Raw genomic sequence first — 237994 nt, 5'->3', positions numbered from 1 at the left:
TTGTAAAGTTTATTTTCTGGCCTCACTTGTTTGTTTACTCATGTCAGCAAACGCGAACATTCGTCACCACTCGTCTCTTTCGGTAACCTCCAAGCTTGTCCAGGAATAACACGAGTGGGTCACGTGTGCAAACGCGAAGTCATATTGAACAGTTATATTTCTTATGTATGTATAAGCCTGAAGCCCACATTATTTGTACCATGTTCACCGATGCTTTGATATATAATGTTTAGTGATTATCTTTAGGTAATTTTAGAAAATATTTTTTAGCACTTCCGGTTCAAAAATCAGTTCAGCTCCGTTGAATCTAGAGGCGACCTAACATTACATTGAAACGACAGGAGGGTATTCTCCTGGATGATGTCCGAAAATGGCTATCATCGATTGCCCACCGAAACAGATTCATCATGCGTTGAAAGCTATAAATGTACAGCGGCAAACAGTACCATTGACTACTCACGTGATGACTCCCAAGTATTTGCGATAGGGTTTATCCAAACCCTTAACAGTTCAGGTATATCGACGATCTGTGCCATTTATGACGTTAGTAATCCCTTTTGCTGATGTACCAACCTTTGGTGGCAGCACGTTTTGAGGTGAGACCGATTACAAAGAGTATCATACCGGCCTTGGGGCTGTGGGGTAGCCTAGTGGTTAAAGCGTGGCTCGTCACGCCGAAGATCCGGGTTCGATTCCCCACATGGGCACAATTAGTGAAGCCCATTTCTGGTGTCCCCCGCCGTGATATTGCTGGAATATTGCTAAAAGCGGCGTAAAACTAAACTCAGTCAGTCATACCGGCCTTACTCAAAAGTTGATTGATGGAGGTTACTTCAGGCTTCAGCCAAGCTTTTAAAAAATATGTCAGACACGTGGACGCCATTTTGAAATTTGCCTGGATCCATGTCCGATGCAATCCCTCTTTTCTCTTGTATCACGTGTCCCGTGTTCGTTTCTTTGTGAACACTTGACTTGCCTTTGTGTGTATTTATGACGGGTGCCGCCCTTGGGAGCAGGATACCTTTTCGCCAACACTTGGCTTCATCACTATTAAATAATGATTCATAAGCACATGTTTATTATATAGTAAGAATCGCTCCTTTCAGCAGAGATGTCCTTGTGTAGGATGTATTTCTTTTATTGAAACTGTTCCACGTCAATATTTGTTTTAATATCCTCTCTGTAGCATGCCCTGCTTCTTTGATATGATGTATTGGTGACGGAAATGTCAGCCAATGTGAAACCCATTTCTTGTGTCCGCCTCCAGGATATTGCTTAAATATTGATAAAAGCGGCATAAAACAACCATATTCACTCACTCATCCACTCCTTGATATGACCACGCTCTTGCATCACATTGCAAGTGAGTGAGCGAATATTGTAATGCGCTTCTTTTGGCAAAATTCCATCAATATCACAAGGTAAACTAGGAACGAGTTTCATACATTATTAAAATTATACCCAATTCGGAACTCGAACCCATGTCAAACTTTTGTCGAACAAACCGGCAAGTGGTTTCGTTAATTGCATGCCATCGAGTCCCTTGTCCATTGATCAGCCGCTGGATTGTCTGGTCCAGATTATATAATCTACAGCTTGCCGTCATACCTCTGGAATATACTGAGGATATCAAACAACACTCAACCAAACCATAGCTAGGCAGGACTTTATGAGAAGTTACTGATCCCTTGTTAGCGTGCATCGACCAGAAGGGCGTTTACAACTAAAACGCTTTCAAGACATTAACTGGGACATTATCTGAACAAACTACCACAGTACTTACCGTACGTTAAACGTTCACACGTTGCCATACCGACGGTTAGATAATGCGTCATATCCTTTTCCTCCGCTTCGGAGAAACTGCCCCGTCACCATTAATCTCCAACTGTCAGGCGAGAAGTCTGTTCTAGAACAATGCTTCCTCCAGATAGTTTGTCTTGTTTCCTCCTAATGGGGTATTTTTACGACCCACAATTCTCAATCGAACCAATCCAACAATAGAACACTTCAGAAAACTCCTCATAACACAACTGGATTGGGAAAGTGTGTGTACTTAAAGTGTTTATGTTCACAGTACTTGCGTGAATAGATCATGTCCGTATGCTTTTGTTTGTTGGTTAGCGCTGCACTCAGTGTGCGAATTAGTTTCCAAATTGTGCAAGCCAGCCGGACCAGCTGGCTTGAACGTTACTAAAGTACTGTCGGAAATGCTAGAAAAATGCTTTTTAGCCGTAATATCTTTATAAAGGTGATAAATGTACTATGTTGTCAATATATCAACTCGCCTATTGTCTACCTAATTTTTATTTCAATCGATTTAACATTCCCATGCATTTAAAGGGCAGTTTACAGGAGAGAATTTGGTACCAAAACAGGAACTTAATATTTTTTTCAGAGTTCAACAACAGAAATCTGAAATAGTCTTTACATTTATGCTAATAATACAGGTGGTGTAAATGTATGAATTAACGTTTTTCCTAAACAAATAAATATTCAATGTTTGTGTTACTTTACTTAATTATCGTTTCTTTATTGAAGAAATATTATTATAAATGTTAAGTCTTGATAAATAAGTTTCCCGTCATGCATGCACATCTTTATCACAGCGTCCACTATGGCCAACGATTTGCAGTCGATTGTTGCAAAGGTTTATAGGTTTTTTCTGCTTACAAAAGACAGAGTTAAACCTTTCATTAGTTTAGAAAGGGTTTATTACAGAACTTGTAGAGCTGTTGGCATGTCTTACCAACAAGTTTACAATATTGTAAACAAATCAGACAAGACAGGGACCGTCTCAAATGCAAAACCGGGACGTAAAACCATCCTTGGTAACTTTGACAAGGGAGTGCTTAGACGGGCGGTCTACAAACTTTATGAGAAGAAAAATATACATATTCTATAGAAGCTACACCAGTGACTTCGTTAAATCTTTGGCCAATGTTCAAATCTAGATTAAACTGACCGAATTACATCCATATGTTTTCAATGAAATATACTGTTGACATGCAAAACATTTATTAAAACGTTGCACATTTCTACAATCAATCGATAAGATAACACAAGTGATTGGACTCTTTCCAATGTACAGTAATTCGTATGTTTATTTCAAAACAAACACACATACACAAATGATCCCTTACATAACCGATACGTATACTATACGTACACATATTCAACATTTTGCAGAAAACATCTATTGAGATGACCCCTCGCCCGAGCGTGTTCTCAGGTGTCAATTTCACCTGTCGATACCGTGGATGCTGATGACGTAACACAGGCAATTAATGTTTGTATCAAATAACGTCCCACTACCCCTTATTTTTCTAAGTTTTTGGTATTTTCATCAGTAAAAAACACATTTTAGGGCATGTCTTAAAATTTATTCTCTCGGTCTACATTAGGTAGATGTTTCTTGAAGTGATATTTGTTATTTAAGTAACTTTAATACCTCTTAGTTTTAAATATAAGTCAAAAAGCATTTTTCTAGCATTTCCGACAGTACTTTAGCCCGTTACTAGCCCACAAAATAATTCACTACCCCGAAATTTGAATGCAGACACGGGTTTCAGCATTAAGCTGCCAATATGATGAACATTTTAATCGGGCTATAATCGTGCATGATTTAAAAGTGTATTATAACTTGACAAGTCGGAGAGAGTGATGTATTTACAAAATGACCCCATGAAAATTCACTAGCCAGTCGAGCGAGTGACTGTGGAGATTAACTGGCCCGACTTGATTTTTACTAGCCACGGGCTAGCGGGTCAGTGGCTATTTCGCACACTGGCTGCACTCAGCAAAATTACAGCTATCTGGTGGCTGACAGCCCAAAATCCACTGACCAGCAGCATGAGCATCAATCTATGCAATTGGGATACGATGACATGTGGCAAGAATGATGACAATATACTTCTAAAAATATTCAGAGTTTATATCACAAAATCGCGAAACATAAATCAAACAGTGATATCTGTACCAGGAGATACGATATAAGGCAAACAGCCGGTGCCCTGGCCCAGTCTCTAAAACATGGACGTGTCTCAAGAAACTGCCAGTTGCCGTGTACCATAGCGACACTTTCAGATATTCCATCGATTTCAGAAATCGAGTTCCCCTGTGACGTAAGGCAAGGACGCTGGATTCTTACATCGAGGGCTTGATCAGGTCGGAACTGCAAATAGAAGGTTTTGACCTATTGAGACAGCAGAATGATATATACCGTTCCCAAAAAGTAGGGGATATTCCGTTTTGCGAGCATACTACTAGCCAATGCATTAGAGAAAAAGTAATATATATCCATACAGATGAAACATTTCCAAAGGAATTGAATAAATTGTCACATTTTCCCTTAATTTTCTTCATCATCTGTTTCCTCCTTGGCTTCATCCTTTGCAGTTTATCAATCTTGTAAATCCAATATTCTCTACTTTTTTGAATGGTATATTTTGGAACACATTCCCCTTCCATGGTGATTTCCTCCTCCCCCCCCCCCCCACACACACACACTTTTGCCACAAAGACGAGAGGAAGTTATATCAGCGTGGTCCTTCTCCTGGTTGTATGGGGCGGTGGGGTAGCCTAGTGGGTAAAGCGTTGGCTCGTCACGCCGAAGACCCGGGTTCGATTCCCCACATGGGTACAATGTCTGAAGCCCATTTCTGGTGTCCCCCGGCCGTGATGGTGTTGGAATATTGCTAAAAGCGGCGTAAAACCAAACTCGGTCTGTCCTGGCTGCATAAAGAGTTCTCGCAGCCGTTATGACGTCATGGTTGGAGTCGAAATGTGTTCCGCTTCCATCTTTGTCCATGTTTGTGAACAGATGGAAACCTGAGAAGCCAGATCAAGAGAATGCAGTGGACGTCAGAGTCACACTCGTTGACTGTCACCATGGCAATGACTGATCTGTGCACAGGCGCGTTCTTTCAGCTTCCTACGTATCTTTGTCTTAATTCCTTTCCGTAATTGCCTCCAAACTGAAGCATAGTATGCTACATTTATTGTCTTGCGCCGCCATATAGCTGGAATATTGCTGAGTGCGGCGTAAAACTAAACTCACTCACTCACTATTGTCTTGCGTTTTGGAACATGTCTATCCTGATAACTGCTGGGACAGTTTTTGCCTTCATAGGTGGACGATGTAACGTGCCTCTACTGTTTAGAATGTTGTTGGGACCGATGATGTACTTACGTGGTAAATCATAGTCCCAGATAGTTGCAAGAACCTTTCTGATCAGCTTCAAACAGAGCTAGATTATCACGAGACACCTTATCAGATGACAGAAAACGTTGTGCTTGGAGCGGGTTTTTTTATCAGATGACAGAAACTTCCGAACAACACGAGCTGATTTTGGTTTGGTCTTCCCTCTCAACGTGATAATAAAATGTTCTCAGAGATGGGAATTCATACAGAACAAGCAATATGCCACCATCACCATAACAGCATTATTTAACCGCTTTCATAAGAACAAATCTGGAACTACAGCAGCAGACAAGTTATTCAATGACTTTATCCCCGGTTTGGTTTTCCAGCAAGGATTCACCACGATCAAGGACGTGAGTTCGTGAATACATTGTTTAGACGCCTGACACAACTAAGTTCTGTTGCTCGGTCAAGAACAACACCATATCACCCTCAAGGGAATGGACAACTTGAACGTTTCAATCGAACTTTGCTAGAGATGTTGAAATCACTTCCTGACAAGCTGAAAATCAACTGGAAAGATCAAGTAAATCAGGTTGTACATGCATACAACTGCACCAAACATGAAGTGACTGGATTCTCACCTTTCTACCTATTGTATGGCCGCTCACCCAGGCTACCAGTTGATTTGATATTTGGTCTGGAAGGAGAAGCACAGGGAAAAAGTTATCAGCAGTTTGTTGAAAACTGGCATGAAACCATGCAGCAGGCATATGATCTGGTGAGTGATCGGATGAAACAGTCCACTGAGAAGTCACGAGAAAACTACAACATGAAAGCTCACTACACAGTATTGAAACCAGGTGATCGTGTTCTTGTCAGGAACTTGAAGGAAAGAGGTGGTCCTTAGCGACAGTGCAGAATCAGATGTGAGTGATTCTTCTGAACATGTTGTCCATCCGAGACCTTCTAACACAGAGGAAACAGCTAGGCGATCTGACAGAGCGAGACATGCTCCGACAAGAATGACTTACAATGAGTTGTGTCAAAGCTCAGTTTACAGGGGACACTATTACCACATGGCACCAGTGACCTACTCATTATCCCAGTTTCACAGGTACCCAGTTGTATGGTACCCAAGGCAGGTACCACTAGTGCACATGGTACCAACCATGAGAAGCTGTATGTTAATGTGTTAAGCTTAAGCACTGTTGAGGTAGATCTTGTGATTGATAATGCAGTATATATGATGGATGTTCCAGCTGATATACCTGTAAATGTTTGAATAATCTGTATGTTCTATGGAAGTGGTTCTAAGGCTGTACATGGTATGTGAATGATGTGAACATGTTCCATATTGTATAAGATGTTTGTTCACCACTAAATGTGAGAATTGGTATTATGAAAACGGGTAAATAATGCTGTTATGGTATCTGTTTATGAAATGGATTGATCACCCATCTTTTTGAAGTGAAGGTTAATCCTTTTACAGTTTTCTATGCCTATAATGTGAACTTTAGAAAGCAGGTATTTTCCCAAGATATCAATGTCCATCGGTGAAGAGAATCAGTAGTTCATGTTCGAAATGTTGATATTCCAGTTTTGACATTATCGTGTTTACAGACTTAGTGAATATGTGTGGGCAGACCAAAATATTATTATTGCTAGAGTAAATTGTAAGAACCGGAAGTAGCATGGTCAGTGTCGTAAGGGTTATGCGCATACTGTTTGGGACAGATCGGAAATAAGGTCAAGGGCACTTTATTCCAGTAAGAAGGATAGAACATTACGAAAGTATTTTAAATTGCATGAAACTGATGTTTAGATATTGAATGGTTAGATCATAATTTAGTCTGTAACAAATATGTTGAAACAGGGAAAAATATTTGTTGAATGCAAGTATTAATTTGGTAAACGTTATTATATTGAGATTGCACTGTAAATATTGTGTATTCAACTGAAGTTAACTGTTGAGTTATAATTCAAGTTACTGTATTACTCCATTTAGAATATATAGTTTCATGCAGATTATATGTACATGTTGAACTACCTGTGTAGCATATATATTCATCCAATATGAGTTATTGTTACTCAGTAATTATGGAGTAAGAACAGAATTATACTTAACCATCCATGCAAAGGTTAATGCTGAGTTGTATGGTATGTGTAAATGATTTGCTACTAGGTAAGTGAGATAACTTGGTGTGGGTTGCATACCTGTAGTTTATCTGTGGAATACCAGATCATTGAACTAAGGGAGATAACCTGGTATGGTGTACCTGCCTGTAGTAATCAGTGAGCGTCAAGTTATTGAACTAAGGGAGGCAATCCACCTATTTCTGTTGTACTGTAAACTTGCTGTAATGAGCGTCGCACATTGACGCCATCTTATTGGGGTGATTAATAAATTGACGCTGGAACTAAATCACGCTGTTGTCTGTTTTCAGCCATTTTGATGGCAACAACCAACACCTCTCTTCCAGGGGTGCAACACTTGGAGTGGTTTTTTTTATCAGATGACAGAAACTTCCGAACAACACGAGCTGATTTTGGTCTTCCCTCTCAAGGTGATAATAAAATGTTCTCAGAGATGGGAATTCATACAGAACAAGCAATATGCCACCATCACCATATCGTGGATCAATGCATACATAACATGTATTTCAAGATGGGGGAAATGTTCAAGGCTCTCCCTGAAGCACTTAGATTTCGATGCTAATCTCTTTACGTTAGCACAGGAAGGGGCATCCACACCTTGTGGTGAGCTGGCTTCACGGATGGTTTACATGATCAATGTCTCTACCTCAAGTATGTCCATTTTCCAATGCCCTGCCCATTTGACAGTCTTGGCACAGCGAAACAGTTTACTCAGACTCAAGTTATTGTTAATATACCTCCATGCCATTGTGTTACGTCCACAACAAAACATTTCACTGTTACGCAATCCTTTCTATTAGAGACTTGGAACTTCTCGATCAACCCTAGTACATTGGTGAAGGTGACTGACATAGGGGTGTTCAGCAATGGTTTGAGGTAGTTGTACTCACTACACTCACAATAACCCTACATTTTAGGCATACGTTTTACGCCGCCGTTTTAGGCTATTCCAGCAATATCGCAGGGGGAGGATCACCAGAAATAAGCGAAACAACATTCACAACAAACACATGTGAATATATTAAACATAAAAGAAACAAATTGCTTAGGTTACTGTTTGTTCATTAAATTTCGATCACAATAGGCACGCCTTAATTTAGAAACGGCTGTACTGAGCTTAGTATTACAACAATCCACTGTAAAGTAGGTTGAAAGGGGAACCAGGAAAGGTGATGAGATGAGCCTTACCACCCCATAAGATGTCTCTATACAGGTTACGAAGGACCAATTCTAACCCAGAACTTCCATTGGCATGTCTTGTCTTGTGAATTTGTCAGCTTACTGCTTCAGCATGTCAATTTGAGGCTGCAAGTTATGCCTCCCTGACTGAGTTTGGTTTTACGCAGCTTTTAGCAATATTCCAGCAACATCACGGCAGGGGACACCAGAAATGGGCTTCACACATTGTACCCATGTGGGGATTGGAACCCAGGTATTCGGCGTGACGAGCCAACGCTTTAACCACTAGGCTACCCCACCGCCCCCTGCAAGTTATGTGTCTGTGCGAGATGGTGCAATGTTTGTTTCGTTGGCTGTTTAACACAGCACTCTCAACATTCCAGCATGATAATGTGTGTCTATGAATAATTGAGTATGAGTCAGACTGTCCAAGAACTGACATCACCAGCTTGATTGAGGCAGCTGGGGTATGATGACTTGCATCAACCAAGTCAGCAATCCTGATCCCGACCCTGTTAGTCACTTCTTATCACGGGCATGGGTAGCTGAAGCGTAATTCTAACTTGGGTTTTCACAGGTTGATGGTGAGAGTGAGTTTAGTTTTACGCCACTTTTAGCAATATTCCAGCAATATCATGGTGGGGGGACACCAGATATGGGCTTCATAGATTGTACCCATGTCGGGAATCGAACTCGGGTTTTCGGCGTGACGACTAAATGCTTTAACCACTAGACTACCCCACTGCCCCTGATGGTGAGAAGAATGGTGGGCAGGAAATTTGCTTTCAAGCAGACTTCTGTTTCTTCTCGGGAAGAAGAACAGCCTCAATGTTGGGGAGGACACCAGCCTGGGCGATGGACAGAAGCTTGTTCAACTCCTTGTTGTTCCTGATGTTCCTTGTCAGTTCCTGATGTTCCTTGTCAGATCCAGTTTGCATACACTGCTACACAAACACATGTATTCTTAGTGTACTGACATTCATGAAACTAAATATCCTAAACAAGTCAAGTTTCCTTGAAAACAAAAAACCCAAATAACCATCCCGCTTTTCCTCTTTATTGGTGATCTCCCCATATGTACAAAAAAAAGGTTAAAATTCAACAATACAGTCATCAAGGATGATACTCTCTCTCACTCACTCACTCAACAACAAAAACAACCTATGCGAACTAAGTGAAACATTTCGCAACAAGCTCTATGTCAAGCAGTTCAAAAACAGCATGGAATGGTTAGGCATGTCATTTACATATATGACAGAGCATGAAATGACCAAATAATTCTGCTACACCAGGAACACTATCAAAGTTGTTAAAGTAATGGGAGTGAAAGATCACCCCATTTCTCCAAATGACTACAGGTAATATACTGAGAGAAAGAAATAAGGGAACAGAAAAATTCAAGCATTCCTTTAATATTTTCCAGTTTTCATTACCAGCTTTGAATAGCGCTGTGGAAGGAAATCTGAGAATAAATAAAGGAACACTGCCATGATCTGGTGTTCCCTTATTTGTTTCCCTCAGTATATGTCAGGGCTGGTTGTCAAGGAACACAGCCTTACAACTATGGCATTACTTAATTTGTATTGAGTAGCATATTTATGAAACATGCAAAAAATGGTCGAACCTTTCAGAGTAAGATACAGTTCCTTCGAAAACTGGATCCTTTTGAATGAAATGATCTTTATGATAAACTACGACAATCGTAACTCTCATTACTTTACGATCATCATAACAAGAAAGGGAAGTAAAAGGGATTTATTCATCAAACCAATATCTACAATTATAGTCCCTATAACCCTATAATTACTCTCTTCCTAAATGCACTGAGCATTCAAGTGACGCTCATAGGCCTTTAATATTGCAATTATGACAAGGAAGTAGAAGGTACAAGAGCATAAATTTGAAATGACACTACCATATAAGGAAAGATTACGAGCAATAAACAATGCCCATTAAAAATTTAACTAACAATTAAGTCAGGATAACGTTGTCTAGATAGCTATTGTAGTATATCTACAGCTTGAAAGTTTGACATTTTACAAAATGGGACACTTCTCCCAATCTTACTGGAAACGTGTATCCAGACACTCACACTTGCATACAAACACAAATGCATACTTGATACTGGCGTGAAATAAGACACACATGATTTGCATGACCTTTGAGAATTGATCCAACTTTGTATGAAGTTCCTTGTGTACCACATCAAAATAACTCTCCGCGTATATCCTTCTCCCTTTATCTATTTGGATATTAAATTTCAGGAACGTGTGAAGATGTTTCATGTCAACAACAGCCTTAAATTTGTCATCTTTTGTCAAAACTCCAAATACATCTTAACCAAATATACAAAACATTTCAACATGATTCTTAGTCAAAATAATGCAGGAATTTGTCACGCTAGAACATAGTTTCATCATCAAAACATGAAATCTACATAAACACAAATACTATATCATATCTGAATGAGACATATTTATCAACTGTCACTATGTCAAATGCTAGCAACAACAAAAGCTTCCACAGAAAGTTTTGACAGTGGCCATAATGACAAACTTAGTGTTATTTCATTTCCTAACAGTGGCCTACTATTGATCTTTATACTGGAAACTGAAGGTAAATAAACATAATGGTACCATATTCATCCTATTTTGTGCCCTGTTTTGAATATGGTATAGTCACAACACATTTTCTAAATGTACAGCTTATTCATTGAACATTTGTTTTTTTCAAAGTTTCACATTAAAAAATAAAACAAAATGTTTTCCCCAGCATTTTCTCTGTAAACCACATAACTATACTGAACAGCAGCCCTCTTTCATGATAATCAGTTGTCAAGAGAGTATTATTAACATATACAGTTTGTTTCATGACAGTCAGCAATATCCGAGTAATGTCACAGCTTAAAGATACCCAGTGGAGCAGTATTCAATACTGATGATTTTATAAGTTATGAAACTGATACTGTATCAGAAACAGTTGTCAAGAAAATATTATCAACATACAAGAACTGTTTTACACAACAGTCAGTAATAATCTCTTCCACAGCTTAACATACAAGCAGTACTGAAATACTGGTGATATTGTAGGATATGAAATTGATACTGGATCCTAACCAGTTGTCAAGAAACTAACATTTACATACAAAAGCAGTATCAAGAAACAAGATATACACTTGGGTGTTATGAAACTGATACTGGATTATGTAACTAGTTGTTAAGTAAGTACATTTAACAACAAGTATTTAAATATAAACCATATTCTCGGGTGTTATGAAAATGATGCTGGATCATGGTAATCAGTTGTCAAGGAAGTATCTTATAATACAAGTATCGTACAGTCCTGAAATACTAGTAGTACTCTAGGGCATTATGAGATTTATCCTGGATCATGCTATAAGTATTGTGTCATAAAAGACATCAAAGGAACTAATGTACTTTGGAAATGAACTTACACATTGATACAGGTACATAAGTACAGTATTGTGACATAAATGATGCCTCAAACATCTATCTTGTTAAAATCAAAACTTTACTTGGTGAAAATATCACTGCAAGACGATCCAACGACACTGATGTAGGTGGTCATTGCAGGTGTACCTTGACCACTGGTCACTCAGTCTACTGAACAATACATGGGTTTCTAAACCAATCACATGCTTGTTTTCCAAAACAATTTGTCTTCAATTCTCAACCACCTTGGACAATTACACTTGGAACTGCTCACTTTATTTTCATTTTCAATGACTGTAATAACTGCTCTGCCTGCTCTGTCAATTATAAAGCCTCAAAGTTCACCTGATGGAAAGGTGTCCTATGGAATCATGCAGAGAGGTACATATTAAAGTAAAAGATCTGATTTGAATAAGCTCACTTCAAACGTCTATATTTCACATTCTGGTAAACCCCACAGATATATGACTAAATGCACAGATGAATACACCAACTGCCAAACATCCATATTGCTCTACTGTTCCACATACATATTGTGTTCCACTGACTGACTGACTGAGTTTGGTTTTACGCCGCTTTTAGCAATATTCCAGCAACATCACGGCAGGGGACACCAGAAATGGGCTTCGCACAATGTACCCATGTGGGGATTCGAACCCGGGTCTTCGGTGTGACGAGCCAACGCTTTAACCACTAGGCTACCCCATCGCCCCATATATTGTGTTCCAACCCTCTGTATTTCATTACTATTACTACCCATACAATTTCGCCTTCATTTGTTTATAAGACCAAAACAAAGCCTCAGCTGATTCAAGGATTTCCCATATGTAAGTCACAAAGATGCGTAACTGCAGTTCACTAACTAGGGCTGGGACGATACACTATGTCACGATACGATCCTGTATCACGATATTTTACCTGCGATACAATACATATCACAATACATACACCTTGAAAGAATGGAACAGTATTAATGATTTAAAATGATTTATGTAAAGGTATTTGTGTATAACAATACCACTATTGTAATAAACAAGCAAGTAACTCTATCATATTTGGGTATTTTTCTCTAAATAAGTACTTTAACATGTTTAAGATAAAACTGTTTTGAAAAAAGGGTTTGTGTATCGTTTTGTATCGATACACCAGTCGACGATACGATAGCTGTATCAAACTTAAATGTATCGCGATGTATCGATGCATCGGTGAATCGTCCCATTCCTATCACTAACTGCACTAACTTGACAAATGTAATTTAACGGGGTGCAAATGTTTCAAGTTGAAATATGACAAGGATGAAAAAAGAAATTGGTATATGAACAAATGAATATACAGACAAATATACAGATAAAATTGATTATTCAGGAAATCCAATGATTCTGGCCCAAAATCACAGAACAGTGAGTGAGTGAGTTAAAATTTTACATCGCATCGGCAATATTACAGCCATATAGCGATCACAGAACAGAATCTAATGATACTGAATAAATGTGAAAAATGCTGTTTCACTTTTGACTTTGAAAAAGGATGTGACTGCCTTTTAAGTGTTCTCTACTGCAATACTAGACTTCCAAAATTAAAAAAAAAGCACACATCAAACATTGCAATATTTAAAGACTGACTGACTCAGTTTAGTTTTACGCCGCTTTTAGCAATATTCCAGTAACATCACGGCGGGGGACACCAGAAACAATATTTAAAGAAACAGACTTTTTTAATCAAAAGTAAATAACGTTTACGTCATATATACATATATGAACGATCAAAATAGATACAACTGTGGAATTCATTTTCATAAATTAAGTTTCGCTGCACTTAACATTAGGAAACACGAAGATCTGATTTTCATGCAATTGCTTTTGAATTCAAAACAGAAAGAAAACATTTAATATGCTGTAACTGATTTCAGCAAACTAAACTAAACACAAACATTCATTGCAATTAACAATAGACAAACAATTCAAAATGATATGAATATCATAAAAAATATGACATGCAGATGCATATTTACATCCTGTGCTTACACAAAACATACACCTATCATCACTGATAAGTAAACAATTAAGAACAAAATCTGTACAAAATATCAGCAATACAACTATAACAACCGCAGTTAAAGAGGAAGTTATTTGGTCGTATCACTACTCTTTATCATTGTGTGTGGAATATATCCAAATTGATACCGGTTTTCCATTTTTGCAAGACTCATGAGTATGGATATGGTGCTAACCAAATAAGGATCATAATCTGAGAAATCTGGGATTACATCTCATATCAGTAGATCCTGGCAACCAAATATATGTCCACCAATAAACCACTTGGCATACTACCCATCATGATAGTAATTAGAAATTACTATCATGATCATATTCTGTATGAAGCAGCTGGTTCCAATAATCACCACTGACCAAACTTTTTGTCCAATGAGTGAGTAATCTTAAACAGCCCTGTATAGATTCATATTACAGCCCATATTGCCTAATATCACAGATATTGAAAAACCAGCAGTGTTGAAGGGGTATATAACAAACTCATAACTATTAAAAAATGTTTCAGTTTCATTGAAGTTTGTTCACTATCGCTCTATCTCTGGAAACAAATATATAGTATTGTTGGGGTTTCATAAGGAATTCCTGTGTCCATTTTTAAAGCACCTATAGTGAAGCCAGGACAGCACGTGGTGTTATCATTGGGTTTTTTGTTTCAAAGAGCTAAGTTGTTTAACATGCACTGATATGACCTCAAGCTTTGCATAACTGGGATATGTTAGCCCATGTGCCACGAGTTGTCTTATGTCGGTATCAGCAATAGTCAAGCAATTTCTAAGCATGGACTTCACACATTAGACACATGTCAGAGGTGGAAATAACCCATTGCCCGACGTCTGAGTCGTTTTTTTTCTGTTGGGCAAGCAAATTTGTATATCACACTGTACCGGTGTCCAGTTGACTTTCCAACGTTAATTATGTTGTTTATTTAAAAAATCAACAAGAAAACGGCCGGTATAGTGGAAAACTTATCAGGGCAAGTGATTTTAAATGTGCCACTGTACCGGAGTACACTAGCAATTTTAAAGTTATTTCCACTCCTACATGTACTCGCATCCTCTTGTATCTGATTCCTGACCCATCATTTTCACTATCACTCGACATTTTGCGTTTTATGCTGTTTTTAAGCAACATTTCAGTACTATCAAGGCACTGGAAACCACAAACAGGGTTTAAGCATAAACAAACCATCGTACAAGTTTAACAAACCATAAACTTAGATTGGACCAGACTACCCAGCTGAAAATGGGCACAAACTAAACAAATAATCTTGTGGTATGTATTGATATTGATAAATATGATTAATTAGCATCCGTTCTAATTCTGTCTCGCAACAAAATATGACTGAATGTTTGGACATGAACTTGATGACTTCTGAGTGCTAGCACTATCACAAACAATACATAACCCTGCAATATGTTGTTGTTATGTTCGGAGAATCATTCATGACCTGTTATATATGAAAGGCGGATAAACGTTAGCGATAGTGGAGCGCGAGTTCTGCGGCCTGCCTCGCGAAAACGTGCTTACTTCTGCCGCATGTCGTGACGATTGTCGCAAAATAGTTTACAATTTAAAATATTCTAGTGAAAGATGGATCGATTCGTAGCCAAATATTAGTAACTATAAAAGATATGAGGAATATTACGAAAACAATACGGGAATTAATTATTTGTAAGTTGCAAAATCACGGAATTTGCCGAAGATAGGCGAAGTTAACGAGCTATTTTTTGAAACTTGAAACTCTCTTCACATATAGTAAGAATCTGAGAGGCTTTCTTCTGAGGCAAATTCATCTTCTTTATCCCAGTTCACAAGAGTTCCGCCTGGGTATCAGAACTTTAATATTTCAGTCACTGGTTTCAAACAGACATGTAATGAGTGATACAGGTTCATGACTGCCTTTGAAACCAGGAATATGGGTTTAATTTGAATGTGAGGCTCATCAAAATCACAGCTTAGTATTACTACTGCTTATTAAGTGCTTAACAAAGATTCAAGGACGCATCCATTCACTTCAGAATGTTGCTTGCAAGATAAGATCAGGAAAGTGACAGCTGGAATGGGTTTTCTATTCATGCAACCATGAAAAGTTTAAGACACAACTGAACTTTACAGACTTTTTTTACTGAGTTTTCAGATTTTGAATTAAGAACCTTTTCTAATATTTTTAAAATATAGTCTGGAATGAAAGTTGCCAGTTCAAAACTAACTTGAAAGATTTTTTCCGAGTGACTTACACTGACAAAATTCACAAAAGGCGCATTCTGATGTGACCTATAACTGGACATCCTCAGATCTTTGTATAATGTAGGGAGCACTAAGATTTGAATTTAATGAGATTGGTTTGAACTTCTTACAGAACAAATAGTTCATGAACAATAATCACATATATTCTCAAGCTACTCATGATTTTCACGCATTCATATGCATTAATACATCATAACACCCTCTTAACCTAACCCCCTATAGCATCCGCACAGCTTACATGACATGACTGTTGTATATTACAATCGACGGTAATAAATAGCAACTGTAAACACATATATACATGTAATATCATGGTTATACACCCTCTGTACAAACTGCCTGTCCCAGAGGCCCCATCTGTTTGTGTACATCTGTACACCATACTGTCCATATCACATCAGGGCATGAATGTGTAATACCACGTTCAAACGTTCTAACATTTGGGATACGGACCTTCTTCCACATGCCAGACAGCACTAACCCCTTGGACATCCATGCAATGATCTGTTGATTCAACCATTAAAAACAGACCATTCAGTGAAAAAGCCTTGGCTTAACTTCAAAACACAAAGTTCATCACATGATGAAGTCATGACTCCAAATCCAAAAACTACTGACTGACTGAGTTTGGTTTTACGCCGCTTTTAGCAATATTCCAGCAACATCACGGCGGGGGACACCAGAAATGGGCTTCACACATTGTGCCCATGTGGGGATTCGAACCTGGGTCTTCGGCGTGACGAGCCAACGCTTTAACCATTAGGCTACCCCACAGCCCCAAATCCAAAAACTAAGAACATGGCAATATTAAATACACATTCGTATCCTACATGGTTGGTTTGGTAGTCACAAAAAGAAGAAGAATATATCCCCCAAACACTGGCATAGTGGCACCAATTCTTCAACGGCTCGATGACAACTGCAGCCAACTCGTGCATGATGTGGCAGTTATGAATTATTTACACCCATTCAAAACATAATTCATGACAACAATGTGATCACAATTACCAATCACTTGAAACATTGCGACAATGCTCAAAACTCATTTCTGCAAGGCCTCAATATGTTGTCAGGGAAATGTTCCCATGAGGAAACAAAGTTAAATTAACCATCACATTTTCAACATATACATACAGTTTTCTATAGTTGGTACCATGCCGGCTGTTTTTTAAGCAAAGGACTTCAAAAAGCAAAATATTCTGTACAAAAGAAACAAAAACAAAAATCCAATCAGAAACATTCGCTGTATGGTACAAACAAATTTAAAGTTTCTGATTTTTCATATGTATTGCAAAGAAAATCTTGTCAGCTTCTCTTGGTTTTTCATAAGTTTGCAAGAAGAACCAATGACATGTACCCCAAAAACCTGCATCAATGGCCTCAAAACAGGTGCCTGTGCAAGATGTACCAATGCCCTTAAATCAGGTGCTCTTGAAAGATGAACAAATGGCCTAAAAACAGGTACCCTTGCAAGATGGACCAATTGACTCAAAGTAGGTGCCCTCACTGCAATCCCAAGACATACTAACAACAAAGGATGTATAAACATGTTTAACTAAATATCAAACACTGAATTTAAACAGCCCCCATATCTTGTGAAGCATCCAGTCGACATCCGGAACAACTCCTCCTTCACCACTTCTTGTTTTGATCCAAATCTGACACAGAAGTGATGGAAATGTTTCTGTCTTTGCTCATCAAGACTGCTTCGTGTTTTTGAAACACAAATAATTCTATAATTACAACTGAAGTAATCAAGATGAAAGCTTTGCAGGGTTGTATTCCAACATATGTTGAGGTACTTTTGAGAGAGAGAAGAAATCTATACCATCCATCTTCTTTCACTTTTCTCTCACTTTCTACAAATGTGAAACCAAGAAGTCATTTAGGTTGTGGTCATAGCAACCTTGCATATGCAAGGATTATGGAATAGATTTTATCAAATGGAATCAAGCCAAGATTAAGCTCCCGTGTGTAGGTTTTGTTTTTGAATGTAGACCTCTCCACTATGTTCACACCTGGTCCGCATGTTAAAAGAACTTGTTGCAGGATAATTTGAAACCACTCTTCTTCCTGATTGATGTGAACACCCTACTCTCTTCATTAACTACTTCCTCTTCCACAAGATGCCACCTATGCTTTGTTTGGAATCTGAGGAAGAACAAAAACATAATTATTTGATGACCATTCCTAAACACACCATCAGAAAAGACATAATATCACAGGCTCATAGTTTGCAATTACATATGCTTGATTGCAGTTAATTTCACAAGAATACATGACGACAGCTCTGTTAAAGGACATATCACACAATGACAGCTCTGTTAAAGGACATATCACACAATGACAGCTCTGTTAAAGGACATATCACACAATGACAGCTCTGTTAAAGGACATATCACACAATGACAGCTCTGTTAAAGGACATATCACACAATGACAGCTCTGTTAAAGGACATATCACACAATGACAGGGCTGTTAAAGGACATATCACACAATGACAGGGCTGTTAAAGGACATATCACACAATGACAGCTCTGTTAAAGGACATATCACACAATGACAGCTCTGTTAAAGGACATATCACACAATGACAGCTCTGTTAAAGGACATATCACACAATGACAGCTCTGTTAAAGGACATATCACACAATGGCAGCTCTGTTAAAAAGGACATATCACACAATGGCAGCTCTGTTAAAGGACATATCACACAATGACAGCTCTGTTAAAGGACATATCACACAATGACAGCTCTGTTAAAGGACATATCACACAATGACAGCTCTGTTAAAGGACATATCACACAATGACAGCTCTGTTAAAGGACATATCACACAATGACAGCTCTGTTAAAGGACATATCACACAATGACAGGGCTGTTAAAGGACATATCACACAATGACAGCTCTGTTAAAGGACATATCACACAATGACAGCTCTGTTAAAGGACATATCACACAATGACAGCTCTGTTAAAGGATTAGGACATATCACAGCTCTGTTAAAGGACAATGACAATGATTGGCTGTTAAAGGACATATCAAATGACAGGGCTGTTAAAGGACATATCACACAATGACAGGGCTGTTAAAGGACATATACAATGACAGCTCTGTTAACAATGACACAATGACAGTTAAAGGACAGCCTGTTATCACACAATGACAGCTCTTAAAGGACATATCACACAATGACAGCTGTTAAAGGACATATCACACAATGACAGGGCTGTTAAAGGACATAACACAATGACAGCTCTGTTAAAGGACATATCACACAATGACAGCTCCCTGTTAAAGGACATATCACACAATGACAGCTCTGTTAAAGGACATATCACACAATGGACAGCTCTGTTAAAGGACATATCACACAATGACAGCTCTGTTAAAAGGACATATCACACAATGACAGCTCTGTTAAAGGACATATCACACAATGACAGGGCTGTTAAAGGACACAATGACAGGGTAGCCTGTTAAAGGACATCATCAACACAAGCCTGTTGACAGCTCTGTTAAAGGACATATCACACAATGACAGCTCTGTTAAAGGACATATCACACAATGACAGCTCTGTTAAAGGACATCATCACACAATGACAGGCTGTTAAAGGACATATCACACAATGACAGCTCTGTTAAAGGACATATCACAATGACAGGGCTGTTAAATGACAGCTGTTAAAGGACATATCACAATGACAGCTCTGTTAAAGGACATATCACACAATGACAGCTCTGTTAAAGGACATATCACACAATGACAGCTCTGTTAAAGGACATATCACACAATGACAGCTCTGTTAAAGGACATATCACACACAATGACAGCTCTGTTAAAGGACATATCACAGCTCTGTTAAATGAACAGGGCTGTTAAAGGACATATCACACAATGACAGCTCTGTTAAAGGACATATCATCACACAATGACAGCTCTGTTAAAGGACATATCACACAATGACAGGGCTGTTAAAGGACATATCACACAATGACAGCTCTGTTAAAGGACATATCACGCAATGACAGCTCTGTTAAAGGACATATCACACAATGACAGCTGTTAAAGGACATATCACGCAATGACAGCTCTGTTAAAGGACAAATCACACAATGACAGCTCTGTTAAAGGACATATACAATGACAGCTCTGTTAAAGGACATATGACACAATGACAGCTGTTAAAGGACATATCACACAATGACAGCTCTGTTAAAGGACATATCACACAATGACAGCTCTGTTAAAGGACATATCACACAATGACAGGGCTGTTAAAGGACATATCACACAATGACAGCTCTGTTAAAGGACATATCACACAATGACAGGGCTGTTAAAGGACATATCACACAATGACAGCTCTGTTAAAGGACATATCACACAATGACAGGGCTGTTAAAGGACATATCACACAATGACAGCTCTGTTAAAGGACATATCACACAATGACAGGGCTGTTAAAGGACATATCACACAATGACAGGGTTGTTAAAGGACATATCACACAATCACACAATGAAAGGGGCTGTTAAAGGACATATCACACAATGACAGGGCTGTTAAAGGACATATCACACAATGACAGGGTTGTTAAAGGACATATCACACAATGACAGGGCTGTTAAAGGACATATCACACAATGACAGCTCTGTTAAAGGACATATCACACAATGACAGCTCTGTTAAAGGACATATCACACAATGACAGGGCTGTTTAAGGGTATAAAGGGAGTGAGAGTATGGTTTCACTCTGCTTTAAGCAACACTCCAGCAAGATCAAGGCAGGGGACGCAAAAATGGGCTCCAGATGTTCTACCAGTTTGAGGAGCCGACCTATGTCTTCATTCTGAAGAGGGAATACATCAACCACTCATGTATCCTACTGCTCCTTGATAAGGAGTGAATAAATTCTTTGTTTATCACTGCAGTTTGCAATATCTCAGCTATATTGCAGTGGTCTGTAAGCATTCCAAGTCAAAGCCAGGCAACAATCCTTTGATGTGGCTTGCGCTTGTAATGAGCCAACTCACAAACCACCCAATTCTCACATTAGTCTCTTATACCAAACACTGGAACCAACATGATAAAGATAGGACTCAACATCATCTTTCTTTTGTGACAAAGCTATTTAGTTGTTATTTGGTAACAGACAAAACCTAAAGATCTGAAGCTTACCTGCCTTAAGAAGATATAAATGTTACCATGTCTAACATTGGATCAGAAGTTAATGAGCACTTTTAGAGACACCATAACTGGGGGAACATTTATACAAACGTTCAGCTTAATAAGCCTTGTAGCTATCAAATATGTAAAAGATAACCATATGTCGACAACAGATGACACATGCCAGAACATAGCTCAACTGACATAAACACATGTCAGCTCAACAATTTTCGAATTGTTAGGATTTGCAAATGACTTGATTTTTTTTAGAAATGCACTTATATTCTGGTCTCATTGTATTAGTAAACAAATCCAAGCATACCTTTTCAACATGAATCTGTTGAACGATCTTGGTCTTGGGTGGCCTCCCTTTGATGATGGCGTAGCAGAACAGTGTGATAACCATCACAAACAGGAAGTAACTTGTGTGCATCAAGTGGAGGTTGATGACAGATCGGTCATGCTGATGAACAAGGAAGACAACAGATTTAGACATAGTGTTCCCCCTAGGCACATTTAGGAGGGCGCTGCGCCCTGCCCTTTGATTTTTGCACCCTGCCCTTTTCGCCTCAATCCCACTTTTTATTCCAGCTGTGATTGATTTCACAACAACCTGTGTGTATTTTCCGGATTTTATTAAGGACGGAGTTCTCTCCCTTTCAAGGGGAGACGCAAAATTGTTTTGATAATGATTAGGAAATTGGCATTTAAACCATGGCGAAGTCAAATGTGTTTAGTTCGCTTTACAAATCACAATGCCTACCAAGAAAGAATCAAAAGGAAAAGAGAAGAAGCAGTGAAGGTTGAAGAAAGGAAGAGTCGCCAACTAGTAGATTTCTTCGCTCCTAACACTAACAGGTATGTGCCTCTAAGTTCGTGATTTTTAGGCCGTTGATTTCCCTTTCCATTTCACGCCTTTCAAATTAAACCTTCATTTATTAAAGACAACGATGTGTGAACTACATGTGATGTATTTCGGTACGTTTGGGGGACCGACATTCATGTGACTGTGCTGTTTAGGTGAAAATCTGAAACTCGAAAATGTCCGCCATTTTGAATCCATCGGCAATTTGAAATTGATCTTGAATTATTTTGTTGTTTGTCCTGGGAAATGAAATAGTTAATACAGCTTGCATAACAGCTTCACATGGTAGCCTTGTTTTTAGTGTTTAGTGTCGATTTCATAAAAAAAGTAAGTCTTGAAGGAGTAAAACTATTTTACGATTTCAAACAATGGGAAGCCACACCCTTATCGAAGCTCTCCACAGTAGATACTTACGTTCAGGTGTATTATTGTGTGATATTTTTGTTTTAATAATTATGATTGCAAATTTAATATGTAAGAATATTTTGAATATGGTATATTAACTTTGTATATATCTTTTTTCAGACCAGACTTAGACGAGTCAGAGGTAGTTTCCTATGAAAACTCAAGGGCACGAGACAGTCAGTTAATCCAACAAAGAAGAAAGATGGTGGTCACAAGACTGCATTTGACACAAAGTGGCAACAAAACTGTCCCTGGTCGAGGTACTCAGAAGATGACAAAAAGAAGGGAATGATGTTTTGTTCATTATGTTCTAAGTGGAACACTAAGGGCAGAAATGGACTTACTGTCAACCAAACACAGATTGAGTGGAGTCAAGTAAAGGAGCTTGACACCAGTTCACCCTCCACCATTTTGAAGACTCAAGCCTCAACTTTGAAACTTGAATCCAAACATTGTTCAATTACTGTCCATTCATGCAACTGTGATTGTCCACTTCTGAAGTTGAATGAGTGTTCTCAAAAGTGAAACTGATTGTGACAGATCATAGAAACAGACTCAGTGTTCAAACTTGCAACAGACTTCTCATGATTAGCCTGAATGCATCGTCAGTTTCAGACATTGACTTGAAGAAGGTTGTGAACAGATACTTGGCAAGAAAGAAAAGAAGACTGTAAATTGTTGTTTGCGTGTTTTGTGAAATTGTAAACAAATGTGACAACAGATTAATGTCTTGAAATGCTTTTTTTCAAATTTTGATCTTAAAATACAAAATGAGAAGAGTAATAAATGAACTTTAGAAATAAAATTATAAGAGCATTTGACTTCATATACATTTTGTTATTGTTATTTTTTCAATAATCCTCACCAAAGTGCCCTTTTAGATTATGAAGTGCCCTTTTTTTTAAGTTACCCTGCCCTTTCTGAATCCTAGGGGGAACACTAAGACAAGAATCTCAGATGAATAACATTAGATCAACAGTCAAAGGTTTACGCAAAATGTGCCTTAATTATATGACATAGCCCTGGATAGATGTCAGTTCGGTGGAATAACAGTGAAGTGAGTGTTACCACTGAAACAAGAACTCCATGTAGTTCCAAATCGAAATGTGTGTGTGTAGGTGCGTGCCTGTTTGTTTGTGTGGGCATGTGCATGTTCGCCCCAAATGTGCTTTAACTACATGACTGACTGACTGACTGAGTTTGGTTTTACACTACTTTTAGAAGTATTCCAGTAACATCACGGCGGGGGACACCAGAAATGGGCTTTACGCAATGTACCCATATGGGGATTTGAACCCGGGGTCTTCAGAGTGACGAGCCAACGCTTTAACCACTAGGCTACCCCACCACCCCTTTAACTATATGAACTAGCCCTGGATAGATGTCATTTCAGTGGAATAACAGTGACGTGAGGATAACCACTGAAACAAGTCACAGTGATGATTTACTAGCCTATCAATGTTCACCTACCAATGACAACATTACGGTGAGGCTGGGGTCCAGCTTGTAGCGGACATGCAGCACTGGCTGACTGTTGCACCACAACACCTTGGGGTGCCTGCGAGTTCCCTTCAGACCAACCATCTTCACATGGTACTCAATCCCAGACTCCGAGTTGCCATGGCACATGTCAGGCTTCCTGCAAATAAAACATACATTAAAGTTCGAATGAATAAATGCAACTCTCGTCCCCCATACCAGCTGAACATTAATTCAAGCAAATCCCATAGAGTTATGTCCCTTGTCCCTTTATGAACATCCTACGCACAACTTGTGACTGAAACCAGTTCGACTATCACTGACAACACCGTGTGCGACAGTTTTCGATGTATGGAGCAGTTGTTTATGTTCCATATATGGCAAGTGTTCTCTGAAAGCTGTTCACCTCAAAGTTTCAATTATCGATTTCAGGTTGTAAGGGATAATTAGTCTTTTATTGCATCAATAGGAAGCTGAAATGAGTGCATATTCTCCAATATATATAACATAAGCCAAAATATTTTTGGACATATGTGACTTTGTGCCTTTAAGCTGATGGGAACAGAAGATGTTGGAGTCCTTTTCTGGGTAAACAAAAGCATCTCAATCACACATGATGTACATCAGTTATATCAAATCTGTCACTTGATCCCGAATCAAAAGTGGTGCAGATATTAGATATTTAACACATTGGTGAAATCCATGTGTACTGTAAACATCAAGGTTAACAAAGAAACATTATAATCAGGTTTGGGGTTTGAACCCAGGAGCATACTCTCCTGAAATATCAAAGGGGCACAACTCTGTATATCATTAAATGTGTGGTAGAGCATGTAGGACAGAAGCAGCTAGTATATTATTAAGAATCACCTGGGTTATTTATTCTGAATGAACAACCTTTCCGTTTAAGCAATATCCCATTGACAACTGAGCGGAGGCCATCACATTGTGGGCAATTCAACCATGGTCTCTGTTAGGGATGTCACGATATACATAAGTTTCATGAATCGATACATATCACGATACCCATGTCACGATTCAATACGCTTCACGATACCTATTTTTGCAGCATTACTGCGTACATTTAGTTACATTTTGAACATTAATATTTCATATTTAATAATTGTCCATGAAAAGATCAACATTTTTTATTCTCAGAGTTTAAAAAGTTCTAATTTCCCATCTTTGTGCATGGAAAATAATCATTCTCACAACATCAAAAACATGATACAATTGCAAAATGTAAACGATACATAAACATATCTAAACCGATACTGTTAAAACTTATATCGATACAGTTTTGAATGTATCGATAATTGCATTGTGTTTGAAAAAGTATCGATGCATCGATGTATCATGGCATCCCTAGTCTCTGTTGTGCTGAGTGGACACTTTCACCAATAAGCTATATGTAGTGGAACAATATGGTGATACGGTATTGTATCTCTAAACACGGCCCACTGCACATCGATTTACATGTATAACTGTACTGTGACACACACAAAACATTACAATTAAGTTATACTGACATAAAACAGGTGAAACCCCCAGACATATTGAGGACTAACTTTGTGTGGGGGAAGAATGACACTGGTGCCTGGAAGCTGATGCAGGTGTAGATGTTGACCGGCTCACAGATCCCTCGCCGGTTGCACCGTGACGTGTTCCACTGGAACGGCAACACGAAGGTCACATTCATCTCAAGGTCGGCTGCTTCACCTGAAACAAACCAGCCACAAAATCACATCAAATAATATATGATGGTAAATGAGAGAAACAAGACACAGAAAGCAGAGGTTTTTATTAAAATCGACAGACATTATTTTTCAACAGAGAGCTGTATAATGCAGGAGTGGTGAAAAGTTGTTCATTCATTCGTTCGTTCCAGTGTTTGCCCTTAACCCTGAAAAGCTGCAGGCCCCAAGGACCCAGAGCTATAAAATGTTGTTTAGTTTTACGCCGCTTTTAGCAATATTCCAGCAACATCACGGCAGGGACACCAGTAATGGGCTTCACACATTGTGCCCATGTGGGGATTCCAACCTGGGTCTTCGGGTGTGACGAGCCAACGCTGTAACCATTAGGCTACCCCACCACCCCGGGTCCTGATGAGAATGTGTAGGCCTTATATTGTAGCTACAATATAAGTAATTCCAAACAAACAAGGCCATAAGGAAACAAATCAGTGGGTCCGAGTGGTTTTCAGTTGGCTTTGGGCCTAAGGACTGACGTTAATTTCGAATGCTGGTTCATTCGTTTGTTTCTGAGTGAGTGTCATGCTGACACTTATCTGGTGGCCTCTTACAACCAGTATAGGCTGCTCACTCCCCATGGGTTTACACACAAGGATGCACCTACCATACAGACCGAGCTGGTCCCCCATCAGTGTTGTGGACAGGTATGTCACATTGTGGGGGATGTTGACAAAGTCCTGGGTAGGCTGCATCTCCACCATCATCGACAGTGATACGTTGCTGTGGAATAGACACACAATAGTCTCAATGCCTAGTGGCTCACAGGGAGATGGAGTCATCATTACCTATTATAAGCTTCATCTTTATTATTATATCATAATAATAATCTTCAGAACTGAACTTCAGAGGTTCAAATCCAAAATACTTGAATATCAATTCTGACCCCATGTTTTCAGTGGCTGTCTTCATTTACATTATGAGTTATAAGCTTCATCTTTATTATTATATCATAACTCCCAATGTAAATGAAGACAGCCACTGAAAACATGGGGTCAAAATTGATATTCAAGTATTTTGGATTTGAACCTCTGAAGTTCAGTTTTTTTCATAGTCAACAAAAAGCATGTTATCAAGCAAGTATCAGTTTCAAACTTTCATCTGTATAATATTACATGGTACCCTCCATTGCAATATAAATGATTAAACAATGATTAGCTGAAATCATTACCAAGTATGTATACGGCCAAGAGACAACTAGAACTGCCATCTGTAGGTTCATTACCATTATGACAAAAGCCACATTAATTAGCCATATTACAGTTAGAGCTTTCCCTTAGCTAAATAGGTCTTCAAGCTAGACATTCTAATTTTGCCATATGGGAGCAGGTATTGTTAGATTCATGATCTCAATTTGCAAATATTGAACACATTCAATCTATATAGATGTACATCATGATCATAGATATTTAATTTTAAAAAAAGAGTTATCTCCCCTTTCCATCCGAACAACACCACATGGATGCCTATTATGTAACCAATGAGTCAAGTTTCCTCAATGAGATGGCTGACTACATGATGTCCATTTCAACAATACATACACAACACCATCTGGTGGTAACGTAGCAGTCGTTGTGACTTCATGCTGGCCATCCATCGTGTTACGGTTGTGTCTTGTGGTGCCAGCTGTGGTAGCGTCTGATGCATAATCACTGGAGTTGCTCAACACACAAAAATCCACATCAGCAAAACTCTCCAGGAAGGTATTCCAATCCTGAAATAAAGGCAAAGTGTCTTAACGATGATATTCCAAGTGACAAAAGGGAGTGAGGTTTTTTTAGCAATATTCCATCACCGAATGGCTTCATACATTGTACCCATGTGAGGAATCGAACCCAGGTCTTCAGCATAATCAGTAAACGCTATAACCCCTAGGCTACCCCACTGCCCCCAAGTGACAAATGGCTAGCTTTATTTTGAATAAATTACACTTCCTTTATTTATGCATGGTACGTAATTTGGAGGTCCTTTAATTTCTGCCATTTTTCTAAGAGACCTCTTCACACAGATCAATACCTGAGATATAAAGTTAAAGGACTGAATGTGTTTGGTAGGGGTAACACTCAGTTGGTGTTTATTGATGCTTATCACTGAACTCAGTAATATTCCAGCTACATGCCAGCAGCCTGTAAATAATTGATCATTTACCAAGGAGTCTAGTGATTGATACAAAGAGGAAAGAGGATACAATGATCTCCATTCAACCAAATCACCAAGCCTGACCACCCAATTCAATAGGTTGCCTCGTATAACCAGCACAGGTTGCTGGGGGTCTGTTCTTACAAGGAATCCCACAGGGTGTTGGGGTAAGAGGAGTATTACCTTCAGTTGCCATGGTAACATAAGATATAACATCTATCCTTGAGGGATCCATAAATCTAAAATTTGTCACATCAAAATGACGAAGAATTCCTTGACTTCCATTGGTAATTTAGAAGGCTGGGTCCCAATGCACAAACCATTCATAGCACTATGACATTCGTAAGCCTATGACAAACTACAGAGTTACAACATGTCGTAACATTACGAACACTTTGTGGATAGGGACCCTGAATTTCAAACAGTATCTTTACAGTTATCATGACAGAATGGAAACACAATTAACTGGATAAATTGCAGGTGTCATAACACTTACAACAAACACTCAACGTGTGCTCTTGCAAGATATTTTCACCCTCTCTGAAAATGACCATATGTTTATAACAGGTGTGCCAGATCAAGCTGAAGGGCCCAGCTTTCAGCAACAAGTACAAACACAAGAGTTTTCTCATCAATACTCACCTCTGGAATATCTGGATTGGGCATGTCTCTCATTTTGACAACATAGGCAAATGTGACAAGGGCGATGGCGAACGTAGCTAGACATATCATGAAGATGACCAGTGGAGGACGACTGTAGGCAAATCCACGGAGGTTTTCACACACTGAGTACGCCATTACGACCTGATAGGATTCACTAGACTACTGAAATAAAAAAAACCCTTATGAGTGAGGTGTCATCTGGTCATTCTTGGTCCGACGTTCTAGAGTGTGTTGATCACTGGACTGTCTGGTACAGACTCGATTATTTACAGACCGCCGCCATATAGCTGGAATATTGCTGAGTGCGGCATAAAACTAAACTCACTCACTCACTCACTCACTCACTCTTGGGGGCCAAGGGATGCCTAATAATTGATTTAAGAAATATGATAGATCATCTAGATTGTTAGCGTAAACTATACTTACTTTGATACATTTTTTATATATACTGGAGAAGTCACTTTGATCAAACATACGTAAAGCTTTTTAAAAAATGTCGCTTATTTCAAACCGCTGGTGAGTGGTGCCACGTTAATGCATGGATTATTGTGTGGAATTTACAAAATTAACAAAAACAGCTGCTTTCAGTTTTTGGTTATAGAAAATAACTAGTCTGATTTGGTATATCAAAACTTTACTCAGTCAGAATAGTATATATATGATGTTAGCAATAACACAATTTTCATATTGATAATCTTTAATATTTCTTCTCACTGATGATAATTATGATCATCAGTCTTTTTGGCCAACCATATATTCAATACACTTTGATTGACAATCAGAAAATCTCCCAGAAAGAAATGAATTAGAGTTCATATCATTGACTGGAATGAATCAGATCTCCACAACTGACCAATTGTCCAAAGATGGTATTTTGGTAAGGATGTTGCCTAGTTTCAGTTTTGATTCGTTAACAATATAAGTTGTATGCTTTTCTTGAGGGTAATACGGTCTGATGTACACCTCTTTGTAGCAGTGTTACCCGAGCCGGTAATATAATCCTAATATGTTTTCCAGTTGACACCCTCCTGGGGTTAAAGCGTTATTGACCAATGAAATTCAAGTATTTTACATGAAGGTAAGATAATGTAGATTGTGGAGCCAATTATGTCAAACAAGTATCCATGACATGATCAGGCTCTTTGATGCCTAGCCAATGCAACAATAAATGGAAAGATTTCCACCCGTATCATTCTATGCCAAAGAAAAAATGGTTTTCATAGAAAGCCTACCCTAAGGCCTTAACCCTAACCCTAACTTTAAAACTTACATAATGCAAAATCTAAACCCTAAACTGGGATTGGGAAAGAGCACTTTAACAATGGGCCATTTTCAGGATTATTAGCCATTTTCTGAATTTAGAATGGACCAAAACCCTTGTATCAATAGTAAACTTAAAAATTTTAATGGGCCATTTTTTATTCTAATGAGCAAAATGGCCCATGGACCCCTGCCTTTCCCAATCCCTGCCTAAACCTAAACCCGAAGCCCTATAAACATGACAAATAATCATAATAAATAGAATACATTTCAAGCGGGGTTACTGGCGGAACTCTTACCCAATAATATCACAGCACTTCAGCTTGGTGTCGTAGAAACCCACAAGCATGGGTATGGTGCTGACAAATCTACACACAAAATACAGCAGAACCAGGAATAAAATCAGTGTCCATAGGTCTCGCCATTTTGAACATTTGCATTAAACAAAGTTGGCTACCAGAATGTATCCCAATCTAATATCTTGCAATTCAGCTCCCTCTTTTCACTCAAATTACAACTTCCAGTGGCCTATATATTAACAAGTTGTCATGGTAGCCATGTATGTATGTAGATGCAGTCTCAGTACGACTCCCAATTCGTTGGTTTCACATTAATTTTCGACTTTTATTTAAAGGTCACATGCAGCGTAAAACACAACTTTGCAGATTCTGATACCTTTCGGTATGGACTTACGAAACAAAGCGTCAAAAGTGCAAATTCAACTTATAAAGTTGAAAATAGCGATGATGAAAAAAGCTGGCGAAATCGGAGTTCAAAGCGTTTCACTAATTTTCCCCAGACTTTTCTGGGGAATACGAGTTTCAACAGCTGGCTGCGCTCATATGCGTCGCGCCAGTGAAATAGGTTTGGCGCAACTTGGAGGCGGGCTGTCTGGTGAATACTCTGTGAAGGCTTTGGTGTGAGCTAGTTTCCTAATGTTTTGATGATATCTCACAGTAGCGAGCTTTTGTATGTTATGACAGTAAATAAACTGTTTATATAATTTCATTTGTCTATTTCACCACACGTTCTTCTTACGAGTCACTTTCTCAGTTCGATGCCAAAAGCATTATTTAGAGTTGACCACGATTTCTAACTGTGATATAGATATGTAAGCTGTCACAGACAAAACTCAATGTCTTGTTTTATTGACACCAGTGTGTCTGTCTGCCTGCCTGTCTGCTAATGACAATATTCAATACACAACTGCGATCACTGACCACATGCAATTTGAACTTAACACCAATCAGGCTATACACCATAAACAAAAGCGCATTGATTTATGGCCCGAGTTAGGTCTCTGTCACATTATGTAATTACACAGACAGGCAGGTGTGATACTTGAACACATGACATGTTATGATGTCTGTTGATTGCAAAATGTTATACACAAAAAATGAGCATGTATTTACAAAACCCAACTTTCTATATATACACACACAATGACCCGTGAAGGCAGCATCTGCTAATGAACCAGCCGTTACACTTGAGTGCACACCCACCCGCTCTGACTGGGTTCGGTATCCTGGCTGCTTCGTTTTGAGGGAGGTAAACCCAAGTACAAAATATTGCACTTTTGATTTGCGATTATACGCTTATAATTTTGTTTATATGTTTTTTCATAATCAGCAATGCATATTATATGTCATGAAGAAGTGATAATTGTGTTTTAATTATGTTTGATTTTTGGTTGCATGTGACCTTTAAGTGGATATTTTTACGCTCTGGGCATGCGCACAGCAAGTCTAAAATTAATGTGAAACCAACAATTAAACACAATTCTGGAATACTGGAACATCAGTCTATTTTGTCTGGTCAATGGCAAAGTGGAATGCACATTCATCATGACTTTCTGTATTCCTAGTTCAGCCAGCTAAACGTTGTGTTCCTACCAAGGTATACTTTGGTAGGAACACGACGTTTAGCTGGCTTAACTACTGTATTCCAAGCTAATGTTCAAAGGCTGCTAAGAATATACAGGACAAAATTGCCATTAGTAATCATTGTCTTCAACTCCAGATAAAAAGAAATGGGGTTTAGAAGATGTTTAGGAGTTGAAACCTCACGTTTGAAATATACTCTGGTGTATTATATTTAAATGTGATTCTCAAGTTTTAAATTAATTTTTTTGATAGTTATTAAATAATTTGCCTTTTTTATAAAACAAAATTCAAGTACGCTAACTAGACAAAAGTGACGTAGGAAACAGCTTATTGTTCATTAGGTTCAGTGCCAGCTTCATTTGCTACCGAGATCAAATTCAGCAGGTGCCACTAAGGTGAAACGTATGACGGTTTATTTCAAAGGCGTGAACTACTGTGTTTGTTTAACAGCTTCTTGCGGTTTTCACCTGTATGCTGACTGTTTGCCTTTGTGTAGTAAACAGGTAATGTCGACTTGGGACTGTGACACTATCAGTGATTGGGACACACCAGTAATCAACCTAGCGATGAAACGTGGACAAACTCGGATCACTTGTTCCAACATCAAAACATATCTGGAAATTGATGCATACCACGGCCATGATTTCTTCCTAGAAATAAATAATACGTACCTTTAATGCTTGGTTTATATTTCTAAGTATTTGGGTGTGCACTCATCATCCACGAATAATCAAAGGACAACGTCAAATACTTTACACGGTTCACATAGCTAAGAACTCCGACAGGTGACAGACGCCATTTTGACACATATCGTCAACATACGGTTTCCCACGCGACTGTTCCAGTTTACAACCACATTTGAATACCTTAGACGAATGAGGTGAAATCAGATTGCGATTCAGTGTTATTTGAACAAACCCTTCTGGTGGATCACTCGAAGGTTACCGGCCATGGATGGTAGACAGCAAATGTCTAACCTCTAACATAAATTCGTGTAAAATGAACTAACGCATGTACTTTCTTATAAAACAATTTTACAACACGAGCATAGAGTCTGTTTACACAAAATGTCCAGATTCCTCCGTTCGACAACGATTCTTTCCTGAAGACGTTCAGTCGTTCATAATGTATTTATGTATTTTATGCTTTAGATCGGGCGAACCCCAGGTTTTGTTTCCTTTTTTATTTTTCACTTTTTGTTTAATTAAATCCAATGCAACTGGACCAAAGCTTATGGAAATTTGAAATAGGGTTTATTAACTATGTTAACAGCTAGGATGAGAAATATTGTTATGGGCTTTAATATATTAATACACTAGCTGTGTTAATGTTTCCTATGGGGAATATATTTTATGTGAATCTTTCAACAAGACTTAAAACAAACGCACTTTCAGTGATTCTATATGAACAAACAAAATGAGTAAATCCTTCAATAAAAATTGATTTGATGAAATCATAAATGATAATATGTCACAGTTGATATGAGATTCAGTCGATATATACTCAGAAAATTAATTGACATTAAAGTGCTTAACGTATTGTGTTTTCAACGTAACGTCGTTAGGCCACCTGCAGTTTTATATGTGTAAATATGTACATGCAGTGGGATTTCCTGACGGAAGGAATACACAGTAATCTACATCAGCGATCAAAGCTTGTCTGTTCTCAGTATCCTGTTCTTTTCTAGGAAGTATTAGTAATTGACGTTATAATAACAATGATAATAATAAAAGTATTACTAACTGACGTTAAATAGAAATTATAATAATGAGTATCATTACTAATTGGCGTAATAATGACAATAGTAATAGCATTACTACTTGACGTCAAAATAAAAAATAAGTTATCATTACTAATTACTTTTATGGATCCATTTGTATATAATCGCTCCCAGCTTCGATTCAGATGGACTTAACAGCAATAATATTTTGTCTTGTAAAGCACTGACAGGGGCGGTGGGGTAGCCTAGTGGTTAAAGCGTTCGCTCGTCCCGCCGGTGTAAAGCCATACTCACACACATTCAATATAGCAATGACATATTAGCTCTTGAAATCTGACAGCAGTTGCAGCATAAGGTCGTTTGTTTCCTTTTTCCTATTCTTTCCCTTAATCAGGTTTGTTTTACGAAAACAACAACATCTTCCTCTTCTAAAGTTTGAAGTATACAGAGTTTCTGAACACATTGTGGGTGTTCTTTTTACATCCTTTTAAATCGCTTGCTTCCGTTACTGTTTTGCGTCATCTATGTGTTTAATTGGTGATGTGGTTTGGTTGGAAGAACTGTCTTTGGCAACAAATTGTAAAAATATCGCAAAATAAACGTAAATATATGTTTTTTTAAGGGTCCTAGACAAAATGGCAAAACGTCAAAATAGCCATAAAACATCCAAGTCAAAATGGCTACAAAGCCCTAGTCAAAATGGCCATACCGAAGTCAAAATGGCCATACCGAAGTCAAAATGGCCCTAGAAAAGTCAAAATGGCCATACATTATTTAAATTATTTTTTTTAATACTCATAACATGTTCTCATGTTGTCTTATTTGATATCAAGGTGTAAAAATGACAAAAGAAGTTATATCAGACAAAACTTTCTGACTACTTAAGACTAAAATGAAAATAAACTTGATAAATATTACATGACACGTTATAATGTTTATAGCATATTTACAACATCACATTACAAAGTATATATACAGTGATAAAGAACTACGTCTACAACTACAAGGAGGCCTAAAACTACCCCAAGAGTTTTTCTTGCATGTGTTCTGTAAATGTCCGGTGAAATATGGTCACGAAAGAATACTTTTATCAAGTAACTATTTTGTTAAACAGAAAATTGTTTAATAAGATGTACAGTTTGAGCTAACATCCTCAACGGGAAACACGGCACTTTTCGTAGATCGCATGTCGCCTCAACAAGGAACCGGTAATCCTCTTGAACGTTACCAGGATACATGTTTCAGGAAAATATTATTACAGATATCCCGACAGATATCGACCATGAAGCACGTGACTGGCGATGTGAGCGTCATCACTACGGGAACGCCCACAAAATAATGGCAACTTTACTGTTGGATGTCATTCATAGAATTTGCAATCGGTGGCTTCCGTTTCATGTCGAAAAACAGAAAATTATGACATTTGGCTCATTGTGAATCAAGCAAAGTACACATATATACAACAAACTCAAAGGGATGTGAAATGCACGTATGTTTACTCCCAAGCTCAGCCAAAACAAAGCATGTGATTTTCAGCGTGGTGCATAGATGACGTCAAACTGGAAGCTTTCGATTGGTCGAAATTTGACAGGTGTCAATCACTGACCACGTGCTAATGTCATTTCGCCTAGCGCCTGTGTGTTTTGATCAAGCCGACCGCCATCTTATGTTGGTTGTTTAGTTTTAGAAGAAATTTTCTATATCCTCGGGTGTAACTTCGATATTTTATGATCTACAAATGCATACGATCGCATGAGTTACATGGTAACCTGGATCTGTACAAATAATGAGTCTGGAAACCCTATTAGAAGCCGCAGAATTTCTCGAGTCCAAGAAGTGGCGTACCCCGCCTAAAGCACGTGGTAAGTCTATGCACATGGCCAAGTTGGCATGCACAGCTTCACGACAAATGTCATTGTAATTTTGGCAAATGTGCTCTCAGAGATATGTTTGCAATATATGTGTATTTAGACCAGGGTTAGCAATGACATTAGTCGAACGTAGTAAATAATCTGCATATGTCTTTAGTTGATGTTTGAAGTAAACCCAACACAGTGTAAATATTTGCATATTGATGAGAACTCGGCCTTGTCAAGACTCGACTCGATTTGATTTTTCTACCAGGCGAGGAATCCTCTCAAGATTTTCACCATTACGCTAAAACATCGTCGATAGATGACAACGGAGACTCGTCGCTTGACAGCAGCCATGGTCAAGGTGGGCCGGGAGACGATTTCCGTGACAAGCGGCGCTACGGAGGGTAGGTGGTGTTCTCACTGAAAATGGCCGACATTTTGTGTTTGGATCACAATCAAAACACGGTTTCACGTTTCGTTCTGCTATTTAGTGTCCGAAATGTATGTGTGGTGTTTTGTTTTCAGAGCCGGGACACGCGAGGTCCATAACAAGCTGGAGAAAAATCGGTGAGACTTCATTTTTGCATTACCCAGCTCATTGAGGTTCACGTCGACATGCGTGTTACTATTTTTAGACTCGTCCGCGAGACACATCCGCGTGGCTGGTGTAAACTGCGTGTTTTGCAGCGATCAACTTGTAAACGTTAACGACCACTTCCTTATATATCCTTTGATTACATTACATTCGGAAACGTGTTTATTTGTAATAAGATTTCTATTTATGATTTGTTAATACGTAATATGTGGAATTTGTTTGTGCAGCATTATGTCAATATTGACTTGACAGGTCATACGTACTTGAGCTAGATAAGTAGCTGTGTGTATGTATGACGCGAATTCATGTGACAAGTAAAAGCAATATTTTGCCACAATTGTCTCAAAATCTTACTTAAAAAATGTAAAACAATTGTCGTCATGGTAGACTGACTTTGACAATCTTTTTTCCAGGCGAGCTCACTTGAAAGAATGTTTTGAAGTGCTGAAAAAACAAATTCCGTTTATGGAAGATAAAAAGACATCAAACTTGAGCATACTGAGAGGGTCTTTGAAATATATCCAGGTATTCATTGATTGCATATGATATAATTTACTTTCACTGGAGTTAATATCACCTCATGTTCTTGAAATCTAATGCTGTCTTGTGCTCTTAAATCTGTCATAAACCCATGGTTGCTGCTAACAGTTAACTTTAAAATGAGGTGAGGTGAGGTGAAATTGGGTTTAACTCGTGCTTGAGAATATTTCGCTCGTATGACGACATGCATGCATGTGTATGGGAGTTAACTTTAAATGTGTGGGTTTTTTTTGCACATATATTTTATTTTTCAGGAGAAAAACTAATTTTAGAAATGAGAAATCTGATTTATGTTCAACTTTGACACAAATAGTTGCCCCATCATATGATAATACTTATGATTATACTTCACAGTCATCTAATTATTTCTCAGTCAGGAACTGCAAATGGTGGCTCTAATAATGCATGTATTTTACATGAGTAAACTTTCAAGCGTACATGTTCATTTGTATATATATTTCCGAAAAATATGAATATCATCATTTATTACAAATAACTGGCATAAATGAAATCATAATAAAACATGAACCGTCACGTGATATCGGCGTTTCTTGACGTTCGGCATTTCCCGGAATTCTGTAGATCTGTTTTTTAAACAGATTTTATGAATATGTAGCAGTGAAACCTAAATTAAGCATTGATTGTGTTAGAATAAATTTGGGCTTAGAATTCTCGTAGCTAAGAAGATTGGTTAAATGTGGATGAAGTATCTGACAGGACCTAATACCCATTCATAACCCGAATGTTTGGTTTGTTGTGTTGGCCAACGTAATAATGACTATGCTATAAATAGAATTTCCCATAATCCTCTGTAAGGGAAGGCGTGGCCTAAGCTGTGGAGGTGGGGCTTAGGGCTATCATCTGATGGTTGTGAATAATAATGAGGCTGTCTATATTTGGAAAGTTTCTGGCAGCAGGCAGCTGCACATGGTAGCTTTTGATTGGCTGAGTGGAGTAAACACAGCCATGTGACATTGTCATGGTCGTCAGGTCAGTGTCAAACAAACCATCATTGCTATACAGAATACCTTCAGAGGGGATTATTTAAGCAAAATATGGCTTTATTGAAAAGCAGTGTTGGAATGATTTTTGTTGAAGGTTTCTTTGACAGTGGAAATATGCAAACGAAATTAAGAAATATTGGTTCTACGCTATTAAAGTTTGGGCAATGTCGGGTCATACCCTAATTTTGCAATGAACTTGGACAGTCGTTATCAATGAGAGATCTATTTCAAGCAGTCGTGTTGTGATAAGTTATGATTAGGTCGCGAATGTGCAGGTCATCACTCGCGTTAACAGATAATAAATATTATCTGTCTAATATTTCAGTTTGTGTTTACAAACAAACAAGGCTAACTGTGGCTAACTCATTCTTTCAATGGGGTACGAAAATAGATATGACTGATCGTGATACAATACACAATGTCTGCCCTAATGGCTACCTGTAAATCATCAAGGATGTACAAAAGGTGTGGCCATACTACATGCATACAAAGAGCTTGATTATTTTTCCTTTCTTTCTTTTGATACTTCCTCCATTAATTTAAACATCATAATGATTTTTACTGATTATCACATCGCTTCTACTCATTATGTTTTACAGTAACATGCTAAAAATGTAAGTGCATTACTCATTATGTTTTACAGTAACATGCTAAAAATGTGTGTGCATTATGCACAAATATGGACTTATCTCTTTCAAATATCAGATTCTTGAAACAAGGAACGCATCATACAACATTTTATAAGTCCTTATCTATTTTTCGGTGGCCTGTGGCTGACTTGGTGATGTAGGTGTTTGCCCCTTTTGTGGCCTTAGAATTTATTTAGTAATTTTCTACAGGTGGTCACAGGTGAAATCAACAAGTCCAGTATTTTAGGTCGCCTAGTCTGTCTCACAGTCCTTGAACCACAATATTTTCCCTACTACCTAGCCCTCCCTGCAATGCTAAAGCCCTAAATGAAATCAGTCTAGTTTTCCTCAGGTTCAGGTTCTGAATCTCAGACTAAGAGTTACTCTATAGTTCGCCCAAAGCATTTGAGATTATCTCTTCAAAGCATTTAATGAAACTATCACTATAATATGTATAATAGCATTAGTCTTGGAATCGTATATTAGCCCATTCTCTTCCCACAGAGGTTACTCCTGTCATATCTTCCTACGTAACCTCTGTTCTAATACGGCCCTTTCATGGTGTGAGCGTTCAAGACTCGTGATTGGAGGCAATCAGATTTAGTTGTGCAATCAGTGACGTTGTTTCAAAAGTGATCATTCGCAAGGCCTCGGTAATTTCCGTATGCTTTGAGAAAACTAAACTTCTTTCCCTGCGCGATGCGCAAACGTTTCTTCTAGACAGAACTCAGTCATGTTATGGCGGATCAGTGGCGTCTCCATCGCCCTCGTTGACAACGGACAAGCTAGCCATTAAACATCTTGTGTGTAATATCAACACAAGTCCCCGGCAGATGGGGGATATTTGTGGCCCCACATTTGCTTGTGTTAGTCAAGTTGAATCTAAGTCGATGTAACACGTGTTCTGATTGGATAGAAAGAAGGGAGATAATTCGTGTTGCGATCTTTTGCCGCTAGGGGATTTTACGAGAACCGGGAAATATGGCCGTATTAGAACAGAGGTTCGTAGGAAGATATGACAAGTAACCCCTGTGGGAAGAGAATGATATTAGCCATGCATACATTTGATGTGTTTATCAGTTATCGTTGGTAGGCCGTATTTAGTTGTCCCTTTTCTAAAAACAGAAAATCTCTTAGTTTGGAGCTGTTCTGCCTTACTCTTGGGAGTTACCTCCCTTTCATCAGTCAGCACATTAGTCAGTTTCCTACTTCATTGATACAACCTGATTCAGTGGCCAGTGATCACTATTTTTGTTTCGTGAGATTTTAAAAAATATTTCTGTTGAGTGAAAGATGCACTTGTAGTTATGTTGAAGGAAAAGGGATAGCATTCAGACTGAAAGCTTTGGCAAGAGATCTTTCAGTAAAGTAGGGACTGGTAATATATATAGTTGCTGGTTTGTTGCAAGTAACTGTAATCACATTGTCACCATGTATTCAGAACCTAAAGAGAAAGGAGAAGGAGTATGAGATGGAACTACAGCGCCTTGCGCAGGAGAAGTCACGTCTCCGTGACCGTATCGCTGCACTGAAGATGGAGCTGGCGGAGATGAACATCGAGGTGGATCTGGTGCAGTGGATGCACAGTCAGGAACAGGAGACAAACTCTACCTCTACTGCCACCGGTGAGTATTGCCCTTATCTACTGCCACCGGTGAGTATTGCCCTTATCTACTGCCACCGGTGAGTATTGCCCTTATCTACTGCCACCGGTGAGTATTGCCCTTATCTACTGCCACCGGTGAGTATTGCCCTTATCTACTGCCACCGGTGAGTATTGCCCTTATCTACTGCCACCGGTGAGTATTGCCCTTATCTACTGCCACCGGTGAGTATTGTCCTTATCTACTGCCACCGGTGAGTATTGCCCTTATCTACTGCCACCGGTGAGTATTGTCCCTTATCTACTGCCACGGTGAGTATTGCCCTTATCTACTGCCACCGGTGAGTATTGTCCTTATCTACTGCCACCGGTGAGTATTGTATTGTCCTTATCTCTGCTGCCACGGTGAGTATTGCCCTTATCTACTGCCACCGGTGAGTATTGCCCTTATCTACTGCCACCGTGAGTATTGCCTTATCTACTGCCACTGGTGAGTATTGTCCTTATCTACTGCCACGGTGAGTATTGCCCTTATCTACTGCCACCGGTGAGTATTGTCCTTATCTACTGCCACTGGTGAGTATTGTCCTTATCTACTGCCACCGGTGAGTATTGTCCTTATCTACTGCCACCGGTGAGTATTGCCCTTATCTACTGCCACCGGTGAGTATTGTCCTTATCTACTGCCACCGGTGAGTATTGTCCTTATCTACTGCCACCGGTGAGTATTGCCCTTATCTACTGCCACGGTGAGTATTGTCCTTATCTACTGCCACTGGTGAGTATTGCCCTTATCTACTGCCACCGGTGAGTATTGTCCTTATCTACTGCCACTGGTGAGTATTGCACTTATCCCATTGCATCTACTACTGCCACCGGTGAGTATTGTCCTTATCTACTGCCACCGGTGAGTATTGCCCTTATCTACTGCCACCGGTGAGTATTGTCCTTATCTACTGCCACTGGTGAGTATTGCCCTTATCTACTGCCACTGGTGAGTAATCCATTGCCCTTATCTACTGCCATCGGTGAGTATTGCCCTTATCTACTGCCACCGGTGAGTAATCCATTGCCCTTATCTACTGCCATCGGTGAGTAATCCATCGCCCTAATCCATTGCCACTGGTGAGTAATCCGTAATCTGGTTTTGGTTTCAGAGGGTCGCAGTCCCATCGTGAGTGACGCAGAGGAAGATGGGGAGGAGGAGGAAGAGGAATCTCCGACGCTGCAGCGTATCGCACCAAAAGCTGGTATGGAAAGTGACAAGATCAGCAACATTAAGGTTTTAATGACTGATTCTTTTCGAGGCGACTAAGTGGTGATTGTGTGGCCACAATGGCTACTGAGTATGGATAGTACCTGATTGGTGACTACCAGGGAAGACCAACTCCAGGTTTTATCTGGAAGGTGGGTACCGTGTTTCTGGGCAACGAGTACATTTGCGACTTCACCTGGACAGGAATGGTTGGATGTCATACCGTTGGTTAATAGATTTCACTTCACAAGATAACATGGTGAAATATGGATGTATTGAAGCAATTTTAAATTGAGTGAGTCATGTAGACTCAGGGGTTAAAAAATCCCATCGCCCGACGCCCGGGACAAGTCAGTTTTCATTTCGGGCAATCAAATAATGGTATCTTACTTGTCCGTGGGCTACTAGAAAATTTCCACTTATGGTTTCAAACTGAAAATAAACTTGGATTTAATTTCATATCTGCTCAAAATGTAGCTATTAAATTTCGCAATGATAATAAAGTAGAGTTATCCTTTTTTGCTATTTATCACTTTTCAATAAATAGTCCAGTAAACATTAACATCAAATACCATCATGATGTTGATTTATTCTTTGAATTACAGCATCATGATTATTTCATAAAATCAGGGCAAGTGGAAAATTAGTCAGGACAAGTTACTTTCTCAAAGTCACTTGCCCTGTGGCAATAAAACCATGAGCATATATATGATGGCTAGAAGCATAATTGGATAGCTCTAATTTGAACAGTGTAGTAGTTACATCATGGAGCGATGGGGTAGCCCAGTGGTTAAAGCGTTGGCTCGTCACACCGAAGACCCAGGTTCGATTCCCCACATGGGCACAATGTGTGAAGCCCATTTCTGGTGTCCCCCGCCGTGATATTGCTGGAATATTGCTAAAAGCGGCGTAAAACTAAACTCAGTCAGTCAGTCCGTTACATCATGATGGTCATCATATCCCAATTGCGTAGATTGATGCTCAAGCTGTTCATCACTGGATTGTCTAGTCTAGACTTGATTATTTACAGACTGCCACCATATAGCTGCAATATTGCTGAGTGTGGTGTTAAACAACAAACAAACAAACAAACAAAACCGTCATGATGTGTCAGTTTAATGTGGAGGGACCAAAACAATGCATATACCACTCTGTGAGTCCCACACTGCAAGTATTAAGACAAATAGATCAATATCGCTCATTTCAGGATGGTTTTACATCAAATTCCATGTGTATCAATGTCACTGCAAGACAAGCCAAGATCAATAAGCCAGATAATTAAAATATTAATGGTCACATGCTAGAGCTCTTACCTTCACAGCCATCAATATGAAAATCATTTTGGCATAATTTTCTTAACATGGCTTTATGATTTGACAAATATTGGACCATTAACTTCTGTCTATGAAATTTTTCACAATGACTTTGCAGCAATGATGAACTCTGCCGTGAAGTCCCTGCCGCTTGGAATGTATAAAAATACGCCATCGGGTAAAGCAAGTTCTGCTGTGCAACATGCATCGCCAGTCACAACAGCTGCCTCACCATCTGTTGCACCCCCTCCTGTTGCCCCCCGACCACCCATGGTGAGACCCCCCGTCACTCAGATACTACACGACACGCTAACACAACGCCAAGCGTTACAGAAACAAGCTCTAGCTGCATCTCAAGGTGAGTGGTCAATGTTTTTCTCAGGGCAGTGTAGCTCCAGTAACCTATGCTTTGGCAGTGTGGGTCCCCTGGACCCCATGCTTGTAAAAGTGGGTCCCCCGGACCCCATGCTTGGTGAAAGTAACCCATGCTTGGTCAAAGTGGGTCCCCCCAGACCCCATGTTTGTCAAAGTGGGTCCACCGGAGCCTATGCTTGGTCAAAGTGGGTCCCCAGTAGAAGACCATCTCCACTGTGTTGTAGCTTTGGCATCCTGATTGTAATTTGTGACCTGGCTGATTTTGTGTCATTTTATGATGTGTGTTGCTCATGCTGTCGACCACTGGTTTGATGAGCCCCAAACTCAGTATTCATTAAATGCAACCCGTTAGCTGGAACTTTGCTGATGCTGCTTAAAATAACTGGGTCACAGTGATATGATTGTATTAATGCTGATTTCACATTAGAATCCCATTTACTTAATTATTGCTGAACAAACTTTCCCACTAAGTTCAGTGTTCTTTTCTCTATTGCAGCTGCCCGTGCAGCCTCTCAGATGAACATGAAGCAGCCGATTACATCTTTACGACAACCATTTGCAATCAGTAACCTTGCTCCTTCTACGACCTCTGTGAATCCTGGAGGTCATTCAGGATCGGGAAAACTGATGACGGCCACAGTGAACATCCCTAATATTTCCAAGGCTCTAGGACATCCGCTGTTGGTTGCTGCAACAGCTCTGGCAGCAGTGGCATCCCAAACGCTGGTGGATCATCATCAGCTATCCTGAATCACCTGAATTCAGTTAAAAACCCTTTACCTTCTGTCATAACGACTTTGGCCCCACCCACTGTTTCCACGGTAACTACACGGTCCCAACAATCAAACCCATCTTTGCGACATCCCCAGCGCACTTGGTGCCCGGGCAGCTGACATTTAATCCGTTAATTGCTGGAACGATGCCCAAGACGACAGGTCAAGTATTATCTACAGTCGGGAACATCCCTACGGGGACGATCCTCACCTCCACCCAGACGCAAGTAACCAGCATGCCCCACATAATGTCACTAGCACACATGGGCCTTAACAACATGACTGTCATGTCGCCTGGGATGCCTGTCGCCAACTTGGCATCAAATCAACTCAATAACGTTCTGTCACAGCAGGCGATCCTGAAGCAAATCCCTCTTCTTCAGCCACATATACTACAGTCAGGGCAAATGATTGGAACCCCTGTTGTCAAGCCAGTTGTCATGGTTTCCATGCCTAGTGTTGCCACGACGACCACTCCCGCGGTGCAGGTCACCCATTCGACATCGTAACTGCATTCCAGGATGATTTGTTGTTGCTGTTTTTTTGTCCCAGAGAAACAGAATAGAGTTATGTCCTGTGACGTACGTATTTATTTTAGTATTATCTCTTCTAAAGAGATGCTGTTGTATCCAGGACAACTGTTGCTAGGTAACATGGTGCATACATTAGGGTCTTGTTTTATATCCATTTGTTATTGAAGTGAAAATGTTATCAAGTGTGATAGTGAGATATTTTGACATGTCTACATGAAATGTGCTCAGCTTGTTGTGTGTGTTGTGTAAATGTTTTGTGTCAAGTGTTGGAACTGATGTCTAGCTTGCATGGATGTATAGAAAGTATTCATAAGCATTTTTTGAATTGTCAATGCTGATACCGGTACCACTTATCATGAACTTACATGACTGGGGTCACTGTTCCTGAACATGACGTGGTCACTGTTCCTGAACGTGAGTGCTTTACTGTTCATAAACCTTACTTGGTTCACTTTTCATGAACTTTGGTTCACCTGGACGAGGTTCACTGTTTATGAACATCACTTGGTCAGTGTTCATGAATAGGTTAGGTTCACTGTTCATGAATTGGACAGGTTCACTGTTCATGAATTGGACAGGTTCGCTGTTCATGAATAGGTTAGGTTCACTGTTCATGAATTGGACAGGTTCACTGTTCATGAATTGGACAGGTTCGCTGTTCATGAATAGGTTAGGTTCACTGTTCATGAATTGGACAGGTTCGCTGTTCATGAATTGGACAGGTTCGCTGTTCATGAATTGGACAGGTTCGCTGTTCATGAATTGGACAGGTTCGCTGTTCATGAATTGGACAGGTTCGCTGTTCATGAATTGGACAGGTTAGCTGTTCATGAATTGGACAGGTTCGCTGTTCATGAACTTGACTAGGTTTACTGATGATGGATGTGAACTGATTTCACTGATGAAGAGTGAGACTGGGATTACTAGTCTTTGGAAATCGGTTAAAATTACATGAAGTAATCTGTAATAGATTATGATTGTGACACAAACAGTACCTTCAATGTAAATAGCACTAAACAGCTTTCAAATGATTCACAAAACCACATTAATGGGACGCTATTGGTGACTTTGGCTTTCCTATCAGACATATTATGCAGTTAATCCCGCACTAACAGATAAATTTCATGAGAAAATTTATCAAACATTTCATTATTGATGATTAAAACTGTAACCAAACCATCCTAGCAATAGGTTTCAAATATAATGAATTTTGTTGATTTCATTAATCATGAATTGTTACATCAATCATGACATCACCCATTTTCCCTGGTCATTAATTGTATTGATCTCGTGCACGATGAACATGAATTGTATCAACAAATATGAAATCACTTGTATCCAATGATTTGAAAAATAATTCACATGTATTTTCAAAATGTTCAAAACAGATGTAATTTCTGTTGATGTCAGTTTCCTTCACTGTAGTACCCTGAGTAGGTGAGTGGTGGGGTAGCCTAGTGGTTAAGCGTTCTGCTCATCACGCCGAAGAACTGGGTTCAATTCCCCACATGGGTACAGTGTGTGAAACCCATATCTGGTTTGCTCCACTGTTGCTGGAACATCTCTAAAAGCGCGTAAAACCACACTCACTCACTCACTCTGAGTAGGTTGGGATTAGACGCTGCCCTGAACAGCTGAACAATATTTTGGTTAGATCATGATTTGTGGCAGGATGAAGGAGGAAAGCGTGAAGCGATGCAGGTCTTTGTTGTTAACTCATGAAGATAATGCTGACATACCTTGAAACAAAATCGGAGTAAATTGTAACACCCATGGTGTGTCATATAAACATTACAATAGAACACATTTAATGCCACAAAAACAAATCACCTCTCAAGTCAGAAATTGATTCTAATGATTACTTAAATCATGGAATTACCATTTTTAAAACATTTGAATCCTGCATATTTCCCAGATGCAACCATGTCAGTGTGACCTACTACAGTCGAGGGGCGGTGGGGTAGCCTAGTGGTTAAAGCGTTGGCTCGTCACGCCGAAGACCCGGGTTCGAATCCCCACATGGGTACAATGTGTGAAGCCTATTTCTGGTGTCCCCCGCCGTGATATTACTGGAATATTGCTAAAAGCGGCTTAAAACGAAAACTCAGTCAGTCAGTACTACAGTCGAACCCAGTTGTCTTGGACTCCAAAACACCAGAGAAATGCAACATGTTATATTTGGGATTACACTTTCCTAGTAAAGTACAGATTCTAGTACTTGAGTTGGGTTGATTCCATGATACGAGCCCACACCTTCAGAGTTGGGCACCTAATCGCAGCACACAATGTCAGATGCCTAACCCGCTAAGGCACTGTGGTTTCAAGAAAAACTGTCGGACAACTGGTAGTCTAGACCACAGACTTTGTGTACCTCTCTGATAAGTGTAAATTGAGAAATGGTTATCTGGGGTTGACACAGAGATTATTACACATTGACTTTGTGTTTATATAGTCACAACAGTTTTGTTGACTGAAGATCTTACAGGCCTAAGTACCGGTCATATTGTGGCAGTATTCATTCAGAACAACCAATGTCCTGTCATTGTATTAAATGTAATATTGTGTTTAGGACAAAATACCAATACAAATTGAAACTTTTGCAAAGTACAAAAAACATGAGTTCAACTGATCTGGGTAACTTTAAAGCTTATGACTGATTTACGAATTCCTTTAGTTTGGCAGTCATCACACTATGAAAATCTTTTAGATTTTTTCTGGACTATAAGCTCACCCTCAATAGTTGTGTGGATAATAGTCTTTTGTAACCTAAAACTTGAGTTTACCTTTTTTATAATGCTCTAAATTCAATTCACTAGGTGATTGCACATAGAGCTAATATAAATCCACTGGTATTTACAAAGTTTTTAAAAGGAGCAAGATGAGTATGTGTTGTAAAATTGGTTAAACTGGTAGGTCTTTAAAGTCCTTTTAAAAGTGGAGAGATTTTCAATTTTTTCAAGTCAGCAGGCAGTTTGTTCCACATTCTGGCTAGGTTTTAACTATTTTTAGCTCTAATGACTATGATATGAGTTTGGTACCACCAAGAATCTGACACTAGGTAAAACTGGAGACAACTGTGAGAAGAGCTTGCAGTGATTGGGATGTCGCGGAGTCATGTTTTGGACTGTATCTACAATGAGAACACCAAACTGGATGCAGAAATAGTCAGTTTTATTTCCTTGTGTTGTGAATTATTTATTCCTGTCCCATATTAAGTTCAGTGTGCCAAACATGTAGATTGTGGTTTGTCAAATATCTGTGGAAACGTATATTTTTTTTTTTTTATAGAAATATGTTACCAAGTATATTTGATGTTATATAAAAACCTTTAAAGCTGGCTTGAATAGAAGTTACTTTGACTGTAAAAAAATACTTCAAGTATTCAATGCTTCTTAGTTCTTCACTTTTGCAAAAATTAGGCAAGGCAAATCTGTAGATCAAGACAAAACAACCTTGTGATGTGTACTACAAGGTTATAGAAGAAGAAGTTATAGAAACCCCAGTACTGTTCATCGGACTACAGCTAGTCTGGCCTGGAGGGGTGGTGGGGTAGCCTAGTGGTTGAAGAGCTCGCTCATCATGCCAGAAACCTGGTTCTATTCCCCACATGGGTACAATGTGTGAAGCCTATTTCTGGTGTAACCCGCCGTTATATTGCTGGAATATTGCTACAAGCTGCGTAAAACTGTACTCACTCGAAAGATCAAAATTATCACTAAGCCACTTCGATTGCCCACATTGGTACAATGATCATTTCTGGTATCTGGTATTGCTGGAATATTGCTAAAAGCAGCATAAAACTAACTCACTCATTAATCCAACCTGCCATGACAGATTATCTGTAGTTAAATGAAACAAATTACCTAATAGCATGACAGAGTAACTAAAATATGATATAATCAGGGTCTCTTTAACTTCTTTTCCGAATATGTGATGATACGCTATGGTAGTTGTGTAGACACTGTGGAGACTAGTTTGCTTGTGAGAGAGAATGTGTTGTCTGTTTTACTAGTGTGATGTGTTGTTGTCAGACATCTCTTCAGGCAGCTTCTGATTTTGTTAATTACCTATTGTAAGTACTTTCTGTTGCTATTTGTGTATATATGTTTGTGAGTCCATACCTGGGCCCTGTTTCACAAAGCTCTTGTAAGCCTAAGATCTCGTAACATTTGTACCTCCTTTGTTACAGTATAGGAGGTACAAATGCTGCGAGAAAGTTACGAGATCAGGAGGTACAAATACTACGAGAAAAGTTACGAGATCAGGAGGTACAAATACTACGAGAAAACTTACGAGATCTTAGGCTTACAAGAGCTTTTTGAAACAGGCCCTGGACTACTTTGTTTATATTCTTTGTAAATATACAATGGAAATACTAATTTATGACTTTGGTGCAAACTGTATTATTAAACCACAGTTTCTTCCCACCTTTTGTTGCAAAATTAATTTCATCCAGATTTGTTAGTATGAATGAGCGTTTGCAATTTCTACATCATATATAGGCTTAGTGAAAATGTTATGCTTGAAAAAACATAAACAAATTCTGTCCTAATTTGTACTCATGTAGAAATGGTTTTCTTCTCATATTTCAACATAGTTGAAAGACTTCTCAGTATTGCAGGGGTAGGGAAGCCTAGTGGGTAAAGTGTTAGCTTACAGTGTCTAAGACCTGGGGGGTGGTGGGGTAACCTAATGGTAAAAGCGTTCGCTCGTCACGCAGAAGACCCGGGTTTGATTCATCACATGGGTACAATGTGTGAAGCCCATTTCTGGTGTCCCCTGCCATGATATTGCTAAAATATTGCTAAAAGCGGCGTAAAACCAAACTCACTCTAAGACCTGGGTTCAGTTCCCTAGATGGTAAAGTGTGAGGCCAATTGTTGGTGTCCCCTCACTTCAATAAGGTTCTCCCTGTAAAGCCATGTTCATTATGATCAGGCGTGGTGGGGTAGCCTAGTGGTTAAAGGGTTCGCCCGTCATGCCGAAGTCCCAGGTTCGATTCCCCACATGGGTACAATGTGTGAAGCCCATTTCTGGTGTCCACTGCCGTGATATTGCTGTAAAATTGCTAAAAGTGGCATAAAACCAAACTCGTTCACGCACTCACTCATTATGACCATGTTAAAACAATACCCCTTAGGTCTCCCTGTAAAGCCATGTTCATTATGACCTTATTATAACTATACCCCTTTAGGTCTCCCTAGCACTGCAAGTGTTTTATGTTTGAGGATCAGCATTGGGAGAAGTGTGGTAACCAGGTAGTTAAAGCAATCGCTTGCAATGGGGGCAGAAATCGAAAAATACAAAAACAGTCTGGCCTAAGCATTGCATTCTACATAGATTACATTCAAACTGCCAGAAACAAATCTGGAAAAAGATCCTCTTCCCAGTGGTAGTCTATTGATATTGTGTAGAAAGATGTAAAAAGTGAAACCTTATTTTATCCAAGCTATTCAACTTTTGATAGGGAGACATAAGTCTGTAATTCGCCATTATAATTAATCAGTGTGTAGGGGAACATTATCAGCAGCCCTATCAAAAGTTGAGTAGATTGGTTACTTGAGTGCCAAATTATGGATTACCTCGTGCTGACAAGACGAGAATCTCTGTGCTCCTAAATGAGCCACAAAGGGATTTAATAAATATTAGCACTATATGCTGATACAGAGGGATAATATTGATGTATAAACCATGTAACTAAATGTGTGGTGTGTTTTATGTGCACACCTTGTCAAAAGCTATGTCCAGACTTCAATAATGAGAAAATCATCTTTTCTGTTCTCTACGTTGGATATTATACTACCCACTAAAATTGAAGACCACCTGATTTCTTCATATTACTGTAGTCCATTTCAGATTAACTATAATATACTGAAGGAAACAAATAAGGGAACATCACTTCATCACAGTGTTCCTTTATTTATTCTCAGATTGTCACCCACAGTGTGATACAAAGCTTGTGAAGAAACCTGGAAAAGAATAAAGTTACACTTGTGCTTTAATGTGATACCTTATTTGTTTCCCTCAGTATAGTATGAATGAATTGGGTGGACCTAAACGTTTTTTTATTAGTATGTATGTTCCTTCAACACATAGGTATTGCATTTTTTAGGGAAGAAATTTCTGAAACTTATGAAAAAAGACAAACATTAATTTGTACCAAGTTTATTCAACAAGGAGATGATACATCTCAGTATAATGTCATCAAAATGTTAAATGTAACAAATAAATACACCCTGACTGAATCAATCTCAGTTACCGTATTACCTCCATTAAGAGCTTTGTGATCTATTGTGCTGGAGACTCTTTCAGTAACAGATGTCTGCTTTTGTTACAGACCAGTATTCATTGTTGAGGCTTGGCTTAGTGTGGTCTTCTAATCATTGTAGTTGACCTGTCCCTCATAGAAATTACCTTTATTTAACACCTCACTCCCAGATCTGTCCCTGAATCATGTTTTTAGAAATGACAAGCTTAGTGGTGAAATTAGGCTAGGCAATTAAATTAAATTAAATTAGTTGTGTGGATACTAGTCTTAGGCTCATCAGGCCAAAGGCCATGTTTGATTTCCACATTGGTACAATACCTAGCCTCTGAAAATACTTGAATTTTTATAAAACAAGTCTTGGCATGAGGGTAGAATCAGAACCTAAAATTGTGGAATATTTAGACATCTTTCATTTTAGACTATAACATTTCACAAAATAATATGGTTTGGGGACTGAGAGATGACAAGGGTTTAGTGTGTGAAGCCCCTCACTGATTTTCCAAATGTGATATTGCTGGAATATTGCTGAAAAGTGGCAAAAACACACTTTAATTAAAAGGGTTTAATTGAGGACATAGTTCACAACAACTGGAATAATATTGCCAGGTGATATAACTGGTTTGATGCACTACAGTAAATATTATGTAGTAGTATATATAATGGACGTATTGTACATAGACAACCTTGAGTAAATCTCATGTAAACAGCATACAACAATATTTCTGTTTGAAATTTAAAATCTTCTTTTTTGTTTGTTTATTTATTTTATTTTCTATTAATTAATGATTAATCTGGTTAACATCACCTAGTGGATTCTTTCTCAACACATGGCTGAAGAAGCAAAGTTGAAACCAGCTTGAATGTGACAAGACAAAAAAGATAACGTTAGGATGAAAACTGATAAACAATGAAAAGCATATTTATGTTTTCATATGCTTTTAGTATTTATGTTTGATAATACTCCAGATGTGTAGACATTGTCACTGGATCATGTGAAGCCGTTGCTAGAGAAACCAAAAAGGTGTATAGTACACATTCACAGGAATACTGTTGAATAAAGTGAAAATGTCAGAATCAATCAAGTTGGTTGTTTTTATTGAACAGAGCTTGATATATATACTACTCAATTTCTGCTAAGGATAACTCTTTTAAGAGGACTATTGGTCCTTAGCACATATTGAGAAGTATATGAGCTGTCTTAAAGCTGTATAATGTTTGGGTAAAACAACTTTCTTTCAGATTTACTAAATATGATTCAGGGGGAAGGGGTGGCAAATGTTTGCAGTCAAGATGAATTTAAGGTTTATAAGTTTCGATAAACTTAAGTTAGTGGAGCATCTACTCACTCAAGTGTAACACATACAAGCCTACTACATGTGAACTTGACAATCCTGTCCCAAAATAACTAAACTAACTGCAAAAAAGAAAGGAATAGTCTACAGGACAAATATCTGGTAATACTATATTAGTTCGCATGACCTGCCTTTCCACGCAACATTTGCTAAAGGTGCAGGTTAGGCTGCCTTAATGAGCCATTACTCTTACCCAAACTGAGGATATGGTGTGAGGTCTTTGAATGGCATTTAGAAGTGATACACATACGGAAGAGAGTTTTATGGATGACAACTTCTTTATTATGAGGAACAACGTTTCAGAGTACATCCTTACTCCATCATGTGATAATAAAGAAGCTGACATCCATAAAAATCTCTTCCTTAATTTGGTGTGATATGCCTTTCTACATAATGTTGGCTAAGGGTGCAGGTCAGACTCACATACTGAGCTTCCAGTACACAATCCATATCTTGAGAACTACAGAAAATCACATGGTTACTAGGGCTGCAACGAATACACTATGTGGCGAATATGATACGTATCATGAATATTGGGTAACAAATACGAATAATTATTCACGAATACTGTATTGTAGTTAAGTGATTGATGTAGAATATGGAACGCCCATGCTGACAATTTTGATTTGTCACAGCAATAACCAGTGATCTCATGACACTCAAATTTGGTATGTAATAGTTATAGTCGACAGTAGCATGTGCGGCCTTGGCAAACTAACATGACTTGCGCTACTGCAAGGCTAGTACATATTCAATGGCTAGTACATATTTAATCCTTGCATATCTCACTTTCCAAAAGTACACAAGGGTTCAAGTAAAACATGCTCCCTTAAAAAAATCGTAAATATCCGTTAATATTCGGTTCTGGTGATCACAAATAACAAATTGAATTCATGAAGGGCTACGGTTCGATTCACCAAATATGCGAGTGAATCGTTACAGCCATAATGGTCACAGCAACTTGGGGGAATGAATTTACCTGAGTATACATTTAGAATTGTTTAGTGCTCATGGATCAGTCTACGGTGAATTATTGATTTAGTAGATTAACTGATATACTGACAGGGCCTCATTAGAATATACTGAGAGAAACAAATAAAGGATGACAGGAAAATTCAAGCCTTCCTTTAATATTTTCCATTTTTCATCACCAGCTTTGTATAGCGCTGTGGTGATGAAAACTGGAAAATAATAAAGGAACGCTTGAATTTTCCCGTCATCCTTTATTTGTTTCTCTCAGTATAGAATGGCGCACAGCAGTTTCCATTCAAGACTCATAGCCAGGCACATAGGGTTGAAATACAGGTGGGCAGGTTTGGTATTTTTAGCCACACTGCAATATTCAGATTAAATGGCATTGATATTGTATGCAATGATCCATGCAGTTACTCGGGACCTTTAATAAATAGGATTTTCCCAATGGTTATTTTAAAATAGCCCCTGTCATATCGGAGCCATTACCTTTAAACAAACTGGAGATATGGTATGATATGCATGCATATGTATAAGGATACTGAAATAGAACCATTCTGTTTGGGATTTTTCATGTTAAACTAACTAAACCTAATTTAATTCCTTGACCCACTTCATAAAATGGGAAAATGTGAAAGGAGTTCAAATAGATCCAACATGGCAGTTATCAGCTCTATTTAATGATTTCACTACATATTCAGTTTTTAAAAGAACAGAACCTGACAGATTAAAAAAGAAATGGTGTCCAGTTAAGAGAACGGTTAACCAGTATGCGAATAATAAAAATCATAAAATGAAAATATAAAAATTCCTTTTCACATACTGTACAAAGTGAAACATAACATCAAGGAGACAAAAGGCAATTCACTGTAATGGACCATGGTTATAATATCCAGATGAGCATCTGCCCCTCCTGGTGTGCCTTCAGTTGTCTCCCTTCAACCATGTCATTGTATTGGACGTGTCACATAAACTCTGGCACTAACAGCCCATGAACTGGATGATGGAGGCCTTATGAGGTCTGTTAGCGCAATTGGGGTGACCAACTTTGGTCATCATTACAGCAAACCAACTTGAGCTTGGTAAGATAGCCCATCGCCTCTTGTTGCCTGCTGTAAAACAAAAATTCCAGTTTGAACAAATATGTTCAGAACATAACTGTAATAGTTTACAGATATTTGTGTTTCTAAACAATAAACATGCTGAACCAATCCTTGACAGAAACAGACAGTGTTCAGTTATCAGTCTTGTATATTCCTCAGGGAGCTGAGAATAAACATTGTGTGCATGTTGATCCATTGACTGGGCAATAATGTACATTGAGCATTTTTTTAGATGTGGATTTGACACATTGTAAATATGCACATAATTGTTATTTATTATCAAAGGCAGTTTGGCTAAAGCTGATATTTACAATATTTCAGTTACAACACTTCCAGGAATGTCTGAAGTGAAGGAGGTCCTAACTATTTACCACACTAGTAAAACCAACAAACACAGGCACGTGACAACCCTCGGAACATATTAGGGTTAAATCTGATTCCAATAAATGATAAAAGGTTTTAATCACACCTAAAGGATAGAACTAAGCACAGGAAACTGTGGCACCAATAGGACTGGGCAAACCATACTCCTAATCGGACAACTGAGAAACAAGTTTATTTTTGCTTAAATCTCAAAACAGTGGAACCATATATACAAAATTGGTACTCCATAAAAATTATAATTGTTCAGCTGGTACTGCAAGTGGTTGCCTTAAACTTTCTGTGAAAATACTGTAAATGTTGGACAAGGAGAGGTATTCATTCTTTCAGTGACATTCCAGGGATCACTAACAGACCTGCAGACCTCGGACAATATAAACAAGCAAGATCATGCACAAGCCTAGAAAACAGATCTTACTGCAAAGATTCATTGTTTCAAACTTCAGAGTAAACATGGTAAAGTGGCCATTTCATTGGTTTCATCCTAATATATTTACCCTGTTAATTTCTAGATGTCGATTTCTGGTGACGATCTCTTCCATTATCTCACCATCACCTTTCACTAATCTGGAAGAAATCATAATTCATTATCTTTAAATCTTCTCCATCATCTAGCCTGTTTGTATAATATCTACACCAAATTCAGAAATAGAAGTGTTAGTCTGTTTACATCGGTCACATGATCTCACATACCTCACCTGGTTCCTGTCTCGGTATGACACGTATGTCTCACCTGATGCTCCCAGTCATTATCACATGCAGGTCTCATCTGGATGTCAAGTTGAGGGATCTTACGCAAGTCTCACCTGCTTCTCCCTGTCTCAGGATCACACACGTCTCACCTGGTTCTCCAAGTCTCAGGATCACACATGTCCTACCTACTTCTCCCTGTCTCAGGATCACACACGTCTCACCTGGTTCTCCAAGTCTCAGGATCACACATGTCCTACCTACCTCTCCAAGTCTCGGGATCACACATGTCTCACCTGGTTCTCCCAGTTTCTGGATCATACACATGTTTCACCTGGTTCTCCCTGTCTCAGGATCACACACGTCTCACCTGGTTCTCCAAGTCTCAGGATCACACATGTCTTACCTACCTCTCCAAGTCTCGGGATCACACATGTCTCACCTGGTTCTCCCAGTTTCTGGATCATACACATGTTTCACCTGGTTCTCCCTGTGTCGGGATCATGCATGTCTCACCTGGTTCTCCAAGTCTCAGGATCACAATGTCTCACCTGGTTCTCCAAGTCTCAGGATCACACATGTCTCACCTGGTTCTCCCAGTTTCTGGATCATACACATGTTTCACCTGGTTCTCCCTGTGTCGGGATCATGCATGTCTCACCTGGTTCTCCAAGTCTCAGGATCACAATGTCTCACCTGGTTCTCCAAGTCTCAGGATCACACAGTCAAGTCTCAGGATCACACATGTCTCACCTGGTTCTCCAAGTCTCAGGATCACAATGTCTCACCTGGTTCTCCAAGTCTCAGGATCACACATGTCTCACCTGGTTCTCCCAAGTCTCTGGATCATCACATGTCTCACCTGGTTCTCCAAGTCTCGGGATCATGCATGTCTCACCTGGTTCTCCAAGTCTCAGGATCACAATGTCTCACCTGGTTCTCCAAGTCTCAGGATCACACATGTCTCACCTGGTTCTCCCAGTTTCTGGATCATACACATGTTTCACCTGGTTCTCCCTGTCTCAGGATCACATGTCTCACCTGGTTCTCCAAGTCTCAGGATCACAATGTCTCACCTGGTTCTCCAAGTCTCAGGATCACACATGTCTCACCTGGTTCTCCCAGTTTCTGGATCACACATGTCTCACATGGTCTCATGTCTCTGTTGTTTCTCCCACTCCTCCTTGCTCATTGGTTTCAGCACACGAGGGACTGGACCCACATGTCCTGAAAGATTGTTTAGACACTTTCTAGACAGTTGTCACCTAACACATGTACCATGATCACATAAAGCCCACATTCAAAAACTATACCTCAGGGTGTACATGTAATTACAATGTGTGGTGCACATCTTTGAAGATTTATAAAGTTGGCACATTTGTATTTTAAGTTTTCATATTGTATTTATCATGTATATATATATATATATGCACAAAATGTCCAAAATAGTACAGGTGTTCAGTCATAAATATTACATAGATAAATAAAAACAGAATGCCTTTTTCTCCAACATGTTTCGTTCTTTACTCTTCAGGGAGATTGTAGCGGTTACAGTATGACGTCATTACATATATATTGTGACGTCACAATAGGGACAACATTCTAGAGCGACAAGGTCACAGCTTGCAATGGTTTAACATTGGTTTGAACTTGTCTATGAAGTAGTGTTCTTTTAAAATTCGTTTTACTTTGTCCGAATTTTGAACTTGATAAAAGGAAATATTGTAAATTTAACATCGTTTCCTTTCGCACAGACATCTAGATGTTCACTCAGTGGGATACATCGGGTTTCAGGACACTTTATTTGTTGTTTGTGGACACGAACCCGGGCTCTTAAATTTTCTGATTGACCAATATACTGTTCATTACAGCCTGTGCATGTTATGACATATATTATGTTTTTGCAAGAGCAGTCAAAATTCTGTTTTACATAGAATTCTCCGTGTCTCGTGAAAGTTACAGAGTGTCCTTCAACAATATGTGGACACGTTCCACAGTTACCTCTGTTGCATCTAGACACAGTAGGATTTGATAAATTCTGTTTCTTTAAAATAAATTTAGCTTTTGTTAGTATCTTTTTAAGATTCTGATTTTGTCTTTTTGCTATTTATTATTTTTCTAGATTTCAGCATTGATTTCAGTTTTTCATCTTGTTCTAAGATGCACATATTTGTTTTTATGTTCTGGAACACATTTGGGTTCAACGGATTAAAAGTAGATACAAAAGCAATAACTTTTTCCTCATTGGTTTGTTTCATCGTTCCTGTCAAAAGATCGTCTCTATTAAGCTGTAAAGTTTTATTTATTCCGTCTTCAACAAGAGATTTTGGATATTCCCGTAATAGTAAAAACATCCTAAGTTCATTCAGTCTTTGATTGCGGGTGTCCTGGTTTGAAACTATTGTACATATTCTTCGTGCCAGGTTATATGGAAGACTTCTTTTGGTGTGGCTCGGATGACAAGATTTGAAGTTTAAATATTGTTTCAGATCTGTAGGTTTGTAGAAGATATCTGTGTCCAATTTCGCCTTGATTTGATGACCATTGAGTCTAAGAAAGCTGTTTTAGTTTCATCTGCCTCCATAGTGAAAACAAGATTTTCGTCCATGCTATTTAATAGTTCGTAAAATGTATTTAGTTTCTCCTCAGAAAATGGCCAAATTATGAAGCAATCGTCTAGAAATCTTTTCCAATTTTCCATGAAATAATGGGCAACATCCTCTCCAAGAATTTGACTGATTTTATGCTTGAACTTTTCCTCCAGATATCCTAAGACAAGCGTAGCATAAGTTGGCGCCATTTTGGTTCCCATGGCTGTTCCTTTAATCTGTTTATAGTACTTATCGTCAAAAAAGAAAATATTGTTTTTAAGATGAATTCAACGCTTTCCAAAATGAATGATTTTGAAATTCGCTCAGGTATGTGTTCTTCACAACGGTTTAACCAATAATCCAACGCTTTAATTCCTAGGCTATATGGGATATTTGAATACAAACTTTTTACATCAAAAGTTACAAGTTTGCTTGTTTCATTAACGTTTTGTGGTAAAGAGGAAAGGAAATGCATGGTGTCACGAGTAAAACTTTTAACATTTGGTGAGATTGGTTTCAATAAAATACCAGTGAAATTACTGAGTCTATGTGTAGCACACGCTGGGCCTGCAATTATAGGTCGGAGTTTCAAATCTCCCGGGTGTTCCATCTCAACATAGCTGCTTTTAGCACTTTTCACAATGTCTTATGATCTCCTTACTTTTATGAATTTTGGGTAAGCCATAGAAATTGCTCGATTTGCAGTCAAAATGTGTTATATAATTTAATTCCTTTGATGTGAGCTCTTCTGAGTACTGACTGGTTAGGTTCTTTAATTTCCGAAGTACACTGTCTGACTCTTTTTCACTGCACGGAACATAAGTACCTTTGTCCAGGAGTAAGTCCATTGCCATGTGTTTGTAGTTCGTTGAATCCATTATCACTGTTGCTCCGCCTTTGTCAGCCTCTTTTATTATGATGTTCGGATCATTGGCCAAAGAGTTTAAAGAATCTCTCTGTTTGCTGGTTATATTAGAGTGTTTCTTGCTTGCGTTAGGAATTATTGGATAACTGTTTATTTGATCCATAAAACATAACATGCACAGGCTGTAATGAACAGTATATTGGTCAATCAGAAAATTTAAGAGCCCGGGTTCGTGTCCACAAACAACAAATAAAGTGTCCTGAAACCCGATGTATCCCACTGAGTGAACATCTAGATGTCTGTGCGAAAGGAAACGATGTTAAATTTACAATATTTCCTTTTTATCAAGTTCAAAATTCGGACAAAGTAAAACGAATTTTAAAAGAACACTACTTCATAGACAAGTTCAAACCAATGTTAAACCATTGCAAGCTGTGACCTTGTCGCTCTTGAATGTTGTCCCTATTGTGACGTCACAATATATATGTAATGACGTCATACTGTAACCGCTAAAATCTCCCTGAAGAGTAAAGAACGAAACATGTTGGAGAAAAAGTCATTCTGTTTTTATTTATCTATTATATATATATATATCTATTATATATATATATATATACACATATACTTACCAGACTTAGGTATGGTACTTGGAGGTGTAACCATGGTTACTCCAACTGAGGGTGTTAGTTTCTGTGTGATGCTGGAAATGCTTTTCCCCTTTGCTTTGTCCTGCTTCTGTTTCTCCTTTTCTTTTTTCTTCATTTTCTTTTTCTTCTTTTTGGCTTTCTTCTTTTTTCTCCTTTCTCTTGATGAGGATGAATCGGAAGAACTGTGTCTGACATAATGGATAAGAAACCATTGTTATTACATGGTAGTGCGTTTGAAATGAATTTGCCTATGTTGTAATGATTTGATATGATGCTGAACCAAAGTGCACTGACAAATATTACAGCTACATTATATGTATCTACACTAATCATGTTTAACTGAAGTCCTAAAGATAGAAAACTATATTCAATATCCACCCAATACGGTTTGGTCTTTGTCTAACGCCGCACTCAGCAATATTCAAGATATACAATGGTCTTACAACATGCATAACCATGGTCACAGATGAAGATAAAAATGTGGATTGAAAATGAAATGCATCATTGTCTGGATTATCAAGAAGGCTGCTGAATGAATGAGTAACATCCGGTAATTATGCACACCTTGGATCATTAGAAATATTTATTAGTTACGTCCTAAAAATAGTTTCATCTCAAGTAATTTTGAGTTATTAATAAAAAAATGTTTTCACAAATCACAAAAAAAAAAAAAATACAGACAGCTAAAATGGATCATGTTGTATATATATAGTGGTTAAAATTAATGTAAACACAGGTCAAAACTAAGAATATCCCTCAACAATGCTACAGTAAGAAGTGCACACCGTAACACTAATTACTACTGAACAACGTTGTGTTACTGACAATCTGTTACACAGACAAATATATGCAACAAACCCTTGTACCAGAAATATACCACACGATATTAAATTTGTTTATAAACGTAACCCGTACGAAGTACTCAAACAATAAATATAGTATAATATAAGCAAACGTAAGTTTGCGACTTGTGCCAGAAGAGACGTCCCGAAGTTGCCTCAACAGCTTCCGTGGAAATACAGAATAGGACGCTGTTGAGCCAGCTTCACATTAATCACAAACCGTATAACTATAAGTGTATTCAGTGTATTTTACCTGCGTTTTGAGCTACTCTTTTTTCGTGCTTTCATTTTGGAATTGTCTTTGTGCCTTGAAGACTTTTTGTGTTTATGTTTGTGCCTTCGTTCACTTGATGAAGATGATCTTGATGACTGAATGGAATCAGATGAACTCGAACTTGCATTTCGAGACTGCCACGATCGCTTCCGTTTCTTTGATGTAGGCCGTGATCGACGTTCCCCTTTTGCAGATGGAGACCTGGAATGTTTTCGCGTTCTCCTATTCTCCATTGTAAACCAATATCCCTGCAAGATTCGTAGCACCACAACAGATATTAGGCAGCGATTATGTGCCACGCATGGAGGCTGCCATTTTGTTTCACCAAAGGTTAAACTATTTTATACTACGGAAAATGAATATCACATTTTTCTTTATATCCATATCCTTTATAACAAGTAAACCTTTTTCGCTTTGAGGTATTTGTGATCTTTGTGTTTGCTCTATATTAACAAACGGTCTACCAATTGGACGCTGTTTAATTATAGTTGATATGTACTGAACAAAATTAGAAAACAGTATTAAGTGCATGTTTTTGAATTACCCTAACAGCGGAAGTCATCACACTTGGCGTCAAAATGGCTGCCTAGTTGTCACAACAGTAGCAGGGAATATGTGAAGTCGACAATTTAATAATTACGAAATGGCAGTAACTGATTCTTGTCCAGCTTTTTCAGCGTTTGAAAAACAGTTGAAGACATTGTGTTTGAAAGAATTTCCCTGTGGATTAGGCTCATGGGTAAGAAAGATTATATTGAATCAATGACAGGGAACATCCGATGGATGAATGAAAACCGATGCTTCTGTTGGTCCCCGGGCTGCATCATACAAATAAATGTTTGAAAAATCCTTATTTAGGTGCTGGAACAATAACTGATCTTCTGGGAATCACTATACTGTGTCCGAATGGGTGACCTTTTTGCAGCAATGGGGTTTCACTAGTGGACAAGCACTATAAAACCAGCAATTGGTATTCTTGCGTCCAAGCTAAAAATGTGATTGAAATTTTGAAATCGGAAATCTAATAACAAAATGTGAATGTTTAGGAAATTGTAATGTTCAAAATATTTTAATGTTACTTTTCATCATGATACAGTCGAAGGATGAATGACATATTAATTGATGCTATTTCTGAACATTCTAAGGTGTACTAAATTTGTTTACAGAGAAGGTCTCAACATAAGACCAACTCATTGCCGAGGAAGAAAACATTGTCCAAAAGAGGCTTTAATCCAGCATATGTTTCCTCTGATAAAGTTGATTCACAGTTTGCCACAACATTGAAAGGTAAGATGCTCATCTCTTATCACAACTGTGTGAGATATACTACCGACAAAAGATAGGGAACTGATGAAATGACAGTGAATGTGTAATTGCTCTAAATGTCCACAAAATCAATTTCGGGCGTGAAGTTCAGTATCTAGTGTGTCCATCATGTTGGGTGACACATACATGACACCTTGATTAACCTCCGGATGGTTGCCCATGGTATTGCCCGCCATGCCGCCTGAAGAGCTACCCCAAGCTGGGCCAAGTTGACGGGTGCGGGATCCCTGTCGTACACCCTCCGTCCGAGAACGTCCCACAGATGCTCAATTGGGCACATGTCTGGGGCTTAGAGGACCAGTCCAATGTCTGTATGCCCTCTCGTCAGAGGTAAGCGATGACGAAACCGCTGGCAAACGTCTGGCATTATCATCTTGGAATTCAAAAGTACTGCCGATAATTCTAGCCAGTGGAGCCACGACAGGATGCAAAATTTCGTCAACATATGTCAGTTGTCCATTAATGATGACCAGATCCGATCGCCTGTCATGTGTAATACCGTCCCACACCATGCACCACCACCCCCATACCGATCATGGTCAATAATTGCCGCTCTGGCATGCCGCTCACTGCTACGGCGCCAACAACGTTTTCTGCCATCTGTGAATTGGAGGCAAAACATTGACTCATCTGAGAACATGGTGTAATGCCAGTGGCGCAAAGCCTGTCCCTGATATTGCATAGCACACCAATCTTTGGTGCCTATGGTGAGCTGTGAGGGTGACATCCTTTACGGGCCGCCTTGCTTTCAGACGGGCTTGATAGAGTCCCTATTGATAGCATGTACTGATTTGAACCTATTGCATAGGGCCATTAATGCAGTAAGACGGTCCTGTCTAGGTGTCGCTGATTTTGGTCTACCACGCCCAGGTCAACACAGCGCGAAAAAGGAAAAGTGCCAAAAAATGATATTTTATAACTTTTTTTCATTTATGGGTGAACTTAGTATATCAGATTTTCATGGGTCTGCCACTTTTGGGAGTTCCAAGGTGTTGCAAAGGTTTCCAGTTCTGTCACAAGATGGCCTGAAATGAGAGTCAGATCAGTCAGAGTCAGAAGTATCAGATTTTAATGTCTTCAAACCACATTGCATCATGAATATTGTTATTTAATCCGGCTCATTCACTCATATTGTTTTGAAATTATTTGACAGATTATGGCACCAATTATGAGAAGATGGAGACTCTACAGGAATATGTTGGATCCAGGTTCTCCCCATGGCACCTGGACTACAGCTGGTCACAGGAAGCACGTGAACTTCGTGAAATTGCTGTGAAATCTCCCTGGCTGATAGATGATAACTTCGTCCTCAACTACTTCAAGACACTTCGAATTGTGGACAAAAATGTAAGTGATGAAAGCAAATTCACTTTTGATGTATGAGCCGGATTTCAATTGTTCTTACCAGCAATACAAATATATATGTACTGAATGACTTTGTGTGCTGGCCTCACCCAAAGAGTTTGGGTTCAAATGCTGGATGGAGGGTTAACCCCCGAAAAAGTACTGAAGTACCATATATTACCGTCTATAAACCGACCCCATAGATAAGCCGACCCCCAAACTTGACCCTTAAAATCAGTGTCAAAATGGTATGTTCCGTACATAAGCCAATCCCCCGCGATGGGATCCTAATCCTGGCAAACACAGACCACAGTCAACTGGCAGTTACCAATAATTATAACTTTGGTCCACATTATTCAAAGAATTCACAATCATATTGTGTCTACTCACGCATCGAAATGAAGTGTAGTTGACAGAAAATGGATAATATATTTTGTTTCGCTAAATATCATACTTATTGTAGCTGGACGATCACATGTCAACAAACTGGCTTGCTTATTTTACCCCATTCAACAATCCATGGACTTTTCCATGGACTTCTAGTTTACAGTAACATCGGTAAAAATGTGTGAATTTAAATGGCTGCTTATTTTACCCTATTCCATGTGCGTACAACTTCCGCTTATCACGTTCATGAGGGTCCGTATAAGTTTAGTGTTGATTATATATATTTTACATTTATAGAGCAAAAACTGTAATCAATAGTACACAATGCTAGGATATATTTCTTTCGGTTAAATAATAGTACTCTGTATTATATTTTAATGATGACTGTGTCAGAATTCATCCCCTTATATTATTGACAAATATTGTGCATGTTTGAACTTGATTGCCAGGAAACGTGTGCACAGCTGATTGCTATTTCCAGCTCAAATACACACGGTAATCTTAATCTTAATTAATTTATAGAGCAAAAACTGTAATTAAAATTACACAATGCTAGGATACATTTCTTTGGGTTAAATAATAGTATTCTGTATTATATTTTACTGATGACTTCGTCAAAATTCATCCCATTATATTATTGTGCATGTTTGAACTTGATCGCCGGGAAATGTGTGCACAGCTGATTGCTATTTCCGGCTCAAAAACACATGGTAATCTTAATCCCTGCAAATAATACAATGCCCAGCAAAACAACTTAGAACTTAAAAGGTAAATAATCTTGTCTAGTGATGTTTAATTTCAAATTTGATGTCTTTACTGACAAAGCTGTCTTCTGTTATTTGTTCACGTGAAGTGATACGATGTTGTTTTCTTACCCCTGGAAAAAAGTTGGACGAAAACGTTACCCATAGATAAGCCGACCCCCTTCTACAGACTGCTTTTTTTTATCATCAAAATTCGGCTTATAGACGGTAATATACGGTATGTACTTTGCTGACAGAGTGTGTTTTACCACTCTTATAGCAATGTTCCAGCAATATCATGGCGGGAGACACCAAAAATGGGCTTCACAAATTGTACCGTATATGACCGACTATAAGTCTGATCTGACTATAAGTCGGGACCCTTTCTCAACCCTCTAAATTCTTGCCAAAACCATGTAACTCAAGTATAAGTCGGCCCCTTTCCCCGTACGTTTCGGTATTTGGTATATCAATGTCGTGACTGTTCAACACTGTAACATGACGAACGTAAACACGTGTTTGTACCTATGTGGGGAATAGAACCTGGGTCTTCGGCATGACAAGCAAACACTTTAACCTCTAGGCTACCCCACTGCCCCAGCTTTTCTGAGAGAGCGCAGTCCCAATTATCTTGACTCACACATAAATATCGTTTTCTGATTGGCTGAGCGCTCTTCTATTATTTTCAATGTACCCCACTTACAAGCAAGTAACATTTTCTATGTACCCCGCTGGGAATGCCGAACTCATTTGGTACTTCGTAGTAGTAATTCTTTTTATCTTGCCTCACGCATAAACATTGTTTTCTGATTGGCTGAGCGCTCTTCTATTATTATCCCCCGCAATGCGTTTTGCGGGGGTATTAAAATGGACTCCGTCCGTCGTGCGTCCGTCCGTCTGTGCACATTTGTCTTTTCCGGAGCAGAACTCTAAAACCTTTCAATATTTCTTCACCAAACTTGGCACATAGATAGATCTGGTGGTGTACTGGTGCCTTTTGGTAGTTTTGGAATTCTGAATAAAATATTTTTGGCTTTTCCATGGCAACAAGTTCGACTTAGCCTGAAATTGGTGGTAGTGCTCTTTTCCTGAGCAGAACTCTAAAACCGTTCACTATTTCTTCACCAAACTTGGCACATAGATAGATCTGGTGGTGTACTGGTGCCTTTTGGTAGTTTTGGAATTCTGAATAAAATATTTTTGGCTTTTCCGTGGCAACAAGTTTGACTTAGCCTGAAATTGGTGGTAGTGCTCTTTTCCGGAGCAGAACTCTAAAACCGTTCACTATTTCTTCACCAAACTTGACACATAGATTGGTCTGGTGGTGTACTGGTTTCATTTTGGTAGTTTTGGAATTCTGAATAAAATATTGTTGGCATATCCATGGCAACAAGTTTGACTAAAACAGAAATTAGTGGTAGTGCACTTTTCCGGAGCAGAACTCTAAAACTGTTCAATGTTTCTTCACCAAACTTGGATCTGGTGGTGTACTGGTGCCTTTTGGTAGTTTTGGATTTCTGAATACAATATTTTTGGCATTTCCATGGCAACAAGTTTGACATAGACTGAAATTGGTGATAGTGCTCCTTTCTGGAGCAGAACTTTAAAAACCTTTCAATACTCTCCTTCCACTTTTCTATATACACACCTAAATATTTGACATAATCATAACTCGTAGACATAATCATGAAGAGTATTTTGCCATTGCGGGGGATATTGATGACTTTGTCTTCTTGTTTTCAATGTATCCTGCTTACAAGCGAGTAACATTTTCTATGTACCTCACTAGGCATGCCGAACTCATTTGGTAGTTCGTAGTAGTAATTCTTTATCTCGAATCAGTTGAATCATGTATGATGTTACGGAAATTACCAATATTTTGCGAATACAATTCGATGGAAGGGAGATAACTCAAAATTTGTTTTACTTGTCGTCTTGTCCTCCATACTATGATCCGATACCCGTGCTTCAAACAGTTCAAAATTACCATTAAGGTGTTCGGTAAGATAAATACGTTGTTGACTGGTCCCTCGGGGCCCATGGGTTGATGTACCCTCGATGTTTGTTTATGTTCCACTCGCCCTTCGGGCTCAGGGAACATAAACAAACATCAATGGTACATCAACCCATGTCCCGCTCGAGACCAGTGAACAACTTATAATGTAACATTTGTTACCTAGTTTTGTATTCCTAGTTTTCGGTCATGGGAGGCGTGCCAGTTTACATTTGTCAGAGGGTTGTAACAGAGTATGTTGTCGAGACAACCACTTTTCACACTTCCAGTTTTGTGGAAGAATTTTTGGTTGAAGTGGTTAGATCATTGACTTTGTGTGCTGGTGAATCTAGGCCTACCCTCACTTGCATCTTCAGTGTGATGAGCTACCTCACCCACCACTCTCATGGTAAAGAGCCCAGGGACACATTTAACATGAGACTAACAAACTGACACAGACTAACAGGCTAATGCCATACTGTGTCCCTGGTATGTCAAACATTTCTCTGAAAAAGACATGGTAGTATTGTAGCATAACCAACTCTAAAGAACTGTTAATCAATCGTTTGGTATCTGATACTGATTTTCCTTGTCAGAGTTGAGATTTACAAAATGTATTTGCCCAGAACAGAAATTCCATAGTTCTTGGTAGCTTGTAGTTTATTCTTTGTATTGAAATGATTTTAATACCTCAAAATGTTTGTAATAACATCATTTAGAATTTGCCAAATTTTCTTCTTCAGGTCACAGAGGTTGATGAAGATTTATTAATGTTCAAGAATCTGGAAGAGTTAACTTTAAGTGCAAATCATATCAAGAACATCAGTTCCAAGAACCTCCCAGAGTCGCTGAAGGTATGTAGGCGCTGTTTTTATAAAATCTAAACTATGTTTTTAGCCATTTAATTCTGCATGTACAAATATGTATGAATTACATTCCAAATATTGCATTTCTGAAAAGTGAACAAATTTTATTATCAACCATGTGAAATAAGTTGGAAATTTACAAAAGATAGACATAATATTGAAATGGAATAATTTGTGGCACTTCACTGAATATTGCTGATTTTTGGATGGTAGCTGTTTTCAACACTGTTTCTGATTAGTAGTAGTTGTATAACTCAACATAGTAACTACATGGTGTATAATGTAAGGATGTTTGTCACCAGGTGTTGGAGCTGTGTGCCAATGAAATCAGTGACATATCTGCACTGTGCATCGACCCTCCTCTCCTGAATCACCTGGGACTGGGACACAACAACATAGCCTTTACAGGGGACTACATCACTGGAGATTACTGGTATGTTTATACATCACGAGAGATTACTGGTATGTTTATACATCACGGAGATTACTGGTATGTTTATACATCACTGGAGATTACTGGTATGTTTATACATCACTGGAGATTACTGGTATGTTTATACATCACTGGAGATTACTGGTATGTTTATACATCACGGGAGATTACTGGTATGTTTATACATCACTGGAGATTACTGGTATGTTTATACATCACTGGAGATTACTGGTATGTTTATACATCACGGAGATTACTGGTATGTTTATACATCACGAGATATTACTGGCATGTTTATACATCATGGAGATTACTGGTATGTTTATACATCACGGAGATTACTGGTATGTTTATACATCACTGGAGATTACTGGTATGTTTATACATCACTGGAGATTACTGGTATGTTTATACATCACTGGGGATTACTGGTATGTTTATACATCATGGGAGATTACTGGTATGTTTATACATCACGGAGATTACTGGTATGTTTATACATCACTGGAGATTACTGGTATGTTTATACATCATGGGAGAATACTGGTATGTTTATACATCACGGGAGATTACTGGTATGTTTATACATCACTGGAGATTACTGGTATGTTTATACATCACTAGAGATTACTGGTATGTTTATACATCACGGAGATTACTAGTATGTTTATACATCACGGAGATTACTGGTATGCTTATACATCACGGAGATTACTGGTATGTTTATACATCACGGAGATTACTGGTATGTTTATACATCACTGGAGATTACTGGTATGTTTATACATCACTAGAGATTACTGGTATGTTTATACATCACTGGAGATTACTGGTATGTTTATACATCACTGGAGATTACTGGTATGTTTATACATCACGGGAGAATTACTGGTATGTTTATACATCACTGGAGATTACTGGTATGTTTATACATCACTGGAGATTACTGGTATGTTTATACATCACGGGAGATTACTGGTATGTTTATACATCACTGGAGATTACTGGTATGTTTATACATCACGGAGATTACTGGTATGTTTATACATCACTGGAGATTACTGGTATGTTTATACATCACTGGAGATTACTGGTATGTTTATACATCACTGGAGATTACTGGTATGTTTATACATCACTGGAGATTACTGGTATGTTTATACATCACTGGAGATTACTGGTATGTTTATACATCACTAGAGATTACTGGTATGTTTATACATCACTGGAGATTACTGGTATGTTTATACATCACTAGAGATTACTGGTATGTTTATACATCACTGGAGATTACTGGTATGTTTATACATCACTAGAGATTACTGGTATGTTTATACATCACTGGAGATTACTGGTATGTTTATACATCACTGGAGATTACTGGTATGTTTATACATCACTGGAGATTACTGGTATGTTTATACATCACTGGAGATTACTGGTATGTTTATACATCACTGGAGATTACTGGTATGTTTATAGATGGAGATTACTGGTATGTTTATACATCACTGGAGATTACTGGTATGTTTATACATCACTGGCGATTACTGGTATGTTTATACATCACGGGGAGATTACTGGTATGTTTATACATCACGGGAGATTACTGGTATGTTTATACATCACTGGAGATTACTGGTATGTTTATACATCACTGGAGATTACTGGTATGTTTATACATCACTGGAGATTACTGGTATGTTTATACATCACTGGAGATTACTGGTATGTTTATACATCACGGGAGATTACTGGTATGTTTATACATCACTGGGAGATTACTGGTATGTTTATACATCACGGAGATTACTGGTATGTTTATACATCACTGGGAGATTACTGGTATGTTTATACATCACTGGAGATTACTGGTATGTTTATACATCACTGGAGATTACTGGTATGTTTATACATCACTGGAGATTACTGGTATGTTTATACATCACGGGAGATTACTGGTATGTTTATACATCACTAGAGATTACTGGTATGTTTATACATCACTGGAGATTACTGGTATGTTTATACATCACTGGAGATTACTGGTATGTTTATACATCACGGAGATTACTGGTATGTTTATACATCACTGGAGATTACTGGTATGTTTATACATCACGGGAGATTACTGGTATGTTTATACATCACTGGGAGATTACTGGTATGTTTATACATCACTGGAGATTACTGGTATGTTTATACATCACTGGAGATTACTGGTATGTTTATACATCACTGGAGATTACTGGTATGTTTATACATCACTGGAGATTACTGGTATGTTTATACATCACGGGAGATTACTGGTATGTTTATACATCATGGGAGATTACTGGTATGTTTATACATCACGGGAGATTACTGGTATGTTTATACATCACTAGAGATTACTGGTATGTTTATACATCACTGGAGATTACTGGTATGTTTATACATCACGGGAGATTACTGGTATGTTTATACATCACTAGAGATTACTGGTATGTTTATACATCACTGGAGATTACTGGTATGTTTATACATCACGGGAGATTACTGGTATGTTTATACATCACTGGAGATTACTGGTATGTTTATACATCACGGAGATTACTGGTATGTTTATACATCACTGGAGATTACTGGTATGTTTATACATCACGGAGATTACTGGTATGTTTATACATCACTGGAGATTACTGGTATGTTTATACATCACTAGAGATTACTGGTATGTTTATACATCACTGGAGATTACTGGTATGTTTATACATCACGGGAGATTACTGGTATGTTTATACATCACGGGAGATTACTGGTATGTTTATACATCACTGGAGATTACTGGTATGTTTATACATCACTGGAGATTACTGGTATGTTTATACATCACTGGAGATTACTGGTATGTTTATACATCACGGGAGATTACTGGTATGTTTATACATCACTAGAGATTACTGGTATGTTTATACATCACTAGAGATTACTGGTATGTTTATACATCACGGGAGTTTACTGGTATGTTTATACATCACGGGAGATTACTGGTATGTTTATACATCACTGGAGATTACTGGTATGTTTATACATCACTGGAGATTACTGGTATGTTTATACATCACTGGAGATTACTGGTATGTTTATACATCACTGGAGATTACTGGTATGTTTATACATCACTGGAGATTACTGGTATGTTTATACATCACTGGAGATTACTGGTATGTTTATACATCACTGGAGATTACTGGTATGTTTATACATCACTAGAGATTACTGGTATGTTTATACATCACGGGAGATTACTGGTATGTTTTATACATCACGGGGAGATTACTGGTATGTTTATACATCACTGGAGATTACTGGTATGTTTATACATCACGGAGATTACTGGTATGTTTATACATCACTGGAGATTACTGGTATGTTTATACATCACTGGAGATTACTGGTATGTTTATACATCACTGGAGATTACTGGTATGTTTATACATCACAGAGATTACTGGTATGTTTATACATCACTGGAGATTACTGGTATGTTTATACATCACTAGAGATTACTGGTATGTTTATACATCACTGGAGATTACTGGTATGTTTATACATCACGGGAGATTACTGGTATGTTTATACATCACTGGAGATTACTGGTATGTTTATACATCACTGGAGATTACTGGTATGTTTATACATCACGGGAGATTACTGGTATGTTTATACATCACTAGAGATTACTGGTATGTTTATACATCACTAGAGATTACTGGTATGTTTATACATCACTGGAGATTACTGGTATGTTTATACATCACGGGAGATTACTGGTATGTTTATACATCACTGGAGATTACTGGTATGTTTATACATCACTGGAGATTACTGGTATGTTTATACATCACGGGAGATTACTGGTATGTTTATACATCACTAGAGATTACTGGTATGTTTATACATCACTGGAGATTACTGGTATGTTTATACATCACTGGAGATTACTGGTATGTTTATACATCACTAGAGATTACTGGTATGTTTATACATCACTAGAGATTACTGGTATGTTTATACATCACTGGAGATTACTGGTATGTTTATACATCACTAGAGATTACTGGTATGTTTATACATCACTGGAGATTACTGGTATGTTTATACATCACTAGAGATTACTGGTATGTTTATACATCACGGGAGATTACTGGTATGTTTATACATCACTAGAGATTACTGGTATGTTTATACATCACTGGAGATTACTGGTATGTTTATACATCACTGGAGATTACTGGTATGTTTATACATCACTGAGATTACTGGTATGTTTATACATCACGGAGATTACTGGTATGTTTATACATCACGGAGATTACTGGTATGTTTATACATCACATCACGGAGATTACTGGTATGTTTATACATCACGGAGATTACTGGTATGTTTATACATCACTGGAGATTACTGGTATGTTTATACATCACTGGAGATTACTGGTATGTTTATACATCACGGAGATTACTGGTATGTTTATACATCACTAGAGATTACTGGTATGTTTATACATCACGGAGATTACTGGTATGTTTATACATCACGGAGATTACTGGTATGTTTATACATCACTGAGATTACTGGTATGTTTATACATCACTGGAGATTACTGGTATGTTTATACATCACGGGAGATTACTGGTATGTTTATACATCACTGGAGATTACTGGTATGTTTATACATCACGGGAGATTACTGGTATGTTTATACATCACTAGAGATTACTGGTATGTTTATACATCACTAGAGATTACTGGTATGTTTATACATCACTGGAGATTACTGGTATGTTTATACATCACTGGAGATTACTGGTATGTTTATACATCACTGAGATTACTGGTATGTTTATACATCACTGGAGATTACTGGTATGTTTATACATCACACGGGAGATTACTGGTATGTTTATACATCACTAGAGATTACTGGTATGTTTATACATCACTGGAGATTACTGGTATGTTTATACATCACTGGAGATTACTGGTATGTTTATACATCACTGGAGATTACTGGTATGTTTATACATCACTGGAGATTACTGGTATGTTTATACATCACTAGAGATTACTGGTATGTTTATACATCACTGGAGATTACTGGTATGTTTATACATCACTGGAGATTACTGGTATGTTTATACATCACGGGAGATTACTGGTATGTTTATACATCACGGGAGATTACTGGTATGTTTATACATCACGGGAGGTTACTGGTATGTTTATACATCACTAGAGATTACTGGTATGTTTATACATCACGGGAGATTACTGGTATGTTTATACATCACTAGAGATTACTGGTATGTTTATACATCACGGGAGATTACTGGTATGTTTATACATCACTAGAGATTACTGGTATGTTTATACATCACTAGAGATTACTGGTATGTTTATACATCACGGGAGATTACTGGTATGTTTATACATCACGGGAGATTACTGGTATGTTTATACATCACTGGAGATTACTGGTATGTTTATACATCACTGGAGATTACTGGTATGTTTATACATCACGGGAGATTACTGGTATGTTTATACATCACTGGAGATTACTGGTATGTTTATACATCACTGGAGATTACTGGTATGTTTATACATCACTGGAGATTACTGGTATGTTTATACATCACTAGAGATTACTGGTATGTTTATACATCACTAGAGATTACTGGTATGTTTATACATCACGGGAGATTACTGGTATGTTTATACATCACTGGAGATTACTGGTATGTTTATACATCACTGGAGATTACTGGTATGTTTATACATCACGGAGATTACTGGTATGTTTATACATCACTGGAGATTACTGGTATGTTTATACATCACTGGAGATTACTGGTATGTTTATACATCACTGGAGATTACTGGTATGTTTATACATCACTGGAGATTACTGGTATGTTTATACATCACTAGAGATTACTGGTATGTTTATACATCACTGGAGATTACTGGTATGTTTATACATCACTGGAGATTACTGGTATGTTTATACATCACTGGAGATTACTGGTATGTTTATACATCACAGGAGATTACTGGTATGTTTATACATCACTAGAGATTACTGGTATGTTTATACATCACTGGAGATTACTGGTATGTTTATACATCACGGAGATTACTGGTATGTTTATACATCACTAGAGATTACTGGTATGTTTATACATCACTAGAGATTACTGGTATGTTTATACATCACGGAGATTACTGGTATGTTTATACATCACGGAGATTACTGGTATGTTTATACATCACTGGAGATTACTGGTATGTTTATACATCACTGGAGATTACTGGTATGTTTATACATCACGGAGATTACTGGTATGTTTATACATCACGGGAGATTACTGGTATGTTTATACATCACTAGAGATTACTGGTATGTTTATACATCACGGGAGATTACTGGTATGTTTATACATCACTAGAGATTACTGGTATGTTTATACATCACTAGAGATTACTGGTATGTTTATACATCACTGGAGATTACTGGTATGTTTATACATCACGGGAGGTTACTGGTATGTTTATACATCACTGGAGATTACTGGTATGTTTATACATCACGGGAGATTACTGGTATGTTTATACATCACTGGAGATTACTGGTATGTTTATACATCACGGGAGATTACTGGTATGTTTATACATCACTAGAGATTACTGGTATGTTTATACATCACGGGAGATTACTGGTATGTTTATACATCACTGGAGATTACTGGTATGTTTATACATCACGGAGATTACTGGTATGTTTATACATCACTGGAGATTACTGGTATGTTTATACATCACTGGAGATTACTGGTATGTTTATACATCACGGAGATTACTGGTATGTTTATACATCACGGAGATTACTGGTATGTTTATACATCACTAGAGATTACTGGTATGTTTATACATCACGGAGATTACTGGTATGTTTATACATCACTAGAGATTACTGGTATGTTTATACATCACGGAGATTACTGGTATGTTTATACATCACTAGAGATTACTGGTATGTTTATACATCACGGAGATTACTGGTATGTTTATACATCACTGGAGATTACTGGTATGTTTATACATCACTGGAGATTACTGGTATGTTTATACATCACTGGAGATTACTGGTATGTTTATACATCACGGAGATTACTGGTATGTTTATACATCACGGAGATTACTGGTATGTTTATACATCACGGAGATTACTGGTATGTTTATACATCACGGAGATTACTGGTATGTTTATACATCACGGAGATTACTGGTATGTTTATACATCACGGAGATTACTGGTATGTTTATACATCACGGAGATTACTGGTATGTTTATACATCACGGAGATTACTGGTATGTTTATACATCACTGGAGATTACTGGTATGTTTATACATCACGGAGATTACTGGTATGTTTATACATCACTAGAGATTACTGGTATGTTTATACATCACTAGAGATTACTGGTATGTTTATACATCACGGGAGATTACTGGTATGTTTATACATCACTGGAGATTACTGGTATGTTTATACATCACAGGGGAGATTACTGGTATGTTTATACATCACTGAGATTACTGGTATGTTTATACATCACGGAGATTACTGGTATGTTTTATACATCACTGGAGATTACTGGTATGTTTATACATCACTGGGAGATTACTGGTATGTTTATACATCACTAGAGATTACTGGTATGTTTATACATCACTGGAGATTACTGGTATGTTTATACATCACTGGAGATTACTGGTATGTTTATACATCACGGGAGATTACTGGTATGTTTATACATCACTGGAGATTACTGGTATGTTTATACATCACTGGAGATTACTGGTATGTTTATACATCACTGGAGATTACTGGTATGTTTATACATCACTGGAGATTACTGGTATGTTTATACATCACTGGAGATTACTGGTATGTTTATACATCACTGGAGATTACTGGTATGTTTATACATCACTAGAGATTACTGGTATGTTTATACATCACTAGAGATTACTGGTATGTTTATACATCACGGAGATTACTGGTATGTTTATACATCACTAGAGATTACTGGTATGTTTATACATCACTGGAGATTACTGGTATGTTTATACATCACTAGAGATTACTGGTATGTTTATACATCACTAGAGATTACTGGTATGTTTATACATCACGGGAGATTACTGGTATGTTTATACATCACTGGAGATTACTGGGTATGTTTATACATCACTGGAGATTACTGGTATGTTTATACATCACGGAGATTACTGGTATGTTTTATACATCACTGGAGATTACTGGTATGTTTATACATCACGGAGATTACTGGTATGTTTATACATCACTAGAGATTACTGGTATGTTTATACATCACTAGAGATTACTGGTATGTTTATACATCACGGAGATTACTGGTATGTTTATACATCACTGGAGATTACTGGTATGTTTATACATCACGGAGATTACTGGTATGTTTATACATCACTGGAGATTACTGGTATGTTTATACATCACTGGAGATTACTGGTATGTTTATACATCACACGGGAGATTACTGGTATGTTTATACATCACGGGAGATTACTGGTATGTTTATACATCACGGGAGATTACTGGTATGTTTATACATCACGGGAGATTACTGGTATGTTTATACATCACGGGAGATTACTGGTATGTTTATACATCACGGAGATTACTGGTATGTTTATACATCACGGGAGTTACTGGTATGTTTATACATCACTGAAGATTACTGGTATGTTTATACATCACGGGAGATTACTGGTATGTTTATACATCACTGGAGATTACTGGTATGTTTATACATCACTAGAGATTACTGGTATGTTTATACATCACGGAGATTACTGGTATGTTTATACATCACTAGAGATTACTGGTATGTTTATACATCACAGGAGATTACTGGTATGTTTATACATCACTGGAGATTACTGGTATGTTTATACATCACTGGAGATTACTGGTATGTTTATACATCACTGGAGATTACTGGTATGTTTTACATCACTGGAGATTACTGGTATGTTTATACATCACTGGAGATTACTGGTATGTTTATACATCACTGGGGATTACTGGTATGTTTATACATCACTAGAGATTACTGGTATGTTTATACATCACTAGAGATTACTGGTATGTTTATACATCACTAGAGATTACTGGTATGTTTATACATCACGGGAGATTACTGGTATGTTTATACATCACTAGAGATTACTGGTATGTTTATACATCACTGGAGATTACTGGTATGTTTATACATCACTAGAGATTACTGGTATGTTTATACATCACTAGAGATTACTGGTATGTTTATACATCACGGGAGATTACTGGTATGTTTATACATCACTGGAGATTACTGGTATGTTTATACATCACTGGAGATTACTGGTATGTTTATACATCACTGGGGATTACTGGTATGTTTATACATCACTGGAGATTACTGGTATGTTTATACATCACTGGAGATTACTGGTATGTTTATACATCACTAGAGATTACTGGTATGTTTATACATCACTAGAGATTACTGGTATGTTTATACATCACGGGAGATTACTGGTATGTTTATACATCACTAGAGATTACTGGTATGTTTATATACATCACAGGAGATTACTGGTTTGTTTATACATCACTGGAGATTACTGGTATGTTTATACATCACGGAGATTACTGGTATGTTTATACATCACTATAGATTACTGGTATGTTTATACATCACGGGAGATTACTGGTATGTTTATACATCACTAGAGATTACTGGTATGTTTATACATCACGGGAGATTACTGGTATGTTTATACATCACTAGAGATTACTGGTATGTTTATACATCACGGGAGATTACTGGTATGTTTATACATCACTAGAGATTACTGGTATGTTTATACATCACTAGAGATTACTGGTATGTTTATACATCACGGAGTTTACTGGTATGTTTATACATCACGGAGATTACTGGTATGTTTATACATCACTGGAGATTACTGGTATGTTTATACATCACTGGAGATTACTGGTATGTTTATACATCACGGAGAATACTGGTATGTTTATACATCACTGGAGATTACTGGTATGTTTATACATCACTGGAGATTACTGGTATGTTTATACATCACTACAGATTACTGGTATGTTTATACATCACTAGAGATTACTGGTATGTTTATACATCACTAGAGATTACTGGTATGTTTATACATCACGGGAGAATACTGGTATGTTTATACATCACTGGAGATTACTGGTATGTTTATACATCACTGGAGATTACTGGTATGTTTATACATCACGGAGATTACTGGTATGTTTATACATCACGGAGATTACTGGTATGTTTATACATCACTGGAGATTACTGGTATGTTTATACATCACTAGAGATTACTGGTATGTTTATACATCACTGGAGATTACTGGTATGTTTATACATCACTGGAGATTACTGGTATGTTTATACATCACTGGAGATTACTGGTATGTTTATACATCACTGGAGATTACTGGTATGTTTATACATCACTGGAGATTACTGGTATGTTTATACATCACTGGAGATTACTGGTATGTTTATACATCACTAGAGATTACTGGTATGTTTATACATCACTGGAGATTACTGGTATGTTTATACATCACTGGAGATTACTGGTATGTTTATACATCACTGGAGATTACTGGTATGTTTATACATCACTGGAGATTACTGGTATGTTTATACATCACTAGAGATTACTGGTATGTTTATACATCACGGAGATTACTGGTATGTTTATACATCACTGGAGATTACTGGTATGTTTATACATCACTGGAGATTACTGGTATGTTTATACATCACTGGAGATTACTGGTATGTTTATACATCACTACAGATTACTGGTATGTTTATACATCACGGAGGTTACTGGTATGTTTATACATCACTAGAGATTACTGGTATGTTTATACATCACTAGAGATTACTGGTATGTTTATACATCACTGGAGATTACTGGTATGTTTGTACATCACTGGAGATTACTGGTATGTTTATACATCACTGGAGATTACTGGTATGTTTATACATCACTGGAGATTACTGGTATGTTTATACATCACTGGAGATTACTGGTATGTTTATACATCACTGGAGATTACTGGTATGTTTATACATCACTGGAGATTACTGGTATGTTTATACATCACTGGAGATTACTGGTATGTTTATACATCACGGGAGGTTACTGGTATGTTTATACATCACGGGAGATTACTGGTATGTTTATACATCACGGGAGATTACTGGTATGTTTATACATCACTAGAGATTACTGGTATGTTTATACATCACTAGAGATTACTGTGGTATGTTTATACATCACTGGAGATTACTGGTATGTTTGTACATCACAGGAGATTACTGGTATGTTTATACATCACTGGAGATTACTGGTATGTTTATACATCACTGGAGATTACTGGTATGTTTATACATCACTGGAGATTACTGGTATGTTTATACATCACTGGAGATTACTGGTATGTTTATACATCACGGAGATTACTGGTATGTTTATACATCACTAGAGATTACTGGTATGTTTATACATCACTGGAGATTACTGGTATGTTTATACATCACTGGAGATTACTGGTATGTTTATACATCACTGGAGATTACTGGTATGTTTGTACATCACAGGAGATTACTGGTATGTTTATACATCACTAGAGATTACTGGTATGTTTATACATCACTGGAGATTACTGGTATGTTTATACATCACGGAGATTACTGGTATGTTTATACATCACTAGAGATTACTGGTATGTTTATACATCACTAGAGATTACTGGTATGTTTATACATTACTGGAGATTACTGGTATGTTTATACATCACGGGGAGAATACTGGTATGTTTATACATCACTGGAGATTACTGGTATGTTTATACATCACTGGAGATTACTGGTATGTTTATACATCACGGAGATTACTGGTATGTTTATACATCACGGGAGATTACTGGTATGTTTATACATCACTGGAGATTACTGGTATGTTTATACATCACGGGAGATTACTGGTATGTTTATACATCACACTAGAGATTACTGGTATGTTTATACATCACTAGAGATTACTGGTATGTTTATACATCACTGGAGATTACTGGTATGTTTATACATCACTGGAGGTTACTGGTATGTTTATACATCACTGGAGATTACTGGTATGTTTATACATCACGGGAGATTACTGGTATGTTTATACATCACGGAGATTACTGGTATGTTTATACATCACTGGGGATTACTGGTATGTTTATACATCACTGGAGATTACTGGTATGTTTATACATCACTGGAGAATACTGGTATGTTTATACATCACTGGAGATTACTGGTATGTTTATACATCACGGGAGATTACTGGTATGTTTATACATCACTGGAGATTACTGGTATGTTTATACATCACTGGAGATTACTGGTATGTTTATACATCACGGGAGATTACTGGTATGTTTATACATCACGGGAGATTACTGGTATGTTTATACATCACTGGAGATTACTGGTATGTTTATACATCACTGGAGATTACTGGTATGTTTATACATCACTAGAGATTACTGGTATGTTTATACATCACGGGAGATTACTGGTATGTTTATACATCACGGAGAATACTGGTATGTTTTATACATCACTGGAGATTACTGGTATGTTTATACATCACTAGAGATTACTGGTATGTTTACACATCACTGGAGATTACTGGTATGTTTATACATCACGGGAGATTACTGGTATGTTTATACATCACTAGAGATTACTGGTATGTTTATACATCACGGGAGATTACTGGTATGTTTATACATCACTAGAGATTACTGGTATGTTTATACATCACGGGAGATTACTGGTATGTTTATACATCACTGGAGATTACTGGTATGTTTATACATCACGGGAGATTACTGGTATGTTTATACATCACTGGAGATTACTGGTATGTTTATACATCACTGGAGATTACTGGTATGTTTATACATCACGGGAGATTACTGGTATGTTTATACATCACGGGAGATTACTGGTATGTTTATACATCACGGGAGATTACTGGTATGTTTATACATCACGGGAGATTACTGGTATGTTTATACATCACGGGAGATTACTGGTATGTTTATACATCACGGGAGATTACTGGTATGTTTATACATCACGGGAGGTTACTGGTATGTTTATACATCACTGGAGATTACTGGTATGTTTATACATCACGGGAGATTACTGGTATGTTTATACATCACTGGAGATTACTGGTATGTTTATACATCACTAGAGATTACTGGTATGTTTATACATCACGGGAGATTACTGGTATGTTTATACATCACTAGAGATTACTGGTATGTTTATACATCACTGGAGATTACTGGTATGTTTATACATCACTGGAGATTACTGGTATGTTTATACATCACTGGAGATTACTGGTATGTTTATACATCACTGGAGATTACTGGTATGTTTATACATCACGGGAGATTACTGGTATGTTTATACATCACTAGAGATTACTGGTATGTTTATACATCACTGGAGTTTACTGGTATGTTTATACATCACTGGAGATTACTGGTATGTTTATACATCACTGGAGATTACTGGTATGTTTATACATCACTGGGGATTACTGGTATGTTTATACATCACTGGAGATTACTGGTATGTTTATACATCACTGGAGATTACTGGTATGTTTATACATCACTAGAGATTACTGGTATGTTTATACATCACTAGAGATTACTGGTATGTTTATACATCACGGGAGATTACTGGTATGTTTATACATCACTAGAGGTTACTGGTATGTTTATACATCACAGGAGATTACTGGTTTGTTTATACATCACTGAGATTACTGGTATGTTTATACATCACGGGAGATTACTGGTATGTTTATACATCACTATAGATTACTGGTATGTTTATACATCACGGAGATTACTGGTATGTTTATACATCACTATAGATTACTGGTATGTTTATACATCACGGAGATTACTGGTATGTTTATACATCACTGGAGATTACTGGTATGTTTATACATCACGGGAGATTACTGGTATGTTTTACATCACGGAGATTACTGGTATGTTTTATACATCACGGAGATTACTGGTATGTTTATACATCACTGGAGATTACTGGTATGTTTATACATCACGGAGATTACTGGTATGTTTATACATCACGGGAGATTACTGGTATGTTTATACATCACTGGAGATTACTGGTATGTTTATACATCACGGAGATTACTGGTATGTTTATACATCACGGAGATTACTGGTATGTTTATACATCACGGAGATTACTGGTATGTTTATACATCACTGGAGATTACTGGTATGTTTATACATCACTGGAGATTACTGGTATGTTTATACATCACTGGAGATTACTGGTATGTTTATACATCACTGGGGATTACTGGTATGTTTATACATCATGGGAGATTACTGGTATGTTTATACATCACGGAGATTACTGGTATGTTTATACATCACTGGAGATTACTGGTATGTTTATACATCATGGGAGAATACTGGTATGTTTATACATCACGGAGATTACTGGTATGTTTTATACATCACTGGAGATTACTGGTATGTTTATACATCACTAGAGATTACTGGTATGTTTATACATCACTGGAGATTACTGGTATGTTTATACATCACTGGAGATTACTGGTATGTTTATACATCACGGAGAATACTGGTATGTTTATACATCACTGGAGATTACTGGTATGTTTATACATCACTGGAGATTACTGGTATGTTTATACATCACGGAGATTACTGGTATGTTTATACATCACTGGAGATTACTGGTATGTTTATACATCACTAGAGATTACTGGTATGTTTATACATCACTGGAGATTACTGGTATGTTTATACATCACTGGAGATTACTGGTATGTTTATACATCACGGAGATTACTGGTATGTTTATACATCACTGGAGATTACTGGTATGTTTATACATCACTGGAGATTACTGGTATGTTTATACATCACGGAGATTACTGGTATGTTTATACATCACTGAGATTACTGGTATGTTTATACATCACGGAGAATACTGGTATGTTTATACATCACTGGAGATTACTGGTATGTTTATACATCACTGGAGATTACTGGTATGTTTATACATCACTGGAGATTACTGGTATGTTTATACATCACGGAGATTACTGGTATGTTTATACATCACTGGAGATTACTGGTATGTTTATACATCACTAGAGATTACTGGTATGTTTATACATCACTGGAGATTACTGGTATGTTTATACATCACTAGAGATTACTGGTATGTTTATACATCACTGGAGATTACTGGTATGTTTATACATCACTAGAGATTACTGGTATGTTTATACATCACTGGAGATTACTGGTATGTTTATACATCACTGGAGATTACTGGTATGTTTATACATCACTGGAGATTACTGGTATGTTTATACATCACTGGAGATTACTGGTATGTTTATACATCACTGAGATTACTGGTATGTTTATACATCACTGGAGATTACTGGTATGTTTATACATCACTGGAGATTACTGGTATGTTTATACATCACTGGAGATTACTGGTATGTTTATACATCACTAGAGATTACTGGTATGTTTATACATCACTGGAGATTACTGGTATGTTTATACATCACTAGAGATTACTGGTATGTTTATACATCACTGGAGATTACTGGTATGTTTATACATCACTGGAGATTACTGGTATGTTTATACATCACTGGAGATTACTGGTATGTTTATACATCACGGAGAATACTGGTATGTTTATACATCACTGGAGATTACTGGTATGTTTATACATCACTGGAGATTACTGGTATGTTTATACATCACGGAGATTACTGGTATGTTTATACATCACTGGAGATTACTGGTATGTTTATACATCACTGGAGATTACTGGTATGTTTATACATCACTGGAGATTACTGGTATGTTTATACATCACGGAGAATACTGGTATGTTTATACATCACTGGAGATTACTGGTATGTTTATACATCACTAGAGATTACTGGTATGTTTATACATCACTAGAGATTACTGGTATGTTTATACATCACTAGAGATTACTGGTATGTTTATACATCACGGGAGATTACTGGTATGTTTATACATCACTAGAGATTACTGGTATGTTTATACATCACTAGAGATTACTGGTATGTTTATACATCACTGGAGATTACTGGTATGTTTATACATCACTGGAGATTACTGGTATGTTTATACATCACGGAGAATACTGGTATGTTTATACATCACGGAGATTACTGGTATGTTTATACATCACTGGAGATTACTGGTATGTTTATACATCACTGGAGATTACTGGTATGTTTATACATCACTGGAGATTACTGGTATGTTTATACATCACTAGAGATTACTGGTATGTTTATACATCACTAGAGATTACTGGTATGTTTATACATCACTAGAGATTACTGGTATGTTTATACATCACGGAGTTTACTGGTATGTTTATACATCACGGAGATTACTGGTATGTTTATACATCACTGGAGATTACTGGTATGTTTATACATCACTGGAGATTACTGGTATGTTTATACATCACGGAGAATACTGGTATGTTTATACATCACGGAGATTACTGGTATGTTTATACATCACTGGAGATTACTGGTATGTTTATACATCACTAGAGATTACTGGTATGTTTATACATCACTAGAGATTACTGGTATGTTTATACATCACTAGAGATTACTGGTATGTTTATACATCACGGAGAATACTGGTATGTTTATACATCACTGGAGATTACTGGTATGTTTATACATCACTAGAGATTACTGGTATGTTTATACATCACGGAGAATACTGGTATGTTTATACATCACTGGAGATTACTGGTATGTTTATACATCACTGGAGATTACTGGTATGTTTATACATCACGGAGAGATTACTGGTATGTTTATACATCACTAGAGATTACTGGTATGTTTATACATCACTGGAGATTACTGGTATGTTTATACATCACTGGAGATTACTGGTATGTTTATACATCACTGGAGATTACTGGTATGTTTGTACACCACAGGAGATTACTGGTATGTTTATACATCACTAGAGATTACTGGTATGTTTATACATCACTGGAGATTACTGGTATGTTTATACATCACTGGAGATTACTGGTATGTTTATACATCACGGAGATTACTGGTATGTTTGTACATCACGGGAGATTACTGGTATGTTTATACATCATGGGAGATTACTGGTATGTTTATACATCACTAGAGATTACTGGTATGTTTATACATCACTAGAGATTACTGGTATGTTTATACATCACTAGAGATTACTGGTATGTTTATACATCACTAGAGATTACTGGTATGTTTATACATCACTGGAGATTACTGGTATGTTTATACATCACGGGAGATTACTGGTATGTTTATACATCACTGGAGATTACTGGTATGTTTATACATCACTGGAGATTACTGGTATGTTTATACATCACTGGAGATTACTGGTATGTTTATACATCACGGAGATTACTGGTATGTTTATACATCACGGAGATTACTGGTATGTTTATACATCACTAGAGATTACTGGTATGTTTATACATCACTGGAGATTACTGGTATGTTTATACATCACTGGAGATTACTGGTATGTTTATACATCACGGGAGATTACTGGTATGTTTATACATCACTGGAGATTACTGGTATGTTTATACATCACGGGAGATTACTGGTATGTTTATACATCACGGGAGATTACTGGTATGTTTATACATCACTGGAGATTACTGGTATGTTTATACATCACTGGAGATTACTGGTATGTTTATACATCACTGGAGATTACTGGTATGTTTATACATCACGGAGAATACTGGTATGTTTATACATCACGGAGATTACTGGTATGTTTATACATCATGGGAGATTACTGGTATGTTTATACATCACGGAGATTACTGGTATGTTTATACATCACTAGAGATTACTGGTATGTTTATACATCACTGGAGATTACTGGTATGCTTATACATCACGGAGATTACTGGTATGTTTATACATCACTAGAGATTACTGGTATGTTTATACATCACTGGAGATTACTGGTATGTTTATACATCACGGAGATTACTGGTATGTTTATACATCACTGGAGATTACTGGTATGTTTATACATCACGGAGATTACTGGTATGTTTATACATCACTGGAGATTACTGGTATGTTTATACATCACGGAGAATACTGGTATGTTTATACATCACTGGAGATTACTGGTATGTTTATACATCACTAGAGATTACTGGTATGTTTATACATCACTGGAGATTACTGGTATGTTTATACATCACGGAGAATACTGGTATGTTTATACATCACGGAGATTACTGGTATGTTTATACATCACTGGAGATTACTGGTATGTTTATACATCACTGGAGATTACTGGTATGTTTATACATCACTGGAGATTACTGGTATGTTTATACATCACGGGAGATTACTGGTATGTTTATACATCACTAGAGATTACTGGTATGTTTATACATCACTAGAGATTACTGGTATGTTTATACATCACGGGAGTTTACTGGTATGTTTATACATCACGGAGATTACTGGTATGTTTATACATCACTGGAGATTACTGGTATGTTTATACATCACTGGAGATTACTGGTATGTTTATACATCACGGAGAATACTGGTATGTTTATACATCACTGGAGATTACTGGTATGGTTATACATCACTGGAGATTACTGGTATGTTTATACATCACTACAGATTACTGGTATGTTTATACATCACTGGAGATTACTGGTATGTTTATACATCACTAGAGATTACTGGTATGTTTATACATCACGGAGAATACTGGTATGTTTATACATCACGGAGATTACTGGTATGTTTATACATCACTGAGATTACTGGTATGTTTATACATCACGGAGAATACTGGTATGTTTATACATCACTGGAGATTACTGGTATGTTTATACATCACGGAGATTACTGGTATGTTTATACATCACCAGAGATTACTGGTATGTTTATACATCACCAGAGATTACTGGTATGTTTATACATCACTGGAGATTACTGGTATGTTTATACATCACTAGAGATTACTGGTATGTTTATACATCACTGGAGATTACTGGTATGTTTATACATCACTGGAGATTACTGGTATGTTTATACATCACTGGAGATTACTGGTATGTTTATACATCACGGAGATTACTGGTATGTTTATACATCACTAGAGATTACTGGTATGTTTATACATCACTAGAGATTACTGGTATGTTTATACATTACTGGAGATTACTGGTATGTTTATACACGGGAGAATACTGGTATGTTTATACATCACTGGAGATTACTGGTATGTTTATACATCACTGGAGATTACTGGTATGTTTATACATCACGGAGATTACTGGTATGTTTATACATCACTAGAGATTACTGGTATGTTTATACATCACTGGAGATTACTGGTATGTTTATACATCACGGGAGATTACTGGTATGTTTATACATCACTAGAGATTACTGGTATGTTTATACATCACTAGAGATTACTGGTATGTTTATACATCACTGGAGATTACTGGTATGTTTATACATCACTAGAGATTACTGGTATGTTTATACATCACTGGAGATTACTGGTATGTTTATACATCACTAGAGATTACTGGTATGTTTATACATCACGGGAGATTACTGGTATGTTTATACATCACTAGAGATTACTGGTATGTTTATACATCACTAGAGATTACTGGTATGTTTATACATCACTGGAGATTACTGGTATGTTTATACATCACTGGAGATTACTGGTATGTTTATACATCACGGGAGATTACTGGTATGTTTATACATCACGGGAGATTACTGGTATGTTTATACATCACGGAGATTACTGGTATGTTTATACATCACTATAGATTACTGGTATGTTTATACATCACTGGAGATTACTGGTATGTTTATACATCACGGAGATTACTGGTATGTTTATACATCACAGGAGATTACTGGTATGTTTATACATCACTAGAGATTACTGGTATGTTTATACATCACGGGAGTTTACTGGTATGTTTATACATCACGGGAGATTACTGGTATGTTTATACATCACTGGAGATTACTGGTATGTTTATACATCACTGGAGATTACTGGTATGTTTATACATCACGGAGAATACTGGTATGTTTTATACATCACTGGAGATTACTGGTATGTTTATACATCACTGGAGATTACTGGTATGTTTATACATCACTAGAGATTACTGGTATGTTTATACATCACTAGAGATTACTGGTATGTTTATACATCACTAGAGATTACTGGTATGTTTATACATCACGGGAGATTACTGGTATGTTTATACATCACTGGAGATTACTGGTATGTTTATACATCACTGGAGATTACTGGTATGTTTATACATCACTAGAGATTACTGGTATGTTTATACATCACGGAGATTACTGGTATGTTTATACATCACTGGAGATTACTGGTATGTTTATACATCACGGAGATTACTGGTATGTTTATACATCACGGAGATTACTGGTATGTTTATACATCACAGGAGATTACTGGTATGTTTATACATCACTGGAGATTACTGGTATGTTTATACATCACTGGAGATTACTGGTATGTTTATACATCACGGAGATTACTGGTATGTTTATACATCACTAGAGATTACTGGTATGTTTATACATCACTGGAGATTACTGGTATGTTTATACATCACTAGAGATTACTGGTATGTTTATACATCACTGGAGATTACTGGTATGTTTATACATCACTGGAGATTACTGGTATGTTTATACATCACTGGAGATTACTGGTATGTTTATACATCACGGGGAGATTACTGGTATGTTTATACATCACTAGAGATTACTGGTATGTTTATACATCACTGGAGATTACTGGTATGTTTATACATCACTGGAGATTACTGGTATGTTTATACATCACTGGAGATTACTGGTATGTTTATACACCACAGGAGATTACTGGTATGTTTATACATCACTAGAGATTACTGGTATGTTTATACATCACTGGAGATTACTGGTATGTTTATACATCACTGGAGATTACTGGTATGTTTATACATCACGGAGATTACTGGTATGTTTATACATCACTGGGAGATTACTGGTATGTTTATACATCACGGGAGATTACTGGTATGTTTATACATCACTAGAGATTACTGGTATGTTTATACATCACGGGAGATTACTGGTATGTTTATACATCACTAGAGATTACTGGTATGTTTATACATCACTGGAGATTACTGGTATGTTTATACATCACTAGAGATTACTGGTATGTTTATACATCACTAGAGATTACTGGTATGTTTATACATCACGGAGATTACTGGTATGTTTATACATCACGGAGATTACTGGTATGTTTATACATCACTGGAGATTACTGGTATGTTTATACATCACTGGAGATTACTGGTATGTTTATACATCACGGAGAATACTGGTATGTTTATACATCACTGGAGATTACTGGTATGTTTATACATCACTGGAGATTACTGGTATGTTTATACATCACTACAGATTACTGGTATGTTTATACATCACTAGAGATTACTGGTATGTTTTTATACATCACTAGAGATTACTGGTATGTTTATACATCACTGGAGAATACTGGTATGTTTATACATCACTGGAGATTACTGGTATATGTTTATACATCACTGGAGATTACTGGTATGTTTATACATCACGGGAGAATACTGGTATGTTTATACATCACTGGAGATTACTGGTATGTTTATACATCACTGGAGATTACTGGTATGTTTATACATCACTGGAGATTACTGGTATGTTTATACATCACTGGAGATTACTGGTATGTTTATACATCACTAGAGATTACTGGTATGTTTATACATCACTGGAGATTACTGGTATGTTTATACATCACTGGAGATTACTGGTATGTTTATACATCACTGGAGATTACTGGTATGTTTGTACATCACTAGAGATTACTGGTATGTTTATACATTACTGGAGATTACTGGTATGTTTATACATCACGGAGAATACTGGTATGTTTATACATCACTGGAGATTACTGGTATGTTTATACATCACTGGAGATTACTGGTATGTTTATACATCACGGGAGATTACTGGTATGTTTATACATCACGGGAGATTACTGGTATGTTTATACATCACTGGAGATTACTGGTATGTTTATACATCACGGGAGATTACTGGTATGTTTATACATCACTAGAGATTACTGGTATGTTTATACATCACTAGAGATTACTGGTATGTTTATACATCACTGGAGATTACTGGTATGTTTATACATCACGGGAGGTTACTGGTATGTTTATACATCACTGGAGATTACTGGTATGTTTATACATCACGGAGATTACTGGTATGTTTATACATCACTGGAGATTACTGGTATGTTTATACATCACGGAAGATTACTGGTATGTTTATACATCACTAGAGATTACTGGTATGTTTATACATCACGGAGATTACTGGTATGTTTATACATCACTGGAGATTACTGGTATGTTTATACATCACGGAGATTACTGGTATGTTTATACATCACTGGAGATTACTGGTATGTTTATACATCACTGGAGATTACTGGTATGTTTATACATCACGGAGATTACTGGTATGTTTATACATCACGGAGATTACTGGTATGTTTATACATCACTAGAGATTACTGGTATGTTTATACATCACGGAGATTACTGGTATGTTTATACATCACTAGAGATTACTGGTATGTTTATACATCACGGAGATTACTGGTATGTTTATACATCACTGGAGATTACTGGTATGTTTATACATCACGGGAGATTACTGGTATGTTTATACATCACTGAGATTACTGGTATGTTTATACATCACTGGAGATTACTGGTATGTTTATACATCACGGAGATTACTGGTATGTTTATACATCACGGAGATTACTGGTATGTTTATACATCACGGGAGATTACTGGTATGTTTATACATCACGGGAGATTACTGGTATGTTTATACATCACGGGAGATTACTGGTATGTTTATACATCATCGGGAGATTACTGGTATGTTTATACATCACGGAGGTTACTGGTATGTTTATACATCACTGAAGATTACTGGTATGTTTATACATCACGGAGATTACTGGTATGTTTATACATCACTGGAGATTACTGGTATGTTTATACATCACTAGAGATTGCTGGTATGTTTATACATCACGGAGATTACTGGTATGTTTATACATCACTAGAGATTACTGGTATGTTTATACATCACAGGAGATTACTGGTATGTTTATACATCACTGGAGATTACTGGTATGTTTATACATCACTGGAGATTACTGGTATGTTTATACATCACTGGAGATTACTGGTATGTTTATACATCACTGGAGATTACTGGTATGTTTATACATCACTGGAGATTACTGGTATGTTTATACATCACTGGAGATTACTGGTATGTTTATACATCACTGGAGATTACTGGTATGTTTATACATCACTAGAGATTACTGGTATGTTTATACATCACTAGAGATTACTGGTATGTTTATACATCACGGAGATTACTGGTATGTTTATACATCACTAGAGATTACTGGTATGTTTATACATCACTGGAGATTACTGGTATGTTTATACATCACTAGAGATTACTGGTATGTTTATACATCACTAGAGATTACTGGTATGTTTATACATCACGGAGATTACTGGTATGTTTATACATCACTGGAGATTACTGGTATGTTTATACATCACTGGAGATTACTGGTATGTTTATACATCACGGAGATTACTGGTATGTTTATACATCACTGGAGATTACTGGTATGTTTATACATCACTGGAGATTACTGGTATGTTTATACATCACTAGAGATTACTGGTATGTTTATACATCACTAGAGATTACTGGTATGTTTATACATCACGGAGATTACTGGTATGTTTATACATCACTGGAGATTACTGGTATGTTTATACATCACGGAGATTACTGGTATGTTTATACATCACTGGAGATTACTGGTATGTTTATACATCACTGGAGATTACTGGTATGTTTATACATCACGGAGATTACTGGTATGTTTATACATCACGGGAGATTACTGGTATGTTTATACATCACGGAGATTACTGGTATGTTTATACATCACGGGAGATTACTGGTATGTTTATACATCACGGGGAGATTACTGGTATGTTTATACATCACGGGAGATTACTGGTATGTTTATACATCACGGGAGATTACTGGTATGTTTATACATCACGGAGGAGGTTACTGGTATGTTTATACATCACTAGAGATTACTGGTATGTTTATACATCACGGGAGATTACTGGTATGTTTATACATCACTGGAGATTACTGGTATGTTTATACATCACTAGAGATTACTGGTATGTTTATACATCACGGGAGATTACTGGTATGTTTATACATCACTAGAGATTACTGGTATGTTTATACATCACAGGAGATTACTGGTATGTTTATACATCACTGGAGATTACTGGTATGTTTATACATCACTGGAGATTACTGGTATGTTTATACATCACGGAGATTACTGGTATGTTTATACATCACTGGAGATTACTGGTATGTTTATACATCACTGGAGATTACTGGTATGTTTATACATCACGGGAGATTACTGGTATGTTTATACATCACTGGAGATTACTGGTATGTTTATACATCACTAGAGATTACTGGTATGTTTATACATCACTAGAGATTACTGGTATGTTTATACATCACTGGAGATTACTGGTATGTTTATACATCACTAGAGATTACTGGTATGTTTATACATCACTGGAGATTACTGGTATGTTTATACATCACTAGAGATTACTGGTATGTTTATACATCACTAGAGATTACTGGTATGTTTATACATCACTAGAGATTACTGGTATGTTTATACATCACTGGAGATTACTGGTATGTTTATACATCACTGGAGATTACTGGTATGTTTATACATCACTGGTAGATTACTGGTATGTTTATACATCACTGGAGATTACTGGTATGTTTACTGGTATGTTTACATCACTGGAGATTACTGGTATGTTTATACATCACTAGAGATTACTGGTATGTTTATACATCACTAGAGATTACTGGTATGTTTATACATCACTGGAGATTACTGGTATGTTTATACATCACTAGAGATTACTGGTATGTTTATACATCACTAGAGGAGATTACTGGTATGTTTATACATCACTGGAGATTACTGGTATGTTTATACATCACGGAGATTACTGGTATGTTTATACATCACTATAGATTACTGGTATGTTTATACATCACGGGAGATTACTGGTATGTTTATACATCACTATAGATTACTGGTATGTTTATACATCACGGGAGATTACTGGTATGTTTATACATCACTAGAGATTACTGGTATGTTTATACATCACGGAGAATACTGGTATGTTTATACATCACTAGAGATTACTGGTATGTTTATACATCACTGGAGATTACTGGTATGTTTATACATCACGGAGCTTTACTGGTATGTTTATACATCACGGGAGATTACTGGTATGTTTATACATCACTGGAGATTACTGGTATGTTTATACATCACTGGAGATTACTGGTATGTTTATACATCACGGAGATTACTGGTATGTTTATACATCACTGGAGATTACTGGTATGTTTATACATCACTGGAGATTACTGGTATGTTTATACATCACTAGAGATTACTGGTATGTTTATACATCACTAGAGATTACTGGTATGTTTATACATCACTAGAGATTACTGGAGACATGTTTATACATCACGGAGAATACTGGTATGTTTATACATCACTGGAGATTACTGGTATGTTTATACATCACTGGAGATTACTGGTATGTTTATACATCACGGGAGATTACTGGTATGTTTATACATCACTGGAGATTACTGGTATGTTTATACATCACTGGAGATTACTGGTATGTTTATACATCACTGGAGATTACTGGTATGTTTATACATCACTGGAGATTACTGGTATGTTTATACATCACTAGAGATTACTGGTATGTTTATACATCACTGGAGATTACTGGTATGTTTATACATCACTGGAGATTACTGGTATGTTTATACATCACTGGAGATTACTGGTATGTTTATACATCACTGGAGATTACTGGTATGTTTATACATCACTAGAGATTACTGGTATGTTTATACATCACTGGAGATTACTGGTATGTTTATACATCACTAGAGATTACTGGTATGTTTATACATCACTGGAGATTACTGGTATGTTTATACATCACTGGAGATTACTGGTATGTTTATACATCACTAGAGATTACTGGTATGTTTATACATCACGGGAGATTACTGGTATGTTTATACATCACTGGAGATTACTGGTATGTTTATACATCACTGGAGATTACTGGTATGTTTATACATCACTGGAGATTACTGGTATGTTTATACATCACTGGAGATTACTGGTATGTTTATACATCACTGGAGATTACTGGTATGTTTATACATCACTGGAGATTACTGGTATGTTTATACATCACTGGAGATTACTGGTATGTTTATACATCACTGGAGATTACTGGTATGTTTATACATCACTGGAGATTACTGGTATGTTTATACATCACTAGAGATTACTGGTATGTTTATACATCACTGGAGATTACTGGTATGTTTATACATCACTGGAGATTACTGGTATGTTTATACATCACTGGAGATTACTGGTATGTTTATACATCACTAGAGATTACTGGTATGTTTATACATCACGGGAGGTTACTGGTATGTTTATACATCACTAGAGATTACTGGTATGTTTATACATCACTAGAGATTACTGGTATGTTTATACATCACTGGAGATTACTGGTATGTTTATACATCACTGGAGATTACTGGTATGTTTATACATCACTGGAGATTACTGGTATGTTTATACATCACTGGAGATTACTGGTATGTTTATACATCACTGGAGATTACTGGTATGTTTATACATCACTGGAGATTACTGGTATGTTTATACATCACTGGAGATTACTGGTATGTTTATACATCACTGGAGATTACTGGTATGTTTATACATCACGGAGGTTACTGGTATGTTTTATACATCACGGAGATTACTGGTATGTTTATACATCACGGGGAGATTACTGGTATGTTTATACATCACTAGAGATTACTGGTATGTTTATACATCACTAGAGATTACTGGTATGTTTATACATCACGGGGAGATTACTGGTATGTTTATACATCACTGGAGATTACTGGTATGTTTATACATCACTGGAGATTACTGGTATGTTTATACATCACTGGAGATTACTGGTATGTTTATACATCACTGGAGATTACTGGTATGTTTATACATCACTGGAGATTACTGGTATGTTTATACATCACGGAGATTACTGGTATGTTTATACATCACTAGAGATTACTGGTATGTTTATACATCACTGGAGATTACTGGTATGTTTATACATCACTGGAGATTACTGGTATGTTTATACATCACTGGAGATTACTGGTATGTTTGTACATCACAGGAGATTACTGGTATGTTTATACATCACTAGAGATTACTGGTATGTTTATACATACATCACTGGAGATTACTGGTATGTTTATACATCACGGAGATTACTGGTATGTTTATACATCACTAGAGATTACTGGTATGTTTATACATCACTAGAGATTACTGGTATGTTTATACATCACTGGAGATTACTGGTATGTTTATACATCACGGGAGAATACTGGTATGTTTATACATCACTGGAGATTACTGGTATGTTTATACATCACTGGAGATTACTGGTATGTTTATACATCACGGGAGATTACTGGTATGTTTATACATCACGGAGATTACTGGTATGTTTATACATCACTGGAGATTACTGGTATGTTTATACATCACGGAGATTACTGGTATGTTTATACATCACTAGAGATTACTGGTATGTTTATACATCACTAGAGATTACTGGTATGTTTATACATCACTGGAGATTACTGGTATGTTTATACATCACGGGAGGTTACTGGTATGTTTATACATCACTGGAGATTACTGGTATGTTTATACATCACGGAGATTACTGGTATGTTTATACATCACTGGAGATTACTGGTATGTTTATACATCACGGAAGATTACTGGTATGTTTATACATCACGGGAGATTACTGGTATGTTTATACATCACTGGGGATTACTGGTATGTTTATACATCACGGAGATTACTGGTATGTTTATACATCACTGGAGAATACTGGTATGTTTATACATCACTGGAGATTACTGGTATGTTTATACATCACGGGAGATTACTGGTATGTTTATACATCACTGGAGATTACTGGTATGTTTATACATCACGGGAGATTACTGGTATGTTTATACATCACGGGAGATTACTGGTATGTTTATACATCACGGGAGATTACTGGTATGTTTATACATCACTGGAGATTACTGGTATGTTTATACATCACTGGAGATTACTGGTATGTTTATACATCACTAGAGATTACTGGTATGTTTATACATCACGGAGATTACTGGTATGTTTATACATCACGGGGAGAATACTGGTATGTTTATACATCACTGGAGATTACTGGTATGTTTATACATCACTAGAGATTACTGGTATGTTTATACATCACTGGAGATTACTGGTATGTTTATACATCACGGGAGATTACTGGTATGTTTATACATCACTAGAGATTACTGGTATGTTTATACATCACGGAGATTACTGGTATGTTTATACATCACTAGAGATTACTGGTATGTTTATACATCACGGAGATTACTGGTATGTTTATACATCACTGGAGATTACTGGTATGTTTATACATCACGGGAGATTACTGGTATGTTTATACATCACTGGAGATTACTGGTATGTTTATACATCACTGGAGATTACTGGTATGTTTATACATCACGGAGATTACTGGTATGTTTATACATCACGGAGATTACTGGTATGTTTATACATCACGGAGATTACTGGTATGTTTATACATCACGGGAGATTACTGGTATGTTTATACATCACGGAGATTACTGGTATGTTTATACATCACGGGAGATTACTGGTATGTTTATACATCACGGGAGGTTACTGGTATGTTTATACATCACTGGAGATTACTGGTATGTTTATACATCACGGGAGATTACTGGTATGTTTATACATCACTGGAGATTACTGGTATGTTTATACATCACATCACTAGAGATTGCTGGTATGTTTATACATCACGGAGATTACTGGTATGTTTATACATCACTAGAGATTACTGGTATGTTTATACATCACAGGAGAATACTGGTATGTTTATACATCACTGGAGATTACTGGTATGTTTATACATCACTGGAGATTACTGGTATGTTTATACATCACTGGAGATTACTGGTATGTTTATACATCACGGGAGATTACTGGTATGTTTATACATCACTGGAGATTACTGGTATGTTTATACATCACTGAGATTACTGGTATGTTTATACATCACTGGAGATTACTGGTATGTTTATACATCACTGGAGATTACTGGTATGTTTATACATCACTGGAGATTACTGGTATGTTTATACATCACTGGAGATTACTGGTATGTTTATACATCACTGGAGATTACTGGTATGTTTATACATCACTAGAGATTACTGGTATGTTTATACATCACTAGAGATTACTGGTATGTTTATACATCACTGGAGATTACTGGTATGTTTATACATCACTAGAGATTACTGGTATGTTTATACATCACGGGAGATTACTGGTATGTTTATACATCACTGGAGATTACTGGTATGTTTATACATCACGGGAGATTACTGGTATGTTTATACATCACTAGAGATTACTGGTATGTTTATACATCACGGGAGATTACTGGTATGTTTATACATCACTAGAGATTACTGGTATGTTTATACATCACGGGAGATTACTGGTATGTTTATACATCACTAGAGATTACTGGTATGTTTATACATCACGGAGATTACTGGTATGTTTATACATACATCACTAGAGATTACTGGTATGTTTATACATCATGGGAGATTACTGGTATGTTTATACATCACTGGAGATTACTGGTATGTTTATACATCACTGGAGATTACTGGTATGTTTATACATCACTGGAGATTACTGGTATGTTTATACATCACTAGAGATTACTGGTATGTTTATACATCACTAGAGATTACTGGTATGTTTATACATCATGGGAGATTACTGGTATGTTTATACATCACTGGAGATTACTGGTATGTTTATACATCACTGGAGATTACTGGTATGTTTATACATCACTGGAGATTACTGGTATGTTTATACATCACTGGAGATTACTGGTATGTTTATACATCACTGGAGATTACTGGTATGTTTATACATCACTGGAGATTACTGGTATGTTTATACATCACGGGAGGTTACTGGTATGTTTATACATCACTAGAGATTACTGGTATGTTTATACATCACTGGAGATTACTGGTATGTTTATACATCACTGGAGATTACTGGTATGTTTATACATCACTGGAGATTACTGGTATGTTTATACATCACTGGAGATTACTGGTATGTTTATACATCACTGGAGATTACTGGTATGTTTATACATCACTGGAGATTACTGGTATGTTTATACATCACTGGAGATTACTGGTATGTTTATACATCACGGGAGGTTACTGGTATGTTTATACATCACTAGAGATTACTGGTATGTTTATACATCACTGGAGATTACTGGTATGTTTATACATCACTGGAGATTACTGGTATGTTTATACATCACTGGAGATTACTGGTATGTTTATACATCACTGGAGATTACTGGTATGTTTATACATCACTAGAGATTACTGGTATGTTTATACATCACGGGAGAATACTGGTATGTTTATACATCACGGGGAGATTACTGGTATGTTTATACATCACTGGAGATTACTGGTATGTTTATACATCACTGGAGATTACTGGTATGTTTATACATCACTAGAGATTACTGGTATGTTTATACATCACTGGAGATTACTGGTATGTTTATACATCACGGGAGATTACTGGTATGTTTATACATCATGGGAGATTACTGGTATGTTTATACATCACTGGAGATTACTGGTATGTTTATACATCACTGGAGATTACTGGTATGTTTATACATCACTAGAGATTACTGGTATGTTTATACATCACTAGAGATTACTGGTATGTTTATACATCACTAGAGATTACTGGTATGTTTATACATCACTGGAGATTACTGGTATGTTTATACATCACGGGAGATTACTGGTATGTTTATACATCACTAGAGATTACTGGTATGTTTATACATCACTGGAGATTACTGGTATGTTTATACATCACTAGAGATTACTGGTATGTTTATACATCACTGGAGATTACTGGTATGTTTATACATCACTGGAGATTACTGGTATGTTTATACATCACTGGAGATTACTGGTATGTTTATACATCACGGGAGATTACTGGTATGTTTATACATCACTAGAGATTACTGGTATGTTTATACATCACGGGAGATTACTGGTATGTTTATACATCACTAGAGATTACTGGTATGTTTATACATCACGGGAGATTACTGGTATGTTTATACATCACTGGAGATTACTGGTATGTTTATACATCACGGGAGATTACTGGTATGTTTATACATCACTGGAGATTACTGGTATGTTTATACATCACGGGAGATTACTGGTATGTTTATACATCACTAGAGATTACTGGTATGTTTATACATCACTGGAGATTACTGGTATGTTTATACATCACTGGAGATTACTGGTATGTTTATACATCACTAGAGATTACTGGTATGTTTATACATCACTGGAGATTACTGGTATGTTTATACATCACTAGAGATTACTGGTATGTTTATACATCACTGGAGATTACTGGTATGTTTATACATCACTGGAGATTACTGGTATGTTTATACATCACTAGAGATTACTGGTATGTTTATACATCACGGGGAGATTACTGGTATGTTTATACATCACGGAGATTACTGGTATGTTTATACATCACTAGAGATTACTGGTATGTTTATACATCACGGGAGATTACTGGTATGTTTATACATCACGGGAGATTACTGGTATGTTTATACATCACTGGAGATTACTGGTATGTTTATACATCACTGGAGATTACTGGTATGTTTATACATCACTAGAGATTACTGGTATGTTTATACATCACTAGAGATTACTGGTATGTTTATACATCACTGGAGATTACTGGTATGTTTATACATCACTGGAGATTACTGGTATGTTTATACATCACTAGAGATTACTGGTATGTTTATACATCACGGGAGATTACTGGTATGTTTATACATCACGGGAGATTACTGGTATGTTTATACATCACTGGAGATTACTGGTATGTTTATACATCACTGGAGATTACTGGTATGTTTATACATCACTAGAGATTACTGGTATGTTTATACATCACTAGAGATTACTGGTATGTTTATACATCACGGGAGATTACTGGTATGTTTATACATCACGGGAGATTACTGGTATGTTTATACATCACTAGAGATTACTGGTATGTTTATACATCACTGGAGATTACTGGTATGTTTATACATCACTGGAGATTACTGGTATGTTTATACATCACTGGAGATTACTGGTATGTTTATACATCACTAGAGATTACTGGTATGTTTATACATCACGGGAGATTACTGGTATGTTTATACATCATGGGAGATTACTGGTATGTTTATACATCACTAGAGATTACTGGTATGTTTATACATCACGGGAGATTACTGGTATGTTTATACATCACGGGAGATTACTGGTATGTTTATACATCACTAGAGATTACTGGTATGTTTATACATCACTGGAGATTACTGGTATGTTTATACATCACTGGAGATTACTGGTATGTTTATACATCACTGGAGATTACTGGTATGTTTATACATCACGGAGATTACTGGTATGTTTATACATCACTGGAGATTACTGGTATGTTTATACATCACTGGAGATTACTGGTATGTTTATACATCACGGGAGATTACTGGTATGTTTATACATCACTGGAGATTACTGGTATGTTTATACATCACGGGAGATTACTGGTATGTTTATACATCACGGGGAGATTACTGGTATGTTTATACATCACTGGACGGAGATTACTGGTATGTTTATACATCACTGGAGATTACTGGTATGACTGGAGATTACTGGTATGTTTACATCACGGGAGATTACTGTTTATACATCATACATCACGGAGAGATTACTGGTATGTTTATACATCACTGGAGATTACTGGTATGTTTATACATCACTGGAGATTACTGGTATGTTTATACATCATGGAGATTACTGGTATGTTTATACATCACTGGAGATTACTGGTATGTTTATACATCACTGGAGATTACTGGTATGTTTATACATCACTGGAGATTACTGGTATGTTTATACATCACGGAGATTACTGGTATGTTTATACATCACGGAGATTACTGGTATGTTTATACATCACTAGAGATTACTGGTATGTTTATACATCACTGGAGATTACTGGTATGTTTATACATCACTAGAGATTACTGGTATGTTTATACATCACTAGAGATTACTGGTATGTTTATACATCACGGGAGATTACTGGTATGTTTATACATCACTGGAGATTACTGGTATGTTTATACATCACTGGAGATTACTGGTATGTTTATACATCACGGGAGATTACTGGTATGTTTATACATCACTAGAGATTACTGGTATGTTTATACATCACGGGAGATTACTGGTATGTTTATACATCACGGAGATTACTGGTATGTTTATACATCACGGGAGATTACTGGTATGTTTATACATCACTAGAGATTACTGGTATGTTTATACATCACGGGAGGTTACTGGTATGTTTATACATCACTGGAGATTACTGGTATGTTTATACATCACTGGAGATTACTGGTATGTTTATACATCACTGGAGATTACTGGTATGTTTATACATCACTGGAGATTACTGGTATGTTTATACATCACTGGAGATTACTGGTATGTTTATACATCACTGGAGATTACTGGTATGTTTATACATCACGGGAGATTACTGGTATGTTTATACATCACGGGAGATTACTGGTATGTTTATACATCACTAGAGATTACTAAAAACTTTACTTTGATTAACACAGCTACCAGTTTTGTACTCAAAGAATTTCAGTTGACAATATGTTTCATGATTTTGTATTGCAGGCCATGTCTTCTATCACTGGACCTCAGCCACAATAACCTCAGTGACCTGCTGGATGTTGTTCGGAAACTGAGCACTCTACCCAAGCTCCGCAATCTGATCTTACTCGGCAATCCACTGTCGGTGAGCAGCCTTGAGTCAATGTGGCTTCCCATATTGTCAAACCTTGCTGATTTTATCATAACTGAAATAACTGAATCGGACAAGAAGAAGAAAAAAAACACTACTGTTCAAAATCATTTGTGTCATTGTAACTAATTTCAGTCAGAATATTTCAAAATGCAGTAATTATAGAATGCAATTTTTAACCCTTGTCATTGACTGGGTGTTTGGTTAACAAAGAATTTAACTTATTTTTGTCATTATGCCAAAGAATATTTTTGCAATGATTTTAGTTGATACCCGGTTACCGTGGTTACACAATCGACTCGCTAAGGAAGTTAAGCATCCTGGATGATGTCAGGATATCAGCAGATGAGAAGCATCATTTCAAGGGCTTGGCGAGACGGAGAGGTGAGGCACATGGCGTCATTCTGGTCAATGTTAAGAAGCCCATAGGCATTCTGGGTTAGAATTAATCCTCAGCAACCAATTATGGTCATAAGCGATGGCTTAATGGGACATGTGGTCAGGCTCAGTGTGTTGTACTTGTTGTATGGAGTATCATTGTACTCCAAAGGCATGGAGTTTTGCAATTTCGATCAATGGATTGTCATTTCAGGATTTAATTGTTTAAATGCTGACAATAAAATATTGATTATTGCTGACTGGGTAATAAATAATAATAATAAACAAAGAATTTTAGGCTAGTTGTTCTTTTTTGTTTCTTCTTTTTAATTAATATTTTTGTTTCTGAGTTCATGTTACAGAAACTGAACAAAGCACTGTTTGTTATTTACTGTTGTGCTACGCTGAAGGGGTCGTTGTCGGCATGGGTACTGTATACAGAAATGTACCCTAGCCAAAATCGGTATACAGAAACGTACCCTTGGACGATTCCATTCCGCAGTGTGTTGTTTTCTTGATTGGAACTGTCATACAGTGGTATTAGATGCATTTGATTACGTTCTATAAGAAACGACCATGCACGGTCATGAATATTTCGCAGAGCACAATACCATTTGCAATCAGTTGAACGGGAACTACTACATACGGCTTCGATTTTAGGTTGCGAAATATGGACTCATCGTCCGTGTAAGGTGCCGGGTACGTTTCTGTATTTTGATCTTGTTTAGGGTACATTACTGTATACAGAAACGTACCTGGGATACGTATCTGTAGTACCTGTGCCGACAACGACCCCTTCAGAGTTACTTTGGTATCAGAAGGGGTCTGGTATGTTTAGCTTATGTATGATGATGTACCAAGTGAATATGGGAGTGTTTTGGGTGTGGAGTTGCAAGTGTTCCGTGTTGTTTCAGAGTATGTACTAGATGAAGCTAAGCTGACCATAGAAGTGTCCCAGATGACCGGTGTACCTGTACCAGAAGAACTTAAGGTGAGTGTTGTTGTCATTGTTGAAAGACTCCTCATTATCAAAGGGGCAATGGAATTCATTTGGAACTGATCACATAAACCTGAGGTTGCAAACTATGAATTCCTCTTAGACTCGGGTCCCGAGGTGGGCACATTTGCGTAGTATCCTTGGACAAGATACTTAGATCCACATTGTCTCAGTTTCACCCAGCTGTAAAATGGGTACCCGTCAGGATGAGCTGGCAATGTGAGTGTTTAGTTCATTGCGCCTAACAGGCAGCATGGCTGTATACTCCCCAGGGAGTTGAAGAAGTATCGGAAAGTACGATAGTGTCCTATGACCGGAGATAGTAATGTACGTAGCGCCGTGAGCAGGCAATGTGCCTGGATATGAGCCATATACCGGTAAGCGGACTATTACTATTACTATTACTCAATTTCTTACACAAACAATAAAAGGCATGCATTGTAATGTTTATCAACATCGTTTACCTGTGTAACTGTCAGGAATTTTGTATGGCACATGCAGAGATGCCAACCCTATTTCGGGCCTAAGTGTAATACTAGAGGTCAAAAAGTGTAATTTGGACCTAAAAAGTGTAATACTTGTCTGCCGATCGCTTCAACATGGTAAACGTTTTCACGAAAAGGAAGATTCTAGACAGAAACACATGTGACCAATCATTATGAATCTCCATACATCGAAAATTGTTGGTCATGTGACTCAACATACTTTAATTTCTTGCAAGTTAATTGGAATGAGTGCGATGCTAAGAGTAAGCGATTCCTATCGGTGCAAGGCCATTTCTGCACCCCTGCACCTGTGCGTTACGAAACACTTCCCTGTGAAAATTTATCCACTTAACTGATTTTCGAAAAACGAGAAGAAAAGCATCTTGTCGTCTTGTCCTCCATACTGTGATCCGATACCCGTGCTTCAAACAGTTCAAAATTACCATTGAGGTGTTCGGTAAGATAAATACGTTGTTGACTGGTCCCTCAGAGCCCATGGGTTGATGTATCCTCGATGTATGTTTATGTTCCGCGTAATTTTCGCAGATTAAGTGTAATGGCGTAATTTAATGGTCAAAATCGTAATAATTACGCCTAAAGCGTAAGGGTTGGCATCTCTGCACATGTTTTTATGTAGGACAGATGTACCATTGCTCTGGTATGACATGATGATACCATATGCTGACCTGACAAATGTGCATTTTGAAACACACAGTGCTGACTGCCAAGAGTTTCTAACAGACCAGTTGTTACTTAAAGGAAGGAATGGGTCAGAGTGAATCAGGGAGGGTCACCCCAAACATTACTGTTTCTAGGGTACAACACACCTATATGGTCCGTCCTTAATATTGGACACAATATCCCCATCAGTAACTGACTCAGATGCTGTTGATTACGGTCCAGAAACGTCCTCATTTCAAATTCCATTTCACTGCTAGTCTGAGTCAAACACATACCGCACAAGCAGAGCCCTAAACATGTATTATATTACCACAATGTTACAATGGTGAGATCTGATTGGTTGGTGTAATCATGGTAAAATACATTATATCTCATCTAACAGGCACATACATTTCTTAGACCTTCTTCTCTTATGCCTTGCCATGAAGAAAACAGACTGCACATGGATTTCAGAGTTGGTCCTGAGAATACATCCTTTACACTCTCCTCTGATGCAAAAAAGTCACATGTTTCCGAGTTAACGGAGGTCACATGACAAGCATAAACTATTCTCAGTGTGATCAAACAGCTGTTTTATTTGTTAATTGGTTTAAATTTTGAATGAAATAACTTTTACCGTGGCAACTTGAAATATGTTGGTAAGATAATATGGAAAGATAATTTGTCTCCTACTTGTGCAACTCTTATTATAGAACCCAGAGGAGCAGCCCGAGTTCCCTATCGTAGAGAGAACGTACTATGTGGAATTCATGTTCTTGGAGGATTCTGGCACCAAGGCGGAGGTGTTGCATGTCCCAGACGATGTCACGGAGATGCCCCTCCTGCCAGGGACGGAGGGACGGCAGCTGGGAGCCTCCCCTGACTTGGTGAGCATCACATCAGTTGTTGTTGCACCAGGTACAGGTGGCCCTAGGTTAGATCTGTGTATCAGGAGTGGGTCTTGAGGGGAGGGTAAAAAAGGGAATGCAAGTTTTTGGGGAGGGCCACGAAAACAACGTTCAAGTCAAACATGGGGAAAGTCAGCAGAAATATATGACTGAGTATGTTTTTAGCAATATTCCAGCAATATCACGACCGGGAACACCAGATATGCGCTTCACACATTGTACACGTGGGGATTCGAACCCGGGTCTTCGGGGTGACGAGTGGACGCTTTAACCACTAGGCCACCCCACTGCCCCTCAGAAATAAGACAATGAGTAGGGAAGGGTCATGATATTTAGGATATCAGGCATAATATCATCTGAAACAATGCCCTGATGATTTTCATCAGTTTCAGATCCATTTGAATTGTGTTTCTTTCTTCAATGCCGAGCCTCAAATAAACATGGGGGCTTCAGAATATTGACGTCTTCATTAAATGCCATATTGTTTTTATGCACAGAATCCTCATCATTTTCTTAATGATTAAACACAATAGGTCTAAATAGAAATGTCTGCCCAGGCATTGAAATCAAGCAAATAATTGGTGGCAAGCAAACAGTTTGTAAAACTCTCAATTCATAGCACAGTCTCAAATTTTGATGTATGCTGAAGTTAAAATAAATGTTTGTCAGTAGTAATTACTCATCATACAGAAAAGTGAATTTAAGTGAATTTGTTTCAACTTTTTCTTTCCTTGTTCACCAGTCTGACCTTGGTGTTGGGTCACAAGGTGAAAGGTCAAACAGCCAGCAGGAAAAGAGTGTCTGCTTCACCAGTAAACCGGACCTTGAGACAGTGCAAGAATTGGCAGGTAACCATAGCAACATGGGGATTTCACATGACACTTGAAAATTTGTTGGAGCTATCAAGCAAGGTCTAATATCATTGCGACAGAGATATTAGCTGTAAGCCATTATGATGTCATACGTCTAGCGGTATTACACTAGTGTAACATATTGCCGTAAATATATTACACTGCAGTATCCTACATGGGCGAGTAATATATAGAGGATACTAAACGTCCTTCCATGTAATACCATACTTATCAAATGAGCGAAAGCGAATTTGATGCTAAATCTTTCTCGGAGTTTAATAAATTCTGTTTATTACTCTCCAACATAAACTGATAGAAACTGCCTACGAAGTGTGATGACTCTCAGCTTTCTACGAGTCAAGCAAGGTCTAATACCATTCTGACAGAGGTATTAGCATTGTGACGTCATAACTGTAACCATTATGACGTCATACGTCTAGCGGTATTACACTAGTGTAATATTGCAGTAAAAATATTACACTGCAGTATCTTCCACGGGCGAGTAATAAACGGTCATATACAGCAAGCATCTCCTTCTCTGAGCAGAGGTCCCTTTGTCTGTACTTGGGGGAGAATCCTTGGCGGATGACTTCATTGAGGACGACACGGCACGGATCGAGCCAGTCCAGCGCCAGATGAAACTCGGTCCACTGAGAACAGGAGGTCTGCCTTGGGCTGAGGAGATGGAGGTGAACTGGTCAAGCACTCAGGTCAGGGATGACCTGCACAATCTGAGGGACTTCTTCAGCAAGGGCATGGACTTCTCGGTGGTGGAGCAAGTGGTCAGTTCACATAACATGTTCTGGAGTCACTTTATGATACTTTGTCAATGGACTGCCATAGTAGAAAGCAAACTTGGGAAAAATTATTATTTTGTTCAAACAATCTTTTTTCAAGCATATAGTTCTGATTTAATTAATTTAGACATACGATATTTCATAATTGAAGTTGAACACTACATTCAATGTTTACCAACATTTGCTGCGGACTTGTGGCGAAATATTAACTTCTAAGCAGGGCCTAGATTTTCGAAGCTCTCTTAGCGCTAAGATAGTCGTAAGTGCCATACATTAAGATTAACTTACGACTATCTTAGCTCTAAGAGAGCTTCGAAAATCTAGGCCCAGGTCTGGATAAACTTGATAAATCCCTGTAGTCCCTCCCTCCCTTGTATACAGTTAGATATCCAATTCTATGAAGAAACCTTGAAGTTTTTAAATGTTAAAGTTGAAATGAGGATGAGTTTATGCTGCTGCTGCTGAGAACAAGCTGAGAATGGAATAGGGAGTTATTGTTGTATCAAAGCTATACTTTAGGTTCTGTAACAGAGTTTACCTTGCATATGGCACCATTATCGTTTTAACTGTGCAGTTTTGGGAAAAAAAGTGTGGTATGGATAATTCAAGATGGAAGTCATATCCATTATTTTGTCATATCCAGCATTGTTGATAAGTTTCCATGTATAGTTGATGCGACCGATTATGTTTTCCGGATACCACAATTGAATGTATTTTCAGTTTGGGGCCTGGGGAGATGTAATGCCTTTTGTTTTGCAGGGCTAGTAACATGTGATGTGAGATGTTGAAGTGTTTACTGAGTAGCTCTCCTAGCCTGTGTATTGAAGACTGATTAATAATATGGCTGCAGGTTCTGTGCTATCCTCTGGAGGAAGAGGAAGGGGACAGGGCCAGTGTGGCCGGGTCAGTTAAGAAGGGCAAAGACGACAAGAATGCCAAGGCAGATAAAAAGGGCAAGGTGAGCAATAATAATAATTCTGTGATGGATCAGCAACTATTGTTTTCATGACATTTTCTTTGCTATACGAGGTATACTGGTGTATCATCTATTCAGCTGAGGAGGTCATTGAAATTTGTTTCTTGTTGAATTTTTCTTATTGCTTAGCTCAGCAAAATCCCAGCTATAGGACAAAAGTCTGTAAATGACAAGACAATCCAGTGATTGATATTATGAGCAGTGTCATAATATCAATCACTGGATTGTCTGGCCATAAATGATGACATGCGTTTAACCATGTCATCGAACCTGATCACGTGGTCCAGTGGTTCTCTCTATTCACCAGCATGGACTGCTGGGTACCTTTACCTACCTGGGTGCCATTGTTCAAAGTGATCTTAGCGCTAAGGTGACCGTAACTCCTGTACCTTAACTTAGACTTAATGTAGTCTTAGCGCTTACAACAGCACCCAGGAACTCCGAAGGTAGTCTTAGAAGGTCGCTAGGGTTCGATCCCCAACCGCTGGCCATACCAAAAAAGACATTAAATATGGACTTGTTGTCCTTTTGTACAACAGCGAGTCAGTATAATGTGTCCAGTGGGGAATCTTATGCTTCACCGCGGCATGGTATCTCAGCGGGGTAGAAATGAGAGGCAAGCAGGGACTATACAATGTCAGCCTTCAGGGTTGCACGGTAGTCCACGGACTGGGGTGCATGAGAGGCTTGACAAAGTACTGGGTAGTAGAGACTATAATCTCAATGGCAAGCTGACAAGTTTGCTCTTATAAGGAAAAAGTAGAATGGAGGAACTTTATGTGGCAGTTTAAATACTGAGCATGTGGTACATCTAGTTTTCACTAAATAATGTATTCATGATAAGTCACTGTATGCTAAGCAGTATATTTTTTAATGAGTTTTTAAAAAGGTGCAGATATTCCAGCTCCAATTCATCCTTTTTTTGAACATTTAAATGTTTTTGATATGCTTTGTTTTTATAATTTCAGCTGTTATGCATAACTGTAGATACTCATTTCTTCTTCATTTTCAGCCTGAGCCCAAGAAAGAGGATAAAAAGAAGAAAAAGAAAGAGCCTGAGGTTGAGCTGAGGCGGACAGAACCTCAGCTGACCACTCTAGCTACGTTCCATGTCCAGCTGGACGACTTCCTGGAGGGGGACTTCGAGGTGATGTCAGTGTTCTCCCACGGGGGCGTGGAGACGGCAGCGTCAACAGTCTGCACCGAGTCACCTGAACTTGGTAGAAAGGTGAGCACCATGCTGCTGTCTACTGTTGAGTCCTTATTTGTTAACGTGTCAGACAGTCGTTAAGAAGACTGGTTTCCATACCCATTCCTGATTTTGAATACACATCATTAGTTTGTAAACACGCTGAAATGCCATGGTAGTGTTGACTGTTAAACCTGGCTGATTCTACTGCTGGCTTTAACCAAACTTGACTACTGAATTGCCCATTCATTTTGTCACTAGGCTCAACATGAGTGGCAGTCCTCGGATGTTCCAGTTCTAGTTTTGCTTTAAGTTTATGAAATGGATGGTAGTGGCTGATCATTACCATAATTATACTGAGAAAGTATTTCATTTTGACCTACGGTGCTCTTTAGGTCCAATCCTATGAAATCTGATCTTTACTCAGGTGTGATTTCTCACGTCTTGTGAACTTACTAATCAACATCTCGGGAAAAGTGGCAAATATTCAGCCATTCCTGTCTGATTTCCGTACCTCAGAAATTTACAGAAAGTTGGAAATGTAATGTGAACCAAATATAGTGATGTTATTATTTTGTTGTTGGTATTTTTTACAAGTCTGGGCAACAAACATGTTTGGGTTCTCTTTTTTGCGGAAATCAAAATTCGCAAATTGTGGCAGTACAATAAAGAAGCAGAGTTGTTTTAGAAATCTGAAATCAGCTACTTGACCTTCTGTAGCGATAGCGTCAGATCTTCACACAGACAGGGATTGCAATGGAGTTACAGATCTGATTTGAATGAGCTTGTAATTACATCTATACCAATACTGGAAGTGAGTGAGTGAGTTTAGTTTTATGCCACACTCAGCAATATTCCAGCTATATGGCGGCGGTCTGTAAATAATCGAGTCTGGACCAGACAACAGCATGAGCATTGATCTGCATAATTGGGAACCGATGACATGAATACTGGAAGTAAGCACTGGAGTGTGAAGCTGGGTCTCCCTTTAAGCACCTTGCAGTGGTCACATATTCTACATATGTGTAGTATTATTTTTTGTGTGCAAGAGTACTTTTCTGTACACAAAGCAGCACACCTGGGGTAAATCTGTTACTTCAACACCACTGCAAGTAGAACGAAAATATTACTGCAACAATAAATAACCTCACTCACTGTTGCAGGAGAGTAAGAAGGACAAGGATCTGAAGGACAAGAAGGCTACAAAATCGTCCTCAGCTATCAAGAAAGACAAAGGGAAAGGTAGGTGCTACCCATGGTGATTTAAAATACCTGCCTGCCTGTTGTTCCATGTCTTGCTTGGACTAGTAATAGTTAAATAATTGTCTGGGTTTTTATTCTATTTGGTAATCATGATCTCTGTTTTAGTAATAAAGTTATTAAAAGTGAATTTAAATGTCACGTAATCCATGCAGATAACTGCTTTTGCTCATCGAGTTACCTCCCTTCTACAGATGCAGGGAAAGCAGGGGGCAAGGTCAAAGATGCTGATAAGAAAGATGGTGGCAAGAAGGGCAAGGTCACAGCACCCACACCAACAGCAGAGGAGGGAGAGGATGTGCCCCCTCCTCCCCTAGAGGTGCATGTGTCTGTGAAGCTGCATCACTGGAAGACGGCTATGGACTCACTGAAGGAAGAGGAGGATCAGAGAGACAAGGAACAGGACTAGACCAACATGGCCGACACATCCAGGCACATTTTGTACAACTTCACCTTGTCCATTTTCTTTTGTAACTGAAGATGGGGAAAGTATGGCCATTATTTTTTGACAAATTAAAGATTTATTTGCCATGTCCTTTTGTAAAACCCACTTTGAGTTTGAAAGCTTCGGGACACTTTGTAACAAGTGATAATGTTTAATGCAAAAGATGTCTTAAAGCGTGTCTTTGTGTATGATAATTGTATAAATATTAATATGTACAGAGTTTATCAATGCGCTACCTATGACTGTCAGCATCCTGTTTCATGAAGATGATGAAATATGTCAGATAATATTCACTTAGCATATTATGATAATCACTTTTGTGTACAGTGGAAAGATAAACAAATCTCTATTCAAATGAAAGTGGTATATTTTTACAGATACCTGTAACATAATATTATTTTGAGAAAGTGTCTTGTAAATATCTGTGTACATAAAGTTGATCATGTATAGATCTTCACATGCATGTGAAAATGCTGTGGTAGTGAATGTTATGAACTGAACAATACATCATGTATATTTGACAAAGTGACGAACCTGTGATAACAATGTCAACAGTAATCTGAAATATGTTCAGAAGACATTGGTCAGTTGTGTCATATTATTTTGTATGTATTTATGGAAATATTTTAGGACAAGTATCTGTTAAATTCAGTAACTTTCTTTCTATACAGATGGCAACCAACAGTTTTTCCACAGGGATTATCAGTTGGTTCTTGTTTGGAAAGTATGAAATGTTGTCATGAGCTTTGGGAAGTTTTTGTTAAGATTAGGTGGATTAGCTTAAATCATCTCATTGTTAATACCATTATGACCAATTTGAAAACAAAAAATGCTTTAAAAAGTAAATGCCAAAATATCAAAACTGTTTTCCTGTGTTTATTGTAAGTAATGTCTTTTGAATGTGTACACTTACAGAAAGACTTTATGACAACTAAGGTGTGATGTCTTGATTTGATGAATATGAAGATATTACGAATAAAACATGCAATAACCTATTCCAGGTTTTATGGTTGAAGTATATTGTTCATTTAGGATCAGGGCATTTACCTATGGGAAAGGCTGATGCTAGCATTGCAGACAGATTCTATCAACAATGAGTGAGTGAGTTTAGTTTTATGCCACTTTTAGCAAAATTTCAGCGATTTCACAGGAGGGACATCAGAAATGGGCTTACACATTATACCCATGTGGGGAATTGAACCCAGGTTTTCGGCTAGACGAGAGAACCCCTTAACATCTTGGCGACACCACCACCCCTAACACTGTTCCCACGTGTCTCTACACTGTATCAGAGCCCTGTGAGCATCTGAGCTGATCCCAGAAACCTATGCTGGGAGTATGGAGACAAACATTCTTGAGTAAAATGCAACATGTTTAAAGGACACTGTAATATTGCTGGCATTGATAATTCACACTTTTGAGTTTACGATCTTATATATATCTTATATAAGAGGTAACCGATGGGATCAGGCTAGCTATGCTCGAAACGTTCGTAGCCCTACAAACTTCTTAAGCCCATTCTTAACACATTGGCTACGATCAAAGTTAAGAATTCTTAGGGCTACGAACGTTTCGAGAATAAGGGCCCAGGTGCTCAGGTTTAGTGACTTGGTTGATGCATGTCATCAAATCCCAATTAAGTATAAAGATGCTCATGATGTCAATCACTGGATGGTATGATCCAGATAATTACTATTGGTTATTTACCAACCACAGTGGTACAGTTAGAACATTGATGACTGCAGTGTTACACAACAGAGAAAGTTACAACAATGCAAATCCATCTGAGGTGTTGAATAATACTTTATTATTTGGGAACAATGTACAATGTGGTGATATGAACAATATTGACAGTGATCGCACTGTCACAATAATTGTTATACTTTACAGTTGGCAAGGATCTGAACTTTATCAAGGTTTGGCATAATAAATACAAAATATATGCTGAACTGCTATGTATCAATAGTAGATAAAATCACAGCTTTAAGTCAAAACAAAAGGTTCGTGAACACTACAGCACTACACATCACTGCCTCATTCTGAAGCTGAGTTGCCACAAAATAAACAAATCGAAGCAAATTTCAGTACAAAAAGGATATGATATTGGCACAAGTTCATGATGCAAAATGGACAAGATATTGAAACACGTTCACATTGCAAAATGGAAACACGTTCACATTGCAAAATGGACAAGATGCTGACACAAGTTCACATTACAAAATGGACAAGATGCTGACACAAGTTCACATTACAAAATGGACAAGATTTTGAAACACGTTCACATTGCAAAATGGACAAGATGCTGACACAAGTTCACATTGCAAAATTGACATGATATTGACACAAGTTCACATTGCAAAATGGACAAGATTTTGAAACACGTTCACATTGCAAAATGGACATGATATTGACACAAGTTCACATTGCAAAATGGACAAGATGCTGACACAAGTTCACATTGCAAAATGGACAAGATTTTGAAACACGTTCACATTGCAAAATGGACAAGATTTTTAAACACGTTCACATTGCAAAACGGACAAGATGCTGACACAAGTTCACATTACAAAATGGACATGATATTGACACAAGTTCACATTGCAAAATGGACAAGATATTGAAACACGTTCACATTGCAAATGGACATGATATTGAGGCCTTACATTTTTTTGCTTGGTGAAGCATCCTAGCCGTACAAAATGAGAAACACAAAAATAAGAATGACAGACAATTCATTAATTCCAGCAACAGTAGACACTTCTTAGATGATAAATGATAATCCAAGGGATTTCTTATGACAAAATCATACATATTTCCAATGATGAATAATGGTTTTGAACCATTCAATCTCCAAGTGAAACTTTAAGACGAAATACTCAAGCCCCACCCATAAAACACTCTCTCCTTGCCTAACTAAATTCTCTCTGCAAAAAGGATTTGATATTGTTAGCAGTTTAATAAAAGTTCACTCACATTGATGCTGACAAAATCCTTTGGTATTTGACTATGAACTACTGTTAGAACATGTTTCAATCCTGATCAGTCTTTTAAATCTAATTGTGTACCAAAATAATGTTAACATTTATAGCATTTACACACACACATCCATTGTGAACCAGCACCCATTTGTGACTCAAGGCATTGTTGAAACCATCTGTCTAGTATTGACCACTGACACTAAAACCACACAGTCTACTGCACTAAACAACAGCTGATATCATTACATACACAATGCACTAGCTAAGGGACCAACCACTTGACATCCTTGTAAGGCAGACAAAACATATTTTCAGCTAAAAATGTAAACCAGATAAAGTTTAATTAAAAACATGAACTTAGATATTTTCCCCAACAATAAATACTGTGTAAAGTTGGACAATGCTTCTACAAATTTGCAGTCCTAGCAAGTTTGTCTCGGCTACTCGCATTTCAATTGTCTGTGATAAGACTTTGTGATGTATATCAATGCGACAATTAATTCTTGCCCTAATTATGGTGTAAGTTTCACAAGGCACAAATTACAACATCAACTAATCTGAAAAATGAGAACCATGTCACTGACCGGAATCGATCTTTATTAACAAAGTAATACTGATCAACAAAACCATCAATAAACATCATGACACATGACAATGGGATTGAATATTAATGCCCTAAATTAAATAACCTGCCATAGTTCAATTCCGAATTCGGTCGCTGCAGCAAATATGAAACCATTTATGATTGGTTCCTACAGATTTCTAACATATTGTAAACATCGTTAGTATCAATATTGGAGTGAGTGAGTGAGTATGGTTTTACGCCGCTTTTTAGCAATATTCCAGCAATATCACAGCGGAGGACACCAGAAATGGGCTTCACATATTGTACCCATGTGGGGGAATAGAACCCTGGTCTTCGTTGTGACGAGCAGACGCTTTAACCACTAGGCTACCCCACCGCCTCTATCAATATTGGAAGTTTGATATAGTGTTGGGAAGTCTTGTTTATGAGAGTGACTCATACACTATTCATGTTGTTACTTCCTATTAACTCATGGTTCAACAATTTTACCCAAAGTGCCAGTTCTACCTTAAACTACAGCTACGTCCCGTCAGTTATTAACCCATAGGAATAACTGCCCAATACAGGCTGAGCTGACTGAGGACTTGTTTGATATTACTTTCAGTATACTTGACTCTTTATGTTAGATGAGCAAAGATTGCCAGATTTATTCAGACTTGTGCTTCAGAGTAGTTGTTTAAAGTCACAGACATTGTTTTATCTCCCTGCATGTATTGCTACCTATGGTAACATTTCAAGACACAGCTTGTGGCTGTAACATTGCTAATGTGCCTTCAAATACAATCAGTATTGCCCTATAGCATTCACACAGCTAACACTACATCCTCTTGTTCCTGTGAATACCATGGCTAGAGCGAGTCTCCAGCAAACCATGTGACAGGTGACTTAGAGGATTGGACAGCCAAGCATGCTGACTTTGTTGTGCTATGTCTTTATATCCCAGTCGTTTAGATCCATGCTCATGATTTCAATCACTGGATTGGTGGGTCCACACTCCAATATTTAAAGATCATCAATAGAAGGAATACTGTTGATAGCAGTGTCAAAAAACAAACTCAGGTGTTAAATAGATATGAATTTGACATATACCAGTAAATGTGTACTGTGTATCACCGTAGATAAGCCAATTACATTGTTTAACACAGACTTCCAACGCAGCCAGTGGTGGGACTTACCAGATTTTCCCCAATACCCCAAGTTAAATAAGGTGCACAAAAACTGTCAAAGATGATATTTTCACATATGTACTGACTGAAACGGTATGGTTGTGAATATTGTTCCAATGCTATGACCATAACACAACAACAAATCTATGATTGTCTGTTCTAATAAAAAATTTAAAATCTAAAATAACAACACTGATGTACGATCCTCAATGTTTAAGTGAACTGCTAATGCAGATGAAATACCACAACAAACCACAGTCTCTCCATGTTCCAGTATACAGTAACAAGATAGCACTTAGAACTGACCAGTATAATGCTCCGGCTGGCACAGACAATTTTTCCACAATTAAAAAGTATTCTTGACACAGGAGACCTGAGCAGACACCACATTTGTGGATGTGACAAGAACTTAAAACCTGTGAATGACAAAAACCTGATATGTTTTATAAACCACTTAACTACCACCATAAGTGTATTCTCAGTTTAGTACCCGAAGGTCACATTAAAGAGAAATTCACCGAGTGCACAAATATTAATTTAGATTTGCCTGTAATATTTAGACAGGAAGAGCTTAGTGAGCATAAACCCTCAGAAAGAATCAGAAAAGAAAACACCACAGTCATAAACACTGTTTTCATACATTTCAAGTTTTCTCAAAACTTAAGACACACTCTAGTTTTATAAGAGGTTGTGTTACTATGGATATTATCCCATCATAAACTAAGAACAGTTTAGGTAACCTAACGCTCTTTACTTCAAATCAGACTCTTATATATCTTATGTTAATGTGACAGCCAGAATGTTTGCTAGTGACATGATATTTTTTCTCTTAAAGTTGGATGTCACACAACATTCTGCTTTGAAGGGAGAAGCTACAATCAAGGCAAACACATTTCTTCTATTAATTTCTGAAATAAATTCAAAATATTTCAGCCCCCATCCATCCGCACACTCTCATACACTTATACACAAACAGGGATCAGTCGTACCATTACAATACAATACAGCAGTTGTCAATGATTTAAGCAATATGACCATTCCTGCAAGCTTTCTCCCATGTCGAATATCTGAACGGTTTCTAGCTTCCTACCACAGATAAATGGGCTATTTCCTGGTGAAACACAAATAAGAATGAAGACCCTGTTTTCACGATGATCAAAGCAATACCCAGTAATTCCATACCCAATTATTCCCAAACTAACTTACTGATATGAGACAGTATGCTGCCTTTCTCTAGGCCAATGATAAATGGTAGCCCTATACATAGCCATTAGGTGGGAGCTAGATCTATGATACATGGTGGTGATCCCTGGGACTGTTGCTGTCTCCTCTATATATCACAGTGGTCCATAGTTGGGTCAGGACATGATCCATGGCAATCGGAAGAACTTCCAGACCGCCTTTGTCTATCACAGTGGTCCCATGCCGGATGTCATCAGAGCGTTCTCCTGCAAGTAACAATATCAGTGAGTGAGTGAGTGAGTGAGTGAGTGAGAGTGAGTGAGTGAGAGTGAGTGAGTGAGAGAGTGAGTGAGTGAGTGAGTGAGTGAGTGAGTGAGTGAGTGAGTGAGTGAGTGAGTGAGTGAGTGAGTGAGTGAGAGATGAGTGAGTGAGTGAGATGGGGGCATGAGTGGCTGAGTGATTGAAAGGCTGGGTGAGTGGCTGGGTGATTGAGTGGACGGATGATTGAGTGGCTGGGTGATTGAGAGGCTGGGTGATTGGGTGTCTGGGTGATTGAGAGGCTGGGTGATTGGGTGTCTGGGTGATTGAGAGGCTGGGTGATTGAGTGAGTGCATGAGCGAGTATTCTTTAATGCTACACATGGCAATATTCCAGCTCTACTATGGCATCAAGTAAATAATCATGTGATAATTAAGTGATTTATATCAATGTTTGTAACTGAGATAAATAATCATTGTCACTTCTATACCTCCTAGCAAGCAAGTGAGTGAGTGAACTGGGTTTAAATCCTCTTTGAACAGCACACTAGTTTCATCCCTGTTTTATGTTTGAGGTAATACCAAGCGAAGAAGGTCTTGGACTTTTATTACTTTGTGATACCCACATCCACAAATACAGGGCTCATACTCAATGTACCACAAGCAGATAAAGCAGATTACCATGAGATCATAAAATCTTTTTGTGAGTAGATCCTCGAAGAACTCCAGTTCCTTCTTGTACACGGCTCCCTTGATGCCCTGCTTGCGGTACTTAGGCTCCAGAGCCTCAATGACGATGCTGTTCAGGTGACGGCCCACCTTCAGCTGCTGCGCTTCACGGTAGGCAGTGATGTCACCCACCTTCTCCAACAGGTTCTCGTAAACCTGGAGACACAAAGTTATCTTTCCACTGTTGGATTCATATGAGATTCTCACCTCATGTAATCGTACCCAGACACCATGTATTACTTTTCATAATATCAATCACTGGTTTGTCTTATTATCAATCTCAACTCCTTGGGAATCATACAACTGTCACAGCCACTAGGCACACCAAGTTATTGTGGCTTTCCCATGCTTACGAGGATTCACAGCTGGGTGGACTGGGACACAGTCACAATACTGATTCCACAATACTGCACGTTGCTGTACCCGCAGAATAACGCAAATGTAGATGCAAAACATGCAAGTAAATCTAAGACAATAGTAAAATATTTACAGACTGTGTCATTCTGTTGGAATACTGTTGAATAATACCTTTAACAGCAAACCAAGAAACAACTATATCCTCATTATGTGTTTTCTGTATAATATCCCCACTCAGCTATAATCAGGACTAGACACAATATCAACAGTGAGTAGACTAGCTGGTCTATTTAGTCATTTCTAAGTTCAGTACACGTTTCTGGAGGCCTTTCTTATTCACAATAAAAGGCATTTTATTTCAGATTTTGAATCTCTGAGGTCAACTTACTGGCATCTCTGGAATTTCTTTAAATTCATAGTGTCCATCCCAAATTGTGACCTTGAGACTACCAGTTTCCTGCAAATGGAGGACAAATTTACTAACACAGTTTTGTAAGATGAGAAAGTGAATAGGCTGAGTTTAACGTTGCCTTGAACAGTATTTCAGGTATATGATGGCGTGTTAGTTGGCTGGGGGATGAAATCCTGTGGAGATGCATGTGTAAGATGTTTACCACTTTGGTGAAACACACAGAAATTGACACACCTAGAATCATATTCTGGGGCAGCTTGGATTCGAATCCACGGTCATAGCAGTCCCTAATTTGTTATCAAATGTGTGACAAAACAATGTCATACAAAACTGGATATCATTTCAATAACAAGTTCATCACAGAAATAGAACACAGTGTTTGTCTGAAGTATGTATATGCTGCATAGCTTATGGATAGACACTTGGGGATACAAGTTTTTAAAGGTTTTTATATTAATTTCAGGAATAAGTTCTTTCACCTTGAAGACAGGTGACCCTCATTATGACATACAAACACATGGTAGCAGTGATTCTGATAACTAACAACCAGATCTGTGACACCAAAGACAAAGTTTTGCTAATGAATTTTCCAGAAAATGATACCAGTGATTCTGACAATACACCACTGTCTAAATGAAATATGAGACAAGAGTCAAATTTGAAACAAGTGTCTTCTAATGAATTTACAATGCCCGCTACCTATGGCGAACTTGACATAAGTAATTGTTATCAATTATACCACAAATGATCTCACATAGGCGTTGCTGGAATCCCAGCGTTGTCCTTCCAGCATGGTCTGTGCAGAGGATGTAGACAGTTGGTCCAGAACCTCCTCTGTCGGCTTCCTCTTCAGTATCGAACACGGTGGGTGCCGTTCAGCACAGAGTTCCTGAAAACATGATTCAAATACTCATATGTTGATTCTCTTGACATAGGAACCGTGAAGCTCCGGGTTAGAATTGGTCTTCAGTGACCCATGCTTGTCGTAAGAAGCAACTAACGGGATCGGGTGGTCAGGCTCACTGACTTAGTTGACACATGTCATCGTATCCCAATTACGTAGATTGATGCTCATGCTGTTGATCACTGGATTGTCTGGTCCATGCTTGATTATTTACAGACTGCTGCCATATAGCTGGAATATTGCTGAGTGCGGCGTAAAATTAAACTTGACATAGACATATTGTGGTGGTACATACAGAGAGGTTAACATGAAATTCACAGACTTATACAGTTATACAGAGGTGTCAAGTAGTAACCAATATTCTTGAATTCTAAAATGCTTGAATTCTACCCCAAATCAACACCAAACATCAAAGGTTCCTCTGAAGCAAAATAACCTGAAACATTTTCACTTTTAAATATTTGAACAAAGTAATCAAAACGCTGTATTGTAGACCATGGTTACCATTGGTTACCATGACATCACCAGTCACTACCGCTAGTTAGCACTACTAGCTATACTCAAGCTAAGGAAAGCTGCAATAACTTGGTGCGCATAGTGGCTGCAAGAGTTGTATGATCCCCAGGGAGTTGAGATTGACAATAAGGTGTGCGGTTGAGATTGACATCCAATGATTGAGGGAAAAAAATACCAGCGCCTGAGCATGCACTAGTGTGTGGATATGTGCACTATATAAATATCCAATAATAATAAATAATAATAATAAAGACAATAGTTATGACTGTTCAGAAACTGCAAAATGGAGAACATCTTGATACATAAACAGAATCTCACTTTTGAGTCTTTTGGTATCAAATATAGCAACAATAGTTGTTAAGAAGTCCTCAATCAGCTTCAGAGTTTTCAACTTCTATATACTCATTATGTGAGACTGTTTATATTACTACAACAAAGTAACTGACCCATCAAACAGTGGCACTACTGCCCATCCTAGTAGACTCTCCTCATCCAAATCCAGCTCTCCTCCTTCTGGGGTCAGGAGTTGGCCTGGGGCCTTGTGGTCTGGCTTCATCTGGTACATCATCTTCAGGCCAAACACCTGCACTATCAGACAACTGTACTGGTCATAGAACGGGTGCAGCTCCTGGTGGATGAACAACCAGGATAAGAACTCATTTGGGAGCAGTGCAAGTTCAGTCGGCAATGTTGTGTATGAGCTTCATAATTGTGATCAGAAAATAATTGACACTGGATCAGACAAAACTTGCCACTAGAGACATAATGAACAATGATTAACTACATTAGGGAGCCATGACAAGCCATCAACAAGTCGCGGTTTATGACAACTTGATCTAAATCAGATTGTTAGTTGTTTACACCACACTCAGCAATACCTCAGCTACATGATGGCAGCCAGTAAATTATCGCATCTGGGTGAAACAATTCAGTAAGATATGGTGTGATAACATGCAAATCACCAAACCATTCAACCTGACTGCCCTCACAAATTAAATTGCGTTTTAGGCTGGGAAGCATCCTAAGGGGTTCATGTCAATGCCTTCTTACTACAAACAATCTGCTTGAGTACTATTCCAACTCAGGTGCCCATCATTAATGTGATTTATTGTCAAACTGAACACATTGGATGACTCCACACAGTGTACCCACATGATGATTCCAAACCTAGGGGGCGGTGGGGTAGCATAGTGGTTAAAGCGTTCGTTCGTCACGCCGAAGACCCGGGTTCGATTCCCCACATGTGTACAATATGTGAAGCCCATTTCTGGTGTCCCCCGCCATGATATAGCTGGAATATTGCTAAAAGCGGCGTAAAACTAAACTCACTCACTCCAAACCCAGCCTCTGACACAATGACTGAAAGGTTAGACCACTAGGCTCTCCACCACTCTCTTACCTGTGGGTCATCAGCCCATGCCGGGGCCTGGAGAAAACTCTCAGGGATATGTTTCTTGGTGATAAACTTCTCTTCCTTGCCGTACCCCTCCTTGGTGGCACTCATCCCCTGCACCTTGCGCCCGGGGGTCACTCGTACAAAGCACTGTATGACTCTGTCATCTGTGTCAGGACAGAAACATTGACAGCAGCATCAGTAACAGCTGATGACAGCACAGTCATCACACCACATCATCACTACTGTGATACTGTGACAGACAAACATACATGGTTGTGGATTTTAATGACACAGAAAACAGAGAAGGGTCCTTATTACTCCCTTTTTTCCAGTATTACTCCTAAGAGGTTTCATTCTCTTTTTCCAGAACTGAGGTCCAAGGTCCATAGTCTATGTCATCTACAACCTTGCATACTTGCTGTGTCAGACTACCTATACTGAACTAAGCATTTTGGGTTGAGAGCATTTCTTTCTTAACCCTGATGCATTTTGGGTTGAGGACATTTCTTTCTTTCACACCCTCACAATCACTAGAGATATCAGGATTTTTACTCTAAACAACTACCCTGAAAGGCTGAAATTGTTTTTGGATGAGGCCTCTAATCTACTTGGTGTTACCCTGGCCCTGAACTGGGCCTGTGTCCCCTCCACCCTGATGAGAAAACTGAAAATCTAACTCCATCAAACATTGTTTCAGTTGGTGCCTATGCTTTCATGCTTAATTTTAAACACTGCGGATCTCTGGAATGAATAGTAGCTGATAACAAGATCCTCATTCACACAACTGACCTGGCATGCCGTATGCCTGGTTCATCTTGACGTACAGCCCCATTTTGGTTCTGTAGCGTACACATCTGGACAGACTGAGGTTGGTGGCTGGTTGGGCAGCTGGCGTCTGCTTCTTCATATCCAGGCGATCCTTCAACCAGCTCAGCAGGCTCACATCGCTCCGACCTGGGGCAAGAACCAAAGTATTTCTATAACCTCTTGTGACATCAGCCTATTGTGTTTATGGGCTTTCCGTTTGTAGAATAAATTATTAAGAAGGGACTTTCTACAGAATTACAGTCATTTATTTTACATTTGAACACAATCAATAAAACACACATTAAAATGCCAAGTTAAGGAATTATGCAGAATGAAGTAGAATCAAAAGACAAATGTTATTTATATTTCAGTGAGACTGTAACATAGAACGGAAGTGTGCTGGAAACACAAGCTTCTAGTCTCCCACCACAAAGACACTTGTAGAAGTTCTAAGCTTTAAGTGTCCAACCTTCAGTAATTCCCTCCATGGTTTGCAGTCTCTTCACCATATCCCTCTCTGTTTTTGGATACTTCATGTTGTCCTCGTAGCTCTGGAAGATGCGTGTCTCAGACACATTGGGGTGACAATCAATAGACCTGTAGTATCCTACAGTGTACTTGGGGGCCTCCACTGGCTCCTGAAAGATATCAAAGAGAGTCTGAGGTTCATGCTGCTTAAACCATATCATGGCAGGGAACACCACGTGCTGCATGTCATGTACATTCAGTGGAGTGAGGGAGTGAGTTTAGTTTTACGCCGCACTCAGCAAATATTACAGCTATATGGCAGCGGTCTGTAAGTAATCTAGTCTGGACCAGACAATCCAGTGATCAACACCATGAGCATTGATGGTACATTTAGTGTTGCTTTGGGTAGGTGATTGTTAACCTTCTAAAATATCTCAGGCAGCTTAGGTAGTTTGCTCCCAAGAGAGATGAGAATGTAGATCAAGTGCACACTCATCCACAGACCATGGTAATTATGTAGCACATTTAGCATGCTTTAGCTTGTGGCTTTGATGTCTTATTATATATGCATAGTTATCATCTTTATTACTGTTGTTGTTATTGTAGTAGTGAGTGAGTGAGTGAGTTTAGTTTTACGCTGCACTCAGCAATATTCCAGCCATATGGCGGCGGTCTGTAAATAATCCAGGGATCAACAGCATGAACGTCGATCTACGCAATTGGGATCTGATAACACTGACTGACTGAGTTTGGTTTTACGCCGCTTTTAGCAATATTCCAGCAACATCACGGCGGGGGACACCAGAAATGGGCTTCACACATTTTACCCATGTAGGGATTCGAACCCGGGTCTTCGGCGTGACGAGCCAACGCTTTAACGGATCTGATAACAAGTGTAAACCAGTCAGTGAGCCTGACCACCCGATCCCGTTAGTTGCCTCTTACGACAAGCATGGGTAATTGAAGATCAATTCTAACCCAGACCTTCACGGGTTGTTATTGTAGAAGATGTTCACAATCTTATCATCATTATGAAAAGTTATTGTACTGTACTTTAATGAGAAAGATAAAAACAAATTTTTCTAAAAGACTCTGTGTATTGACAGATACATAAGTGACTGAGTGACAGCAAGTATGACCTACCGGACTATGCGGCCTCAGCCTGACAAGTAGAGAGCAGCCTGGAACTATGGGGGCGGAGTCCAGGCTGGCTGGGGTCAGGGTGTTCACCCCGTTCTTGGTGTCAGGCATTCCAGACCTCAGTCTCAGCTGATGTCCCCCGATTCGCAATTTACCCTGAAAATACATCCGTGGCGTGATGTGATACCCATCATGATTTGTTTGTTGCTTAACACCACACATAGCAATATTCCAGCTATATGGCGGCAGTCTGTAAATAATCAAATCCAGTGATCAACAGCAACCCTTCATTTAATGCACAAACAAATATTTATGAATGATTTGATGTCTATAGGTATCGAAATTGTAACACAATACAATCTGTGTTAAATTTGAAACCATAATTATTCAAAGCTCCTGTATATTGAGGCAACTTTTGTTTCAAACTTATTAAAAAGAACCGGTCAGTGGAGGATGCCTGGAATGGGCTTCACATATAGTGCCGACGTGGGGAATAGAACGCAGGCCTTTGACGAATGGATGCTTTAACCACTTAGCTACCCCACTACCCTCCAGCAATCAGGATATGACATGTAATCACTAGTGGTTGTCCGACTAATTGAAATAATCAAAGATTGGTCGCAGTGACTAAACGACCAAGCAATCGATCATGTTTTCTCATAATCGAACATAAACAATTCAGGAATACTTGTTTTCATTAACAGTATTTTTTACAAGGTTGGTAATGTCTGTTACATTTCATAAGCACTACAAGCTCATTCCAGTTCATGATTGAATTTATCTTAAAGACTCCAAGAAATTTATGTTCCTAACATACTAGTCATCCTTTAAAGATGTGAAGTTTTGCCCCCCAAAACCCCAAAGAACTACATGTTTTTTTCCTTATTTGTTTGTGCATTAGCAAATTTCATAAATGACGCTAACCAATTAATTTCGATGATTTTCGACTGGTTGTAGAACCAATCATCAATTATGAGATTTTAACCAATTCCCAACACTAGTAATCACCAATCACTGAACAGGACAATCCAATCCAGTAAATCAGCTGAAATGACCAGAAAACCAGGAATATCAACTGATCTCCTACCTTGTTCATCCCAACAACATTGAAGGCTCCCAGGAGGCAGCTGCCCACGACAACGATTCTCTCCGTCACGATGTCGACAGTGTACACCCTTAGAAGGACGAGCATGTTAGGGTCAGCCGTCTTGCTGTCTGGGTTGACTGTCAGTCGGTACCCGAACAGTGGTGACCTTGCAGGACTCTCAAGGTCAGGTATGGCCAAGATGTCCGACATGTCGTTCAGCTCACCGGTTCGTAGAACTCTTCCTGTCACCTAAGAATGTTTAATGAAGGCTTCATTCACAAGTACTCAAGAAAATAAGTACAGAAAGTTCAAAGAGGGTCCTCAGATTTATTCATTTAGATAAACTAACAAATTTGTTCAACCATTTTGGTTCTTTCTAAAGGGAGGTCAAAACATTGCACTGTGGTTTCAAACATGATGTTATCCATAACACAATTTAATGCCATAGCAACAAGTCAGACTAATACACCAGAGCTCAAGATAAGATTTAGCTCATGTGGGTACTGTACCCACTGTATTTTTTTTTGGAGTGGGTATTATGAATGTTGAGAGGGTATTTCATTTTCCGTTACCCACTGCTTTCAAATATGTGCATATTTCAGTCATTTTACTCACCTAAGTATTATGTCATTGAGTAAGTTTACTAAGCAAATATGTTCTGCCATATGTCATACCTAATCAAAACCAGCTTAAATATAATGGAAATGATTTCATAAAAAATCACTCATCCTACACTGACAGTACAACACTTGTCCTATACTAACAGTACAACTTGATAGCAATCGATGTCTTTTTCATTACGCAAGCGATTTTTATAAATATATTCTGTACGCATTTGTTTTTTTGCGTATCTAACATTTAAAATGCGTAATTGGTACGCAACAATTATTTTTCAATGCGTAATTGGAAATTTTATATGCGTATTTTACCCGGATAACGCAGCTTATCTGGGCCTCTCAATACACTCTCAATCAAGCTTTGTTAACATTTCTTACTGAACTACCATTAGTAAATGGAACACTCCAACTATCCATGACTAATATCATGACTGTTGTCAATAAATGTTGCACTTCCCCTAGCAACGACTTACTTTCATGAAAAATGTGACCAATGAAATTATTGTATATGCTATCAAGTTTTGTCTTCTTCCTGAAATATAACTAGAATCTTGTGGCTGACGAGTGTCTACAATTCACAGTTTTGTTTTTTCCCATGAATCATCCATATATACCTATGGTAAAGCAATGGTCTGATTCCAGTGAGAGGGAAGCCAGTGGGTGCTCAGACCAATCTGTGTTCACAATATACATGTAACCAAAAACACCAATATTTCATGTCCCACAGTTTTGCAGCAAACTACTGCCACAAATTCATCAAAGATGTTTTAATTTAACACAGACTAGTTTTACAAGGTCTCATCTCACTGTTTGACATAAAATAGACACATGTTACAGGAAGACTGTATTTGAATTGAATATTGGGTAAACTATGTTTATAACAAACAGGCTCATAATGATGAATATAACAAACTGTTTTAATCCTTGTCTCTTGCTATATATTTTAGTTGAAGTGAGTGAGTGAGTTGAGTTTTACGCCACACTCAGCAATATTCCAGCTATATGGCTGCGGTCTGTAAATAATCGAGTCTGGACCAGACAATCCAGCATGAACATTGATCTGCGCAATTGGGAACCGATGACATGTGTCAACCAAGCCAGCGAGACTGACCACCCGATCCCGTTAGTCGCCTCTTACGACAAGCATGGGTTACTGAAGGCACATTCTAACCCGGACCTTCACGGGTTATTTTAGTTGAAATGCACATAACGAACTATGGTTATAACAAACTAAAATTAGAGCTAATTTTGGGTTCATTATAATCCATAGTTTACGGTATCAACAGGTGAAGTGATTACTGACTGACTGACTGAGTTTGGTTTTACGGCGCTTTTAGCAATATTCCAGCAACATCACGGCGGGGAACACCAGAAATGGGCTTCACACATTGTACCCATGTGGGGATTCGAACCCGGGTCTTCGGCGTGACAAGCCAACGCTTTAACCATTAGGCTACCCACCGCCCCATCAACAGGTGAAGTAATTAGGAGAACTAGGTGTAATGAAACCATTGAGGCATCGATAACGTTCAATACTTGCCTTTACAATTGAAGCATTATCCGGAATGAATCGCACGCCATCTACATAGAGGTCAAATGGTTTTGTGTTGTCATTTGGCGTAGGGGTTGGATCTGTTTTGGCAGCTTTAGGCTGGTGTTCCACCCAGGGTTCAAAGTCCTCCTCCAGGTCAGTTGGGGTGGGGGGAACGTCTGGCTCTGGCTCGGGTGAGGTCTCAGTGATCGGCGGTGAGGGTGACCTGGGGTCCAGGACGACTGGTGGTGGGGTTGGTTTCTTTGGCGTCTGCCTGCATTAAAGTAAACAGAACCTTGGGAACCAACAACCAACTGATCTGAGAAAAATATTCTTGAACTACATTATGGATAAATCTCGATAATCTGTTTATCTACTTAAAGAATCAACAGTTAAACACTGCACTCAGCAATATTTCAGCTGCATGACAACAAGCTGTTACTAATGCTACAATGAGTGAGTGAAAGATTGAGTGAGTGAGTGAGTGAGTGAGTGAGTGAGTGAGTGGTTTTATGTTGCTTGTAGCAATATTCCAGCAATATCGCGGACACCAGAAATGGGCTTCACACATTGTACCCATAATGCTACATTGACCACTCTCCCAGTACAATGTCACATTATCCAACCAAATTACCTCACCTCTGACTCATCTGGTCACCTCTTGAAATCCAGATATATCTAACCTGGAATCCTTGAGTGTATGCATTGCTACACATTAACAGGAAGACACATCAGTGTATTGGGTAACTGTATCCTTACATCAACATTGTTACAAGATACACAACATATACAGAACCTAAATTCGTGGATAGTCTTGATTCGTGGATCGCGGATATTATTGTGCTAGCTCGTAAATTAAGTCTCGACTGAAGTCACAAAGCAGTATTTTTTATGTACATACAATGCCACGCCTAGCTGACAAAAAAGTTCTGAATCTCTGCATTACACGCAAGTACACTAGTAATAATTGTCCAGCATTGAGATAAATATTAATAGCCCCAGATCACTAATACCACCATTACCAATTTTTACAAAATTTCAAGTAAAAAAGATACCGTTAGCTCCAACCCTTCGCACTTCTCGTTGTCTGCTTTCCTTGGTGTCAATGCTCACTGCGTACATAGTGGTATAAAGTAACCGACTACGTAATCCACGAAACAAGGTGACGTCACATTTTGTGGGCACACGAATGGGTGATGATTGCAAATGGCTTCCGTAAACAAACGGTTCATTCACGAGTGGAATATTATGCATTTTCAATTTAAATCAATGAATCAATGAATAAAATAATCAGTGCGTATACAAAATGAAATCATGCATTTAAAATATGAATTTTGCCGCACTTCCCTTATATCCACGAATCAAGGTTACGCGAGTGTACACCATGTGTACATTCCAAGCAAGGACAATGTGTGTGCTGTTACCTGGGCGGTTGTTGCCTGGGGGGGATGCGTGGGGTGAGGTTGGGGGTGTGGCGCGGTATGTGACGTGGGGTCGGTCTTGTGTCGACTGGGGGAACCTGGGGGAGGGGCCTGGGGGTGTCAGGAGGCTCATTACGAGGATCATACACCACGGCAGACAGTTCACAGCCATAGCCAATCAGGTGACCTGAAAATAGAGGAAAACATATTACCAGTACATGTTATCATTATGATCATTGGACGACGGAACTTTGTCATTGTATCTATAATGATCCCTCTCTCATAAACAATGGAACCTTGTTGTCTCAAATGCAGTTGAGGTGAACTAAAAATATAGGTCCTGACAAAAATCTTAGTGAAACCTCATAATTTGTTCTGTTTTGTTTTGTTTGTAGTTTAATTCCACACTTGCTAATTTTCCAGTGGTCTGTAAATAATTGAGTCTGGATCAGACAATCCACTGATCAACATCATGAGCATCGATCTATGCAATAAGGACGATGACATGTGTCAACCAAGTCAGCAAACTTGACCACCTGATCCCATTAGTCACATCTTACGATAAGCATGGGTTGCTGGAGACCATGGAATGAAACATCAAAAGAAGGAACACATACTATGTTTGAGTCTGTAACTAACGTACAGCCACATCTTCAATCAGCAGTGATCAGGGAAATAGTGGTAAATGTTTTCACACCAGAGATAGTCAATACTAATACCCAACATTTAGCTGAAAGCGTGTGAAGAATTAGGATTATTGTTTGTTAATCTGTTGTCCTATACAGTGGAAGCCCTCTAAATTGGCACTCGTTGGGACCGACAAAAATGCAGGTATAGAGGGCGTGCCGTTTTAGAGAACTTTTCCCTTTTCAACCTGAGAATGATCTTGACATTTTGATAGTCATCATATTCGATGCTCACTTTGAACTGTTTGATGTCGTATCGTGTCTTCCAACGTGCCAGTCAACCATCTGATGCCTTAAACTCGTTGACATTTAATTCTGAAGCAAACTGAATAACTTTCTCTTTCAAAATAGGACAAGAAGTGGGCATCTTTTACAGCGGGCAGTCGAAAAACAATCATGCCGGTTTAGAGTGCGTTACTTACTGTACAAAGTCAATTGGGCGGTCTTTGTTGTGCCGAAAATACGGAATAGACTGACGCCGGATTAGAGGGCGTGTAAATGATCATAAATTAACTAGCTTCTGTCGTGACCAAATTCTAGTGCCGATATTGAGAGCATGTCGGATTGGAGGGCTGCCGGTTTAGAGGGCCTCCACTGTATATAGTATTTTCACAGCATTTCCATCATTCAGTCAGAAAGGTGCTATTGTGGGTACAAATAATTACCTTCGCCCCTCTCAGAGGGTGTCTTTGGCATGGACGTGGTGAAAGGTTCCGACGTATCCCCTGGGTGGAGCTTGAAGGTATGATCCCCTGCCAGAAGCACCCATGCCTGGTCAGCTGAGACACGTCCACTCGGAGCTCCCTGGCGGAACAGAGGAATGCGAGCCCAGCCAACAGCCACTGGACTTTTACCTGGAGACACAGAAAGCCAAGGCTTCATATAGACATAGCTCAAGCAAAAGGTCATCACTTCAGATATATTCATACATATTTTAGAGATTAACAAATTACACGATGATTAGGTTGGCTGACACAAGGTGCAGAGTATTATATTCATATTTTTTAAGCCATTTACACTAATTTTTAAAAACCTTTCAAAGATGTAAAGATTTGACATCAGACAAAATTGCGAAAGTGTAATAAACTATTAAAAGATGATAAGGGCCATTTGATACAATAGAGTAAAAGTAAAGTAATATGAAAGAATCGGCTGACCCCTTACTTCTTTTGAATAGTATATTACAAACAGTGAAGGTGTGGAATGAATGGGGTTACAGCAATACTTTAGAAACATATACTGAAAGAAAAGAACAATTGGAATCCTACCCACCGTGCATAACTTCTGGTCTGTGGTATTCCAAACGGACTGTGGCGTAGGGGTTCGCTCCGAGTTCCCGCTCAACGTCATACTGGGACAGGTCAAGGTTCTCAAAGACAAACTTCTCTATGGGCAGCAGTAGTTCGTATACAGCATTGCCGTATGCATCGTTCTGGAAGCTGGTCACCTCAATAGCTCTCAGTGACATTCTTGACCGCAGCTTGACACTTCCGAAATACAGAACGATAAAGAGTCGAAGGTGGTTTGGGTCAACACTAGCCAGCCAGGGCTCCTGAAATATCAAGGGTTGATATTTTCCATATCATATGCTCAAAAGAGTGCCAAAGGGTACTTAATTCAGATATTTGGGTTGTCCTTGGGAAATGAAACGTGCCCAAAAGAATATGTGATCCATCTTACACCACATACAGCAATATTCCAGCTATATGACAGCGGTCTGTAAATAATTGAGTCTGGAACCAGACAATCCAGTGATTGAAATCATGAGCATTCATGTCCTCAACCAGGATACGTTGATGCATATCAGCCAAGTCAGCGAGCCTTACCACCTGATCCTGTTAAAGGAAAACTAAGTTCTATGGATAGTCAACTTCTATATTGACTATCCATAGAAATTAGTTTTCCTTCATCTTCACAACTTCTAAAATGCCTCTCAAAGAACTGATCCCTGTTAGTCAACTATAACAACAAACAGATCGAATCTAATCCAAACCTTCCCCAGTATATTCTGTATGTTTGTTGAATTGATGTAAAAAACTTGCTATTGTGCCTTAAATCTATGACTGCTATCTTGTACAAATACTACCCATCAAAAGTGTAGACTCACTAATGTAAACGTAGCCACTTACTTCAGTCAACTGTTCTAAACTTTTTTGATTTTGCAAAATATTCCATTCAGTTTAAAGGTACTATTTACACATGAACTAATGTATTGTAGAACAAATTTGTAACGTTGAAAAGATTATTGTCATGAGTTCAGTAAATAATGAAAATCAGTGAAAATTGGCGAATTCTTAACCAAACTTTACACCTAAACGCAGCTGTTCGCATGAACAATATTTGCACATGCTTTTTAGCAATTTGAGGCATGATCCTTGTACAATTCATCTGCATAAAGTTTTCAGTTGGTTCCCCAAGTTAAATGTAATTTTCTGAGTAAAATTGATATTTTATACTTATCCTGACTCATGCTCTTTTGCTTGTCCCCTTCCTCTTGCTAACATAGTGGAACACTTGTATCTCCTTAATTGAAGCTCCCTTCAATGTAAAATCACTAATTGGTACTCACCCACGAAGTTACCTCCCCTGCCGTAAGCTGAACAGGTGTCGCCACCCTCTGGCCTCATGCTTCACTCTCTCCTGATTTTGCGAGCCCAACACTTGAATTTACAGGGAAATCCAAAGTGTTATGTGGGGAGGATGGAGGGTAGCACTCATGAGTCAGGATAAGTATAAAATATCAATTTTACTCAGAAAATTACATATTTTTCCTTATCCTGACTCATGCTCTTTTGTTTGTAGAATCCAATCGGAGAGGTGGTGGGTAAACAGAATACTTTGGATTAATTAGTGATTTAAGTAAGTGATATTGTAATAACTTCCATGGAACTTCATAAGGCATTGAGACTTAGGATATTTCCTTATAATAATCCATAGATATATACACTATAAGTGGGGTATTACCTTACTAATATACTGATATATCAATATATATATATAAACTGCTACTCTAACGAGCTGTACACTGAATATAACTCAGTATGAGCTTAAGGTTGAATAACCTAAGCTAAATATGTACATAGCCCTAGAACTCCATGGAGTTATAAGCTAGTGAATATATGTATCATATATCTAATAATCTCGCGGGGTGAATATTAACGCCACGCAGGGACTGTCAATTGCTGAGCGAGGACCAAAGGACCTAAATGATGAATGCCAGAGACGCCCTCGGTGGTGATATCTCTGAGATAGTGATTAGCAAACACCATGTTAGATTTCCAAAAGCATCCTTCCATAATTGTATTCAATGAACAGTTACCATGAAGGGCGAGGGTGGATGCCAATGCCCTGATTTCATGGGGATTTGATGCTGTTGAGGGTCCAGTCCTGCTGCCTTATAGGCCAGAAATGACAGTTCTTATCCATATTGATATGGTGGTACGAGAGACTTCTGTCTGATTTGTAGGCTTATAACGGGATGAACAATCTTCTGAGCGATCTTCGCCTTTGTTTTGGAACCACGAAATAGATTATGAGAGCTCAGACTGGGCATAGAGATAAGTCCAATGTATCTTGAGATCCAAGAATTGAGGATAGCGCAGGGATGTGAAATAACCTGTCTGGTTGACCTGGTAGTTGATTTTTAGCGATGAAATCCCATCTTAATCCCAGGTGCGCTTGTCTTTGATTTTCATCAAACTGTATCCTCTCATAATCTAGAGCATGAATTTCAGATATTCTGGCTGCCGCGGGCTAGCGCATAACAGGAAGACTGTTTTCTGTGAGAGAAATTCAAACGCTGTCGATTCCAATGGTTCGTAATCCTCACTTGTGAGGTGTCGTGAAACTACATTCAGATCCCAAGCTGGGGCGTGGAATTTCCGCTTTGGTCCTCCAATCGAAAGCACGAGTAAGGCCAGTAACTCTGGTGTTCTTGTTAATTTAACACCCGCTCTCATAGAAATCACAGAACTAAGCTGCAAGATATGTTGACAATGTCGAGCCTTTTAAATGTTTGTTTTGCCGTAAGTAACACAAATAGTCTGCCACTTGAGGATGCGTAGCATCTCTCGCTGTAAAACCCTTGTTTGTTGCATAATTTTCAAACTTTGCCACTTGTCATCGCATAAGTTACGCTGCTGAGTATCGAAGGCAAGTTGACCGCTTTTGCCACTCTGGTAGAATATCCTCTTGTTTAAACACATTTTAATACAGTCCATACGCGAAGTTTGAATACTTCTGGGTTTCTGTGCACCTGTTTGGTGTGAGGATGTATTAACAGGTTTGCCGCTTTGGGTAGTTCTAGTGCCGGTTGACCGATATCTTGTATTAAGGCGGAAACCACGCTCTGGCCGGCCAATAGGGCGCACCAAAGTGAGTTGTAGGCTCTGGCGCTTGGTTGATTTTCTGTAATACTAGAGGTATTATTGCTGGGGCGGAAACGCCGCACGCATTGAGGCCTTCCCATGAAATGCTTAGAGCCGCCTGTTGCCCATGCTTGTGGGTCTGGCACTGGTGACATTTAATGTCGGTAGTTGATTGTTGAACCTTGTGGCTTAATAGATCTACTAGCGGGGCCCTATTTGCTTGATTATCTGTGCAAATATCTCTGTATTGAGCATCCATTCTGTCGGCGACGGTAGATGTGGCCGAGAGAGTGCGCCTGCTAGTATATTCCTGGCTCGGAATGTGGCATGCTTTGACATGTAGATTTAGATCTTGGATTAATTCAACAGTTGAAAGGTTAAATTCAAAAGGTTCGGCGATCTCGCTGAGCCTTGTCTGTTCACATAAAACGCCACTGTCGAAGTTGTCGGTATGTATCATCAGTGCGATTCTGTAGAATGTTGCTCCAATGTCTTATGGCGCTGATTACAGCTTTCATCTCTAATGCTTATGTGGAGTTTGCTTTCTAGCTGAGTCCATAACCCTGATGTGTCCGTCCGTTGGAGAGATGAGCTCCCCAACCTTGGAGCCGACGCTGCCTACATATAGATGGGTCTTGAATTCCTGCTCTGCTAAACAAATCCCTTCGAGACATTCGATTTCTTTGTCCACCATAATAGATGAGGTCTGAGATGTATCGGTAGACTGAATGGTTGTAGGTCGCCGAGATGTGTATTGATCGAAGACCTGTAACGGACGAACTGTAATCTGCCTATGACTGTCAAGTCTTGGGCTGATGTTAGAAGACCTAGTAAGCTCTGCCATTGTCGGTGGTAGCGTGACAGTAGAGCTGGTGGAATGATCTGTTGGATCTTGAGCCAACGGTCTTCTGGTACCACTATACGGTTGAGATTGGTGATAAATCGGATTCCTAGGAATTGCAGATCTTGGCGATGGTACTAGGTCCCGACTTGTGTAAGTTTACTAACCATCCCAGCTGTGTTAGTAGCTTTATGATGTAGTTTAACTGTAGTTTGAGATGCTGTGGATCTTGATCTACTTGTATCCCGTCGTCGAGGAAGAACGACACTGCGCGAGCCCTTTGACGATGTAGATAGATAACAATCGGTTTCGCTATCCTCGTGGAATAACCATGGGGCTGATGCTATTCAATGGGAGTACTTTCCACTGGTAATGTAACCCGCCTAGCTGAAACCCAAGGTATTTCCTGGATTCGGGATGTATTGGGATGTGCAGATAAGCATCTTGTAGATCTATACTGCCCATGTAGTCCATGGGGCTTAATCATCTGTCCGAAGGCGTAGATGTATCATAGTGAACCTGGGTGGTTTGTTTAAGTAAGTCTTGTTGAATAAGCTCATGTTGTAAATGAGTCTGTATTTCTCCTTGGAGTTCTTCTTGGGTACTAGGAAAACTGGGGAGTAGAAACCTGGTTCGATGTTTCCTTGCTCTATTACTTCTATGGCCTGCTTGGTTAGGAGTAATGTAACCGCCTCTTAACTTTAGTAGTTGTTGTGCCTCTACCTCGAACTTGTGAGGGTTGACTGTTAGTGGAGGCTTGGCCTGTAGTGGGATATAAAAAACTGCTGAAGAATGTTGGAGACATAGGTGTCTTGAAGTATTCCCCAGTTTTCCCAGTGTAGTTGAAGACGCCCACCCACTTGTGACGGTTGTACTGGAACGGCTGGGGTGGAAGACTCCAGTCGCTCCAACCTGTCTTTCAGCGCTTATAGTTATGGAACCTCTGGGTGTCCTGCCTCGGCCCTGACCCTCCTCTATAGTTGCCATATGGGCTTAATTTAAAAGAATCTCTTCCCCTGAACTGGCAATCTTCCTGTCTCTAGCTCTTTGTAGGCCCGTGAATTTAGATCTCCCTGAGTATCTTTGTGAAGTCTGTCGAATGACACTGGCTAGCTGTCCATCGATTTAATCATCAGGACTTCTAGAATCCTTGGTGACTTCTTTGGAGACTGTGTCTATTCCTCCCACAAATATGGATGGGGAAGACCACGGGCTGTATATAGTGGAGCTGTAAAGTTCTCACCCCAGTTGCAGGAAGCTAGGAGGCCTTGACGACGAAGCTAAGGTCAGTGCTGCTGAGACAGACGCCAGATGATCTGTTAAAAACTGCTGGTCCTTCTTTGCATCAGTAGGGCCGAAAGTAAATCATTCTGTCATCTTCAGAGGTCGTGGTTCAAATCTGGAGATAAGTGTCTCATTTATTGTTCTAGATCTATTTAGACCGAAGAACATACTTCGCCATGGTTTCTATCTGAACCAATTTCCATCATCAATCTTGTAGTACTTGTTCTTGGCATCGGAGATCAGCTTATAGTTCTCATCGATGTCTTGGCGCTTTGAAGAAGGGTTCCATATTGGCGCGCGGAGAACTTCTTGGCGCTGAAATTTGGCAGATGTGGCGCCTGAACCTTTGTGGCTTTGTTAAATGCTGTATCTAGGTTCTGAGGGTACCGCTAATCGGGTCGATTGGGGTAGTGTAATAGCATCTGCGCCATCTTCTTTCATCAGATAAGTCTGCTTTATTGCCACTCTTGAAGGTGATGAGAGATCTAGATTATTGACCATCCAATATCTTATCTCTGCATCTGAGAAAATAATTCCTCCATCATCTTCCATTCCATCATCATAGATAAGAGGTTGTTGCTCTTCTGATGTAGGGCTGTGTGGCTCTATCTCTATATCGCTTGACGCTTGTGGAGATCTAGTTGTAGGCTTATGTGCAGACCCGTGAGGTGATCGACGGTGATCGGGCGAGGTGATCGCCTTGGTGATCTATATCGATAGGTTGACCTTCTTGGCGATCTATGAGGGGACTGATAGCTTCGCCAAGCTCTTGTGTAGTCCCTTGCTGATCTTTTAGATGAAGACGATCTGGGTTCAGGTGTCCTTCGAACGCTTCGCAAGCTTTCAGATGCGCCGGGTCCTGGGGAACGATGATATGACCTTCGCGAAGGCTTCATGCGGTGGTCTGGTGATCAGATTCCATATCTGAGTATGACGCCAAGAAGGTGATGATTCTTCCCGCGCAAGGCCTTCGCTAAGGCTGTACATCTGGGTCCTTCGTCGAGGTGGTCTGTGACTTCCTTCAAGGCTGCATTGTCGCGGGCTGCTACGCTGACAGATGGTGCCCCTGGGTGCTGTTCACGTTGGAGCCTTCAAGGCTCGACCCTGGGATGGCTGCTTCTCCAGTCTATAGTGGCCTTCCATCATAATCATGATCTGTTTCATAAGATCGCTTTGGGATGATCTGGCGACGTAGTAGATGGTGCCCTTTCTGCTGTGTTAGCTGTGGGGCCCTCAGCCATCTCGCCTGACATCAGTGTAGAGGCATCAGGCTGCTTGTTGATCTCTGCTGACGCCACTGTCGCTGTCACTGGTCGCCTTCTTGTATGCATGTCGGGTATGATGATCGGCTGGTCATCGAGAGGCCCAATTCTGCTGCTGGAACGATCTCGCCTGAGAAAGTTCTCGATGACTTCAGATTTCCTTTGGAGGAAGACGCCGCCCTGGGGTACGGGTCTGGCGCTGAGAAGACGTTGAGGCCCTCTTGACTTTGTCTGCGATGACTGGATGTCTGGAGAGGCCGGTCGCTTCTTAGAGGTGACGGACTGCATCCCACGCCCCTCTTCCGATGGGGTCTCAAGCAGAACACCAGACGGGAGGGGATCACCGACAGCAGTTGACTGGATGGGCAATCCGGACGTGATCGGCCATGTCTACACCTAGTTTGGCGCGGACCTATCTGCAACACGCCTCAAGACGCAAAGATGGTATTTATCAAAGGCAGAATTGGTTAAATTTATGCAGTAACTGCAACGTGAGTCAAACGCACAAGGCGAGTACAACTAGGGCATACCACATGCGGATCCGCAGCGGAAAACGTAATCTACAAATAGTACAGTTTTTCATCAATGTAAAACTAGCTGAACAATCACTTAACTCACGGAATAAACAGTAGAAATAATGATTAATTATTAACGCAAATAACTGAAGGATACTAGCTATACCTTTATAGTAAACTATAAAAGGTAACTAACTAAGAAAACCAAAGGATATAGTGTGTAAGGAGACACAGGCGCCTCACATCCTGCTCACTGGGCGAAGAAGGAGAGAGTGAAGCATGAGGCCAGAGGGTGGCGACACCTGTTCCCGCGCTCACGGCAGGGGAGGTAACTCGTGGGTGAGTACCAATTAGTGATTTTACATTGAAGGGAGCTTCAATTAAGGAGATACAAGTGTTCCACTATGTTCGCAAGAGGAAGGGGACAAGCAAAAGAGCATGAGTCAGGATAAGGAAAAATGACAGACTCGGTTGGGATGATGAGCCGTATCCTGATTTCCTTGATACCGCAGGGGTGGAGCAGACCAGGGTGAGGGGTGGGGGCCACAGGCGGACTTCTGCTTGTCACTGGTGTGCTGCAAGGACGGTACAGCCATTTTAAAACACATGGTCCCTCTTACACACATACATGTAAACTGTGAAGTCGGTTCAATTGGTACATGTTTTCTCTCCAAATTTGCTTTTCAAGTAAGACAACCTGAGCTAAATCCAACGCATACATAATTCATATAGGACCAATTCACAATGAAACAGGATACATTCAAGGAGAGAGATTTTCTTCCTTCGTCTATTCACTGGAAAAATTGGAGCTACACGATTCAGCCTAAGTGAGTGTTTGTTGTCATTGTTTAATGCCATACTCAGTAATATACTCATGGAAATAAATAAAGAAACACAAGAAAGAGCAAATGTTTTAAGACTCTTTTCCAGGTTTTTGTCATGCTTCATATTGCACTGTGAGTGAAAATCTGGAAATAAACAAAGGAACACTTGTACTTTCATGTTTTCTCTTAATCGTTTCCATGAGTATAGTGAAGCAGCATGGCAGTAGCTTGTAAACAATAGTCTGGACCAGACAAACCAGTGATTGATACTATGAGCAACATGTCATGCCTTCGGGGCATAATGACGTTCAGTTAACCAAGCCACCAAGAGTGACCCCCAATTGCTTCTTACAAGTTAAGATTACTATTGACCTAGTGTACATCTACATTCCCAAGGTGCTGGGTGAGTGACTTACACTGGCCTCTGTCGGTTCTGGTAGGGGATATCATTCAAGTCCTTGGCATTCTCCAGGTGTATCCAAGCAGCCTGGATGTCACATGTGTACAGCTTGCAGGGCTCATTCAGGAACACCTGGGAAACAAAGCAGTCAGTGTGTCTTCACCTATTTTGATAAAAGCTTGTGATGACATACATGTGTAACTAATTACTGCACTGTATTTTCCATGCAACCTAAGTGTATGTCAATGAAAAAAATATGACAACCTTAATTTTGAACTACCTTCTTTTGAAATGAAAGTTTTATGTAATATATTTGTACAAACCTGTAGAGGTTATGAATTCTTTGAAGAAAAGTCCTCCTTGGTGTACACATAAGCATTAAATGTCCATTTTAAAATACCTATGACAGTTGTAACAATATTTCAATCAAATATTTTACCAAACAAAAACTCGTTTTCTTTAGTGAGACCACCCCAATAGGGCCCCTCACAGGGCCCCCTAAAGCCAAGAGCAGGTAACTCTTGCTGCTTACCTCGTACCTCATTTTCCATGCTGAACGTGTCAGACAGAATGAGGGGAGGTGGGCGGCCGTACCCCAAGGAAGACTCAAAGAATTCATAACCTCTACAGGTTTGTACAATTCTTTTTCAGAAGAAATCCTCCTTGGGGTACATATAAGCATAAGACAGACTCCCAACGATGGCGAGTCGTGAGGAGCGGTATTCTGTCTGGCTAACATACCCCCTAGTTCAATCGAAGGCACAGCCGAAGCCGAGAGAGAGAGAGAAAAAACACTTACCGAGTCACCTGACCGCTGATGTCAATCAGGCGGGGTGTGGCAAGGCGGGGTAAAAGAGCCTGGCTTATACGCTATTGGCGGAATTTTAATGATGGACATAAGTCCCAACCCCCAATCATCAAAATGGGAAGGAATGTATGGACAAGTCCTAAACATACCTAATCCCAAACCAGCGAAGCGTGGTGCAGGGAAGAAAAACAGTGGATACAGCGTGTGACAATGCTAGAGCCAATAAATCAGTAAAAAACACCTCCAATCTGATACCGCCACTGATAAAAATTGTGGAATTTCATAAAACCGACACCAGGAAATAAAAACAATCGTGACTTCGAAAGCTCATTCGGCTAGAGAGTCACGACACTGCCCACTGGTGAGAACTGTCTGGCCAAACCGAGCACATTCCCGTGAGTGTTTGTCCAGTTGATAATGGCGGATGAATGTACTCGGTCGGCTCCAAATAGCCGCTGAGCAGATCTCCGCAATGGGCAGTGCCGCGGCATATGCCTTAGATGTCGCCACTGCCCTAACCGAATGAGCCTTTAACCCATCAGGGATAGTTAACCCTTGGTGAGAGTAACTCATACAAATGGCAGAGACAAGCCACCTAGATATGGTCTGCTTGTTCGCCGGAAGACCAGCCTTACCACCGCCATAACAGCAGATCAGCTGCTTATCTTTCCTTGAGAGTCTTACGGACATCTAAGACGTGAGCACGTCGAAGAGAGGTACCAGACGATGGAGGCTGAGTAAAAGCTGGCAGTTCAATAGGCGCCCTTATGTGAAAGGCGCCTGCGTTCTTAGGAGGTAAGAGTCTGGCAACCGAATACTGACTCTGTCTTTGTGAAAGACAGTCAGAGCAGGATCCGCTGACATCGCATGGATATATCCTACCCGCCGGTCAGACGTTACCGCCACAAGAAAGGCAGCCTTCCAACTTAACAGCTGGAGTGAAAGAGACGACAGATCGTGAAAGAGAGGACCGGACATCCAATCAAGAACGATTGCCAAGTCCCACGGGGGACTAATCCGCCTGACAGTCGGACGGATTCTGTCCATCCCTGCTAAAAGTGCTGCACCAGAGGGTGCTGCCCCAAGAGAGCACCGTCGGCAGGTACATGGAAGGCAGAGATATCTCTGCCGTGGAGTAGCCCCGGATAGTAGACGGAGCTAAGCCTGATTAATCGAGATTGTAAGAACTCCAGTACTTCGACTACAGTCGAAGAAAAGGGATCGAGAATCCCTCTGACGACACACCAGCGCGTATAACAGGCCCATCTATCCTCATATTGAACGTTTGCCGAATCCCTCCGCAAAGCCAGAATGGTGTCTGCAACTGGTGCAGGAATTCCGCTCGCTTGGAGGCGATTCTGGACAGTGGCCAGGCCACCAACTGAATCCTTGGATTCGGGTGCGGTGCTCCGTTCTGGGATAGTAGGTCCAGTCGAAAGGGTAATAGTACAGGAGGCTGAGCCAGAAACCTGAGTAGTACCGGAAACCAGCTTTGAGCCGCTTAAAGAGGTGCAAGGAGCACAAGAAGTCGAGCTGGTTGGGTGGCAAGCTGCGAGAAGACTTTGGGAATCAGGGGTAGTGGCGGGAACGCCCACAGAACCCTGCCCATCCAATCGAGCTAGAAAGCATCCGAGGCGATGGCTCTCGGATCCGGTATCCAAGAGCAAAACACCGGAATCTGGTTCGTCCCCCCAGAGGCAAACAGATCCACCTGGAACAACCCGAACAACTGGGAGATAATCCCGAATATCTCCCGATTGAGCATCCACTCGTGCTGGGCCAGGATATGCAGAGAGAGCGCGTCTGCTCGATAAACAGGCATCACCCGTATGTCGAACTGGTCGCACCAGAGCAGAAACTGCCACCCTTCCTGCAGGAGGGACGGGGAAACTGTACCGCCCTGCTTCAGGATATAGGTCATCGCCATCTGGTTGTCCATCTCTAGACGAACCACACGGCCTCGAACCCGCTCCCGAAGTCGTTTGAACACTAACCTGACTGCTCTCAATTCTAGCACATTGATGTGCAGTTGCACCTCGCTCTGTGACCACAGGCCTGAGACTAACAGGTCACCCAGCACGTCCCCCCACCCTGTGAGGGAGGCGTCTGTCTGAATCGAGAGATCTGGCGACGGGATGTCTAAGGGGATCCCCCTGGATAAATTCCCTGCCATTGTCCACCACCGTAAATGAGGAATTAGCCACCCCAGAGTTTGGAGAATCAATTCGTAACCCCGATGTGAACTCACATTGGAGCCAAAGTTTGCTGTATGGGTCGCGCTCGCCAAACAATGTCCACCGTTGCCGCCATGTTGCCTAGCAACTGGAGCCAAGTCCAAGCTGAGGCCCTGGGGGACTCGAGAAATTGTAACACAACTCTCTGGACTTTGGTGACGCGGTCCGGAGACAGGGAGACTACACCTCACGCTGTCTCGAATCTCGCTCCCAAGAAAACCAGATCCTGGGTGGGAACCAGTTCTGATTTCTTGAGATTGATAATCCAGCCCAACTTGGTGAGTATACTCATCACAGAAAGTGTCGCAACTCGACTCAAGTGAGTGGCAAACGCACGAAGGAGCCAATCGTCTAGGTACTGGTGACAGCACCTGCCCTGTGACCTGGCTACCTGCGCTGGAATTAGCATGAGTTTGGTGAACACCCTTGGCGCCGTGGAGATGCTGAAGGGGAGCACATGAAACTGATAGCACCTCCCGTCGAAGGAAAACCTTAGGTACTTCCTGAACTCGGGGTGCATTGGGACATGGAGGCACGCGTCTTTGAGGTCGATTGACGTGAGCCAGTCTCCCTTCTCCACAGATGAGATCACTGAACGCAGTGTCTCCATCTTGAAGGATGGTACCTCTATCATGTCGTTCAGACCTTTGAGGTATTTGGTGACAAGGAAATAGGTCGAGTAATAACCCACCATTTCCTGTCCCACTGGAACCACCTCGATGGCTGCTTTGTCCAGTAATGACTGGACCTCGGCACGGAGCACCTCTGCCTTCTCTAGTGCAGCAGGCAACGGATCCCAGAGAAGGGAGGTGGGTCTCGCTTCCACTGTGGCATGTGGCCTTCCCTGAGCGTGGACAGGACCCAGGGATTGGAGGTGACCTTTTCCCATTCCAACAGAAAGAGAGAAAGTCGACCACCCACAGGGATATGTGGCATGAGGCAATGGATACCAGACGTTGGCAGTACTCCGATTGCTTGATCTGGTACCGACAAGGGTTCCGGAGGAATTATTGCTGGGAAGCCAGGGCTGACTTCCCCTCCTCTGAAAAGGCTGGTGGAGCGCCGTAGCCTTGCCCTTGCCCCTGCCTCTGCCCTTACGCGACTGTAATGGCTGAGCCCATTTAACAGGTTCCTTTGCCGAGGCAGAAGGATAGGCGGAGGTAAGTACCAGGGGCCAAGTGTGAGACATGTGAGGCTGTTCCAACAAGGGTTAGAGTACTTGAAGGTTGATACAGCCTCCGCGGCTTCCCGGACTATTGTAGCTGCCTCGGGGGAACAGGGTAGAACCCATCCGGAACGGCAGCGCCAGTAGAGCCTGTTGCGTGGCAGGAGAGTACCTCGCCACAGAGAGCCACAGGCGACGGAGACCCATAACCGCCGACATCATTTGGCAGGTCGACGACCTAATAGAGTTGCGCGCCAGATGTGACTTGACCTCCGTCAATTGTTTTGCCAAGGTGGAGGGAGACATAGCTTCCTCGACTCCGCCCACATCCACTAATTGCCTCTGCAATACCGAGATATAGGGAGAATTGATGGTAGCTTTGAGGCACTCGACCGCGTTGCAGTACTGCTCCTCAAAGGAGTGATATGCGCACTTGAGTGCCGTGGCGTTGGCTGTGAATGGCGGAAGCCGACAGCCTTGTTTGACGGAAGCAAGCGAGCTACCAGACGAACCCTCTCACCCATGAGGTACCGACGGTCCAGCTCGGGCAAGTCGAACCTGGACCTGATACCACAGAGGAGCGGGTTAATAACTTCAGTTAAGACTGAAGGCAAAATGCGTAGCCGTGTGTCCGCCACCTTAGTAGGAGTGTATACCTCCCCAGGGAGGCAAAACTTCGTAGGGTCGGGTGGCCCTACCTGAGGCAGGATGGAGGCAATATGCTCCCGCACCTGTCTCAGGGACGCACTGAGCGATACAGAAGGTGTACCTGACCCTCCCCGACCCTCATCCTCCTCGAACCGATCCTAACGGAGCGAAGTCTCTGTATCTAGAGAAAGCGCCGAGGGTTCGTCCGAGGGGTCTAAGGAGAGTGACAGTGGCTCGATCAGAGCCGAGGTGCCCGGTACGCCCGTCCCAAGACTCGAAACTGAGTCATGGTGGCGAGATGAGGAAGAGCCCGACATGGGATTCCCCAACGGCAAGCATAACGGTGCCGACACCGAATGGCCCGGCAAAGCCGGCGCAAGCGGTAGGACCAAATGCGAGGGGGTAGCGGAAACTACAGGGAGAGCCTGTAACACCGGCACCAACTACCGACCCAGACCCAGATCCGAGGCTCCGACTGGTGGCAGCCACCGTAGCGGGAGGGGCGGCCGGCAGCCGAGACAAGGCTCGGTGCAGATGCACTCCCGACAGAAATCCCCACACCAGAGCCTGAGCTAAGGTTGGGGACACTGCCCGCCACAGAAACGAAACACCCCCCAGTACCTGGCTGGACGATAATCTCCTGACGGAGACCGGACATCGCGTCCGATATGAGCGAGTGAACCGATGCCATTTGCAGCTGTAAAAGATCGGAGATTAGTTCAAATATTAATGGATTTGAAACTGACATGTGGAGGTGAAGGTGCCTGTGATGTGGAAGGAATGGCTGGTGAAGGGACCGAAGATCCCGCACCCTTCGCCCGTTTAGGCGCTGTATCCCCTGAAACAGATGAAGAGGAAGAACCCTTCTTTTTCTTAGCCTTTTTATTCTTATCCTTAGAGGGAGGCTCCTGCGTCTAATGTCCCCCCCCCCGAAGCAAAGACATGTAGAACATATCATGTGAGGTACGAGGTAAGCAGCCAGAATTACCTGCTCTTGGCTGTAGGGGGCCCTGTGAGGCGCCCTATAGGGGTGGTCTCACTAATCAAATCGAGTTTTTGTTTGGTAAAATATTTTATTGAAATATTGTTACAACTGTCGTAGGTATTTTAAAATGGACATTTTAATGCTTATATGTACCCCAAGGAGGACTTCTTTTGAAAAAGAATTATGACTCATTTCAAAAATGAATTTCAACAAAATTAATGAAACAATCAATCAAACTACCTCCTGTAATGCTTCCAGTGATTAATTTTCAACTTCACATGAACAAGTGCCCCATGCTGTACCCTACCTCCTTCATGTCCATGTAGTCCTTGGCCTTCATGAACTTGTGTCTGAGCAGCTCCACCAGGGACAGGCAGGTGTTGAGGAGCACCGAGTCCTGCCAGCCCTGCATGAAGCACTGGTCCCAGATGTACATCACTCCGGGGGTGTCCAACACACTGATGAAGCCCTGCAATACATATGTGAGTGAGTGAGATGGGTGAGTGGGTAGGGTGAGTGAGTGAGATGGGTGAGTGAGTGAGATGATAGTGAGTGAGATGAGCGAGTAAGATGAGTGAGTGAGGTGTGTGAGATGGGTGAGTGAGTGAGAGAGATTAGAGTGAGTAAGTGAGACGGATGAGTGGGTACGGTGAGTGAGATGATTGAGTGAGTAGATGAGAGTGAGATGAGAGAGTGAGATGAGTGAGTGGGTGAGTGAGTGAGAGATGAGTGACATGGATGAGTGAGTGAGATGAGAGTGAGTGTGTGAGGGAGATGGGTGAGTGATTGGGATTGATGAGTGAGATGAATGAATGAGTGAGATGGGTGAGATAAGAGTGAGTGGGATGAGTGAGTGACTGAGTGAGATGGGTGATTGAGATGAGAGTGAGTGGGTGAGTGAGATGGGTGAGTAAGGGAGTGATTGGGACTGGTAAGTGAGATGAATGAGTAGGTGAGATGGGTGAGTGAGATGAGGGAGTGAGATGGGTGAGTGATAGTGAGATGGGTGAGTGAGATGGTGAGTGAGTGAGATGAGTGAGATGAGTGAATGAGATGAGTGAGATGGTGAGAGTGAGGTGAGATGGAGTGAGATGGATGGGTGAGTGAGTGAGTGAGATGGGAGTGAGATGGTGAGTGAGTGAGAGTGAGATGAGTGAGTGAGATGAGTGAGAGAGGGTGAGTGAGTGAGATGAGTGAGTGGGTGAGAGTGAGATGAGTGGTGAGTGAGATGTGTGGTTTGGGTGGGTGAGATGGGGGCATGAGTGGGGCATGAGTGAGTGAGTGAGTGAGAGTGAGATGAGTGAGTGATGAGGAGTGGAGTAAGTGAGTGATATGGGTGAGTGAGTGAGTGAGATGAGTGGGTTGGGTGGGTGAGAAGGGGGCATGAGTGAGTGAGATGGGTGAGAGATGAGTGGGTTGGGTGGGTGAGAAGGGGGCATGAGTGAGTGAGATGGGTGAGTGAGATCAGTGGGTTGGGTGGGTGAGAAGGGGGCATGTGTGAGTGAGATGGGTGAGTGAGTGAGATGGGTGAACAAGTGAGATGAGTGAGTTGGGTGGGTGAGATGGTGGCATGAGTGAGTGAGATGGGTGAGTGAGTGAGATGGGTGAACAAGGGAGATGAGTGAGTTGGGTGGGTGAGATGGTGGCATGAGTGAGTGTGTTAGATGGGTGAGATGGGTGAGTGAGTTTCAATGCTGATCTAAACATTATCTCACTTCTGTCCCTGGGTGTCACATTGTATGAAGTGATGCAGGTCCTACTCAAAGCAGATCTGGGATTCAAACCCATCACCATACATTTCTGGCCTCCATAATAACAGTGAATTGCATTGCCATAGACATCAGGGCAATCTGAGCCACTACATGTATTGGTGCCATGTACCACATGATGCTCAACAAAAGAACTGACAAAACCATAGCTACACAAAGCTACTATCAAGCTTATCCCTGATGATTGTGGATGTCCTTACCTCGCCTATCCACCTCCGGAAGAAGATGAGAGGGTTGGCCAGCAACTCGGTGGCAGTAATGTCCGTCCTCAGTGTGCCAGGGGTAGCCTGATACAGTGCCTCTGCCTTGGACTTCTCCTCGTGGATCAGCTGCACCAGGAACTCCTGTAGACACAAGTCAGTGTTACAGTAACAAACACAGATGACAGGATCATTTTGCGGAACATTTGATGTTTGAGTAATAGTTGCAGGAAATGAGCATTATTATGTCTTGGGTTTCCAACTAAGCTAAGGCAGTCAAACTGGAAAAAATTATTTGTATATAATTTGAATTTTATAAAAATAATTATAAGAAAAACTGTGCATCAAACCTCTTCCACTTTGTTGAACAAGGCCATACAGTTGGTATGACTGACTGACTGACATTGGTTTTACGCTGCTTTTAGCAATATTCCACCAACATCACTGCGGGGGACACCAGAAATGGGCTTCACACATTGTACCCATGTGGGGATTCGAACCCGGGTCTTCGGGGTGATGAGCCAACGCTTTAACCACTAGGCTACCCCACCGCCCCAGTTGGCATGAAGCCAACAATCATAACACTGGTTTCAACCCAAATAGATCCACCTCTGCAAAGTATGATCTGGCACCCCAGAACCCATCTTGGGGTTTACGAATCCACAGAACAATAGGCTGCTTCAAAATAACCAAGGTGTTTGCATCTTCAGAAGTCTCCTCCCTGTAAGTTACACAGCTGTTAGAGTTTCTGCTTCTTACACCATTCTCAGCAATTTTTCAGCTATGTGACGGGAGCCTGAATATAATTAAATCCAAAGTAGTCAATCCAGTAACTGATGCCTCGACCTATCTGTTTGGTAAACTCTCATGAATAGTGACATATGTAATATTTGGGATCACATTTTTTCAGTAAAGTAGAGATTCCAGTGCCCTTGTTGGGTTGAGACTCATCTGGGAGCTGAACCCACACTCTCAGAGTCAGGCACCTAATCACTATCACACAATATCAGTGAGTGAGTGAGTGAGTTATTGTTTAACGTCACATCGGCAATATTGCAGCCATATCGTGACGAACACAATATCAGCCATCTAACCCACCCAGCCAACTGTTTAATGGTTAGGGGCTGGCTACCTTGGGGTTGACCTTGAAGTTCTTCTTGGCTATGCTGGTGAGGTGGTTGTGGAGTTCTGGGTCGGCCTGCCGGAGTGTGTTCATCACCTGCTCTGCTATTGCAAACACCTGGGGCCACTTGGGAAAACAGTTGGTGTTCAGCAGGTCCAGATACATTGCCAGCTCAAATACATGCTCCCCTGCAACAAATCACTGGTATTATTACTGACACACTTCTTGTTTTTAATAAAAACAAACACGGACCTGCCAGTTTCAGCAGGGATTAAAAGCAATGTCTAACGATCAACCTCATCCACTATATGTAATGAGGTTTCAAAATGGATTTTGACCTGTGAAGATCCGGGTTGGAATCGGTCTTCAGCAACCCATCTTGTGGTAAGAGGCGACTAACCTGATTGGGTGCTGACTTGGTTGCCACATGTCATTGTATCCCAATTGCATAGATTGATGCTCATGCTGTTGATCACTCTATTGTCTGGTAAAAGCTCGATTGTTTATAGACTGCCCCCCATATAGCTGGAATATTGCTGAGTGCGGCGTTAAACAACAAACAAACCCAACCAAATCAAAATAGATTTACAACACTGAGCCATTTGTAGATTTCCTTATCTCTTTGTTTAATACTCTAGCTGTGTGCATGATAAGATGACGGCCTGTAAATGATGGAGTCGGGACCAGACAAACAAGTGACTGATATTATGAGCAACGATCCATAATATCACAGTACAGTCATACATCAAGTCACCGAATCTGATTGCCAAATTCATTGAGACACCTTGTACGACAAGCATAGATCTGGTAGTGACAGAGTTATATTTACATCTTTACTAGTCCGAAAAATAATCTGCTCCAGAGTTGCCTTCTACTGAATGTCAATAGAGGTCTCCCTCAAGGAACCCGTGAAGGTCCAGGTTAGAATGAACCTTCAGTAACCCATGCTTGTCGTAAGAGGCAATTAACGGGATCAGGTGGTCAGGCTCGCTGGTGTGGTTGCCACATGTCATTGGTTCCCATTTGCGCAGGTTGATGCTCATGCTGTTGATCACTGGATTGTCTGGTGCAGACTTGATTATTTACAGACCACCGCCATATAGCTGGAATATTGCTGAGTGCGGCGTAAAACTCAACTCACTCACTCACTCACTCAAGGAATGCTAATGGTCCTTCTTGAATTTTACAACTTGAGGTCATCACAGTGGACTACTGGGACCAAATTAAACCTAACAATCCCATACTCTATGTATTGAATGTCCCACCTTTGTCATCCAGTAATCCCGTGGGGCTCCTGAAGGCCAGCTGTAGAGGGAAGAGCCAGTGTATGAGGTAGGGCTCATAGCTCCGGTCATACACATACAGGACGTTCAGGGCACGAGCAGTCTCTTTCATATGGTTGGCTTCCTTGTGGTTCACCATGGATGTTGTCTTGGTGTAGGTCTGCAACACAATAAAGGACTGACTGACTGACTGAGTTTGGTTTTACGCCGCTTTTAGCAATATTCCAGCAACATCACGGCGGGGGACACCAGAAATGGGCTTCACACATTGTACCCATGTGGGGAATCGAACCCGGGTCTTTGGCGTGACGAGCCAACGCTTTAACCACTAGGCTACCCCACCGGCCCCACAATAAAGGAACAGTTGAAGACTACTCTGACATTGCTGATAAGATCTTCGAATTATACATTATTTTCATTTAACACAGGTTATAAACATAATCAAACATGAACAACCATCACTAATCATCTAAACTGACCTCAATTGTAGCATTCTCTATAAGGCCATTGATAGGGGACTGTGTGGCACGCTTCAGCCTCAGTTCACTCAGTCCACGGGTCACACCATGGGCAAATCTCTCTCGGATCATCTTCTCAACATACCTGGAAGCATATATACTATGATAAATCCAGTTCTCATATAGAATCAACCAAGGAACAATATTGTCAGGGGACATTAACATGAGATCTCCCCGGGACAATGCTGCAAGGGAACAATAACCTGGGATCGCCTCTGGGACAATGCAGTATGAGGACAATAACCAGGGATTCCCCCAGGGACAATACTGTAAAAGGGACAATAACATGGGTAGGGCAAGACTGTAAAGGGACAATAACATGGGATCTCCCCAGGGCAATACTGTAAAGGGACAATAACATGGGATCTCCCCAGGGCAATACTGTAAAGGGACAATAACATGGGATCTCCCCAGGGGCAATACTGTAAAGGAACAATAACATGGGATCTCCCCAGGGGCAATACTGTAAAGGGACAATAACATGGGATCTCCCCAGGGCAATGCTGTAAAGGGACAATAACATGGGATCTCCCCAGGGCAATACTGTAAAGGGACAATAACATGGGATCTCCCCAGGGGCAATTCTGTAATGGGACAATAACATGGGATCTCCCCAGGGACAATACTGTAAAGGGACAATAACATGGGATCTCCCCAGGGGCAATCCTGTAAAGGAACAATAACATGGGATCTCCCCAGGGGCAATACTGTAAAGGGACAATAACATGGGATCTCACCAGGGGCAATACTGTAAAGGGACAATAACATGGGATCTCCCCAGGGGCAATGCTGTAAAGGGACAATAACATGGGATCTCCCCAGGGGCAATACTGTAAAGGAACAATAACATGGGATCTCCCCAGGGGAAATGCTGTAAAGGAACAATAACATGGGATCTCCCCAGGGGCAATGTTGTAAAGGGACAATAACATGGGATCTCCCCAGGGGCAATACTGTAAAGGGACAATAACATGGGATCTCCCCAGGGCAATGCTGTAAAGGGACAATAACATGGGATCTCCCCAGGGACAATGCTGTAAAGGGACAATAACATGGGATCTCCCCAGGGGCAATGCTGTAAAGGGACAATAACATGGGATCTCCCCAGGGGCAATACTGTAAAGGGACAATAACATGGGATCTCCCCAGGGGCAATACTGTAATGGGACAATAACATGGGATCTCCCCAGGGACAATACTGTAAGGGGACAATAACATGGGATCTCCCCAGGGCAAAGGACAATAACATGGGATCTCCCAGGGGCAATACTGTAAAGGGACAATAACATGGGATCTCACCAGGGCAATACTGCAAAGGGACAATAACATGGGATCTCCCCAGGGGCAATACTGTAAAGGGACAATAACATGGGATCTCCCCAGGACAATACTGTAAAGGAACAATAACATGGGATCTCCCCAGGGGCAATACTGTAAAGGAACAATAACATGGGATCTCCCCAGGGGCAATGTTGTAAAGGGACAATAACATGGGATCCCCCAAGGGGCAATACTGTAAAGGGACAATAACATGGGATCTCCCCAGGGGCAATGCTGTAAAGGAACAATAACATGGGATCTCCCCAGGGACAATGCTGTAAAGGAACAATAACATGGGATCTCCCCAGGGCAATGCTGGGAACAATAACAATCCCCAGGGGCAATGCTGTAAAGGGACAATAACATGGGATCTCCCCAGGGCAATGCTGTAAAGGGACAATAACATGGGATCTCCCCAGGGGCAATACTGTAAAGGAACAATAACATGGGATCTCCCCAGGGGCAATGCTGTAAAGGAACAATAACATGGGATCTCCCCAGGGGCAATGTTGTAAAGGAACAATAACATGGGATCTCCCCAGGGGCAATACTGTAAAGGAACAATAACATGGGATCTCCCCAGGGGCAATACTGTAAAGGGACAATAACATGGGATCTCCCCAGGGGCAATGCTGTAAAGGGACAATGACATGGGATCCCCAAGGGGCAATGCTGTAAAGGGACAATAACATGGGATCTCCCAAGGGGCAATACTGTAAGGGGACAATAACATGGAATTCACCAGGGACATTACAGTAAAGGGACATTAACCTGAGGAATACTGTAAACGGACAATAACACATCTAAGGAGACCCTATACTATGCATTTTCCTTTCAGCAGGAATGCCTTGATGACACAAGGGTTAACAAGTGTTTGCCACTGATATGGCAATGTCCCCCGCCACTAAAGAATGGAATATCTATATTTACTACTTTTTAATTTTTGGTCACATACAAGATGCCTGAAATGACTGGTGTCTGCATAATCACCCAATGTAGACTGTCAACATACATGAAAATGTTAAGTGCAATGTTTTATGAGAAATCGCATTTAAATAAGTTTGAAAAGCGGTCAAAGTGTCATGGTGACCTTGAAGATAAGGTCAAGGTCACCTAAATAAACTGGTGTCTGCGTAATACCCCAAAGTAAACTGTCACCAAATTTGAAGACATTGGGTACAACTGACTTACTGACTGACTGAGTTTGGTTTTACGCCGCTTTCAGCAATATTCCAGCAATATCACGGCGGGGAACACCAGAAATGGGCTTCACACATTGTACCCATGTGGGGATTCGAACCCGGGTCTTCGGCGTGACGAGCCAACGCTTTAACCATTAGGCTACCCCACCACCCCATTGGGTACAACAGTCCATGAGATATCGCGTTAACAAGAGTTAAAAGTGTGAAAGGTGTCGTGGTGACCTTGAAGACAAGGTCAAGGTCAACAAAATAAACTGGTGTTTGCGTAATCCCTCAATGTAGGCCATCACCAAATTGGGTCTTCGGCGTGACGAGCCAACGCTTTAACCATTATGCTACCCACCACCCCATTGGGTACAACAGTCCATGAGATGTCGCGTAAGAAGAGTTTGAAAAGTGTTCAAAGTGTCATGACCTTGACCTTATTTTCAAGGTCACCCAAATCGACTGGTGTCTGGGTAATCTCCCAATGTAGGCTGTCACCAAATTTGAAGATATTGGATACTACAGAGCATGAGATATCACGTTAACAACAGTTTGAAAAGTGGTCAAAGTGTCGTGGTGACTTTGAAAATAAGGTCAAGGTCACCCAAATTGACTGGTGTCTGCGTAATCCCCCAATGTAGACTGTCACCAAATTTGAAGACATTGGGTACAACAGTTCATGAGATGTCGCGTTAACAAGAATCGATACGTACGTACAGACGCCGGTGAATACATAGTCCCCCGTTCCGCGTTGCGGCGGGGGACAATAATTAAGTGGCACTATGCAGAGTTATATTTTTATTGAATGACACAATTTTCAAAGCGATTGATGGTCTGGAGCAGACAATCCAGGAGTATTATGATCAGTAACTGGGATACGATGATATGCCTCAGTTCAACAAGTCTGACCATCTGATCACATTAGTTGCTTCTAAGGACAATCATAGTTACACCTTACAACATTGGTCTAACCCTGATCTTCATGGGTCCATAGGGATATAACTACAGATCACTATCACAAGTCAGAATTGTCAACGTACACTTCTTTCATCTTCTTCCTCTCTATCTTGAACAACACATCAGCCCACATGTATGAGCGTAGTTTCCCTGGCAACTGGCGGCCATGAAGGCGTCCTGCCACGTGGTCAAACTTGCGAGGATCACGCTCCAGAATGGCCACAATGGAATTGCCCAGACCATCACTCTGTACCCCCCACAGTGGAGGTGGGTCCCCTTCAACCTTTTGCACCATTGCTGGAAGGAAACAAGACAAATTGAAACTAAAAATTTGTTGATAAAGAAAAAGCTGGGAAAAGAATCTAGAATATTAGTAAAATCTAAATATTTTTTATATTTGTATACTTATCCTGCACTACTTACTTACTTCCTGCACTTATTGCTTACGGCTCGAAAAGCGTGGCTTGCCAGACGATGTCAAAAAGACGTAGAACTGCAATCACTTCCTGGTCTCGGCTGCTTACTCGTCTGCGCATGCGTCACCGGAAGGTGACGTCAGCCACCTCAAATTATTGCTTAGAAATCCCACAGATGGCAAAACTAAAGCGGGGAGGTAGCTGATAGCACAGGGTGGGCCCTTATCATAAGTAGTGCAGGATAAGTATACAAATATAAAAATATTTAGATTTTACTAAATTTTTAACTAATCCTGCACTACTTACTTCCTGCACTTTATCCGACAGGCTGGAAGGTAGGCGTGTCATCTGAGGATACCAAACTGCGTAATAGCAGCCAGCTCAATCCGTAATCCGTGCTCGAGGCGTTGATGATAGCGCCTATAACAGAAGGCGAATTAGCGAGGGGCGATCAAGTAGCGGTAATTCGCAAATAAGACTGCGTCTTAAATGAAAAAGAACCCACTAATTTTAAAGCTGGTGAAGCTTAAGGAATGCAGCAAAAGCATGGACTTGAAAAACAAGGATAACTCCTTAACTGACATACCTAGTTGTTTGTGAAGAAAAACAACTCATTCCCCACATGGTGGTCCGTGGAAGGAAACACAAGGCAGGAGGTCACTTTCTTGAGGGGAATGGCGAGTTGCTGAGCAACCACCAATGGTCGAAGCTGTGGACATCATTAGCGTCCTTGACAGCCATGTCGCGCCAAGTAATGACTGGCAAACACTGTGTCCGACCGCCAAAACAACCTTGCATAATGGATGACACAGTGCAATTACTGTGAAGTGCCATAGTCGAAGCAAGTGCTTTCGAATCTACGTGGGGATGAGAAGGGCGTAGGAGAGGTCCAGCCCAGCCGCTTTATATGCCTGAAGAATGGTTGTTCTTAACCATAAGGCAATAGTGTTTTGCTGACATCTGACTGCGGCGCCGGGACAGTGGAAGAAATAAGCGTTTCCTTGTACCACGAGCGCCTTTGGTGCGATCAATGTAAGTTTTTGAGCGCCGCGAATCGGTTTATAACAGTAATTCCGCATCGTCTTCAGAGCCAACAATAGATGATAATGGCGGGATGGAAAACTGGCGATCAGGTTGTCCTGGTAGTTGGTTTTAGCGATGAAATCCCAACACATACCTAAGTGCACAGAACCATGGCGGCGGCGTTCAAACTTGATCCTAGTCACGTCAAGGGCGTGAACCTCACTCACTCTAGCGCGGTCGCTAATGACAACAGAAATGCCGTCTTCCTGGATAAATCAGCGAGGAAGCGTTATCAAAGAGGTTCATACGGTGCACCCGCGGAGATGGTCTAAAACAGTGTTGAGATTCCATGCCGGTGACCGAAACTTCAACTTCTGGTCTTCAAGTCGGAATGAAGCGAAGCATGGCCTGTAATTCTGGGATTTTGGAAATCCTTCTGTCAGTGGGAATCGCTAAAACAGAGCTAATTGCCGCCAAATCGTGGCAATGGTGCCTCCCTTCAGGACGCCTGGGCGTTAGGAGATAAAGTAAGAAATCTGCTATGAACTGAGGAGACACAGTCAGCGGATCCTGCTTCTTGGTAACACAAAAGCGTTCAAGCGACTGCCACTTGTCGTCATACAAATGTCTAGTAGAAGTTCTGTCGCGCCGTCGCAATGGCTTTGGCTGCTCTAGCGAAAAACCCTTAGCACTCAGTGCTTTCTGCAAATGGTCCATGCGTGCAGATTGAATCGGTCTGGAGCGGATGCGGAAGATGGCTGTGAGGGTGCACTAGAGCGTTCCTCCCGCGTGGGTAGAGGGAAGGATCTCCTACCACTAGACTTTGTAGAGCGGGAAACCAGTTCCTGGCTGGCCACCAAAGCGCGACCAAAATTAGTCGTAAGCAAGTTGTCTCCTTGACTTTTGCGAGAACTTTGGGTAATAGAACTGGTGGCGGGAAGCATGCAGCGTGAAGTCCCTCCCATGATAGGCTGAGAGCATCCACCGCCCAAGCCGCTGGATCTGGGACTGGGGACACATACACTGGCAGTTGATGGTTTTGGCTGGTGGCAAACAGATCTATGTTTGGATAACCCAGTTAAGTGACTTAAAAGAGTGAAGGCCTCCTTGTGTAGCATCCACTCCGTGGGAGCAACTCTGTCGGGTCTCGAGAAGCGTCTGCTAGTATATTGCGGCACCCGGAATATGCCGCACTCTCAACAGAATGTGGAGATCGTCGACCAGTTGAAAAGAGCGAAATGTCTGATCGAGGAGAAACTGTGAGTGTGTCGACCCTTGCCTTCGTATGTACCATACGACCGTGGTGTTGTCTGTAGCCACTAGAAGACAAGTTCCTCGTAGTCGATGTGCCCAATGATGAATAGCGAGGATCACGGCCTCCAACTCCAGACTGTTTATATGCCAGTTGATGTGTTGACCCGACCACAGGCGGAGGCTGTCTGGTCGTGTAAGTGGCGCCCCAACCCTGCAGGGGCGTCCACGAACAGTTGGCAATCGGAGGCTGCTCTGTCAAAAGACTCCTCTAAGGCGTTCAATGGGCGAGTCCACCAAAGAAGATAGCGATGTAACTGAGGTGGAAGGCAAAACCGTTGATGAGCGTCTGCCCGGCGAATGTATGGTTGAAGAAACGCTGCAGAGGGCCGAAGTTGAAGCGCCCTCTGCTGGTAAGATCCTGCGCCCGGCGTCAACAATCCCAGAAGTGACTGCCACTCTCTGAGGGACAGAGGTTGGGAGAGAGTGCGTGGAATCAGAGACTGAATCTTGTCCCACCTGTCCAGGGAATCTGAACTAGGTTCTTGTCCGTCTGGAAATGGCCTCCGATGAGCGTCAGAGTGTGAGTCGGGACAAGCTCCGATTTGTCCAAGTTGACCAGCCACCCTAGTTGGCGCAACAGGAAAGGGTGAAATCCGTTGTTGTATAAGAAGTAGGCGGTCTAACAGGTGCATAAGGCAATGCGTCCAGGTGCGGGTCGAAATTGATGCCCCTCAAATGTAGATACCGGAAATAGGAGTTGTGATGCGTGTGAACAACCGCGGGGCCGTTGAAATTCCAAATGGGAGGACAGCCCATTGGAAATGTTGATTGTTGAAAATAAAGCGCAGGTACTTCCTGTAAGCTGGGGCGTGATGGAACATGGAGGTATGCATCCTGTAGGTCCAGGCTGATGAGAAAGTCGTTGGCGCATACCATAGATTTGAGGTATTCGAGGGGCGTCATTCGGAAGTGCGGAGGGCGTTCCAGGAAAGTCTCGTTGAAATAGGACAGATTGTGAATCATCCTCATTTTAGCGGACCCTTTCTTCGGCACTAAGAATATTGGAGAATAAAACCCTGGTGTTATGATGGGATACGGGAGGAGTTCGATGGCTCTTTTCTCCAACAAAATCGCTATGTTCTCCGCTAGAAGGTTGTGTTGAACCTGAGAGTGATTGTGCGGGCGGGAACATTGTCAGAGGTGGATCGGAGAGGAGGAGCGAAACCCCTGCCTCAATATATCGGTGACGTATGGATCCTCTAGGATGGACCAATTTTCCCAAAAGATCCCTATTCTCCCACCTACGGTGTAGGATAAACTGGGACGACTGGAGGTGGGAGTGTCCAGTCGTGCGTGTCCCTCACTTCACTTGCCCCTCGCCCGTGCGCCTGGGGGGAGCAGCGGCGTTGATATCCACCCTGTCTGATCTAGGCTTGGCACCACGTCCCTGCCACGCGAGGCGGCGCTGAGTTTCTGTACGCCCGAACAGGCGGTCGCCGAGGCTGGTAGGTGTTGGATGGCGTGGAGGCAGGGCGTTGTCCCTTTTGAAGCGCTTTCAAGGCAGTCTCCCCTTTGGCAAAATCCACACACCTGCCGATAAACATCATGAATGGCATCGTTAAACAGTGGCGGCGATGACCAGGGTTGGTGGAATAATTTCCGCTGAAATTCGAATCCCATGAAGAAAGGAGAGGAAGCCTTGCCGGCGAATTGCATACTTGGCGTTGGCAAGCGCCGACCTAAGGTGTTCCGCGCGAGGTCAGTGATCACTTTACCCTGCCATAGCATCATAGTTGTAAGATGATCCAGTCGATCCGGTTTATTTCCTTAAGATCCTGAGTGATGGCATCAGTCGCTGGACGCCAATGCCGATATAGAGGCGAACATACGCTTAAGCTCTAAGTCCAAAGCCGCGACCCTTGTATCCTGAACTTTATAGGAGGACACAGAGGAAGAACCTGTCACGCGTTTCATTTCCTCATCCACCTTAGTCACTGTCTGGGCAAAGTCCAAGCCATGAATAGGATAGTCATCACGACGTACTCTAGAAGGCTTTAATAGTTGGGTTGAGAGACATTCCAGCGAAATCTTCATCAAGGGTAGAGAGAATCTCTCTGACCGCCTCATGTGCTGGTAACATTAAGGAAGGCGAGTCCCAAATAGTAAGTGACTTTGCAACATCAGGGCCTGGTGAAGGGACTGAGGCTATTAAACGATCAACAATCCAGTCAAACCGCATTGATCAAAGCCAAGGTGATTAGAGCCCGTGTCTTCCTCATAGTCTGGGGGCAAAGTCCCTCTCAGAGGACGGGTGAGCGAAGCGGCAAAGGGAACGGCTACTGCAGGCGACGGCTTAGCAGAAGGCGCGCTTACTACGAGGTCTCGACCTATGTTAAGCCTGCGAAGCGATGGGCCTTAGCGGGAGGCGTTAAGCGTAGGCACAGGAGCGAACAAAGTTGACAAGATAGGCACCGATGCTGGAGGGGCAGAAGCGCCCGAAAATCGTCGGAGGTGGCAAAGGTGGCAAAGCTGGAGGCCGTAGAGGAAAGGAAGCGCCGATGTAGCTGGTGGCATAAGCGGCATAGGCTGATGTACCGGCTTGACCTGATAGTAAAGTCAAGAGAGTGCTGGCGTGGATACATCAAACTGCTGGTGGCCGTATGGCGTTTGCATCATAGGCGCCTGAGGCATTGGAAAACCCGTATGTGGTTGATATACGCATAAGGCGTCTGCCCCAGGAACACTGGCTGGGGTGTCTGATCTGGCGCAAACTGCTGGCCCATCGGTCGTTGTGGAGATGACATCGGCAACAGCGGAGGAGGTGAGGAGTGCCTTAAGCGCCCGAAGCGCCAGAGCGCCCGCCGATCAAGCGCCGACGAAGCTGGAAGCTGGAAGCCAAACGCTGTAACACCGGCGACATAAGCGGCGAAGACATAATCTGAATGCTGGTGACGAGGCATTCGTTGACACAGTTGACGCCGCAACACTTGGCGTAGGCGTGGTGGTCGTCAAGACCGGTGTCGAAGTAGTAGACATACTCTTCCGTCTCTGTTGTCCCAGAAGCTTCTTAACAACCTGTAGATATAAGCGGAGAAACTCTTGGGTGATAGCACAAGCGCAGCTGGCACATTTATGGCCAGAGGTACATTGAGTAGTACATTTCAAACATCGGGGATGAGGGTCTTTCTGAGACTTCCCACCCGACAATGTATACAACTGGCTGTACATAGATCTGCAATGAAGCAGAAAACCCAGTAAAGCATTACATACAAAGTAATGAATATAACAGCAAAGTTGAGAACAAAAGTCTCAAAATAACTGAAAGTTTAAGAGACCATAATACAGGCACAATAAATATACCACTATTATATGGTATAGTATATAAGCCTGAACCAAATGAAACACAACGGATTATCAAATGCTGCCACGGCAAAGTGTTTTAATGGCGAAGTGAAAGTGTGATGGCGGGGACCGTGTATAAGCGAGCGACATCACTACACAGAACTACTGAATGACAAAAAGAAAGTGAAAGATAATACCTACACTTCTCGTAGAGGTACAAAACAAAATACACACAAAGTCAGTCTTTATTAATGCTTCACAAAATATAATCCCGTGGGATACAAGTTGAGCTGGCAAACAACACGTCTAACGAGGCGTGCGAAAAGCAATAATCTGAGGTGGCTGACGTCACCTTCCGGTGACGCATGCGCAGACGAGTAAGCAGCCGAGACCAGGAAGTGATTGCAGTTCTACGTCTTTTTGACATCGTCTGGCAAGCCACGCTTTTCGAGCCGTAAGCAATAAGTGCAGGAAGTAAGTAAGTAGTGCAGGATTAGTTAAAAATTTCCTTCAGCCATATCTGACTAAGTCTGTCCATAATCCAATGATTTTGCTTGAGAAAAATCTTATAAGGAAATTTTCATTAACTTCTGACAGTCTTTAATAGCTATGATATTACAACCAAATAAAAAGACATTTGAATGACAAACAGTATGCCCTAGAATATGAAAATTGCAATCTGTAGTTATTGTAGCGATTTAATCCTCTTTCCACGGTCACTGTGCAACCCAAACATAAACACTTCTTTGTCGTTTTACTCACGAAGACCCAGGTTAAATTCCCCATGATCCTACAGCACTAACTACAGTGACTACAGCACTAACTACAGTTACAGTACTTACTCTTGATTTGACTTGTGGATGGTTTTGATGATTTGCTGGTGGCTGATGATGTTGCAGAGGATGCTGGTTTGAACCTGCTTGGTGCTGGCAGTCTGTACATGGCATCCCTGAGACCCTTCCGCTTGTTCAGTAATTCCTTTTGCTTCTGGTGCTATGAGTGAGAGAGTTTGGTTTAATGATGGTTTGCATGATACTTTAGTGATAACAAAACATGTTCTGTAACAGAATGAGTGAGTCTGGTTGGTCACTGATTTGAACGGCATTGCTGTTATATCACACTGTGGGTGAAAATCTTTAAATGATGCAGGTTTTAGATATTTTCCACTTTGCTAAAACCCATTATTACAGGCATGGTGTTGACAAACCTACAGACATAATCGAGGTCAATTCCCAACTTTCTTGCACCTCAGGAAAACCAACTGTGCACACCAAATTGCAGCAAAGCCACTTGTGCAGTGTGTCATTACAGAAGCTCATATTAAAGAGTGCAGCAGCTTTTCCCTACGACATCACTTTAAACTACACTGGCAAACCTATTGTCGGTCTCATTAAGTCAAACTATCTTGGTGCAAGATGTAGTTCTAGTGACTATGTTGACTCACAATAAGCAATAACCATCAAGTTGAATGAGTCAGGCCCATTGTGTGGCTATGGTCTGGTTGTGATAATAGGAGTTGCTTGTGAGAGGATGCTTCTGAGGCTAGGGGTTGTTTCTGATGCTTGGAGTCGGTTGTAAGGCTAGGGGCTGGTTGAGAGGCTAGTGACTGGTTGTGAGGCTGGGGACTGGTTGTGAGGCTGGGGACTGATTGTGAGGCTGGGGACTGATTGTGAGGCTGGGGACTGGTTGTGAGGCTGGGGACTGGTTGTGAGGCTGGGGACTGGTTGTGAGGCTGGGGACTGATTGTGAGGCTGGGGACTGATTGTGAGGCTGTGGACTGATTGTGAGGCTGTGGACTGGTTATGAGGCTAGGGACTGGTTGAGAGGCTGGGGACTGGTTGTGAGGCTGGGGACTGGTTGTGAGGCTAGGGACTGGTTGTGAGGCTGGGGACTGGTTGTGAGGCTGGGGACTGGTTGTGAGGCTGGGGACTCATTGTGAGGCTGGGGACTGGTTGTGATGCTAGCGACTGATTGTGAGCCTAGGGACTGGTTGTGAGGCTGGGGACTGGTTGTGAGGCTGGGGACTGGTTGTGAGGCTGGGGACTGGTTGTGAGGCTAGGGGACTGGTTGTGAGGCTGGGGACTGGTTGTGATGCTAGGGACTGGTTGTGAAGCTGGGGACTGGTTGTGAGGCTAGGGACTGGTTGTGAGGTTGGGGACTGGTTGTGATGCTAGGGACTGGTTGTGAGGCTAGGGACTGGTTGTGAGGCTGGGGAGGGACTGGTTGTGAGGCTAGGGACTGGTTGTGAGGCTAGGGACTGGTTGTGAGGCTGGGGACTGGTTGTGAGGCTGGGGACTGGTTGTGAGGCTGGGGACTGGTTGTGAGGTTGGGGACTGGTTGTGATGCTAGGGACTGGTTGTGAGGCTAGGGACTGGTTGTGAGGCTAGGGACTGGTTGTGAGCCTAGGGACTGGTTGTGAGGCTGGGGACTGGTTGTGAGGCTGGGGACTGGTTGTGAGGCTGGGGACTGGTTGTGAGGCTGGGGACTGGCTGTGAACCTAGCAAAAGGTTGTTTTGGATGTTTGGAGCTGCTTTGGAGCAATGTAATTTGATGTTTCGAATAGACATTATATAATACTACTTACTGCCAGTTCCATCTCCTGCAGATAACACTGTCTGTCCAGTCCATTCACAAACACACCAAATGTGTGCTGCATGAACTCAGCATACCCAGGAGGAGGCTCATCACTGGGGGAAGAAATGTAAGAATGTCTTCAATAAGTGAGTGAATAGAGAATTTCCCTGTCGGCACCTGCCATATGACAGAGACAACACAGGTGCAGGGCTGACTTACTGACTGAGTATGGTTTTACGCCGCTTTTAGCAATATTCCAGCAATATTACGGCGGGGGACACCAGAAATGGGCTTCACACATTGTACCCATGTTATGATTCGAACCCGGGCCTTCGGCATGACGAGCGAACGCTTTAACCACTAGGCTACCCCACCGCCCCACAGGTGCAGGGATTTATGTAGGATCCTGGACTAGGTTTTCCTGGCAGGGTTCCTCATTCTCACAATTTTTACATTGTATTTTATAGTTGCATTCAACATGATGCCAAAAAGTCAAATTATTGGATTGAATATAGGGAAGTATTTTCTTGTTCATTAGTAACAGTAACATCGACATACAAGATACCTTGACCAAGCCACCAAGTTTGGCTTAACTAAATCATTAATTGGGAATTGTATTATAAATCTGTTTTTTTCTAACACTTGCAACAAATTTGGGGCTGAATATTTCGTGTGATCTGATCCAAATAACGCCATGCTGAGGAAGAAGGACTATCTTTTGAATGATGAAGCTAAGGATCAAACAGATGCTCTGCTTTAAGACAAGGCACCATATCCATTTTACAATGGGGCTACATAGAATAAAAGCAACATACTCAGCTTGAGAGCCAGTGATGATCCTCTGGTACCCTACATCTTTCACTGCTCGGTACATCTGACTGTTCAGCCAGGACTGAGCCTCAACAATCAGCTTCTGTCTCTCTTCCTTCAACATGTTAGGTGGTTCCTGGAATAAGAAACATCAACATTGTTGCAAGCTAGCTCCGTACCTGAATCCTGCGTTCTCCTTTGACCATTTGTTGTTTCACATCAAACTTTACTCTGTTTCAGCAATATCAATATTGAACAAGAGTCATCAGAAGATGACATATCCCCCCGGGCCCCACATCTTTGAAAGAACAAATCATCTGACAGTTACTTCAAGTCCAGCTTGATTTTAGACTAAGTGCAAATCGTTTCATGGAAATCATGAAAAAAATAAATGACAAAAATCTGCAAATAGCAAAAGGCACCACTTCAAGATCTGCCTCACATATCTGCCAAGTTTTATTGAAAGATATTAAGAAGTTTTTGAGTTGTGCTCCAGAAAAGAAACCTACCCCTCACTTTGGGGACTAAGTCTGAATCATTTCCATGGAAACCGAGAAAAATAAAAATGACAAAAATCTGCAAATAGCAAAAGGCACCACTTAAGGTTCTGTTTGATATATCTACCAAGTTTTGTTGAAAAATATTGAATGGTTCTTGAGTTATGCTCGAAACGAAGCCCACCCCTCACTTTTTCCGAATTGTTTCCATGGAAACCGGGAAAAATAAATATGGCCCAAATTTGCAAATAGCAAAAGGCGCCACTTAAGGTTCTGTTTGATATAGCTACCAAGTTTTGTTGAAAAATATTGAACGGTTCTTGAGTTATGCTCCGGAAACGAAGCCCACTGCTCACTTTTGGGACTAAGTCCGAATTGTTTCCATGGAAACCGGGAAATATAAATATGCCCCAAATCTGCAAATAGCAAAAGGCGCCACTTAAGGTTCTGTTTGATATAGCTACCAAGTCTTGTTGAAAAATATCGAGCGGTTTCTGAGTTATGCTCCGGAAACGAAGCCCACCCCTTTTTAAGACTAAGTCCAAAACGTTTCCATGGAAACCGAGAAAAATAAAAATGACAATAATCTGTAAATAGCAAAAGGCACCACCTTAGGTTATGTTTGACATATCTACCAAATTTTGTTGAAAAATATCGAACGGTCTTTGAGTTATGCTCCGGAATCAAAATGATTACGGACGGACAAGGCGACGACTATATCCCACCGCATTACATGCCGGTGGGATAAAAAGGAAATACTGGGTTGATATGAACATTAACAACACTTGAATATGATGACATTATAATCTTTCTGCCCAAGCAGCCAACCAATTTCACCTACTTACAATTAACATAGTTAAGCTTGGGTTAATAGCTGATTCTATTCTTATGTTTGTTTCTTTGATGTTTAACTTCATATTCAGCAATGCCTCCTTGAAAACCCTTCAGGTGTTCAAGTGTGTAAGTATATACTGAATGACACCACACTGTTACAGATATCTAATTATTTCACTTTAACCCTGAAAATCCTTGCTTCCAAAGGTACAGGTAATTACCAGCAGCTGTGGATCTCTTTTGACTTTACTGAGGTATGAGTCCACGAACTGCTGACCCAGCACATCTAGCAGCGCTTCCCGTCTCTCTGCATGGATGAACTGTTTCTCTACCCGCTGTGCCAGCACTTCCGCCACCTTACTTTCAATCTGAAATATGACACACAATTCTTGTGATCTTCAGCTCTCCAAATTAACATATGTGACTAAATATGTTGAGGAAGGAAAATGAACCTATCTTTGTGGACTACCACTTACATAGAGTAGATGGAAGTGTAATGGTGTGGGTGGGTATCTCCCACACTGATACTAGCATTACAAATCTGGTCAAGTCAACTGGACAACAAAACGCTATCGTGGTGAAATCCTACATCCACACAATGTTCGTATTACGAACATGATGAGCCATATCAATGTCCTTTTTCAAAACCATTCAGAAAACAGCATTCCTATGGAACTACAATGTACAGGTTTACTCCGGACCTTTAAATCATCAGACTGAATCCGTAGAACATCTATGAGATGGGTTGGAACACAGTTTATGAAAGTGTCATCCTGAACAACTGACTCAGCTATCACATACACAACTGACCTTGTATCTGGTCATGTGTTGCTGTTTTTTGAGAGTATATGAATCTTCAGTTTTTGTATAGTTTGATTAGAGCATGTTCAAACTGATACAAGTATGTAATTTTCTGACTAAAATTGATATTTTATACTTATCCTGACTCATGCTCATTATGCTTGTCTCCTTCCTCTTGCGAATGATAGTGGAACACTTGAAATCCCTTGAATTTCCCTTTAAAAATGCGGACGTAAAATCACTCACCCAAGTGTAGCGTCCCTTTCCTCCCTTTGGCGCCCAAATGGTCACATGATTGGCCATATTTGTCACTCTCTCCGTATGTAAGCCCGACACCCGGATTTACAGGGAAATCCAGAGTGCCATAAGAGGGGAGGTTGGGAGGGCTAACCTCATGAGTCAGGATAAGTATAAAATATCAATTTTAGTCAGAAAATTACATATTTTTCCTTATCCTGACTCATGCTAATTATGCTTGCTGAATCTGTCGGAAACGGTGGTGGGTCAAACCACGTTCTGGATTCACTGGTTGTAGATTTACGTCCTGTATTACCCCCCTTCGGAACTTATGATGGCACAGCTGAAGATTCTTTCAACTTCTCTGATGAGTCTGGGGGGACCACAACTTGTCAGATTTCTCCGAAACTCCTCCTGACATTTTCGTGTGGATTTTAGATAAACTAATATTCCATTAGTTATCTATTACAACTCCATCTCTTGATGCGCGCATCAAGTGGAGATGCGACCCTTCTTCATGTACGAGTATGTCCTATACAAGTACAGGGTCTATCACTCATGCTAGTCTGTCCTAGAGGTGTGCATGGACTTATAGCCATTGCTCTCCAGAGCGTTGGTTTTCACAGGTCACGTGATAAAAGGGGTGAGATTTACTCAGCGCCTTTGTGGAACCGTTAGTTGTTGTGCTACAACAAGTGGCCCAAACTGGTGAATGCCTGAGACGTCTTCAGTGGCAATGTCTCTGAGGTAGTGGTTGGCAAACACCGTGTTCAATCTCCAAAAGCAGCCCTCCATTATAGTTGTTATCGAGCAGTTTCCATACAGAGCAAGTGTTGACGCCAGGGCTCTGACTTTGTGTGGATTGGAGGCTGATGGAGCTCAAGTCCTGCTGCTTTATAGGCTTCACTGTCCTAGAGACTTCCGTGGGCGTCTCAGTGGATAAGGGGATGAATAGGCGCTTGACTTTTCGTCTCCTTGTTTTTGGTTCTTTGTAAGTAGACTACTTTAAGTGCTCTGACTGGGCATAAGGAAAGATCCTGCGTATCCTGTGGCCCAAGGACTGTAGATAGTGCTGGGATGTGGAACTGTCTGTCAGGCTGACCAGGCAGTTGGTTCTTGACGATAAAATCCCATCTCAGTCCCTGATGTACGATGTCACGATGTCTTGATTCAAATCGTGTTCGTTCAAAGTCCAGAGCATGTATTTCTGACATCCTTGCAGCTGTTGCTAGGGCAATCAGGAACAGCGTTTTCTGAGTTCGTAGTTCAAAGGATGTCCATTCTAGAGGTTCGTAGGCATCACTGGTGAGATGTTGTAAAACTACGTTGAGATCCCAGGCAGGAGCCTTAAATTTCTTTTGTTGGTCTTCCAACTTGAACGAGCGTAGTGGTGCCAGAATCTCTGGTACTTTGGTCTGCTTGATACCCATTTTCATGGTGATAACTGTACTGAGGGCAGCTAAGTACACTGAAAGTGTTGAACCTTTTAAGTGTCTCGTCTGTCATAGATGACATAAGTATTCCGCCACTTGAGGATGTGTTGCTTTCACCACTGTAAAGCCTTTCCTCTTTGCATATTGTTCAAATCTCTGCCACTTGTCGTCGTACAAGTTGTGAGTTGATCTGCGTAGAGCTAGTGTTACTGCTTTTGTTGCTCTGGCGGAGTACCCTCTAGTCTTCAGGCAAGCTTTAATACGCTCCACGCGTGCAGCTGGAACAGTGTCGGGTTCCTGTGAGCTTGCTTGGTGTGTGGATGGACGAATAGGTTCGACCACTCTGGTAGTTTCAGGGTTGGACTTCCGAGTTATCCTGTATCCTTGTATGAGGACGGGAAACCATACCCTCGCTGGCCAGTAGGGCGCGACCAAAATCAGTTGCAACGTAGTCATCTGCTTGATTTTCTGTAGTACTTGTGGTAGTAGTGCAGGAGGCGGAAACGCGTAAGCTTTTAGTCCTTCCCATGAGATGCTTAGAGCATCTGTTGCCCATGCCTGAGGATCTGGAATCGGTGAGACGATCGTTGGTAGCTGTTTGTTGAACTTTGTTGCAAACAGGTCTATTAGTGGGGATCGTAAAGTCTGTCTGATGAACTGGAATGCTTCTGGATGCAACATCCATTCCGTCGGGGATGGTTGTAGTGGACGAGATAGGGCATCTGCTATGACATTCTTTGCTCCTGGAATGTGGCATGCCTTCATGTAGATGTTCAGGTCGTCGACTATGCTGAACAGGAGAAAGCTGAGTTGTAGCAGACTTGTTGATCTTGTTGACCCTTGTTTGTTGATGTAAAACGCCACTGTGGAGTTGTCCGTGTGTACCATGAGTCGTGCGTTCTTTAGTACGCTGGACCAATGTTGTAAAGCGTTGATTACTGCTTTCATCTCCAACAGATTGATGTGTGATTTCTGATCCTGACTCGACCACTTCCCTGCTGTCACTTCGTTGTTGAAGTGCGCACCCCATCCTTGTAGGGAGGCATCCCACGTAGAGATGAGTGTTGCAAACTGGCTCTGACAAAAAGGTCCCTCCGCAAACGTTCGACTTCCGAGTCCACTATAGGAGACATGGTTTCAGGCTGTCCGGTAGTATTAATGGATCTAGGCTGTCTAGGTGGGCGTTCACTAATACTTGTAGTGGGCGCAACTGTAATCTCCCTCTGCAAGTCATGTCTTGAGCTGAGGTGAGTAGACCGAGCATGCTTTGCCAAGCACGTAGTGTCAACGGAGAGAGCAATGGTTGAGGTATCATCTGTTGTATTTTGACCCAACGATCCCCTGGAACGACTATATGATTCACTGGTGTGATGAGTAGAATTCCTAGATATTGCAGATCTTTCGGCTCCAATTCCGACTTGAGGAGATTCACTAGCCATCCTAGTTGAGTGAGCAGCCTGGTGGTGAAGTCTAGTTGCAGTCTGAGTTGACTGGGATCTTGATGAGCTTGAATACCGTCGTCCAGGTAGAAAGCACTGCGTAGACCTTGACGATGTAGACATGTGACGATGGGCTTGGTCACTTGAGTAAACAACCAGGGGGGCGACGATATTCCAAACGGTAAAACCTTCCACTGGAAGTGCTGTCCATTGAAAAGGAAACATAGGTATTTCCTTGAGTCTGGATGTATAGGGATGTGGAGGTATGCATCTTGCAGATCTATGCTGGCAAGGAAGTCTGCTGGACGAACGAGAGGTCAGAGCTGAGGAAGATGTATCATCTTGACTTTTGCTGGTCTGCGTAGATACTCCCGGTTGAACTTCCTCATGTTGTAGATGAGCCGAAATTTCTCCTTGGAATGTTTCTTCGGTACCAGGAAAATTGGGGAGTAGAACCCGGGAGTGATGAGATCTTGATCTATCTCTTCTACTGCCTCTTTGTCGAGTAGGGTCCAGTTTCTCTAACCGGTCGGCTGTGTTGTTGAAGGCCATCGGGTTGCTTGTGAGCGGCGGAGTGGCTTCCAACTGTATCTTGTACCCTCCGCCCAGTATCTGGGATACGTAGTCGTCCTGTAGTCTCCCCCAATTCTCCCAGTACCGTTGAAGACGTCCACCCACTGTCGAAGGTTGTACAGGAACGGCTGGGGCTGGAAGACTCCAGTTGTTCTGAACCTGGCCATTGGCGATCCAGGAGTTAAATTTCCGTATCGGAGAAGACGCCTTCACCTTCATCTTCTGATTAAGACATTTCTCGCTCTAAGGATGCACGACGACTTGAGTCTATAGGATGATCTATAAGATGAGCTTCGCCGATGTGATCTTGAATCTTTCGTGGAGATTTGAGATATTTCTCTAGATATTCGCGAAGGTGGATTCCTGGACGTAGTTTCCCTTCTGTAGGAGTGTCTTCGCGCAGGTTCTTGATGGGCGTCAGAGTCCGATGGAGATGACGACTCATATCTGCAATGTCTGTAGGGTTTGGGAGAACGCCTTGATTCCTTCCTGCATGGAGACTTCTTAGCAGCACTCTCTGGGGCGTCTACTTCAGATGGGGAACATTGTCGTGTCTGAGAGCCTTTGCGCAGGCTTCCCTCTCCATCTAGATATGGAGGGGAGACTGTAGAGCCTTCACGCAGGCTAGTAGACATTGTAGTGGTCTTCATAGCAGCCTTCTTTTGAGCAAAGCGACGTTCCATCATTGACATCATCTGGTCTGTAAACTGTTGCATGAACAGTCCCGGGTTGAAGTTCTGCATTGTCTGAAGAGACTGCTGCAGGGATGATGCATCTGATACTGAAGAGACGTCATCTAAGGCTCGCTGCACTCATGAAGAGTTGACGCTGCTGCTATCTCTGGTACTCGATGTCTGCGTTGATAGTAGGTCTTCTGTCAATGTCTGCGCTGATACCAATGCCGATGTAGCTGTAGAAGCAGGCTTCGTCTTCTTACTGACGATGGTGACTTCAGGTATGAGGATGGGTGGATCATCATAAACATCTGCTTTTTCCGGAGGAACAATCTCGGCTGAGAAAGACCTCGCCTTCTGAGTAGAGCTGATCTTAGACTTCACTGAAGTCTTCATAGTAGTAGCTTTCTTCTTCTGTGAAGCTGAAGATATGGCCTTCTTTATCTGCGATGAGGTCAGCTCAGTAGATGATGATCTCTTATGGCCTCCGGCGTTCACCTCTGGTACATCGACCTGCTCCTGAGAAACGTTCAGCAATTCACTCGAATTACGAATATCTGCAGCAGTGGTTAACACACGGTTATCAGCGCAATCACTCGATTTAGACATGACTTGAGAATACCTACATACCCAGTCCTTAGCACGTCTATGGATGGAAAAAAGGTAATTAGTAAATTCAACCGAATTTAAATTTACACAAAACTCACAGCGAGAGCTGAAAGAACATGAAACAGTGCAATTAGGACATAATATATGCGGGTCAGCCGCAGACGCTCAGTACCTACAACGAATACAAGTTTTCATCAATTGTAAACATGAAGAAAACACATGTCAAACAATGGAAGATTTAGATCAAATTTCAAACCGTAATGTAGAATATAATCCTAAAAACGTATACAGCAATAATTTTGATGTAAGGTCCGAAAATATAAAAGGATATGTGCCATATAGGGACCCAGGTGCTCTCACAACCGTCCTCAAGGGCAAAGAAGGAGAGAGTGACAAATATGGCCGATCATGTGACCATTTGGATGCCAAAGGGAGGAAAGGGATGCTACTCTTGGGTGAGTGATTTTACGTCCGCTTTTTTAAAGGGGTTAAAGGGATTTCAAGTGTTCCACTATCATTCGCAAGAGGAAGGAGACAAGCTTAATTAGCATGGGTCAGGATAAGGAAAAATACAAGATATCACATCGTACCCATTATCCATACATTTCACCAAATGAGAGTCTAATTCCTCAAAATTGAATCCATAATGACAAGCATATCTTCTCTTCTAATATTTACACTGGGAGAAAACCTGTTCTAGGCCTTGACATATATTTGCATTTAACAGCTTACAGTATGAGTGAGTGAGTTTAGTTTTACGCCGCTTTTAGCAATATTCCAGCAATATCACGGCGGGGTACACCAGAAATGTGCTTCAGACATTGTGCCCATGTGGGGAATCGAACCCGGATCTTCAGCGTGACGAGCGAACGCTTTAACCACTAAGCTAACCCATCACCCTGCCTACCATGCTTACATTACACAAAACAATACTTACACCATGCCATGGTGCATCAGGCAGAAGTGTCTGTTGGTAGCAGGAATTGAGCCACTGCAGACGGAAAGGCTGCTCATCCGTGGGCTTGATTTCATTAGCTCCAGGCATTTTCACAATATACAATACAACACAATATCACAATACACTGATATGTACACAATAGTGGAGGGATATGTACATCTGTCTTTATACAACTGTACAACTATATACACGTCATCTCTCCAATGTCTACCCTGAGCCAACCTCAGTTAACAACGGCCTGAAGATCGGGGGGATTTTCTCCAAAACAGAATTTTGCTTTGGGATCTCTGTAGGAATTTTCATGTTGCACACTCTGAAAAGAAATCATAAGAGTTGTCAAGCGAGCTATGTAGCTAGCAAGGGAGTTGGGGTTAATGCTGGTTCAATGTTTAAATATTTTTTACTTGAACATGTTGAAAATGAAGAGGTCTTTGCCGTTTGTGTCATGTCCAACGACGAAGAATGAGGGCTCTCTAGAGTCAAATACCATGTGAAAATACCTCAAGGACTGAAACATTCCTTGATTTTGAATACTGCTTGTTTAAGTAGTACTTCAGTCAAATCAATCATGGTGTAAGAATTTGGTAAGTTTAACTATTCATGATTTTCTATCGTCATCATGTTAACAATAACACAATACAGGGAGACTGTAATTTCCATTATCACTAGAGTGGTCATGCAGTTGAATCATTTTAAATACTGTTATTTGTGAAGTGGGCCAGCATATTAATGGTCCACTAAAAGAACATGCTGGTTTGATGATTACACACCTGGGATGATGTACGACACTTGGCTAGACACAATTCAAAGTGATCCGATACAAGTGAAAATAAGTTAAATGGTTCGTTGCTGGCCTCTCGTAATATTCTTCTCAATAAAGTTTTCTGCAAAAAAAGGAACATACTTAGATCAAGAGTGTCAAAAGACGTCATGTTTCACATCTAGTCAAAAAGACTAGCATATAGGTCCATGTACACAACATTATGATTAACAGGGGTTATATCAAGACATCAATCTACCTTGGAAACAGGTCACTAAACTTTGCTATGTTGGATTAGAGGCTCTTGAAACATAGCTATGTGTCATTATGCAAAATGATCGTAGCACAAAGGAGAATACAATAACTAGTCAGAGGCGTAAATAACGCTGACGGAGCGGCCTATCGTTTTAACGGTGACACGGTGCGCTCGGTACTAACTGAAGCTTGACCCTAACTAATTCAATTGGACCAAACTCGATTGATAACAATGTTTTAACACATTGTAGCTGAAGTTGGTTAGTACAATTCCTCTCAAAAAGTATGACATCCTTCTAAGATAATCTTGAGATATGAAATACACAATGCCATTTAGAAAGCGGTCAAATGTAACATATGTTATATTTGGGATTACACTTTCTTAGTAAAGTACAGATTCTAGTACTTTTGTTGGGTTGAGTCCCACCGAGGATTGAACCCACACCCTCAGAGTCAGGGTGTCTGAGGTTGTGGGTTCGAATCCCTGATGGGACTCAACCAAACAAAAGTACTAGAATCTGTACTTTACTAAGAAAGCGTTATCCCAAATATAACATAAGTTAAATCTTGAGATAACTCAATGTATTGATTAACAACATGTGTCATCCTGCACATCATGTAAAGGTAACCAACTTACTTTATCTGGTTGAAGACAGCAGGAGACACAGAATTCATACACTGTACAGCAACCATTGGACAGACAGCTCTCACACTGGTATCGGCGAGTGGATGAGCCTCGAATATCACAGCAGGAACCTGGGCCTATATGTTTCCTCTCACAGACATACCCTGAACAAAAACACATGTCAGTATCATCTGCCACATCAAGGCATTTCACAGAGTTCAAGGGTTCTCCAATTACTAATTTCAAGGGTTCTTACAGGAATTATGAGTGTCCTGTAGAGTAATCAATAGAGATTATTACATGCGCAAGTGTGTCATACGACTTATACGAAACAAGTGTGAAATTTTGTATTGCCCGAGCGAGAGTGCAATACCTAATTTTGCACGAATTTCGTATAAGTCGTATGACACACTTGCTCGAGTGTAATAATTTCTTTGTTATCCATTTTGTTCATTTACGTTTGTGCAGTAAAACTTGGTCTTTGTTAATTGTGCAACAAATTAAAATAATGTTGATGACAGATAATTATTCTTTTGACTGCTCATACCCATGTCACTGCACAATCACTACTTACTGATTATCTAGCGTGCCAAGAGGATTAATTAGTGTATTGGATTATGGGTCCTTGATTGGACTGCTCATACCCATGCCGGTTTAGACAGTGTTAAGTACAGCTAAAATTGCTTGTTGGGACTGGAAAGTCGTGCCGGAATACGGAATAGACAGGTGCCGGATTAGACAATGTTTTAATGATCATAATATCATTGTAAAATGACGGGAGAAAAAGTTTATGCTGGTTTTGACAGTGTGCCAGATTAGACAGGTGCCGGTGTTGGCAGGTTTCACTGTAACTTCGTGTTTATAGATTAATTTGAGGGAGTTCAGATGTTTTTGACCGACAAATTTATGACTGAGCTTTAATCCATAAGGTATCTTTCTGGTCATGCTGATAGTGATAGTATCAAATTTACCTCGTTCATCTACTAGAAGGTGTTTCCCCTGCACAGAATTACGACAATGTATTTGAAGTGTGCGGTTATTGTTCTCAGTTTCATCTGGTATCTTAGCTTGCCACTGGAATGGTTGACGCTGGGTTTTCCTCACTTTGTACTCCTCCAACACTAGATCATCAGACTGAAATAAACGGAAACATTTTGTATAACAAGCACATCACATATTATATGAATAAAACTACACTACAAGAGAGAAAGAGAGAGAGAGAGAGAGAGAGAGAGAGAGAGAGAGAGAGAGAGAGAGAGAGAGAGAGAGAGAGAGAGAGAGAGAGAGAGTGAGTGAGTGGGTGAGTGAGTGGGTGAGTGAGTGGGTGAGTGAGTTTGGTTCAACAGTGCTTTTACCAGTATTCCAGATATATCACAGTGTGTCGTGTGTCAGCTTAGTCAGTGAGAAAAGCCAGAAGTGAAGCAGGCCTCAGACATTTACCTCTTTGGTGGAGCTCATGAAAAGGGCTATAGTGCTGACCAACTTGACAAAAAATCTGGATAACCCGGATTTGAACCCTGAATTGTATTTGTAGGTTTCTGGTATGCCCATCCAATGCAACTATGACCAGCCAAATGTATCACCTTAGACAACTGGGACGTGCCACAGACCATATGGTAAGTTTCTACATGCAAGACAAACTGCTTTAGTTCATTCTCTACGGTAAAGTTCATTTACACGAGATTCTTGCATCTACTCAGTAAATAATGATGTGTATAGAAATACAGGTACACAAGCTGAAAAAGCAACATCATGCCCAGTATAGTAGTTTTTCTAAATAGATTTTTCAATGAGATTTTGTCATAAACGACTCAAAAGCAATTGGGTAATGGTGATTATTTAAGATACACTGCTTATATCAATGTATGGCCCTCTGAGTAACCTTTGATTATCTCTTTCTCATTTCCATCCCTTAACAGTCTGCAAAGATGTCTTTATCCACTAGTCCAGTGGATTCATGACATGCTGTAGGAGAGAGCAGGGATGTGCACCTCTCTTTTTTTTAAGTGCACTATCACTAAAAACGATGATGCTTTATTACAAAATATAAATGATATTATACTAACTTTCATTACAATAACTTTCAGAGTGTGAAAGACCCCCAATGCCCCCATGTGACTTCTACATGGGTTTGAGGGGTGGTGGGTTAAAGTGTTTGCTCCTCACGCCAAAGACCCAGGTTCGATTCCCCACATGGGTACAATCTGTAAAACCCATTTCTGGTGTCCCCCGCCGTGATCATAGTGATATTGCTGGAATACTGCTAAAAGCGGGCATAAAGCTAAACTAACTCACTCACATGGATTAGAGACACATTCGCAGAGGGGACACATGAAAGTCTGGGTTAGAATATTGGCCTTCAGTAACCCATGCTTGTCGTAAGAGGTGATTAACGGGATCAGGTGGTCAGGCTTGCTGACTTGGTTGACAAATGTCATCGGTTCCCAATTGCACAAATCTATGCTCCTGCTCTTTATGAGTGTGGCGTAAAACTAATCTCACTCACTCATATCTGTCAGTGATGTATCCAACTCAACTACCAAAGCTTCCACAAAATGGAATTTCCTACAAAACTATCACATAATAGTCTAGTTCAGTAGTCTAGATCACATACTTTCAGTACACATCTGTGGATTACTATGACTACTGAACAAGGACGGAAGAGTAACATGCTTAGTTGGATGACAGTGGGATTATAATGATAGTAGGTTAATACAGGCAAACTCTGTACACTAATGTTCCATCAAAGTGGTTGTGTAGGATATCAAGACATTTTGGGAAATGTGTTTATTTTTTTGCTAGTCTTGAGCTGTTGAGACAATGATTCACGGATTAATTAAGTTCACAATGCTAGAATGGTTTGGGGATTGTCAGATCATATTGCAAGTGAATTCCGAGATGGGCGCATGCGGAAACACAACATGTACCGGGGGGTTATCATGGAGGGATGTCCTTGAGCATATCCCGACGTCCATCAGCTGTACATACCCGTTTGACTGATCGATTTATCGTCCAGTGGGGATTTATCACTCGCAAACTGTTCAGATTTTTGTCTAAAATGAGTACAACAGAGTTCACCTTTCAACATGGATATTTGACGTTACCTTTGAAAATGTTGCAGCAAGGAAATATATCAACGATCCGAGGAAAATTACTCCTAACACCCAGCGTTTACGCAAAACACGGGTGCCAAACATTGGTATCGCAAGGTAAACATACAAATCTGCATGTTTCCGTCAATTGTTTCGTATTATTTTGCGTATTTTAGTTGCAATATTTATGCGTTCTTTTGAAATAATATAGTTTTAAAAAGAAACAAGGTTCTTTCATGCAAACATGATGTGGGGTATTCTCACATTTCCATCAACATTAGTAAGGAATTTTTTAGCTTTACGTCTGTACATATCACACATTTCTTAAAGCCATTTCCATTGGTTTTAAATGGAGGCTGTGATCCAATCAGAATGGCTGTATCATGACCATAGATTCGCCGACAGGTGTCAGAATTTTCAACGGGAAGTTACAACATATTGAAAACATACGACGGAACAAAACTGGTACCACCATTTTAACATTTCTGTGTGAATATAAATATTTCAGAGGAGTTTATGACTGCAGCTGTTGCAGAAATTTGTTTATGCGCGTTGACAAACCGTACGACCAAACATAAGAATCAGTAAATCCGAAATTAGGTTCTAGACTAGTCTAGTGTTTACTAGTAGGCCAACAGGCTTTGGCTTATGACTTTTTATAGCGACAAACCCTACACAACATACAAGTCTGGCTTTTAATCCCATCCTTTATGCAATTTGAATGTTTCGTTTTTTAGTCGAATTGTTTGAAATAATGACAATAATATATTGTCAATTATATTGTGTGTAGTTTAGTTAATCTGCTGCATATATCATTGTATTACATAATAGTTTCCTGATACGTAAGAACGTTGGTTTAATACTAAATGCATATATAACTGTAAAACATGCCACTGACATAAAACAAAAAATGTATCATCTTAACCACAAGTGACCGTCTCCGTGGTGTAGTGGTTAGAGTGTCCGCCCGGAGAGCGGAAGGTCGCTGGTTCGATCCCCCACTGCGTCATACCAAAAGACGTTAAAATATGGTACTTGTTGGTCCCTGCCTGGCGCTCGGCATTAATGGGTACAACAAGGACTGGTCGGCTGGGAGTCAGTATAATGTGTCTGAGTGGGGTATTCATGCTTCACTGCGGATGGTATCTCGGTGGGCTAGCACTATAAAACCAGCTTAAGTCTGGGCTAGTACAAGCAGCCGCACCTACACATACACACACATGCACGTCGTCATATGAGTGAAATATTCTCCAGTGCGACGTTAAACCCAATTTCACCTCACCTCACCTTAACCACAAGTCATCATTCTAGTTTTTATGATGTCTGTGTGAAGTAAATAATCACTATAATGCTCAAACAATCTTCTACCCAATTTCAGATAACCAGTATCTTCATGAATCGACAATGAATGAAGATAGATCACGGCAGAATCCAAACATGGACGACAGTAGGAGAGATTCAGATCAAAACTTTTCACTTCGTCTTGGGAATCTTCAAATGCCACTTCAGATTCAGAATCGTTTGCCTCTTGGGAGAAACATGACAAATATGGCTCAGGGCTTCCTGCCCCATTTCCAACAATCATCACGTACTACAGGTGCACCTGCACTGTCAGCATCAGTGATATCAGAGCCATCAGCTGTCATTGACATGTCGTCACTGGGAACTATAAACTCCCAAGCAACTATTCACCCTCAACAGCTGTATGGGGACAGCCATAATCATGGACATGGTCATGGACACGGGCACAGTCATGGACATGGACATGCCCACATGGCACCAATGCAAGATGAGAACCAAAACCATAATATTATGGCAGACAATCAGAATCCATTGAATGAGCTTCAGCAGAATGACTGGAGACCGTTTCTTCTCTGGTTCCAGAAGTGTGGGATTTTCTTTGTGCTTCTCTTCATGAAACTGATGTATGACCATAGATTAGGTAAGAATCAGAGCCCGATATCCTCATACCATTAAATTACTAGATTATCACCAGTCTCATCTTTGAGTTTCCAGATGGCTATTTTTAACGGACATGTTTCCGGCGTAAAACCAAACTCACTATTTAGGCAAAAAATAAAAGCTTATACTGGGGATGAGCTCTTACAATGAATAAGTAAAACCTCCAAAAAGGTTATCACAAAATTTAACCCACTTATGCCCCAAACAATGGTCAGTATATGTGATAGATTTATAATTTAAAAAAGTCAAGAACTGTATTCAGTTTGTGGACTTTATCACTTCATCACTTTATCAGTGACATTATATCAACATTAACCAACGTCATCCCTATTATGATCGTAAGAGTGATTTACATGTGAATTTACAATAAGGAGTCGAAAGTGTTTCAAGAATGTTTCCACCAATCATTCCGATGACTCATTTTCAGGATTACTGGTTTTCTTTGCCTTGGGTGGAACATTTTATTATGCGAACATGAAGCTTGTACAGTTCATACATCAGACTGCTGTGAGGGTGAGGAATGTTGTTGATTCCTACAAGTTGATTTGACATCTTGTTTTCCACTTGTTTAACCACTGAAATAGACTGATCAACTATGCTTCATTTATTACCCGTGACAATCCCGGGTTAGAATCAGGGGTGGAAATAACCCATTGCCCGACGTCCCAGGCCAGTGTTTTTTTCTGTTGGGCATGCAAATTTGTTTATCATGCTGTACTTATTTAAAAAAATAAACAAGAAAATCGTCCTGTATAGTGGAAACATTATCAGGGCAAGTGATTTTACATGTGCCACTGTACCAGAGTACACAGGCAATTATAAAGTTATTTCCACCCCGGACAATTGGTCTTCAGCAACCCATGATTGTCGTAAGAGGCGACTAACGGGATCGTGTGGTCAGGCTTGCTGACTTGGTTGACACATGTCATCATATTTCAGTTGCGTAGATTGATCTGCATGCTGTTGATCACTGGATTGTCTGGTCCAGGCTTGATTATTTACAGATGCCATCATATAGCTGTAATATTGCTGAGTTTGGTGTTAAACAACAAACCAACCAACCTTCATTTAATGCCATGATTTTAACATTAGGACATCTTTTCACCCTGCCTGGTGCCCTGCTTTAAGCGCTTTTTAACACAGACAAACTGGTATATGTGCTTGACCCAGGCTATATACATAAGTGTAACCTATTTTAACGTCACATAAAGCGCAAGTTTGCACCTTACATTGTTATTTACAGTCTTAACATGTTAAGTGTTATAATATTTTAATGTTCTGGCAGATTGGTTTAGATTGGTTGATAAGAATGCAATCGATAGAATTTGTCCACCACTGCTAATATCTGCATAATAAGAGTTCAAGAACATTTGCCTTGTCCCCTTTAGTGTTGTAGAGATACTGCTTTTGAATAGATCTGCTGAATAGAATGTTGTTGAGAATGGCAGTAAACAAATGCTTCGTGATATTGTCTTCTTGATCATGTTGTTCAGTGAGGTTATTATGTATCTGTTTCTCTTGACAGGAGAGTCGAGCTCTGTGGGGAGTCTTCCAACCTCTGTGGCTAATATCCTTCCTCACAGTAAACATAGCCATACTCTACTATGCATTCTCAGAACAAAATATATGGAAGCTGTAAGTACTGCATTTGTTAGATTCTTTTTCTGAACCAGAGGGGCGGTGGGTTAGCCTAGTGGTTATTTTAATGTTGACCATGTTCACTCACCATGCAGCATACCTCAGTTTAATTCCCCACATGGGTACAGTGTGTGAAGACCATTTCTGCTGTGATAATTGCTGGAATATTGGTAAAAATAGAGTAAAACCATACTCACTCACTCTTTTGACTCAAGGGATTCCTGGAAAAAGCTGGTCAACAACAAAATGTTCTGGTCATACAAGGGATGTCGTGGAACCTATATTCAGGCTAGATACCCGTGAAGATCTGAGTTAGAATTGATCTTCAGCAAGCCAATGCTTGTCGTAAGAGGCAACTAACGGGATTGGGTGGTCAGGCTCGCTGACTTGGTTGACACATGACATCGTATCCCAACTGTGTAGATTGATGCTCATGCTGTTGATCACTGGATTGTCTGGTCCAGACTTGATTATTTACAGAACCAGTGCGGCATTAAATCAATATTCAAGCTAGACATAATTAGAGCTCTGTGTGAAACTTACACAATGTCTCTAGATTGTTGGAAGTACTATTATATTTAATTACACAACAAAAGTTTTTTGAGATAGCCAAAGTGGTGTTTTATTGGACTCAGTGACATTATAGTCATCCTCCTCGGACAATGTGGGTGGATGCTCATGATATCAATCACTGGTTTGCTCGGTCCTGTTTTGTCGGCAGTATAACCATCGTTTCACTAGAGGTGTAAACGTCTGAGAGCTGCGTATTCCAACATTGTACTGACATGTTGTGATGACTACGCAATGCCTGATAGAAACTGGTCAAATGCAACATATGCTATATTTGGGATTGCACTTTCTCAGTAATCTGTACTTTATTCTGTACAACATGTGTTGCATGCTGTGATAAGCTGGAATGCTATAAAAACATGTTGTCCTTATATATACTCATAAAAAAAAGTTAAGGACTGCCCCAATTTTCAATATTAAGGTATTTTATAGTCCATATTATGATCCATATGATGCTTAAATAATGTTATTGGGGTGGTCCTTAATTTTTGTTGTTGAGCATATTGTACAATAATGCTAGGTGTTTGAAAATTCCCACCATTTTATAAATGTTTCTTACTAGGTTTGTCGAGTGATTTTCATTTTATTTGGAAAGTGTTGGGTATCAGAGAGTAATATTTGATCTTCGATTTCTCATGAGGTTTGAATGATGTTTGTTAATTTCAGATTGTTGTTCAAGATGCCTAATGTAAACGAGGTCGACATTTGGACGCTGCTGTGGATAGTCCTACTGACTGACTACATTATCAAGTTCTCCACGGTCATACTGAAGTCATTTATTGCCATGGTGCCTCTGCAGTGTCTGCCCCACAAGAGGAGGGTGAGTAGGAGGAGGATGAAGTGGTGACAAGATCAGGGCTTGCAGTGCTCTTGATACCAGCATTCAGTGTTATTTGTTTTTTAAATCACTTTATCTCTTATATTTTTGGTACAGATTAACATGGAATTAGATATTGCAGTCATATATTACATTTTATTGGACAGTATGAATATTTAAAGTTAATCTATTGGGAAACATAGTAAATGCCTGCAGGATAGGTACAATATGGTATGATAGTGTTAAGAGGCTGTGCCCTTGTGATCTGAAGGTCACAGATTTGTTGTGTGCACATTTAGTGTACAAGACATATTTTTCCTTATCCTGACGCATGATCTTTTGCTTATCTCCCTTTCCATGGGCTGGAAATAAGGAGAGAGTGACAAGTATGGACAAGTCACATGATATGGTTTGCGCGTGAAAGGGCAAGGGAGGTAACTTCGTGGGTGAGTGTATTTATACGTCCGCTTCGGGAACTTCAAGGGATTCAAGTGTTCCACTACCATTCGAAAGGGAAAGGGAGATAAGCAAAAGATCATGAATCAGGATAAGTATAAAATATCAATTTACTTAAAAAATTACATATTTTTCTGTATGATATAGACTCAAGGGGTTATTTTTTCAGGAGAGAATATGAGCTTATTTTTGTGAGTGAGTGAGTTTAGTTTTACACCGCATTCAGCAATATTCCAGCTATATGACTGCGGTCTGTAAATAATTGAGTCTGGACTAGATAATCCAGTGATCAACAGCATGAGCAGCAATCTACGCAAATGGGACACGAGGACATGTGTCAACCAAGTCAACGAGCCTGACCAGCTGATCGCCTCTTATGCAGGGCTCGATTTAAGAGATTTTAACCTACTTGCACCAGGTGCAACCTAAGATAAAAACCTAGTTGCACCAGTCAAATTCCAGTTGCACTGTTTTTTTTGCAATATGTAATATCAGAAATATGCTATTGATTTATTTAGATGTTTTATTCAGAAGTTTACCCACTCAATAATTGACTTGCGCGTAGTGCAAGTTAGACTAATACCTAGGTTGCACTTTGTAATATTGGGTTGCACCAGTGCAAGTAACAAAGCACTAAATCGAGCCCTGTTATGACAAGCATATTTTTGTATAAACAGTGTGATTTCAGCTTATTCTTAATTATCACTGTTTGTTTTTTCAGGGCAAATATTTTATGTTTGTGGAGCATGTGTCTCAATGTTACCGTCACCTAATACCCATAATTCCTTGGATACACTTCCTGTCTGATGATCAGCAGTCAGCTCGCTGGTTCTCCATCTTGTGTGTAATAGTATATGGTGTCTTCAAACTAAGCATTCTATGGGGATTGTGGCGGGAACTCATCAAGGCATTCAACAGACTCCGTGTTCAAGCAGTGAGTATAATTTGTATCAGTAATCACTTAGGGTAAGAGATTGATTTCTACAAGTTTTCACAGACAATCTGCTGGTGTTGCCATGTATTTAATGGTGAAAGTAATATTCCACCAGCACTGTCACAGTTTACTGGTCTCAAATGTACACACACGTTTGTTTCAAAACCTAATAATGTGCAGGAGAATCAGGGTTACTTATGGGGTTTCACTTTTTTGAGTCATTATGACTGCCATGTTTCTTAAGAGTCAAAACAAAAGTTTAAGGGTAACAGTTAGACAGAGAACTTTTTAAATTTGCCTGTTGGCTGGCATTGTGACTCATTTGTACAGAAATATGAACACATCAAACGGTCCAATTTCAAAGAATGTGTCATCTGATTATTTTTTTAAAATTGATTGGTTAATAGGCTGCTGGAATCCTAGATCGCCAATCGAGTTTACATACAACAGTACAACCAAGGAGATTAAAACTTTAGGTCAGAAAGATCAGCAGAAAGATATTGTTGTGTGCACTTGATAAATAACAAATCAGGTGTTTAAGACAGATTTGTGAAGAATCTTTTAATGTAACAATTGCTTAAATGTTTACAGAATTTTGGTGTGAAACCGACTCCAAGTGAGTTGAAGAATCGAGGAGAACATTGTCCAATATGCCAAGATGATTATAAGGAACCAGTCATGCTTACATGTAAAGTAAGTAAACGGCTTACGTTTCACGTGTTGGTTTCTGTTACATAACTTGCCTTTACAAAATGTTTGATATTGATATTAATATTTTTCTCAAATGATGTATAAACAGAAATCACCTGTGAAGATCTGGGTTAGAAATGATAGATTTGGCCTTCAGCTTGTTGTAAGAAGCGGCTAACAGGATAGAGTGGTTAGGTTCGCTGTTTTGGTTGACACATGTTATCATATCCCAACTGTGTAGATTGATGCTCATGCTGTTGATCATTGTATTGTCTGGTCAAGACCCGATTATTTACGAACTTCTGCCATATAGCTGGTATATTGCTGAGTGTGACGTCTAATAATAATCAAACCAACAAATCAAACTGAAATAAGAAATTTAAATGTAATTAGCTGGGATATAGGCTCCATTGATCTATTTACGAAATCAGTATGCTCTGCAGTGTGCGAAATAGCCACTGGCCTGCTAGCCTGTGGCTAGTATATCTGCACACTCACTGGCCTGACTTGCTAGTGAATTTCCATAGTCATTTTGTAAATATATCACTCTCTCAGACTTGTTCAGTTAATACACTTTTAAATCCTGCAAGATTATGGCCTGATAAAAATGTTCATCATATTAGCAGCTTAATGATGTAACCTGTGTCTACATTCAAATTTCGGGCTAGTGAATTATGTTGTAGGCTAGTAACATTCAGGCATAGCTAGCAAAATTTGGAAACTAGTTCGCACACTGATGCTCTGTGTATAAAAGGAATAATCATGTATTTCATGTTTCTAATTGACATTTCCCCCATGTTTTCTTTTAGGTATGCAGGGGTAGGAGCTAGCACTAACCCCTGGCAGGCTTTTATTGTCATGGTTGTTGATTATTTAATATCAGTTTTGGGTCTTTTTTATTGTTATTTAGTGTTTTTTCTATTACCAAGTACTAGCATCATGTACACAGTGTGCATGTACAGAAAAGGATTTATTGAAATATGACTCGTACCTTGGCTGTCTCCCTTGTAAGAAATTACAAGGAATAATGTCTACCATATGTCAATTTATATCAAGTTGTTTGTTAATTATCATTTAGTTGACCCTCCAGATCTTGACTTGCCCTACAATACTCTTAATGAATGATACTTGTTACATGTTGCTTGGGCTTTGAGTCAGTATACTGGGTTTGAGATGGGGCATGGAATGTCGGGTGCGAGTTCTGTAATGCAAGCATTAGTGTTGACTAATTCAAACAGTCACACCCATGCATGTGGCTATTAGACGTGAAATATTCTTGGAGATTATGTTTCATAGTAAACCTCCAACCCCTGGATCTTTAATTTGACATAAAGAGAAGGCATTAGTTTGTCTCACTGTTTTCTAACTTGTATGGTGATGTATTTGATACACACTGAGATGAATATTTTCTATCATACTAACATGTTGTATTTTCAGCATGTGTTCTGTGAAGATTGTGTGTCACTGTGGTTTGACCGTGAAAGAACTTGTCCCATGTGCCGGGCTCAGATTACAGACAATCCCCATTTCCAGGACGGGAGTACAAGTTTCCATCTACAGTGGTATTAATACCTCCTTGTGGTATCCGTACCAATGATGCTCAGTCTTCGTCTTAGTCCGGACGTATTGAAACTCACTGAAGTCTTCAGAAACTTTCTGATGTTGCTGTTCCCAAGAACTATGATCAGCTGCTTTTAACCTGAGTGAATGTTGTTTTATGACAACGTCAGCAATGTTCCAGCCATATACTGGAACCTGTAAATAATCAAGACTGGACAAGGTAGCTACCTCCTTGATTATCTGTGTATTATGTATTCATTCTGTTGTGATAAATACCTCAGACTTTCCCCATAGCTTACATTTGGGAAGTGACGCCTCTTTCCTATCCCAGGTTTACTCCAAAATGTCTTTTAGAATGAGAGTATGGGAATTTATGAAGACCTGCTCAAAGGCCAGTACATGTATCTGACTGCAAGACATGTCTGTAGACTTTCCCAAACTGGAATTACAAATTCGTGTAGTTCATTCAATTTATGCAGTATCAGGTAATATTATACATTGTAGATGTGACATGTATTTACTCGGACCGGTTTCAGCTTAATAAAATTGCATGTTACAGGCACTTAGTTTGGAGTCCTGGATAAATTCTTGGAGTAATTAATTTGGATAGCTATAATTATTACAGTATTTAAAATCAGGTTCAAACTGAAGCTGTGTTGGCTTATCAGTCCAGTGTATTTGTCATACAAGAATGGATATATAACTCCCCAGAAAAATTAGGGTTGTATAACCAGTGGTTGATAGTATGAGTGACAATCGCTGGAGTCAAGGCATGATGTCACTGGCGACCAGGTGTCATAATATGGCCACTGTATCCTTGGATTAGTTGGCACTTCCTTTAAGTATGGGATACTGTGTTGGTTTTGTACCTTGGGAACCCCACAGGTAATGACAGTTTGTTGTATAGTATTCCTGGTAACCATGGTAACAGTTTTTGTTTGCTCTCAGCTGGACTGGTGTTCTGATGACTATTTATTGATCAGTATTTGATGCCATGCACATATAGTTTGACATCTGACAGTTTCCTTTTGAACATTGTATTTAAGTCTTGAATTTTGTTATCCCCTTGTGGTAAATACATGAATAAAAGCTCTGGCTCCAGACTTGTCCAGATATTATCTTAGTCTACCGGAATATATCTTTAAAGCTTTGGAAATTTGTTTTCAAAATACTAGTACTCTAAGTGTGAATCAAACAAAAAGTGTCACTATGTTAACATTTTCTATCAGTTGAATTCATTTCCATTTTGTAGCAAAATTCTTTGTGAACTGGATTCAATCTGTAGCCCACAAATGATACCTTTTACTGAGGTCTACCATCACTGGAAGTCTACTATACTAGACCACAGCAAAATTTAGCAATCATGAGCTAGAGTACTAGAATTTTGAAGGCTGAAATGTAATTTGCTTCATGTCTCAAAATGTATGTTTGCACTGTATATAGAGACATTACCTGTCATGAACATATTGCCGTCATCAGTTGAAGAATCCTGTATAAAGGTACGCTGCGTTTGTATATGGTGTAACCAATCAGGTATCATGTTACTACTGTGTTACATCATGATTTAAGGCTGCTGTTGATAGACCCCAGGGTTTTGCATGATTCTAAATATTGCACTTAATACATGTATAAAATCAGAACAGATGTCGATAATATTCACTGCCAGTCCCATTACCAACATTCATGATTTGTGAATAATGTAAATCTAAGAAGTCTAAGGTAAATCCCTGGATCTGAAATTAAGAAAATATTTTGGTAAATGTGGAGACATTGGTTTGATAAAAGCTGGGTTTGCATTAGTTGACTAGGTATTATGTAGGTATTTTCTGAGGTCCAATTGTGCTTGCTCAAATCAGCTGTTACAGTATCTATTACAGAAATTGAGTCAATATGAATTGCATAATTTAACAGTGTGTGTTTTAATTACTTGTATTTCATCAACAGAAAGTTGGGGAATGTTTAAAATGAAGTGTGTTGGATAGTATCACATTTAATTTATATCTATATTTGCACACACGGACACCTGTCCATGTAAATCCCTTTTGTCATCATCTGTGAAATATACTAAGTGTTAATAACCTTCACGAAAACAAGAAATGGAGAATTGTAGATGTACAGCATTGATATTATTCTTCACATTCTCCTTTAAATTTGACTGGGACTAATAAAATAATTACTTTTTCAATATTTCACAATATGTATTTTTACAATGTTTAACACAGATGGCTTAAGACGGATTTCAATGTTTCTTGAATAGTATCAATCTGGATCATATCAAAATATTAAATATTAATAGGTTAAGTGACAGATATTTCCTACTGTCATAACAAAATGTTAAATATTAATAGGTTAAATGACAGATATTTCCTACTGTCATAACAAAATGTTAAATATTAATAGGTTAAGTGACAGATATTTCCTACTGTCATAACAAAATGTTAAATATTAATATTAATTTCAGCTTGTTTGAAGAGTGACTTGATTAATAGTATGGCCACAAAATGTCCAGCATGCATCAGTAATCATGTTCTAAGAAATGCTGAAACCATTGATTGAAGTTGATTCATATTCTGTGAATATGATTTGCAACTGTATTTCTAATAAATGCTTGCAGACATCTGCTTTGATTTCAATATGGCCTCCATGGCAGACATATTTAAAATATTATATTGACCTCTGCTTGATTTCACTGAATTTAATGACCACAGCAAAATACCATGTTCCCATATATCCTGGTGGTAGTATTAAATATACACTTCAAAAAGAGGGTAAGGTCTTATCATGGTAATGGAGGACTGTCATGTACAGCACTTATGTAATTTCCAATTATGCATTGAAAAATAATTGTTGTGTACCAATTACACATTTAAAATGTTATATAAGCACAAAGTTTAAAACATATGCGTACGGAATATATCTATAAAAAGATAATGAAAAAGACATCGATTGGTATCAAGTTGTATTGGTAGTATAGGACTAGTGTTGTACTGTCAGTACAGGATGAGTGATTTTTTATGAAATCATTTCCATTATATTTAAGTTGGTTTTGATTAGGTATGACATGAGGCAGAACATACCTGCTTAGTAAACTTACTCAATGACATATACTTAGGTGAGTAAAATCACTGCAATACCCACATATTTGAAAGCAGTGGGTAACGGAAAATGAAATACCCACTCAACATTCATAATACCCACTCCAAATAAATACAGTGGGTACAGTACCCACATGAGCTTAACCTTATCTGGAGCTCTGTGATTCTACTCTAATTTATGCCATTTTCTCTTGTAAATAATCATGTAAATTCATTGTACAGTATATTTAATTTCTTCAGACTGTTTTAAGTGAACTTATGTCACTAGTGAGATAACTGATTTGTTATTTCCATGTTTCATCAAAGCATATCTCGCCAAAAAATATAATGGTTTTGTAAACATCAAATATGGGTTTTAAGGGGTGAAAGAATATACTGCAACAGCATTGTTGACATTCACGCTATCCCACTGGCCTGGGTCTAGTAAAATGTTGACAGGACCAGTGCAACTTTTATAAGTGCTATCCTGACAGTCTAGTAGATAGTTAAGGCTGTCAATAAGTGTCCCTTAGCAGGACCAGTAAGAATCTGTAAGGACCAGTGATTTTTAAAAGTTACTGGTCCTGTGGTCTTGTTTGAGAATTTGGGTGAATGTCAAGCCCTGAACAGTATGTAGCTATATGAAACATATCGTAAAAAACCTGTGTATTGTACAGCAGAGACTTTGCACATTTTGCTATTCTAAGAAGACAGTACCAGACATGTTTTGCCAAACTGCTAAGAGAAAGATAAATCTTAACATTTTGTATTAACTGACAAATATAACAGGCAGATGTTTAAATCATTACATGTTTTAACCTGTTTGAGAATCAGCAAATAAACTGTCCAAACAATACACCAGCACAAACCTGGACTTTTTTCGTGTACAGTTTCAATTAAATACTGATGCAGGAAAAAATATTATTTGGTGGAAAGGTGTGAAGTAATTTACTTTGAAAATGGCAATATTAGGATATATTTATAGGGACCTGATGTCCCAGCAAATTATCAACATTAATATTTATGTATGAATTATTATCACTTCTAATTTGTAATGTGTATCCAGGTATGAGTTAACAGTGAATTAATAAATTACTGCCTAATGAGATCAGTATTTTCTGAAAATTTAAAATAGATCAATTAATTTAAAGAAGAACACAAATATGCTTCATTGAAAGTGTTTGCAGTACATTTAGAAATTCACATGAACAGTTTCCTTAAAGCTAGTCATTTGGACTTGCACTTATATTTATAATACACGTGCATTTTGTGCTGTTTGATCATAGTAGACAGTACATATACATGGACAATGCTCCAGCTTAGAGTTATAGAGTGAGGGGAAAGTTAGTATTGCAGAAAGTAGGTCAGCAAACTGTTAATTTGTTGCAGATAATATATTGTTAAAAGTTTACAAAACATTTTTGGACAATGTCATTAAGTAGTACTTCACAAAGATCTCATTGATCCAGATATCACCATTCCTGTGAAACTGTCATGATTTGTATGTTGCTGCTATAGAAAATATTTGTTTCAGGATAATTCTGATATTATTAATATATGTATCAGTATTTGACAGAAGCTGCCAAGGTAGCAGGCAACATTCATGTAGCTTTATGGTGTAGGTAACTTTGAAAAATTACAACCTCAGTGGGATTCTGGGTCGTCATCCACAATGCATTTGTAGTGTTACAACCTATCATGGGCTTCAAATGATGTAACGCTATGAACACTTTGTGGATAGGGTCCAGGGCCCCGTTTCACAAAGCTCTCATAACTTCTCGTAGCATTCGTACTTTCCTATGTTACAGTAAAGCAGGTACCAATGCTGCGAGAAAGGTTACGAGATATTAGGCCTACGAGACCTTTGTGAAACAGGGCCCAGGACCTATATTTTCGAAGCTCTCTTATCGCTAAGATAGTCGTAAATTAATGTTAGGGTATGGCACTTACGACTGACTATCTTAGCGCTAAGAGAGCTTTGAAAATCTAGGCCCTGGTCTCGAGGCTTTTTACTGATAATGTGGTCAGTCTCAGTGACTTGTTTCATTGTGTTGTCAATATTTTCTGACGGACTACATTGTTGCTCACAAAATCCATCACTGGATTGTCTGGTCCAGACTTGTTTATGTACAGACCACTGTCATGTAGCTGGAATCAAGCTGAGGGTGGCATTAAACAGACAACAAAGAAGACAGTTAAGCTAAGCCTTGCTTGTGTCTAAAAGATGAGCATTCAAACTGCAGACTGTTCAGCTGAAACACTTTTAACCATTCCCAAGGGCACTATTTTTCAAATATCGACTTTAGCTATGTTACAGTGTCTAGAATGTTGGTGTTTCTGAATTATTTTAGTCCTTTTAATTTTTGTTTTATAACTTTGGTTTCATTTGCTGGTAACATAATACTTGAGGCTGTGATGTGAATGTACAGAGCTTTATGATTATCAAAAATGTAGCATGTGAATAAATATTGACATGTGACAAGATACTTATTAATTCTTTTTTTCCCCAAACAAAGTCCAGTTGTGATTGATTGTTCAAAGTATTATTTTCGGTGTGACATAACAGCTGATGTTTTCTTAGATGTCTAGGGCATGAGTAGCCTTGGACATGAGAGAGAGTGAGTGAGTGAGTTTATTTTTACGCCACACTCAGCAATATTCCAGCTATATGGCGGGGGTCTGTAAATAATCGAGCCTAGACCAGACAATCCAGTGATCAACAGAACGAGCATCGATCTGCGCAATTGGGAACGATGACATGTGTCAACCAAGCCAGCGAGCCTGACTACCCGATCCCGTTAATCACCTCTTACGACAAGCATGGGTTACTGAAGAAGGTTCATTCTAACCCGGATCTTCATGGATCCCTTGGGCATGAGAAGCCAAGTCAGACATAATACTTTTCATGTCAGTGATACAGTGGGCATGCTGGACACCTATGGTAATGGGATCAAATCACCCTGGTGCAGTGGGGTAGCCTAGTGGTTAAAGCATTCACTTGCCACGAAATACCCGGTGGAGGCTTATCGGAACGTATACCCTGGAGTTATCGAGGATGTGCTAATAGCAGCTTTACTCACTCTTTCAAATCGCCCCGAATATGATTCCAGGGTTGTCAGCACTACACCAGTCCTTGCATGTTCGCCACATTTAAGGCCAAGTTTGCTTCGGACTTTCCTCATACATTAAGGGAGCAGTCGGGTAGCCTAATGGTTAAAGTGTTGGCTTGTCATGCCAAAGACACGGGTTCGATTCCCCACATGGGTACAATGTCTGAAGCCCATTTCTGGTGTCCCCCGCTGTGATATTGCTGGAATATTGCTAAAAGCGTCGTAAAGCCATAATCAATCACTCACTCACTCCTACATTGCGCCGCCATATAGCTGAAATATTGCTGAGTACGGCATAAAACTCACTCATTCCTACATTGAGCTGATACGCTGTGAGATAACTGGAACAGTGTTCAAAACAGCATTTCTTACTTCCTTTCTCATAGCAGCTCTGGGATATTGCTCCTCTTCTACCTTCCCAAGGGGGATTCAGGGTTAGCATGTGGTCCCAGCAAACCTGGGCTAGTTGTGAGGGACTAAATGAATCTGGTGATCAAGCTCACTCAAGTGACTGTCATTGTACCCCAACTGAGTGGATATTACTAATTAATATCAACCACTGGTTGTCTGGTTCATTTTGTATAGCACTCCATCATACAGCGTGAGTAAGTGAGTTTAGTTTTATGCCACTTTTAGCAATATTCCAGCAATATCACGGCAGGGGACACCAGAAATGAGCTTCACGCATTGTACCCAAGTGGGAATCTTTAGCATGACGAGTGAATGCTTTAACCACAAGGCTACCCCACTGAATATTGCTGAGTGAAAGGTTAGACCCACAAAAACAAACGACTTCCATCACATGCAGGATTTGCCTGATTTGATTCAAGAAATGAAAACATTCTGGTCCGGTGAAAAACCCACCCTTCAATTGTCTATCTGTGAATGTGCAGCTAATATGCCATGAGCATCTGTTGCCACGGTTACTTCAAAATGATGTGTCCAAAAACTGTCCAATTTTCTTCCAAACTGGTCTTCATGATATACATCAGAGGATCCATGATCAACCTATGGTCGAGCGGCCATGATTGGTTGATTGGATGGTTGGCTGGTGTTTAACGCCACACCCGGCAATATTCCAACTATATGGCGGCCATAAATCTGGACCAGACAATCCAGTGATCAACAGCACGAGCATCGATCTATGCACCATGTGTCAACCAAGTCAGCGAGCCTGACCACCCAATCCCGTTACTCGCCTCTTACGACAAGCATGGGCTGCTGAAGACCAACTTAACCTGGATCTTCACAGGTCTGGCCATGATTGACCTATGGTATATTCAACTGTTCATTTTTTCACGGAAACAGGGCTAATACAGCTTTTGAGAAGGGGTGCACACTTTATTTTCACCCTAGTTTCAATGGTCATTTAACAAACTTTCAGCCCAAATGGGGGTATGTGCAGCCCTCCCACCCCACCCCTCTGGATCCTATGGGATATCCCTTTGGTGGAGACCATGGAAAAGTGACAGTTCTCTACTGGGATATTCACTACTTCCTTTTTTGACTGATTTGTTTAACTGTGTGATCATGAAATATGAGATTTTCAAAAATGTCAAAAACATGCAATATTAGTTATCATGAATCAGCTTTATTGCCACAAATGTTCATCAAATCTGCAATATTTCATACAATACACTCAAAAACATGCATAAACAACATTTGACATTGCATCAGTCCATACAGGTCATCACAGAAATAAACGTGATATAATAATGAGCAATGTTGTATAATACATGACACACAGGAACCACTTCCTGTCATCTAAGCATAACTATTACGATTATATAAGTCTGGAACCCAATGCACAAAGCATTTGCATTATTAAGAACTTCATTATTTATTTTTGGCTTACGAATATCGTAGTGCTACGAACACTTTGTGTATTGGGCCCCTGGTAAACCAACTTGGTTTCAAATGCTTGACATATTGTGCTCTTGGAACCATGTTTTAGATGTATTTGATATAGTTGGACCCACATGTATAGAATAACCTCTATATAATCAATAAGGCTAATACACACATCTGTACATATAACCTGTAGAAATGGTTGATTATGTTTACACAAAAACAATTTCATAAGCCAACTGCCCATTAGTAATCCTGTATAATATATAAATAATAACAATGTCTTTGTGAGTGAGTGAGTTAGGTTCAATGCTGCTTTGAAGATTATTCCAGTTGTAATGGCATGTAAGCTTGTGGGAGGTAAGTCTGTAGTGATGCAGATATCACATAAATACCACATTGGTGTAACCCATGAGCACCAGAATGGTGCCGAGAAACCCTGAACCATTATCAAAACAGGAATCAGTTTTCTTGGGTAGAAAATGGTAAAGTTCAGTTTGATCATCCATATCTGTATTGCTGGAATATTACTAAAAGCAGCTTAAAAGCAACCTCACTCACTCTTGACAGCAACATTTCAAGAATATAGCGGTGGGGAATACCAGGAATGGGCTTCACGCATTGTACCCATGTTGGGAATCGAACCCAGGTCTTTGGTGTGATAAGCGGACGCTTTAACCATTAGGCTACCCCACCGACCTCTTTAGGAGAAATACAAAGGGTAGAAAAAATAAACATCATTTCATGAACAAATGGAAATAATTGCGGTTCTCCAATTTAATAGAGATAATAAATACTATGCATGCATATGGCTGTTTAATCCAGAATATATTCCACATTAGAACAGTTTAACCTGGTTAAAAATATGTTACCAGAAAATATTATTTGGATCTGGTGGATAAAATCAAATGTTACTTTTGGCATTGGATCTTGTCATGATTCTATTGTTATAAAATTTATTATCAATGTAAACAGCAATTGTTACCTACAAATCATGTACAACACAGTTCAGTGATGAAATGATACAGGGTCACTTCATGAGATGATATGATACATAACATGTTTTTTCTGTATTGATACAAGACAATACATTTGCTATAATACATTAATTGCTACTGTTTCAATGACCCCTGACATTTCTTTCAGTCCAATATTGCAAAATGAGTAATAATTAACATTTCAAGTCCACTTCTAAAAGTACTTTCTATGAATGCGTTTCTGCAGCTCTTTTCCTTGTGAACCTGCTCTGCAACTTTTTGAGTCAAAATTTTGACACAAATATGTGTACATGTATACAAATAATATCGTAACCTTGCTATACTGTTTCACCCTGACAACACAATAATACATTCAAATTGTTTACCTGAGGTACTAGCACAGGTACTCAACACAAAGACAACTATGACCAACGAGTGTGGGATCTCCATGAGCATACACTAGTGTGTGGCAACGGCGCCATACACGTGGACATTATTATTATTATTATCATCAAGCTTGATTACTGACACTATTTTTAAACTTTGTTTCTGCATGATGTCTGTATGGTTTCATCCTGAGACATCCTATCTGTAGTACTAGCTGTCCAGCAATATTCCTGCAATATCATTGCTCAGGACACAAACAATAGGCTTAATACATTACCCATGGAATTCCGCATGATATAAAATTGAAAGCATTAACCACAAGACTAACACACAGCCTTGCTGCAATACTTATTGCGATATAGTTAACTAAATGCCCAATGCAACACATCGCAGGCCAACATGGTCTGTGATGCAGATGAAATATTGCCAACAACATCATAAAGCCAAACAACACACTGCAGGCCAATGTGAGCTGTGATATACTAGTAGTTGAAATACTGCCCTCTACATTATTGAGCCAAACAACAAACTGCAGGCCGATGTGAGCTGTGATATAGCTGAAATACTGTCCACTACATTATTAAGCCAAACAACACACTGCAGGCCGATATGAGCTGTGATATAGTTGAAATACTGCCCACTACATTATTAAGCCAAACAACACACTGCAGGCCGATACGAGCTGTGATATAGTTGAAATACTGCCAACATTATTAAGCCAAAGAGCACTCGCTCCATTCAGTATCATCGATGCCACTCTGTTATTTACTACTCACACTTTGCTAAGGATCACAAACATTCACAACTTTACTTAAATGTAGATTTATAATTTGAAATTGTATCCATTTAAAACTGCTGAAATAATGATATGGTAATCCCCTTTAGGCAAACAATCACTTTAATCTAATCTTATGCACTTGATACATAAGGAACCATAAAAATGGTTTTCATGGCACCAATCAATCATTTTGCAAATACAGTAATGGAAGGAGTCATTGACAAGTACACAGCACCTGTCAATAGCAGGTATGGGATCCACAAGATGCAGTGACATACTGAAACCTAGGATCCATGCTTACAATAAGGTTAGGTATTTAAACCAATCTGACCGCATATCATAGCTTTCTGTTGAATCCATGATCTGATCCTTAGCAAAGTGTGAATAGTATATTATGATCACAATATACATGATAGTGTAATTAGAGAGTTGGGTTAATTGTCGCTTTGAACAGTCTTTCAGTTACACTGCAGCGTGTTGGCTGAACATGTTGAATGGTAACCTCCTAAAACCCCAACAGCCCATAACCCCAACAGCTTATAACAAAGCTCATGGTTCAAGCACTGCTAATCTTCTGCCTGTTACCAGCTGAATGTGGTTGGAAAGCCCAAACGAGATGCATGACTTAATAGGTTACTACTTTGTAAAATCAAGGGTGCTGATCAACGTAGAAACAATCTGGTATTCGAAGCCACAAATACAATAAGTTGTGGTGTTGTGGTCAGCTTGACCACCCTCATTGTTAGCCAAACTGCTAGCACCCCATTAGCCATGTAATCTAGAGATCGGGCGCCTCCCTCGATTTGAGAGACCATCCACACTAATGACATCACGAGGGAATCCCCCTCCCACTCATACTAGACCATTATTAAATAGATGAATAAAAAATTAGATAGAAAACAATAGTATAACAATTAATTAATAAGAAAATCATTTTCAGTTATTTATGGCTCTGCATTTACAGATCTTACTAGATGGACTGCCCCTTTAAATTAGCTGTGATAGGGAATCGCGACTTGGATGTTCTGGTGGTAAAACACCTAGTGGAGGGACAAAACCAGGAGGCATCAGAAGGTATATTCATCTCCTATCAAAAGGTACGCTATTCTTAACATGGTAAAACTTCAATACTGGTTTTGTACTATCAAATTTGGTAATGTGAAACATGTAAAGAATTTCTAAGACACCATATACAGTGGACTCTGTCAATACCGGCCTCTGTAAACACCGGCACTCTGTCTACATCGGCACAAAGTTTCAGTCCCGGCAGAAATGCACGTAATTATCATTTAGAAACATCTGTAAACATCGGCATCTGTCTATTCAGGATATCGGCATTGTTTTTCAGTCCCAACGAACAAGTTGTTATGAAAATGAATCTGTAAAAACCGGCACATGAAAGACGGCATAACCCTTTGATGAGATTAGGTCCAAATGATGTAACAACACAATTCGCTGTGACTCCCGAGATTATTCAGAAGCGGAAGTGTTAATCAGCATCCTGTTAATCAGTGAGTGGTACGTAACACTTACCCAGAGTAATTAATACATGTAGTGGGCAGTTTGACTGTAAAACAAGCAAGTGTTTACATTTTGTTGATTCGCGGGTATTGACTCGAGATTATTCAGAAACGGGAAGTGTCAATCAGTTTCTTGTTAATTAGTGAGTAGCACGTGTCACTTACATAGAGGCTTAATCGCTTGATGGCGGGTATCGTTCGAAAGCTCTGAACATCAACAATATCACTGTACTCTTGCCGAGTATTTTCACATTTGTAAGCGATTTTATTGGATAAAGATTGGTTTCTTACGGCGGCTTTTCACTACAGTCTGCTTATAAGGGTCGGATTGGTCAAAATCAGACACGCGGACCTAAGCAGCCAATCATATTATGGAAATGGATACCGCCAAGCGAAAACTTTTTAGACGAAGGTTTTGGGTAAAATAATTCTACATGTATTCTGAACATATTAAGCAAGACATCGCTACCTATCACGTAAATTATGGAACTTACTGGACATATCGTGCTAGGTTATGGCCTAAGACAAAATGCTTCATGTATATATTTTCGCATTAAGCATCGTGGTCCGGCGTCAAGACGGAGGCGGCGAAAGCCGAGATGTAACTTGTCAGTGACTTGACTTACATTACATGATCGCACAAAAGATGGAAATAGTAATTTTATATGTAACGCTTGACAACTTTTATGAATGTTATTGTTGATTTCAATTTATTTAATGATTTCCTCGATGTTTGAAACATCGTATTTTGCTCTTTGACAATGCTATTGTAGACCCGCTGCGTCAAGCATAAACAAGAATCGTTGTTTTCAATAACATTGAAAAATAGTTTATAATTTCGGTATTGACAGAGTACACTGTATTGTTCAGCTTTTGTAGTGTCATAAACATGTTCAGTTTATTAAAGATTTTATTCATGCTTCCATGAATATACAAATTGAGTTGCCTCCCTTTCACTATTATGTTGTAATGTTGGTGCTATTTTTAGTGGTATGAGTTTTGTTTAAGAGTTATCTACCTTCAGAGAAAAGCACATGGCAGCAAAATATGAAAGCTCCATCAGTTTCAGCAAATGTAGTATATTTATGGCTGCCACCTAAAAGTAAGTTGTGCTAAATATATTCTCTGGTTGTGCTTAACCATATCTGGTCAATATTTATACTGCATTATTTGTTTCATGTGTAGTTTTCAAATTGTATGAATACTATCAGCACTGAGGGGCCCGTTTGAGGTCGCAATGTTTCCATATTGTTGTTATTGCATTCATTGGTGATTTCACATAGGTTATTGTGTTTCTCGGTGAATATTTACTGGAATTGGTTTAGATTATGACTAACGATGTTCAAAACATGTAAATTTAGTTTTGCGTGAAGTTTATTCTCAATTTAACGTCTTTGTACGTCGTTACTAGCCTTAATAGTGGTTTTCTGTATTTTACAGCTTTTATGAATTGAACATCAACGGAACATTCAACTTCTATCGCTCTGTTCAAGCAACATGGAACTGAATAAATTCCTCAAATCTACATGTGTTGGTTACCTAGCTGTCACAGGACAGTATAGCTTTGAATGTGTAATAAAAAGCTGGAAATGACATGTCTAGTATCTTCTTGCTTATAAGCTGGTTATATATCATTCATTATCTATTTTGTCCACAGAAAAGAAGATTGAATGAAGAAAAGAGAATGGCCAGTAAGATGCTAGATATCAACATCCCTGCTTCGGAAGTAGGGACACACTGGACATCTCTTTCTGGTAAACACTGAAAATCCAAAGACATTCAAAACGTTAAGAACAGAGGAGACATCAACATCAACATGTCATCAATACCATACTGGAAGAGGATGCAGAAGTGATGTTAAAAGTAGCTGTAAACACAGATAACATCACTGACTTCATTTCCCTGCAGTCATCTTCTATGAAGGCAAACTTCACAAAGTATCCGGAGGTACTTACACTTGACACAACACACAAAGTCAACAACAAAAATATGCATTTGACATCTGTAATGATGGTCGATGGCAATGATTGTGGTCAAGTCGTAGCCCATGGAGTGATGTCCCCTGAGAAGAAGGACATGATGACTCAGTTTCTGGACATGTTTGTAGTAAACAATGCCATTAGCAGTACAGGAACTGAAGTCATTCTTATCGACAAGGAATTTAGCGAAATTGGTGCCACTGAAGAGACCATGCCTGGCGTTGCAATCCAGCTCTGCATCTGGCACATCCACTGTGCTATGAAAAGGCAACTAAATCAAGAGGAGATAGACGAACAGCATAAGATCGAAATTAGAAAAAACCTGCAGGAAATCACTTATGCGAATTCACAGGAAACGTATGATAAATTAAAGGAGAAGCTGAAGATACACAGTTTGTGTACTCCAGGCTTTTACCAATATTTTGAAGACCATCGGCATCAATGTTGAACCAGATGGGCCATTAACATCCGCCAAACACTGCCAAATTTTGGCAATTAAACTACCAAATATCTTGTTAGTTTCCACCAAAAAACTGAAGGAAAGTCTTTCGAAGAAAACTACTTTGGGACAGGTGTCTGAAGTTCCTGTATGGCTACAGTGCATTTAAATACAAGATTAAATATTTACAAGAAAACATTTGTTTGTTACAAATACATTGTTCCGTCTGTCAATGCGTCGAATATGCATCGACTGGGGAATTAGCTCGTGTTTAAGATGAAGCTTGAATTGACGAAGATGAAGGCATAGTTGAGTTCAAACTTCTTTAGTTACATGACAAACAAATACACAAGACACAAATGTGGTGAGCGGATTACCTGCTCAACCCCAGGGCGTTTCCAATGAGCGGTATTCTCCTGCTCATAGTCGTCCCTACAGACAGTAGGAATACCCGGACTCGTACTCTCTCACCGTATAGATGTGAGCATACTTAGTATATATACACTTTTTGACAACAATGGACAGGCGATGACTCAACAATGGACAGATAGAAAACACAATAGCACTTCCTTGACCAGTTGATGTGATGGCAGGCACGGCCAAGGGGGGATGACCAATGAAGGTTATAAATGTCTTATACAGTAATTAATTGCCTGACAAGTCAATGTACAATGCCGAAGTGATAAGGATTATATAGAACACAGACTAGCATCATATAAATAATTACAATAAAGTCTCACATGTCTTGACTACATAGTTTTTAGTTTTTAAATATTTGGACGATGGCTGTCCTGAATTAGTCCCAATAACACGTCAATGCATGCGCACGTACAAATATATTGAAAATATAACTGGTACGTGTGTTGAACTTTCTGTTAGAATATGTTAGAGTTCTTTATTATAAATTAATATGTCGTCATGGAATTATTTTTACCCAGTAATAATTTCTCATAAATACAACATATACTTTAATTAATTGTTGTGTGAATGATGTCATTATATAAATGATAAAAGGGCTGTCGTGCATATAACAGACATATATTCACGACATCGTGGGTGAGGATTTTACGGCAACCGCCATACAGATATACAAAGAAATGTTAGGAAATATTAAAAAGACTAGGTGATAATGGGGATGAAAACTGGGTATCAAAAGTGAGAATGTTATTATTTAGATACGGTGTTGGTTATGTATGGTTAGCACAAGAAATGTTTTCTGGAGAATTTTAAACAGCATTGCCAAGTCATATATTATCAAGAGTGGCATCAATATATAGCTTTTTCCGAATCCTTGATGTTCTATTCATAAAGACTAGAGTAATATATATGACTAGAGTACTGATGATTATGGTATTGATTGATCATAAAACATCTATTTTAACATTTTAACATCAGTTAACAGTCTTTCATCTTTAAAGCACACACATTTCAGATTTTTTTCTTATTCATAGAATTTAGGAGCATAATTTAAATGAAACAAATAGCAAACATGACAAACTGAGTTTCAAATATTAGGCCTGTGAAATAATCACTAATTACAATGGCAAAATAATGCTGATTACATTTCCCCATACAGTAATGTCCAAGTAACTTTCCATTCCTTTAATATAATGGAGCCGAGGCCCCTGTCACCATATTGGATTCACCAGACAGGAAAAATATTAAGATCAAATGCACAATTTGGCCTAACCAATCTGATGCTTCAGAAAACTTAGGATGGCTAATCGACTTGCTTCAAGAAAATATGCAAGGGTCTTCGAGATTTATCATCTTTTGTAGGACAATTGCTGAATGTACCAGTGTACTTTGTCCAAGTCGTTGGAAGGCAGACAAGTCTTTTTGACATGCATAGCAAGATGAAAGATGCTATTAAGCAAGACATTCGTTTCAAAATGACTAAAGACAGTAAACTGTGTGTGTGTTGATCTGCACGAACACAGTTCGAATGGGTGTCAACTTTTACAATGTGAATCATGTTTTCACTATGGGCTTCCCTTTGAGCAAGATACTTTTGTTCAGCAAATGGGACAAGCAGGGTGTGATGGAACACCAGCTCATGAGCTTGTTCTCTACAAAGCTTATAAAGGCCGGCTTAAAAAAGTAGAAGGTGAAAAGTTGTCAAAGAAACATCTTGCCGCCATAAAATGGTTAGTCAATCTTACTGCAGCAGGCATAAGGTCATCACGGCGAAGCCTCCGTCTGTGCTCAGAATTGCGATTGTGATCTTGAAGAATGTCCAGAGAACCATGTGATGGTGGACTACGGGATGACACACAAAAGGATGACAGATCGGACATGTTTCAGCGAGAAGTGATGGATGATCAGTGAGAGTTACTGAGACATAAACTGAACTCTTACATGTTCAAATTGCTTTCAACAAGCAAAATAGTGAACCCAGATATTGTATTTGGAATCAATGAGGTCTTCCCTCTCCACGTCACCAAGCAACAGTTGGCAAAAAACGTCAACCTGTTGATGATCTCCAACAAGCACACCAAGCATTATTATTGAGTAAACGACTGCAGAAAGGTGCGTTTCTGAGACAGTTTTCTTATTTCCTCAGTGGACTCATTGACTGGGTCTATCAGAAAAATGCAGCCATTGTACCCAACCAAGACCTGGCCCTGAAACACCAATTTGCTGAGAATGTAAGGGAGGGTTGGCTTCGAGGAGAACTTAAACAGCTTGCTCGTCAGTCACCAAAGCTGACCTTCCTACAGCTTCGGGAAGAGGCTTTGAAGCTGAGTGAGGATGATTCGGCTAAAACTGAGTCATTTAGCAGGACCGTTTCAGCAGAGGTGAACAATAGAAAGGAGCTCCAAGATCTAAGAGAAGAAGTACAGAAATCCATCGCGGAACATAAGAAGCAGATAGACCAAGTCTTCTATGTTCCACAAGAGTTCCAAACAACCTTCACCTTACCAGCAAGGCTGCTATGTCTGTCGCAGCCAAAGGCAGTTTGCTCGTGATTGCCTGAATAATCCAAGGCAACCGAGAGCAAGAAGCTGCTATTACCAGCGAAGTAGAAGCGTTGATGGGAGCCAGCAACAGGCACAATTTCAGGGTAACCAAGGACTGGCTTCCCCTCATTTGCTGGAAAACTGAAACCCCTACTACCATGAGTCGGGTAGTGTTTGGGAGTGGTACAGGCTCTTATACCCATGTAAATGACTAAAGAAAGTAAACTGTGTGTGTGTTGATCTGCACGAACACAGTTCGAATGGGTGTCAACTTTTACAATGTGAATCATGTTTTCACTATGGGCTTCCCTTTGAGCAAGATACTTCTGTTTAGCAAATGGGACAAGAAGGGTGTGATGGAACACCAGCTCATGAGCTTGTTCTCTACAAAGCTCATAAAGGCCAGCTTAAAAAAGTAGAAGGTGAAAAGTTGTCGAAGAAACATCTTGCCGCCATAAAATGGTTAGTCAATCTTACTGCAGCAGGCATAAGGTCATCACGGCGAAGCCTCCGTCTGTGCTCAGAATTGCGATTGTGATCTTGAAGAATGTCCAGATAACCATGTGATGGTGGACTACGGGATGACACACAAGAGGATGACAGATCGGACATGTTTCAGCGAGAAATGATGGATGATCAGCGAGAGTTACTGAGACATTAACTGAACTCTTACATGTTCAAATTGTTTTCAACAAGCAAATTAGTGAACCCAGATATTGTATTTGGAATCAATGAGGTTGTCATCAGCACAATCATGGACAACACAGGGGTGGAAATAACTTTAAAATTGCTAGAGTACTCCGGTACAGTGTCACATGTAAAATCACTTGTCCTGATAATTTTTCCACTATAGAGGCCGTTTTCTTGTTGATTTTTTACATAAACAACATTATTAACATTGGAAAGTCAACTGGACACCGGTACAGTGTGATATACAAATTTGCTTGCCCAACAGAAAAAAACACTGGACTCAGACGTCGGGCAATGGGTTATTTCCACCCCTGTAACAGATGTCGACACCTGCTGGCCATCGATGACATCATCAAAAATCTTCCTAGTTGGTCCTACAACTGAGCAAGAGAGAGTATGTGGGAAGATATGACTTGAGTAACCTCTGTGGGAAGAGAATGGGTAGTAACTGGACTGTAGACAAAGTATTAAATCTCACCATCCACATGGCCAAATATCGTCCACTCAGAGGATCCAGTTATATTCCCTTTCCCATTTAGTTGCGGTCGAAACATGCCATTATCAATGTGAAGAACAAGGACTGAAAATGAAAGACCCACAGCGTGTTGCCAAATACAGGAATCATGTTGCAAACCTGGATTTCTCTGGCATAGCCTTTCCAGTCAAGTTGGCTGATATTCCCAAGTTTGAGACCCAAAACCAAATATCCATCAAAGTCTTTGGCTACAAGAAGAAAGAGGTCTTCCCTCTCCACGTCACCAAGCAACAGTTGGCAAAAAACGTCAACCTGTTGATGATCTCCAACAAGCACACCATGCATTATTGTTGAGTTAACGACAGCAGAAAGGTGCGTTTCTGAGACATTTTTTCTTATTTCCTCAGTGGACTCATTGACAGGGTCTATCAGAAAAATGCAGCCATTGTACCCAACCAAGACCTAGCCCTGAAACACCAATTTGCTGAGAATGTAAGGGAGGGTTGGCTTCGAAGAGAACTTAAACAGCTTGCTCGTCAGTCACCAAAGCTGACCTTCCTACAGCTTCGGGAGAAGGCTTTGAAGCTGAGTGAGGATGATTCGGTTAAAACTGAGTCATTTAGCAGGACCGTTTCAGCAGAGGTGAACAATAAAAAGGAGCTCCAAGATCTAAGAGAAGAAGTACAGAAATCCATCACGGAACATAAGAAGCAGATAGACCAACTCTTCTATGTTCCACAAGACCTTGCTACAGCTGCAGAGTTCCCAGCAACCTTCACCTCACCAGCAAGGCTGCTATGTCTGTAACAGCCAAAGGCAGTTTGCTCGTGATTGCCTGAATAATCCAAGGCAACTGAGAGCAAGAAGCTGCTATTACCAGCGAAGTAGAAGCGCTGATGGGAGCCAGCAACAGGCACAATTTCAGGGTAACCAAGGACTGGCTTCCCCTCATTTGCTGGAAAACTGAAACCCCTACTACCGGGTCGGGTAGTGTTTGGGAGTGGTACATGCTCTTATACCGATGTAAACTTAGGATAGTCATACAGGGGTGCAATATGGATGACGTGGTCATCCCAGATTCTGTATTGAACCCCTGCCGGTTCTACTGATTTGTTTTATTAAGTAACAGTTTAATGCAAGATCAGAGGGTATATAATAAATATAGAATGTCATACTTGTGCATTTGGATGTTTTGTATTGAACTCGAAGATGACATCTTCGAACTCGTTGTTTCTCTGCTCCCATGACATCTTCGAGTTCAATACTAAACATCCAAATGCACTGGTATGACGTTCTATATATATCCATGCCAGGCAGTTTGCAAAGCCAAGATATTTCCCATATAGTGGCTGATTGTCTGGTAAGTAGAATCTCCATGTGTGGAGTGAGTGAGTGAGTGAGAGTAAAAATTTAAAGTCACATCGGCAATTTTTCAGCCATATAGTGACTAAAACTAGTTCTAAATTGATAATACAAACATATAATATATAAACCCTGTCAACGATCCATGGGTGGAATGGAAACCAATTGTTTATTGGCTACAGGGTCAGTGGTAACCACGATTACAGAAGATTTCTTCAACCATTTCTTCAAGTCACGTGGTACTGAACTTCTCCAAAAACAGGGATGGCACACATTTAAGGCAGCCAATTGTTTGGAGATACCATATATTGATCCAAGTACCAAGCTGTTGGAATCCATTGACTTTTAATTCTTAACAGTTCTTATTTCCTTAAGAAGTTCTAAATTTAGCAGGCAGGAATTGTGGCATATGTAGAATTATGTAAGGTGATCAATTAACCTCGTTATTATTGTCAGTGTAATCGAATCAGAACCCGTGGAATAAAGTGGTACACTTCTGCCCACCATTACACTAGTCACGTTATATTTTGTTTGTGGTAAAAATACCACAGCAGTCATCATAGAAACCTGTCCGTGATCGCTATTAACCAGAATCTCTACTACAGTAAAGATCCCTCTCAGTGGAGGAACTGTCATTACCAGGTCCTGTTCAACAACCAACTAAATGTGACACTGGCGTAAGCAGTTTCATTCATGGGTTGAAGCTAGCCGTGTAGAGCAATAGTAAAGTGTATTTGTACATTTTAAGAGACATCTGTATAGATGTAAGGGTGGCTTGGGGTGGCTCTCCAACCCACGTCCATTCTACATGCACATTGATATTAAATATTATTCATAGAAGTTGTATATTGTTGTTGTTTATTTCGCCCAAATAGTTTACATTCACATGTGCTGGTCCCCTTATACAAGTGGATGACTTGGGGTTTTTGTTTATCATGGTGCCGACCCATGCTATACCAGAACAAAGGGGATGCTATATCCGTGAACTGTGACCTAGTTAAACACATGGGAGGGAGGGGCATTACCCTTGTGACGTCATTAGCGTAGGTAGTCTCTCGAATTTAGGGAGGCTACCCAACCTCTATGGAAGATTACATAGTTAATGGTGTGCCAGCAGTTAGGTTTGGCAAACTACTGGGCTAACTACTCACCCTTATTATAACTAACTGATATTGGTCTGTTCCAGCTTATTGCACAAGTCCAGATCAGTTTGACCACTCTCATGTTCCCCCTTCACCTGAACACGTGACTCGGCTTTCTCACCATCTTCCGTGGAAACCTTTTCCACATCACTCGACATCTCCCCAGACTTTTTGTTCACCTCACCCTCTTCTTCAATTTTCTTCTTCTCAGACCCAGTACCCTCTTCAGCCTCTTCCTCAGATTTGGGTTTCTCATCTGCATCTTCAAACGCATTCTCTGTTCCCTCGCCCACCCTTGTCTCTGCGTCATCCACATAGATGATGTCTTCAGGGTTGGGAGGCTTAGGAAGGAACTCTTCATCGGGACAAATCTTCTCCCATATTTTCCTGGCATGAAGGACAATATCATCCATATCTATCTCTGTCCCTGGGCCTGGCAGAAGGTAGACGTTTGATGGAGTTGAACTTGAAGGTGTCACGTCTGACTGATCGTCCCGGCTGTAGAACACTGACCACAAGATGCATGGTTTTTCATCCGTCTGCTCTGAACCAAAAAAAGTTGTTGATGGCCGGCAAAAGATCAGCTTCAGGGTCACCACTTCCTGTACGAGTTAAATGGACAACGAACGAATCCCTCGGACAAACCATCGATGATGGGGGTAATTCCAAAATGGTGATTGGTCGAGCTGGATCATCTTCTGGCAGGAGGTGTAACATGGAAAGTTCGTGATTTTCTGAAGTCAGAACAGACTTGTTAGTAATCAAAATGGCACGAGAGATTTTTTGAATCAGAAGCTTTGTCCTTCAGTGTATCAGGAATGTAGGATGGTCCAAGGATAAGATGCTTGCATTCGATTCTCTGTCCCTCTGTTGTGTGTATTGCACAGCACTTGTTGTCCTGGTCTACAATGATATCAGTGGCTGACATATGCAGGCAGTACACGCCACCAAACACAGCACACAGACGACAGAAACCTTGTGGTATTTCTCCGCTTCCATACAATGGAAACAAGAATGCTGTGTTTCCATAACGACCAAGAGACTGCAGAAAGTGCTTAGTATTCTTCAATCCTTCTTCTGTTGTTGTTGCCTCTGTTGCCATAGCAATGGAGTGATAAACAAAGTGATGAGTGTTGTGCGTCAGCTTCTTGAAATTCAAAAACTCAGAAAAGGGTTTTTCAGCATAGTCTTGATACTGATCAGCATATTTTTCATATTCAGCACAGAAAGTGAGAAACTTCATCAGCATCCGTTTCTCCAGCATTGACACCTTCTTGCTACTGAAAACGTCAGCTCGCGAACATGGCACTTTCTCTAACTGACCGTTGAGGAGTGTGAGCATTCGACTGACAGTCCTGAACTCACAATATTTTGCAACATCGGAAACAATCAGCAATTCCACCATCTGTCCGCTGCAGTACAAAACTTTCGGTGCAAGGTCAAGGTTGAATCTCCGCCAGTTTTCCTTTATTTCATTAGCTGTCCAGATTTTCTGGGCTGGCTTGGATTCTTTCTTCTCAGCTTGCTCCTGTTCTTTAGGTGTTTCAGATGGCTCTACTTCTTTCTTGTCATCAAACTGTCCTTCACCTTCAATATCAGACTGAGGAAGTTGTTCTGGTGAAGCACAAGTTTCTTGACCGTCGCCAGTCTCAGCTGCAATGATCTCTGTGGTGTCAATTTCTTCAGCAACATGATATTGCACTTTGATTTTACTTGTATCTGTTGGAAATCCAGGCATTGAAATGACCCTCTCACCATCTTTCAGCTCGGGGGATTTCTTGTCCTGCTTTTCATTTTCCTGCTCTGCTGCCTGCAGGAGTAAAACAGTTTGAATTAGAGACTGTGTAATAAGACATTTTAGAGCTGATATACCAACTGATAGGAAATCTTTATGTATTAATTATTCTGTACATGTATTGATATAATATACAGGGTTTTACACAGACTTTTAAAAATTGGTGTCATGGTGACTCACAATATTTAAATTTGGGAGTCATTTTCAATATTTGGGAGTCATTTTCAATATTTGGGAGTCATGAAAATTTAATATTTCTTTGTGTTAATCATTCTCAGTATGTAACTGTGTATGCCACACCACCAAATGCAACTTCAGCATTGTTCAATTCAAACAGCCAGGATTACTGTCCCCTCTGAGTTCTCTGGAACAATCTGACAGCTCTGTAAAAGTCAAATAATCATCGAACAATATCATTTTTTGCTTATCAAATCGATTTTATTGAACTGAATTTTGAGGGCCACCTATAAAACTTGCATCAAGCTTGACTCGTATGATAGTATTTTGAGAGTCGTTAACACAATTGTTGCGTCAAATACGCAGGAATCATGTGTCATGTAAAACCCTGAATATAACTATTTAGACCAATAACAAATCAACTCAATGCTCAATATGAAATAGGCTGATCCATCAAATGTGTAAAAAGTTTATCTTGTGGCTGTCCACATTAGCTATGAAAGTCAATAAATGTAAATGCTTCTGTGGTACTAGAGATGGGTTTATTTAGCGCTGATAATTTTTAAGTTGTTTTGACTCAGTATGGACATTAATGAATAAATGTGCTATACATCAATATAGCATAGATGCCAACCCCAAAGTGTAGCAAATGGTAGTTTCAAGGATCAAAATTAGTAGTTTGACCATAAAATTAGTAGTCAACTAAATACTAAAAATCAAGATGGATTCTGAGAAAGATAATATGACACTAATCAAGAGTGAATATTTAATTTCACATACCAGTTTCGTATAATCGAATGGAAGGAACGGTCATGTGCTTAAATCATTCCAATAGGATCGTCATTTTCAGCCGGTACACAATAAGTGGGTCAAATCGCAAAGGTATTGAAATCAGCTTCAGATTTCTCATAGACAATTTCGCTAAAATTACGTTTGTTACTTGCAATGATTCCAGTTCAAATATGTCATTAAAGTTGATGAATGGAAGGCAAGTTAAGTCGAAAACTATATTTAATCGACGAAAATATATGTTCTTGTCTATATATCCGAATTTAAATGAATTTTCTTCAAATTTCGTAGAATTTCTTGTACAATAGTATTGGCATAGTTTGAGGCTTAAAATTGTAGCGACTACAATACATTTGTAGAGGTTGGTAGCTCTGATATAGTGATATTACATTTTTAATTTCAGATAACAATCACGTTTTCTGCACATGCATTTTACCAGACACCCTATCAGTCATACCAGTTTGATGATGCTGTTATTACCTAAGATAGTGTCACTATTAGAAAAATATCCCATAATAAGGAGGAACAATGACTCTGCTGGTATTTCTATAAAATAATATGACTGAACCTGGAAACTTAATATCAAAGAGAATAACATCAACCATGAAAAAGAATTGAAAACAGAAGTTGTATAAGGGCATTGCAACAGACAAGAACTCATCTGTTTTAGTTTGTACTAAATGACATTATTTTATGAAAAATAATTTGGCCTTACTTGTCCCAATTCTACATAGGCCTAAACATTAATAAATATACACGAGTTATTAAAAATGGATCACTGTAATTATGGATGACCAATATTAAAGTGATATCATGAGAGTATTTATTTGCATTTTTCAAATGGATCATTAGATCAATATTTAAATATTTGGTGGTTTAAATCTCACCTCATTCCGTACTTTCCATTTGTCAATACCTCCAGTGTTAAACGATGCCCATGTGTCACTGTAGAAATCATTCCTGTCGATGTGCAGGACTTTGTAACCATTACGTGAAAATGCTGCAGCAAGTATGCTTTCAGGAAGTCCTGTTCCTAACACGACCACGTCAAACTCAGATGGGAGGTCAGAAGCCATTTTCGCTGGCTTTACCCTCGAATGTGTGCCTTTGACTAGCTGGATTATTCACGTGAACATGACAGAATGTACCATGTCACTTGACCGTCATTGTACGAAATTAGGATTTTTGTGGCATATAAACCGGAACTGGCGCAGGTCGCCTTTCTGCTCTGAAGCAGTGTTTGAACAATATAATCAACGTGGTGAAGGTCTGATTCACCACTGTGCGGGGAGTTTCCCATCCTCTTTGCAGGTGCCCCTTAATTTAGGATTCGCTCAAGCACCAACAGTGTTACGAGTTGTATAAGGCAATGTGCGTTTACTTCATGATTATTAAATATAGTAATCGATGTTAAACAATTTTATACTTAAATGTGAGAAACACTCAACAGATTAAACAAATTCACCAAAACAAACAGCGGTAGGCTGGCTTAATTGTTTTCTTCATATAGTTACATTTACCACTCCACATACATGTCCCAGGTGGTCTAGTGGTTAGGATTTGGCGCTCTCACCGCCACGGCCGGGGTTCGATTCCCCGTCTGGGAAGATGTTTTTTTTTTTCCCTATTTTTCTTACAATAGGAAATGAATTTAATTTGTTTCAGCAATCATGCAAAGTTGAATACCAATGGACCTAAGCATCATGTATATCAATAAACAAATAACGTTACACCACATCAACCCACACTGCACAGTTTTCACGAGAGTATAGACTAATAACTAGTCTCTGACATGAACATATTTTACAGAAAAAAGGTTTATAGTGAAAAACAAAACAAAATATAACAAAAGGAGCCCTGAGACTTTCTTCATTTTCAGAGACTAAACAAATCTGTAGAGGGATAATTTCATTTAATTTCATAACATTTACAATGGTTCTTATCACCCACTACTGCTGAAATTGTGTGTGACAGGAATATTTATTGCCCCCACCGCCTCCCAGTCCTACTGTCAGTGGTGTGGAGCGTTTTGGGGTAATGAGTATCAAGTGTCGCCAAATCTATCTTGAGAGCAAGCGGGGACATACCAGCTAACGGTAGCATCTCTTGATATTCCCATGGCTGGACAACTGGAGCTCACAAAAATTCCAAAATTACTTATATTCTCCAAAATCCAAAGGTTCTGTCTGCACTATATGTGGAAGTTTAATTGATGTTGAATCGAACAGGAGAAAATGTCTGTTTTTTTATTGGAAGTACAAGACAGAGCCATGTCTTCTTCTGATCGAAATATGTTCACAGGGAATGTTCTACACATACTGTGTATAGAAAATGCTTAGGTGAGGTCACTCGTGTGGACAATACTTTGTGCCTTGAAAAGAAATCTGTAATTAATGCTGAAGGGGTCGTTGTCGGCACAGGTACTACATTATGTACCCCAGGTCCGTTTTTGTATACAGAAATGTACTTTAAACAAAGTCAAAATACAGAAAAGTACCGGGTACCCCTAACGGCGGACGAGTCCATATTCCGACATCCAAAACCGAAACCGTATGTAGTTGTTCCCGTTCAACTGATTCTGAGTGGTATTCATGTGCATCGCGAAATATCCGTTACTGTGTATTCTCATTACTTACATAACGCAATCAAATGTATCTAATACAACAGCATGACAGTTCCGGTCAAGAATACGACACAGTGGGAATGGAATCGTCCTAGGGTACGTTTCTGTATTCTCATTATGGCCTGGGGTACATATCTGTAGTACCCGTGCCGACAACGACACCTTCAATGTAATTAATGTGTACCATTACTACCAATCCTGTGGAACAGAAGTGAAAAACATGTACAGTAGGATTCAAATAGTATTTCTTTGGCAAAAGTAGAGACCTTAGATGTTGGTATACATTACATACTAATAAACAATGGTTTTCGTCTTCAATATATCTGTCTTTGCACACAAGACATAATCTATCAACTTTAGTTTCTTTAACATATCTGCCAGTTTCAATTCGTGAAGAACATCTAAATTGAGCAAACGCGGCCCTGAATTTTGAAATAGTGAGTCTTTTCATATACAATTCTAAGCCAAATGATGATTTAAACGAAATAATAGGTTGAATATTTAGTGCTGCTATCGAAGGCTGCATGCCCATCTTGCTCATAAGGTATACAAACACCGACATAAAATTTCTAACACTAACTACACATTGTACGTACCAGTGATAGCAAAATCCATACATGTAGAGAATATGATTTATTTTAGCGGCCCAAAAGAAAAGAAATCGTTTACGTGCAAACATTTGTAAAATTTCAACTTCTTTAGAATTATCTAAGCCCCTTATTTCCGAACCATAGAGGAGAATAGGACTAATTTTAGAGTAAAAAATCTTGAAAAATAGATCAGATGGCAATTGATTAAGTATATGTAAAGATTTAAGTACACTATACAAAATGTTTTTTCACTAAAGTCATGGATAAAGTCACAAATGCCCACATCGTTGAGGTACACTGCTTTGAGCCTAATGATTTATATTTCTCTGTTTGTTTCTTCATCATGGCAATCAAGGGTGACACAACAATGACAGTAGAATGGCTTGTATTTTCTACTGCCTTGTATAAATAGGGAGAATTTCGAATGTCAGTGAGTTTCCACTCCTGATGGGAGAACAAAACAAAGCATCTTCACCACTAAAGTAGCTTTCAATCATTGCATTCTGAGTTGGACAAATGCTATGTATATTTGCTTTCATCCTCATCAAAGTTCCAATTCATTTTTACCCTGAGATGGAAAACATTTCGAATCATCCCCTCTCCTCACCAGTGTAAAATGAAATACTCAGATTTTGTCAGTCATCAGGTCTCTAGTGTAATCACACATGTTGTTTCTCTGGAGTGAGAGGACAGGGCAGAAGCAGGAGGCCTTGGCTCAGTGTGGTGTCTTGGGGAGTGGTGGGGGAGGCTCCCATGAGTTAATATTAAACACTAGTGACAGCTAGAGATCAACTGATAATTACAAGCCATATTCTGGCTTGTGAATTCAGCAGATTGGTACAGACCCTGAAGCTGTGGAAATCTAGACTTAGGGACCGTCCATAATTTATGGCTTTTGGGGAAAGGAGGATGATGATGATGATTTTTATGGAGAAGCATGCCCCCCCTAAAATGTATGTACAAAATTAGTGACCCCCAACTCCCCACCCCCAACCCCTTGCATCTCATGTACAAAACCAATGACACCGCCTCACCTTCCCGTAATTTCTAAGCATAATTTTAAACTTATTTTTATGTACAAAATTGCTGAAACACCCTCCCCACCACCAGTAGGTGTTTTCAAAATTGATGACCCCCAATCATCAAAACACCCCACCCCCACCCCCATAAATTATGAACGGTCCCTTACCACATTTTCTAGACCCTGCTTCAGGGTCTGTATGACAGACTAACGAGAGTGTTAATGGTCATTAAATAAATAGACTTACTGAGGGAGAAACAGTGATAGTCTGTTGCAGCAAACTATTGCGATAGTGATAGTGTATTGCGACCAACTATTGCAATACTATTGCAATAGTTTTCTCACTTTGAAATTTCTCATTCAAAGTCATTTCCCAAATGAATGTATAGTTCAATAGTTTATATGAAATAAAAACAAGTTGAAGTATGATGTCTTTCAGTGGCATTTAGAAGTTGTACATTGATGTCCAAGATATTTTTTATGGATTAAAAAATAGATGGGTAGTGAGAGAAATTAAAAAAGAAGTTTAAGTGAGAGAAATTGAAAATTAAAATTAAAAAAAGAAGTTTAATCCATAAAAAATATCTTGGACAAGTTGAAGTAGTTTCGGTCTCTTTAATAACTGACAAGAAACTTGAAGCCCAGAGCAAGTAAACAGTTAAACTCAATGAAGCTGCAAGTCTGCACCCAAACATCCTGTATTTTGCTCTGCGCATTTATCAACGGAAGTCAATTACTAAAATATCTATAGTCACACATACTATCGGTGCATCGATAGTTTTTCGTTTCTACCATCGATTAATTGCTATCGGAGACTCAACAATTGCAATCCATCCATAGTTAGATGCATCGTTACAGCCCCAGACGACCCACTATCAGGCATGTAGACTGTATGCGTTGGGACCATTCGATCGGTACTAAGTATCGTAGGCATTTTGGAACAGTGTTTATCAGGCATATCTATGATATTCCTTGAGCTATGTAAATTGAATATCTCTCTAAGTAATGACCATGCTGTCAATGGAAATGGAATCAATGCAGCTTGACCATTGTCATCATGGCCACGACCCGTGAAGATCCGGGGTAGAATAGGTCTTCAGCAACCCATGTGCTTGCCATAAAAGGCGACTATGCTTGTCGTAAGAGGCGACTAACGGGATCGGGTGGTCAGTTTCGCTGACTTGGTTGACACATGTCATCGGTTCCCAATTGCGCAGATCGATGCTCATGCCGTTGCTCACTGGATTGTCTGGTCCAGACTCGATTATTTACAGACCGCCGCCATATAGCTGGGATATTGCTGAGTGCGGTGTAAAACTAAACTCACTCACTCATCATGGCCACCATTATAGAGTCATATCTAAATTGGTCTTTGTTCTTTCGCCGATTACTACTAGATATGAGAAATTTATGTCAAATTTTATCAAACAGTTGCAAAAAAAAAGCTAGCCAATGTTTGATAAGCATTTGTATTTATCTACCTGTTAATATATGCACTTATTTCTGTATAGGGAACTTTACATATGTATAAGGAATTATTTACTGTATTCAGTTGTCTGTCTAAGACGCATGCATATGAACTGTACATGAATTGTTGTTAATATATGCTCTTGTACCACCGACGGTGGTTTTCTGAGAAACAAAATAGTCAATAGTCAATAAGCTGCATATAATCAAAGTTAGACAAAGGCTGGTTGGCCACTGAAGCATGACATTGTGGATGAGGCGCGGGATACTGCAGGCTGACCACACATCTGTCACAAATACGCCACGTGACAGTCTGATGAGGATTCGACCCTTAGGGATAAATTTAGTCTGTTGTACAGACCCTGAAGCAAATATATCCAAGAAAGCCCACACAAGTCTAGAAAATGTGGCAAGTCTAGATTTCCTCAGCTTCAGGAGAAAAGGAAGAAAGTCTCAGGGCTCCTTTTCATTATGTTTTTGTTTTTTTTACTATTAACTGTTTTCAGTAAAATATGTTCATTTCAGAGACTAGTTGTTAGTCTAGGATAAATTGAGAATGCTTTGTGTGTTAGTCGGGACTTGACCCTGAGACAGCGGCTAGGCAGGTTGGCTGACCATCGCCTCCCCAGTGCCGCCTAGGCCTTGTTATAACATCATGTAATTATACGAGGGTCGGTCAAAAAGTAGTCGGCCTAACTATATTCTCGATGTCCAGTGTTTGAAAAGCTTCCATTTCAGTTTATAGGAATCATTAGCAAAGTCGTATAAAAAAATTCACATATGTGGGTAATGTGATTAACGAGATATTAGTCATCATAACACATTGGGGTATAATATTTCTAGAAAAAATGCAAAAAATGAAAAACGATCCGCCATTTAGTACCTCTTGGATAATGGTATGTCCTCAGATAATGTCATATAAAATATGTTCGCATAGTATTGGATGACTTCCCGTCATAATCAACATTCAAAGATTTGGATTGCTTGATTTTTGTTTAGACAGGGCTGTTTTTCTTTAAGGACACCCCCCTTTTAGTCTTTCAAAAACATTGTGTCCAGATATTCAAGCTGGCCCTGTTTACAATATACTGAGAGTTGACACTTGTGTGAACATTCAGTATTTACTTTGAACCTTTAGCATCATGTGTGAAAAAGTGAAAACATTAGAATAAGTTATGTCCTTATGAATTCGTCGTCTGAACGGGGGTGGGTAGTGTCTCCAAAACAAGCTGTTTCAGTAAACATGAAAGGGGAATCACTTTAACAAGCGATTCTACTTTCAAATTGCTTTTTTTATCCACTTTAATATCTAAGTTTGATTCTAGCGGACGTCTGCCTATCTCAAACACTCAAAATGTTTCTTGCATATTTTGTTACCTGAAGTTTGTGGTGCATTTATGGCAGATTTTGCGCTTTTGGGGGGTACCAAGATAAAATTTCAAACAAAATTGGGATCGTAAGGCTGTAACGTAGCAAAACCAATTTGCTTGAGGTTGACAGATAATATGTAGAAAAATAAAACATAAAAACAGCTGCATTTGTATCATTTACTAGGTCAGGCTCACTACTTTTTGACTGTCCCTCGTACACACTGAATCACGAATAAAGTGTTGTGGACCCACTGATGGACTACTTTATATGAAGACACAGTTATCCCTTTTAACCAATCCGGGATATAAGTCAGCTGTGCGACAAGCAATGGCCACTGCTATTTTTTACAATTAAATAGGTGAAAGGGAAACAGAAACAACAACGACAACAACAGCAGCAGCAGCAGCAGCAGCAGAAACAGCAGTAGCAGTGGTACAGTAGTTTATGTGTTGTTTAATGCCGCACTCAGAAATGACCCAGCTATATGAAGGCTATGTGCAAAAGCCTTGATCAGATAAAAGTATGCTTTTACGCCGCTTTTAGCAATATTCAAGCAATACCACGGCGGGGGACACCAGAAATGGACTTCACACATTGTACTCATGTAGGGAATCGAATCCGGGTTTTCAGCGTGACGGGCGAACGCTTTAATCACTAGGCTACCCCACCGCCCCAGAGTCAAATGGCTGCAGTGTTTCAAGTGATAGTGAGTATGAGTGAGTATGGTTTTACGCCGCTTTATGCAATATTCCGACAATATAACGGCGGGCGACAAAAATGGGCTTCACACATTGTGCTCATGTGGGGAATCGAATCCAGGTTTTCAGAGTGACGAGAAAACCATTTAACCATTAGGCTACCCCGCTGACCCTGGATCAGATAACAGAGCGGTTGACATAATGATCTCTGATCCACGGGATAGTAATCCGATGACTACCGAGTCGCCGATCGTCCTTCATTCAGTAGCCTCTAGTGTTCCAGTAGCGAGGTTACCCGTGAAGATCCGGGTTAGAATAGATTTCAGTAACCCATGCTTGTCGTAAGAGGCGACTAACGGGATCGGGTTGGCAGGCTCGCTGACTTGATTGACACATGTCATTGGCGGATCCCCCCCCTTTGAAAATGACATAAGGCCACATTGAAGGTTTTTTTTGCGTTGGCGGAGCCAATGGGGGGTTCAGAGTGTTCGAGCTCATGCTGTTGATCACTGGATTGTCTGGTCCTGACTCGATTATTTACAGACCGCCGCCATATAGCTGGAATATTGCTGAGTGCGGCGTAAAACTAAACTCACTCACTCACTCAGTAGCGAGGTAATATGTTTATGTTGCTATTTCCACGATTAATGTGGACGTTTCTGCGTTTTTCTTCACAGTGGGAAAGTTTTCTTTGATAAGTCTGCTCTAGCGAGATGGAATTTACACGGGTTTGAAAAGCATAATGCAAAATTATTTCAGGAATCGGACCAAATAGTCCACAAATATGGAATCCTTATTAATTATGTCTTTGACAAAAGAAACCAATATCTACATGTTCATATGTCATTCTAGCATTGTCAAGCGGGACAAAAGACGACAGACGTACCTCATATCAAGTGCAGTTGAAATGAAACTTCTTTTCTCATCTTTTGTTCTCATACACAATTCAAAAGCAGAATGTTCATTGTTTAGTATATAGAGCTATACCCATATTATTGTCACCCCTTGACCTACGCGTCTAGTACAGTCAACATAATTGAGCATTGGTGTTTAGTCTGTCTGTCATTCCCCCTGCACTACCCGCCCTGAATTTCATTCAAACGTGAAATAGAAAAGGTTTTCTTATTTCAATTTTCTCCGCCGCTTTGAAAAGGAAAAAATATCTCTAACCCTTGCAATCTCACAAAGGTCATAAAGGTACATGCAAAGCCAGGTTACCCGCAATCGTTTTCATCTACATTTTGTTTGTTGTTTGACTCCGCACTCAGCAATATTCCAGCTATATATAGCGGCGATCTGTAAATAATCGAGTCTGGACCGGACAATCAAGTGATCAACTGCATGAGCATCGATCTACAACTATTATTTAAATAAACCCAACTGTTTCCGGAGCCAAGTGACACGTTCAATACAATGAATTAATTCAAACACTATTATAAGAAGTGTTCTAAAAAGGTTTTAAAAATACAGGACTGGCTGAGTGAGTGAGTGAGTATGATTTTGCGCCGCTTTTAGCAATATTTCAGCAACATCACGGCGGGGAACACCAGTAACTGGCCTCACACATTGTACCCATGTGGGGAATCGAACCCTGGTCTTCTTCGTGACGAGCGAACGCTTTAACCATTAGGCTACCCCTATCGATGTGTGAAGTTTGGAGGGTTAACTGGAAATACACTGGAACCATCTGTGTCGGAAAATTCCACCTTTTAAAGAGCATGCCAATTAAGAACATATACGTGTATACGATATTCTTGTGTCCAAATCTGACAGAAATCTGAATTGCTAGTCTAAATAATAGAAATGTATGTCTCTATTATTCGGAAATATCGACCTGTGCAAACCAAAACTCCTGCAGAAAAGGAGATGGTACAAACTTCATGGTATGCCTATAGATGATGTATATCGCTGAATCGGCGTTGTGTACAATATCAGTAAAATAGAATCTGATGGTGTGCCTATATTGTTTACATTCGGAACTGCCGTTACAGTACATTTACAAATAATGAAATCAGATATGATGGCCCGCATGCATATCTCACTCACAACGAGAATGGAGGAGAGGTCCACAACTCTGCTGTCGGTCAAGTATACACTTAAAACATTTTTACTCAGCTCGTTAATGTGAACTGTGGAGTAGCGACACCGTGCTGCTGTTGTGAGGTACTCATTTGATGTGATGGAGCCTATCGTCACTCGAATCAAACACATCGCCATGGTTTGACCGTTTATTGTTTCACCGTCATAATGAAACATATCTCTTGCCATTCAGTTTGTATGTGACATTTTGATTCTACGTTTCTCGCAAAACAACTGCTAACGACAAAACCTACCCATGACGTTTATGATAGCTCAATAGTGTTAGCTTCGTTTAAGAATAAAGCAGAACCTCTATTGCGCGCTCAATATCTACCTTTAACGTTTTCTCGATCATGGTTCGAAATTACTGCATTGGTCGTGATTGATGGGACATTTGTTTGAGCAGTTGTGTAAAAACCATAGAAAGCGAAGCAGGTAAATTATCACTTACCGCTTGTCAATACTTTGTGCATGCAATGTTGAAACTGATATGTCCATGTCGTTTTTACTTCTCGAGCGTAATTTTCAGACGTAGCTGCAGAGTAGGTTTTGGAGTGTTATTGGGTATCACGTTTCCTTTGTTTAAGCTCTTTTGTGATCTGGATTCAGATATAATTGTGTAGACTAAAAAACATCTATCTGTATGCAAACAATATTTATGAGAAATGAAAACCAACACAGGTTCACCGCAGACAGGAAACACGAGGTAAAACCTCAACGATCTGGTAACCCCCGAAAACAAAATTGATTGGTGGGAATATAATATTTTCGGGGTGCTCTTTCGGAAACTGAGAAGACAGATATTGTGTTGAAGGGCTGTATGTTTGTATGTGTTGCATGTAGCCACCGTGATCTAAAGTTGGGTCGGTTGGTCTGTTTACAATAAATAAATTACAATGAAAAACAATCTAGTTTGGTTCATGTCTACACATCTATACCTTTGATTCCGCTTTATTTGGGCTGAGGTGAGGTGAGGAGAAATGGGGTTAACGTCGCACTTAAGAATGTTTCGCTCATATGACGTGCATGCGTGGGTATGTGTGGCTGCTTGTACTAGCCCAGACTTAGGCTGGTTTTATAGTGCTAGCCCACTGAGATACCATGCGCAATTGAGCATGAAAACCACTCAGACACATTATACTTGTTGTACCCATTAATGCCGAGCGCCAGGCAGGGACCAACAAGTACCATGTTTTAACGTCTTTTGGTATGACGCGGCCGGGGATCGAACCCGCAACCTTCCGCTCTCCGGGCGGACGCTCTAACCACTACACCACGGAGGCGGTCTCTGGGATGAAGGCTGCAGGAAGAGGGCAGGTGTAAATTAACAAGAAAACTTTCTTTCTTTCTTACACTATCATATATTATCAGAGAATGAAAAAGACATTGATATTGATACATCGATCGTTAGTCAACACGACCCAATATATACACAACCACAGGCACAGGGGTATCAGCGCATTGTGTTCATGTTAAAAGTAAATATAATAATACTATTGATGAATTGACATAAGAACAGCTTTCAGCTGGGGGATGGTACACTTAAACATCTGTAGCGTGGTAACGAATCTTCTTGGAATTCGCAAAACATCGGTAATTTCCGTACATCATACGTGATTCAATGTTATTCGAGATAAAGAATTACTACTACAAAGTACCAAATGAGTTCGGCATTCCCAGCTGGGTACATAGAAAATGTTACTCGCTTGTAAGCGGGGTACATTGAAAATAATAGAAGAGCGCTCAGCCAATCAGAAAACGACATTTATGTGTGAGGCAAGGTGAATAAACATGACAATTCATGTTCTTTCTACTACTTTACATCCTTTATATATACAATAAATTTAGCAAACAAAAATATTTCCCACTTTAGAATCAGCGTTGTTTTCACTGACGCACAAAATTATATTCATATAAATATATTATGTTTTGTCATGCTATAGCTTAACACTTTAAGAAAGTTTTCGTCACCAACAGTCCAACACACCGGTATAATCAGAACCAACTCCAATCTGACTGTGATACACCACACCACAATGCCATCATGACCAAGACAATACCTTTTATGGTGATTTAACCCATTTTGGATATTTCATTGACGTTAAACCAATACAAACTTCATCAGCAAAGTGTTTCTGTGACAAGCAGACTAAGCTCTGTGTTGCTAAAGGTATACAAATACAATAACCTTGAATCTGATTGGTTGACGAATTGTGAGTGAGTGAGTGAGTTTAGTTTTACGCCGCACTCAGCAATATTCAAACTATATGGCGGGGGTCTGTAAATAATCGAGTCTGGACCAGACAATCCAGTGATCAACAGCATGAGCATCGATCTGCGCAATTGGGAACCGATGACATGTGTCAACCAAGTCAGCGAGTCTGACCACCCGATCCCGTTAGTCGCCTCTTACGACAAGCATGGGTTACTGAAGACCAATTCTAACCGCGATATTCACGGATCTGACGAATTGAGAACGCACCAAACCAAATGCAGTGTATAACTGTCGTGGGTCTGCATGTCAGATGTCTTATGGATGCCAAGGGTCGGATGGCTATCACGACAGAATATGATTGGAATATCGTACACTGTTATGAAAATACTTTCATGTGTTTCCGAAATGTAACCAAGTTTGGAAAATACACTGTGGTTCTCAGTTCCCTTTGGCGTCCCCAATACTGGGGAACCGACAGGTTCAGTGAAATCATACTATTGGCAGAATGTCGGTTTTGATCTTAACCGATACAGGCAAGGTGTGGACTGCTGAACCTTTCATACCACAGAGTTGCCACACCTTCCACGCCGCTAGGCGGCGCAGTGATCGTATCACGTGACATCTCATGTCTAGCTCCTCCCTAACGTATTTGACGTACGGTTTCACCTGCTGGGATAAATTACGCGAATGTTCGTTTTTGAATATCTTTGCAGTCTCTCTGACTGACGTGGCTGACATGTATGTACAAATGTTCAGCATTGTATCCACCTCCTTTTTGTATTTATGTTGCGTGTCTACCACTTGGCACGTAGCCAGTTTCTCAAACAGCATGTCAAGGTAGCTGTTCACTGCGTATTTCCCACTGACCTTTTCGTTGGGGTCAGCTCCATGGCGGAGCATGCATTTCATCATAGCCTCGTCAACTCCGATTACAACACTGCATTTAGCATATTGATGAAGAACCGTTCCCCGTAAACTGCTTTTGTTTCCGCCTAATCTCCCGATCTGGTTAGCATGGGCGCGGTACTGACCCAGAATGTCTGCACATTCCTCCACAAACTTGACAGCGAGGGTGCGTGACTCCAAAACCGAAGCGAAGACCTCAACTGTCTCTAACAAACAGTGTAGAGCTGACGAGAAGGCGAGTCTCCCGGCGATCGGTTTGACCCCACGTTTGACTTGACCCGCTTCGTCCTTGACCTCGTCAAAGCACGGGTCAGATCCCTTACGAAGCAGGAGCTTCATGCATTGGATGTAGTGCTGGGTGTTGTCGTTGTCTTGGATACAGAAGGCGTTGCTCAACAAGCTGTACAAAGGATACGTTCTTGGAGGCCGGCATACTTTTACAGAGTGTCCGTGATTGATGAGAACGGATGTCATCTTTGGAAGGAGCGAATGTCCCCCTTTGGAGAAAGTCCGACTGTAGGTATAGAGGACGTGGTAAAAGTTCATCTTTTTGAAGAGAGACGAGGTCGGCATGTCCTGCTTCAATAGAATATCAAGGCATTCGGGCCTGGCGTATTGTAGGGAAACCTCTATGCCAGACTTGATGTCCGTCTCAGATGGGTTTTGTTTTAGGACAAGTTCCAATGACAATGGAGAGTTTGCAAGACAAGCGAGACTCACATCGTCTTTGGAGGCAGCTTCAGGATATGTTTTGATTACACACATGTTCAGGACTGTGCGTACGCATTCGATGTGGTCATATTCAGCAGCTATGTCAAGAGGGGTTTTCATTCTTTCATCACCGTCGTCATCTTGACCAGGTATCACAAATTTTTCGGACATAAACCGGAAGTCGTTGGGTCGGAACTGTAAAATGATACCAAGGACTGTTCGGAAACCCAGTCTAGCAGCGAAGTGTGCGTATGGATTTATTTTTGGTTCATGTGGGTGTGTAAAGTAACCCTCTGAGAGCATTAGCTGTAGAGCCTCGGGGTTGTTGAGCAGGATCGTGTGGTGGAGGGCGTCCAGTCCATTGTCGTCTGCCCAACACCGGAAGTCGCTTGCTTTTGACACCAGAAGATACTGCTTCAGTTTTCGACCATCGATGCCCTTTCTGACAGCATCTAGGAAGTCTTTGACATTAACGTCAACCATGGTGTACTTTAAACCTTTGAAAAAAATAATGCTGTGTTATTATCATATAGTCAAATTGGATATAAACAATCTATATGTCAGTTTCTTCAGTATGATTAAGTATTTCGCATGGCATTTAAAGGTTGTTTGCTGTTTAACGTCCCCGCTCTGTAAGTAATCGAGTGTTGACCTGTCCATGGCGTCAGTCGACTCCTACTACAAACATCGGTCACTCACACTTGTGCATGACCCGGAATCTTCACAGGTGTAACTATATACTACCCATCAAAAGTTTAGAGTCGCTTAAATCAATCACTATAAGTTATGTATGTGCATATGGTTACAACGAAGATGAATATCTCCATTAACTTGGGGGAAACATCTGCAAACCTTATGCAGATTAATTGCATGAGATTCATGTATCAAATTGCAGAAAAGTATGTGCAAATATCGTGCATGTGAACAGCTGCGTTTTGGTGTAAAGTTTTGATAAAAAAAAATCGCCATTTTTCACCGAGTTTCATCATTTATTGAACACATGACAATAAACTTTTCAACGTCACGAATTTGTTTTACAATACATCATGTATAAACAGTACCTTTAAACTGTATGGATTATTTAACAAAATCTAGTTCAGAACAGTTGACTGAAGTAAGTGGCTACATTTACACTACTAGTGAGTCTAAACTTTTGATGGGGAGTATAGTAAACGCCTTCGAACTGTTTCTAATTCGTATATGATGTAACAATCCCCACGTGACCTCTTACTCTTTCTATCTTGTCTCATCAACATATTACATGGTTGAGAATGAAATCAGGTTGAATTGTCATGAAATATGTAACTTGTGAGAAAACAGTAACTACTTTCTAAAACATTATTGTGAGAGTGATTTGTGTGACGCCACTTTGAATAGTATTACAGTCATATCACGGCGTACTTGGGCTAGTGAACTGCTCCAGACTCGATTCTTTATGTTGACATAAGTCAATCATGGTTTGATAGATTGAGCAAATACATGAATTGTTGTTGGTGAAACAATTACACGTAATACCCTGAAACTTCTGATGGCCCAGTAGTTAACCGCGCCACAATTCGATGCAAGGGCTAGCGTCCCTTTGGTTGCCTATCAACCAATGATTGAGAGTTTGAATACCAAATTCGCCCGGAAATGTTTCTATGTAAACATTATACCCGGGCCCGTGTTTTTCACCGAAGTAGTAACACCATATCAACCAGCCAGTCGTAGTCTGTTTCATTTATGACTCCGTGTGACCTATGCCTCTTGAAATCCAACAACTTCTTATAGCAAGTGCTGTTATTGATATACATGACATGGAAACTCCGAATTACACGTCGGGTAAAATTGCTTTGTCGTGCCCGAGACAGGCTCCGTGCAGCGGAGTATGTGCACTCATATTAAGTGGAACCTAAGAGGAACGATCAAACAAATGTTTATTGGAAATCGATGAAAATGTTATTACCGTCGGTACACTACACTCGACCAAACAGTTATCACATAATGATTTTGTCGATCATTCGGAGACTAAATGAATATATCGATTTCTGAATTTTCTATTTTCTAAAGATGTCATACATTATAAGGTAAAACCAAAATTCATGTCGGCAATTCTTCATGTGAAATGAACAAGTTATGCATTCATATTTAAACATATGTTATCAAATCACCCGTTTGTATATGTAAAACTAGTATGATGTCATCAGCGTAAATAAGTAAATAAGTACATAAAACTGCCCAACTGTCATCGAATCCAATCATAATATGCACAGGTAATTCTGAGACAAATCCCGCTTTACACCTGAACTTTAATCAAAAACGTCGACCGATTAATAGCGATGCAAAAACACCAATGAAATCACATATTTTATAGTCTGATGCACAAAAATATTACAGATGTCAGCAACGACGTTGCTGGGCAGCCTTGTGAATGCGGTCCTTTGTCGCTATGAAGGCTGGGTTCGAACCCCCATATGGTTTTCCCTGCCTTGATAAGTCACGCGTGTGTGTAACAGTTTGATGGTAGAATGATCCGCGGTATGCCTCCATTACGTCACACTGCATTCATTTTACATTAATATGTCAAGCGATACAGAAAAAGCACCATATGAGAATGTTCAATAACCGTGTGTTAACATCTGGTAATACATGCCACACAATTGATGCATGTCTTTTTAATATTTAAACAAATGACCATACCTTACCTTGACGGCAGGAGCTTTTAAGAAGGACCCGCTTTTAAGAAGGACACAATACGCCAGTGTCGGTGACGGCAAATCCCGAATCTATGGTTAATGTCAACGCAAGCGACGGGATACGTTGGAAGTGAAAATGATATTACCGACGGTTGACCCGGGGTTGTTTCCATGGGATCGAATAAATATTCCCGGTTCGTCGGCCAATGGAAGGTTACCTATGTATTTGCTTGCGGGATTGATTATTCTGCACCGATAACCCGTTGACGAGTATGGGGACAGTTCAAAGAAAAGTAAACATTCAAAGGTGTACAACTCTCGTGATAAAGGCTACATGTTATCGCTGTAACCGTTTGTAGGCATTGTGTTGAATAACTCGCCCATTGTTGATTAACTTGCTTCTGATAAGATATGTGACACAACTACTGAAAATATAGACATAAAGAGAGTACAGCTGCAATGTTCAGTAGCTCACCTTTACTTTGTGATAATTAGAAGTAATACAATGGTAAACGATGTTGACTTTTAAAGCAGCACTCACCAGTATTCCAGCTGTGGCGGAATAATCGAGCCTGGTCCAGAAAATCCAGCGAGACTGACCACCTGATCCCATTTGTAACCTCTTACGGCAAGCTTGGGTTGCTGAAGACCAATTCTAACCCGGATCTTCACGGGTCAGAAATAAACTTGGTGAAAGTAAAGTATGTAAAGGATGATTACTCCCGTGTATGAAATAGGCATCATGTCGGACTGACTGACTGAGTTTGGTTTTACGCCGCTTTTAGCAATATCCCAGCAACATCACGGCGGGGGGACACCAGAAATGGGCTTCACACATTGTACCGATGTGGGGATTCGAACCCGGGTCTTCGGCGTGACGAGCCAACGCTTTAACCACTAGGCTACCCCACCGCCCCGCATCATGTCGGAGAGTGCACATAAAATTTACAAATCATCATCGTCATCACAGAGGCGGACTTCCGTTGAAAGGAGGCATTGACGACGTACAACACACCACGAGAAGAACAAGGGCTGTCGGGTTGGGTGCGCAAAGAAGTGACACGAACGAGATTTATAGAGTCTCAAATCCTTTACAATTTTGGTGTGCACAGATATAGCACTTTGATAGCCAGTGTGTGTTCTGCTTCCAAGAAGTGACTCACAAGAAGTGTGTAAGGCGACGGTCACATCTTACGGACACGCACGTTGTTGACTGTAACTCATTTGAAACCGTAGTTTGATCGTAGTGCCATGTTACCACGGTGTACTACGGTCAGCTAGATTGAACTACGGTGAAGTAGGCTGGAAGCAGTGTGCGAAATAGTTTCCAAATTTTGCTTGCCATTCGGGCTAGCTATGCCTGAAAGTTACTTGCCCACAAAATAATTCACTAGTCCAAAATTTTAATGCAGACACGGGTTTCATCATGAAGATGCTAATATGATGGACATTTTTATCAGGCCATAATCTTGCATGATTTAAAAGTGCGTTATAACTTAACAAGTCGGACAGAGTGATATATTTATAAAATGACCCCATGAAATTTGACTAGCCAGTGACTGCGGATATTTACTGGCCCGAATGGATTTATACTAGCCACGGGCTAGCGGGCCAGTGGCTATTTCGCAAACTGGTTGGAAGTAGTAGTAAGCGTAGTTTGATCGTAGTGCTATGTTACCGCGGTCAACACAACGATGCAGTAGGGCCATTTACGGTCTACTAGGGAGAGCTAGGGTGAACCACGTTCAAACTACGGTAACAGTAGGGTCTTAGCATTCAAGCTAACCGGATAGATATTTTGAATGTGTTGAAATATTTTTGTCTAACCAAAGCCAAATCATGGTTTTGCTGAAGTTCAAAGTACGGTCATAACTACGGTGATCTATGCTTGAACTATGCTTACATACGTTTAACTAAGGTCACATACGGGTACACCACGGTCTACTACGTTCATTCCCCACTACGGTGAACAACGTGCGTGATCGGAAGATGAGTTAGTTCTAATGAAGTAGAATTGTAAACATACAGGAGTGAGCTTGGAGGGATTACCTTCAACGCCAAGTGATCTCGAACAAAGGCCACTCTATGTTTTTACAGGCTCAAGGTGGATACGAAAAGTTGAAGTGTTAAAGAAAAGAAATACGTCTAAACTGATATTTGATATTTCATGGCATAATTTATTAGATGTCACCACAAATAATCACAAGATGAAACATATCATATGAAATGTATCAAACATTGACATGTAAGTGTACTGTATGGCACTGATTTGGGGAACAAATTAATCAGTTTTACTCCCACTGATTGAGCGAACACATTAATCAGTATCATTATAATCTCAGCAAGCTAACTCAGTAAATTCAAAATCATATTTCACAACATAGTTCAGAATCTTACAGCACCCGGTGACTTAATCCCTTATAACAACACCGGCACAACATCAATGAGAGTATACTGTAATAACAAAAGTCTACTTCACGGGAATACACCGTAAGATGTGACCGCCGTTAAAAACATACTTTTATCAGCTTTGTTATGTTTTGCGAAGGACCTTTTGAATGCCGAGTTGCTTAGATGTACAATTGGGGTCTTCTCATTTACTCACCACTTATAGTTCTAGGTGGGCAAATCACTGAAAAGGAATAATCCTCTCCACAATAGATGCCTCCCACTCTACTGTGTACTACCATTGTATTTACACTGCATTGATTTGTAACCAACTTAAAGGTCAAATGCAACCAAAAAATCAAACATAATTAAAACACAATTATCACTTCTTCATGACATATAATATGCATTGCTGATTATGAAAAAACAAATAAACAAAATTATAAGCCTATAATCGCAAATCAAAAGTGCAATATTTTGTACTTGGGTTCACCTCCCTCGAAACGAAGCAGCCGGGATACCGAACCCAGTCAGAGCGGGTGGGTGTGCACTCAAGTGTAACGGCTGGTTCATTAGCAGATGCCTCCTTCACGGCTCATTGTGTGTGTATATATATAAAGTTGGGTTTTGTAAATACATGCTCATTTTTGTGTATAACATTTTGCAATCAACAGATATCATAACATGTCATGTGTTCAAGTATCACACCTGCCTGTCTGTGTAATTACATAATGTGACAGAGACCGAACTCGGGCCATAAATCAATGCGTTTTGTTTATGGTGTATAGCCTGATTGGTGTTAAGTTCAAATTGCATGTGGTCAGTGATCGCAGTTGTGTATTGAATATTGTCATTAGCAGACAGGCAGGCAGACACACAGGTGTCAATAAAACAAGACATTGAGTTTTGTCTGTGACAGCGACATATCTAAATCACAGTTAGAAATTGTGTCAACTCTAAATAATGACATTGCTTTTATCGAACTGAGAAAGTAACTCGGTTAGAAGAACGTGTGGTGAAATAGACAAATGAAATTATATAAACAGTTTATTTACTGTCATAACATACAAAAAGCTCGCGCCTGTGAGATATCAACAAAACATTATGAAAATAGCTCGCACCAAAGCCTTCACCGAGTATTCACCAGACAGCCCGCTTCCAAGTTGCGCGAACCTATTTCACTGCGCAGGGGCGGTGGGGTAGCCTAGTGGTTAAAGCGTTCGCTCGTCACGCCGAAGACCCGGGTTCGATTCCCCACATGGGCATAATGTGTGAAGCCCATTTCTGGTGTCCCCCCGCCGTGATATTGCTGGAATATTGCTAAAAGCGGCGTAAAATCAAACTCGCTCACTCACTCACTATTTCACTGCGCACGTGCTATGAGCGCAGCCCAGCTGTTGAAACCCGTATTCCCCAGAAAAGTCTGGGGAAAATTAGTGAAATGTTTGAACTCCGATTTCGCGCGGTTTTTTTTCATCGCGTTATTTTTCATCTTTATAAGTTGAATTTGCATTTTTGACGATTTGTTTCGGTAAGTCCATACCGAAAGGTATCAGAATCTGCAAAGTTGTGTTTTACGTTGCATGTGACCTAAACGATTCCACACAGAAGGACAACACGTAAAGCTTCATCATGACAAGCGAACACTTTAACCACTAGGCTATCTCGCTGTCCCTAAAAGAATTGAGGAAATTTTGAAAAGTGTTTTATGGTTAACTTATTGTTTCAACATGGAAATCAACAGGTAGCAATTGTTAACAAAAAAGATTGATTGAGTGAGTATTCTTTATTCCATCAATATCACGACGGGGAACACCAATGCCCACTTGCACAGAACGATCTTAGCGCCACAATTATTGTAAATCGCGATCGCGATCTGGTTTAAAAATATTTATTTCATGAAAAAGCAAAGACAGAATTTTCATGAACTGGATTGGTCAAGAAGCTCAAAAGAACTTACATGAAGACCGCTCCAATATACATAGGTATATGAAACAGTATCATGACAAGAAAAGATGATATCTAAAATGAAAGTAGATGGTATGACATGTAGTCGGAAACTTAACATCATGATGGTTGTATACATTCATGGCATCTGCAGTCGGGATCCATAGTAGTATAGCTTTGAGAATTATAGGTTTAAGTATATGGCTTGCTCAGTTAAAGCGCCTAGTTTCAATTATAAATAGATGGACTGATTTTAAGATATGTGATTGAATTTGTGGGTCCATGGAAGACGTTCCGTATAAGATTGTTTCTAATGAAAAGCCATTGGTATAATAAAATTGATTTACTCTTACAGCATCAAATCTGGGACATACAAAGAAATAATGGCGTGCATCTTCATTAGGGTGGCCACACAAACAATCTGCTCTCTCTGATATATGTCTGTTGTGTTTGTAAGCGTTGAGGTCGCTACATCCTAACCTTAAAGATCACATATACTCTAAGGGGGAACAAATACATAAATCACTAACTGGCATCGCTATAAATGAAACCCCGTCATTAAAACTACTCACTTCGATCTTAAATTAACTTAAATCGACCTTTTTGACAACAGTGCACAATTCTCACCCGCGAACGAAATTTCAACCAATCAGAGCGGGGCGTCTCTGTGACGTCATATGAGGAATAGATATGAGGGCCGATGCAGAATTCATCTACATTTCAGGCGGTCAATTATCTTGTTTACACAGGTTTGTATAAACCTGAAATCGTGACAACTGTTGTGGAAAATAAAAGCTATATGTTCTCACCATCTACTGTCATTTAATTTGGTCTCCTGCTTTGCCTAGTTTCCGAGTTACAACTTGTTTTCATAGACGATTCTGTCAAAATCGCTTGGTGTCGCTAGGCCTTATTTGTATAATGACTTATCCAAATTGATCCCATTTCTTTGTTTTTTTACCTCAATATTTAATCATGTCATGTAAAAATCTGTTTGTATTCTCAAAACAGTGTCGGCCCAAAAGTTTTCACATGCAATACAGCAATTAATACTCCCTTGTTGTAACCCGTGTTAGGTGGTGTAAACCTACACATGTTATTTGTCATCATTCACTTGACGGTCAGTTAATGAATTTATAACAGGTATAATTAGTGGTAACACACTTAGATTACCCGACAAAGGTTCCGATTTGGCATTTCTTGTGTCTGGAGTAAATATTCAACATTATAAACATCGATCAAAGGGTTAACCGATAACACGCTGATTGATTAATTACTTTTATCTTACCCAGCGGATTTGTCAAAAGGTAGTGTTTATGTATGTAGATTTACTAATCTATACTGAATACACTCTGTCGTGTCGGTGTCTGCGTAAAAACAACGTCCTTCTTTCAAAGGATTAACCGGAATACATTATTGGCTAACTAAACTACTGTTTTTAAAGAAAGGCGGACATTATGCAATTAGTTGCCAGGTGTGCTATCTTGGGTGACCAATGAGACTATACATCAATGTGAAATACCTGAAAAGATTTATCACTTTTCGTATATTAAACTGTTAAAAGACACATCATTCGTTTTTGTGGATATTGATACATTCCTCGAACAAGGTAATAACCTGACATTGTTCCTATAACTTTAATCTGTTTTAACTTTAATATTTGCATTTTGTTTTTATTCATTTGTCGTAGCATTCAACTGAATCATTGTTTTCGCCGTGAAGTGTAATGAGACATACAACATACACTTGGGTGTGTGTGCGAATTATGATTCACATTGGCAAACTATAAAATGTCTAGATATTACAGTTCTGTTATAAATTCACTATAAGTATCAGCAGATCGTCTGCTTTTAATTTAGTTTCAAAATGGATACAAATGTGATAATAAACTAATTAGGATTATAAGACCAAATATAAAGACGCACAGTGACTAGTATCTACATACTGGTGAGTGGACATTAACCACGTGAATGTAGCAAGACCTTTATCGCGCAGTATTGTGACTTCGACCCCCACCTCGCTTCCGTGGAAGAAATCGTTATGTTATAAGTTGTGTCATGCAAAATCCTTTTGGTTATGATTACAATACATATTTAACTACGCGTAGTAAGTAGTTTTGATATTCTAACTTGATGAAAACAAACCATAATCTCATTAATTCTAACAGACTTTAGCCCGTCACTTTACGATTTTCAAACATGGCGGCGCCTTGTCGCGAACATCCGCCAGTCTGAGGATAAATGCTATTTTGGTTTGTTTTCACCGAGTTACAAAATCAAAACTACTTTCAACTGGTAGTAAAATATGTATTTGATTGATGGCCAATAGGATTTTGCATGACATAGCTTATAACATAACAAATTCTCTCGTAGCAGCGAGGTGCGTGTCAATATAAACCACTTACAATATTATTGTTACTTGGTTTAAACATATTTATTTCATGAAAAAGCAAAGACAGAATTTTCATGAACTGGATTGGTCAAGAAGCTCGAAAGAACTTATATGAAGACCGCTCCAATATACATAAATATATGAAACAGTATCATGACAAGAAAAGATGATATCTAAAATGAAAGTAGATGGTATGACATGTAGTCGGAAGAATTGAAATCATGATGGTTGTATACATTCATGGCATCTGCAGTCGGGATCCATAGTAGTATAGCTTTGAGAATTATAGATTTTAGTGTATGGCTTGCTCAGTTAAAGCGCCTAGTTTCAATTATAAATAGATGGACTGATTTTAAGATATGTGATTGAATTTGTGGGTCCATGGAAGACGTTCCGTATAAGATTGTTTCTAATGAAAAGCCATTGGTATAATAAAATTGATTTATTCTTACAGCATCAAATCTGGGACATACAAAGAAATAATGGCGTGCATCTTCATTAGGGTGGCCACACAAACAATCTGCTCTCTCTGATATATGTGATTTAAACATATTTTTATTCATGAAGATGAACTGGGATTGGTGAACAAGCATTACTGCTTATATTAACACCGTTCCCATGTAACATATAATACAACATGAAATTGGAGGATTTGACGTCATCGATACTGACCATTGCATTAATATAATATTTTCAATATATATATATACATATACATACATACACACACATATATATATATACACACACACACACATATATATATATATATATATATATACACACACACACACATACATATATATATACATTGATTACATGAAATACAACTATTCTCTAAGTAGTCATAAGTTAGAGAGTTACAGTTGTGTGTGTCTCACAAGCCATTGTAGAAATATAAGTCAATCATGAGAAGGTTGTTGAGTAAATTTAATTATTTTCCTGAGAAAATTTAAAGCGTTGTGTCTTTGTTATATAATCTTGGACGGATTCAACTATTTTCTGGTTTACACATGGAGTAAGTTCTTTGTTTCCCTTAAGAATAGTATCCAGGTTATAACCGGTAGTGTAAAAATACATATTAAGTCTTATCCGAGTATAGTTACGGCAAGTGAGGAAATAGTGCAGGGCGTTTTCACTCTGATGTCCACAAGAACAATAAGGGCTGTCTATTAAATGTCTGTTATACTTATCGGCGTTTAGGTCGCTACATCCGAGCCTGAGGCGGCAGTGAACGATTTGGCAAAAACGAGTGCCATAATTAAGGTTAAAGTAAATCTTGTTTTCAGTTTTTGTAATAAGGTTTTTAAATTGTGTGAGATTACATGACGCTTTGGAGTTTGGTAGGGCATTCCATAAATTTATTGTGGCAGGTAAAAAGGATTTAGCATAAGAGGCAGTGCGACTGTAAATTCCTTGTATTTCAGAGTTATTCCTCAAGCTGTAGTTTGTACTTCCGGAGACGGAGTTTGGGATCAGGTCACAAAGATATTTTAGCAATTGGTTGTTGTACATCTTATAGAAAAAAGTTAACTTCTGGCAATTCCTTCTATCTTGCATGGACTGAGATTTGGTTTCATTATAAAGTTTGTTATGACTTGTGCCACGAACGGCACCACATATAGTTCTCAGAGCATCAAGATGTAAATTTTCTAATGTACGCGATTGCTCAGAAGTACAGTTATCCCAAATGTGCGAGCAATAGTCAAATATTGGCAAGATATAGGATTTATACATAATATCCAACGTTTTACGCGATAATCGGTATTTAAAGCTCCTCAGACAACTGATCATAGGGCGAACTTTACGTACAATATCATTAGTGTGATCATTCCACGTACAATCGCTTTGGAGTGTTACTCCTAAATGTTTATGACTTTTGACTTCTTTTATGATTGTTCCGTCCATGAATAGGTTCGGTTTTAGAGACGGTTTCATTTTACGTGAGAACTGAGTAGTTTCGGTTTTATTTGGATGAAATGTAACCTGCCACTTACGGGCCCATTGTGAAATTCTATCTAGATCTTTGTTAAGACAGGTAGCAGCAACTGATGGATCGTCTATGATAACATATAATGAGGTGTCATCCGCAAACAGACGAATGTTACTGTCAACATCGCATACAATATCATTGATGTATATCAGAAAAAGAAGTGGTCCAAGGACAGAGCCCTGAGGTACTCCAGCTAGTACAGTTTTCTTTTCAGATTTATAGCCGTTAATTGCGACCCGTTGTACTCTGTTTTCTAAATAACTTTCAAACCATTCTAATAGTTCGCCTTGGATACCATAGGTTTTCAGTTTATAAATAATTCCTCTATGCCAGACCTTATCAAAGGCTATACTTATGTCGCAGAAGACTGCTCTAACCTCTTTTCCTTCGTCAAGAGCTTTGGCTATAAAGTTGTACAAAAAGGTTAATTGATTTGTTGTGGAGTCTCCTGGCATGAATCCTGATTGTAAATTTGTCATTAAGTCGTTATCTCTTAAGAAATTGAATACATATTTAAATACACATTTCTTAAAGACTTTCGATAAACAAGATGTGAGTGCGACAGGGCGGTAGTTTGAACAGTCATGTACGCTATCTTTCTTGTGAATAGGTATTACCGATGCTTCTTTCCATGGACTGGGAAAAATTGACAGGCTAAGGGACAAATTGAATAACTTCGTAAGTATGGATGTTAGACTATTTGCGGTATATCTAAGTACTTTATTTCCTATCCCATCCGGACCGGTCGCTTTTGATGTGTCCAGTGACATTAAAATATCTCTGACGTCATCGCAGGTTAGAGTGATGTTAGTTAATTTGGGGCTGCAAGGAAACTCGGTATTGGGCAAATCTCGATGTGGATCAGCAATAGTCGACTGAGCGATAAAGTAATTGTTGAAGACATTTGCGATTTCTTCAGGGTCATTATAGATTGTATCGTTAAAGATAATTGTCCCAAATTGATTGTCATTGTTACGTGATTTTATAAACCCTTTCGTCAGACGCCACCACGTTTTCGTACCGATCGAGGTATTAACAGAGTCTTCAATTTTAGAAACGAAAAGTTGTTTAGCAGTTCTAATAGCGGAAGTAACTCTATTTCTTGCTGATCTGAAGTTAGCCCACTTCGTTGGATGGTTACATTTCTTTGCAATTTTATGTAGGCGATTACGTTTCCGAATCAAAGAGCGTATCTGACTCGTCATCCAGAGCGGATCTGCAGGTCTAATAGTGACAGTCTTATTTGGTATATGTTGATCGCAGATTTTCATTATTGTGGATGTTAAATCGGTTGCAATCTTATCTATATTATTGGAAGAAAATAAAATATCCCTATCAATATCATCGACACTCTTGTTCATGCTTACAGTATCAACTAACGAATAGTAATAAACTTTCCTCTTATAATTTATAAGGAGGGGAATTGGTTGTTTGATGGTCACAAATATCGGACAATGGTCACTGCAGATAGGGTCAAGGACACCCGAGTCATTTACAGCTTTAATACTCGAAACAAAAATCAGATCTATCAGGGTACTTGAATGTGGTGTAATTCTAGTTGGTTCCGATATAATCTGTTTAAGGTCATACATCGATTGAAGGTTATCTATTTTAGTTCGATTTTCCCGAAGGACGTCTATATTAAAGTCACCGACAACGATAGTATACATGTTCAGGTCGACGGCGTTACCGACAGATTCCTCAATCAGATCCCAGTACCCCGCGCTCTTATCTGCTCGATAGACGGATCCGATTAGGTAACAACGGTGTTTACACTTTATCTGTACCCACACCGCCTCAAGCCCGGGGGTGTCAAGGTTGTCCATATGCTTGGCGTGTAAGTTGCTTTTGACATAGATCGCGACACCGCCACCACGCGTTTGGCTATCTTTCCTGAATGGTAGGTGATATCCAGGTATTGCTATATCAACACTACGAATGTCTGCATGCAACCAGGTTTCAGTAAGACATATAACGTCATAAGATCGAAATTCTGCGTCAAGTAAGTCAGTTTTGTCTTTCAAACTGCGTACGTTCAAATGTATTATTTTAAGGTCTCTGAAATATTTCGGGCCAGGATTCGGATGGATATCGCCACAGCAGAGAAGGATGAGAGAGGCAATTACAGATACTTCGGTGCTGTAGAGACACAAGAACTTAAAACTGTGTATGGATTTCATAAATCGGACAGCAGATTTTGACTGTAGTTTTGCATCAAAGGAACCCACTGCCTGTCTGTACTGCTCAATATCAGCCATAATCAAATATCATACATATAGTCGTATCAGGTAGGACAGTGGGTTCCAGTGGGTGATTACATGGAGGGAGACACACACAAACTGAACTAAAGTAACTAATACATGTACATACGTTTGTTGTAATTTGATGTAGGTATAGGTCAACTGACACTGTGTAACATGATTTTGAGTGAAACAATGAAAAGAAAATAGAAAGGAAAATAAGGTAAGCCAAAACCATGATATGGCTTAATAAAAGATATATGTCTGTTGCGTTTGTCAGCGTTGATATCGCTACATCCTAACCTTAAGCGACAGTGGAGGATTTGACAAACTCTTGAACCTATATTTGGATCGAAATGAATGTCTTTAGCTCTATGACTTAAAGAAGATTTAGTATTTTGCGGTAAAGCATTCCATAACTTACAGCGTCCGGTAGAAATGAATTGTCATATAGAGCAGTACGGCAGGCAATAGTTTGCAAATGCGATGCGTTACGTAAGGGATAGTTACTGACTTGAGAGACGAAGGGAGGGACGAGTTCGTTTAGATAGTGGGGTAATCTGTTATGATACATTTTGAAAAATGTGATTAGTTTAGCTATTCTTCTTCTTTCGCGAAGAGAAACAGAGGATGTTTCAGCGTAGATTTTATCGTGACTGGTGCCGCGAACAGCTCCACATATCGTACGTGTTTTCCAAGATTGTTGCTTGAGTTTTGGTACAATTGTCATAAATATGGCTACAGTAGTCAGAGATTGGAGGTATAAACGCCGTATACATACGATTCAGGTGTTTCTCGTTAGGCGACATTTAAGGCTTCGGCTACAATCGCCATCCACTTGCACAAAAACGTCAATACAGTGTGACATCATGCAAAAAGTGTACCTTATCGCGCTGTCCTTCTGTGTGGAATCGAGCCCGGGTCTTCAGCGTGCCAAGCGAACACTTTAACCACTAGGCTATCCCGCTGTCCCTGAAAGATTTGAGGAAATTGTGAAAAGTCTATTATCGACTAAAACACAACACTAATCAGCATTCTAAGATGCTTTGCTAAAAGATCAAATGCACCGACAGTACTTTATCAGGCGATAAGGTACACTTTTTGCATGATGTCACACTGTATTGACGTCACTACGCGATTTTCGTTTGCCCCCTTGTTATCAAAAGTACCCTTGGTAAGCGACGTCACGATGCATGTCAGTTGTCATCGCCACGTACAGCCTCGTACTGTAAACTAGTCCGGAGCACCCTTTTCTTGGTTTGCAGCTGCATACATTTGCACTTTACTCGGCTAACATCTCAAATTGTTTCGGGTGGAAACATTACTTTTATGTTTCCAACAGATAAAATGTCTAAGTTCGACTCACAATTTAACAGCGACAGCGTCACGACAACGTTCGCAATGTTTACATTCCGACAATGCATCGGTGGAATGTCGGATTATTAATTTAGGGACCGTTCATCGGGGTGTGTGTGGGGTGTGTGTGTGGTGTGGGGGTTGAGTGTGATGATGGTATTTCTGGAGAGCATGTACAATGTGAATGCCCCCCCCCCAAAAAAAAAAAAATAAATAAATAAAAAAATAAATAAAAATTAAATAAATAAATAAGAAAATATTTTTAAAGCATAATTTTTAAATATCATCTATGTACAAAATTACTGCCCCCGTCTAGAAACGTGTACAAAATTGTCGACCCCACCTACCTCCCCAGAACAAAATGGGTGTCTCCCCCTTAAAATCACCATCACCCCCCAGCCATAATTGCAGCATTCATTTCCTTCCAAGATAGATGTTCAGATGAAGGCAGTCAAACTGCATCTGTTTATATAGTGCAGGGATGCATAACTATCTCTCACTCAGTCTTTGTATAGCACACGTTTCAAAATATTATTTTTACTGATGAAGATGTTGGTATATACATTACCTAAATAAGGAGTAAGTACACTCTTCACCTGAAGAAGGAGTAAGTATATTCATCACCCGGTGAAGCTGTAATTATATATATCCTTCAACTGATTGAGGAGTATGTGTATTCTTTACCTGATTGAGGAGTATGTGTATTCTTTACCTGATGAGGGAGTGTGTGTATTCTTTACCTGATGAGGGAGTATGTGTATTCTTCACCCGATGAGGGAGTATGTGTATTCTTTACCTGATTGAGGGAGTATGTGTATTCTTTACCTGATGAGGGAGTATGTGTATTCTTTACCTGATAAAGCACTATGTGTATTCTTTACCTGATGAGGGAGCATGTGTATCCTTCACCTGATTGAGGCGTATGAGTAATATTTATCTGATGAGGGAGTATGTGTATTCTTTTGAAGACGAGGGAGTATGTGTATTCTTTACCTGATTGAGGAGTATGTGTTTTCTTTACCTGATGAGGGAGCATGTGTATTCTTCACCCGATGAGAGAGTATGTGTATTCTTTACCTGATGAGGGAGTATGTGTATTCTTTACCTGATGAAGGAGTATGTGTTTTCTTTACCTGATGAAGGAGCATGTGTATTCTTCACCCGATGAGAGAGTATATGTATTCTTTACCTGATGAGGGAGCATGTGTATTCTTTAACTGATGAGGGAGTATGTGTATTCTTCACCTGATGAGGAGTATGTGAAATCTTTACCTGATGAAGGAGTATGTGTACTCTTTACCTGATGAGGGAGTATGTATATTCTTTTGAAGACGAGGGAATATGTGTATTCTTTACCTGATTGAGGAGTATGTGTTTTCTTTACCTGATGAGGGAGCATGTGTATTCTTCACCCGATGAGAGAGTATGTGTATTCTTTACCTGATGAGGGAGTATGTGTATTCTTCACCTGATGAGGAGTATGTGAAATCTTTACCTGATGAAGGAGTATGTGTATTCTTTAACTGATGAGGGAGTATGTGTATTCTTTACCTGATGAGGGAGTATGTGTATTCTTCACCTGATGAGGAGTATGTGAAATCTTTACCTGATGAAGGAGTATGTGTATTCTTTAACTGATGAAGGAGTATGTGTATTCTTCACCTGATGAGGAGTATGTGAAATCTTTACCTGATGAAGGAGTATGTGTTTTCTTCACCTGATGAGGAGTATGTGTATTCTTCACCTGATGAAGGAGTATGTGTTTTCTTTACCTGATGAGGGAGTATGTGTATTCTTTAACTGATGAGGGAGTATGTGAAATCTTTACCTGATGAAGGAGTATGTGTATTCTTTACCCGATGAGGGAGTATGTGTATTCTTCACCTGATGAGGGAGTATGTGTTTTCTTTACCTGATGAGGGAGTATGTGTATTCTTTAACTGATGAGGGAGTATGTGAAATCTTCACCTGATGAAGGAGTATGTGTTTTCTTTACCTGATGAGGGAGTATGTATATTCTTCACCTGATGAGGGAGTATGTATATTCTTCACCTGATGAAGGAGT

The 237994-nt window shown here is 39.7% G+C and overlaps 10 protein-coding genes and 1 non-coding gene across 15 annotated transcripts; 5 read left to right on the top strand and 6 right to left on the bottom strand.

The window, feature by feature from the left end:
• Positions 1 to 17361: 17361 nt before the first annotated feature.
• Positions 17362 to 32675, bottom strand: LOC124276609 (transmembrane protein 248-like). 3 transcript variants are annotated; one of them, XR_006898586.1, is made up of 9 exons: positions 32519 to 32674; positions 28684 to 28866; positions 27444 to 27616; positions 26510 to 26625; positions 25720 to 25870; positions 24143 to 24311; positions 21725 to 21865; positions 17692 to 18377; positions 17362 to 17619 (listed from the first exon to the last, which is right to left on the bottom strand). XR_006898586.1 is itself a non-coding variant. In XM_046712255.1 (8 exons), the coding sequence occupies exons 2-8, from the start codon at positions 28837 to 28839 to the stop codon at positions 18360 to 18362; spliced, it is 924 nt and encodes a 307-aa protein (XP_046568211.1). In that variant the 5' UTR covers positions 28840 to 28863; positions 32519 to 32675; the 3' UTR covers positions 17362 to 18359. The 3 variants fall into 3 exon arrangements, 2 of the variants coding, with proteins under 2 accessions (XP_046568211.1, XP_046568210.1); XM_046712255.1 differs by having other exon boundaries at positions 17362 to 18377; positions 28684 to 28863; positions 32519 to 32675; XM_046712254.1 differs by having other exon boundaries at positions 17362 to 18377.
• On the top strand, positions 21904 to 23347 carry LOC124276610. Its single transcript, XM_046712256.1, has 2 exons — positions 21904 to 22260; positions 22793 to 23347. Exons 1-2 carry the CDS (start codon positions 22091 to 22093, stop codon positions 22962 to 22964), a joined length of 342 nt encoding a protein of 113 aa, XP_046568212.1. The 5' UTR covers positions 21904 to 22090; the 3' UTR covers positions 22965 to 23347.
• Positions 32676 to 35213: 2538 nt separating the features above from the next.
• LOC124276607 (max-binding protein MNT-like) lies at positions 35214 to 48470 on the top strand. Its single transcript, XM_046712249.1, has 9 exons — positions 35214 to 35429; positions 35692 to 35827; positions 35949 to 35990; positions 36432 to 36543; positions 39633 to 39816; positions 40952 to 41044; positions 42481 to 42720; positions 43234 to 44573; positions 44862 to 48470. The coding sequence occupies exons 1-8, from the start codon at positions 35354 to 35356 to the stop codon at positions 43485 to 43487; spliced, it is 1137 nt and encodes a 378-aa protein (XP_046568205.1). The 5' UTR covers positions 35214 to 35353; the 3' UTR covers positions 43488 to 44573; positions 44862 to 48470.
• Positions 48471 to 53295: 4825 nt separating this feature from the next.
• LOC124276608 (ADP-ribosylation factor-like protein 6-interacting protein 4) lies at positions 53296 to 60352 on the bottom strand. 3 transcript variants are annotated; one of them, XM_046712251.1, is made up of 6 exons: positions 60008 to 60352; positions 58895 to 59100; positions 55963 to 56036; positions 55779 to 55811; positions 54617 to 54686; positions 53296 to 53747 (listed from the first exon to the last, which is right to left on the bottom strand). In XM_046712251.1, exons 1-4 carry the CDS (start codon positions 60259 to 60261, stop codon positions 55800 to 55802), a joined length of 546 nt encoding a protein of 181 aa, XP_046568207.1. In that variant the 5' UTR covers positions 60262 to 60352; the 3' UTR covers positions 53296 to 53747; positions 54617 to 54686; positions 55779 to 55799. The 3 variants fall into 3 exon arrangements, with proteins under 3 accessions (XP_046568207.1, XP_046568208.1, XP_046568209.1); XM_046712252.1 differs by lacking the exon at positions 55779 to 55811 and having other exon boundaries at positions 55922 to 56036; XM_046712253.1 differs by lacking the exons at positions 55779 to 55811; positions 55963 to 56036.
• A 254-nt stretch (positions 60353 to 60606) lies between these two features.
• Positions 60607 to 111989, top strand: LOC124276606 (leucine-rich repeat-containing protein 43-like). Its single transcript, XM_046712248.1, has 15 exons — positions 60607 to 60767; positions 61195 to 61315; positions 62508 to 62701; positions 66565 to 66675; positions 66990 to 67120; positions 101921 to 102041; positions 102314 to 102431; positions 103340 to 103416; positions 105281 to 105454; positions 106218 to 106323; positions 106873 to 107108; positions 107974 to 108081; positions 109112 to 109327; positions 110452 to 110530; positions 110743 to 111989. Exons 1-15 carry the CDS (start codon positions 60672 to 60674, stop codon positions 110955 to 110957), a joined length of 2103 nt encoding a protein of 700 aa, XP_046568204.1. The 5' UTR covers positions 60607 to 60671; the 3' UTR covers positions 110958 to 111989.
• Positions 111990 to 112778: 789 nt separating this feature from the next.
• Positions 112779 to 170517, bottom strand: LOC124276591. Its single transcript, XM_046712238.1, is given in 28 exon segments — positions 112779 to 117171; positions 117844 to 118047; positions 118637 to 118705; positions 119415 to 119549; positions 120523 to 120708; positions 121480 to 121640; positions 122266 to 122430; positions 122753 to 122921; positions 123895 to 124047; positions 124979 to 125227; positions 127136 to 127400; positions 128551 to 128734; positions 129899 to 130087; positions 130506 to 130788; positions 137961 to 138065; positions 138068 to 138077; positions 138743 to 138858; positions 144874 to 145035; positions 146536 to 146679; positions 147668 to 147846; positions 148924 to 149101; positions 149421 to 149544; positions 153007 to 153220; positions 159801 to 159951; positions 161543 to 161645; positions 162348 to 162478; positions 163895 to 164041; positions 170377 to 170517. Coding segments are annotated over 28 exon segments (4323 nt in total). The 5' UTR covers positions 170485 to 170517; the 3' UTR covers positions 112779 to 117132.
• A 21-nt stretch (positions 170518 to 170538) lies between these two features.
• Positions 170539 to 175265, bottom strand: LOC124276605 (SREBP regulating gene protein-like). The gene is made up of 5 exons (XM_046712247.1): positions 175142 to 175265; positions 173009 to 173171; positions 172050 to 172201; positions 171168 to 171281; positions 170539 to 170710 (listed from the first exon to the last, which is right to left on the bottom strand). Exons 1-5 carry the CDS (start codon positions 175232 to 175234, stop codon positions 170621 to 170623), a joined length of 612 nt encoding a protein of 203 aa, XP_046568203.1. The 5' UTR covers positions 175235 to 175265; the 3' UTR covers positions 170539 to 170620.
• Positions 175266 to 175491: 226 nt separating this feature from the next.
• On the top strand, positions 175492 to 186039 carry LOC124276603 (E3 ubiquitin-protein ligase RNFT1-like). Its single transcript, XM_046712246.1, has 8 exons — positions 175492 to 175594; positions 176508 to 177071; positions 177519 to 177604; positions 178617 to 178726; positions 179966 to 180119; positions 181294 to 181506; positions 182098 to 182199; positions 183634 to 186039. The coding sequence occupies exons 1-8, from the start codon at positions 175513 to 175515 to the stop codon at positions 183763 to 183765; spliced, it is 1443 nt and encodes a 480-aa protein (XP_046568202.1). The 5' UTR covers positions 175492 to 175512; the 3' UTR covers positions 183766 to 186039.
• An 18153-nt stretch (positions 186040 to 204192) lies between these two features.
• On the bottom strand, positions 204193 to 208524 carry LOC124276602 (rab proteins geranylgeranyltransferase component A 2-like). The gene is given in 4 exon segments (XM_046712245.1): positions 204193 to 205048; positions 205050 to 205278; positions 205280 to 206307; positions 208146 to 208524. Coding segments are annotated over 4 exon segments (1977 nt in total). The 5' UTR covers positions 208335 to 208524; the 3' UTR covers positions 204193 to 204517.
• Positions 208525 to 208793: 269 nt separating this feature from the next.
• On the top strand, positions 208794 to 208865 carry Trnae-cuc. Its single transcript has one exon. It is a non-coding gene; the product is annotated as a tRNA-Glu (tRNA).
• Positions 208866 to 219491: 10626 nt separating this feature from the next.
• Positions 219492 to 223736, bottom strand: LOC124276584. Its single transcript, XM_046712231.1, has 2 exons — positions 223624 to 223736; positions 219492 to 221436 (listed from the first exon to the last, which is right to left on the bottom strand). The coding sequence occupies exon 2, from the start codon at positions 221420 to 221422 to the stop codon at positions 219812 to 219814; it is 1611 nt and encodes a 536-aa protein (XP_046568187.1). The 5' UTR covers positions 221423 to 221436; positions 223624 to 223736; the 3' UTR covers positions 219492 to 219811.
• Between the last annotated feature and the right edge of the window lie 14258 nt (positions 223737 to 237994).

The sequence above is a fragment of the Haliotis rubra genome, unplaced genomic scaffold, assembly GCF_003918875.1.
Source record: "Haliotis rubra isolate DU_JTF1 unplaced genomic scaffold, ASM391887v1 Scf210, whole genome shotgun sequence".
Taxonomy (NCBI): Eukaryota; Metazoa; Mollusca; class Gastropoda; order Lepetellida; family Haliotidae; genus Haliotis; species Haliotis rubra.
This window is presented reverse-complemented; position numbering and strand designations above follow the sequence as displayed.

What these genes read in the sequence shown, in the direction of transcription:
- LOC124276610 (XM_046712256.1), top strand. Translation starts at nt 22,091, where the DNA reads ATGATTAGGAAATTGGCATTTAAACCATGGCGAAGTCAAATGTGTTTA. An exon ending in TTCGCTCCTAACACTAACAG is followed by an intron (nt 22,261 to 22,792) that starts GTATGTGCCTCT and finishes ATCTTTTTTCAG; the next exon opens with ACCAGACTTAGACGAGTCAG.
- LOC124276609 (XM_046712255.1), bottom strand. Translation starts at nt 28,839, where the DNA reads ATGGCGTACTCAGTGTGTGAAAACCTCCGTGGATTTGCCTACAGTCGT. An exon ending in CCAATCCAGATATTCCAGAG is followed by an intron (nt 27,617 to 28,683) that starts GTGAGTATTGAT and finishes CCTTTATTTCAG; the next exon opens with GATTGGAATACCTTCCTGGA. An exon ending in TCACCGTAATGTTGTCATTG is followed by an intron (nt 21,866 to 24,142) that starts GTAGGTGAACAT and finishes CTTGTTCATCAG; the next exon opens with CATGACCGATCTGTCATCAA.
- LOC124276607 (XM_046712249.1), top strand. Translation starts at nt 35,354, where the DNA reads ATGAGTCTGGAAACCCTATTAGAAGCCGCAGAATTTCTCGAGTCCAAG. An exon ending in CTCTACCTCTACTGCCACCG is followed by an intron (nt 39,817 to 40,951) that starts GTGAGTATTGCC and finishes TTTTGGTTTCAG; the next exon opens with AGGGTCGCAGTCCCATCGTG. An exon ending in AGCTCTAGCTGCATCTCAAG is followed by an intron (nt 42,721 to 43,233) that starts GTGAGTGGTCAA and finishes TCTCTATTGCAG; the next exon opens with CTGCCCGTGCAGCCTCTCAG.
- LOC124276608 (XM_046712251.1), bottom strand. Translation starts at nt 60,261, where the DNA reads ATGGAGAATAGGAGAACGCGAAAACATTCCAGGTCTCCATCTGCAAAA. An exon ending in AAGAGTAGCTCAAAACGCAG is followed by an intron (nt 59,101 to 60,007) that starts GTAAAATACACT and finishes CCATTATGTCAG; the next exon opens with ACACAGTTCTTCCGATTCAT. An exon ending in AAGTACCATACCTAAGTCTG is followed by an intron (nt 56,037 to 58,894) that starts GTAAGTATATGT and finishes ACAATCTTTCAG; the next exon opens with GACATGTGGGTCCAGTCCCT.
- LOC124276606 (XM_046712248.1), top strand. Translation starts at nt 60,672, where the DNA reads ATGGCAGTAACTGATTCTTGTCCAGCTTTTTCAGCGTTTGAAAAACAG. An exon ending in TGGGAGCCTCCCCTGACTTG is followed by an intron (nt 105,455 to 106,217) that starts GTGAGCATCACA and finishes CTTGTTCACCAG; the next exon opens with TCTGACCTTGGTGTTGGGTC. An exon ending in GACAGTGCAAGAATTGGCAG is followed by an intron (nt 106,324 to 106,872) that starts GTAACCATAGCA and finishes TTCTCTGAGCAG; the next exon opens with AGGTCCCTTTGTCTGTACTT.
- LOC124276605 (XM_046712247.1), bottom strand. Translation starts at nt 175,234, where the DNA reads ATGTTTGGCACCCGTGTTTTGCGTAAACGCTGGGTGTTAGGAGTAATT. An exon ending in TTGCTGCAACATTTTCAAAG is followed by an intron (nt 173,172 to 175,141) that starts GTAACGTCAAAT and finishes CGTTTATTTCAG; the next exon opens with TCTGATGATCTAGTGTTGGA. An exon ending in AGTGTCGTACATCATCCCAG is followed by an intron (nt 170,711 to 171,167) that starts GTGTGTAATCAT and finishes ATTTCTTTTCAG; the next exon opens with AGTGTGCAACATGAAAATTC.
- LOC124276603 (XM_046712246.1), top strand. Translation starts at nt 175,513, where the DNA reads ATGACCATAGATTCGCCGACAGGTGTCAGAATTTTCAACGGGAAGTTA. An exon ending in TACATCAGACTGCTGTGAGG is followed by an intron (nt 177,605 to 178,616) that starts GTGAGGAATGTT and finishes TTCTCTTGACAG; the next exon opens with GAGAGTCGAGCTCTGTGGGG. An exon ending in GAACAAAATATATGGAAGCT is followed by an intron (nt 178,727 to 179,965) that starts GTAAGTACTGCA and finishes TGTTAATTTCAG; the next exon opens with ATTGTTGTTCAAGATGCCTA.
- LOC124276584 (XM_046712231.1), bottom strand. Translation starts at nt 221,422, where the DNA reads ATGGTTGACGTTAATGTCAAAGACTTCCTAGATGCTGTCAGAAAGGGC.